The sequence below is a fragment of the Micromys minutus genome, assembly GCF_963924665.1.
Source record: "Micromys minutus genome assembly, chromosome: 21".
Classification (NCBI taxonomy): Eukaryota; Metazoa; Chordata; class Mammalia; order Rodentia; family Muridae; genus Micromys; species Micromys minutus.
In genome coordinates, this window is record NC_137956.1 from 38,190,551 (window position 1) to 38,403,205 (window position 212,655).

Genomic DNA, 212,655 nt, shown 5'->3' on the forward strand with positions numbered 1-212,655 from the left:
CCCTAATCCCCACGCTCCCATCAGCTGCTCTGTGACTATGAGTCTTTCTCCCCAACCTTATCTGTCTCCTGCAGCCACGGTTGACTCCCTTGCGGCCCAGGCTCCCCCCTCCTCCAGCTCCTGCAGGTCAGCCAGTTGAGTCCTCCCTCCTCCCTTTTTTCCTTCTCCCTTCACCCTCCTCCTCCTTCCCTTCTACCCCTGTCAGTCTCTCCCACCTTCCTGTCTTCCCCTCCCTCTTCCCTTCTTTCTCACTCCCCACACCCCTCCTTCCCTCCTCCTTCCCCCACATTCCTTCATTCCCCTGCTCCCCCCACCCCACCTTAGGGATTGAGAAGAGTTGAGGGGATCCTGGCTAGCAGCCACTACAGTCCCCCATCCAAGGTCAGTCTTAACATCACCAGCTGACAAAGACCCCTGAGCCACTTCCTTAACAAGCCCCAATCTAATCTGGCCAAGTGAGGGAAGAGCAGCTAATGACACCCGACAAAGAGAGGACCTGGGGCTATTTTTTTATGGAGATAAGAGAGGCAAGCACTGGGTGGGGGGTGGGCACACTTACCCATCGCAAACGTGAGCTGGACTGACCTAGAAGCATTTGTACCCCACCGCACAGAATGTAATCTTCAGGAAATCTTCTGGCAGCAGCCTTGTCACGCAGCTCCAGAAAGAATAGCGAGGAGAGAAAATGTCCTATGATTTCTTTACCTATCGCTAGGGTTGTAGCCCATATCCCTCTAACAAAAGATGGATTAACCAGAGTAAAGCGGGACTTTCTTTAACCAGTATTACACACCGCCGTGGGAGTCTTGGGAAGGGCTTGAAGACCAGGAAAGACAGGATTTCTATGCTAATTTAAATTTTTCTATTTGTTTGTTTGTTTGTTTATGTACTGTGCACAGCTGTGGAGAAATACAAATGGAAAGGAAGGGGGGTGTTGATCTCGTGGTAATAAACTAGAGGGACTGGTGCTGCCTTCCCCAGCCTCTGTGTGAAACCTTTGCTCTCAACCCTTCTAATTAAGGGGCAAGGCACCTGACACAGGAGGGTCTTTACGGGAAAAGAGGATCGATCAGTGTGGCCTCTCTAGGTTTTATGACCAGCTTTGGGAAAACAGGAAATTGGTTTATGTCCCTTCCAAGAGGAGAAAGGTGGAAGCAGAAGAAAGTAGGCCCTAAAAGGTCAGAATGACCTCCAAGGTGCCATATTTGGGGATGTCTTCCCCCGCCCCCACAACAGCTTTGAATGCCATGCGTCTCACACCCAAAGGATTCTTCTATGTGTGACTGTGCACTTTATTCCTCTTAGCCTTCCAAGGACAACAATGGAGGGAGTGGGGTGTCAGCCCGGCCCAGCTGGTGACCTACCTCAAGGTCAAGTCTTGCCTGCTATTTCCAACAAGTCATGACAAGTCATCACAACCCCCAAGTCCTATCTTTCCTTACCTGAGGTGTGTCTCTGCCACAGAGCAGGCGAGGACCTTGGCAGTTACCCAGAGGCAAGACCACTGAGTATCACAACTGGAGGATGACAAGGAAACCCACTCTTCAAAAGAGTGACCTCAGATGCAGCCCTGACCTTTCAGAAACAACCAGAGCACACTGAAGAGGGACCTTCCCTCCTCTGTGAGGAGTGGGGCTGTCCTGAGGAGATGACTCCTTATCTCTAAGCAGAGGACAGTGGGGGCTGGGAGAGCAGGTAAGGCTGGTTAGAAGTGTTATGGAAGGAGCGAAGGGGAAGCAATGAGGGTCCAATGGACCAGCAGTAGTGCAGGAATGGGTTACTTTCCTCTGAGTTCACCTACTCCCTGACACAGTCTCTCTACACTTCTCTTCTTGGCTGCCTAGGGTCAGAATCCAGGTACCACCCAATCCAGGGCAACAGAAAAGGGGCAGCGATGTTCAAGTGGAAAGCCTCTTTGCTCCCTATACCCTTGATGGTTCAGAGATGCTAAGAAAGGGAACTCCAAGATAATCTGCTCTGGGAAATCCCCCAAAGCAGCCAGTGTGTTTCCCCCAGCCATAGACAGACTGGTGGACAGAAATGGAGAACCTCCTGTCTCTGCCTACCTCCTGACTCTCCACCTCCAGCCTCATTCTTACTCCCATGTCTCCTGTGTCAAGGAATCCCTCAAACAGAGTGGCTGAGAGGCTCTGTTGAAATTTGATTATAGAGGCTTCTAACGCTAGCCTAGGATTCTGATGGCTAATATAGCCAGCATCTGCTGCTGAGAGCATATCAGCAGGTATGGATGTGGGCGGGACCTTGTGGGAGACTGTGTGTGTGTGTGCGCGCGTGCGTGTGCACACAAGGCTAATTATGTGGGATGTGGCTGTACCGATGCTGTACTATGGAAATACAAAGAGTGTGTGGTTGTGTGTGTCGGTGTGTGATTGTGCACGAGTGACTGGATGTACACACACTTCCACCTCCTGTGAGAAACCCCTCTGCTCTGCTGCACTCCTGTGTGAACAGGTAAGAACTCACTGACTGAGATACTAAGACACCCCAACTGCCCTTCTGCCCACAGCCTTACCCACCTCTGCTGGCAAGCTGTGTGGGTAACACACACACAGTATCGTGACACAGCGGATTGAGTTAACTTGGCTTCTTGGAAAGCTGTACAGTGTGGACAATGACGACTGGTGTCTGAGGGACTGCTCTCAGGAAGCAGGGGAGCCCTTGGAGGTGTGTGTAGGGAAAATGGTAGTTGGCCAAGATGCCACACTACAGAAGCACTCCAGAAAGGAAAAGCTCTGTGACCAGGGGGCCAAGGTGGGAAGGATGCAGTCAGCAGGAGGAGGGGTTCAGTCTTCTCAGCTCTTCTATTGTATGAGGCAGGATGAGATACAGTACCCAGCTTTTTCCTAGAAAGGCTCACAATTGGTTCTTCTAGCAGGAATGAGTCTATCTTTTGGCTCTGTGGAAGAGGGGGAGTCCTGCAAAGTCTTTTTCATTGGTCATGCCCCATGACGTACATGAGAGGACTTGCTGGCCCCATCAATGGGGAGCCGTCACTTACTGTAACTGAGCACCAGGCTCAGAGCTGCAAATGGTCAGCTGACTTGAGCAGTCACACATAGGCTGCCCTTTCCTGGGCCGTGTGCACACACAAGTCTTCTACAGCAGAGGGAAGGCAGGGAGACAGGCCAGGTGAAGGCCCACAGAATACCTCACTCCTATAGATGGTGGTCTCTGAGCTACAATTTGAATAAGGGAATGAACTAGAGGAGAGTTTGGAGAGAGAAGCCACTCCGGTATTGAGGGCAGCTGGACCACAATCCAGGGCTGAAGAGAACACCCTGCTATGTTGAACCTCGCCTGTGCTTAGAGACCAAGGGCAGGGCGTGTGGTTGGAGATGGAGTATCCAGCATAACAGTTACTTGTTTCAATAAACTCCACTTTTGACCGAAATAACTTGAGTCAGAGACTTGCCTTAAGTCTCATCTTCTGAGGGTTGAGTGGCGGGGATTGGGAAAGCGAGTGTGTGTGGACGGACAGAAATGGGAAGCTGTCCTGGAAAAAAACCTGCAGAGGAGGGGACTGGACTGGAATGCCCCAGACCACGGGATGTGGAGAGCCGCGAGTGATCTGCGGAGTAAAGGGATTCGGGTTAAACAGAACAAGTAGGTTGGATGAAAGAGGGCGTGGTCAGGGACAGCTGGTGGAGCTAACCTCAAGTAAGTGAAGGGGATACACGGCTGTCCAAACAAAAGTGATGCCAAACGCTGCTCGGGGAAGAACTGTAGAACCTGAAGGGGCAAACCTTGTCCATTGTGTGATCTTCCAGGTGTGGTCTTTGGGAGCCTTCACCTGAGTCATTTCTGGGGTGCAGAAAGGACAAAGCCAAGCCAGGCAGAAATCCAGGCTTCAGAAACCCAGGTCGGCAGGAGGCGCTGTGGAGCTCAGTCAGCGTCTCAAGTATGTAGACTGAGGAGGATTCTCCCGTTCCCTCACCTCCCAGTGAAGGAAGGACGTTTCTTCAAAAAGTGTTTGCTGACTCCTCCCTGATTTGCATGCAGGATAAGGAAAGGAGGTGTGCATACAGGTAGGAGGAGACACGAAATTAGGGGAGGGCCAAATGAGCCGCTCAAGGTAATTTGGGGCTCATCAGACAGACAGCAAGGATCCCTTTATAAGGTTACAAGGGCTGGAGAGGCAAAGGCCAAAGGTTAAGGATGGGGCTAGAACCGGACTGAGAAAGGGGACGGACCAGCGGAAGCTTGGAAGTCAGCCTGTTGTGAGGATCCAGAAGACTTAGTAGCGTCCCCATAGACCTGCAACTGTCTGACTCTTAACTGTGACTCTCCTTCTCCTGTCTATGAAATGGTGGTGCCCAATGGCTACCAGGAAGAGGTGCAAGAAACAGGAGCCCCACCCTAAGTCAACTCCTCCCCACCCTACCAGTGGCTAAAAATAAAAGCAACAATAATTTCCTTAAATGAAACCTCCACTTAAACACTTAAAAAGCAATAAAAACTCAATTTTCTTTCTCTCAATTATTTTACTTATTCCATTTTCCAAAAGGTTCACCCTGTTATGAAGATGTATTTTTCCCCATCAGCGGCAGCGTTCTCCGCCATTACTCAAACTGCCTCAGCCTCCCTCTGCCAGGAGGGTCCCCCGGTCTCCGCGGCAACCAAGTGTGTGTGACTGCGTGACTGTGACACTGCCACCACTGCTGTTGCTGGTGGGGACACTGAGGGGGGATATGTCTACCCCACTTTGGCCCTTGATCAGCTTCCCAACCAATCCCAACCAGCTTCAGCCCCTGACACCATCACCGAGACTACCCGCCTACAAGCCCCTCCCACGAGCTGCTGCCCTCTGCCTGTGGCCTCTCCACTCAGGTCTCTCTGATTTGCGGGGAGACAAAACCCTAGCACCCTCAGACAAGCACGCAGCTTGTCTCAGAGAAGTAGGCTTGGTACTTCAATCACACAAGCCTGACACTGTAAAAATTGGGTTTCCTGGTATCATTAGTGCTTTGTGATTGGTTCCATTTGTATCGCGCTTGCCCGGTTGCTCGTCTCTGCTAATTGTTTTTACTCGTTCTTTCCATTTTTAAACTGCTGTCGTGTTGGCTTTTAATTTTTAATTATTGCTACCCTTCTTTTCTCCATGGTTGGCCCAGACCTCTCCGGATAAGGCTCTCCGTGCCTGCAGCTATAGTGGGCTCCCTTTCTATAGCTAGGGCTCACAACTACTTACTTACTGGTCACGACACACCTACCCCCGGTACAGCGATAGAACTTGAGTCTAGTCTATCCTCCAAACGTATACTGGGCACCCAGCATTCAGTCCTAGAAATGATCTGGGGCTCCCAAGAGGCACCAAGGGAACCCACGGGGTGCAGTGAGAGCTGCTTTTGTTCTCTTGGAGGGAGGCCTGGTGGACACATCCAAATCCCACCCACCTGCCCCCTCAAACCTGCTTCCTTGGGGCCTTTGGCCTCTGAGACTTATTATATGACAGCAACCATGCCCTCTGTCTCCAACCTGAGAGTTGCTCTCAGCTTTCCTCTGCATGATCTATAGCTGGCCTCCTACTCTGATTTTTCCCCCTTAGTTTATCCAAACACTCTGTGCCTCAGCTCTAACCTGTCCTTCCCCAGACATCTTCCCTGGGCCTCTGGTTCTCCTCCACCATAAAGTACAACTCTGTACACGACTCTCCTGCATCTCCCGTAATCACAAATGTTCTAGAGCCAAGTGCCTGGGAAACTTCAGTCCTTTTCCCTAGCGGTGGCCTTACTGGGTGGTAAATGCTGAGTTCTCACATGCCATTGGGTCTCTGCAAACTCATAAAACAGGGACTACCCACTGGCTTCCAAAGAGATGGAATGTGCTCAGAACCCATTGCTAAGAAAGGCAGTGTAGACTGAACCCAGGATTGTGGCAGCCTTTCTGGGGCTGTTCAGGGGATGCTGAAGAATACAGGTGCTCCTGGGGGTTGGGCTGGGCAGCCCCAGCATTGATCCGAAATGTCAGCATTTTACCCGGACCCTGAAGTCATTTTCCCAGTGGGGACTCTGAGGTCCAAAGAATGAGAGTGACTTCTGATCTTCTAGGTGTTCATCTATGAGGCCTCCTTACCATTGGTGAGATGAACTGGGATGTACCAGTGGCCAGCATAGGAAAGAGGAATGGCCGTAACCATAGGCGACCAATGTCGAACTCACCTTGTTTGCTCTGTGCTGCTACAGAAAGACAGGAAAGGGCAGAATGAAAGATATTTTATTAATGTTTCATTGGATAGTTTTGTTTGCTTTGAGACAGAATCTCATATGGTAAGCCCAGGCTGGCTTCAAGCCTGAAGCAATCCTCCTGCCTCAGCTTTCTGAGTACTGGCTTTGGAGGAGTAAGCCACCATGCTCAGCTTATAAAAGCACTTTTTCTGAGCATGGGCAAGGTCACGTTGAATCCCTAAGGCTGCCTTGTTTCAGAGAAGCAGATTCAGGCTCAACTAGGGGCAGTGGCCAATCTTGATCTTGCTCCTGGCAATCCCAGGTCCCCCTGGTACGTGCCAGAACCCCCCCAACTAAGGACTGTATAGTATGTGTTCCAGCCAGAGAGTCATCTCCACCTCAACCCTTTGTGAGAAGAAAGCTGTAAGAGACCCGTGGAGCAGAGACATCGCCTGTCATGCTAGCCCTCCTCCATGCCAAACCGTCAAGGTGGGAGATGGGGCTCCCAGTTTGGAGCAGGTAGTTTGACAGTTTGCTGACTGCATCAAAGAGGGAAGAGATGCGCGTCTGGCCCCAACTTGGCCTCTGCTAAAAGCATCCCGGTGTTCATGCACTCTTCATTCTAAACCGTTGGACTTCAAAGGCTGCGCTGGAGGAGGCAAGGCACCACTTAATGGCATCGCAGACAGAACTGAAGAATTCAGAGACTACTGCTGGCATGGTCGCCTTCCTGGTATACCTGGTACGGCTCCCACAGCAGTCCCAGACGATCGAAGGAGGCCCCAGGTTCTACCGCCCTGTTAACCTAAGTGTGCAGTCCTACTATTCCGGTGTCCCAGACTTTGGTCCCCTGTGGGCAACGGGCAGCACTGCCGGAGCTCGTCGCTGCGGAGGGCAGCACCACCTAGACCGACGCACATGCGCGGAGCGGCCGCCTGGCCCTGCCGCAGCAACCCGTGCCCCCCGCCGCCTGTGCACGGAACGCGCGAGCAAAGCAAACAAAGACGTATTGGTTTCTGCTCTATTAGAGGCGCAGGAGGGGGGAAATCAATGTTTAGTAAATGGGAAAAGAGAAAATCGTTCAGGAAAGACAGTCTATTTCCAAGCCAGAGAGAGGTTCGTAAACAGCACAGGCCATTGCGGAGGAAGCACGGCGAGCCATAAAACTCCCCCGAGCGGAGGAATGTTCACTTAGCGAGGCTGGGCAGGGTGCAGCGCTAACCCGGGCGCTGTGACACTAGATGCCCGGGACTCTTCTCCTAGGCAGGGATGGAGAAAAGGGCCTGGCTTGTCAGTGCAAAGCCCCACCTGGGCACCTCTTGTGTACTAACACGGCTTGCCCCTAAATCCCTTTCATGTCCCACCATTGCTCCACTCTTAGCCTACTGGAGCCTGCCCAGTGGGGCAGCAACTCATTTCCCTGGCCCTCCTTCACCAGCCTCACCTCAAAACTCTAAACCATCCTGACCTGAACTCGGCTGTGCTTAAAAGGGGTCAAGACTGCTTTTTAGTGTGAAGAGTTTAAGCTGGACCTTACTCCTGCAGCGTTCTCCAGGTTAAGAAGGAAAGGAATGGCGACCTCGAGTGAAACGATATCCTAAACAAAGGCCAAAGGTTCTTTGGAAAGTGATCACAGGCTGTAAGGGGTTGTGTCTGGGCAGGGATGGGGAGATGTTGCTGGAGAAGAGGAGGCTCGGGTTGGAGAAATGAATTGAAGCAGGAGCTGGCCTCTTGGCAGTCGGAGGTACCTCAGCCCACACTTGGCCAGGCTTCAATAACTCCATAGTGCCCAGAAAAGCATGCAGCACCATAGCGGGATGGTGTGTACCGAAGGGAGGCTGCAGATATGAGGGAGAGGCCGGAGCATGCCCTGTTGGAGCCTCTTAGGATAGGATGGGCATTGACCTGTGGTGGCTGGGACTCTGCTCCTTCCATCCCCATTGGATCTTGTGGCTGGCGTTCCCTTGCTCTGGAGAGGGAGGTTCAGCAGCAAAGCATGAGACAGAGCTTTTGTCCTCTCCATTCATCAAGACGCAGCAGGCTGCGCCGGGAAGTATTGAATTTTAGCTTAAGATGGATGGCACGACTAGAGTCTCCTTTACAAATGAATTATATTTTGTTTACCATTTGTGTGTGTGTTTGTGTGTGTGTGTGTGTGTGTGTGTGTGTGTGTGTGTGTGCCACGTGGGGGTGTGGGTTTCGGGTCTATTCTGATGAGGGGCATGCTCCCACCAGAAGACACAAACGCTTAGGGATAGAAACTCAGATAAGGAGCAGTGAGGATGTAGGCAGCTTTTGCAAGGCATTTGATAAAGAAAACACCCTCATGGGTGGGGATTAAGGAGGAGGATTTGGAGAAGGGTGGCCATTTTGCTACCAGTGTTACTACTGCCATAGTCACAGGACCACTCTCTAAACTAAGTCCCTTCCAAGTGAGCCCTCTCAAGGCACCAAGTATGACCAGGTCTGTTGTTATCCCATTTCCCGAGGAAATGGAGATCCAGAGTGGTAAGGTGACTCAGCTGAGGTCACACAGCTGGACCTGGAAATTATTTCCCTATGGGAATATGGTAGGGAGAGGGGAGGTAGGGGAGAGAGCTAAGTAAGAAGGTAATCGGGGAGGGCAAGGAAGAGATTGAGGGATCAAGAGAGAGAGAGACAGGCACTCCCCAAGACAGACGATTGAGATCTTGTTTGCTCTGGGCAAGAACGAGCCCTGTGGTGTTAGCACATGCCTTTAATCCCAGCACTTGGGAAACAGAGGCAGGTGGGTACTTATGAGTTTGAAGCCATCCTAGTCTACATAAAGAGTTCCAGGACAGCCAGGGCTATAAAGAAAAAAGACTGAAGAGGGATAGGAACCAGGTGAATGATCTAGGTAGGAGGCTTGTCTTGAAAGGAGCAGGAGATGCCTATCTCTCTCTATGACTTTGAAACCCATCTCCTGCCAAAGCAACTGCTTGCATTTCACTCCTGTGGGCCTCTGGTCTTTGTCTGCACAACAAAACACCTACTTTGGGTAACAAAACAGTGGTAGACTTTTGGGCCTCTCTGGGCAACATGAACAGGTTTGTGGGTACCTGTTTTTTTTGAAGACATGAAAGGGGACAATAAGAGCAAAGTATTAAGTCTAAACCCCGAGACAATGTGGTGGAGAGCATATATCCATACTAGGTAAGGGAGGTGAAGTATCTCAGGGATCTGCTAGGTTGGGCAAGACCAAGATGATAGAGTAAATGTATACATGAGCAATCTATTGGGGCAGGGCCATGCTGTGCCTGGCACCCAATATAATAGATCATGAATGGGCCAGAGAAGGTCCCTGGGCTTCGGGTTCTAAATTTCCATCCTCTATAGCACATGGGAATGCACCCTGGACCATCTGCTTGGAGCAGGTAAAAAGGAAAGCACTTTTCGTTATCTAGGGCAAGCAGAGCTGGAGATGATAAAGGAGCTTCAAGGCGAAAGTCAGCAGCATGGAGCCTGGACTTGGGAGCATATGCTCAGAGCAAAGAGCAGGTTATGAGGTATAGACTGAGCTGAGGGAACCTGAGGAAAGAGGACAGAGGGAAGGGTCACTCTGCGGGTCAAGCCACTGACAGCTCAAGAGATGTATGGATATATAAGAGAGGGTGACAATGTTGGGGGTGGTTTTGCTCAGTGCCTGTGGGACCCTCAAGGAGTCACCCACCCTAAGAAATTCCCAGGTTTCCAAATTGTCTTCTCAAATGGATACCCAGGGAAGGTAAGCATGCTGCATGGTCAGGAAGATGAGAGGAAACCAAGGGAAAGCCTTTGCCAAGTGCAATGCTTGTAGAGGCACCAGCCACAGGACTACGGAGCAGGAAGGGATGAGGATTTCTGGCACCAGGGTCTGCTTCTCTCTCTCTCTCTGAAAGTATAGGCACCTTCAGCAGATGAGGTGCTCCCAGGCAAGGGGATCAGGCCACAGTGCTTCTGAGCTTATTTGCAGATAGGTAAGCAGGTGTCAAAGCCTGAGCCAGACTGGGGTCTGTTTAACCAACCTACATCAGTGATTCGTCTTGCCATAGTTTAAGGTCAGTCAGGACCAGGCAGCAGTCTGTGGAGGTGAGAGCTGTTAGATGAGAAAGCCAAGGGGCTGCAGATGGTGCTCAACCTGTGGGTCATCACCTCTTTGGCAAACCTCTATCTCCCAAAATATTCTGATTCATAACAGTAGCAAGCTTATATCTATGAAGTAGCAACAAAAACGTTTTATGGTTGGAGGGTCATCACAACACAAAGAACCTTATTAAAAGGTCACAACGTTAGGGAGGTTGAGAACCACTCTTTTAGAAAGACACAAGCTTCGAAAGCTCCAAGGACCCCAGGCTGTGTGTGAATATAGAGATGTTCCCTGCCGCCCTGTTTGTTACCAAAGAAACCTGTTCAGGGACTCTCTTTGTCTCACTGGATGTAATACCTCATGCTCTCGATCCAGGCTTAGTATCTGGCCTTGGCCTTAAGATGCCATAAGTTTGAGGACAGTATTTCCTAAAGGGAAATGCCACCTACAAAGGACATAACCTGTCTGCCCTATAGTTAGTGCTTCAGTCTGTTAGCCTGTCTCTTTGTCCTTTGTGCTGGCAACTGCCAGTACAGGATCCTCATCTTTCAGTGGGAGAGGAGACCACGAGAATGGGGAACAACCAGAAGAGGAGTGATTGTTGAGGGTCCCTGGGAAACTGGGTTATGATGGGGACCTCAGTCTGGAACACAGACTCAGGCAGAGAAGAGGGCTCAGAATCTCTGGCTGTGAAGACGGGACGGAGAGGAAGAAGATAGATGGGCTTCTCATTTGGGAAATGTCCATCAGCACCATGGAGAGCTCCAGAGCGCTCTGCATCAGCTGGAGCCCAACCACAAAAACACTGTCTGGCCAAAAGATGAGGCCTCCACTTATCTCCACCCTCCTCACTCTGTCCTGGATAGGTATCAAGGCTCGTGTGTACTGAATGATGATTTCCTCAGAATACCTCCACTGTGCCCCAGGCTGCTCCTAGATCTTAGAGACCATCTTCCTATACTCCATTTCCTCTCAAAAGTTTTAATTTAACCAAACCATCCTTTCTTCTCCCTGAAGAATCAATATTTTCTCTGTCTTTTGACACTTATTTTATTTTATTTTTACATGCGGCCTCCCAAAGGCTGTAATTTACAACTAATACCATGCAATCAGAGACAATGGCTAGGCGCCTGTGAGCAGGAGCAGACAGGCTCCCTACCAGGTGTCCCTACCCCCTCTTGGGGGTACCCATAGCTGTAAGACCTCTGGGTAAGACCACAGGCAGCCAGGGGGAAACTCAGGCTAAGCCCTCGGCTCTTATCTCGAAGACCCAGAGGGTGACTATGAGTCAGGCAGGCTCTGGGGAAGCTCGGGGGTCTATGGGTTCTTGTGGGGGTATGATCTTGGTGGAGAGACAGGTGGGGTGCTCAGACCCCCCTCTGGGGCTGGCTTTAGCTGCAAAGAACTCACGGCTCAGGTGCCAGGGCAATAACTCTGGCCTGTATCTCCTTAATCCCCTCCTATCCCTCCTCTGTCTCTGCGGTGCTGTGGTGCTGAGCCCGCGTGGCTTCCGCACTGTAATCTATGGCGCAGTTACTCTGTGTCAGTGATTTAAGTCCTCTGATGGAGCTGGTGACAGCTTAAATGGCTGCCATCTCCTCCCCATATCCATCCGGCCCTGACGAGGCCCCATGGGGGGAGGGGGAAGCAGGGTTTGCTAGGTGGGGTTCAGACAGTATTTTCCAAGCTCCAGGGTGGTTGGGCTGGTTCTTGCTCCTCTGGAGGGGAGGGAACCAAGCATGCTCTCTCTCTTTTCCATCACCAGTGATCAAAGAGAGAAAATAAAATCCTCCATAAATACCGAGGAAGTAGAGTATCTAGAACCTGGAACCTGTGCTGTTCCACCTAGGCACAGGGGAGAGGAGAGTGAAGGGGACAGAAGCCTGGTACCCTGGGGTCCCTCTCTGCAGCCTGTGGTCTATGAAAGCAGGGAACGGAATGGGCCTGGAACTCATCTGCACTCAAGCCCAGCCACCCCAGTCACCCCCAAATGCTACCAGTGTTTAAACACAACCCTCCTGGGCCCTCTTCGCTCCTCTGGGATATTTACCACTGCTCATATAGCTCATCCCCCACCTTCATCTTTATTCAGAAATTGCAGAAACCGTATCTATATTGAGATACTAAGGTATACAAAGGTAGGGTTTGCTAAGGTTGTCAGGTGATAGAAATCTTGAGAACGAGGCTGTCTTCTCTTCCTCATTTCCTCTCTAGCATTCAGCTGAGGGTGGAGTACAGGCGCAGAAAGCCCAGTTGTTACAAAAAGGCTTTCTTGGCCCAGCATTCTTTGTTTTGCTTTGCTCCCCCCCCCCTTCTCTGGGTAGCCCTGGACTGTGCTGGGACTCACACTGGCCTTGAGCTCACAGAGATCCACCTACCTTTGCTTCCTGGGTTCTGGAATTAAAGGCATGCCCCACCACCTCCTGGCTTGGTCTTCTGGTTTTAAAATACTTAAACTAGTAGACCAGACAATATAACTGCACTGCACCTGCAGAGGAGCCAGGCTGCTCCATTTGGGAAGGTCCAAGGGCTGAGTTGGAGTGGGGCAGGCCTCAAATGGAGGGGGAGCAGTCTCGGCACTGCTTGGAGGGTATCAGGGACAAAACTTGACCTTTCTGGGACCTAAGTATAATAGGGGAAGACGAAGCTTTTGTTAGCACTGAAACTCCTACCCCAGATATAAGGGAGATCACCAAAGAAACAAAACAAAAAAACTCAGCGGTCTAAAGGAAGGATAGGTGGAATTTTCTAGAAGGACATGTAAACAGAGAGAACAGCATAAATGGAGCTGCCCCTTCAAGGAATCCGAGTTTATGAGACAAGGGGGAAGCGAGATGGAATGCCAGCTCAGGAAGGATAAACACTGACCTTATGACCTCTCCTTGTCTTGGGTGAAGAGACAGATGGAAGCCCCCTCTCCCTCCAGAAGTGGAAACTGAGGTTCTGTGGGGGTTAAATGACTTGTCCAAGGTCAACAACTTTTGAGTGGCTGAGCTGTGACATATGCCCAGGTCCCATTGCCATTTTTCAGCTCTGACCCGAACCAGGATTCAGACTAAACCCAGGCTTGTGGCTTGCCAGCCTCTGAAACCCTTGCAGATCCCTGCTGGGAGTAGGGGGTGTCAGAGGAGTAATTAAGTGATTGAATGAGCAGAGCCATCGACTGGAACGAGGCACCCGGCCACACCAGGTGTCCTTCCAAATAGCCACATGTCCCCATGTGGGGGCTCCAAGACCTGTGCTGTAGGAGGACCTGCCTTCCCAACAGTGCTCTGTGCAGAACTATGGAACAGTGGGCTCAGGGCTCAGCTGGGCAAACTGTTCCCTCTGAGCAACTTGTTCCTGCCACCAAACTGTCCGACAGAGTTCACTGCCTGGAAGGTAGACTCGGGACAGACAGGTTAGTGGGGCAGCTAGGCTGGGGGTAGGGGGATGACTTCTCCAGGTCCATTTTCAACTTGAATCAGCTCCTTGAACTAAAGCAAGCTTGGTGGGGGAATCATACCTGGGGTTCTCTTCTCCTATGCAGAACTCTGACCCAATGTCTTAGTCTAGCCTTTCCCCTCTGCCTACCACCCCAACTGCGTTAATGACTTTTTAATAAATTGAAAAATTGTTTCAATACCAGATGCGATCCCGGGACATTGTTCGTGACTGTATTGAGCTTAAGTCAAATGCTTTGCATCTCCAAATCCGACTGATTAATAATTACGAGGAGCAAGTCTGTCTTTACTGTAATGTGTTTAGGAAAACTGATGGATTTAATTTTTTTATCGGCCAAAGTAAGAAAATGTAATCTTTCTGAAAGTATCTAATACAACAATGCACAATAATTAGTTTCTCTGGAAACAGGCATAATGGAATAGAATAATAAATCACTTCTCTCATCCCTTCCTTCTGATGGGGAAAGATTTCCCCTCTGTGGGGCTGGGGATACAGCAGGGAACAGGGTTGGTGGGGATTGAGGTGACCATGGCTGTGTGGCCTCATCTCCTCCTGACTGAATGGGCAGGTGTTGGGTCTATTTTTCTGGGGTCCCAGGGCACAGCTTCCTCATTCTCAGACCAGACCCCAAGCAGTTTTTCAGGAACCGAGGACCCAGGTTTTAGGAAGATAGTAACTCCTGCCTGTCTCTCTGGTCCATGCAGACTCCCCTGTCTAGGCAGCCCAGATACAGGGCTTTGAGAGGGCAGTAGTGAAAAATGGTTATTTTGGCTGAGTGTTTAGGGATCCTGAGATGAGGAGGTGAGATAGGCAGGCAAAGGCGTGTATGTGATTCACAGCTGAGATTGCTCGTAATGTCTAACTAACATGGCCCTTAGCGGGAGCTGTTGCAGAAAGAAGAAAGAAGATCTTAAAAGGAGAGAAGGGTAGAGGATGGACCCATCTCATCCCACTAAGAGCTATATGAGGAATGGCTTACCCCCACTTCTCTAGGGGTAGCTTTACTAAGATAGAGTTCAGTCTTTCTGGACCTTGCTCCCACTCTGGGGCAGCTCTGCCTGGCAGCTCAAGTCTTTAGTCATCACCCCCTGCACCCCAATCTTCGACCAACACCCAGTGTGCACTGTTTCCATCAGTTCGGATTATAGCTCTCCCGCTGCCCTCCCTCCCCCCTGCCGACAGGCCGCAGGCCTGCAATCAGTAATGACAGGATAATTGTTTGTTTTATTGATCATGGCCACTCTTCTGTGGCTCAGTGATGGATGATGTGAGAGGAGACACACCCTCTCGGTCCAGGCACCCTCCATACTAGAAGAACAAGAGATGGTTTTATTTGGTCCCATTCCTGTTTTACCACCTCATTTCTCCCTGCTCTATAATAGAGCCCTGAGGCTGAGCCCTACTATCCCAGATCTGCAACCCAATTCCCCCTTTCTCCCCACTCTCTAGCCTTAGACTGCTCTCCTATAGCTCACACTTTCAGGGGACCCTTGCCCAAGTTAGAGGTTTGGAGGAATAATGTATGAGCGAGGTATACCAGAAGGTGTGTTACAAATACCTGCAGACTGTCAGGTCCGGTCTGTGAACTTCCCTCTTGAATGTTCTACACTCTCGCAGCTGATTTCTGTCTCAGCCTCTCCTGTGGTAGGTAACCTTCACCATATTCCTGGCCAAATGTACTGCCTGAGCCTGGGTGAGGCCACACCTTCACCAGTTCCATTTCCAGGAGGCTCCTTGGGAACAGGACAGGTGCTCAAGTGTTTTCAAGTGCTGTTCTCTCATAAGCCTCTTCCCCAGAGAGACTTCTGCTCTAGGAATGAATCCCTGAGCCTCCTTGTCTGTCTACCTGAGTGCCTTTTACATCTGGAAATCAGAAGAGAACAAAAGGCTCACACAGGAAGATTAGGGACAGCTCATCTCAACCCTCAGGATCCTGCTGGACCAGCGGGCTGGAGAACATAGTTATCCAGACTGGGATATAAAGGCAAGAAGGGAGGAGGGTGTTGGCATTTGACGCCCTTGTCATTTAATCACCTTGATCAAGCTAAAAGTAGAAGTGCACCTTTCTGCCCCCTGGTGGTCAGGTGGGGCCACACATCTGGCTCTAGCCATCTAGCCAATGAGAGCGGTAAACAACCCCTGTCCTACTTCTAAGCAGGCCAAGGGAATTTCATCAGCTGGTGTGAGTCCTTTAGAGGCCCTGTCTTCATCTGCCATGACAACAGTCAATCTTCCAGGCTTAGTGGTTTGGTCAGCCTGCCCTCCATGTGAAGATGGCATGGAGCAGAGAGTCTCAGCTGACCCATGAAGGACATGAAGCAAGGAAAAGAAATAAACCTTCATTATTTTAAGTCACTAAGATTTAGAAGATTGTTATTGAAGTCTAATGGAGTCCATCCCAGCTGACATAAGAGGGAAGAGAGACCCTCCTACATGAATGTGCTTATGTTCACCACAGGCATACCTCCCTATGCTTTGGCATCCCTAAGTGACCTGTCTGTCTTTTGGGACTGTGGGGAGGATCAGATAAGGGGACAATGTGAAGTCCTTGAGTCATGGAAGTGTAAACATGGTGTAGGTGGGGAAGGTGGCTGCGAACTAGTGACCCTGGTTGGGAGGTGTTGTCACTACTATGAGAATGACACAGGGTAGTGATAGTCACACTAACTGTGACAATAGCAGCCGCTCTGAGCTGTTAGTAACAGTGTTGGTGATACTGTTTGTGCTGGCAAAGAGGACAAGATTCGCACATAGCCTTGGATGGACGAAAGGCCTGGAACATTGATTAATTACCTCCACTGGACTGGCTAATTGTCCACTGATCTCTGCTGTACGGGCGCCCTGCCTGTCTGGTCGTGGCAAGACTTCCAGAGCAGGATTGCATGGTGTCAGGGCAGAGGTTTTCAGAAATGCCAGATCAAAAACCTCTTTATTTGCCTTAGATGTGCATATCCCAGTGAGCCCAGGGCAGGCTGTTCCTGGGGAGCTGGGTGCTACCCGCTTGGGCAACTGCACAAGGCATCAGATGGTGTTTTCTTAAAAACTGATGGGTACAATATGGAGTTGCCATGTGCCAATGGTGTGCTCTGTGTGCAGACTGAAGAAGTGGAGGTGGGGTGCCTAGGGGGTGGCCAGCCGAGCCTATTTACAGAGCTGCTTACAGAGCTCAGGGAAACAGCCTCGGCTCCATCAGAACCTCTGTCCTTCCCACTCAGGGTCTCCTGTTAGTTCTGGGGGCAGCACAGATTTAGGAATTACCGACCTGACTTGTTCTCTAGGACTCACCCAGAGTGACGCATTTGACATGATTATCTGAGTGAGGGACAGGACAGATGGGGTCTTCGGCTGTACTTCCATCTCCAGCCTACTTCCCTGATACCTATGGGCAAACTAGGGTCAGAAACGGATGAGGCAGATCCTAGGTCACACAGGGGGGAGCTGGACCAGAGCTGAGTTCCTGCCTCCCAGTCAGGACTCCTTACACCTTGAAAATGCAGATGAAAATTAGGGGGTAGGAGGAAGAAACAAACAAACAAAACAACGTACACTCCATTTTCGATGAATTGGCATTTCTGTCACTCCCTATTTGAGGGGCTTGGCTTGTCTGCTCTGAGGGAGTGGGGTGTGGGGGGGGATGCTTCCATTTAAAAGCAGAACTAGAAAAACATCCACAGGCCCCATTTCACTGCACCAGACACGATGAGCAAACCATGGTCGTTAACATGATAAAAGTCACTTTGTCTGGGTGTAAAATTCATTTTCCTCATTTAGCACATGGTGCATTTGCCTCCCTCTGCAGTTCCTAGGCTGCAGTCTCTCCCCAAGAATGTCCCGAAATTGTCCCCATTCCCCAGGCAGGGTGCCTAAGACCTAGACCTAGCAAGGCAAGGACCCCAGCTCCAAGAGGAACTCACCATATAGTTATTTCTAGGCCACAAGACAGCTGCCCCACCCCTGGAGCCTTTAACCTTCTGATTCTGCCAGACCTCGGAGAGATAGGCAAGTTGGCAGGATGGGCAAATGGGGCCTCTGAGGACCCCAAAGACCTCCAAATGGCTGGATTGTTGCCTTGGCTCTGTCACAGAGATCTATAGGCCCTCCCTTTCTACCACATACCCCAGCTTTTGCCTGCACTTTATCAGCACCGGGGTTCTGCCCTCAGAGTAGGGCTTCACCCCACTCCCAACTCTGGAGACAGAGTTACCAGTGTCTTATACATGCTAGGCAAGACCTCTACCACTGACCTACATCTCAGCCCCTGGAGGCTCCTTAAAGAGAGTATCAGGGTCTTCGCGTGTAAGTTTCTGGAAAAATAGGACTCCAGCAAGGTTAAATAGCCCAACCTCAGGAAAACTCTAATTTGTTCCTTCCCCCTTCAACTGTCTGGACAAGGGGGTTTCTGTTCTCCACAAACCACGACTTGCATGTGGCTACTTGAAGAAAGAGCCCTGGATTATGAACCAGAGGAGCACAGCTTCAGGGCTAGAGTGCCTGGGGAACCATGAGGCCCCAGCCCTGGTGTCAGGGTGCGGGAGTGCACAGTGAGCATGGTGGGCGGGGCTGGTAACAGCTGTTCACTTACTGAAGCTATTTTATAATATTGCCGGAGCTTTTAAAATAATCCCATTTCTGCGGAATATTCCCAGCTAATTGGAGCTGTCTCTTTCTTATTAAACAGAAAGGTTATAAAAATGTGTGTTGAGGGTTTAAGAGCGATACCTCTCGGCTGCTCTGATTGTTATGACAAGGATCACATACCGGAAGCCTGCACTTGGCGGGCTAGGCCAAGCAAGCTCTAGTAGCTGGGCTGGTGTGGATCAGGAGCAGGGGCAGGGGCAGGGGCAAGGACAGGATCTGGCAGACTCTCCGGTGGCACCTTGCACAGCGCAAGCTTGAGGAATGGCAGCCCTCCACAGAACAATTGCTCTCTAAACACTTAGGCTGCTGTGACAGGGCTGTCCATCACCCAGGCCTCTGACTGGGAGAATTCGAATAATTTACTGAGAGTCAGAAGGAAAAGGGGGGAAAAGTGATTCCAATTAGCTGAGCCAGGAAGCAGATGAGCTCGTCAACGCCTCAGCTCTGGAAGATGAATAAACAGCCTCTGTTACATGATGGGGTGCAGCCCCAACATCAGATCCAGCAACTGAGAGATAATTGGGCCCCGGGGATCCAAGAGGCCCCCATTCTTCAGATGGGAATGTGAAGCCTGCAGCTGCACAAAGGTTACCCCAAGGTCACCTTGGAAAGGTGAAAATGACTGAGGCCTGCCCAGGACCAGCCTTTCCTTGTACCCTAATCTGATACAGGAGGTTCAACTTGACTGTTCTGGGAGCCTTGAGACCCCTTCAGTTCCTCTATCAGAGCAACCCCATTTCATTCTGTCACATATTGGGGTCCCCATCAAATTTAGTTCTAAAAGAACTTTCCTGTCTATTAAAAAGCTGGGTCTTTGGAGAGGCAGAATTGACCTCTGTAGATCTGCCCATGTTCCCAGGAGCAAATATAACCAACCAGTCCCAGAGACTCTCCTAGGGCCTTGCTAACAGAACATTCTAGATTGACCTGGACCCCCGCCTCCTATTTCTAGTCTCATATTTCTCTGTGGGAAACTTCTTGTTCCAGCTTCCTTCCCTTGTATGCCTTGGCAGCTCATGAGTTTCTGCCAGTGGCTTCCCCTTCACTGAACAGCCACTGTGCAGAGGACCTGGGTTGTGGTCCTGCCTCTGGATTGGCGCACAGTCCCACATTGTTTGGCATGTGCCATGTGTGGCTCAGTGCATGTGTGCAGCAGTATGTGCAGGTCTAGGGACCATGTTCATGCCATCATGACCCTGGAACACATTATGAGTATGAGCGTCCCATGAGGGCTTCTAAACCTCGCAGTAGGTCAAAGCCCTAATGGTCTGCCAGCAGCTCTGATAGGAGGATGAGAAGCTTGTTGGGCCCATTTTCCCTCCAGAAAGACAGTGACATTAGGCATCAAGCTCAAGGTTACTTGGTCCCGGTAAGGTGTTTCTGTGGCCATGAATCAGATCAAAACACCAGGATGACTGTCCTTTCCACCCTGTGCTCATGGGACATTTCTCCCATGATTTGCAGCCACAGCCTGGATGCAGTCCGACCACTCGCCTCACAGCCTGCTGGCTGTTGAACTCCAGTGCAGTGGGCTCCTTTATCACAGGGAAGCTTCACTCCTCACAACAGAGCGGACTTGGCGATGCCTCACTGGCTTTCTCTGCGGCAGACCTTACCTCGATGCCTTTGACTTGCTGTCCAAGGTTCTTGCCCCCTGAACTGTCCTTTCTTCCATTTCCAGGAAGCAAAAGCAGGAATTTTTATGTTCATGTTCCTCAGGATGCAGAAGTTCAGCTCTGCTGTGCTGGGCTTCAGGGGACAGCTGGGGCAGGATATTCAGAGGGCTCTTGACTCATTTCAGGGAGCTAAGACCCATTCACCAACCACAGGACATCAAATCCCCAACTTTCTCCGGCAAAGTCCAGCGTACAGGTACCCTGAGCAGACAGAGCAGAGAAACTTGAAGGCAGGGGATGTGGGGAGGGCAGACTCAGATCATTGGTAAAACCTAAAGGCTGCACTGCCACCCTAGGAGCAGGCAGGAAATGCTAATTTGCATGCTATGTGCATAGTTTTGCATATTGAGATAAGATGGGCTTATTAAAAAAAAAAAAAGATTACAGCATGCTCCTCTTGCATTAATGAAGGAGGAGCTGAGCAGAGAACCAGCCCATCTACTGCTAGTTGAAATAAGTTGCTCAGAACTGTTGGAGCCTCGGTTTGCTAATCTGCCCAGTTGGGCTAATGCTATCTATTCAGAAGGCTCTTTTGAGAATTGGAAATCTTCTGGTTCGGTCTTGGTAGCAGTAAGGATGGAGAGACTGGAACAGAGTGGAGGAATGGTGGTTGGAATTCTATTGCCTTCAGGAGGAAACATCTAAGATTCATTAAAAAAATATGCTTGGGGGGCTGTGAAATAAATTAATGGAAAAAAATATGCCCGGGTGACCAGGAACCTCTAAATATGTCACTAAACTTGTTTTCTGTTGACCATCTACTGCTGGGTATACGGCCTGCCATTAGGATCGTCTCTCTGCTGAGACTCCCTTGGAGAAAACGAGAATTTCATTTTCAAGTCATTATCAGTTAGAAATAGTTTCTGGGTTAGGGGTGGGGACATGTGCCCACTTCTCCTTTCAGCTCTCCGACCCCCTCTGGTGCAGACCCTGTGCATGCTGCCTCTGTCTCGGTGAGTTCATATGTGTGTGGATCCAGTTTATTTAAAAGGCCTTGTTTCCTTGGTGTCCCCCATCCCCTCTGGCTCCTCACAGAGGTGGAGGTAAGGTCTGAAGACACTGCCAAGAGCAGATCTAGAGGAGGTAGTCATACTGGGTGCAACCTCACTCCTCGGGATCTGAACTGCAGGGCTACCAGGACTGCCTATAAATAGTAGCAAGCAAGAATGATGTATTGTCCCAGGTTTTTATTCATTCATCCACACTTGCTAATGCCCTACTGTCTGAAGGGCCTGGGCATGCCTGGCATACCTACTGTTCCCAGCCCCTTTCTTGTCTTCTGTCTAAATCACTGTGAATGAACTGTCTGGGGTCTGCTCTCAGCCACCCTTGCCAGCTGGCTTGGATCTTCAGGTAAGACCTCGGTTGTTGCATTCTTCTGAGTCCATATCCTGCTCCTTCTCCATGATGCCTCTCTTTCAGAAAGTGTCTCTCTTCACCTCTGCCTTCCCTAAATCTTCTCCGTTCTCATTTAGTGGTCCAGCCCTCAGCAAGATAGTGCTGGGCTGCCAGACAGGGCCAAGAGAGAACTTCCCAGCATACTAGTGAGAATCAATGGGTGGAAGCCTCCTTGTTCTCTGTTCCCTCCTTAGTAAGGCCTCCCAACCAGCCATTCTACCTTCTGCCGTGTGGGAGCTACAGAAACCTTCTGATGGTCTCACCTAGCATGAAGACATGGCTGTCTCTGATCACCGAGCAAGGGCAAGGCCATGGTTAGCCCCACTATCAGTATCTGGGGCATAGGCATGGTCTTAGAGATGCCACTGTCTAGTGTGTGATTGAGGTACCATCCACAGTCTCTGAGGCCTGGTCTGCCTTGTTATGGAAAGGAGTAAGAGTCTTCAGAGGTACTGCTGTTCTTTGAAAGAAATTCTGAGGCATGATCATCTCTAGAGTGGTCCAAGTGTTTATTTGCCCACATTCAGGACACAGAGGAGACAGGGACCTAGAATTCTTGTAAGCCATGATTATTACTGGGATTGTCTTCTTCCCCAACAAGGCATCAATGCCCTTCTGTCAGCTAGTCCACTCTAGGGAAAATGCTGAGCTAAGGCCCTGACCTCCCCACCCCACCCCCCACCTTTTTAACTTGGCCGCTCTCGTCCCTCCTGTTTCCTGCCATGAATTCTGCATGAGTTGTTCCATTTGCCCAAATAGGCACTACTTCCCTCCAGCAGAGGGGATAAGAAATGTGTTTCCAAATGGACTGGGAAGCCACAGCCCCGTTGGCTTTGCCCTTTTGTGTATGCAGCCTGGCCCTGTCACCTGCCCCAACAGCTCATTTCTCTTAGGTGTTGCTCAACTCTACGGAGTCCCCAAGGTAACTGAGTAGGCCCCGTGTGGCATGACCTTCCCCTGAATGCCCTGGTCAGACATTCCCTTCTTGGACCAGCGTCACTGAAGAATTCTTGTTCAGCTGGGGGCTGTAGCTCAATGGAAGAACATTTGTCTAATACGTACGGAGCTCTTGTTTAATCCTTCATGCCAAACAGCAATAAGAACAGAATGTATTTCACGGGAGCCAAGGCTAGGAAACACTTGCTTCTTAAGAGGGCTTGAGGAAATGCTAAATCATAAGTACACTTAGTTCACTTGAGGTATGTGTGAAGTTGGTATATGGCTCTGGGGCAACACACCAGACTAAAAGGGTATTCCAACCCCTCAGGAGGAGCCATCCCTACTTTACCTCCCTTTAGCCTGACCCAGGGATAGACGTGAGGTCTGCAGATGGGACTGAGACCCCATCAGTGCAAAACTCCACCTGACCTTAGTTCGAATGCATGTACAGTTATAAGCTGAGAATGTATCTTCTTTGACCAGTGATCAAAAGAGCCAGCCCTTAGACAGGCAGTGGTGGCACATCCCTTTAATCCCAGTACGTGGGAGGGAGAGGCAGATGAATGAATCTCTGAGTTCAAATGCAGCTTGGTCTACAGATCAAGTTCTAGGACAGCCAGGGCTACACAGAGAAGCCCTGCCTCAGAAAACAAAACAAAACAAAAAAAAAAAAAAAAAAAAAAAAAAAAAAAAAAAAAAAAAAGGAGCTAGTCCCAACCCCAAGAAGTAGGGATCTCACAAAATGGGGCAGGGCTGGCTCTAACCTTTCCCAACAAACAGCTCCTACCAACCTCACTACTGTCTTGAACAGCCTCAGTCTTCCGCCCAGAATCAAAACAGAAGCCTCTAGCTCCATTCGTCTCCAATGCTCACCAAATACAATTCTACCAGACTCCTATCATCTATTAAATGAAATAATGGTGGAATTGAGTCCCGCCCTCCTAACTGGCTATCAGAGGTCAGAGGTCAATTCACTAAGGGACTGATGAGCAAAGGTCAGCAGACAGGTCCAGCAGAGGAAGCAGACAGTTTTAGGAATTTTCCCAGGGCACATTCTCCATCTATTGCTGGAGGTTGCCCTTCCTCACACTTAACCTTCGTCCACTGGTACTTATGCAGTCCAGCTTGAGCCCTTTTGTTTTTTCTTTTATCCCCCCCACACCCCTGAAGGTTCTCATGTAGCCCTGGCTGTCCTGGAACTCAGTCTGTAGACCAGGCTGGCTTCAAACTCACAGAAGTCTGCCTTCCGAGCCTTGGAGTTAAAGGCATGCCACCATCTTGCCCCATACTCGGATGCCATCCTCCAGTGCCAAGAGGACAGTGGTTGGTGTGGGATGTGGTTCTGTCCTGGAGAGGTCCTGTTTAGAACAGGGGTTTCTCATTCCTGCTGAACTGTGCAGAGGTGGCTCATTCAGGTGATGCATCCCTATCTTGTTGGCTTCATTGACCAATTCGCACAAAGATCCTCTTTGTCTCGATTTCTGCACTTGCAAAATGAGCACATTAGGAACAAACAATGTCCAAAATTACTGACTGGGTGCTAGCAGGCTGGTGAGGACAAAGTCCTGCCCAGACGATCTTTCTTACCCTTGATGGGGACAGTACTTGCCCCTCACCCTCTTCTGACTGGCATGGAAGGGCAGCTGGTGGAGAGGGGCAATTTGCTGTGGCCACTGGGCGAAGACACTGATGGGACATTAGGCAGTGATAAAACGCTGCCTCTATCAGAGCCTGACTTAGCCTACCGTGGACACCCTTCACTTCCACCTAGAGGCAGAAAACCACATCTCGCGGAGAGTTAGAGCTGCTGTCAGCCCTGGCCAGGGGGCCCTGAGGAGACTTTTATTTATTTGAAAACCGTTCAGACACCTAATGCTCTGCTGAGGGGACAATTTCTCTCTTTTATTTGTCCTCATTTTCTCTTGCCGGAGTGGGATGAGGGTCAGAGGAAAGTGAGCAAGACCAGCATCTGGGCATTTTTGCCATAACAGTAGGACTCGGCAATGGTGCCAAGGGCCCCTTCCCACACTGGGCAGACATTTTGCTCAATGTCCTTCTAAGGACTCAAACTCAAAAGGCCCCAGTAGCCTTTGTGAGTGGGGGAATAGAGGACAGAACACAAACCTGGGATCCTGTTATCTCTTTCTCTGTCTGTCTCTGTCTCTCTGTCTGTATCTATCTGTCTCTGTCTCTGTCTGTCTCTGTCTCTCTCTGTCTCTGTCTCTCTCTGTCTCTCTCTGTGTCTCTCTGTATCTCTGTCTCTGTTTCTCTCTTTCTCTCTCTCTCTCTCTGTGTGTGTGTGTTGGTAAGATTGAATTTACCGCCTTGCTGTATAACCAGCAAAGAAACATTGTATCACTGAGCCAACATTGTATCGCTAAGCCACACCTACATCTAGTCTGGGCCTCAGATCTTTATGTTTACTGAACCCCTTGAATGAGCCCACCTTTCCCTAAGCCTCAGTTTCCACATCTGTAACATGAGCAGATTGGTCCAGATCTCACTGAGGAACGCCTGCTGTAGGGACTACCCATGTAGCCAAGACAGGAGCTCCCTGGCTGTGTAACCCAGTCTGTCTATATGGAACCTGACCTGGAATGAACCCAGTTACAAGCTTCGTAGATATGGTTTCCCTAAGTTCGCACAATGATTGACATATTTTTGCTTTCCTTCTTTATGGATGAGGCTACCCAGGGTCCTGGGGCCCTGGGTGTGACAGTAGACTGCCTGCCTTGACATCTTATCATATATTCACCTCATGCTGCTCATGAAACCACAGTGCCTATCTTCCCGTCTCTGCTAGGGGCTCAGTCTTGGTGACTCACACATACTTTTCCTGGAGAAAGGGTCCAGCTTGATCCTCTCTCAAGCTGTATGCAGCCTGTCTGCCAGGCATGCTCTGTCTAGCACGGAGCCACCCACGTTCTTTCCTGTCCTTTTGTGCCTTGTTAGGGGTCCTCCCCTTTAGGAAGCCTCTCCTGACTGCCCAGGCCTCAGTGCTGAATAATCATATGTCTTGTTTGATCATGTGCATATTTTTAAAAGTCATTATGCATGTTTGAGGTGTTTGTCATGGTTTTCCTGTGTGTCATGTCCTCCTACTAAGTAGGGGGTTTCCAGGAACCACGAATCAAGCCTAGGCCCTACCTAATGAACCAGTATTCTCTCCTATATTCAGAGGTGGGGCCCTCTTCTGGTTACACATGGAGGTTTCAGTTCATCTGCCCCATGCTTACACTACAACATTTTGGGGAGCATATCCCTGCTTGCAAGGTTGAACTGGAATCTATCCTCATTTCCCAGGAAGTGTCTACTTGCCTGATGTAGAGCCTGCCCTTCCTAGGGGATGTGTGAAACCTGTGTCTTCCTTCATTAAACACTTGCTAAATGCTGAGTCTTGCCCTCAGGGTATTACATGCTTTGAGTTTTGAGACTCCTACTGCCAGATAAGGCTCCTGTTTGGCAGTAGGTGGATGAAGACACAGACTTACAGAGACAGAGTAGACTTGCCTACATAACCTGTAATGTCTGTTGCCAAAGTTGATCCATCTCATTCCCAGGTCAGATACTCTTCCTGGGCACAGCTTTCAGGCTCCTTAAACTATCACCTGTTTGCTTCATCATTCCAAACTTTCTTTGCCATCCGAAATGGTCATACCCTATCCTATAGAGGACTTGAGTAGGGACTACAGGTGTGTTTGTGACGCCCAAGGCAGAAGCCACTGTAGAGGGAGCAGGAGAGATAGGGAGGCCTGTCCCACTGGGGAGAGGCTGCTCTAGGAGTACATCTTGGCATAAGCAGCTTGATGGGCTCATGAATATCCTGGGTCCAAATGGTAGAGAAAAAGGAGCATGCCCTAGGGAGAAGAAACTGCAGGAGTAAGGCCACAGGGGAAGGGTTTCCACTGAACAGGATGCTGTCGGTCCTTAGGCTTGAGGGATAAGGGAGGTTGAAAGTGGAACAGGTTAGGGTGGGAATCTTGCTGCCCTGTCATGATAAACCTTTCTTATAGGCTCCCTCTTCTTTAGGGTAGTATGGCTGAGCCTAGGGCCTTCTTGGCACATAGTAGGTCCCCCATAAAGCTCTGTCGGCCTCTCTGGATACTGAGCTGACATCCTGTAGGCATGCCCATGGAGATGGCTCCAGCCAGGTCACTGGCAAGAATGGGTCCCTCTCTGCTGATTATGATGCTATATGCCCCTGCCACCCCACATCGTTCGGGGCAGACACCTTGCACAGGTAGGTGGTATTAGCCATTTCTTGCTGAACCCATCTGCCTGCTGTGGACATCTTATTCTCTGGTAAGCCACAATTTCCCCTCCCCAGATCTTAACCTGCGGCTGGAGCCAGCTGCCAGGAGGCTGAGGATATTGTAAGCCTTCAAAGTTGGAATGTGTAAACTCTTACTACCCATTTACTCTTAATTACCTCCCCTCCTTATTTGTCTTCCTTTAACGGCCTGTCAACCAAAATCTCCCGCCTTTCCCTCGGCGCCAGCGGCCTCAATTAGGTGCACATCTGCGGAGGCTGAGAATAAAATGCCCAACCTCCAGCGCTCACTGCCGAACTGACTGGCCCCAGGTGTTTGATGGCCTGGGTACTCTCCAAGGATAGCACTGGCATCTTTGTATCAAAGGTCAGCCAGTCTGTCTCTGACATGTGTCAGGACATTGCAGTCAGCCTCCGGAAAGTACCCATCCAGAAGGAGTTGTGGACATCTTAAGCCAGTCCTGCCTGTGTGTGAGGGATGCAGATGTTAGAGACAGGTGTCAGCAGGACAGGAGCGGACTGCTCAGCCCAAGATCACTGACTCTCTGGTGCAGGACATTCTCTTTATCCATCCTGGTGATGAACTATTCTGGGGACAAGGAGCGGTGGGTATTCAACATAGTCACACATCTGGCTCAGTGACACCCCTGCTTATTGCCTCCCCGTAGAGCTGGCCTGATGCAGCCTCCCACAGTACTCCAGGTCCTTCCTGACCATTAAGTCCCAGTAACTATTTGGAGCCCAGAACCTAGGGCCATCTTTGATATCTCTGATGGAGCCTCATGGCGTTCAGTATAACATACTGAACCTGTCCCCGGAAACTTCACTCAAGAGAAGAGGAAGATTTGCTCTTGTTAAGACTTAACTTATGGGACTTATCAAGTAAAAGTTGTCCTGAGTCTATGTCATCTCTGTACTCCTCAGTCCAGAGGCCACTGTCCTCTCCACTCTCCGAAAAGTCTGCCATGTGACCTACCCAGGCAGGACATAAGAGTCCCTGGATATTTCTAAACTGAGCCACCCAGCAGTTAATAAGCCCTTAGCATCACATTTGGCAGAGTCTGTGGACAGTTACCACTAAAGAGGTCCTGTGTCAGGCTGGCAGGGAGTATTCTCATCAGTGTGGGTCCGAACTTGGGGGGGGGGGGCAAAGTGGGTCTCAAGGGCCAACTTGAGCAGGTCCTTAGGATGCTCTTCCCAACTGTGAGTGCTTCTGCTACCAGACATTCATTCACCCCTTTCTCACTGCATCCTGGAAATGGCACTGCAGACGTACAGGAGCATTCATAAGAAGAAGATGGGCTCTAAGAAGGTGGCCCACAGGCCGGGGAACTGAATGTTGCACACACACCTCATTGTCATAACGACGGCAGAGAAGTACCAGGGTCCACTAGGGCAAAAATGAGTGCTTTATGTCAGGCTGAGCTCCCTGCCTCTAGACCAGTCTGACCAGAGGCTGTGCCAGTCCAGGGAGCTGAGGCTTGGGCTCCCTAGCAGGTGTTGTCTGGGTAGTAAAGTGGAGCAAAGCAAGAGGTGGGGTATCTTGCTCTCCTCTGTTCCCACAGCTGTGCCGCTGGACTCAGACTCCTTCTCAAGGAAGTAGGAGAACCAAGGTCCATTTTTCTGCCAAGGGCTGGAAGTGCACAGCCCCCCTCCCAAACCCGCTCCCCCCATTCCCAGAAGAAGAAATTTTAAGGTAGCTGGAGCTGGAGTGACAGCTCTGCCATCCTCCTCCGTAGTCTGCAGAAGCCTGCCATTCCACCATTAAACCTGTGACTCCAGGCCTTAAGCCTGTTGAAGGTCGAGTCCCAGAAGGGTCATATGTGCTACTGCCTAAGAAGAGTTCCCACTCACAGGGCCAAGAGGAGTTCCCGGGTTTGAGGTGTGGGGGCAGGGACATGCACTGGGCGCTGGGACCACGGCTGGGGCGCAGGACTCGCGAGCTTGGATTCGGATCGGTTGCGCGAGCCAGTAGGGCAGGCTCCGGGGGTGAACGGGGACGAGGGGCGCGCGGGCACAGGCAGGCGCGTGGCCGCGGCGGGGGCGCGCGGAGGCGGGCCGGCCAAGGAGAGGGAGGGAGGGAGGGAGCGACAGGGGAGGGCGGCGCCGGCAGGTTGGCGGCGGCCGCTATTTGAGCGCAGGTCCCGGGCCAGGCGCTCAAAGCGCTTGGAGCCAGCGCGGCGGGGAGATCGTTGCGCGCAGCCCGCAGAGGCGCTGCGGCCAGTGCAGCCCCGGAGGCCCCGCGCGGAGAAGGAGGTGGAGAAGAGGCCGGCTTGCCGCCCGCAGCCCGCCGCCCGCGCCCCCCCCCACCTCCATCCCGCCGCCGTCGCCGTCCCCCCTCCCTCCCCGCGGCGCCGCATCTTGAATGGAAACATGGCGGTGCCGGCTCGGACCTGCGGCGCTTCTTGGCCCGGCCCGGTGCGGACTGCTCGCCCCTGGCCGGGTCGCGGCCCCCGGCCCTGCCCTGACCCCCGGGGCCCAGCGTCCGGGCCCGCACGCCCGCTCTTGCTATTGCTGCCGCCTCTGCTGCTTTTACCGCTGCTCACCGCCCCCGGCGCCTCTGCCTACAGCTTCCCCCAGCAGCACACGTAAGTGGCCTCGGCCGGCCGCGGGACCCCGCGGAGCCCCCGCGCTCCCTTGTGCCCCTCGGCCCGCGTCAGCCCCTCCACGTCGGGTGTCGGGGCGGGGGCTCTGTTTCCCATGGCATGCTGCAAGTGAGGGTGGAGGCTACAAACCCCCGTGGGCTGGCAGCCAGGGTCCCGGAGCTTCTGGCTGCGTCGCGAAACTTCCTTGCGGTGCCCCTGCTTCCCATAGACCGCCCCCACCCCACCCCCCGCAACGGGACAGAGCAAAACATCTTCAAGCTTAGGGATGGGGCGGGGGTCGAGTCCGACAGCTGATACTCCTGCCACTATCCGGTGATAGAGGAACCTGGGGTTCGCCGAGAGAATGGCCAGCGACCCCTGCCCGGTAGATTTGGAGCCACATATCTGCCCTGTGTTTTATCCCTGGTGGGAACCTGGCGCTTTAGAGTCAGACGTAGGGTTACATCCACACCTGTCTTCTTGGGCCTTTTCCTTTGGGGGGGGGTTGATGCTGGATGCAGAGGGTGCCAGCACCTTCTTGCTTTGGTCAATGTCACCTGTTATTGGTCGCCCACCTGAAGGTACATCTCTGGAGAGCTCAATAAGGAGGTGAAGGTGCTGGGGTTGGGTCAGAAGGTGAATGATGGGGAGGACCCCTGCCTGCCCCTGATGCTGGCACTGTCGCTCCCGCTACAAACTGGGTAATAGCATTTCCAGGTTCTGCCAGCTTTTGCTAGTGGTTACGGCCAGTCTGAGCCTCCTCACCTTCCCCAAGAGCTGGCAAAGTCGGGCAGATGTGTCTGGATAAGGAGTGGGTATTCTGCTTGTGGCCTTTAGGACAACATCTGTTTCTTGACACTATGCCTTCGCCATATGCCAGTGTCCAGACACCCTTTGGGGCATGGCAACCACCGTGCTTCTGTTTTCTGTCCTCGGCTTTGAGGAGCCACCTGTCCCCAGACTCCTTCACGAATGTCCTGGCCTAGGTTTGGGCACAAGAGGAAAGGGTCTGGCCCCAGAAAAGAGCTTGACTAGTCTGCGTCATAAGAGCAGTTCTGCCTTTGGGTAGGAGACCCCAATTCTGCCACAGAGCCTGCCTACTTCAGCTGGTAGGTTCTCCCAGAGGAGGAAAAAACAAACTCGGATGATGCTCGGCTCGGAGACTGTCTCTCTGTCCTCTTCCTTATCACCGCTCTCCTCACACAGCCCGGCCGAGATCAGGAGGGTGATCAGTTGGCAAATTACAGGTGCCTCACGGACGTGTCCTCTGTCAGCTGTCTGGATTTTTCAGGAGTGGATGGGGGAGTGCAGTGAAGTTCAAGGGTTGGTGGGTTGTGGTATTGTCTTTCATTTGCTGCGGTGGGACTGGATGGATCGAAACTACAGTGTTTAAAAAGAGCAAAAGCATGTTTTTTATTGTTCTTTTTTTTTTTTTCCAAGCCAAGCCATTTTTCCCCCCTTTCTTAGCCATTTCCCAGCTCCTCCATCGAAGGTTTAAGTAGTCATCTCTTTCTGCCTCTTCTGACCTCTCTCTCCTTCCCTGTCCGTGCACTGCTTCACACAGCCGCTGTGTCGGTGTAAGACCCTGTCCACGGTGTACACCTGTCCCTCTGTTCTCAGCCAGAAGATGTTAAGGAGGGTGTGACTGCAGCCGCACATTTCCAGCTGGACACTCTCCTCTTGTTGATGTAGTTGGAGTTAATTCAAGGGTTTGGGACATGTCTTGCAAACCATAATTAGGGGATGAGAGAGGGGCTGCGGCTCTTGGGAGAGGTGACGAATGTGTGACATCCAGGAGGATTTGCCATGACAGGCAGTGCCCTTCAGCTGCCCTGGTCCCTTGGATGCTGATATCTATTGATCCTTGGAGGGAGGAAGGGGACTCTTGTAGACCCCTCCCCGAGACTGCGCTGGTTCTGAGTTAGGGCTTTTGTTAAACTGACATAAAAGGCTGGGGCTGCTGCTGGGCCAGAGGGCTCTATGGGCTGCTCAGGCGTGGGTGGCAGCCCTTAACCTTTTCTCAGGTCAGAGTGGCCAGGCTAGGAGGACACTGATACAGGTGGCTTTTCAAGATGAAAAGTGGGATTATCAGCCTCATGGTCTGGGGTAACAGGCCTTCTGGGGCGGGGAGGGCCCTCAACGATCAAGAATACCCTCCTGAGTGTGTCGCCCGTGGGAAGGGGCTCAGCTTCTCAAACTGCTCGGCTTCAATCAAATGCAGGTTCAGGATCTGGTGTCTGTTATCCCTGTGATCGCTCTGGCAGCGTGGCTGTCTGCCATCGGGTGAAATGAACCAAGCCATCAGATTGCAAAGGGCAGAGGAGTTACCACTGGAGGGAGGACGGGGACTTTGGTTTTAGGAAGAGGGGCCTGCCTCACCCTACCTGGATCTGCATCGGGGTTTCAGATATACGTGTCGTGAATGGGTGTGCATGTTCTCACGTCTTGGACGATGGAGTCCTAGCACAGTGCACACTCCTTCTACCTGCTTCATTCTCTTCCCGTTCACACCCACCCCAGTGGTCAGGCCTGCCAGTGCTGCTGGCTGAGAGGCAGTTCTTACTGCTAATGGACCTGATGTATTCTGCCTTCTTTGTTGCCCCACACTCCAGCTTTGCCTCCCTCCCCAACTCCGGCTTTAGTCTTTCCTTCTCTCACCACTCTGTACCTGACCTGGCCTGCTTCTTTTTGTCCTTTCTGTTGGGTCCCTGTACCCAGTCCTGAGCTATCTCTGGGTTCTCTGTCCCCCTGCTCAGTAGAGCAATGGTTAAGTACTGAATAGAATACCCCCCCACTCCGGGCCTGGCTGCACCTCTTAACCTAGCTCTGCTCTAGTGATGGGGTAGGTTTGGTGCCTCCCTTTCTCTGTCATGGTTGGGAAGCAGTAAGGGGTCCCCGAGAGGCTTGCGCCCCCAACAAATGAGTGTCTGTCAGAGTACATAAGTACGTCTCTTCTGGGTGGGCAAATGAGGAGCGGCGCCGTGACAGGACATGCATCAGTCTAGCTATGGTTAATGGTGGGTGACGTGTGTCTGTCTGTGCCTCCGAGTAAGTCTCCGTCTCTCTGTGGCTCTCCCTGTTGGTGGGAGGCAATATTACATGTGTGGGTCCCCCCCATCTTTCCAACAACCTGCCGCAGCTTTTTCAGGAGGGAGGGGTGAGGCCTCCAGGTCTGCTGCTGCTATCAATAGAATGCACCACTGCCAGGTGCCTGCACCCCTCCTGGGGTTGAGAATTTGGGGGAGACCTTTGGTCATTCTGCCCTCCACACCTTACTTCTATCTGGCTACTCCTCCTGGCTGGAAATGTGGGGCTAACCTCCTGAAAAGGGAAGAAGCCCACTTTAAAATGGGTACCTTCATCGTCTGAGGAATCTTCTTCCGGATTCCTCACCACACACGTCTCTGGGGAGACACTGACTCCAAAGTAAAACAGGTACCACAAGTTGATCAAGTAAGCCCTTCAGCAGTAAGCGGCTCCTTCTCCACTCTGCTTGATGTTACCAGCTCTCAGCGCCTCAAATGCATCCAACGGACCCTGTCAGCCCTAGAGCTAGGCCTCTCTTTTGAGATGACCTTGCCTTGATTTTCCCTATTGAAATAATACAATCCTAAGAGGCTAGCGGGGAGAGTCAGTGGGGGAAGGGCAGCCTCTAGTGGACAGCCACAACTCTCTTGGGCAGCAAGGCAGTGACTGCATCAAGTTCATAAGCCCAGGCTGTGGGACTTCAGCTGCCTGTCATTCAGAGTACCCCCGCCCCCGCTAACTTTTAAAATTAATTAATTAATTGAGACAAGGTCTCACCATGTAGACCTTTGAGTACTGGAATTTAAGTTGTGGGCCACCATGCCTGATTCTGACTTCCTTCCTGTCTCTAATCGCCACCACCCTTGGCCCATGTCCAGCTATCATTGATGACTGGTGGTGGAGGATGTTCTGGGGCTCCTGGGGGTTCCCCTCACTGAGCCTAAGATGGGTTGCTCACCTGTATTACCAGCTTGTCCTCAGAATCCCCAGACTGGGATACTGAGACACAAAGAGAAAAGGACCTGCCCAAAGTCCACATTTCCTAAAAGGACTGAGGGAGGATGTTCTGTCGGGATGGGAACCCAGGAGGTGGGGAGAGCAGCTAAAGACCCAAGTGTTTGAGGAGGAAAATGGAAAGGATGAGGATGTGGGGGTTGGGTGAACCCTCCCCCCTTCCCTTCCTCCACCCTCCACTACATCATGTGTCTGTGACCTTGCCTGCTTTGTCCATCTTTCTCCTCTGGGTCTTCTGCAAGCCTGAGGCCATCTTTGGCCCAGGTTACCCTACCAGCTCTACTGTACATGCCGGCCTCCTTGTGTGCATGCTGGCCATCAGAGAATGGTCCTGGAGCCCAGATTGTCCTTGTCTTAATATTTTAATTGTGGCAAAGCCTGCTGAGCAGGGTGCTGAGCCGCAGTACGTGTGTGTGTGTGTGTGTGTGTGTGTGTGTGTGTGTGTTGACTCCATTTCCAGATTCTATTATGATTCTAGAAAGAAAGGTTGGGGGGGGGCTGGTAAGGCCTGGTTTTAAATGCATATGTGAAGTTGGTGCCTCTCCGCTATTTTGCTAGACCCACAAGTCTTCAGAAGACTCCAGCCTTCTAGGTGCTTGAGAGTGTGCTGTCTGCACACAACAGGTGGGATTGGGGTAGAAGGCCCTAGGTTCTTAAGAGCCCATTGATATTTAGAGGTTACCTGCAGCTTTAGGGGTCAAAGCAGGCAGGCCAGGGCCCTGCAGAGTAGCATTGTGTATGAGATGAAAATCGTCTTTTTCTGGGAAAGGTCCTTTCTTGCAGACTTCAACCCATTCCAAAATGGCCTGGGAACCCTTGATCTGTGTCTTTTGGTGATTGGGCCACTGGTGCCTAAGGTCCCCAAGGCAATAGTGCTGGTTTTCCCGTCACAGATGCAGGCCTGCAACTTGCTGAGGAGATTCCCTTCATGACAGGTTTGTTTTCCCTGGTGCCCACTATCTAAACAAGAAGCTACAGAATCAATATTCGTATCCCCGGAGGGAAGTGTATGTGTGGTTTGTACTTTTTTTCCTTCTTTTTAATTTTTTTAACCTTCCCTTTTTTTCTCTCGCTCTCTCTCTTGTTCTTTGCAACCTCAAGAACCGCATTAATGTCATGAAGGACCTCGGGGGTGGGGAGGGTGTCAGTACAGGTGACCACTGAGACTGAAATGCCCACAAGTGCTTCTGAAAGCCCTATAGAAGGTTTCTTGGGACTTCCTTAAGGAATCGGGAGTTCTGTTCTTTGGATACACACAGCTTGAACCTGACCTTATGCAGACAAATCCTGTCCTGCCCCGTGAGACTCATCAGTTCGTGTGGTTGCCCCCCTTCCATTCTGTCCCCTATCCTGATCCTGCTGTTCCCTGTGGCCCCACAGACACCCTTATCTATCTGGTCTGGTCTGATTTTCTTTGTCCCCAGCTACTGTTGGTGGTGGTGACTGAGCCTGGTGGCTTACTAAGAGACCTTGCTTAGCTGTGGAGGGGTTGGGGGAGGGGACTCTTTTACTTTGGTTGGATTGCAGCTGTCAAGAGCAAACCCAGCAAACTCAGCCCTGCCTTCTCAGCAGAGGCAGCTTCCCTGGTGACCTTGGGCAGAGGCCCTTCCCTCCTGGGCCTCAGTTTTCTTTCTTCTCAGATCTCTGACATTCCAGCACTCTAAGAAAACAAGTATGGGGTTCTGTCTTCTGTCTCCCCTCCACACTCCATTCTAACAGGAATGAAGTGTGACCCACCCCAAGCTGGTCTGCTCTTTGTGTGTGCATGAGGTTGTCTGGGCCTGGTACCTTGGGTGCCTTGAAGTCTCTTTGCTTCTGACTGACCCACTTTGGGCTCAGATTAGCCTAATTGTTTAGCAGAGAGAGAAGAGAGGAAATCTTTCCTGTTGGTCATTAACCATCTCTCCCAACCTTAAAAGTGATGCTCACCAGACAAAGGGAACAGGAAAGGAGATATCCCCACCCCAGTCTCCCTTCTACTTGCTTAGATCCTGGGCCCTTTGTTTCTACTAGGTTACTCCTTCCAGATAGATGGCCAGTTCTTTCTGAGCAATGCCCTCTCGGTATGCCCCTGAGAGTGTCCCTTCCAGTAGTTTATGACCTTGGGTACTTACTAGGTTTCTCTGGGTTTTGAGGTCTCTGTGCTACCTCCTAGAGTAGAGATGGCACAGATCATAAGGGACAGACCTATTTACCTGGATCTAGGAGGGTACTCAAGTACAGCTGTGCCTGCCCTGGAGTCAGATCCTATAAGGACCTGGACCCAGTATTGGTTTCTGGGGCTTTCCTGTTGTACATCGAGGGCCCTTACCTTGTCCTGAGTACATATGTAAGCTTGTAGGTGGGATTGTCTACATCTGTGTGTTCATGTATGCCTTTGCAAATGTATTAAATACACATCATTCTTGTTTACATGTCTACTTGTGTGCCTGTGAGTAGGTGTGTGCTTAGGTGTATCTGTGCTTAGGCTAGCATGGTATATGCATGTGTGTGGGTGTATATATGCATACTTGTTTGTATGTATACACAGGTGCAGGTATGTGTATACAGGCACATATGAACTCAAATGTGGCCAGTGCTTATGCCTCTATGTGTGTGCATAGTGCAGGCACATGACAGTTTATCTCTGCAGCCAGAATGTGCTTGCAATGCCCACCTTCTGTACCTGCTTTTGATGTGAATGCCAGAACCTGGTGGGCGAATGCTGGCAGTGAGAAACAAAGCCTCCTGCTTGTGAAGACCCATGTTTTGCAAACTTTTATGTCAGGAACAGCCTGAGTTAAAGCTGAGCTAGAAAGTTTGATCATCTACCAACTGGCAGGATGACAGTCTGCAAAGAAAACACACAGAGGCTATGTCCTTGTAATTCAAATTTCTGCAAGCTGAATGGTATTCAGATTCACTGGAGGACTCGGAACTCAGAGGAGCTCTGTGTGGCCTTTGAGAAGTGAAGTGTCTTTGCAAGTAGCCCTTGTATGGAGAAAGTCTGTAGGGGTCACATGGAGAAGGGCAGGGGTCTAGCAATTTGAATGACCTTTTGCTGTGTGACCTTAGGCTGGTGGGTTTCCCTCTCTGCAAACTTCTCATTTGTACACCGAAAGGCAAGGAACATCTGTAGCAGGTTTAAGGTCCCTGCCCAGTGCAGTCAGCAGTCACATTCAGAATCTAAGGTTGACCCTGTGTGCTCTATTCAAGGTGTCTCTGGTGAGATTCAAGGATGAATTTTTTTTTTTATGTGCTGAGTCTTTGTGAAACTGGATGTCCTGGTACCCTACATCAGGGCACTGACCTTTGGGGGCTATCCAGGTCCTGGCCCAATGACCCTGATGTCTGGAAGGCCTTAAGTTTAACTTATTAGTGTCCTCAAAGTCAGTATGTTAGGAGGTAGGCTGGCCCAAGGTTCTGTACAATTTAAGAAGGGGTTTCTGTAAGGAAGGGTAGAGCTGCCTACAACTGGCCCAGGAGCCTTTAGGGCAAGAGGTGTTTCTGAAGGGGCAAGGAACCCGGGCAAAACCAGCTGGCCACTATAGACCTTGTGTGCATCCTGGACTTAGGAGGGTCGCAGCCACCAAAGCTGCAGGGGAGTCAGATGCCACGGTCTCATATGCAGGGAAACTGAGGCCCAAGGAGAGGGAAGAGAGCCTTCAGACACACGTGTATGTTGTGGGCTGAGGCTCGGTGCATAGAGCTTGAAGAATGATCCTGCATGTGCCCATCTGCATATGGGGACATGCAATCATTTGTCTTCAGTAGCCATATCTGTGGCCTGGGGTGAGGGAGCAGTTGGAACCAAGCAGTTCTTGGGCTCACTTCAGTAGAGGGCCTGTGTGGTGTGATGCTCCAATTCCTAATTTGGATTGGGGGAGGCGGGGGAGGCAGGACTTGCCGCCAATATCCCTGTGCTGTTTCAGGGTCACCTAAGCCTTCTGGGTCTCCTTGGGAAGGCCATCTTTGCCCCTAGGCAGGAGGGTGGGCACTGAGAAACAGGCGTGTGCCACAGACAGGTAGAAGCCCCTGCTCTGCCTCCAGTTTCCAGCCTGACATGGCATTTGAGTCTTGATAACTTCCTTCCGTAGCCGCGTTCTCCCGCTGGCGCTGCCTGAAATGCTGCATTTGAAGCCTTAAAGGTCAGGCTCGGTGCTGCCATTAGCTCCAGCAAACAAACAACCAGGCGCCCCACTCTGGCCCTGCCCCCAACTTCAGTTATTAAAAATGTGAAGGAGCCGGCAGAGTCTTCACGGGGGTCCTTTCCCTGTCCTCTCTGGGTGGGCTCCCCTTCTTTCCTGGGACCCCTCTTCTTCATGCTGCTGTGTCCCCTTGTGAAGGTTAGCAGTTAGCAGTGACCTACACTCCAGAAGTCAGCTGCCACTAGCCCTGGGAATGTCTGTTCTCCTTCTGGGTAGAGCCACTTTTAGGTCTTACTAGGCTTCCTGACTCCTTGACTCCTGGCCTTCACCCAGACTTCTCCACTTAAGAGGTCTCTGTAACCACGGCAGTTGGTCTTCTTGATGTCAGTGCTGGGGTAAGGACCCTTCCGGCTCCCTGGTGTGTGTCTCCTATAATCCTGCACCAGTAGTGTGCCTGTAGCGGGCGATTTTACGGGATCCGTGGAAGAGGAGGGATTGTGATGACTGTCACCACCTTGGACAGTGAGTCTGAGGAACGTATTTGGTGGTGGAAACAAGGCTACTTCTGTGTTCACCTTGGCAACCCCTAGATGAGGTTTTCTCCTGCGGCTTAGGCCTTCCCTCCACTGACAAAGTTGCTAAGTATGGGCTGTCAATGAGAACCGAATCCTCCCCTTGTGCTCCGCTTGGCTGGCCTTAGTTGGCTATGGCTGGCTATCTTCGGTCAACTTCCCTAATGGCAACAAGATGGCTGCCACAGCTCCGGGCATCATATCAGACCCAGACTTTATGTATAGAACAGGAGATATTTCCACTTGGGTTTCTCTTAAAAGAGGAGACCTTGCCTAGGAGCCCACAGCCTACTTTCTCTTACACCTCATTGGCTAGCACTGGGTCACATGTCCATCTTAAACCAATCACTGGCGATGGAGAAGGCACGCCATGATTGGTTCAGGCTAATCAGGATTTACCCTTGTGCTGAGGATGGGGTCACCTTGGAGCTGGCGTAGGAGAGTCTGCAGACAGACTTTGCTTCTGTTAACAAGGAGTCTGGCTTAATGGAAGACGGGAAGGCAGTGACTGCCACGGGGTTAAGCAAGAGGTTCAGGGAGGTGCTCAGAAGCAGGTGAAGGGGAGAAAAGACAAGAAAAGAAGGAGATGTAGTCAAGAAAGCAAGAAAATGGTTATTTCATCCACAACATCAGTTTCTGAGAGCTGGGCCCTAGTAGTGTGTTTCATACATACTGCCCAATGAGGCCAGTTCACATACACCCTGTTTCACACACAAGAGAAAGGGATTCTCGGCAAGGCTGGGGTGCTGTTGTCTCACAGATAGCAAGTGGTGGGTCGGGGTTCCCACTCTGCACTCAGAACCCGAGCACTCAGACACTCCAGGCAGCCACTGGCCGCAGGACCTTTGGGTTGTGTCATCATTTCATGGCCGTCTGAAAGGACTGACCCTTTCTGATGACGGCCCGAGAAGGTTCATCATGGGGGGCTTTGGCTTTCTCTCTGGGCCTGTAGTAGCCCCGGAGATGGAGGCTTCTCAGAGATTCAAGGACCCAGTAAGGCAACCCTGCCTTTGCCTGTGGTATAGCCATGGATCAGTCGTATTTGGTGTGTCAGTTTGTCCACTTTAACTCCTGTAAGGTATAGATGAAGAAACCGAGCCCTACCAAGAGACGATGCTTGAACCTTCCAGCATTCAAGGCATAGCCTAGACTTCAGCCCATCAAGGTGCTGTGCTGTACCAGTGGACATTGGCCAGTCGTGGCCTGGAGGAGGTCATTCAGGCCATTCTAGGCAGCAGGAAGCTGCTGGGTATTGTGCCACTGGCAGAGGGGCATATCCTGCCACTGTAGAGCCAAGCAGCTGGCCTGCCTAAATGAGCTGCCATAAGTATCCCATGAGCATGACCATGGGGAAGACCCAGACTTCACTGGATACTGTCTATGAGACATCTTCCTCATTTAAGAGGAAGAGCCGCTGCAGGATGGGCTGTACCTGTGCCTATTGTGGGACTGTATTTGTGCCTTGGGCACTGGGAAAAGCCTGGGGTATCATTGATTGGCTCTCCCATTGAATAATACACACTCTGACAGCTGTGTTCTGGTGACCTGATGCTCACTTTCCCGTTTCTCTCTAGGGTCTTCATTGTCCTTGGCTTCTTTCTAGCTCCTGGGTTTGGGTGCTCTTCAGGTTATTGCTTCCCACCTGTCATATGGCAATAAGGCCCTCCAGACTTGCTTGGGGTCCAGAAAGAGAAGGACCTGACCTCTGTTTGGCAAAGCCGTGAGTCCTTCTGTCCACTATAGGCCTCCTGTGATCCACACCTATTTCTGACACCTGCTGGAAGTAGGTGGCACTTTGTCCTTGTGGAGTAGAGGGAAGGCTCACTCCTAAATCCTCACTCTAGTCCCTCTGCTTCAAGTTTCATCAGGCAGGCAGGGAGACTTGCAGGGTGTGAGGCAGAACACCCAGTTACTTAAACCAGACCCTGATCAGGCCCAGAAACCCCAAGGACTTGTGTAGGAGCATCTCAGGAATGCACTCTACCCCCTTTCTCCGGGACTGGACCACTTTAGTTTCAGCCTTGCCCAGCTGACTGTGGCATTCTGTGCAAGCCTCCTGGCTTCTTCCTCCAAGCCGCAGGGGCATCCTCATTTCCAGGCCCTTCCAAAGCAATAATCCTGCAGCAGGTGAAGACACTCTTCATCTACATGTCTGTCATCTGTATCCTTCCCTGTAAGCTGATGTTCAGGGTGCCTACAGTCCAGGAGTCGGCTTCTGGGCGACACAGAGATAGTCCAGGGGTAACACAGGAAAGAGTCTCTGCCCACTAGGGTACCAGATACCACCTTCCACCTACTATAAAGATGGGGACAGTTAAGAAGGACTTCAGAGGGTCCAACCAGCCCCAAGCAAGCCCACCTGTGGTCCAGCTAATGTCTTCTTGTTTCTTAATGCCTGGCAAGGAATCATTGTCCTCTGAGACCCCCCACATCTTCCTATGAGGGTCATGACAGTCTAGGATACTTCAGGATCCCCTTCTTCCCATTTGTGACCCTCAAGGTTGTATGCCCAGGGTCACTGCCTTCAACTGCTCTATCCTGCCTCTCAAGTGCTCAAGAAATGTTCGAAAAGCAAGTAGCCCATGATCTGCATGGGGGTTCATGGGCAAACTAGTCACATCTATAGAAACCAGAGTGGGTTTATTCATGGTTTGGGTGGGATGGGGGCTCCTGTAGGCCTGGTTTGGCTGCTGGTAATACAATTTGTGCCCCACACCTCTGTCTTTCAGTGATGTTGTTGCAGTGACTGCTCAGAAGGTGAAAAGGGACTATAGCATTTAATGTGGGGGCAGGGCATTAGCACATTCCTCTTTTGTTTATTTAGAGGCAAGGTAGCCCAGCCTGGCTGCAGGCTTCAGATTCACATGAATGACCTTGAACTTTGGATTCTCCTGGAATTACAGGCATGCACCAGAACACCAGGCTTCAGTGGTGCCGGGGACTGAACACAGGGCCTCATGCATGGTACACAAATGCCCTGGCAACTGAGCTACATTCCCAAACCAGAACAAGTATTTTTTCTTAAGCCCTTCAGGTTAGCCGAGGTTAGCCTAGAGGAGAAATAGGAAAGTAAATGCCCTTTCTGCTTGACAAGGATGGGGGTGGGGGGTGGACTGGCTCCAGAGAGTCTCTCCCTGGCCAAAGTAAGAGAACATGCTGTTCCCGAATCTCTCCATATTTCCCAGGGGGTGGGGTGTCCTGGCCTACTGAGAAGGCCACCCCACTACCTTCCTTCTGATCCTTTACAGTAATGCTTGCCCAAGTCCCATCTTCCCAGATGGACACCTCATGGACTGCCTGTCTTTCTAGATCCACCTCCTAACTGCTTTCCCTACTTAAGCCCTTCACTGTGAGCTAACTGGGTCCCTGCTCTCTGGAGCTCACAGTCTCTGGGGAAGATGAACAGTGAAGAAGACCTGTGAGTGTAGCTGAACAAGGGGTATCCCTGAATGGCCAGTGCATCATGGAATGTCCAGGGAATGTAGAGACATCATATTCCAGGCCTATTGTATACCTGGCCATTCCAACGGTCCTGGACCTTCATCAGCTGAGGTTGCGGAGGCTCCGGAAAATCACATGGGGGCAGGCAGAACGTGAGAGCAGAGTCTGAGAGAGGTATAGTTTGCGCATGGCTCCAGCGCCAGGTGCAGAAGCCCCTGGCAGGCTGATCTACTTCTCTTCCCTTGCTGCTGCCCCTTTTGGGCAGTTCCTAGAAGCCGGAGCATATGACTAGGGCCAGCCGGCCTCCTGCCCCACAGTCCCGGTTTCTTAGCACAGAGCTTCTGGGAAGTGGGTGGCAGGGAACAATCCCAGAGGCCATTAAATGGAGTGATTTACATGGTTCCTGAGCTAGTGCCGGGAGAAATATATTTCACAGGTGATTTCCAGACTGGTGGCGTACGGATGAGGCCATTACTCTAAAATGAAGAAGGGTGGAGACTCCGCGTGCCCATCTGGAGGGACCTGTAGCTTTGATTTTTGTTTCTTTTGGTGTATATACCTACTATGTGCTAGAAAATCTGAAGTGTGGGGCAAGGGCTGGGTTGGAAAGGAGCTAAGGAATCACAAAGTCAGCCTCTTATGTTATGAAGTTCCAATTATTCAGTTCCTAGATATACCATCTTTAAAGGGGGATTGGATTTTTTTTTTTTTTTGTCTAGTTGTTTTACCCTGTTTGCAACAGCTGAAGGTTTTTTGTTTTTGTTCTTAAGAGTTATTTATTTTATGTGAGTACACTGCAGCTTTTTTTCAGACAGACCAGAAGAGGGCATTTGATCCCATTAGAGATGGTTGAGAGCCACCATGTGGTTGCTGGGAATTGAACTCAGGACCTTTGGAAGAGCAGCCAGCGATCTTGACTGCTGAGCCATCTCTCCAGCCCCAACAGCTGAGGTTTTAATGACACGTAGCTTCTCTCTGCCTAGCTACCACCCTTGAGGTGCTGTGGGAAGTGGAGCCACTGGGTGGTCCATGAAGCCTCTTCTTGATATACCTCTGGATCCCTAGAAGTGTACAGAGGGGATTCTCCCAGAGTACCAGAAAGTAAGAGAAAAAAAACCAACCCAGAAAATGCTAAGGGCCGTGTGGCCCTTTCTGACAATAAGAGGGCCAGCAGGGTAAAGATAATATTCTCGCTTTAGGCTTGGAGTGTAGCTCAGTTGGTAGATCACTTGTCTAGTATCTACAAGGTCCTGAGTTCAAGTCCCAGCACCATGCAAACTGGGTTTTGAGGCACAGGCTTGTAACCCTGGCACTCTGGATGTAGAGACAGGAGGCTCTAAGTTTCAAGGTCATCCTCAAGTAGGTATGACATTTGAACCCAGCCTCTACCGCCTGGACTGAGCCTCAGTACCTACAGCCCCCACCTCAGGAATAAGATTACTAGTTATAGAGTATGCGCTACAATGTTGAAATGCCAACTGGGTCAACAGTGGGGGCCAGTTGTGATGGGCACAGGTTCGTGTTCTATGGAGTGACTGAAAGAAGAAACGGAGTCCACTCCTGAGACATGGTGTCCTTACTTGCCACCCCGTTCTTTCCCCCCCTCCCCCCAGACTCAGAGGACTCAGCTTCATGGCATAGAGTGTACTGAATGTTTTTGGAGAGAGGTTCTGGCTCAGCTATTACCTGTCTACGTTGGGTACCAGAAACTGAGTAGGATCCTGTTCATGATTTCTGAGTTTACTGCCCTCTCCTTATGTCCATTTTCCTAAGACCTCATCACTGGGAGCCTGCAACCCTTAGCAACCAGCATGTACTTGAAGGCTGGACTTCCTAGACTTCCATGTGGGAGCAGCCTGCTTTGGTGTTATGAATGACAAGTGGGTACCGATAGAACATCACTTTGCCAAGCTCACTCCCAGCTCTGGAAGGTCATGCCCTATGTGTGTACTACCCTCCAGCTCAGTGGAACTATCCTAACCTGACCCAGACTAAGGTCAGACTCTTAAGCAATCACCTTGTCCCCCAGGGCTTTCAGGGCTGCTCTTCCCTCCGCTCAGAAGGGCCCACCCCATCATGATCAGAAGTCTTCCTTCCTTGCTTGAATTCCAAGCTCCCAAGGGCAGGCCTGCATGGCTAACCCAGAGTCCCCTCCCTTATGCCCGTAGCAGGCCCTCGCTAACCATCCTGATGCGTGGATTAATGGCGAATGAAGCGTGAAACTGCAAGTTAGGATTTCTCAGAAGGATGGAGACACCTGTGAAGTGTTTTTCTAGCTTTGAGTTCTGCCAGTTCGCTGCTTGCCTGTCCTTGAGTCAATCGGGAGGGACAGTACTGGTTCACCAAGCAAAGTGATTCCTCTCTGCCTGGGTCACCCCTCTAGGGATGCCAGAGGGGGAGGGACTCGTGTGAAGCCCCTTCCTCCTGTGCATCATCGACGCAGGTCTCAGAGGAAGACACACTGAGCTCCCAAGTCGCTGACTAGCCAGTGGTACACAGCAAGGCAAGTGTGTACTCATGCGGCTGGCCACTTGGCTCACTTAGGGAAGTCAGTCTATAAGGAAACAAATCCAGAGGAAGTGGGTCTTTTGCTCTTACCTGTATCAGGATCCTACTGTGGATTTGGAAGGTCTGTAGGGTAAGCTCTACCCTGCAGAGACAACACTCCATGACCCCATACTTCTGCTGGGATATGAGGAATGGCTTCTTCATTATGCTCGACTTTGGCTTATCCTGAGGAGACAAAAGTCTCTGCTGTAGGGATGGACAGGGTAATCAAGCAAGGACAGCCTTTAACTGACCCCTCCCCCCCACTTCCCTCATTTTGGCTATTAGAATCCACCCGGAAGGTAGAGAGGTCTGTAGTCTCAGGACTCTAAGGCCAGACTTTACCAGATTCAAATCTGGTTGTACTGACTGGCTGTACACTCTTGGGTGAGTTGGCCCACCTCTCCAGGCCTCAGACTCTATGTCTGTGAAGTGGGCATGAGTTGTTTTGCATCTGGCTGTTTATCTTGGTACCAATTACAGAGAATACCTAGCACACAGTGGGTGCTATACACCCTTGTTTCCTGGATGTCTGGGTGTTTGCTGAGGGCGAAGCCTCTCTCCCACTGCAAAGGGGAGGGGCTCAGACCTGGTATCAGTTAGGGAAGACATCTGTTGCCCCCACATGCTTCCACAAGACTTCTTTGCTAAGCTCTAAATTATGCTCCACAAGAAGAATGGTTATAGACTCAGTAGTCTCTGTCTCAGGTGAGGCTTAGTAAAATGTGGTAAGGACTGTGGATTTGTAGAGTGGCGCTGTGTGTGTGTGTGTATGTGTGTGTGTGTGTGTGTGAAATCCAGGAGGGCTTTCTGGCAGAGGTGACTGGGCCAGATAGAGGAGCCACAAAGCTAGAGAACAGAGTTCTCCTTGATAGGTTGGCCTCTGTAACCTTGGCCTGGATTCCTTTCTGTGCTTGAAGGCCTTCAAGGGACCTAGGAACTGAGGAGAAATAAAGGATCTTGATGGGGGTCTCTGTCCTCCTCAAGGCATGAAACTACACCGAGGACAAACGGAGGACAGCTATTTGTAGCTCAGTGAGGAATTGACTCATACTGGGGGAGGGGAAGAATATGCCAGAGGGGGAGATGGGGATGAGTGAATCACAGACTCTGACCAGAGTGGCTGGTGAAATGTGAATGGGGTCTGTTCTGATAGCCCTAGGGAGGCTTGAGCTCTTGGGTGGGGGCAGGGATGGGATGGTGTCACACATGTGTTGTCCCTGGGTTATTTGGCAACTTCTACAGGTGTCTCAGACCTGGTCTGTATCTCCTGAGACCAACTAGGCTAATCCATCACAGCACCTGCCTAGGCACACAGGGTGGTGGCCGTATGGCTACCTCCTTAGGAGCTAATTTGAGGGACCTCAGCTTAGGAGTTTGTGAAATGGGTCTGTGTGGGGCCTGACTGCAGGGAACATAGCGGCAGAGGTGGTTTCAGTGCCTGGTGCAGGAAGATGCAGGTCTAGGAAGCCTGTGACAGCAACTATGGCTGGAGCCCTTTGCTATGTCCCAGCTTGAGACTGGAAATGTCACAGACAATGACACCTGAGTGCTGGCAGTCACAGCTACCAGGGAAGTGACTGGCGTTTCCCAGGACTTCAGGAAAGGATTCCAGACCCTACCCTTATGCTATAAATCTCACACACACACACACACACACACACACACACACAAACACACACACATGCACACACCAGGACTTCTCAGCATAATGTAGGGAAACTAAAGTACATACAGCTCTAAACAAGACATGGGGGCTTCACATAGGATTTAGTTGTAAAATAAAAGGTTCCTCTGCCAGAGCTGTTGAAAACCACTTGTGTGGCCCAAACTTATCAGTCTATAGATGGGAAACTGAGGCACAGACAGAGGAGAGTGTGTATGCTTGCACAAAGTCAGTATATTTTGGCTTAGCGCAGCTGAAGCCAACTGGACATGAAAACACCTCAGGCCATAGGGTCAGGTGAACGCTGAGTGGCCTTCACTGGGGGCAGGGTCACAGGGTGGAGGACAGTCCCTGTCTGGGCTACTCCTCTGGACTTTTCTTCTTGCTTCCTGGAAGAAGTGTTCGAGCCAGCGCACCACCCTTCTGAAAGAGCCATGAATTATGCAAGGAAGCCACAGGCCTGGGCAGGCCCATCATAAATGAGCCTTAATAATTCATACAGAGAGGAGCCAGGGGAAGGGAGGGCCTCCTGGGCTAGTTCTGAGGCAGCCTTCACTTGCGAGTGCGTAGAGCTGGCCTCTCACAGGCTGGAGCAGGTCAGCTGGGAGGTCAGCTGGTCTCAGGGGAAGTGTATTTGCTCAGTCAAGGACCTGTTTCTCCAGGCCAGAGATCTGGAACGTCTACCCTCAGGGCTCACAGCCCAAGGCAGAAGCATTTGCACAGGAGAAAATGGCTAGTTAAAGCACTGATCTTCCAGGAGGAATGGAGACCAGTTGCTGCTAGGGGAGAGATTGCATTTTAAGATTGAATTAAGGTGGGCTTTGCTGATCTGGTGGTACGTATGTGGAGGTCTGGAGACGGGGAGAGGGTTGTGCGCTGCTGAAGGGACTCTTCTAGGCTGAAGGAGCAGTGTGTTCTAAGACATGTACTGTGAGCTCAAGGCTGTGTCCGGCCTTAAGGGATATATATGGCTAGTGGTGAGCTTTGGCTTTTCCTCCAGGGCACAAAACCAAGCTTGTTGCAGACAGGGAACACCATTCCAAAAGGGTATGGCTGTGTGTGATCAAGAAACTAGAGAGATGAGATACCAAGGCGAAAGCTGGCAACCAGTGATCTAGCTGCTGCCAGTCCAGGATGGTCACCCAGGCCAGACTGGAGGTGGGGACTGGGGGTGGAGGCAGAGGTGGCTAGTGTGGATGGGAAGGGCACACCGTGAAGGGGGAGATGGTAGGACTTGCACAACAGGTTAGATGTGGGTGGAAGAGAAAATAGGTTCCCAGTCACCTCCAAATTTTGGCCTAAATAGATGGGATGACCATCAGCAAAGGTATGAAGCTGATGGGTGGGGAGTGGCCCCAGATGCAAGGTCTCAGCTTCATACACAGTCAGAGACCTGCTACAGGCCCAAGTGCTCATATCACACCAGCAGCTGGACATCGAAGACTGGTGTCCTGGGTCCCCCCCCCCAAGAATTGGGGACAGGGGTCTGGCTGCGGTGGAGGTTAATTAAGATAATGCAACACAGTCCCTGGAAGACTCCTGGCAGAAAGGACTGCATCACTCCTCTTGAGACATGAATTCTCAAGTGACCTGGGGGACCATGGGGCACCCCTGCTTGATTAGAGAAACAGATTTGCATGGGTTCATAGAGAATGACCTAGTATATGGAGAATATTGGAAGAAAGATGGCCCCTGGTTCTCTACCCACCAGTCTCTTCCCTTGGCCTGCCCTCTGTCAGGGCCAGGACCTCCTAACCAGTGCTTCCTTACTCTCCACACCCCTGTTTTCTTTCCTACTGCAGATCTCCCTTCTGTCTGTGCCATCTGCCTTCTCCAGTTCCTCTCCCACTAGAGTTGTGGCTACTGTGTAGGATTTGCTCCCCTGGGTGCTAGAGCAATCCTTTTTAGGGGTCTCTCGGTGTTACTAGAAAACCCAATCAAGTCCTGAAAGAGAGAAGTATACCTACACCTGGGGAAGCAGAAGTGAGACTCAGATGGACCTTCAACACCATCCCTAACCAGACCTTCAACACCATCCCTAACCAGACCTTCAACACCATCCCTAACCAGACCTTCAACACCATCCCTAACCAGACCTTCAGCACCATCCCTGACCAGACCTTCAACACCATCCCTAACTACACCATCAACACCATCCCTAACTACACCATCAACACCATCCCTAACTACACCATCAACAATACCTTCCTAACTAGACTTTCAACACCATCCCTAATAGCCACTGGGAAGTCTCTTTCAGTCCCCCATCCCCAACTAAAGCCTTACCTAACTTTGATGCTTCTTCCTGCTTGTGGACCAGCTTCCTTACTATTGGTGATGAGAGAAGGTGTGGTCATTTGCTTCATGACCCTGGCTCTCCTCCATGTCTCTCTGGGCCAAGTGGGCCACCTGGACTCTTCTGATCCTAAGTGAGGAGACTCCCTGGCTCCAGCCCTTGTTTCTTTGTCTCTGCCCCCAACCCCCAGCAGGCTGTTAAGAGTAAATATTGGGTGGACCCAGTGCCCTAATTAAAGCCAGAAGACTATTAGTCTGGGGAAGGGTTGGGGTAGGGTCAGGGTACAAGTTTGCTGCCTCCAAGCCAAGTACCAAGTAGAAGGAAAGGTTCTTTTTCAGCAAAGAAAAGGAAGGGACAGCCCCATAATTAATAACCTCATTAAGGAGCAGTATTTGGGCAGGGTCCCAAGACACACGTAGATGAGTAGACGAGGCGGTGGATTTGTACTAATTCAAGCATCAGCAGCACTAGCCTCTGCCAACATCCCAGGGTCTGTGAGTCCCCAGTGACAAATGAGCTGCACCAGCTAGGGAAGGGCCCTGGGGAGCTTTGTTTTTTTCACTCTGAAGGTCCTCTTGAGTCACAAATAGGTTGATGATGTCTAGTCTCCCTTTGAGCCCCGTACTTCAGTCTATCTGCTTGTGAATTTGGAGTGAGAGTGGGGGGGTAAGATGGGAAGCCTTATACCACCATGGTCAGACAAAGCACACATGCTCACATCTTTCTCTGGCCTCGTTCCCACCATGGTACATGCAGTATGAAGCCAGTGCCACATCTCTGGTCTTAACCGTCTTTGGCGGCTTTGCCCACCTGGCTTCTGGAGAATTAGCCACTTCGACTGGCCTGCTGTCTTCTGCCAGCTTTGTCATCCACAAGAGACTGATCAAACTGGGTGGAGCCCCCTCCAGTGCTGAACTTTGAAAATTGCAGGAGCCCAGCAGAAAGAATGGTACAGCCGGCCCTGCAGCACCTTCTCTCCCCTGGGTGTAGCCTTCCTGGAGGCCCATCTGAGGGCAACTGGAAGATGGGAAGATGGCCCTGCAGCCAGCTCTGGCATATAATCTACATGAGTATGTGGGACAGCTGTCCTTGTTAGAGCACCTAGCATGAGGCAGACGTCCACTTGACTTCTCTTCGGGCCTGGAGGTAAACAGGATAGTTGGCTTAATCTTCAACTTCAGATGGGGAAACCTTAGAGTACACATCTGTCTGAAGAGCTAGGAATGTCGAGGGCTGGACCTAGGCATTCGGGTGCAGCTGAACATCTGCACATACAGTTCAAAAGGATGCCCTGGGGAGGTAGCCCTGAGGATGCCATGATTCTCGAGAACAGCCTTGAGGTTTCTGCCACCTGTAGTAGGGGTACAGGCTGGAAGAGGGGAGGTTACTCGTAGCTGCTATTAGAGTTCTGAATGGCACCGAGGAAAGCATATCCCTCGTGGCCAGCTCAGAGTAATAGACTCTCTGAATACCACCAGCTTATCTTCCCCAAGCCAGATTAGCCCAGCTGGGGCTCTTCAGAAATCTTTGGTCTGTTTTCCCATCTCCTACTCGTGGGCTTGCCCTGTCTTTCTCTCTTTCAGAAGCCCATGAAGGAGATGAGGTGGAGGTGGCAGGCCAATTGAAATATAATCAGAATAATTGAACAGCACTTTATTTTAAATCGTTGCCTCCCCCAACGCTGGGAGAATAATTGGCCAGCCTGTCACGAGAGAAGCAAGAGACCTGGGGCTTCTACCGGTGCCAAGCTTGGTTCACTGTGCCCTTGGCAGCCAGAAGCTTCAGCTGTGTGCCTGCTCCCTCACACTGTTGCCTGCTCCAGCTGAGCCCGGTCCTAGCACCTGCCTCCCTCCTCCACATGCTGCTCCGCCCACAGTACGCACGCCTCACCCTTATGAATGATGGCGATTTTGCTCAGTTGAAGCCCCTTGTGAAACAGGCTGCCTGGCAGGCGCAGTGGAGTTTTGATGGGGGGAAAATGCCTCCAAGTGTGGTAAGAAAGGCTTACAGAGGCAAACTCAGAAGTCTGAGTCCCTACTCCCAGCAGCCCTTGGCCTCTTCTGGGCCTCTGGCCCCTCTTGAGCGAGATCCTCTCCCTCCCTTCCTCTCTGGTCCCTCTGCGGGTCCAAGCTGCCCACGCTGTCCATGCCCTCTGAGTGTGAACCTGCAGTGTCACCTGTCTCTGGATTTTTGATTTGTTTAATTATAGATGAGTTTTCTGCATAATTTATTCCAAAAGCCTGGATTATACTGTACAATTAAATCACATTCTGATCAACAACTTCACATATAAAATTAACAGCCAACAACAGTTTAATCTATGCTGCTGCATCTGCACACGGACTCTTTCTCTTTTTCTCCTCTCCCTTCCCTGCCTCCTCTCCTCCTCCGTGCCCTCCTCTCTCCTCCCCTCTCCTCAGGGTGAGCATTTGCAGCTGGATGCCCCATCTGAGGCAGGAACTAGAACCACAGTCTTCTGGATGGTTCTGTTTACTAAACGGTTCCTCAGCACCAGCTCTTTGCCTCACATGGGGTTGACTTTGCTCTCTTGCCTGATGGGGACACCTCCTTGTTCCCCCCCTTTCTCCTTCCTCTCCCCTCCTCCCCACTTCTTCTCTCCCTCCTCTTGGTTCTAGAGATTGGGGCCTGAGGTTCCACAGCTCCAAGTACCAGCTTCTTTCCTGATGAACTGAGTCCACCTGCCACACCATACTCTCCCTTTGTTCCCCGCCATGCCTTCAGTAGGCCCTTAGATCTTGAGAATAAAGGTCATACCGTATGGGTGTCTGGCCTTTAGGAGACTGCCCTGTATGATTACTTGTTATCAGGGTGCCTTGTGGGTGTGTTCTAGCCTGGTCTTGAACTTCTGATCCTCCTGCTTCTACCTCCTGAGTTCTACAGCTGCAAGCATTCTCCACCACACCCGGTTGATATGAGGCTAGGCAAACACTCTACCAACTGAATTATATCCCTAGGCTTCCAGTTACAATGTTTAGATAATTATTATTATCCTTGTTGACAGGTGTGAAGGCTGAGGTTCCAAGGGGACAGAGCTCTCCAAGACTGCATCTGGCAATGTCAGCCTCTCCCCCGAGGTTCCTCAGGAGCTGCCTTGTCCTGGAAGAAGGGGCAGGTGGACCCTGGCTGCTGGCTTCTTTTTAAGTGTATGTCACTGTACCCAGCTCACCAGGTGTCTTTGGTTTTCTTATCTATGAAGTCGGGCTGTGATGTCTTTACTTCCCCCCAGTTCAGGCACGTGGGAGAGCAAAACACAGTCTGCATCCTTTCTGGCTCACACTGGTCATGAAGTGCTGCAGCCCGGCTGCACGGCCTCAGCCTCCTCCCTCAGACTCACCAGCTTGCTAATTTGGCACTTACAAGCACTTAGAGATAAGCAGTGTCATTTCAGCAAAGAGGGTGGAAAATCCCCAGGATCTGGGGCACTAGCAAGTGGGACCTCTTTGTTGGAGCATGACCTGTGAGCAGCCCTATCTGGCCAGGGGGTATTGGCATGGATTTGTGGGTCCAAATCCACAGGAACACAGGCAAGATTTGATCCAATTACCTTTGAGTGAGTGAGACTATGGATTCTCACATATCTCTCAGTTCTCCCAAAGCCCCCATGCCTTTCTGTGGGATTAAGCCTGGCTATGCCTCTATCAGGGTTGAACTTGGCTTAGTGTGTGGTTTTTCTAGCCTCAAGACAGGAATGTTTCAGACATGCTCACTTCATCAGGCTCCTCAGTACTGAAGATCAGCCCCCCTCCCAGCTGGCACTGGCCACTGGCCAAACCCTAGAACCCTCAAAGTCATATCTCTGTGACAATGAGATGGATTATCTGTCAAGTCCCTTTTAGCTCCAGAACACAGATATTGCCTTCCTAATTTGGTTTGGTTTAGGTGAAGAATCAGAGTAACTCGTTTTCCTAACGGTGCCCTGATAGGCTGGAAGCTAGGACCTACAGTCTGCCTGTGAGACCCAGGGCACCATACCACTAAGGACCAGAGCTGTTTCTGAACCCCAGAGAGTGAGGTGGGAGACACTCAGAGAGAGGGAGTGTATGTGTATGTCTTGTGGGAGAATTTGATTTTGTCCTAAGATTTGGTTCTTCTGAAAATTATTTTAGTGTTGAAATAACCTTTTTACATGAAATGATGGTGATTGTATTAATAATGTGTTGTCTAAGCAAAGTAAAAACTTGGCATCCATGCCTGTTCTTCCAGTTGATTGTCTTTTACTTATCTGTGAGACTCCAGAAACAATGACCCATCTGCATACGAGCAGAGCCCATACCCAGGTGGAATCATTGGTGAACTGGTAAATATGGTAGGTTTGAGAAAAGCCTTTAACTACGAATGGCTTTTGGAGAAGGCAGAATTGGTTTTCTTGAAAGGTATGATTCCAGTTAGGTGGACCATACTGCAGTGGCTGATCCCACACCCATGACTATATGGGTGGCACAAATGAGGCTCAGTGAGTTATTTATAAGTAAGTGAATGAAAGAAAGAAACAAACATAGGAAAGAAGGAAGGAAGGAAGGAAGGAAGGAAGGAAAAGAGGAGCCAGGCTAGTAGAACATAACTTTAATCTCTCTACTTAGGAAGTAGAAGCAGGTGAGTCAGGGCCAGTCTGGTCTACATAGAAAGTTCCAGGTTAACTAGAGCGACATAACAAGACTGTCTAAAATCAAATACATGCATACATACATACATACATACATACATACATGCATTCATACACATGTCATAAAGTTGGAAGTTAAGAATAGATATAGAAGGAGGTGGAGGGGGTAAATATGACTGGAACACACTGTAAGAAATTCTCAAAGAATTTTAGAATGCATCTTGTGTGCTGCTTGGGTGGGAGTGGGGCTGTGATTTCCAGCCTTTGCCTATTCCTGTGGTGTGAATGTCCCCACTAAGGCTGATTTCAAGCACTGAAGGTGTTGTGCTCAACTGGAAAGAGGCACGCATGGTTGGCTCTCGACTGTCAGTTCCTGGGACTCCAGAAAACTTTGGTAATAATTCCCATGTCCGCCCCTTCCTGGATGAATGACCTTGGAGTGTCTCAGCTTCCTCATCTAGCATTTGGGGATTTTGTTAGTCTTTGTGAAGACTGAAGCCAGGGAGCACAGGGCACGCTGGTAGTGTACTTTATACATAGTGAACACTCTTCTATAGATTCGTGCAGGAAGGATCATTTACGATAGGTATTTTGTCCCCTAAACCAATGAATGGCTGAGGTCAGGTTTAGGGTCCGGGCAGAACCTGTAGATCTTTGTGAAGCTGAGTCCTTGACCCTGCCCGTTCTATCCAGATATAGGACTGTATGAGGCTCTCTTCCGTTATTAGCCCTCAAGACTCTGTAGTCTCGGGATTACAAAAGAGCCACCTGCCACATTGTCCAAGTGCCATCAGGGCCAGAACGTCATTGCTGGCGGACGGGGGTCAGGCTGAGATGATGCTGCTCTCTTGTAACTTTCCCTGTCTGGGCTGGCAGCTGAGCTTACAGCCTGTCCTCTACATGATGTGAGGTTAGATGGTGGGGAACAGAGTTGGGGAGTCGGGCTGTGCCTCAGCCCACAACAAGCTGAAGTGAAAACCTCTTTCTTTTGATGTTGATTTTTTTTTTTTTCCATCACGGTCCTGACATTCAGCTTGGCAAATTGCAATTAGTGATCTGCCCGCCTCCTGCTCTGAGTTCCCATGCCAACCAACTGGGGTACACACAATGGCATGAGCCCAACCCCCCAGCACAGGCCTGAGGAAGAGTGTGGGACAAGGAGCCAGAAGAGAGTCCTGGCCCTAAGTGACCTCAGGGGATGTTGTTGGTCCTGAGAAGGGTGTTGGGGGACAGTTGCAACTTTCCTGACATCATCCTACTTTATTGTGCCCTGTGAACCCATGGCTTCTTTTCATCTCTGTGGTGGGTCTCCTATGTGGCTCCAGCATGCTAAAATGGATGTAAGGCTGAGAATACGAGACTGTATGGACACCTGTTTGTCCTGCCCACTTAGAGAGATTCCTTTACAGCATTCTTGGCTCCCATAGTCTTACGCTTTCTTGTGCCACTCTGAGATGATCCCAAATTATCTCCACCTTCCAGAAGAAGAAGCTGAGAGAGACAGAGATGGTTTTGAATAATCCTGTGGTGGTACCCACGTACAGAAGGCCTGTCCAGGGTTGAAGTTCAGAGCCTCTGCTCGCCAGACCTCCAGAAAGGGACTGGATGATTTGTACTGGAACCCTGGATGGGCTCATGATAGACATTCAGCCTTGACCTACCAGGGAACTAGAAAGACAAAGTCCATTTGAGTTGGAAGTGATCTCTGTCTTCTGCTCAGGTGAGGCCCAGGGAGGCAGTTACCTCTACCTCCTCCTGTTTACATAATGGGTTGGAGGTGACAGCCGGTGTCCCTCCCTTTCCTTAAACTTAACTTGGCTTGTCTCTGTCCTCCCTGGTGTCTGGAAGTCCCCGTATTCAGAACAGCCACATCAAGGACTTGTCTTTATAGTGAACAATTGTCTCCCTGCAGGCTTCTTCCAACCTGCTTAACTCCCTCTGGCTAATTCACAATGCCCTTTCCTCTCCTCCCTGGCTGCCAGTCAATGTGAGGAAAGCCTAGGCCACCGGGCCAGACTTCAAAGGGAAAAATCACAGGCTCACTCTGGTTTCTGTGTCTGTTCCTTCTCTGGTGAAAATTGAGTTGAGTGAGAAGCTGTCCTGGTCCTCCTGGGTGGCCAGGATTGGTTGTTGCAGCTGCATCTCCAGCAGGCCCCTCCTGACATCTCTTTCTCCTCTGGATCGCAGGATGCAACACTGGGCCCGGCGCCTGGAGCAGGAGATTGACGGAGTGATGCGGATTTTTGGAGGTGTGCAGCAGCTCCGAGAGGTAAGCCTGGTGCACTTGCTTTCCTGAGGAGACTCTCTTCCCAGCAGGGATGAGGAAGGAAGGGTACATAATGAGGGAGTAAGGAGGAGGTGACATCGTTGACGTACTCGCATAGTGAGGTACTACGGATCTCAAGTAGTGATCCTTAGGGTCTCGTTCTGACCTTTCGATACCTGTTGGAATGGTGGCCCAACTGTCATAAACCTGGTCACTGAAAGGATGTTGGGGTTTTTCAGTTTTTAAGGTTGGTGAGCTCTGTATCTGAGTTACTGCCCTGAACCTTGAGGGGCCATAGATACAAGGTCCACAGAAGCCCAAAAGTCTCATCAGCAAGTACATAGTATGACCAAACCAGACAAGACTCAGGAAACAGGACGGGAGGCTGGTGTTCCAGGCGCTACAGTCTCCATGAAGTGCCAAGTCTGTCTCTGTTAAGTGTCGGGAATGAGGGATCAAGGTGCAGGAGGGGTGATTGATTAGGCGCCAGCGACCACATTCATCCTGGGAGATTATGTTAATGTTTGAAATAGCGATGTGGAGAGCAGGCCATTCGTCACCCCCAGAAGGCTGCAAAATGTGTTGCTGTCAAGCTACAGGCTGGAGCGCTTTATGTGGAATGTGGAGGCTCAGAAAGCCAAGCTCTTCCAGTAATGTTAGACTCTAATAGCACAGCCCCTCTGATGGGGGAGGTCCTCTGCAGGATCGACAGAGGAATTAATGGAGTTCTCCTTCCTGTAGTTAGCCTGGGAACAGCAGAGAAGACAGTTACTATTGGGGGTTCAAGTAAGGGTCTAGGCCCAGGGTTCAGTAATTATTGTTTCTGACATCCCTTTGGCCAATGCCAGGGTCAGGAGATGTAACCTTGCGGGGCAGGCAAGGATCACCCTCAGCCTTTCAGGCTTAGCTTCTAGATGCCCAGGAAGTGGTAACTCGAAGTGAATATAGTGACACTGCTTATGGATGTGGGACCCCTGGTATAAGGGATGCTAATCAGAGATGGCTAATTAGTGGGCAGCATGGTGAGGAGGGGCACCCAGGTCTGAAGGTCTGAGCTACTAGCTTGCTCATCGTTCCTCTGAGATCACTCAGGCCTCTGTACCTCCCTTTCCTGGTGCTGGGCTTGAACAGCAGTAGCCCCATCCTACTCTTCCTGTGAACTCTAAATGACTCAGCTGCACTTGGAAGCCACCAGAGCTTCCAGAGAAAGCACTGTAGGAAAAGCTGTTCCGGAACAGGAGTCAATTTAGGCTCAGGAATAGCATTCCACACTAACCAGGCTAAAAGTGGGCACTGCCAAGCGGTGTAGGTTAATGGAGGGATGGTGGGTCCCTGGAATGTGTGGTCCATGCTTTTCCAAGTTTCCTATGGGGCATTAGATGGACCAGTTAAGAGCCCTACAGGATCTTGCATTTATGAGCAACTCAGAACATTTATTTATGAAGAAAATAATGTTCAGCCCATGCATGAGAGGTGGATCTGTGTGGACTTGTGAACTTCCTGGTCAGTGAAGACCAGACATAAGCAAACCTGTCGTATGTACCTTTGAGAGACCCCGATCGAGGGTTTGCCTGGAAGATGAGGTAGTGACAAGCCAATTATACCACCCCACCCCCTAGAAACCATCAGTTTTCTTCATCAGTCATGTTCTCTCCTAGGACAATTTTCTCTCCCTTTGGATGAAGTGTGAGCATAGCGTCTCCGACTCTCACCAACTCAGAGGTGAACAGGCTGCTCCAGCTGGTCCTCTGGTTGCACAGGGGATGCCTGGGGATGTGAGGAGCTGGGCAGGGATGTGTTTGGTATGGCAGGTGGGCAGAGAAATGCTGACCCAGCGTCCCTTTCTCTTGGCAACCCCTCCGCTGCTCCTGGGAGCCAGCTCTTGGGGCTTCTGTCCTGCTCCAGTTTTTCTCACCTGCTTCCTCAGCCTCTTCCTGCTGACAGCTCTGGGACTGCTTCTTGGCACAGCATATTCTGCCAGGATGTGTCTGTGGGGGAGGGGACAGGTGTACAGCTCTAGAGGAAGGGAGCAGCCCTGTGGGAGCAGCAACGACCTAACCAGTGAGCTCCCCATCTGCTCCATGGTTCACATCTGACTCCGACCCTCATACCTTTCCCCTTCTTCAAATGCCTGAGTGAAGGCTTGTGTTCTTCTGCTCTGATGGGTCAGGAGGATGGTTGGTGCAGAGCTGTGACCTAGCTGCCAGTACTGTCACAGTTCCTCATACTGGTGCTGCCAAGCTGACAGTTTACGCCCCCACTGGGGCTGCCCCTGCTCAGGCTTCTGAGCCGATTCTGAGCTCCCTAAACTCCTGCCCCGGGGGTGATGAGGGCCTCTTCCATGGCTCCACTCCTTCCTTGCCTGCCCTACTCCTAGAGGCTGCCCCACCCCCAGTAGCTTGAAGCCTCAAGGGCTGGCAGCTGCAGGAGAGCAGAAACTGCAGACAGTGGCATTTGGGAGAGTTTTCCTTGCCTTGGCATTTTCCTCCTCCCGACCTTATCACAACCCCACAGGGGCATGGCTGGGGGCAGACTGTGGCCCATTTATAGGTTAGAAACCATGGCATACCACAAGGTAAGGAAGCTGCCTGTGAAGACCCCGTCCCATTTCCTCATCTGACCCTAGGCCACCTAGTCTGCTCTCTCTGCTTCCTTAATTAGCCAGACACCCCTGAGCTCTGCTCTCTTCAGCACTGTAGCCCCACCCCAGCCCATGATCACACTTGCCTTGTACAGTCCATGAAAGCAGGAACTTTAAGCTGTCTGTCTGTCCCCTCCACAGCTCACGGGACTGAGTGAGGTCTCCTGAGCCCCTTCTCCACCCTCCCCCATCAGCACCATATTGTCCCCATCCTAGGGGGAGAGTGGAGAACATATGCTTGGGCTCAGAGCTCATTTGCATAATGAGGATATCAAATGAATAATTCATCAGGTGCCTGGGGGTGCAAAAGGAAGATGAGGAGAAGGGCAGGCCTCTCCTCTCTGAAGCCTAGGTCAGGGACATTCCCACTTCTGAATGGATGTCCAGGGTGCAAGGAGAACAACTCTGGGGTCCTTGTGAAAAGCAAAGCAGGAGAGTTGTCATCACACCTGAGACAGTCATCAGGGTCACCAGCAGCCCCAGGATACGTCTCTGACCTGATGAGAAACTCCTTTACAGGGGAGAAGACCCTTTGCTCAGACCAGAAGTGAGGAGAAACTGTTGACAGAGCTGTCTTGGAGCAGGAACTTGAGGGGGACTACCTTTTGAAAACATACCACCCATGTGAAACTCCAAGTACCTCATTGGCTGATCAGGGCAGAAATGCCTATGACCCTGCCTATAGCTCAAACTGCCTTTACCTGCATAATGATCTTAGCCCAGGCACATGCTTACGGGTTATTGTCATAGACCTAGCGTTAAGGAGGGAAAACCAAGATCCTGTCAATCATCTCTAGCAGCCAGTCCTGTCCTGGAGTTCATATAGGCTGGCATGAGCACTGGGAGGCAAGAGGCAAGGCAAATGAACCAGCTTCGACAAAAGTCCCCAAACTGTGAAGCCATCAACCACAAAGAGCAGGACCCCAGGTTTAAAAACCCCCATCCCAGTCTCCTGGGTGCCCCCAACTAACATCCTTCAAACTGGGCGAGTCTGGTGTCTGTGGTGTCGACCTCTTACGAGAACCAAAAATAGCATTTCTAAACCAGTGTCAGTGGCGCCGTCCTGTGCTGCCTTGTCCGCCCCTGGCTAGTCCTGCTCACCAGCTCAGTGCTCCCAGGAATGTGTAATTAATATTTGCAGAGTGCCACATCTGGAGCTGGCTATGAGCAGGGACCAAAGTGTGGAACCATCCAGGGTCCTCTGTAGATGCTGCTGAGAAATCTCTCTGTTCCTCCCCACCTCGTCCTCAGCCGGCACCTCTGCAGACTCACACACTGGCGTTAGCATTTCCTGAAGATGTGTGGTCTGTCCTCACTTGAGGGGTGTGCACACTGGGCATCCAAGGCAAGGTTAACAGTGCCCTGGGGTGTCATAGGACCTCAGAATCACAGAGGGTGAGGTCTGAAGAGGAAGGAAAAAGCTTGGGTGAGGGGAGATGCCAGGGGTTTGAAGAAGTCCCAGAAGGACCAGGCAAAGGCAGAGGTTGTGACCCCTGGCCCCACGATGGGTCCTTCCATCAGGAACTGATTTGTATGTGCCTTAGAAAGGTTAACAGCAAGCAGCTCCTTAGGTGTGTAGTACATTTAGAATCTGCTGGGGGGTGATGAGGGAACCCCACACATCCCCTCCCAGATCCTCACTAGCTGCCACCACCCTCCAAAGAATCATCCTCCTAGAGGCTCTGCCCTTGCTTATCACGCAGACCCCACCCCTACATCAAGCCGCCTGCCTCCCGCGGCGGCCCAGTGATACCCTCCTCTCTCCTGGCGCAGATGATGATGATGTGAGGCGCGTCGTCTTTGTGGGAGGTGGTAAGGGGCTCGGGTGTGAAATATGCCGCTGGGTAGGGATTGCTGTCGCTTGCCTCCCTAAAAACCCACATATATTATTCTTTAATGGAAAGTTAATTGTCTTATTATTCCCTCCATATGGTCCTCTTGCTTGGCACCCAGCGGGGATGCATGGGGCTGAGGGGGGGCTCCTGGGAGGGCGTCTGAAACGTGATGAGGCCGCTGCTCGAGCGTAATTGGTTACAGAGAGGCGGGTGCATCAGAGCCTGGCCAAGCCCTGTCTGGACCTAGCCTTTCCCTACTTCTTCCCTTCTGTTTCCTACCTTTGGTGTAGCAACTCTTCCCCCTCTGGAGCCCCCCCCCCCAACATCATGAAGTCTGGAACATGCTTTTCTGAGTGGGGATGTGCAGTGTTGGATAAGAGCTGCCCTTCTGCTCCATCCTGAAATGCATAATCTCCAATGAGACTTAATGGAAATCATTTCCATATATGAAGAGTTTTTCCAAAAGCTGTCTCATCTATGGCAGGATCTGCTGCCTATGGGTCAGCCAGGTCTACCTATCCTTTTAACCAACACACTAGAGAGGGCATGAAGTTGGCTGGAGGGTGGCTGCCCCAGGACTCCTGCCCTAGGTAGGATTTCTGTGTTGTTAACCTCTGCCTCAAACACCAACAACCCAAGTCCCCAAGACCCTGGCATCTCCTGCAAGTCTGCTAAGGATGGACTGGAACTGTACCTTTCTCAGTCCCTCCTTCTCTCCCCACCCCTCCCCGCCCTCTCCCCTCTTCCTTCTTCTGGGAGTGTGAGGGTGGCATGTCAGAACTGCCTCAGCAGGTGGAAGATCCAGTGATAGGAAAACTTAGAAGGGGCCTGGGCACAAACATGCACCTGTCCTTCACCCCTGGAGAGTCAACAGGGAAAGGCTGAGGCGGGGAGCCCTTGCTAGATGGTCTCTAGGATTCTGAACATTTCTGTGGGAAGGTCCTGCCGAGGTTTCTGGGAAGTCCATATACACTGAAGGATCCTGAAGAATATTCTTAGATGGGATTGGTCAGTGATTTCTGCATTGGGAGAGGGGCCTCTAGCTTCTAGCTTTTGACAAGAGATTGCTGTGGAGCACATCCAAGGTTAGCTCTAGGGCATGAGGAATCGCTTGGAGTGAGAGAGACATGTTAGGTGGTTAGTGTCTTCTGAAGGCAGACTGTGCCCTAGGCTCACACTCAGGCGGAGCTGGGATTGAACCTAGGGTGTACACCAGCAGCAGCAACAGAAGGATAATGTAGGTTGGAACGACAGGACTGGACTGTTGCCGTGGAACCTGGAACATGTCCTCCTGCCTGTTTGAGTTTCTGCTTCCACCTGGGGAATGGAGATTCAGTCTGTCTTCATGGGAGATATAAGAGCCTCAGGGGAGTAGAGACAAGGAAAGGTGTGAGGGAACCCTGCAAGAGGGGTATCTTCTTCCTTCTGTGTGTCCAGAACGAGCTGGTTGTAAGCTCAAGGGTTGGCCACAGTTTTTTTTTTTTTTTTTTTTTTTTTAAATTTGGATATCAGAGTGTCTTTTCTGCTTTTGAAAATTGGTTTCTTCGTCCCACCTGATTATGACGTATGTTTGAGACGTTTTACTGAGGAAGACATACTGAGCTTGGGTAGGGCTGGAGTAAATAGCATCTATGAGCAAATGAAGGATAGTGGTGTTCTTGACCGGAAGCCTAGGGAGCCAAATACAGAGACAGCGTGAGGAGGAGATAGTAGAAGTTAAGGGGAGGGACCCTTACATCCCAGAAGATTCTGAGTTGGTTTATCCAGTTAGCCAACAAGTCACTCGGCTGCCTCCCAAGACCTATAAGAAGACTATGGCAGCTTGTCTAGCATAGACTAAGGGACAGTACAAAGACACCAGGCTCTAGGATAGTCCCCAGGAATGGGGAGGTTGGTGGGTCAGGCCACAGCTAAGACCAGGGATCTCAGTGTCTCCTGGCTGGGGTCCCTCATCTTAAGGAAGAGGCATGAGCAAAACCGTTCCGGATAGACAGCGAAAGCTCCTCAGTTCTGTTGTCTCGGGAATTCTGGAAATGCCTACAGATAAGGAATGCCTGCCTGATGCCTACGTATAAAACAAGACACCTCTCAGCACACACGTACATGGGAATGATGTTCTGGTGAACACATGGGCTCCCTTCAGAGATCCCCAGAGAGGCCATCTCTGTGGCAGAACAGGGCTCAGCTTCTATGAAGACAGCCCTTGTAGCTTGTGGAAGTAGCCAGGAATTCTGCTCCTCCCCTGTGCCCCAGCTTCTGCAGCCATCTTTGAAGAGTGACTGGGCTGAGGAGTCTAGAGCCAGGGGCTAGTCTTGGTAATCTGAGGTTGGATATGGAAGATGGGATGGAGGATCCATGGGTTTCCATCTTGGGCCATGGGGGACAGCTGACCCAGTCTGTATTCTTCCCTGTTCCCTTCTTATCCATTGCTGGATCAGTGGCAGCCATGGGGACACTCGACTCAGATTCATGGAGCCCCAAGCACTTGGCAGAGGCAGAGAATTAATTGGTTTTGACAAACCACAGACAGCCCCAGGGGTAGCACAGGCAGCGTTTCCCACTACCCAGCCTAAAATGGAGGTGTCCTCTCTCCACTTCTCCTTAGCACAGCTGTCCTCTCTGTATTGTAGAAATGTCGTGTTTGGAGAAAGTGATACCACAGATGTGGTCTCCCCTTCATGTCTTTCTGGCCTTGGGACCTGGTGATTCTGAAGGCTGGCTGACCTGTTATTTCATACGCGGGGGGGGGGGGGGACTGAAGTAGCTGGATCTTGAGTAGACCCCCTAAGGCCCTGTCCTTGTCTATCCTTGGCTTTTCATAAGCTAGATAACCACATGACTGGCACTTAGGCTTCAGGGTGCACAGCAGGATGAGAAACAGGCTATGCACATACATGACTTCTGTATATGCAATGCATGCAAGGAACCATGAAGCTGTGACAACAGATGATCAACTAATGACTATTCTGTGGACGGATAAACAAAGGTAGACATCTAAAGACTGGGAAAGCATCCGGGCTCTGAATGTCCCACAAGGACTTGTTCACCATGTAGCCCCTACATGAGGGAAGCGAAGTCAGTGCTAGCTGCTCCTGGGACAGACAGGCCTATATGGGGCTGCCAGAACATGATCCCCTGACTTTTTTCTATGAGGAAATGGACACCGGAGGGAGAGGCATGCTGGGAGAGGAGCCAACTGCACAGGGTGCTGGCATCTGGTTGAATCGAGGGACTATGGGCCATTCTGGAGTGGTGTGCAGTCTTAGCTAAGGTAGAAGTTCCATGTAGAGGTAGCAGGAAACTTGGCTTAGTCCTTTGGGCTTCCCAGCTTCCCTGTCCCCCTAACCTCACTGGATTCTCTTCCAAATCTGCTTGCTATCCTTCCTCATTCACCTTCTCCACCTCTCTGCTGCTTTAAACACAGATCACAGCTCTCCTCTTCTAGGAAGTCCTCTAGATCAATGCCAAAGCCCACACTGCCTAAGACTTCCCATCAGCCTTTGCATCTTTAATGTACACCCAGGCTGACAGGAGCCTCTGAGAGGCCCAGACTTGTGATTGCACCGCATGGAGTACAGGAACCATGGCTAGAGGGTAGGGTTATGCCCAGGCCTTCCAGGATCCACCTAAACAACCAGGAAGGTCATGAGTCCTGGTGGCTCGCCGAGAGACAGTGCCTTTATGCTGAAACCAGCATGAAGCGGCCCCCGGGCTGACCACTGTGTACAGAAGAGAGGATGGACTGTGCACGGCACTGAGCAGGAGTGAGTGTGCATGTGTGTGCACATTGAACCTGTGCACGAGTGCTACACAGGAAACATGAACAAATGAGTGTTTGTGTGTCCATAGAGGAGAGTAGCCATGCCTGCATGTCTCCCACATGGCAAGGGTGACCAGGCAAGAGTGTGCATCCGGATCAACGAGTGGTTCTGAGAGCTGCCCGTGGAAGTGTGTGCAGGCATACCCAGGGCAGGGACTGGAGGAGGCAGATGCCAAGAGTTCTGTCACCTAAGCAGGTGAGAACTATTTAGCTGATTTGCTATCCAAGCTGAGAAGTCTCAGTCGCGGCTGAGGAACACACCATACACATGCTCCCCCAGCCCGCCCCGTCATTCCTGATACTGTGTGCGACTTCCCTGCAGTGGGACAGGGTAGCATCAGCTGCCGTGCCCAGGATGAAATGACCCCACAGTGGAGACCAGGGGCCTGGCTCGGGGTAGTTCTTGATGTCCTTGATCCAAGACTGCACCTTGTCCTTGTGGAACTGTGGCTGGTCAGAGGGGACAGGTTCTGTGCCTCCCGATGTGTGTAGAGGACTCTGTAGTTGGCAGGCATGGCTGGGCAATTCTTCAGTCAGCTCTATCAGCCCATCATGCATTAACCCCTGCATTAACGCCCCGGCTATCCTATCCCTCACATTTCCCAGTAACCGCAGCCCCGCCCTCCTTCCTATGGTTGAAGCTGTTCTGCTTTGAACCTCTCATTCGAGCACAGCTCCTGAGACACTGGTGAGTCTGACAGTCTGGGCTCGATGCTAACTCCTGCCCTCACTCCTGAACCCCTCCCAAGCCCCACCCCAGTCCTCTACCGAATCATTGCATAGTCGGACTGGGTAGCTGGGTCAAGAGGCAACCGCTTGCCTCTTGATCAGGTGTTGACAGAAGAGCTTTCATTAATGCTCCATCTATAGGCGTGGAATAAATTGGTGTGCAGTGAATTTATTCTTTTTTAAAGAGGGACTTTACCACTAGGGAAAACTTTTAAAAGGAACATTTATATAAAAAGCAATTACCATGCCAGTAATTTTTATGTATTCTCCCCCTTCCACCGATGCCTTTGTGTTTGAACGCCTCCTGGGCAGCTGCAGCCTGGCTCCATGGCAGCCTAGCTGAAGCCTCCTGCCTGGAGGAGTGGCCTCTTCCAGGAAGGATCAGCACGCAGGGCCTGAGCCCAGCAGGGGTGTGCACTCCAGGAGCATAGCTGGGTGGATTTGTGTTCCAAACTTGAGTACTTTGGAAATTTCCTCCGGTGGGCAGCTTTGTCCTGAGGTTGCTTCAATCCCTGTCTTGGGCTGGGTGCATCCTTTCTTGGCATCTGCTGAGCACTTAGAAGCCCTGCTTCCCAGCAGCCTTGTGGCCAGCTCCTTGAGGGAGGAGGCAGTGGTGTGGGAGCAGGCATTTTCCCTCCCTAGGAGCCACTAGGGGAGCCACTCTAGGGCACCCTGCTTTCCAGCCATTACTGTGCTCACACTACCACACCGTGCCATGCATTATGTAAATTGTCTCCATTGCTAAGTGGAGGGGGAGATGCTCTGGGGGAAAGAGGGGGTGGGGTCTGGAGCCTGGACCCTGAAAACTCACTGTTTTGCTTCAAGGAGGGTCTGGAAACTTCTGTTTCTGATTAGGACCCCTGGGAGCCTACACACCCTCAGGTGACAGTTTTTGGGGCACAAACTAGAGGTTCCCAGGAAGCTGAATGAGCTACCTCATTAGATGAGACTTCTCACCTTAGACTGGCATCGTGGGTAGGACCTATCCCCCATATCCACAGGGCCTCTGTAGAAATTGATTACCGAGCCATGAAAGGTTTGGGGCCGGGAAGATAGCTCAGTGGGTAAAGACAAGCATGAGGGCTGAGTTTGAATTCTCAGAGACTACATAAAGCCGGGTACAGTAGTGTGGATGTGTAATCTCAGTGAGATTGGATACAGAAACAGGAGAATCCTGGGGCGATCACTGGCCAACTAGTCTGGTATGCCCAGCAATGAAGAAAAAAGAGACTATGGCTTAAACAAGATGGAGAGTGAGGTCTGATGCTCTTACTTCCATATATATGTGATAACAGACATGTACCCTCATACATGAATGAACACATACTCTAATGGTGATGATGATAGTAGTAAATTTTTTTAAAAGATCATATCTAGCCAAGGAGCTGACTCAGGGGAACTCCTATTCCCTTGAGCCCCTTATGAGCCGTGTGATGTGAAAGGGTTACCATTTGGGCAAAGCCAACATTCTGTGGCGTCAGCAGCTGTGGAGGGTCCTTGTGTGGTGCCACCAAAGTATATGAGGGCATGGAAGTGTCCGGGCCTCATAAAGACTAGGACAGTGATGGGACTTTGGAATAGCTACAACTACTGTTCCTTTGAAACAGGATCCTCTAGGAGAACTTCGCCCACGCAGCATGGCAGTGTCTGAAGAACTCAGTGCTCTGAGGTTCTTCCTAACTGCTCCTCTGAGCCTGAGCCTGCCACATACTAGTCCTGCCCCAGAACCTGAGTGCCCACTCTGCCCCCGCCCCCGTAAGAGACCATGAAGTTGAACGATGGTGAGTTTGTACATCCCTATACATTACACAGAATTTGCATTCCACAAGGGCTGTGGGAGTTAGCAAACTTGGCCCTGCTTCCCAGACAGCCGCTCCTTCCCAAACCCTTCCCAGGCAGGATTGCCTATGTGCCCATATGAGATGGGCCTCTTGACTTCAGTACAAGCTCCACACATTATGAAAGACCTGGGATGTCTCCAGCCTTTTTTGGCACTGTCCCTCAGCCCCTTGAGATGGGTGGCATTGTCTGCCAGACCACTCCTGTGGTTGCTATCCTTACTAATTACTTCCATATCAGATAAATGGAGGCAAGGAACCCCCCCCAAAGAGAGGTCACAAACACCATATTGTCTTTTGGACTGCAGAGCCTCATCTATATCTGCGGATAACAGAATTAAAATGTCAAGTCGCCTTCGAATTCAGACTGGGGGCACATGCTTAGCTCCTCCCCTTTTCGTAGCCCCTCTCCTGAGGCCAAAACAAAGGTCAAGGTAATTTCCTATTTCTCACCTTTCTACCTATATTTATTTGCTTTCTCCTCTCCTTCGCTTCTCTGCCTTCTCCGCCCCCCCTGACATCTCTAGATGGATTTCAAAATTTAGGGTTTTTAAGTCTGCATTACAAGGCACCTGGTGTAAGTAGCAGTTACACCAAGCAAGCTGTGTTAGCACAGAAGCTCCCCCCCAACCCCCTGCATTTCCAACTCCCCAGAGGCTGACACTTCCTTCCACTCTCAGAATGACATACTTTCGCTGCCTCTGTACGGTTGTTCAGTTTTAGACATTACCATGGGCACCCCACTGTGGGAGATGAGAACTTGCCCACTCCCACTCCTGGCCTCCAGTGTCACCATGTGAAATGGTTAGATCTGGACTCACTGCTGACCCTGTCCTGACCTCTCAGGTGCTGCTCAGGACTGTAGGTCATAGCATGTACATCTTCTAGTTGTTTCTAAAGACAGCTGTTGGGGCTTGTTTCTGATTTGCTTCATCTTCTGTGAACCTGTGTTCTATTCGGCCTCAGACTCCCGTCATTTTATCTGACCCTCCTCTCCTTCCAACTGACACGTCTAGGTTCTGTTCACAAGCTTGTAACTCTCAACACTTTGCTCCCAAGCCTTTGTCTCTGGGATTTTCATCTTTAGGATGAGTCCCCTCTTTCCTGGGTCCTGTGACTTCTTTCTTCCTTGATTTCTTTATTTTTTTTTTCTTTTCTTTGTCTGGCAGAGAATGTTTTCATTACCTTCCTGAGAAAGGTTCGAGAGAACCTGGCTCTTGGCTTTCAGGTCTCACCCTCCCTGCCCCTGTACCCAGCACAGGGATCAGAGGTGGGTAGAGTCCAGCTGGTAGTGCTTTGCCTCCGATGGGTTCAGGCAGTTCCTTCCAGCTTCCTGAGACAGAGTCTCAAAGCAGTCAGAGTCCTGACCAGAAAGATAAGATGTCCCTTCTGTGTGGTGTTCAAACAGCTCCACACTCCGTAATGGTATTTGCTTTGATTCTTAGCACTCACTCAATGGATACTTACAAACTGCGTACTCACATCCTTTACTTTGGGGAAGGTTTCTTTCTTTCTTCCTTCCTTCCTTTCTTTCTTTCTTTCATTTGTTTTTGTTTTTTTTAATACAGGGTTTCTCTGTGTAGCCCTGGTTGTCTTGGAACTAATTCTGTAGACCAGGCTGGAACTCGGATTTGGAGATCCACCTGCCTCTGCCTCCTGAGTGCTGGGATTAGAGGCATGGACCACCAACCCTGAGTGGTTTGAAGTTTTCTTCAATGATTTCTTTCACTCTTTTCTTTCATTCCTTTTCTTTACACTTTAATTTTTTGGTTTTTGAGACCCCTTAATTCAGACACTTCTCTCCTTCTGAGTCTCCCCTCCCCCTCCTTCCTCCCCCTCCCCTTCTCCCCTCCCTTTCTCCCTCTCCTCACCTTCTCTCTTCCTCCTACCTTCCCTTCCTCTCCCCTCCTCCCATCCCCTCCCTTTCTCTCCTCCCTTCCCTTTTCCTTCTCCCTTCCCTTCCTCTCCCCTCTTCCTTTCCCCTCCCCTCCTCCCCTTCCTTTCTCTCCTCTCTTCCTTTCCTCTCCTTTCCCTTCTCCCTCCTCCTTCTCCTCCTCTCTGGTTTTCCATGTTTGTACCTTTGTCTGGCAATTTCTCAGTTTTGTGTTCTAGTCTTGCTATCAAGCCTTACCTTTTACCACCATATTTTAAGTTTCTCGGAAGGCTTTTTGCACCTTTTTAAAAATAACCTCTTGTTCTTGTTTCACTGTTGATGTGGCGTCTGCTAGCTCACAGTAGTGTCCCTTTTTTAGAAAACCTTTTTATTTTGAAAAAAAAAAAGAAAGAAACACCAGAGAAGTTGGAGAGATAGTGCAAAAAAAAAAAAAAAAAAAAAAAAAAAAAAAAAAAAAAATATGCTCCAATGCTTTCCCCAGTTGCCTTGCAGAACCACAGCACAAATGTCAGGCAGGACACGAGCAGCACTGTTCTCCGTAGTGAAGATCTGGTGGGAAGCTAGGCTGTACCATCACCATGTCTTTCCCTCTTCCAGGATCAAATTTAAGATAGCCCATTATATTTAGCTGTCATGTTCCTTTAACCTCTTCTAATCTGTAGCAGATTCTATATCTTTACTTGTACTTCCTAATTTTTTTAAATTTATTTATTTTTACTTCAAGTGTACTGGAGTCTCGCCTGCATGTTTGTCCATGTAAGGGCATCAGATCCCATTGCAGACAGGTGTCAGCTGCCATGTGGATGCTGGGATTTGAACTCAGGACCTCTGGAAGAACAGCCAGTGCCCTTAACCGCTGAGCCATCTCCATATCCAGTTTTAACATTTTTTTTTTAAGTACTAGCCTAAGCTGTGGTGACTTACACCTGCAGTCCCCACATTTGACAGGCTGAGGCAGGAGGATGGGGACTTGGAGGCCAACTTAGGCTACATAGCAAATCCTGTCATTGGGTATAACTCAGTAATATTATCGTCATCTAAAAAAAAATAAAACAAAAAAAAATCTATTCCTGGGACATTTTAGTGAGTGCCCCTCCCCTTACTTTCCCTCTGAAGACTCTTCATGATTAGACCGAGGGTTACATTTTAAAGAAGAACAGAGACGTGTGTTCTTTTCAGCATGTTATACTAGGACTGTGTGATTACAGTGTGTCTTGGTATTGGTGGTGTTAGTCTTGGTCTCTTGGTTATGGAGTATGGGGTGTCTGCTTGCTTCCTCCATAGTAAACTCGCTGCCTTTCCATTTATAATTTTAAAAACCTTTCTTGGAGGACGTACTTTGAGGCTGTGCAAATACCCCATTTCTCTCCAACTTCTGCTGCCAGCTTTAGCATCCCATCGCTGCGGCTTGCCTGCAGCAGTTATTACCCGAGTGCTTGGATGGTGCTCTCCTGTGTCTCTCATCCCTTCTGCATGTATTAATGGGAATTCGTCTGTAAGGAAGAGCTGTCTCCTTTCCTGTTTATTTTCTCAATTATTTATTTCGGTGTGGACTCCTGGATGTTCTTTGTAGTCTATAGATATAATTCAATAGCATCGGTATTGGGTTTTGATTTTGGTTGGTTGGTTTCTTTCTGTCTGTCTGTCTTTCTCTCTCTCTTTCTTTCTTTTGACAAGGTTTCTCTGTGTAGCCCTGGCTGGCCTTGAACTCAGAAACCCGCCTGCCTTAAAGGCGCACACCATTGCCACTGCCGCCCAGCTGTGTCAATAGTTCTATTGTGCAAATTGCTCTCCCTCTGGGGCTCTTTCAGGTTGCTCCTGCGAGACTTGGGTGCCCTTATCCTTGCAAGAGCCCTTATTTTAATTTCTGTCATCACAAGATGACACACAAGATGATCAAAGCACATTTTGTATTTTTTTTCCTGTCCCACCCTTGGACTCCGCGCTACTCCATTTATTGGACATTAAGATCTGGGCGCTGTGTGTGCTTACTGCTGTTGTGTGTTATAACTGCCTCTGAACCCTCTTGTGATCAGATGTAGGAAAAATATATATATATAATACACACATACACACAGAGTCACCCAAGTCAGCACAACATCCATAATTACAACTGTATCTGCCCTTCGATATAATTTTGAATTGTGAAGCCACAATGGACTGGCTCCAGTATAGCAACCCAGAGGCTAATTCATTCTTTTCTTTTCTTCCAGAAAATTCTTTCTCTAGCAGCAAGAACCCAGTTCTCATGCACAAACGTGCACTTGTTAGTCCAGCCCCAGTGCGTGCATACTTTATAGCACATCTTGCATACTCTCCCTGTACAAGATTGGTCTCTGGTTCTGAGGGTCTGCATGTTCCCTCTGCTCCGTGTTGGGGTGTCCCTTGCTCTGTACATCTTTAAGCAGACATGGGAGATTGTGTGATGCTATGGCACTGACACAACCTTAGAGATCCCAAGTCAAAGTACCACCAAATACTGTGTGCAGGAGCCATGGGTGTGGTGGAGGGACTTGTTCACTGAGTGAAATCTGGTCAGATTGCCATCCTGGGCTGTAAATCCCCCACCCCACACCCAGCCCAGAGAAGATTCTTCCACTATCCCATTTTGGCCTCAGGGTTTCCCAGTACTGGGTTTCCCCCCAGTTCTGGCAGAAGTGAAGCTTCTGAGATCAAAGTTGGTTAGAGAGGACAAAGAAGGCAGTGCCAGCCTCAGAGGACATTTGAACAACTTGCTTTTCTCCCTACCTATGGTCCGGCACCCTGAGTCTAAGTTCTCTACTGGCAGAGGAATCCCTGACAGGACTGCTTCGTGCGTTCGGTGGGCAGGGCTTTCCTGAAAGAGCGTGTTCTACCTTGTATGGCAAGGCATCAGCTGATATTGGGATACCCCAGTGCCCAACACCTTTGTAACTGTAACATGGCAAATAAGACTCCCATGGCCAGAGGCCCTTTGGGGCAGTTCCCAAAGCCTCAGCTGATTCTAAATGATCCAGGCCAGCTTCTCTTTTCAGTGCAGCCCTGGGTTCTCTGAGCCTCACCCAAAGTCATCCCTTATCGGCACAATTCTGCCCTCCTGGAAGCCTTCCCCATTGCCAACTCAGCCCATTGAAATTGAACTCGTCTGGAAGCAGAAGGCATGAGGCTGAGTAGGGTCTTAAGGACGGTCTGACCAACATCAATCACTCGGATCAAATGATGTCACAGGCCTTAGTTTCTTCATCTGTAAAAGAGAAAGTTGTCTCAGCCCTTGGAACCACATTGAGAAGAGGAAGGAAGCAATGTCACAGGTAAAACAACCAAGCTACAAGTGTGTAGAAGGCGGTCCAGAGGGGCATGGAACTACAGAGGCAAGGGCTGAAGATACAGCTAAACTGGAGTGCCCATGACCCAAGGGCACGTGAGAACAAGGTGGAGGGTTCCAGGAGCGGATCGAAGGCACTCCTCACTCTCACCCAGTGGGCTGGGCCGGCGAGGTAAAGCTGCTGGCTGCTCTTAAGAAGCTCAGAGCCAAGATAATGGAATGAGTTTTGCAGGGAACTGCTGGTTACAAGGAAAGATGTTGAAAAGGAAAAGAGCCTTCACTTCCAATTTCTCTGATGGCATTTCCAGAGGTTAGGCTGGCTGGACCACCTGCCAGAGCAAACTTTATTGCTTTTTGTCCTGGCTTTATTCTGTAAAGGATGGAAGAAGGGGCGGAGGCTCTTCAGACCTCTTAAGAGGCAGTGCTGAGTGATGTTCGTTTGCTGAGGTGTACGTGTGTCTGTCTGTCTGTCCCTGGGAATAAAACTCAGCCTCAGCTGTGCTACATAAGTACTCCACCACTGACTAACTTCCCAGCCCAGCAATGATATTTTGGGGGAGGCTGTCGTGGAGGTATAGGGTTAGGATGAGAGGCCCAGCTCTACTATGCTGTGCCTATTCTGACCTCTTCATGGTAGACTGGGGCATCTGAACTTTCCCTGGTTTTTGGTTTTTCTCCTGAAAAATTGGGTGGTGATGTAGAAGCTACTGCTGTGCTCTATGCTCCTGTTATGGGGTGTTAAGCCATGGAGGAAGGACAGGTGGACAGAGCCAAAATAAGTGGGACTGTGTGAGGAGAGACAGATGCAGGGGCAGGCGGAGGAGGACAGCAGGTCCTGATGAATCCTGGCACAACATTGGGGAATTGTCCTTCTGGAGAATTGGGGTCCAGAGAGGGTCAAGACAGACTCTCAGTCACACAGCAAGCTGGGGCCAGAACGGTAGATCCAGATAACATCCCAGGTCAATGGGTGAAAATGATGTAGTCAAACTGTTGTGCTAGTTGCTGTAGGTGAGATGCATCTGTGTGACAGATGCGTTCAGCCGTGAAGGGAGCTGACCTATCCTGTGAACTTCTCCCCTCCCCCACCCAATAAGACCTTGCCTTTTCTTGCCCTTTGTTTTATGGGAACCAACCATGGAGACTCTGGTTCGGTGCTTATTAAAAGCCACCACCTCCTCCTGTCTGCCAAGCCCTCCCCCTTTGCACAGGCCCTTCTCTGGCGAGGGCATCCTCCGTGCCTCAGTTTCTTCCCCTAGAAAGCTGGGTTAACAGTACATGCCCTGATTCTTTCCTGGGGTGTCTCGAATTTTAAACGACACATAACGTTCTGGGGTGATGACAAGAGGAAGCGCTGGTCGGTGGCTGGTCGACATTCTCCATGGTGGCACCGGAGGGAGGTGAATGGGCGTTGAAATCCTGCCCTCCTGAAATCTGTCAAAAGTTGACAATGCTTGGCGCTGGGGACAGGTTGGGATGGATGGAGCGGAGCATGAGGAGGAGTGGGCATGCAGGCCCGAGTGTCTGTTTTGCTGATTGCTCCTTTTGCTTTCAAGGAGATTAAACTATTTTTAGTCTGTGCCTACTGCTGGTGAGACGCCGGAGGAAGCCTTTCCATCGCCGAGATTTTCTGGAAGCTGCCAAGTGTGGTCTTCAGCTCAATTCTGGGAGCCTCCCAGAGCGGGTGGGAGGAGCGTTTCCATCTGGGGGCTTTGGGAACAGGCTAAGATCTTCCCTGGGGTCCTTGCTGTGCTGGTCTCCTCAAACCACGCTGCCTCGGCCCGCATAAAGCAGTAATCTGATGCGCCCGATGATGTTTGTAACGCTGTGTTTAAAAAAAGTAATTTATTTTCTAATTATTCCTTGTCTTGCATAACCATGCATTGCCAAAGTGTCGCTATTTAAAATATTTATCTCTCTACGCCGCAGGAGCAGCTCTGGAGCGTGGAGGGGGAAGAAATAAAAGTCCGCGTGCCAGTTGCAGGCATATTACTTTGACTCGTCCTGGCGGCTTTGACGTCTCCCTGTAAATACATTTATTTTTCATTAGGACGTTTCTGAGCTCGTGGCCCCCGGAGAGCAGAGTGATTACGCTGTTCATCTGCAAGAGAGGCAATAGAGGGGTACTCACAGAATGAGTTCCGCCCAGAGCATCCTGTGCCTGTCTGTGTTGGCAAGGGCCCGGGTGTGGGGCTTGGAGTATACACTTCTGAACTTCATGTGCACTGGATGGACATGTGGTCAGGGACATTGAAATTCAATTTAGTGGGGGAAACTGAGGCCCAGAAAGGGTCTGCTTTGGAGTGGAATCAACTCTATTGGCAAAATGGGCAGCAGGTCTCCCGACTTATCCTTATCCACAGCTGCAGATTTGATAAGGATTTGTCAATCTTTATCAGGATCTGGTCCAGGGGTTCCGAAATCATCCCTTCTACTACTAGTTCAGTTGCAGGCAGGAACTGAACCTGGCTCCTCCCTCACTAACAGGCTCTTTTCCAATTTAAAAAAAATAAATAAATTTTTTTTTTTAGCTCACTGAGTCTAAGAGCGTTTTATGCTGAATTTTAAAATACCTTATTTTTCCAGTCTCTAAACTGCTAATCTCCCAGGCTAAGGGATTCTGGGACAAAGGCAAGGCCTGGAAGTGGAAATCTGTAAAATTAGCTTCAGCGGTATTAGTGTTTGCAGTTGAAGATTGAAAAGTTGCTTTTCATAGATCTGATTGGAGGCTCCGCTCTCCTTAGGGAAGAAGCAAGGACTCTACTGACACCGAGGGACAAATCCTGGGGCGCTGCTGTGGGTCCTGAGAGTCGGGCTGCCCAGAGCTGGGCTGAGGCGTGTCTTTCCTCCGCCCCGCCCCCCTCCTCCTTACCCCCAGCAGCTAACAGTGTTTCCTGGTCTCAGCACAGCAGGTGCCAAGATCATGCTCTGGAGTCCAGCTGGGCCCCTTCCACTTCCGTTTTTTAGAGACCTGGACACTGTTCTTCCCCACCGCAACCCTAGTTCTCAAACACATGATGTTTGGGGGAAGGGTTCCACAGCCAGGCAGAGGGGCCAGCTCTGGTGCCTGTGGGCGCGCCCGCCCGTATGGCCCATCAGGCCTCTTGTGTGCTTGATTGCCTCTGATTGGCTGCAGCTGAATTCAGCAAAAGCTATTATTTGCCCTTGATGAGCCAATCAGATGGCCTCATTGGCCATTCAGAGCAGGCACCGGAACCTGGGGGTGGGGGAGCCTCTGAAACAGATGCAGGACCCGAACCTGGTCTGCGTCCACCATGACCTTCACACGGGTCACATGCCCCTTCCCTGACTCATCACCCCAAACCACTCCCACCTCACAATTCCCTTTTTCCATGTAGCTCTGCATGTCTAAACCCAAGACTTGCTCCGGGAAATCTATCCCCATTTCTCCAACTCCATATAAGCTAGTTCCTCTGAGGTGCCAGATCCCCCTTGACAGCCCTCTGGCTTGCTACCCCAGCAATTACAGAAACCATGGGTATAACAATCAGAAAGAGAGTTATACCTGGTGATTCAGGCCTATAAGCTCTGTTACTTGAGAGGCTGAGATGAGACTCACAAGTTCAAAGCCAGCCTGGTCTATCGAGCAAATTCCAAGACAATCAGTGCAACACAGAGAAATCCTGTCTTGGAGGGGAAAAAAAAAGTAGAGAGGACTAAGGCTATATGGCTCAGTGGTAGAGCCCCTTGTGTCACGTGCACAAGGCCATGAGGCCAATCTTTACTGCAGGAGGAGAAAAGGAGAAATTGTCATCATCATCATCATCATCATCATCATCAGATAGACTTTCAACCCTCTTTCCTGAGTCCATGGGCTGGCAAATTCCTGTCACAAAATTCTTGGAGTTTTATATTCCTTGCCTAACCAAGGGCCTCGTAATTAAACCTCCCTGAAGGGGGTGTGACCTTAGTTTCGGGGTAGGAGAAACGAAACACAGGCTGAAGGAAGGGGTGTAGAGTTCTCCAGCCACTGTTGATTGGCCGAAGGTTTGGCAGTCCAGTGTCTCTACCCAATTCTGGTGATATTTGAATGTCAAGAGACCGAAGCTATAACATGCTATAGACTCCGTGTGAGCACGTGTGTGCATGCAGGCACACACGTGTGTATGTCACAGAGAGGTTAAAAGGACCTGGTGGGATAGACAGACAGACTGTCCGGGGTTAGAAAAGACTCTGGAGGCAGCTAGGACCGAGAGAAGAGTGTTCAGGAAGAAGCCTGGACAAACGCCTGAGAGTGGGGATGGGAGAGAGCGTGGTGCTGGCTACACGGTGATGTGTGGAGGGGTCCAAGGAAGAGAGCAAAGCCTTTGCTTTGGGTCATATTCCTTGGAAATTAACTCTTAGACATGGACACAGGAGGCCTTTCCGAGAAATCCGTGATGGGAAATCTCAGCTTTTCCTGGAATGGTGGGGTGTCTCTTCTATAGGCTCAGAGTTTATGGGACCTGAAGGTTCCCAAGTGCAGTGACCCAGATACCCCCATCCCACGACCCAGGACTCCAGTCAGGATCCTGGCTGCTGTGTCACCAACCTGGTGGGATTGTGACAGAAACCCCCTCAGGATCTTTGACTCTTATAATTAAGCCCAGTGCCTGACCCTCAGCTCCTCTGCCTCTGGCTGCAAGAGATGAGAGAGTCCTTTTATATCCTGCCAAAGGGGTTTCTGACTTTCACATTTCACCTTAAATTCGTGATTAATCCCACTCAGTCTTTGATTGTCTCTCCAAAGTACCAATAGCCTACAGCAACAGCCATCCCATCCCACAGTCCTTATCATTACATTTCCCTGAACCTCTCAACTGCCTGAAATATCGCGCCCATTCCCAAGTACCCCACCTCTGCTTGTGATGGGTGAGCATTTGCTCAGCTGCACCGGTCGCATGCCAGAATTGTTAGTGGCCTGCCTACCTCCACAGTGAGGTGCTCTTTGACAGTTAGACAGTGTTCACTATAGCAACCTGCCTTCTGACACCAGCTATGATGGCCCAGTTCCCCGAAGACAGAACCCGATGTGGAGATGGTCTGCCCAGTTTACTTGCTTTGGCAAATGAAGCAGGGTTGATTGGGTAGCTGAGTGGGTTTGACTGTGAGGTACTCTTGACCAAAGCCTGAATTGGTTTTCCCTAGAATGGACAGAGCCCTCAGAGATGCCCCCAGCTGAGGCCAAGGGGACCAAGCCTTTGTCTTTTCCTATATTACCCAAAGCACAACAGGTCTGCTCCCTTCTACTAGGGCATGGACTAGGGAGGGACCCAAAGGAAAGTGCTCAGCAGCAACACCCCTGGCACAGCTGGGGGCAGAGGGGAGGGGATAAGAAGAACCTGACCTGATATATAACTCCTGCCCATGTTCTGGACTGTCTCTTGCCAGCTCTGAGCCTTCAGGTGAGCCCCTAGGGTCCTCTCAGCCAATGGCACACGTTTCATCAGGGCACCACCACACATCCAGTTCCCAGGATATAGAGAGCTCTAAGAGCGGTACTGGGCATGGTATGAGCACTGGGCTGCACACACATGGGTCAGGGCTGAGCTTCATTGGCAATCTAAATGGGAGTCATACAGGCAAACCAATGCCAAGGGCAGTCTGGGTCTGAGGAAATGGGAGACAGTCAAGTCTGCCTTGCCAATAAAGCCAACATTGTCTGAAGAGCCTATAATCCCAGGAACTGGGAGGCAGATAGAATGGTGAGTTCCTGAGCAGCCTGGGCTATAAAGAAAGACCCTGACTCAAAAAAGTTGGAGTCTTCAGGCAGGGAGTCTGGGAAGGTAATAATAGTCTTGTGTAGCGGGTGAGTGGGGAAGTCTGCTTAGCCTGTTGTCAGTGGGTTAATTAATTAATGGCAGATGGGGACAGACCAGACTGGGGTGGGGGTGGGGACTGGCACATAATCAACAAAGTGACCAAAGAGTAAAAGATCATTAGGCAGCCCAGGAGGTAAGCTTAGAAAGAGCCCCTGGTGAGGAGAAGAACAGTGGTGATAGGCTACCTCAGACCCTCAGACTGTCTGTGGGAAAGACAAGGAAGGCCACCAGGGATGGGTTCCTTTGGTTGAAACCTTGAGAACACAGCCAATCTGAGTACCCCAGGCACATTCCTTGTTTGGAAAAGCCCTATGCAGGCCTGAGGATGGCTCACAGGTACATTCTATGTCCATGTTTGTCACATTAGCTACATATTCCTGCAGCATCAGCCTATGGCTGGCGTAGAAGGGCGGGAACATAAGGACTCTTTATGGGTGTGGCTGTGAGTAGGGAAACCTTGGCACGCTGAGAGAAAAGGAAGGCTCTGAGCCGGGCATGCGCAGGCTGGTATGCCAGTTAAAACCATCAGCCTTAGTGTTCCAACAGCCTCTCACACTTTGTAAAAGCCTTTTCTTTCAAAAAATAAAAGAAAATTGGAGGCAAGTACAATATTTGGCTGTGGCGGCTGTTAATTTGGCACTGGCTGTCACCTCCGCCTTTCCCTTCCAGGATGCCAAGTGTGCCTTTCCCAGCTCTGGGTGGGTGGGTGGGTGAGGTGATGAGGGTGCAGGGCGGGCTCTCCAAGCCTCTTAAGATTCGAGATTCATTTCCTTAAACACACATTGTCTCACTCCAATTTCACGTCCGAGCGGTTCTGGCGAGGAATTAGCAGCCCCTGGGAAAGAGTGCGGGGCGGGCTCTGTTTACACAGGGAGGGCGGAGGGCGGGCAGGCAGGCAGGAGGTGAGGGTGCAGGCAGGGGCTTGGGGCTGTTTGCACAAGGAGCCCATAGACAGTCTGGGTCCTGGGTTGAGGCTGCCTTCCTTAGCCAGAAGCTCGCAAAAGGACCCATATCATTCCCCTGTCACAGAATGTGTTAAGTCCCACCCATTTCAGGTGCTTAAAGGAAGACTCTATGATAATTAAGGGACAAATGGAAGATATTGGGCCCTCTACTCAGAAGGGACCATTCAGCCCAGCTGTCAATCAAAGAAGACTAGATGAGACCAGAATGTCAGGCTGGAGGGAAGGCTCAGTGGTTAAGAGCACTGACTGCTCTTCCAGAGATCCTGAGTTCAATCCCAGAAAGCACATGGTGGCTCACAACCATCTATCTGTATGAGATCTGATGCCCTCTTCTGGTGTGTCTGAAGACAGCTATAGTGTACTTAATATAATAAATAAATCTAAAAAAAAAAAAAAAAAAAAAAAAAAAGACCAGAGGGTCTACTTTTACTCCACTACCTTCTGCATGTGGACTTTATCATTCCTTCCCCTGCATGCAGCCCATGGCTCCAACTCCAGGTATCCTTTGTGGTCCATGCACTTGAGAGGCTACGGCCCTGTCATTGTAAAGCAGCTCCAGGGCATGAGCAGACCCACAGGACCCAGTTCCCGAGTCTAAGGTGTCATCATGGAGCAAGTGTGTTGATCATGACTTGGGACTGGGTTCCCACTTGCCTGCTTTCCCCTTCAAGGCCATAAGGCCACAGTGTGTGTTGGAAGCAGGCTGTGTTTCTCCCTATCCCTCTGCCTCAAAGGTGCCTTTCAGACAGCAGGACCACAGACAGAGCCTTCCTTCAGTTCTACAGGTCCATGTCCTAGACTGGGCAGCTCTTTTATCCCCCACTTGCCCTTAGCCTATATAGTCAGCCTGTATCATTCTTGGCATGTCAGAACTGGGTACCCCAGAGAGGTTAGGGCTGTGAGGGAGGTGGCCCATCCCCCAGCCTGTTGCTCATTCATCACCTTTTAGAGGGGAGACCTGCTAATTTGTTATCCCATTAACTGGGCATTAGCAGCATATGGACCTGATTCCTGCTGCCCTTATCCTGCCTGCCTGTGTGCCTTCCCACTTGTCTCGGATGTAGTCACCAGGGCTCATTGTAGGTTTGTCATGAGTTGGTGGGGCTTTATCTTCATCAGGTGCGGAGCCCCTCAGTGAGACATTGGAGCCTGTAAAAGTACACTAAGTACACTCTGAAGTGCAACAAGACTACACATGGAGTTCAGTGACATCTGCAGTTGAGGCAGAGCCTCTTCTAAGCTGTGGACTAGGGAGGGCCCTGCTTTGGGAGAAGCAGTTCTTATTGGTAGTGTTTAAAGAAACGTGGTTTTTCCTAGCCCACCACCAGCAGGCAGTCAGCCATTTCTGTACTGTTCTAGATGCTCTTGTTGGAAACGGTGCTGGTAGGGAGAATGCTTTGTCTGACAGGTTCTTTAGTGTGTCTTGCCCTTGAGTTTCTGTGATGGGGTTCTTTTGCAGCCTGGCATCCTTAGTGGGAGATTCTGAGTTGCCTGGGGCTGAACGTGTGGCAAAGGAAGAGTTCTAGTCTCTAAGACAATGGGCAGAAGGGAAAGAGGCCTCTTGGGTTTGAGCAGGAAGACTCCAGGACACGAGGCTTTGTCCATGGAAGGAAGAATTCCCCGCCTGTCATTCACAGATGTTTTTCCCAGCATGCCTGGATACAGACACCCCAGGACACGTATGTATCTAGAGACATGCATAATGGCTCTTCCAAGTACCTGAAGACACATTCACTGGGACATTTGTTTGTCATGTGCTGCCCATTGGAACATCGTCACTCTCCTAAAGCACACAAAAGTGTGTACCTACTGCTAGGTACCACGCACATGGTGTGCATTCACCATATGTGCAATAGCCATGCTTATGTGCAAGGCACTGGCACGGGAGGAAACACACACACACACACACACACACATACACACACACACACACACACACACACACACATACACGCACACATACTGGCTCCTCCATTATCTGGGTTTATGGTGGAAATAAATTCGCAGTTTAGCAGCCCTAAACCTGCTGGGAGTATAACCATAAAGAGCGGATAGCCTGGGCTCCACTGAGCCTTGCTGAGAATGCACTATATGGAAAGATTTCCCAGCCTGCTTTGTACAGTATCCTCCAGGACAGAATATACCAGGTCTAACTGGCAGAGGGGCCTATGTGGGGACTGCCTAGGCTATGATGGGCAGGGGCAGAGTCAGGGCTGTGATCACACCACCTTGGGACTGCAGCTTGGGACATCTCTAGTCCTAGAATGGGAAGTGGTAACTGTAGCTCAGGTTGGGGGCAGGACAGTCTATAGGCCATGCAGAGGACACAGGTAGTCTCTTACCCTGGCTCTAGGGACTGAACAGGAGTACTGGGAACAGTCCTGGGCAGTTCTCTAGTTGGGGGTGTGATAGGGCAGACTATAAATACATTCTGGAGGAGCTTAGGTTCCTCTGGTGGCAGAGGCAAGAGTGTAGGGTGCAGCCCAGCCCAGAGTACAGGCTGGAAAGCTGAGTGATTGGCTGAGTCCAGCCCACAAGCCTTCTCTGGCACTCCTGGGAAGAGCAGGTCACAGATCCTGCTTAGCGCATCTCTTAATGAGTACTTTAGGGCATCTCCCAGCAGGCCTAGTAGGAATGAGGTAAGGAAGGACACAGCTGTCCATTCTCCTGTGCCTGCTAAGGAGGAAATGGGGCCACCTTACATAATTGGGGCAATTTGTGTCACTCTTGTCCTCCTGGTTTCGTGGCTATCACCACCCCTTGCTCAGGGAGTCCTTGATCGGGCAAAAAGCTCAGACATCCTTCCTCCAACTGGGAATTGCTCAACAGAGGATGTGGGAACCATAGGCTCTGTCACTGCTGAGATTTGCCAGATGTCTAGGCCATGAGAAAATGGAGGGGGCTAATTCGCAACATATGTGGGGACTCAGGCCTGTAGCCCCAAGTCTGCCTGATAATCCGTTTTGTCCCCCAGAGAATTTGCACTGGCAGACACTCATGCCAAGCCTCAGCAAGGGGTAGGAGACAAAAATGTCCCTCCCCACCCTGAATCCCCCTCCAGAAGCTGACACTTGGCCTTGTCTAAGGATGGGTTTTCCCACAATCCCTCTGAAAAAGCAGAACTTCAAGAGTCACTCCCTCTGGGTCTCGGCCTAGAACATATGCACTATTCCCCTGAGGCCCATAGGAGGCGCCACTTAGCAGACCAAGGCTTCAGTGGATGTCCTGAGTAAATCTAAATGGACAGCCTCTGGCAGACGACCAAGGACTCTTTAATATGAGGAAGTTGGCTTTCTGTTGATCATTCCTTCAGCTCTCTCTGAAGAACTGCTCTCTCCAGGATGTTTAAAATGGATGGACTTGCAAACTCAGGATGCAGCTGTCATCATGACTTTCATAGCCTGGGACAAGTAGCCCAAGATCTATGGCCGAGGGGTACAGTTGAGTGGTTTCCGGAAGACTAGTTGGTGGGGACATAGGGCTGGGTCTAGGCCAGGATCTCTGTCTGTATGCATGGTTTGAACTCACGGTCACTGAGGCCTTTACTCTCTGTGTACCAATTGTCCCATCTATGAAGCAGGGACAGCAACAAGGGCTTGTGTAGACGTGATACAGTGTGTGGCTAGAATGGAGGTTTGCTTCAGTCCTGCCAATATCCCTGCAATAAATCGGCGACCCCTCTCAGCGGTCCCCAAAGCTGGGTGAGGAGGTGGCCCGCATGGAATGGGGGCCCATGCATAACATCTGCTCTCCTGAGTACCGCACACTTATTTAGAAGTTCATGACCATTCAGGCTGAGGGCCTGCCAGTGTTTGCCAGCATATCAGGCTGCCAGTCCTGTTTGCACAGTTGGTTTGCATGGCAAACACTGCTCGGGCCCACAGAAGGCAAATGCTGGCTCCTGCAATTGCTGGAGTTCTTGCATTCATAGAGAAGGAGGCTGGGGCTGCAGGTGTTGGGGATTCTTCCTCTCCCCCAGCAGTGAAATAAAGGGAGACTGAGGTGTGGAGAAGGGCCAGGTCCTACTGAAGAACACCCATCAAACACAGGTCTGCACCTCAGTGGCCCCAGCTCAGGAAATCTTTGAGTGATGGCCACAGCATTTTTCAGATTCAGAGTAGGGAGCTTCCTGTGAAGGCTTAGAAAGGCTATGTGTGATGAGAGAGTCCCTCTAGGTTTGTGCCCCCAGTGTGTGTGTGTGTCCTGAATGTACTCATGCCCCCAAAGTGTACCTGTCCTCGGCATAATCTTTGGTATGTGCAAAAGGCCCCAGTATCTAGGTTTCTTTATGCTTTCAACTTGTTCTGCGGAAGATGTAAAGGCACTTACAAGAGACATAAAACTCAAGAAGAGCTATAAACTGAGAGTAGGAAAGAGAGAAATGTGAAAAACGGAGCTGAGAAATACTGACAGAGGAAGTAAGCATAGTGGCTCAGGTGTGAGTGTTCCTTGTATCAGGTGTGGGTGCTCCTTGTACCAGGTGTGAGTGCTCCTTGTATCAGGTGTGGGTGCTCCTTGTATCAGGTGTGGGTGCTCCTTGTATCAGGTGTGAGTGCTCCTTGTACCAGGTGTGGGTGCTCCTTGTTCCAGGTGTGGGTGCTCCTTGTATCAGGTGTGAGTGCTCCTTGTACCAGGTGTGGGTGCTCCTTGTTTCAGGTGTGGGTGCTCCTTGTACCAGGTGTGGGTGCTCCTTGAATCAGGTGTGGGTGCTCCTTGTATCAGGTGTGGGTGCTCCTTGTTTCAGGTGTGGGTGCTCCTTGTTCCAGGTGTGGGTGCTCCTTGTACCAGGTGTGGGTGCTCCTTGTACCAGGTGTGGGTGCTCCTTGTTCCAGGTGTGGGTGCTCCTTGTATTAGACATGAGTATTCCTTATACACTCATTAACCCCCTTCACATGGGCAGAGTCAGCTTGGCTCTGGGGCCCAGTGTCTTATTGCTACCTCAGATTCAAGCCATGTGATCAACCTGCATCAGGGACTTGGGGGGCAAGCCCAGCGTCTCCTAGGACCCAGCTCACAGGCCACTGTTGGCTATGCTGAGTCTTTACTCCTGCCAGGTTCCACACATCATTAGGAGGCTCTCCAGTGGTGTACTCCACAGGGGGACTTGGGGCTGCGACCTTTGGGTATCCCTGGCCCTCTGGAAGCTTCAAAGCTCCACTGCTTAAAACATTGCTTGCATTTTAAGGTGGCTTCGGGACACCTTTTGAGGTATGGATGAAAGACCGGCAGAGCCTTACCCAGGCCTCGAGCTGTCAGTGACGGGCGTCCTCTGTGAGTCTAAACACAAGATATAAGCAGGATCTGTAAATGGTTCTCCAGGTGCTGGGTGTGAATGAGGAGGTAAAGCCGATAGTGTGACAGTCTCGGGTGTGTGTGCTTTTCTTCCCTTAATTTTTAATCATTTTTGTGTGTATGGGTGTTTTGTCCATATTTATGTTGGTGTACCATGTGAGTGCTTTGTGCCTGTGGAGGCCAGAAGAGGCTAGCAGATCTCCTGGAATTGGAGTTACAGATAGTTAAAGCTTCCACGAGAGTGCTAGGAATTGAAGCTGGGTCTTCTGCAAGAGCAGCAAATGCTTAGAAATCTCTCCATCCCCAGCAGGTGTGTTTGAAGCTGTCTATGGGGATAGGTGTGAGACAAAAGCACTTGAATGGCCTTACCTCAGAGGGACCTCCTGACACAGTGTGAGAAGCCACAACCACCAAGGCTTAGTGCCATCTCTGCCTTCAAGCCCCACTGTTACTATGTGAAGAGCTCATGTTTTCACAAAGTCAGCCAGCTCCAAGACCCTGGCATTCTCCTCTCATTACAAAGGCTGTAACAGATGTAGTCACTGTTTGGTGACAAGTCTTAGCAATAAAGGATAGCCTTGGAGACCAGAAAGTTGCTCCTTGGAGGTTAACCTGTGCAAAGAAGGTACCCAGGGCTTTGGAAAGAGACCTCACACAAAGCCTCCAGAACCCTACATTCTGACCATCAGTCAGTCTATGAGGAATGTTCAGAGCAGCCAGGCTGGGGGAAATGGATGTCCCTCTTGAAGAGTGGGGCTGGAATTCAAACTCATGTGTCTAAACATTCTAGGGCATCGGTATGAGGGATGGGGAGATTTTACCTTTGGACAGACTCTGACCCCTGTGGCACCTCAGTTTCTTCATCTTTGGGACAACAAAGCAGCCAGTCTGTCACCAGTTATGATGGAGTATGAACAAGGAAGCCTAACGAGGGAACTCTCTTCGAGCAAGGTTTGTTTCTAACCACTCTGGAGTCCCTAAGGGACCAGCCCCAGCCCCTGTGCCACCACAAAGCCCTCTGCTGGATTATCCCAGTGAAATGGAGGTCATGCAGGGGCAGAGGAAACAGGCTCTATTCTTTGCTCTCTGGCTTCTAGAACCATGCTTCAGGCCAAACCTCCAACCCATCTCATTTGAGAGTTTACAGGGTAAATTTTTGCTCACTTTAGGGGATGAGAAATGGGCATCTCCCATGAGATCTGTATAGCCAAGGGGCTTCTCAAAGCCGTCATTTTGAATGAGGTCACATCTCGAATCTATGAAATAATTAGAAGGCTCCCCAGCCCGGCCAAGAGCACATTGAGCATCTGATCCCAGACCCTGTCCAGCATTCTGCTCCTAAGAGGTCATAGAGGGGCCTCACTCCACTCCATTTTATAGACACCCTCAAGAATGAGGCAGAGAAGAGAAAGGGTTAAAGAGACGAGGCAGCAAGGCAGCCATGGGGCCTGACTGCCTCTCTGCTAGGGCTGTCAGTGGAAGAAAGCTCATTGCTTCCTCTGAGGGCAAGGTCCTCATGCAGAGACAAGCTGAAGCAGGGTCACGCAAGTAAATGAGGGTGTACAGAGCAGACCTGACTCATCTGGCAGCCGAGAGAATGGCAATCTGCCCAGGGGCTAGCAAGGATGATGGTTCAGAGAAGCCCCCTTCCGTAGAGGCTTCCTTTAGAATTTCCAGACAATATATCTGGCTCCCAGATCCTTGCTTTCCTCAGCTGTAGGATGGGAGTAGTAACCGAGGGTTTTTTAAGGAGACCTAGGGTTATACACTGAGCCCTGTGGAGCTGTACAGAGGACCTTGTCACTACTGCCACTGTCCTTCTGTGGCTGATATGATTCCCGTGGGAAGAAAATACGAGCCAACTGGATGGGAAGGCAGTGGGAGAGAGTGCAGCCAGGGTGGGTGGCGAGGGGCCACAGATGCCGACACAAACAATCTGTCTCTCATAAACATGGGCACCCACACCAGCCGGCCGCCACCCGCGACTTCTACGAGTTGGGAAAGTGCGGGTGTGTTTACTCACACTCCCCCGTGCCAGCTGCTATGCTGGGCACAGCTTCGCTCCCAGCTGCCTCGACAGCCGGCAGCTCCCAGCTCAGGGAGGGGAGTGTGAGCAGGGCCCCTGCATCCTGCCTACAGTTTGGTTCACCTCGGGCTTGAATGGTTGATATTTTCCCAAGTCAAATGTGGAAGACAGGGTGTTGAGAGTCTCCTTAGCAGTTGGTCATATGACTGGGCTGGGTCAGAGCTGTTTTTCCGGCTGTTAAAGCTCCATCTGGAGTTTCAGGGGACCCCTGTACTGAGTTGAAATGACAGGTGGGCCTCCAGTGGGGTTCTAATCCACCCCTGCTATCTTCTTGGCATCTCAGCACACTTCCAACAGAAAGGTGCATGCTGCAGTCGGTGCAGTAAGTGTATGCATAGGCTCTGTTGTTGGGCCCATGTCCTGGGGATGCTGAAGAATGTGTGTTTCAGGTTCTCCATTCTGTGAACATGATCTAGGCAGTGGTCCTGGCAGAAAGACATATCTGCTCAGCCCTTGAGGTTGGGTAAATATTCATGGTGAGGGTGTTCCCATAACACATACCTCCAGGCCCAGTGGAGAATTTTGAGTCAAAGAGTGGTGGGAACTTGGGGATAAAGGCTCAGGGGTGCTACCCAGAACCTCCTTAGCAGGCATTAAGTGGCTCATACTGGAGCTATTGCTTGTAATCTTGGATATACGTCATGAGTGGCTTTGGCCAATTAGAATTTGGCATTGAAGCCGGGCAGTGATGGTTCCCACCTTTAATCCCAGCACAAAGGAGGCAGAGGTAATCAGGATTTCTCAGTTCAAGGGCAACCTGGTCTATAAGAGCAAGCAAGTTCCAGGAGAGCCAAGGCTACACAAATAAACCCTGTGTTGAAAAATCCAGAAAAACAAAAGAATTTGGTATTGAAATACACTAAGGTCTACTCTCTCCCCATTCCACATGGACTGGGCCTTTTGGGAGGGATTGGTATCTCTTTAGTTAGGAGAGCTGTAATTCCTCTCTCAGTGCTGGAGAGATGCCTAGGTGGTTAAGCGTACTTGTTGCTCTTTCAGAGGACCTAGGTTCTATTCTCAGCACCCATGTGACAGTTTACTATCATCTGTGACTCTAGTTCCAGGGGGTCACTCTCCTTCTGGCCTCTGTGAACACACACATGGTGCACAGACATACATGCAAATAAAACACCATACACATAAAACAAAAATAATTATTTTTTTCTAAGTTTCTTTCATACCTTGCCTGTCCCAGAACATCCCCTCAGTATAAAGAGAGCCAGAATGTAGGTAAAATTTAGTCACACGCTTGAGTGTCACATAGGCATATGGCCATGGGAATATGTTATCTAATTATAGTACCCTGGAGCCAAGCCACCGTGTTGGGTGATTCTGTGTGATCCCTTAGCCTCCTTGACTTGCATTAGTTCTTATGGCAGGAAACTTGTTGTTCACTGAACAATGAATGTTTCCAGGATTTGGGAATCTTGGATGTAAGAAAGTTTCTTTAATTTTCCTGATGTATGTTTGTCTGTTCTCAGTAACTTTAGGAATGCTGGAGAAAGGACCTTTTATTTTGGAACTTGGCGGTGGAAACCAAGACTTTTCCCACAGGAGACACAGGCTTCAGTAGATAATCAGGTTTACCAAGGCTTTAAAATCAGGGTAGAACGGAAGTGCGGTAAATACCTACAATCACAGGGCCTGGGAGGCTAAAGTAACAAGACCCTTAGTTAGAGGCCAGCCTGTGCTACAAAGTAGCAAGGATCCTGTCTCAAAAAAGAAACAAACTGAAAAGAAATCCCTTTGGAAATCCACTTGTTTCAGAGAAGCAAAGACAGGCCACACCCAGGAATGGGCTTGGCTTCCTCTCTCCATGTGTAGGGTAGGACTTACAGGGAGAGGGACCTCCTAAGAGCCACCTTAGGGACATTTTCTCAGTCTGGTCCCAACCTGGCTGGGATGATTTTTTTTTTTTTTTTTTTTGGCTTATTGTTTTGTGTTGGGTTTTGTGTCTTTTGAAAAACAAGAGATTGAGCCTTTTTATGACATGGATTTTACAGCGTAACGAGGCAGCGTAATTTCCCATTCTCAGCAGCAAGTGCACTTTTTACACTAATTGCATAATTAGACATAATGTACTAATTGCAGTAATGGATGACAGTCAACTAAACTTTAACTTTAAAAACAGGGAGGCGTTGCTGGGGGTGGTTGGAGGGACTTTATTCCCCCCTCCTTGAGTTTTGTGGAGGGGATGGGGGAGTTTGCCTATGAAAGCTCTTAGCAGCTGCCTCTTAGGGCCCAAACCAGAGAGCCACTGGGCCCTTCTCCCCTGCCCAGGCTCACACAGAGTATGTCACCAATGTGGCATGCCCCCTTGGGAATGTGGACTGTGTAGGTAGGGCAGGGCCAAGAAAGGTCTCACCTATGACAGAAAGTCCCCCTGTATGCAGGACTGGATTGTAATGCTCTGGCTACATCTGCCTGTGATCCCTTTTAGGCAGTGTTCCCCAGGCAATTTCTACTCACTTGTGAGCAGTGTGACAACCAATGTCACAGTATACAAACCCTGATTGTGACAATACACCATATATGGCTGACCCATCATGGAACCAACCCACCATGGAATGGTGGCAGTTGACAGCTGTGAGCAAGTGAGGAAGCCTGGTGTATGGTGCATGCTGGTGCCCAGGCACTGACTGTGTTCTGAGGGCTCTAGTGACCCCTTGCTCTTGCCCGACTATCAGTTCTGTCCCTGGCAACTGAAGCTGCCTGGGGAGTTCTCAGTCACAGAAACAACCTAGTGCAGAACACCCTGCATTAGAGTGTTGGTGTACCTAGTGGGGAGCACCCTCTTAGTCCCAGTAAGGTGGGGCCTGTACCAGATCTGACTTAGGTGCTTGTGTGGGAAAGAACTGCAGGTGCCTGGCCATGCATCTCTCTTCCCAGTCAATGGTGATTAGTGGGTTGTCCTGACTCTTGAGGATAGGAGCCTGGTTAAGCAGCCTACTGGGGGTGAGGCCAGGGGCTTCATTCTGGCTCTGAGTGCCTGGCTTAGGGGTCTTGAACTGGTCACAGCCTCCTCTCCACTCTTCTACCCTCCTTGTTACTCTTGGGCCATCTATGACTTTCACTATGGCTTCCCTAATTGTCTAGCACAGCACAGTCTGGCAGTCAACACTGATCCTTGGTGGCAGACTCCAGGAGCTATCTGCAGTCCACTTCTTGCCCTCCTCATTAGGAGCATGGATGCATGAGGGACTGTGTAGTTAAGACACCCACCTTACCTGTTTTATGTCAGACACCAAGAGGTATGGTAGGAGAAGGTTTAGGGAACATCTGCTCATCCGAGGAGAGCAGACTCCGAATGGGGGCTGGGATGCGGGAGCATCTAGCTGGGCCCCACGCTGAGCCTGGGCCTTTGAGGAGACAAACAGAAGCGAGGCAAGCCTGCATCAAATCTTTCTTGTTCCATTTTCTTTCTGATTTAATTTTCCAGAGATTAGGGCCCGTTCACCTTCACTGCGGAGAAGCCTCGAGAGTATGCCTGTTTTCACTCCCAGGGTTATGTGGTTGGTTAGAGGATTCAGCTAAGTCTGCCAGTCCTCTGCCTCCTCCCTTCTGGAGTGGCTGGCTTCCCACCTGCCCCCAGCTCTTCAGTATCATCGCGTCTGCCCTGAGCTCCTTTCTGGCTGGTCAAACTCCCAGTTTATCCCTTCAAGCCTTCATGCCCCCTTTCTCAAAAGTCTTACCTTCAAGTTTAGAGATAGATGTAGAGGACAGAACTGAAAAGTACCCTGAGGCAAGGGTTTTGGATCAGATGGGCCCTGTTCAGCTAGAAAAGCTCTACCATGGGGCTTCACCTCTCTCTGGCTGTTGAATGGGAATGAAAAGAATGGACTGTCTTCCAGGAGCTATCATGAACCATTGAGGTCAAGTATGCAAAGCACTTGCCCCAGTGTAAGCCAATGGCCTTCTTCCTTTCTTTTCCCTCCTCTCTCTCTCTTCTCAACCTTCTCACCCTGGGCAGGTTAGTAGCTGGCTCAGGTCTGGGCCCCACTGTCGCCAGCTTTCTGGGACTTTATAAAGTACCCCTGATGGAATCTGACCCTGCCACTTGTCCTGAGGTCTTTTGTCTCCTGTGGCAGCTTTTCGAATGTTGCTGGTGTTTGGAGCTGAGGACTCTTTCTGTCCTGCAAGCGTTCAAGTTTCCCAGCCAAGGTTCTGCAACTTCACTTTTCATTTACGTAGTCACTCTGGGAAGCAAGAGGTTGGGCAGAGGGTTTGGAACCCACAAAGGGACCACAAAGCTAGCATGGGTGCCCTAAAGGGAAGAAGGTACCCTTACTGAGTCATGACTATAGGTAGGGACTAAGAAGATGTCTCATAAGCACAAGGACCCGAGGTTAAACTCTAGCAGCTTTGTAAACATTGGGAACACTTGTAGAGGCTAGAGGATCCCTAGGACTAGCTGACTAGCCAGTCTAGTCAAATCAGTGAGTTCCAGGTAGAGTAAGAGACATTCCCCGCCTCCAAAAATGGTGAAGAGCCATTGAAATGCCACCTGATGTCGGCCTCCAGTCTCCACGTGTACATATTTGTGCATCATGCAAACACATTTTTATTGGAAGTACGTGGTAGAGAGTGGTAGAGGCTCATGATATGAGGGACTCTGTGCAACCCCATAAATTGTCCCTCCTGCCTTAACCATTCCTGCTTTCCTTCAGGCCCTCTGCCACTGTCTCCTTCCCTCCCCCATGTGCCTACATGGCTCTGTCTCCCTCCCATGTCCCAGTAACTTCCTTCCATCTCCTGTGGGATGAAGCCTCTTGCTCCACTAACATGGATGGCTTAGAGGTGCAGTAGCCTGGGTACCCACTGATCCTTTGTTCAAATCAAACCAGCTATTGGGGTAAAGGTGAGGATCACTGAAGCAGCGTTGCCATGGGAACTAATTGTGTGTGTGTGTGTGTGTGTGTTCCCAAATACTTCTGGGACAAGGAAACCAGCAGGCATGTGGTCTTGCTGTGGTTGATGCCTTGCACCCTGAGCCCTGGCCTTTTTGCCATGTCCCAGCTGGTCCTAAGACCAGGGGCTGGTGTTGGTGGGAAGCTAGCTAGCAGGGTCCAAGAAGTGCACTTTCTCTGGGCTCCCTCCTGGGTCCATGCTGGAAATCAGCTCCCTGGACCACATCAATGTAGAGATGACCTATCTCCTGGGGAGGAGCACCTGCTGAACTGTGCCATCTGGATCTCCCATGGGGCTCAGGACTGAGCTCAGAGCCTTTGCAGGGAACAGAGGAACTGGAACAGGCCCAAAGGAATGTTAAAAGTATGAGACACCAGGGACCTGCCATCCAGTTCTACGTATCAGGTGTTCATTTGGGAATAGAAACTGGCTGGGCTGCCAGCTTGAGCAGCCACTAGGATTCTGTCTTCATTTCACCAGAAACCCCTTACAATCCGTTTCCTCACTCTAGACAGGATTAGAGCTCATGGGAAGACACAGCAACCGGCATAGCATGGCTTCAAGGCCTGCTAGCAATAGTCCAAAGAGACCTCAGATGCAGTCACCAGGGATGGGCAGCAGAAGGATCTCATGAAAGGCCCTTGGGTTGAAGTGGAATGTGAGAAAGCCTGGCAGAGGCACACAGGGCTCTGTGAGCTCTCAAATCTTCGAGCAGAGGTGGAGGGATGAAACCCATGTCCCAAAGCTCTGCCCTTAAACATGGAATCGGGTGTCTGCCTTTGTTGAGTGTCCTCTGCACACAGACGTGGTGCTTGGGGGGACAGCAAAAGAGCTAGCTGTCTCTGTGTGCTATCAGTGGCTCCCTGGTGTCTGGACTCTGCTGTTATCACCTCCAGGGCAGGGAGTGAGGTGTTGGGGAAAATGACAGAGTGGCTGAGGGAGAGAGTTGAGGGTGTGGGGCCAGACTTGGGTAAAACTCAGGAGAAAGGTTGGCTAACCAGGAATGCAAGCTGATGTCTTTCAGCAGGCTTATCTAGCAGAAGAGTGGGGGCAGGGCAGGGCGGGACTGAAACTACTCCCTCAGCCCTGGTGATAGTAAATGGTGGTGGTGGTGGTGGTGGGCAAGGACACAGAGGACCATAGACACAAGCCGTGCTGATGTTTGTTGGCTTTTAAGGACTCCCATTCTCACAAATATATCAAACACTGGGGATTCAGAACCGGAGACTTTTAAAAGAACCTCAGCCTCCCACAGCTTTGTGTCACCTGTTGGGACCTTGGACTGTGGCCCTGACACCAGATCTCTTCCTGCTCCTAGTCCTAACCCAGTAGCTATGGAGACGTCAAAGTGTATCCTAAGCCTGAGAAAGGGGTTCCCAGGCTTTTCAAAAAGACACACATAGTCTGCAGGAGACCAGTGCAGCCCAGCCTCCGAGCCTAGGAATGACCTTGACAACCAAATCGGAAGTGTTGGCCCTGATGAAGCCAGGCAGCTGCGCCCCCTGCTGGCACACATAGGCTGGGTGCTGCTTCAGCTGTGTAGCCCAGACCATGGCTGCAATACAGCCAGACTATGCTCCAACACAGGGAATGGGAGGTGTTTTAAGCCTCCAAACCTGAAAGGGAAAACATCAGGGAGGATAGAGCATGTGGCTTTGTCACTCAGTCCTTTGTCCAGAATTGTGTTCTTTTGTCCAGTTCTCGGTTGCCCTAATGTAGGGTCCCGGCTCTCTGCTTGCCTTTCCTTTGCCTCCATCATGGAGGACCATCTGAGGACCTTGGTCCAGAGGCTGAGCATGGGTTCTATGGAACAACCTGCCCTGGTGTCCACTCAGAGCCTCGCTCCTCTCTGGCGGCACAACCAGGCCCTGCCACTCACCCCCTAATTGCCACAGCTCTGTAGGAAGGAGCGACTTCATCACAAATTATTTTGTTCTAAGAGAAGGACAAAAAGAAAAGAGAAGCAGAGAGGGATGGGGATGGCGGAGGAGAAGATTGCCTGAGCCTGCTTTCTGTGTTGCTTTAACCCTTGCATTGCCAGGCACTAGGCAGACGGCAGGGCTGATGCTCTGGCAGCCCCCAGCCCTTCCTCCTGTCAGATGGCAGAGTCCTTATCTCTTCATGTCTTCTGTCATTCTCGACCTTATCGCTCCCTGCCTGCCTGTCTCTCATCGGGTGACTCTGTCACCTTCTTATTGCCCACCACCACCAGTTTCTCCTGTCTCCACGCACCCCCTACTTCTGCATAGCCTGCTGGTAAGGCTCTGTCATGGTAGCCGAGCCTATGATCTCTCGTGGTGAAGGAGCCAACATGGGGTCCAGATTTCCTGGAATTGTTTGAATGGGAGCACGGACCAGGCATAGAATGAATACATACATATGCACGCACATACCTAAGACCCCGAGCATAAGCGAAGATACCAGCAGAAATCTGCCTCTGGGATTCACATACAGGCTCCCAGCCTGCATCTAGAGGACCCAGCCTCACCCATCCCAAAGCTGGCATGTGCACACAGGTGGCAGCGTCAGGCCACATCACATACTAACCATCAATTTACACCAACACATGCATGTGTACTGAGACTGTGCCTCCTAAGGAGGAAGAAGGGGCAGATTAATTCTCTCTACCTGGTCTCCATCAATATTCTGTGCCTTGGATGGCAGAGGAGCCCCCAGGGGCTCCTAGAACTCTCCATCGTTTCTGCAAATGGCCTAGGGCAACACCCACAAAAACCCACAACACCTGAGGCTATGTGGGGGAGCAGCTATGAGTATGCACACGGAAGAGATATGCTTGTGAATATGTACATATATGGACATGTGTGGGTGTGAGAACATCCTCGTGTTGGGATGTGGTTCATGATGTGCTCTTCAGCTCTACCTTGCTCACCACACACCCGCCTTCTGCCTCCCATTGGCTGTCCTTCTCTGCTGCTGCTCATAGCACACAGTGGGCTCATCACGGCTCCTGAGGCCCGGACAGGGCAAACGTCCCATCAACCACCGACACTGACTAGCCCACACTGGACCCTCAACCCAGATGCAAGCTATAGAGCCCAGGCCTGTGTTCCCCTCCCCTGAGATCATGAAGGCCTGGACTCTGTGCTTGTTGGGAACAAAACCGGTGTCCTACAGGGATAGAAGCTGGACTGAGGTAAGCATGCAGCGAGCAGATGAGTGATGGAGCGCTCTGACCTCACCCTTAACCTCTGCTTCCTTCTAGATCTACAAGGACAATCGGAACCTGTTTGATGTGCAAGAGAATGAACCACAGAAATTGGTGGAGAAGGTGGCAGGGGACATTGAGAGCCTGCTGGACAGGAAGGTCCAGGCCCTGAAGGTAGGCCAGTGTGTTGGGAACTTGAGAACATTAAGGGAAGGCAGGGCAGAGTGGCCTTGACTGAAGGCAGTGCTCCAACCCTCACTCTCACAGAGCACTTGAATCTCTGAATTCCAGCTGGAAAATCAGCAGCAGGCTGTGCCTATGGGGCTGTGGGCAGCCGTGACAGTTGTAATTGGGTTTGGCTGCATGTGATGTGACCTGGCAGACCTAGGCTGCCTTGCCTCTCCCTCCTGCAGAGCCTGGCGTTTTCTCATTCCTCTTGGCCCCCTGCTTGTCTGTGGTTGGTGGACTGAGTACCAGGGCAGAACAGTGACTTGTTGGTAGAGTCTGCCACCAGATGGGCTGCAGGAGCTGGTGGGGAAGGGTATGGCACAGAGGCAGCTGCAGACGGAAGCGGGGGATGGGGGGCTGGAGTCCCTGCTCTACCCAGATCTTAAATATTTCTCTGTCTGTTCCGGGCCTCCGTCTTCCCATTTATACTCAGAGAGGTAGCAGCTCACAGGCACTGGGTTTTCATGCGTGGTAAGACCTGCCAGCTAGCCTGATAAAGCAATCAGACCTCTGCTCCCTCCAAGGACAGTAGGTGGGAAGAGTTCCTCAGGAACTACAGAGTCATTCATAAATGGGCAAAGAGGCATCCATTCTGCCCCTAGATCGGCAGCACTATTGTAGCTGCCCCAGCCCATGTAGAAGACAACATCTGGTTGAAAGGAAGGAAAGAAGGGAGGGAGAGAAAAAAGTTTCCATGTGCCCTACTATGTGGATAAACTCAAATGAATCCCACCAAGTGAAAGAAGTCAGTGACAAAGGCCATGTGTGTGATCCCATTTCTATGACGTATTTAGCAAACACATAAATATGGAAAACAAGCTTACTGATTGCCATGGGCTAGTGGGGGAAAGGGGGATAGGGCTGGTGAATACAGGGTTTCTTTTGATGGTAAAGAAAATTTCTAAATTTAGATTATGGTGGTCGTCGCATGACTCTAATTATACTAAGAACCACTGAGATGCGTGTTTAATATGACTGAATTTGCTGTCAATTAAATCTCAATAAAGCAACTTTTAAGAAATATTAGTACATCCATCCACAACTATGGCCAGGATCAAGTTGAGACAGCTAACATAGATCCTCCTTATCTAGACCCAATAGATAGAGTCTCCTTTTCCAGTAGCCAGACCCTGCTGGTTCTCACAGTTCCTTTGTCTTAAGTGACCTATGTGCATGAAAGAGAGCGGTGAGGTTGGCCTCTGAGTCTAGGGGAAATGGTTTCTAAGGATCTCTCTACGAATATGAACCCAGCAATCCCAGAGCTGTGCCTAGAAAGCCTAGTCTCATCTGATCTTTGGGATCTCCTGGTCACAGATATGGAGTGTCAGTTGGAATACAGACCGTCACAGGAGTCAAAAGTCTCTACCTACAAGTGTCAAGCCATGTCAAATCTACCCAGCCAGGACATCATACCCACCTCACCGCCTCTCCCAAATGTGTCCCCTTTCTGTTTCCTTGCCCCTCACTCATTCCAGCCCCTGTGTTTGCACACTGCTTCCTAGGTTTCCTGTCCCTTTCCCAGTTACAGAACATGCTGATTTCTTCAAACTTCTATTTTAGATAAGTATTTAGTATATAGCCTAGGCCGGCCCCAAACTCCCCCAATCTTCCTGCCTCTGCCTCATGAACATAGAATACCAAACCTGGCTTGCCAGCACAGAGTCCTTTCCTACCCCTTTATCCCAATACTACAGGAACAGCCAACTCTAACAACAGAAGAGGTTGCGGCATGGCCAGGGACCTGGAGTCTCCACCCAACTCTCATCCTGTACCCCACATACTTATCCCTGGATGAGAGACAGGACAGATATCTGCCTCCTCTCCACTAAATCAGCAGCATCAGCCCGTTCCCTGGTACACACTCAGTGACAAATGACACTCATCACTTGGTCCATCCATCATCAGATCCCATTACAGATGGTTGTGAGCCACCCTGTGGTTGCTGGGAATTGAACTCAGAACCTCTGGAAGAGCAGTCAGTGCTCTTAACCACTGAGCCATCTCTCTAGCCCTCCCCAGTATTCCTGAAGCATGCACTAAGGCTACAATCCTGTCCATCCAGCCCTGTCCTGGCCAGGGACTTCCTACTACAGCCTGATTCCAGGCTTACTGTATATCCCCAGAGGAGAGAAGGATTGCCTACCCCCCTGGTTCTAATTGTTCAAAGCCAGCTTTGAACTCGATTATGTTTTAAATTTGCTTTTAATCATGTTCTGATCCTTTTCTTCTTTCCTACATTTGTATGCAGCCTAGAGCACAATTGAGGGGAGGAGTTTGGGGGGTCTTGACCCTTATCCCCTCTTCCATTGTTCCTCCCTCCCAGGACCCCATCCAGTAATCCAATTTAAAATCCCTTGATCCAGTCTGGAATCTTAATTTGGGGCTTGCAAAGAGAGAACTAAGCAATGCTAGCCACAAGTTCACAGTATTGTTCTATTAGCATCGAGCAGATGTCTCTCAACCTAAAGTCAAGAGTCAGATAGAAACTGGCCAGATCAGGGCTTTACAAACACAAACACGGGCAAGCAGTGTCCCCAGGTCCAGGAACCATGCTGGTCTTTCTGCTTTGGGAACCCTGTCTTGAAACTTCAACTACCCAAAGAGATGAGGCCGTTGAGTCAGCGCTTTCTAGGGTCTTGAGTCCCAGAAGGCACAAGAAGGTGCCTGAGTTCCTGATACACCATGAGAACATGGGAAGAATTGAAGAACTGTTAGGTCCCCATCCTCTCAACTGAGTTCTTGGCACACAGCCTCTTTCTTGGAAAGGTCATTAATTCATTATTGTCCTGCCCTGCCCCCTCTGCCCAGTGTTGTCACCAATGTTTACTTGTGGTCAGTTATGTGGTAACCTCTGTGCTGGTGCTGAAGACGTGGTAGGGAAGGACATGTTCCTGTCCTCATGGGCCCACACCTTTCTTAGGCCTCAACTCCCTTCTCTGTGCCATTTGTGCCTGTCAGTCAGGAGACAATGGTAAGAGGCTTGCTCAAGTCACAGAGTCCAGAGCCACTTGTCAACATCAGGAGGCCATGTCTCAGAAACAAATTAAACCAAGGGCTTGAGGGTCCTTCCTGCCCAGTACCTCTGGTTCCAAACTCCAGGGGCTGTCATTCACAAAGGACAGCAAGTGTCCTCGAGTGCTATGTTACTTACCACCCATCCCTGACACCTTTGCTAGGTGGGCGCAGTGAGAGACAAGCCCACAGACAAAGCTAAGGGACTGTGGTTCACTGATTCTCAGAAATTGGGAAGGGTACTCAGGACATGGCACCTAGGTCAATGAGGTTACTGTGCACATCAGAGTGGAAACTGGCCGCTTGCTCCAAGACGTCCTTTTTCTTTGCCTTCAAACTCACAAACCGAGGACAGGGGCCTTGCTGGGACTCCTGAACCTAGAAACTCAGGCCACACAAACTGGCATTACATTCATATATGCCACCATTTTATGACCATGTAGCTTTAGCTGTCTACAAAAGACCAAGACTAGGGGAAAAGTGTAGGGGGATGTCAGTGTGGTGAGGTGGGAGGGCCTGGGTGGGTGGGTGGGGAGCACCCTCATAGAAGCAGGGGGAGGTGTGTGGAAGGGAGGGAAAATGGGGAAAAGGGGATAACATTTGAAATGTAAATTTAAAAATATCCAATAAAAGAAGAAAAAAAAAAAGATGAGGCACTGGCTTCCTCTGACAAGGCCTTGACCTGTGATGACCTAGTGACCTTGGACAAATCCCCATCCCCCTCACTTTCTTAGACAATGGGTGTTCCTCCCAAAGTCCCCTATAAGGCTTGTGTGGGTGGGGCAGAGGGAAGTGCAGCCCTTGGATCTGAGGGTTCTAGTGGGCAGCACCCCTGCCACCGTGGCCTCTGGAGAATTAGCGTCATTTAAAGAGTAAAATTAAAAACCCTTCTGTGCGCAGTCGCCCTGCTTTTGCCACTAATGGCCACTTAACCCAATTAAGCTGACGCATGTTGGCAGTGTGGCCCGGTCAGTTCAGGAATGGAGCTCTGAGCTGGGTGTTCAAAGGCAGGAGGTAAAGGCCAAGGGCTGGGGACAGGTTAGTTTCTCTGTCAGGAAGAGAAGTTCCTCCCAGTCTTGACTAGGTTGCTGCTTCCCTTCTAAAGCTTTGTCTAAAGCAGAGCCTCCCAGCACTAGAGGCCATCTTGAACTGGATCAGTCCTTGCTGTGGGGTAGCATCTTTGACCTCTGCCCACTAGATTCCGGTAGCACACTGCTCTAACAGTTGTGTGTCTCTGTTAGGAAACTACAGTCTGATGTTTCCTGGTCAGATGGCACAGGAGATGTGACAGTAATGAACAGAAGTCCCACAGGCAATGGGGCAGCGGGGACCTGAGAAATGTGCAAGATGCCATAAGGAAAGATTTCCTTTCTTCTAAAAGAGCAATAGGGAAGACTGCCTGGAAGAGGCAGCAAGGGATGATGGTTGGTTACTATGGCAGCGAGAGGCCAGTTCCCGATCCAGTAGTGCATTCATTGATGCGGGTTCAACAAACAGGTTGATCCTGGGAAATCCAGGCCAAGAGTCATCCACCAAGGCCTGGCCTCTAGCTTTGCACACACTTGTGGAACAGATATGTGGTTCTAGGTTCTGCTGGAACTCAGCTTCTGGGGTCAGACTCCAGTTCCGGAAGCTGAAATGGGCGCAGTGATGCTGGGCTGACAGGCAAGGGAGTCTGTAGCACCCTCTGCCTCCGCCCATCCCTCTCCGAGCAATTAAAAGGTGTTTATGTGGGGCTGGCAGTGGCTTCTGCCTCCCTTCCATTATGAACATTAAGAGATCTTGACCCTTCCACTTTCCCGCTCTTGAAAGGAGCTGCAGACACGTGGAGCCAATTAGGCGCACGCGTGGGCGCCAAGGGCGTGAGCCGCCTTCTCTCCCTGATTGCAGCGTTCACAGCTGATTATCTTCCCCTCACCCAAACAGCACTGCTTCCTGGCAAGGTGCCACCCAGAGGAGCCGGCTGGGGGCCCCTGGGGACAGGGGAAGGACTGGATTAGTAAATGGGCATCTATTGAATGTCTTTCATGTGTGGCTGGAAGGGAGAAGGGTAGGGGCAGGAACGGTGGTAGCAGAGGCCCAGGTAGCAATGAGGTTTCTTCTAAACCACCATTTAGGGATGGAAACCAGGGAAGGACCCTCAGGGGAGGTGACCTAAATGTGTGTAGAAGCTGATGGCCACTCGACACACACCCAAGCGTCCTTGTTCTTGGAGTCCAGCATGAGCAGGAGAAAGACGTTCCCAGTGGACGTGAGAGTGGAGCCCACCTCTCCTACTTTCCATCCAGGTTGGGTGGCCAGGAGATCCTGAGATCCTTCAAGACTCCATGCTGCCCTGGTGGAGCCAAGAGCTAGTCCCCCGGGTCGTTAGAAGGACCATGCAGGTGCAGTATATCTGGGGCATAGAGTCTTCCAGGGCCTCCTCACTCCTCGGCCTTCTACCCGCCCAGCTGACTCAGACCTGTAGGGCCTCTGGAAATGCCAGGTTGTCTGTTTGGATCTGATCCCCTCAGGACTGCAGTGGCCTTTGTGTGGCAGTCTGCTCACCTGGGACCTGTAGAGAAAAGGGCCACTGCCATTCTCCAGCATCTGCCAATCACAGGAAGGGGAAGAATCCCATCTACTTGGGTCCGCTCCTCTGAGACTGGTGGGGGCAGGGAGTCCTAGCTGGCAAACGGACAGATCCTAGGAGGTAGAGGAAAGGACCTACAGGTGCCACAGGGACAAACCAGACTAATTTAGGATCACAGAAGTGAGAAATTTAATTGATTTTTAATAGCATGTGGCCCTTTGTTCTGTAAGACAGGGTGGGGAGGGTAGCAGTGTGCCAGCCAGGCTGATCCTGGCCCTCTGGGCCCCAGATTTCAAGGAGACAGACAGTGACCTTTGGGGTGTCAGTGTGATTTGCCACCATGGGGCCAGAGAAGTCTAAGAGGACAGCCTGGAGGAGGGGGAAATTTAAACTGAGCCTTAGAAGACAGGCAGAATTGTCAAAGGCATAATGAAGGAATGCCCCAGCAATGTCTAGTCCAGCATTGCCCCAGTAAGGAGCATGAGCAGAGGGTGCAGCCTGTGCCTCAGTTTCCACTGCAAGGAAGAGGTAATGTGGCAGAGGTGAAGCTAGGGACAGGACTCACTGTCTGATATCTGGAGTGTACAACCTTAAGCATGGTCCGCTTTCCCAGCATGCTTTGGGAGCACTTTTACCCCATTTTCTAAGCTTCAAGCTGTGCAATTGGCAGTGCCTCCCTGGTGGACAGTGGCTGCCCATGGGAGAAAGGACTGGTACTAAAGTTGGTGTCACTGCCCTCGGGGTGGTAGACATAGGGGCAACGAGGAGAGCAGGGGACTGTGGCTTATCAAGAATACCCGGTGTTGAAGGTGCGTTGTTCGGATTCTGTTTAGTGGCTACTGAGACTTGCCCTGTTGCTTGCAGGCCCAGTACTAAGTCACCAGGGACATGGGCAGCGTGAATAGACAGACCTATGGGAGTCTGCTGACAGTGACAGTGTAGTGATCCGTGTCACAAAGTATAGAACCTATGGCTAAGCCTAGGGGACCCAGGAAGAGGAAGATTAACTAGGGACAAAGCAAGGAGAAGAAGGAAGGAACACAGATGTTCGGGGACCAGAAGTCGACCTTTACCCCCACCCTGCCCACCCTCACTCTTCTGGGGCCTTGACAAGGAACTCCTATTCCTAACTTGCATCTCCATGGTTCCCAATGTCCAGGCTACACAGGGCTTCCCACCTCCTGGCGTTCAGGAGGCTGGTCACAGCCGCTGGTCCTTTGTAGCAGCCTCCCTGTGTTTGCCCACTCAGTTCCTCAGCGGACGGGAGCTGTCCAGTGTCTGCTGGAGTCCAGCTATGGAGACATGAGGCCGTGTCCTCCCACCACCCGGGGACCGGAGCTCTGGCCTCTACCTGGCAGGATCAGGGTCAGTGAGCACTGGATGTGGACCCAGGCAGGTCCGCAGGAATGCCAAGTATAATGAGGCAGAGACCTGGAGCCGGGGAAGGCAGGCTCCCCTGTGCACAAGACCCTTCCTTCCTCCTGTGTGTCCCCAGTCATCAGGTCCAGCAGCATAAAAGAGGCCTAAGTGACCAGATGAATAGATGGGCAGTAAGGCAGAAACAAGACGAGGGACAGACAGAGACTCCGAGACTCTAGGAGGTCATGAACCAGGGAAGCTGATGTCCACACAGGAGCTGGATAAGCCTAACGCAGTGGAAATGAGCTGCTGCCCCAGGGAGGGTGCTGAGGCTTGTTCTCAGAGACAGTTGGGAACAGAGGACTAGAGAGCAATGAAGAAGTAGGTTTTCCAGCAGTGTCTTGGAAACAACTTGCTGGGAACAGTCCTCCAGGGAAGGACCAGAAGCCTGGGTTAAGAGGCAGGTGAGGTCACAAGTACAGCCCCGGCATAGCAGTGTCAGGGCATTCTGCTGACTCGTTCGGTTCATTCAGTTCATTTCTCTGCCTGGTTTCCTTATCTGCAAAATGGGTGTGAATCGCCCACCCAGTGGGTTTTCTGTCTGATCCCCTCTGGCTGAGACTCAGTAGAATTGTGCCCATGAAGACGCCTGGAGGAAGAGACTTGGGCTTTTCTGAACTTGCACTTGGGGGCCTAATAAGGAAGTTCTCTTCACTTTGAGATTCTTCAGAAAGGCGTCCCAGTTGCTTGGAAGCACAGAAAGGTGGCACTGAAGCCAAGGCTAGAGAAAAGAAGGCAGTTTGTGGGGCCTCCAAAGATTAATCCTGGGACTCACTGGGGGTGGGGGAGGAGACAATTCAACCATTCTGGGCCAGATTTGAAGCAAGCCTTATTAAATATTAAATATTGACCAAGAAATGGACTTTTGTCAGGACCATTCCCTGGAATTTCCCAGCTGAGTGGCCCCAAGACACATGCTGCAGGGGTTCTAAACATATAGGCCACTGTGCTTTCCCATGAAGCTGCTGTTATGCTAAAAAAACAAACAACAACAACAACAACAAAAGAAAAACTACAACTCCCAGGATTCCAGGAGATTACCTAGTTCTTGGGCAGGTAGGGCTTATAGATTAACTTGGGGTATTACATTGCCCCTCAGAGAGCAGGGGAAAAGATTCTGAAGGAGGAAAGGGCCTCAAGATAGTAGACAACCCAGCTGAGTCTCATTGGAACAGAGAAGCAGAGCTTGGTGCCTGTGCTCTGAAGTGAGTGGACAGTTAATCTCCAACACAGGAAGTGGGGGGCTCACGGGAAGTAGGGATACTCGAGGGAAAGGAAAGACCATCATGGGTATCAAGAGAGGGGTTGAAGGCCTACAGCCTCATGTGGAAGAAGGGAGGAAGCTTAGAATCAAGCGGAGCAGGACTGGATTGGCTGCAGTGGGGTAGGGAGGTAGGCGTCCGGGACACTTCCTGGTGCCGACATATAAAAGGTAGGAGATATTGGATGAGTGTGGGCTGCATGGGGAGACCAAACCCCCAAGAACCCAAAGGCATTGTCAGGAAGTGGGCACTTGTTGCCTTTCTCCTAGCCACCTTCCTCAAATGCTAGCTTGCCTCCTCACCAAGAGGCTTATGGGGTGTAGCAGTCAGATGCTCACGGGCAAGGGGCGGTGAGAACATAGACGCTCTCAGATCCCAGGGTCTTGTATAACTTTGCTGTGGATGCACACGGTCTTGCTTGCAGTTCACAGGGCTGGCAATCCTACTTGCTCCCAGAGCTGGGGGCCTCAGTTTTTAGATAGGCTACAGGGTCCTAGCCACTTGGGAGAATTGGAGCCAAGAGGTAAGCCACATTCTATGGTCAGTAGTGACAACCCAGATTTGTGAATATGGTCTAATTAGGAGGACCACTACCCCCCGTTCTCCAAACTTCAGACAGGAATCCCAAGCACAATGTGCTTTTCCTACCATTGGCCTGCACACCTGGGCTTCCTTTTATCCAAGATTCCTCTGCTAATCTCATCTCTCCGTGTGACTAATATGTAGTTCACTTCGAAACTATTACATCTGCCATATTTTCTGTTCACCTTTTTCTCTTCCAGGAAAGGATGGAAAGGGTTAGGGTAGAGAGACATCTCTACTTCTGGGTGTCGGGACATCTCATAGGTCAGCTTTGCAACCCCCCCCCCAAAGCAGTGATTTTCCCCATTAATACATTCCAGCCCCAGCCTGTAAGTAAATGGAAGTCAATGGGTTGGGCCTGGAGATGTCAGAACTCTTCCCATGCCAAGAAAAAGGACTACACAGACCTCACAGGGTCCCTTCCCAAGAGGATCCACCCATTTCATTCCTACCCAGACACTGCCCAACTGCAGGGTTCAGACTAGTAAAATACATGGCGGGGTGTCTCACCCAGGTCACAGCGTGTGAAAGATGAGGGTGTGGTAGGCAAAGTGGACGGAAGTAGGCAGAGATGATGGATGAGCTCTCAAGCAGGGAGCTGCTTGGAGCCATCGACTACGGACAAAATACATGTAGAACAGGGGCTGCATGTGCCTCGACCCTTAGCCAAACAGGACAGCCCCAGCCCAGCCTCATTGTCTTGGGATCAGAAATGTCTGGGGCTAGGCAGAGAGAACAGTTTAAAACCTTAGTTTAAGCTGATTGATTGTTGGTTAATTTTGTGTGAATATTATTTTAAAACAGGGTCTTCCTAGGTAACCCAGGCTGGCCTCCAAGTTGGTGATCCTTCTGCCTCAGCCTTCTGAGGGTTAGTAGTGTTAATGTGCTATCATGCCTGGCTTTAAGTTTTTAATCAGAACTGTCTGAGGTCGGCCATCAGAGCTGAGCCCCATGTACTCGTTCCCCTACTGAGTCTGTGCTGCACAGAGCCCGAGCTACTGGTGCTGTGCAGTGTACAAGGCACCGGAAGAACTGGTTGGAGCCTTAGCTGGCATGGCCTACTTTTCTGCTCCCTGCCCCCTTGTCTCCCCGCCTTTTCTTGCTGTGATTCCCTCGGGATGTGAATCCTTTTAAACTTTTAATTAAAAACATTCTCTTTTCTCCCTTCAAGGTTTACTTCCCTGTGATTTTCCTCTTAAAAGACAGGATGGGGGGAGGCGAGGAGTGGCGGTCAGGACTGTCTGGGTCTCCAGTGGTGGATCCTGGGGAACCAGGCCCTACCCCAAGGAGGCTGCGCTATCCCTTGCCATAGCTTCCCAACTCTGCCAGGGGACTCATTTCTAGTCATGTTCAAATGTGGAGCTTCTGGGGGCCTTGTGTGAGCCACCATTCCATCCTGCACAGTCATTCAGGGACACGGCATGTAACCATCAAACAGGGTTTCCCTGAGTAAAGGGGCCTCTGCTTCTCTGTGAAGTTGCTGTAGCTATGGTGGCCTCGGGGTCATATGTGAGTCCATGGGTTGCAAACTAAGCGAGTACTTACCAAGCCCAGGGCTGATACCAGGAGTCTCAAGGTCACCAGTGGAGGTCACCAAAGCATCACATGTCAAATTCCCAAGTCAGAGCTCGGGGGCACCGTTGTCAGATCTTGACTCACAAGATCAAGGCCCCAGGGATGCTGAAGATTCAGGTTCGTGAAATCAGGGAACCAAAGCAGAATATTTAATCACAAGACTTGAGGGGGCTAGTCCATGTTTTTCTCCAGGCAGGCGACCTGTTATAGTCTATGCTGACTCTAGAGGGGGACGCCACCATGTCTCCAGGCCCTGCTTCCCACTCGGAGTTGTTTAAAAGCTCTTCCTTGGGTCAAACCATACTTGTACTTGTGGGACCCTAAGCAGTTTCTTGGCCCCATCTCTAGAGAATCTTAGTAGATACTCTCTCCCAAAAGCTCTCCCTAGTCCAGGAAATGGAATTGAGTCTCCACCCCCATATTCCTAGTACTCCACACCTCTGCAGTTTGAATGGGTCCTAAACTCAGATTTGCCCTGAGATGCTCCCAATGGGTTATTTATCTCTTTGCCCTCAGGACAGAGGCTCTCCCAATATAAGTTCCTAGATGCCTAGGAACTCTGAATTCAAGCCAGGCAGGCTCCAGCCATGAGAGGAACAGAGGCCTTTAGGTGACCCCTTCCCTCTCCTACTCCCAGGCAGAAGCAGTGGCAATAGTCACAGCCAGAAGGTCCCAGAGAAGGGGCTAAGATGGAGGTGTCAGCCCTGTGTAGCTAGAAACACATGCACACAGGAACACACACACACGTATGCCAGCACACAAGTATGTATGTAGGCATACACATACTTGCCTTCTAGGCTGCCCTCAACATCCCTCCTGAGACACACTGCATGCCTCCTGCTTAGCAGACCTCCGAGAACACCCCCAGCTAGCCTGTGAGTGAATGCTAAAGGAATATCTCCACAGTAACAGGGAGTTAAAGAAACATGGGGACCATTTCAGAAAGGCAGAAAGCAAGCATGCCAGCAAATGCCTACAGTGCCAGAACTTCAGAGGTAGACGCAGAACAGTTAGAAGTTCAAAGTCATCCTCAACCATTTAGTGAATCTGAGGCTAGCCTGAGCTACTTATTTACTAATAAATCAATGAGCTAGGGAGATAGCTCAGTTGGTAAAATGCTTGGTGTGCAAGCATAAGAACCTAAGTCAGGACCCTGGCACCCATGTAAAAGGCCAGGCAAGGTGGCACACACCTGTAACCCCAGCATTAGGAAGGTGGAGACAGGAGGATCACTGGAACTGGCTGGCCAACCAATCTAGTTAATTGGTGGGCTCAGGTCTGATAAGAGATCTTATCTCAAAAAAATAAGGCAGAGCAGGGATTGGTAAAAACAGGCATCTCCTCACACTCCCACATACAAAGAAAACAAACCACAAGGGTAGGGAAGGGCACACAGTAGGGATTGTAGAGGTTGTGCAGAGTGAGATGACAGAGGGCAGTTGGAGCCTTGAACCTCAGACTCCGGACTGAGTCCAGGCATCGGAACCCTGGCAGCCTCTTTGGGAAGGCCAAGGTCACTCTTAAAGACTTGGTAAGTACCTACTGTGTGCCCATGTGGGCTGTCCAGACTTGCTGAGCCCCAGGCAGTACCTGCTTGTTCTACAGGTGTTCTAGGGATATAGAGTTATAGGAAAGGAGCCTGGGTGTCCCTTTTCTGGCCAGGAGAAACAAGAATATGGCCTTGCCTCTTGCAGTATAGCAGTATAGGCTCTTCTGGAGGAGGCATTAATTCCCAGCCCAAGATGGCAGTGTTCTTCTTCCCACTGTAGCAGATTGCAGTCTTCCCTAAACCCCATTATGACAGGCTCCACTAATTTATTCATTGCCCAAGTGTGCTAGAAAAGTCTAGAGAGCTGGGAGAGGCAAGCAAAAAGCACTGTTCAGCTCCTTCGAGGTTCCTGCTGCAGCAACCCGACATTGGACAAGGCTCCAGGTAAACTTGGTTGGGCACCACATATACATAGATAAATCCAGTCTCCATTTCCAGTAGCCTCCAGATCCCACCACCAGCCCCAGCATCCCTTCTGCCTTCCTAGACATCTTGCCTCCCATGGTGCATTCCTTTAGCCCCATCTTCTCTTCTCGTTCCTCTCCAAGCCCCTCTACCTTCCAGAGAGGTTTCTAGATTTGTATTAATAGCACATGACATTTCCGGCCAAGGAGCTCTCAAAGGAGGGTCCTGCCCTCAATCTCAAGAGGCCCAACCATGGCCTAAGGAAGGACAAAAAAGAACCAGGTCCCAGCCAAGGTGAGAGAATCTGGTCTAAGGCTGGGGCTGTAGCACCATTGTAAGGGGCTTATCTAGAATGCCTGAGGTCCCATATTCAGTCTCCAGCACTGGGGTGGGGGTGAGGGACTGGTTCAGAATGAGCTGTGTCTGTAGCTGACAAGGGGAAAATGAGGGGGACTGAGCTGAAGAGGCCTGGGTATTATATTAGTTAGAGAGAAATGGCGTTCTGGGCAAAAGGATAAGAATATGAAAATGTATCACAATACACAGACATTCAATGTCCCCTGTCTCGTGCATGTCTAGGCAGCCAAGGCCCTTCTATCCATCCATTCATTTGTTTATTTAAGAAGAAATAGTTACTGGGCCCTGAGACCATTGTGATTGAAAGGGGAAAAAAATACCCCTGCTTCCCACAGTTGGCTGTTGGGAAAATAGCAGGACGGAAAAGTTCAGTCCTGCGAGAGCTTGCTGACTTACAGGCACTTCACAAGCCCTGAGCGAAGGTCTGATAGAGACGTGTAGAGCCCTAAGAGGGTCTAGCAAGGTCTGGGCCCTGTTTCTAGCAGTTTGTCCTTACTTGGTCTTTGGTAGCTCACTTTCAGAGGTTCTCGTACATGGGAAGGCCCATGGCAACCCAAGTGTATACCCTTCATTATGAAAATGCCAGAACTTCAGCCCTGGGCCTGAGACTCAAGTCTCTGGCACTCCTGTAACAGGAGTATAATCCTGTTGGCGAGGCTTTTCCACATCCAAATCCTGCCTCTCTGCACAGCACCCCCTACAGCCCAAAGGTTGAATTGCAAGCCTGAGAGGTTCATTTTGGAGTAGAACCAGACCAGGCTAGACCGGTGAAGCGTGTGTCTTTTTTTCAAGCCAGTAAGTACAACTAGGGACCCAGGGCATCCCTGGCCCTCTATGTACCCCCATAGAGTGGCAACCTGATTTCTAGTTTGTCTGTCATACTGGGCAGCTGTGAAAGTGGGGGGTGCTGGCTCCTATGCCCTGTACTCCTCAGAAGACCTTTCTGTTTAGAGGGGCACAGAGCTTGCTACCTTGTGTGGTGGACCAATGACTGGCTTTCCCTCCTCCTCAGTGGCCCTGAAGCCATCCGTCACTTACAAATTCTCTTCATTTCTAAATAAAATGATTTGTTAATTTGAGTGAGTGATCGCCACTCGTCCAAGCCTCTTTGCAGGCCCAGGAACAGCTTGTGGGCTCCCGGAGCCCCGCGCCGCAGGCCTGGCGCAGACTTGCAGGGGTTGTTTTCGATTTAAATGTGAATTGAATGAGGAGAAAAATGTTTCTCTTGGCAATTCCATAGGAGCTCGCTCTTCTGACAGATGTTGGAGTTTATTATCCCATCGGGCTTGCGTTTTGTCGAGCAGAATTGCTAATTATTTCAGAGGCCCGGCCACAGCCAAAGAAGGAGAGGAGGTGGCAGGCGTGGCTTCGGGCGGAGTCTGTTGATGGGCAGGTGCTGAGACAAGAGGCCCCTGCGGGTCCTCCTTGAATCTGGAGACGTGTTGGATTAAGACCTACCCTGCCCACCCCTTGGTTTCCGTTCTGTGTGGTACTATAGAGAAACAGCAAGGCCTTTTGTGCCCGCACTGCCTTGAGCCTATAGCAAAGACTCTAGAAGGTCACATTTGGGGTACGAATTGCTTGTGTTTAGTGAGTCCACGGGTGGCAGGTGGAGGGTGGGGGGAGGTGTGTATATCTTTGGAAGCACAGCCCTGTGCAAGCCTGAGGGGATTTAGTATGCCTGAGTGCTGTTTCAAGTCACACAGCCTGGTGTGGTCTTGTGAATCTGGTATATATTTGTGAGGCATGGGCCTCGAGGTATACTACTTCTGTTACTGTAAGGGGAAGGAGGCCTTGGAAGATATATGGCCATAGTGGATGAGACTTTAGGAGGACTAGGCCAGTTAACAGCCATGGCACCATTCAGATGCCGCAGAGAACCCCAGATTCCGATGAGGAAACTGAATTAGGAGGTGGGTTTTGAGGTAGAAACCTCTGGACCATTTCTAATCTGGGCCTGAGCCTCACTGTGACTGTACACAGCTGGGGTCTGAATCCACTGAATTGTCTCTTACACTAGTGGAATGGGGGCGTGACAGTTCCCTTCTGACACTAGGAGTGGGGGCGTGGCAATTCCCTATGGTAGCCCCTTCCTCCCCCCTCCCCCAGCCTCCATCCTGAGCCTCCAGACAATAGACTGACTCTCCCAGCTCTACCAGCTCAGGGATCTGACCCAGTCCCCACCCCACCCCCCACCGGATCCTTACCCTCTTCCCACCCCATACCCTGAAGCTCAGGCCCAACTAAAGCTCAGCTTCCTAGCTTTACCATAAAGGCGACAGCAGCTGGGCAGGATTTTATAACCCTAATTAACACAAGATTCCCTGGGGTCTCAGCTCTAGAATCCTGGTGCAAACTGAGACCTGCGGAGCACAAAGGAGGGTCCATTGTGGAACCAGGTAAGGGGGGTGGGGCAGAAGCTCAGCCTTTCCCTGTCCCACTTCTGGGCCCTGGTAACCCCTAAATGGAAGACACTAGGGAATGGGGAGGGGTTCCCAGCCACCCTCAAGCGGAGACCGTGCCAGGCATTTCTGATTGACCATGTGTCCCTGGGAACACACAGTCTCTCCTCTGTATAAAACTCCACCTTGACATCCTTCCATTAAATAGGGCATGTTCAGAAGAGAAAATTGCTACTATTTTCCCCTCTTACTTCACTGTCATCAAAAATTGATCCCATATTGCATCCTTATTTCAAAGAACGAGCTAAAAAAATAAAATAAAAATTCCCACTCCTCAGAGCAGCAGCTGCACCAAGCTTTCCACCCCCACCCCAAAAACAGAAAGAAAGGAAAGCAAACGTGACCCATTGCAGAAGGGTTCCTGCTGGCCTGGCTGAGAACGTCCTGACTTTGGGAGGCGCATGACCTAGCCTCTCGGAGGGCTGGGCACTCAGCTGTGTTGGCAGAGGGGGTTTCGATCCGGTGAAATGTGGTGGAGAATGGGGAAACGGGGGAGGTTAATTTGGATCTAAATGGAGCGATTCGTTATCTCAATAAGAAGCATCTCGTTTTCCAGGGAGACGGCTGCGCCTGCCAGATGCTGGCCTGCCTGTCTAGTCAGGGTGGTGGCTCGGCACAGGGCCCTACAGTCGGTCCAACCTCACCTCACCGCCTCTGCTGCCTGGCTGGTGGAGGAAAGACGCTTTAATTGGGCCTATTGCTCAGTTTGTTTGGCAGCATGTTGAGTGGTTTTTTTTTTTTTCATATACAACACGAGTCATAAAGACTGGGCAAAAAGGACAAGATAAGACATAGAGGCCAGGATCAGGCAGGCCCCTGAGCAGACAGTCTGTGACTTGAAAGGTAAAAGAGACCCAGGGTTTTGTATTTTAACCAGAGGACATTTAGGTCAGTTCTCCTGGGAGCCTCGTCTAACTTGTCCAGGGGTCAGGGGCTCACAGGATGGTGAGGAGGTGGAATGGAGACAAGTGGAAGCCCCTTTCCCATACTACGAGTTCTGTGAGGTTGGGGCCAAATCCCACTTAACCTTTTTGTGTCTCTAGCACCCAACACACACCACAAATAGTAGAAAGAAGAGGAGCCCTCACGGTCACCTTTTCGTTTATCCCTCATAGTGTTTGCTGCAACGAGATAACACAAAACGACACGATTGGAGGCTAGGACGAAGGCCAGGAGGGAGGACAAGCGGTGGACAGATTGAGGTCGCACAGGAGAAGGGGACCCCTGGGTGGAAACCAAGCAGGCCCTAGCCAGAAAAACCCACCTGGCTGGGCCTCAGTAGCAAGGGCTGAGACCTGCGTGTCTAGAAGTCAGCTCTCAGTAACCCCTTCCTTCACCTCTGCCTCCCAGCACCTTAGAAACAAATGTTCCTGTGTGCACACTGCCTCTTTCTTCGACTGGAAGCCTATCACCCCCAGAATGGCAAAGCTGATGGTCACAACGTAAGGATGAAACCCCTCACTCACTCTCAACTAGCCACCAACCCAGCATCTCCTTGTATCTCTCAGTGGAGAGCCAAGAGACCATAGTCACCCCCCTTTCCTATGGAGGTGGCCTTGGAAATAAGGTAGCAACGTAGGGCGCCAGAGTATTGGAAAAGACATTACCCTTGAGTGGTCTGGGCAAAGCAGTGGACTCTGAGTGAGGTGTCCTGGAGGCCTCCACATGGGCTGAGGCTGAGTTAACATGGAGGGCTCCTAGCTCCGTGGGTTCAAGAAGCAAAGCAGACTCTAAGAATGAGCGTGTTCCAAGCCTTACCGCTCCCCCTTTGCCTTGGTTTCTTCTTAAGTGTGGTGAGGATGCGGACAGCATTTTCTCTAAGCCCCTTACAGATGTGCGTGGATGACCTATGCTGCCCAAGCCAGCCCGTGACTCCGCTGTGTTCCTCTAGTGGAGAGGTTCTTGTCTATCAAGACAGAGCTGCTGGGGGATCGGGGGTTAAGAGCATTCCTTGCTCTTCTAGACCTGAGTTCAATTCTCAGTCACATGACCTCTAACAATTGTCTGTAACTCCAGTTTCAGGAAATCTGAGGCTCTCTCTGGCTGCAGTGGGACCTATACCATGACATAGATGCCGTCAAAAGCAGACACAGAAAATAAAAACGTAAAAAAGGCAGAGCCATTGCAGCTGCTTCCAAAGGGTCAATGATCAACAAATAAACTATAGCAGTGCCCTCCGTCCCAGTCCCTTGTGCCACAAGGGTCCCAAGCTGTGCCTATCAACAAAGCACTATTGGAAGAGGTCTTCTGGCTGACCGTGGGCAGAACACAAAGCTTTATGTACCTTCTTTAGAGCGCAACCCCCCACCCGTTTTTTATAAAGACGTGGTCTCCGTATATAGCTCTGGCTGTCCTAGAACTCACTATGTAGACCAGGTTGGCCTTAAACTCATAGAGATCCTCCTGCCTTTGTCTCCCAAGTGCTGGGGTTAAAGACATGTGCCTCCACACTGGCCTTCAGGGTGCTCTTGCCACCTCCAGTCTTGGTCTCTCTTGGAAAAGAGCTTGGGCCACCAAGATCTCCTGCCCCTTGCTTGGGTCTGTTCCCAGATCCACAGTGTTTCCCTATTCATCTTTCTGACCCATGGCCAGCTGAAGATCCCCTTCTTCCTCTGAGGATCCTGAGAGTATCTCTTGAGCTAATCAGTGGATGGGATGGAGGATGTACCCACACAGCCCCTGGGAGAACCCCTGCTCTGTTCACAGTGAGCTATGACTGAAAACTGAGTGCTTCTGAGCCTCAGCTTCATCTTACAATGGGAATGAGGATGGATCTGCTTTTGGGGGGTTAGTGAGCACTGAGATCCAGTGATGTCACCACTTGTTGTAGCACACAGTGCTGGTGCTGAGTCCCATAGATTTCCTTCCAGGTACAGGCTTTCCTGAGGCCACTCCCAACCCCACAGATCTTTCACTATGAACTCCAAGTGCAGGGATTACCTGCATGGTTTCTTGTCAATACAATCAAAAGTAGATAGTTCTGTCTTCCCATTTTACAGGGAAGGAAAGCCGAGGCTTGAAAAGCTAAAATCTCTCGGTTAGGATGGATGTGAGTGCAGTGTGGGGCTTTCTCCTGGAGGATCTTTCTCACACAAAGTCTAACCCAAAGGGCTGAGAAAGCAAAGGCTGAGCCAGCCTGGATTTGGGAGTCTCTTCCTTAGACATGGTGTAGTGGGGAACTGACTCCCCAACCCTCGTCCCAGTGGGTAGGGGAGCTGAATTCTGAATGGGAGTGGAAAGGGTATGCATGCCCTAAATATGTACTGCACAGGGGCCACCCCACCCTCTCCAGCTGGTACCAAGGCTATGTGCTGGTTGCTAGGCATCTGTAGGGCCCAGGTGGGCTCTACCTGTCATGGAGCGGCCACGCAGCGTGAGGTAGGCACGAGGCCCAGGCGAGAGCAAGGCCGCCTCCGCCTGCCCGCCCTCCTCTCACTTGGCAGCAGCACACAGAAGCCATTAGCGCCTGGCAGTCCGTGTCCCACAGCTCTGACAAACGCCTTAAATGTTGTCGCCACGGCTCCAGCTGTCCCGCCGGCCGCCTTTACTCCTCATAATAACCAAGTGTCGAGGCTGATTGCAGCAGCGGGGCGCAGCCAGTATTCAGAGCAGCTTTTACTCGGGGCGTTTCCACCTGGCAACCAGGCTGTGCCCACCCTGCCTTCCACCTCCAGGCCTTTGTCTGGTTGTCACTTTTGCCAAGGCTCTCAACATGACCCCTGGGGCAGCTGGTGCCCAGCCTTATGTCCAGGGTAGTCCCCATGTTGCTGCCACCAAAGCTAGTGGGCAGTCTCAGGCATCCACTCAAAGCCACATCCTGGGGGGAAATATATGGCTTCAATTCCCCCTCTTCCAGATGACCTCTGTGGGGAGCCCTGACTTCACCTTGGTCCAGCTTCATCCCTTAGTCTTGCTGCCAGGGATTCAGAGAGGTCAGAGCCTGGTGCTGGTGTGGATAAAGGCATATTCTGGTTAGAACTCTGCCTTTCCGTCGCTGTGTAGTCTTGGAAAAGTGACTCACACTCTCTGAGTCTTGGTCCCCTTGTCTGTAGAATGAGGATACTGACTGGGGTTCATAGAGCTGAGAGGAAGGATTGGGCAGAGTGAGACGTGGTGTGAAGAACTCTGTGGAAGAGGCGTGGCCACGAGGCTTAGCACCCTGGGCCTAAATCCTTGGGAAGAACAAAGAAAGATCTAGCTAAGCTGCTCACCCTGACCTGCCCCATGTATCTCTACTCCACACCTCTGTTCCTTCGGGGCTCCCATGTGGAACCCCCTCCCCTTGGGTTTCATCTGCTGCCCTCCTTCCCAAAGCCACCCTGGCTTAGACTAATCTCATCCCCCTCCCCCCCGGAGCTACTGGGGATGCTCAGCGTTTCTCCTCATCAGCTCCTTTTACCCTCAGTCCTGAATCAAATTTACAGAAGCCCCGTTTTAGAGGCGAGGTAATCCAGATTCGGCAGTGTCCCCCATTCATGCTATGGGTGAGCATCCTGGCCACTTCTCTAAATGGAGCCCCAGGTTCTGTTGGAACCAGGGTGTAAACTCAGCCCCATTCTCTCCAGAGCTTCTACCTGAGTGGGTGATCACTTGACCTGAGCTGTCATCTTGGGTGCTTCCTTCCCAGGGCACACCATATAAGCATAATATTCAGGCCCAGTTTGGGTTGAGGATGAGGTCTCTGGTCACTGGATCATTGGGGTCAGTAGCAGTAGTGCTGCCCACCAGGAGACTTGAAGTCATAGAAAGAGCAGTTACAGAGTTGTAGTGGTGGCCATGACAGAGGTGACACAGGCAGTAAACATGGTAATGGCGACGATGGTTGTAGAGCTGATGGTGGTGGGTGACAACGGTGACAGACAGGGATGAAGTTAGTGATGACGATGGTGGTGGTGATGGGAAAGATACCAATAAGGATGCTGTAATAAGAAATGGTGGTGGCAGTGACAAAGGTAACTTGGACCGTGAACATGGTGATGGTGGTGGTTGGTGGTAACGGGGAGCAACTGTGAAGATGGTAGTGATCCTGGGGAGGTGGCAGGGCTCCCTGGGGAGAGTACCAAGTAGCTTTGACCCATTGGAGGGTTGTGCTCCAGATGAAAGCAGAACACGGTGGGGCTTGCCTGGTCCTCTTTTTCTTTTAACCTCCCGGGAGCACAGCCTTGTGGGTAATGAGATGCAAATTGACAGAAAAGACAATGAGCCAGCCTGCGCCCGGCCGGTGGGGCAGCCTTTAGAGTCAGACTGATTGCCTTCGTGCCAATTTGCATGGCATTAGCTGTACACTTCTCTTCCAATAGGCTCGTGCACTTTATCAGAGGTCACCTGTATGGTTACAGTCTAGGAGAGGCAGTGATCCCAGACCACAGGACCAGTGCAGGGTCACCCTGACCCTAACCTAAACAGGGCTCCAGTATGTGGTTCCAAAGGGTCTGGGGTTCTGGGGAAATGCAGTGAATTAAGGAACTTCATGGTCAGCCAAAGGGAGATCTCACAAGGGCTAGATCTAGAGGGCTTGCTTTGGCCAATACTATATGTCCATCTAAGCAAGAGGCACAGAAAGGTGGCAGAGGCCAGAGGTAGGAGAGAAAACTGGCCCTGGCCTAGCATGCCTCAGTATAAAGCCAGGTTCTGTCCCTCTGTGGCATGGTGGCTGGCAATCCTTCCAGGCCTTGGCTCTTCCAGTGTGTTGTGGAGCCAGTAGGGCCCAACTTCATGGCCTTCACATTAAAAATGATGGCTACCCAGCAAAGCCTTCATTGTGGGGTGCTTAGCAAAAGTGGCCTAGGTCCATAATCACATGTTGCAGCTCTCTGAACACAATGCCACTCACCGTCACTGTCACTCAAGGCCCTGCCTGCTGGCTGCTTGGATTGTAAACCCTGAAGGACCTAGGTACAGTGGGTGTCAGGTTGATATCTAACCCAACCCTATTGTCCACTTGCGAGGCTTCGTGTCTCTATCCAGGGTGCTGAAAGTTAGCTCTGAACCAGCCTTGGGTCTCTGCAGCCCTTGTTCTCTGAGCCTGCAGTCTTCTGGTCCAGCATAGGCCCTGACTTAATGCCATGCCTCTTCCCTTCTGCCCTCTGCCCTCTGCCTTCTTGCCCTCTGCCCTCAGCCCAGCCAGAGCCCCCTTAGGCACATCCCAATGCCTGTCCAGCCCCGCCTCCCTCTTCACTGTCCCACTCCCTCTCCTGAGGTTGGGCCTAATCAGAGCTAATCAGAAAATTATGAGCTGCCTGATTACTGATTAGATTTCTAATGTTAATAGAGTTGAGAAGGGCCTGCTCAGGCTATGTTTTAGGGGAAAGTATAAAAATAACATCATGAGAAGAGAACACGGTGGCTGGGTGAGGGCTTTGGTTGGGGTTGGTGCCCCAGGCTCGGCTTTCCACAGCACAAGGTCTGCCTGGCACCCTAATCCTGCCAGTGAGTTTTCAAACCCAGGCAGTTCTTACTGTAAGAGTCTTCTGGCCAGTTCTGTGTTCAGTCCAGTTGGGAGAAGTTAGGCGAAATGTAATGAAAAACTTAGTGGTGATGAGCTACACCACAGCAGGGCCATGCTCTCTGGCTTACACATGCCTAGCACAGGCCAAACATACAGGGAGTGCTCAGCAAACATTTAGTGACAAGAGAGCAAAGAGCCACATTATGGCCTTTCCTCAGGAGCCACCACCATTCCCCATTCAACCCGCCCAGTGGTCTCTCAGTCACTTCCTTGAGTCACAGTGAGTGTTAGAGACATTGGAGTAGTCACTGGAGGATGTTAGGGTTATGTCTGGAGAACGTCGTGGTCCTGGACCAAGGCATGGGGTATCTGCTTCCCAGGGATTCCATGTTCCCCCAAGGACTGAACTCCTGAACTGATGAGGTATGTGTGACACCCACACTCAGCTTCAGATTCCAACAGACTCCAGAGGCTCTCCTTCCTGTTCCATCACTGGCTATACAGCAGCAAGTAACCCTGTCATGTCTGAGTGGGGTTGCATTCCAGAGAGACAGGATCAGCAATCCTGTAGGCAGGGTGCCAGGTGACACTGTGCTTAGACTCAGCCTCTCACCCTGGCCACACCTTCCCTTCTGTGTCATCTTGGATCAGTGCCACTGTGACTTGGTCTCTGCTATCTTTGTTTCAGAGAAACCCAGAGCCTCTGAGTCAACAGCCCCCTTAGGGAACCTCCCAATCCACCTCTGACCCCACTAACCACCATAGAAGCCTGAGGTCACTCACTACTTTTGGATGAGCTGGCCCATGCCTAGAATGGAGACTTCATAGATCCATGAATAAAGTTCCTGCCCAGAGGATAACATCTGGGATAGAATCAGACACAGAATGCAGTAATATAAGTCTGAAAGGATCTGGAGCCTAGCCTAGCAGAGAACTAGGCTTGCTGAAGGGCATTAGTAAATACTTATTCTAAAAGAAATACAAAGGGCAATCCAGGCTCAGGGACCAACAAAACAAGAGTGTAGAACCTAAGAAGGAGAGTTGTGTTCAAAGTCACCACAGGGAGTGACAAGGTTAAGACAGCCCTATGAACTCTTGCTCTTCGGCCTTGCTCTTCTCTTCCCCTTCCCTTCCCCCCTCCCTCCACGTGCTCATGGCCGGTCTCTACTCCTCTATTCCTCTCTCTCTCTCTCTCTCTCTCTCTGCTTCTACCACCCTCTTAACTCTCCCATGACCTGAATAAACTCTATTCTGTACTATTAAAAAAAAAAAGACAGCCCTATGAAAAATAGCAACAGAGCCAGGTTTCTATTTGGCCAGGTGGATCTGTGACTTCTGGGACAGGCTGGTCTACAACATGAGTCCCAGGACAGCCAGGACTATACAGGAAAATCCTCTATTGGGAAAAAAGGTGGTAACAGGATCTAAATATGATGACACATATTTGCCCATAATTTCAACTCAGGGGACAGAGAAAGAAAGATTGCCTGGTTTACATGCTGAATTCAGCTAGCCAGGGCCACATAGCAAGACACTATCTCAGAGACTACAAATTAATTAATTTTTTTTAAAAAAATGCAACAGGAAGGAAGCATGATCAGAGTATTCAGAAAACACTGGTACAGACATAGGAGCCAACATGGTGACCTAGGCCTGTAGAAATGGATGTATTTATGCCAGACACTTTGGGTATAGGGGTCTAAGGTTGAGTTTGGGGGGTTCTGGAAGTCTGATCAAGGGGAAAGGGGTCATCATGGGGATAGCCATCGTAAGGGAGGTTACAGCTTGGTAGGTTTGGATGGTGACATTCTTCTGGGTCCCTGCTGTGGTAACACCAGGTTAGAGATCAGGCCAGGGTGTTGGGGGTAATAGGCAACTCTCAGAGAAGGTGGTATCCTAGAGAGGGGCAGACCATTGACACAAGGTATAGAAGTTGGGTTAAGCCAAGGTGTGGGTCAAGTGCACTGAGGAGTAGGAGGAAACAGTCATCAGAGTGAAGGGAAAGGGAAAGCCAGGCCCTGGGGATTGTGTCCAAAATGAAACCATGTCTTGTCTTCTGTCTAGACCATGTCCCCACAGCTTTGAAGGGTTTCCATTATATAGGTGAAAAACTGAGAACAGAGAAGTGACAGCAATTGCTGAGCCTCAGGAATGCATGCCTCCAGAAAGGGGGCCAGGGGAGCACACACACAGGCCTGCATTGTCTGTCTCAAAATGTAGCCTGATGAGAGGGCAAAATGTACCAGTGTGCCCTGTGAGCAACTCAGATAATGCCATGCTTCCCTGATACCCCTCCCTGATGCTGTCCGTGTGGCTTTGTAAAGGCAGAGAGAAGTGTGGATAAATATACTGTGTCAGGACTCAAAGGAAGCAAATCTGCTTAAATTCTTGGACCATCCCCTGCTCACCATGGACTGATTCACCCGTAGAGATATACAAGTTTCATGCTAGGGCTCAGGCAGGGCAGGGAGGGTGGGATACAAAGTTAGGGCTTCCCATTCATTGGCACCCTCAGGGGGTTAGGCAGAGCTAGACATCATCTTGGACTGAGCCCCTTCAGTCTTGGGGTACACAAAACACAACCTCAGTACTGCTAGATGGGAAGCACATATCCACAGCAAGGATTCAAAGTCAGAAGTTGGTACCCAAACTCCAACCTAAGGCTGTTTATTGGATGTACTGATTTATCTCTGACCAGGCACCCCATAAGCAGGGTTAGGAGTTGGGGTTAGGGTTAAGGTTGGACTAGGATTAGGAGTTAGGGATAAGGTTGGGTTAGGATTAGGAATTAGGGTTAGGGTTAAGGTTAGGGTACCTAGAGGTAATGCAATGGCCAGGTGGGTCAAAAGACCTACAAGGCACCACACACAACATACATCACACACACACACACACACACACACACACACACACACACACACACAGGAGAGAGAGAGAGACAGAGACAGAGACAGAGACAGAGAGACCAACCCTATATGGCTACCTAGGTCTGTCTACACCCAGCCCTCCTAAGGCAGCCCATTGCCAGAGTGGATCTCTACAGAGGGTCCACTTTCCCCTGGGGCCTGGAACCTGCTTTGGAAACACAAGCTGATCTCAACAATATGTGCTAAGCCGAAGAGTTCCCTTTCCTCATGTAGATCTATTTGGCTGCCATCCAGTGATACAACCCACTCTTTCTGTGCGGACTGGAGTTCCAGCTAAAGCTAAAGCAATCAAACCAGTGGAACTGATGGCCACCTGTGGGTACGCTTGCCTCCTCCGCTCCCTTGGAAGAAGTGTCTTCAAGCTAATAACTTTTCTTAGTGTTAAAATGCACTCTGTTCCCCCCAACCCCTCCCCCGCTCTCTCTCCTCCCCTCTCTCTTTTTCTCACAACATACCTGTTACAGAACAGTGTAGTATTTTGCATGTGTGTCTTCCCTAGGAATCCCCGTCTTTAAAGACCCAGTGATTTTCTGGGGAAATTGTGTGTTCTGAAAGTCACACCTTGAGGACACCAGATAGGGCCATAGTCTTGCCCCCACCCCACCCCTATCTCCATTTCAGACCGCACTTTATGTCTTCCCTTTTGTTCTGGAAAATTGAAACATAGATTGTCTCTCCCAGATGGCTCGGAGAAGTTCAGGAATCAATAAACATGCTGATGTGCCCCACAGGGAACTTGGTGGTCTAGACCAGATGTAGAGAAGCAACTTCACACCTACAGAGAGAGAGACCACCACACTGATGAGTTTTTCTGTGTTACATGTGTTCTGACCTTTTTATAAGAAAACACATCTACTCTGCTATTTTATATATTTTTAGCAAGTCCTGTCATGTGTGCGTGGCCTGTAAGGGAAAAGGTCAGGAAGCCTGTCGCTGTCAACAACTGCAAAGCCCTTTCCTGTGGTACTAGCCATCCCCGGGGCTGTTTGCTGCCTGGCTGTTTTGGCTGCTGGAATTTGGGTGACAGGTTTAGGGTTTGTTTTCCAATGTTCTGGTGGCAATTTTACATTTATGTTGGAAGCTGATTTGGATGGATGAAGGGAGGGACTGATGTGTCCCCATTGCAGGACACGTAAGCCATGGATCTGGCTGGCCGGCTCAGCCCAAACGGGCACGTTTTTCCTCATCCTTTGGGATTCTATAAAGTAGAAGATTGGAACAAGACCTGTGTGTGCAAAGCTCTGAGCTCACTGCATGCCGCAGTAAGAAGTCTGAGCCAGTAAGGCACCAACAGTCCATATACTGGACACTGTCCATTTGTGCATGCCCAGTCTCAGGCCAAAAGAGGTACAGAGATGGGTCTGAGCTGGGGTTTCTTCTACTCCCTGATGGGATGCTTAGATGGACACACCACTGCCTGTTCAGGGCCAAGGTGGCAGGGAAGAGAAATATGCAGTGCCGGGACCCCCAACTCAGCCTTCACCTCTGCTCCTATTGTCAGCCCTGGGTCTCCAACTCCCTCCGTGCTGAGCTGCATCTTGCTTCGTTATTATGCAGATATTTTAATTATGCAGATATGTTTTTAGACAGTTTTAAATATGTATATTATTTACTCATTAGACCATAACAGCTCTGGAAATTGGAAATCTGTATTTAGTATCTAGCCGTGCACAATATGGATCTAATGTGGGGGCCTCGGGGAAGGAGACAACAGGAGAAGGCTGGGCTAGGCGAGGCTACTTGGTGGGGCTGCTGGGCATGCCCTCATCAGGATGGGACCCAGTGACACCAGGATTAGCTGGTAAACTCTGGACATTTCTGAGGGACCACTCCACTTGTACGAAGGAACCAATTAGGAAACAGCAGGTAAAGTTAGCCAACCAGGTCCACCTGGCCTGAGCAGCCCCTGCCCTGGGGGGCTTATTGTCCATCCCTCCTGGGCTATGGCATTAGGTAAACATGAAGATGCCTCATCCACTGCTCCCTGACGGGGGCGGGGGGTGTCCTGTGTCGGTGACACTCATACTTTGCCTCGGTCCCTTGGCTACAAAAGAATCCCAACTTAGGCACCCCGAAATCCTCCATCTGGCATATAAACTGCATTAGCCTGTGAAGTCTTGGCCTAAGTGGGTGCTGGGCATGTCTAATGCTAGCTAGGCTGAGCCTGTAAACACTCTGACAGCCTCCTGTGGATCCTCAAAGCATCCACTCTGCAGCACCAGGGACTTACTGGCCCTGGGCTCTACCTCAGGGCTGTTCTCTCCATCACAGGTTCCACCTGGCTTATTCTACCCACTCCTGGACCCCAGAGCTCAACATCCTGTTCATCACAAGTTCAGGGCCTGTCACTCTAAGCCTCTCATATCTTCTTGGAAGCAGCAGTAGCTATAACTAACTAAAACCCAAAACTCTCTTAAACCTTTCCCTCTGGGCTACACAACTGAACGAGTCCAGTTTGATGGGAGGTAGCTTCCAGGGCCTTCTGCCACCAGCTCGGGGTTGAGGGGCTCTGGGTGAAAGAGGATATAAAAGGCAAGGAGCAGGGTGCTATGGAAGAGCGCAGGTTTTTTAAGAGGGTGGCCCACCTAAGGGCTTTTGCCCCCCCACCACACCCAAGTCCAGCCCAGTCCAGGATGCAGGAACTCTGACCCTCCAAGTGTTGTCCACGGCCTGGGTCACTTATCTCACACCATCGTCTGTCTCAGTCCCCCTAAGCTAAAGATGTTTAACTTACTGAAATTTGAAGGTACCAGTGGCCCACTGCTCCCCAGGAGAGTATTGTCCCCAGTCCAGCGCACAGCCCAACCCCTGCTTTCTTGCCTTTTCTTGTAAGATTGGCTCCCAGAGCTGAGGGAAATTGATTGTTAAGTGAAACTCTCTGATAATTGCTTCTGAAATGCCTGCTGTTATCGCGATGGACTTGGCTGTGGGCGGCCCTCCCCAGAATCCCACTGTGGTTCTCTCCAATGCTGACCATGGTGGGGACACCACAGGCCAGGCAAGGCACCATCAGTAACTTCACAGGAGCTGCATGCCCCCTAGGTACCCCTTACCCTGCAGGGTGTGGTAAGGAAAAGAAGTCCCAAGAGGCCAAACCACATACCTGGGATCACAGCCCTGATTGGTCTATACAGGTCCAGAGATAATCTGGCCTTGGTTTAATAATGTTTACTATGCACCCACTATATGCTAGGATTTGAGTTACCCTAAATTTAATAGCAATCAGGCACTTCCTCTCCCTGAGCTCAGAGATCAAGATGACAGGCACAAGGTTCCCTGGGTGTCATAAGGAAACAACACCTTCTGGTGCCCGGAAGGAGTAGGGATTTGTCATGGTGAGGGGGTGAATCAGGTTACAGGAATCTAATCAGAAGTGCATGGAGGGGGAGCAACAGGACCCTGGTAGCAGGAGGACTAAGGGCTGCTCCAAGTGAACAACCCATAGTCTGAAATAGGGTGTCACCCTCATGGGACTGTCACTCAGGACCCAGGCTAAGAACAGAATGTATCTCCTATACACAGCAGACACCACTGGGACAGGACCAAACTGAGGCTCCAGCTTGACCCAGAGTAGGCTGCCTGCCCCTGGCCCATCCCAAGGTCACAAGTCTTGGTGAAGGGGGAGGACCCTTGACTACCCCAAAGCAGGCCTGACTTCTGTGGGCTTTGTAAAGACTGAGGTCAAAGGCAGAGGGTGCTGTGCTTATAGCTCCGCATGCACACAAGAATGTGCCCTGCCTGGTAGTCAGCGGGAAGCCCACAGGCTGGGCAAGGACTAAAGGAAACTTCCAGAGAAGGTGGCTAATCAGACAGAGGAGCAGAGAAGAGAGGAAAGCCCTGAAGTGGACAAGAGCCTGCAAGAAAAACCCCAATGGACAGGCTGTCTTTGAGACCTGCTAGGGTTGGAGAAATAGAGCTACCGAGAGCCTACTCACCCTCTGTGTGGATCAGTTACTACCTGCTGTTCACAGAAAGATCTGGAGGGCCAGAGAGGTGAAACCACTGATGAGGAAACCATGTTGAATTCAGGCCAGGGCTTCAGGGGTGGTCCCTCTAACCCTCACCCCTTTGCTCTCAGGTCTGATGGGACCTTGAGCAGCAGGGGCCTGCCTACTTCACCTTATCCCACTGCCTGGCCTGGCCCTCCCTTCCCACACCACTAGACCTGCCTATTTAGCAGTTTCCACACGTCCAGCGCCCGGGGATGGACTGATTGATCTGTAACACCGAAAAAATAATAATGGCTTGATCGTTACTGAGGATTAAAAGTAATCCTTCTGCTGTGGCTATTGCAACTCTGTTATTCACGAGTCAGCGGGCTGACCCAGGCCTTTGAGCCCAGGGGACTCTGTGAGCTTAAGGAGACCAAGGACTGAACCTTCCCTCCCGGGTGCTCGCTTACCTTGCCTGCTAGGTTATAAAGCAGGAGGGTCCCCGTATTCTTGGAACCCATGAATCCTAGGGTCAAAGCTGAATGCTGAGAGTGTGAAAGGATGAGCACATGAGTGTGCACACCACACACCCATTCACTGGTCACAAGTAGAAGCAGATTTCTTTGAGCAGTGGTTCAGTTTGGGGTCTACAGCCCCATTTACGCCCCAACTCTTCTTTACTAAGAAGCCTTAACCTGTTTCCCACATTGACTTAGATGTGGCACTTATGAAAGGCAGTGGCCTCTACAGAGCCCCCAATTAACCTCAAGTCCCACCCTGAGGTACATCTGGGGTCCCAGGGAAGATAGGTCCAGTAGATAAGAGAAGGAGAAATGCACTGGTTGCTGAGGCTCCTGCACTAAGGTGTACCTTCAGTGGCTACCTCCCTGGATTTTGTGGATCTTTTAGCCCAAGTATTGAGCTTTACACATAGTGTATGTAGTATGATGCCCACTTTTTAAAAAAGACATATTTATTTTATATGAGTGCTGTGTAGCTGTCTTCAGACACACCAGAAGAGGCATTGGATCCCATTACAGATGGTTGTGAGCCACCATGTGGTTGCTGGGAATTGAACTCAGGACCTCTGGAAGAGCAGTCAGCGCTCTTAACCGCTGAGCCATCTCTCCAGTCCAACCCACTTAAAATGTCACACACACCTTCACAGAAAGGTACTGCAGGATTATGAATTTAGAAGTCTCATTCGTTCTAGGGATTCAAGCCAAAAGGAGGATTCAGGATTTGGGGGGGGGGGGAGGCAGGAGTTGACAAAGCCTCAGAACTATTGCAGGTGAAGGGTGTGGGGGCTAGTGACATTCACATGATCAGATCTACACTCTGAGATAAGGCTCCAGGTCTTGAGTGTGAAGTGAATTCAGAAAGACTCGTGAGGACCACGTGAGTAGGGCAGTGGATAGTAGCTATTTGAGGGATGACAATATGGAAGGCAGGCAGCAGAAGTTTCAGGAGAAGGTTTGTACCAGGGCTGAGGAGATGGCTTAGTGGATAAACACCACACAAGGGTAAGGAACAGTGTTCTATTCCCAGAACCCACATAGAAGCTGGGTAGGTGTGGCAGCCTGCCTGTACTCCCAGCACTCAGGAGGTGATCCTGGGATCCCTAGACAAGCTGGATAGCAAGACCCATCCTATCAACAAGCCCTGTGTTCAGCAATGACCCTGCCTTACTAAAGTCACATGCATGCACATATGTTTCATGTACATACACACCCATGTAACAAAGAGAGAGCCTGTTACAGGAGAACACATGGTAACTCGGGTAGACTGAAGATTATCTCAAGGAAGTGAGCCTCTCTTAGGGTTTATTAGACCCTCTTCTCTGGGACCTACATGCAGGCCTGGTGGGCAGGGATGAGATGTCCTGAATACCCAAGACACTGGGGTCTTCTGATTCAAGTCAGAAACCTAGAGTCAGGACATGGGATGGTTGGGGCCGAAAGGAGGAACACTAGGTATAGGGAGCCCAATGAAGAGACCCCCACGGGCTAAGCAAGGTGTATGTGATAATAGGGGATGGGCTAGGGCTCCAGATTAACCCACACTCACTGTGCATCCTAAGCAAGTTGCTCATTTGTCCCAAGCCTGGGACATCCTTGTCTAAGAGTTGGCAGTATTAGCACCACATAATGGGCAATGATGGGTCCATATGTGTCACTGGCCAGAGCAAGGGCTTGGTATGCCGTGTCTGTCCCACAAGCTGGACTCCAGTTCCCAGGGGTGGTTATCACTGCACTTCAAGACATCACTGAATTCTGTTCTCCGAGAAGGTTTCACCCTTGGAGCCTCAACCCTTCCTGGAGCACAGAATCCGTGGGAGTTGCATGTTTCAGCCCAGAGAGTGGCCAGGTCCAAGGACCTTCACCATAAACCTTTGTGATGTGCCCAGTACCAGTAGTAACGAGCCTCAGCTACTCCTGCCCTGGTGATGGCCCTGGTTATATAGTACATTACCCCTCCCCACTGTAAGAAGCAGGACTGGCTGGGTCTGTCGTATCCTCACATCTCCGAAGAGTCTGTCACTAAGTTCACTTAGTGACAGGTACAGTATGGGCAAGTCCAGAGCTATGCTTTCAGAGTGCTCTGCCCTCAGGACTAGGCTTCATTGTCAAAGGCCACTGAAAGTAGCATTAGGGGCTGGAGTGATGACTCAGCAGTTAAGAGCACTGACTGCTCTTCCAGAGGTCCTGAGTTCAATTCCCAGCAACCACATGGTGGCTCACAACCATCTGTAATATGATCTGATGCCCTCTTCTAGTGTGTCTGAAGACAGCGACAGTGTACTTAGATATAATAAATAAATTAATTTTTTTTTAAAAGTAGCATTGAAGGTTAGGAAAGGCTCCTCTGGGTGGAGACCTGGGAGCCTGTGGGAGGGGCCTCGGGAAGCCAGGGAGAGCACAGTGAGTCTGAGCATGGAAGGGGACTGAAGACATGTCCTGCTAAGTCTGTTCAAGGCACAGCTGCATGATGAAACACTCAATAACTTAGAGGTTCACCAGCCCTGGGAGGGAGGACAGACAGTGGCTTGGCCAGGAGGGATTTATGCCGCCTTCTGGAAGGACTGCAGAGTCGATGCTGAGGGTCCTGTAGAGAAACCTCTTGGACTGTCAGGCAGGCAGGTCTGCTGTCTCCCATGGGGACCCAGTTGTATTTGGTGAGGTGACCCTCCTACAAGCTGAGTACCATCTAGGATTTTTGAGGCTCGGATGACAGGAGGGAGGTCCTGGGCCGGCCTGGTCCTGGGGAAAACAAGGGCATGGAGAAGGGTTTGGGGTGGATATGGAGCAGTCGGTCTGTCTCAGTCTCTGACTTCCATGTGCTCTGTCCCTCAGAGACTGGCTGATGCTGCAGAGAATTTCCAGAAAGCTCACCGTTGGCAAGACAACATCAAGGTAAGGGCCACAGCGTGTGTCGGACTAACAAGATGGCTCAGGGGATAAAGGTGCTTGCCTCTACCCAGGACATACTTGGTAGGAGGAAAGGACCCACTCCTACATGTGGCCCTCTGATCTCCATACATGTACTGTGTGCCAAGTGTGCATACAGGCACGCACAATAAACAAGCAAATGTAATTAAAAAAAAAAAAAAAGAACATATCCCACCCTCCAAGCACCCAAGCATGTCACATTAGCTAGGATGTTGTTCAGAGGAGCCAGTGTGTGGACACTCTGGAGGGGCTCTGATGGAGTACAGAATCCTTTACCAAACCCTCAGGGGAGGAAAAAAAGCCACCTCTCCCTCAGTGTTGGGAATGCAATGTAGATATAAGCCCAGAGTAGTCTTGGGGTGGCTCATGAGTAGAAAAACTTTACTAAAATGGCCATTTCCCAAGAAGATCCCATGAGTCTTAGAGAGTCCCAGGGTCTTAGGTGCCTCTTGACACCAGGACTCATCTGAGATGTTAATGTCCTGACCTAAAAGAGGCCCTAGAAGAGACACAGAGGGAGGCACCAGGCGCTGCCCCCCGGGATCCAGGGACTAATAAATAGGATGGAGGTGAGACATACCTTGCCTCCTTCTGGCTCTCAGCCAAGCTGGTCTAAATCCATGTGCCCCAGAAAGCCAGTGAGGTTGTTAGCTCCACTTGCTGAGGTCGCCTATTGGCAGCAGAGATTTACAGCCGCTGTCAGTTCCCACGCGTTCATATCCGTGACCCAGCCCCCTGAACCTGCTCCTGGTACTCGGCTCCCCGGACTCCCCTCCCTGTCTTTGTCTTGCCTTCACGGTAGCTCCCTTCACCACAGGTTAAGTATGAGGAACTCACAAGGCACGTGGTGTGGGGAACAGCAGCTAATTGGTTTCTCTGTCCTCTGTTTCACTCTCTCACAGAAACCAGCATCTTGAGCATGCTGGACAAGCCCTCTATGAATGAACTATACCCCTAGCCCAAGATGGTATTTTCAATGAACAAATAAAAGAGTTAGTGACTTCTGCCCTCTAAACCAAGTTGACTCCCTAGGACTAGGAGAAACCCTTTTCTTACCCCCACTCTATTACAGTCCCTCCTCAGCCATGCCTACAGTGATAGCGCTCAGGAAATGGAAGCAGGAAGCCAGCCTCAGTGACATAGCAAGTTCAAGGCCAGCCTGGACTACATGAGACCCTTGTCTCAAAAATGGGGATGGTTGGGTAGAGAGATGCTTCAGTGGGTAAAGGCATTTGCAACCTCTGTGATGCCAAGAACCCACATTAAAGTATAAAGGGAGAGCTGAGTCCACATGGATGACCAGTGGCCTCTACACCTGCCTCACGGCACGAGTACTACACACACACAAACATAGAAACACACATGTTTAAAAAAAAAAAAAGAAACACATATGTACAAACAAATACACATACACACAAACACAGAAACGTACACATGCACAGAAACACATATGTACACATAAACGCAAGTACATATACACAAACAGAAACATACACACAAACACAAATACATACACATAAACATACACGCACACACGTGCGTGCACTCTTATAGAGCTCTGGCTACTCTTCCAGAGGATCCAGGTTCAATTCTCAGATCATGGCAGCTCACAACTGTCTCTAACTCCAGTCCTAGAAGAGCCAGCGCCCTCTTCTGGCCTCTGTGGGCATCAGGCATGCATGTGGTACCCGGACACATGTGCAGGCAAAACACTCATATATTTGAAAGTAAAAAGTAAAAAGAGATGGGGCTTGGAGAGATGGTTCAGAACACTGACTGCTCCTCCAGAGGTCCTGAATTCAATTCCCAGCCACCACATGTTGGCTCACAACCAGATCTTTAATGAGATCTGGTGCCCTCTTCTGACCTGTAGGCACACATGCAGGCAGAGTGCTATATAAATAATAAATATTAAAAAGTAAAAAGAGAGAAAGAAAGAAGTCGGGGAGTGCACACCTCAAATCCCAGTTCTCGGGCGACAGAGGCAGGCAGATCTCTGAGTTAGAGGCCAGACTTGTCTACGGAGCAAGTTCCAAGACAGCCAGTGCTAAACAGAGAAACCCTATCTCGAGAAACAGAGAGAGAGAAAAAGGTAGATAGGTACATAACAGACAGACAGAGAGTTAGACAGGTAGGTAGAGAAGCTGACAGGTAGGTAGATGTAGACAGGGGCTCTCACTTAGACCACGCTGCCACACCCAGACAACTCCACTTCACAGCTCCCCTGCCCCACCCGCTGCACTCAGACCCCCATCTGCCCACCCTGTATCCTCTGTAACCTTGTTTCTCATCTCGTCCTCTCATGCTCCGCCACCCCGAGCGCCTCTCCCCAGGCCCCTTCCTGTGTCTGAGCCTCGGTTTCTCCCGCTCTCAGCCTGGAATCCCCTCACTCCTCCTCACATGCTCACCTTTAGCTATTATCTCATCTCAGACAGTAATTCTCTCTATCCTCTGAGTATCAGAGACCCTCAACTTCGCCTCAGTTTCCTCGTTTTTCCCTCTGACCATCTGCTTTTTTTTCTCCCATGAGCAGGCCTGTTGAGCAAGGAAGGAGTTGAAAATAAATGCAGGCTCTGCCCTCCCTTTGGTTTTCTTTCTCTCTCAGTCCAAGCCCCAGAGAAGGAGACAGGAAAAAACAAAACAACCACAAAAAAAAAAAAACAAAACAAAACAAAACAAAAAAAAAAAACATGTTTCCCAGTGCAGTCCTGCCAGGATCCCATCCCACTTATTCTGGGCCAGGGTGGGCACTGGGGATGCTTGAGAGCTTAGGGGGGCCCAAGGGAACTGAGAGATGCTGTTCAAGGACCCCCTTGTATATTACTGAATCACAGCTTTACGGGGTACAAGCAGGGACTCTTTTCCCCCATTGGCTAGCTGATGTTGGTGCTACCTATCAGCTTAGCACGGCCTATAAGGGGTGCTCCCCAGGCTGCATGGGTGCCAAGCCAGTGATCTATGGAACATCTCTGTCCATGCCTGCCTTGCTTGTAACTGCCCTAGGCTGAAGCAGAAATGGGCTCCCACCCTCCTGCTTAACCTGAGCTGCTACAGTTGTGGCTGTAGCCACAGGCTGCACTGGCCACAGAGAGAACAGGACCTTATTTGCCCAATACCCTCGTCCCGTGCTGATCAGCCTGTCAGTGCACATGCCTGAGATCCCCAGGAGTAGGGCCTGTGGTCACCTGTTTCTTCCAGTCTGCAAGGTCGCTGCTGTTCCCATGAAGATCCGCGGCTGCTGTGACTGCCAGGCTGGAAGGCATTAGTGCTAATGGTGACCCATTAGCCCACCTGCCAGCCAGCACTGCTAGGGAGAGCTGGCAGGGGCAGGCCATGACAGGCCTTGCAGCAACCATGGCTGGGGAAAGGATGTGGTTTGTCTCTTGCCAGCATAAAACCCACCCTGAAATCCAGTGACCTTGAGAAGGTGAACAATGAGTCACACTCCTCCTCCCCACGCTCAGGAGAGACAACTGACCCAAGCTCAAGTCCCTTCCCAGGCCCAGCCTTCTCAAAGGAACACTCTTGTCCCCTAATTCATAAGACAAAAAGCCCAGGATTCCCTTCCCCAGCCCCAGCCTGTTCCCCCCATTTCTCACAGCACCTCCTTTTGCACCTCTACCATAGATATACCCAGGCAAATGTCTGCCTCACTCGTGACTCCTTCAGATCAGGAACAGTAAGACCTGTGTCAGTGCCATCTATCATCTGACTTTGTGCCCAGTCCTGTGCTGTGGTGGCAAACAAGAATGCTCTTCTTACTTCTGAGTGGAGGACATGTTATCCAGAAGTTGTGGACACAGAGTACTGGGCTCATGGGACTAGACAGGAATTCACTGCATGGTTAGTAAGGTGTGTATCACCCAATGTGGACAGTACAGAGCAGGGAACAGATAATTGTGCTATACTTGTATCTACACACACATACATACCTATAACACCAGCCAGGGACTTAGGGAATCTTTGAGAGTCCACAGGACCAGAGCTGAGATACCATCAAGGGGTCAATAAATAGTAGGGGGAAGGGAATAAAATACTCTCTAATTCTAGGCCATGACTGTACTCATTTGATCCTAGTGGGATCAGGGAACCAGTAGCCACAGCCTAGACTTGGAAATACTAGAGAGACCATGGCCCTGATTTACAGGCAGCACCTCCTCTGGCTCTACACAGACGGGCAGCAGGTGGTCTGGTACCCATAACACTTAACGGTAGATGAAGATTGGCCACCTGCTGGACTATGCCTGGTGCCAACATCACACTGAGCCAACATTGTTTGCCACCTAAGCTGCCACCAGGGAGGATCTGGGCCAGGGCATGGGTTAGGGAGAGAGGGGAGAGAAGACAAACCCTTAGTCTCAACCTACAATAGGAGGCCTTGGAGTCTGGTGGAGGTACTGGCCCTTCCTGTCTAATGGGGAAGGTAACCCTAGCTACAAAATTTAGAGGGAGACCTGTGAAGCCAGGACTAAGGCCTGAAGAGCCAGCTGGACAAGACAGGTGGCCCCCCTGGCCCAAGGGTCCAACCCAGCCATAGGGCTCACCACCTGTCTCTGTAAAGCCAGCAACAGACGGCTCTCAGAAAAAAAATCCTTTTTGGTCAAGCTGAGCTGGCAGTAAGTCTTGGAAGGAAGACCACACGACCTCACCGTGGTGGCTGAGTGGCTGCCTGGAACTCTGCACAGGGGGGCTGGTGGGCAGGTGACAGTCATGTCTGGGCAGCCTTGGCAGCTGCCTTGCAAAGCACCAAATGACAGCCCTCCATCCCACGCACCCTGGACTCTTCCTCATTCTGCTGCTCCACAGTTTCAAACATGCTTCACGTCCTCGCAGGCTAGTCTCCTACTAAGGAGCCAATGTGCCACGCATTCCCATACATATTGAGTCCTGTCCCTCACCAGACAGTTATGTATACAGGTTCCTGGTGGGGTCATGTGTGGGAATTAGGGAAGCCATTTACCCACCTTCTGCCAAGCTTGAGCAAAAAAAAAAAAAAAAAAAAAACCTGAAAGGAGGGAACGAGGGAACAGATAAAGTCATCAGGACATGCTTCCAACACTGATGTCACCTATGTGGTATCATCCAAGGGTCCTTTCCACACTCAGCCCCTCATGTGGGGTTGGTCTCCAGCTCTGATGTTCTCTGTCCTCTTTTTAAAGATTTATTTACTTATTATATATAAGTATACACGGTCTCTGTCTTCAGACACACCAGAAGAGGGCATCAGATCCCATTACAGATGGTTGTGAATCACCATGTGGTTGCTGAGAATTGAACTCAGGACCTCTGGAAGAGCAATCAGTGCTCTTAACCTCTGAGCCATCTCTCCAGCCCCTCTGCCCTCTTTCTGGTTCTAAATTTTTTTGGTGGGTGATGGATTCCAGGATATTTGAGGATGTGTGATCTTACCTTGTCAAGAACATGGGGGTGGATCCTGAAAATCCTCATGGGCCTACTGGGGCAAATCTATCTGGCTGGTGCTTTCGTTTTGTGTTTTTAGTTTTTCATTTCACCTTGAGACAAGGTCTCACTGTGTAGCTCTGGCTATCTCAAAACTCACTATGTAGACCCGGATGGCCGGCCTCAAATTCACAGAGAGCCATCTGCCTCTGCCTCCCAAGTGCAGGGGACTAAAGGACCACCACACCCAGCTTACTCAGTCTGGGTTTACTCTCTGATAGACGCTCATCAAAACTTGAATCACAGACCCTTCTTCAAGGTTCCTGGGTTCCTGTGCTCGCTCACTAGATAGTCTACCTCCTTGTTTAATTCAGGACATGAGTCAACATTGTGGTGCTGCCCAGGTAAAAGCAGCTGCAAGCCTTCCTTCCCAGAGACCTGCTCCCACACACCGTGATGGCTCAACCTGCCTCTCTCAGCTCCCTGTCACATCACAAATAGAAATCACATCACAGCTGTGTGTACTGTGTTTTCACATGGGACCTTGCCAAGGCTACCAGCCAAGGCAAGGGGCAAGAAGGATACAGATAACTGGGCCCCACCCATAGTCCACAGGAACAGGACGATCCAGTATGCTATTTCCCTTTTTCTCTTATGCTAACAACATTGTATCTTCCATTGAGGCTGTGAAAAGGCAGAACAACATAAACAGAATTATGGGAACCGCTGTAGAGATGGCCCAAGTGAGCGTCAAGGCACCCCCAAGGATGAGTAGGGTACAGATGAACCCCCTTTCACCGCCTGACAATGGCCAGCCCCCACCCACGCCCTTTCCTGTCCTTGCGGGAGCTTTGCCTCAAAAGTTAGCAAGTGAAGCCCCAGGTCCTAATCTGCAATCCTCCCACTGCGCCCGCCTGTTTTCATTACGGCGGGAAAGAGCATCAGAGCCGTGTTTATAACCCCCTTTTAGATAACAAATCACATTTTCTTTTCGCCTGCGAGTGTGTTGAATTGATATTTTTTTCCCCTCAGTTTAATGGGTTTGTGTGTTCAGGAATGATCTTCATCAACCGAAACTCCTTATTGTGTTTGATGTAATGTCAGCTTTCATTATGTGCTTCTGTGTGAGCCAGGCACAGGGAAAGACTGAGCCCCCTGGAGCCTGGGCTCTGCCCCAGCCCCCTACCCGGGCCTGTGTTCCTAGATGGGTGGCTGGGTGGCAAGTCTAGATGAAGCTGGAGATGAGTTGGGAAGGCAGGTCAAATCCTAGGTATAAAGACTTCCTCTTTGTCCCTGCCCTCATGTTTCTGTATATTTGAGTCACCAGAAGTGCCACACATAGCAGATACCTCTTGAGATATCAGCATAGTGGCATTTACTCAGTCACTGATCCAGAATGCTTGACTTAAGTCACTGTGTCCAGACAATAGCCTGTCTGTAACCCCAGAACCCCTGAAGAAGACAGCCTGAGACTATCACCTTAAACAGTCTTAAATACTGACCAACTAGAACCATTGGCCGCAGACCTAGCATCTGGCCAAACCCTCCCCTGGAGGCATAGGGAGTGTGGTGCAACCCAAGGTCACACAGTGTGCTCTAGCTAGGCCTCAACTGGGCTGGGGAGCCTACGTCACTTCCAACCGTCATGGAGTGAGTATAGGCTCAATGCAGGCTGCTTTGTAGGCAGGTCCTAGGGAACAGATGAGGCCACAAAGAAAAACCCCAGCTGTGTGAGGAACCCCTGGGCAACGCTGAAGGATCTTGTAGTGTAAAAACGGCTGAGGAGCACCTGGGGAGTGACTTGGACAGTGGCCCTGGCCCTAGAGCCCACCAGGGCAAAGTGGGACGGCCCCTTCTAGGCGAGTGGCACTTGCTGACACTAGGCTCACCTTCTGGCGGCCTCTATCAGCTGCACTCGGTTCTGATTAAAGATCATTAAACATGAAATTAGCCCGTTTGTGTTACGGGTCCCCGGGGCGACGGGTGATTATGACGTGCAGATGGCCAAGAACCCAGGCGGCAGGCAGGCAGACAGGCACGGGCCAGGATGGGCAGGCAGGCGCATGTGAGTGAGGGCCACAGGCAGGCATACGGGCCCAGCTTTGTTTATTCCCGCTCCTGTTGTGTAAACCCCCTTTGCATTTCACAACAAATCACAGATAATTAATAAGTACATGCTCGTAATGAGCAGGCTTTTTAATAGAAGAAATTGGAAGATGCAGTGTGAAGTCATTATTTCGCTGTCGCCCAGGCTCTGCCCTGATTTCCTATCTTCCTCACTCCCCTGGTCCTGCCTCAGCCAGCACCTCAGCAGCCAGGCTGGCTCTAACCCTGCCCTCAGCTGGTTCACAGGGCAAGGCCGTGGTACTCTACGTCGGGAACCTGGAGCGCAACATCCTTCCAGAGAGTTCGAAGGACCTGAGAGTAGGCCTTGGGGTGGCGGGGGCAGGGCACCAGCAGCACTGATTCACCCCACTTCTGGGGGTGGCTTGGGTGGAGAAAGGAACTGAAGCAGCCCTAGAGGAGCTGGAGGAGCTGTTCTAGGGCTTGGTGAACCCGAGGGTCCAGGTTGCGTCTTGGGAGCACTAAAGCTTCTCTCTCATCACCAGGAGGAAGATATCATGTACTATGACGCCAAGGCTGATGCCGAGCTGGTAAGTGTCCCCACCTTTGCTTCAGAGGACAGGGAGCAGCCAGAGCCATGCCTGTCCTTCCGGCCCACAATGGTCTCAGCTGTAAAGTGGGTGTTATGAATCCGTACTTACCTTTCTGAATGCAACCATTCTGTGTTGTACTTGGTCAGCCTCTCATTGTTCACAACTCCCTAGAGGTCCTTGACCCTCCAGGGCTGTGTCTTCATTACCATTATAGGCAGAGCTTTCCTGCACGACATGGAGCAAGCTGTGTCTCCCTCTCTGGGCAGTGTGGTAAAGTGTTGGATGTCAGGGGAGTTCAGTCTCTGTATGGGGCGCTCTCTGAGCACCATGGGAGGAGAGAGGAGAGAGGAATGGTCCTCCTGGAGGTAGGTACATGGAAGTGAGACATGGTGACATCTAAGCCCCACCCTGGGACAGTAGAGACTCCCTTCCCTGTGATTTGGGGAAGCTATGTAGAGGACCCAGGGCCTGGCCTCACCATTATTGCTTGGCCCTGCATCACTTGGTGGCCTCAGACACAGAGGCAGCCCAGTTCCTAAATCTGTTTCAGATGGAGCTCAGCTCAACCATGATAATCTCCCAGAAGTGGCACCGCTGGACCTAAAAACCATTTTATTTCCAAATCCCATGACCCTGGGTCTTCTTGGGTTAGCTTGTAAGGTGGTGAGGTCCCCATCGTGAGGGGGCTCAGCCAGAATGACTATGGGGTGGCAAAGAGCCACAGAGGACACCAACAGTGTCCTTGGTTCAAGCACTTGGGAGTAGCTAATGCTCTGTGAACTTGCCAGTGTCAGACTCCAAAGCACAGAGGTTGAACCTAACTGTAAACAGTGGTAGTGTAGTGTCTAGTACTGCTCTGTGCTTGCTGATACAGAAAACCCCAAGGTCCAGCATTTCCTTTTCTGGCCTGGAGGCTTTCCTGACCTAAGCAAAGGTAGTAGCCTGTGACACCAAGAGGTGGGAAGGCTGGAAATGATACCTGTGCGGGAGGCCACCGTGCTAGGTTAGCCTGGGAAGCCTTAGGGAGGGCAGGGGGCCGAGAAGGAGGGGGTGGGCTCAAGCAGGTGCATTTCCCCTTGGCTGAGCTCCGTGGCTCCCGGAGAAGTTGCTAAAATTAAAGCTGGAATCTGAAATTCAAATGAAGAACGAACCTTTAATTAGACCCTGAATCTAATTCCTTACCCCCCTTGGCAGCGGGCTGTAATTTTAGCAATCAGTACATTAAATATAAACCAGGAGACTACAGTTGCCCACTGCAGTGAACTCCTGGGTTCGGCTGGCACCAAAAGGGTCCCTGGACAGCCTTGTACCCAGATCCTTCCAGCAGCCCCCAACTCAATCCAGGACCCCAACCCTGGCTCCAAATGACTGCTGCTCTGCCTCCCAGCCCCTGCAGGGGGATTGGAACTACCCAGTAGGAAGCATTACTCTAGGCAGGCCTGGGCTAGGGTCAGTGAGGCCAGACGCTCCAAGCCTGATGTAAATAACAGCGCATGCACACACCAAGTCCCCTGCTTGGTGTGTTGTGTTGTGTTGTTTTGTTTTAATCTTTGCCAGAGGTACAGTTAGAGATCTTTCTAGACCATTTACTTTTAAATTGCCAGCCAGAAGGTGGGGGTAAGGGAAGAAAAGGAAAAAGTTCGCCAGCTGAAGGCTTATCAGAATGGAATCCAAATGTCACATTAGTTGGGAAAGTTGGAAGATTAAATTTTTCAGTGCCCTTCATCTGCCGCTGACATTTGGGGGGGCTTTCTTCTCCCACGCCTCTCCCTCTGAGTGGAGCATACATGGCTTATGCCTCCTGGACCGCTAGCTCCCTACTCCAGCCCATATGCTCAGCAGCTGCCTACTCTAGCTTCACCCAGCACCTAAGGGCATTCCAGGAGCTTCCCAAATCGGGCAGGAGGTGGGTGTGCCTGGTGAAGGGCATGAAGGACAGTAGACAGCTTGAATTTCGTTGTCCAAAACCATCCCTGGAAGATGGCTGAGGAATAGACTCGGGTCACTTCAGAGCTTTGCCCTAGGATGTGGCCTGGGGGAAATGGCCTGGGCAGTACCCAAGAGGTTGAAATACACTAGGAGGGATATGTCTGGGCTTCAGGGCGTAGTAGAGGAGCAACCCTGGAGACCCGTTGGGAAGAGAGGATGAATGGAGCCTGTACTAAGCTTAGTCAAAAGGATCTTGGGTGGGGAAACAGCGTGTGAGAGTGTGGGGAGCATGTCTCCCTTGCCTCCCTGTCGGGCTTTTTCTTTTTGCCCTGTACTTTCTCCAGCATCTCCCTTGCTTGCACACCTGCACTGGAGCCTGCCCCCCCCCCCATGGGCTGCAGCATCGGCTCTGTAGCCACAGCTCCACTCCTGCCAGCCTGTGGTAGTAGGCGGCAGGGGGTGGGGGTGGGGGGTTGCACAGCGCATGCCCAGCCTGCCTGGCCGAGAGATACCGTAATTGGCACCTGTCAGGCAGCTGCGGCTTGTTTTAGAAAATCGACGGGGGCTTTTATAGACCTGCTGCTAGCAGACATGGTGGACCCTCCCTCTGTAGGTCACTCCGTCTCAGAGCTAGCGTCCACTCATCTCTAGAGCTACCCGGCTATGGGAGATGGTTCCCCAAGTGGGGCTAAGACTGCCTGGTACCCAAGGAACCTGTATAAGGAAAAGGGTGGGAATTATGGGGGTGCAGAGCTGCTGAGGCTTTGCTATAATTGCACAAGGCGTGTCCTGGGAAGCAGAAGTCTGCAGTCTGCTCCTAACCGGCTTGCCTGTTCACCTCCTTCACTGACGGTTGCCTTTCCAGGATACAGAGAAGGGCTCTTTTTTGTTTGAGTTTTAGCTGGGATTTGGCAAATGCATGGTGGATGTGTTGGACAAGTGCAGGCATATTCACCCAGGGAAGCCTTCTGGGGGAGGGGTCCATATGCTGTACTCATGTTCCCCCATGTCTCTCCATCTGTCTCTTGTCTCTGCAATAACCTCTGCCCTTAAAAGACGACCCTGCCTCCTGGACTCTGGCCCTCCCTGTCCTCACCTGCAAGCCTAACCAACCCACTTGCCATTTTTCAGCCTTGACTCGGGTGGGGGTACTTTCTGCAGGATGATCCTGAGAGTGAAGATATGGAGAGGGGATCCAAGACCAGTGCCTTAAGGCTGGACTTCATCGAGGACCCAAACTTCAAGAACAAAGTCAACTATTCCTACACGGCTGTGCAGATCCCCACAGACATCTACAAAGGCTGTAAGTGGGCTCTTCCCACCCACATGGGGGCAGGGCCCACTTCCCAAGTATTCCTGGTCCCTGGAAAGCTAGTACCACCTACCTCTAGCCGGTCCCCTGAACCCAAGGTCATACCTGATCATTTCTCTGAGCTATCCACACATAGACCTTCACGCTCAGCAGAGTTTCAAATACGGCCTCTTACTTTGCTGGTGTGGTCTTAAGCCTGTAGGAACACATACCCTATATGTACACTTACCCCACACATACATGCATATATACATGCCTTGCTTCTCACTGCTGAGCTGAACTCCCCCTCGCCTTCCCTGCCCTTCTCTGAGTCTATTAGGAGGGGCTGGGAAACGCCAGAATAAGGTGGACAAGGAGATTAAGGGCAGCAAGACAGCTGCCACAGACAGGAGACACAGGCCTGGGCAACCCACTCCTCTCTGTGGCACAGAGCTGAAAGAATGGGAAATGCTTTCTAGCCTGAAATAGCCAGACCAGAAAGATGTGGTTGAGATTTCAAGTCCAGGGATGGGGCGGCTTTGTACAGTGCGGACCAGGTTCCTCTGGTTCGGCTTTGGGCATCTTCACCATAACTGCTCCAATTCCTTAGGAATGTCCTTCAGCAGTAGGTTGAAGGCCCTGGTTCTGACGTGTAATTATGTGAGCACCTACTGATAAGACAGCCTCAGAATCCGACGGGTTTGGTGGAGCTGGGTGGTGGCATGTGCCGGGATGCTGGGGAAATGGGGGCAGAGGTTGCAGAGATATTGTATAGGTTTCAGGGGAAAAGGGGGTGAATCCTAGGGTCTTCCAGGAAGCCCCTACCACTCTCAATGTCAGCCAAGTCTTCTGGGTGACCTCAGGTTGGGTGGGGGAAGATGCTCCCCCTTACCGGCAGGCTGCCCACAGACCACCTGCTTGAGCCAGTCGAGAGGTACTATCACAGACAGGCACGCTAATTAAAACAGGAGCCACACCACCCTCCCCAGTCACCCCTCACTACCCACACAAATTACATTTTATATGTTTTTTATTTACTGTGTCACTTTTAATTAAATCTGTAATCGCCTGCCTGAGGGGGCATGGTCCCCATTTCCCAACTCAATGTGATCTGAGAGTGAGCACACATGGGTGTGGTGTGGGTGTGGGTATGTATGCATGTGGGGGTATTTGCTTCCGTGTGACATGCAGGTATGTCCTTGTGGTCACAGAGATCTGTAGGGACCACCCACCTGCAGCAAGAGTCACCCCTCTGCTGGCAGCCTGAGGGACTTCCAAGTTTCTCAGACAGGAAGACTGTGTGGCCCAGGGATAGGCAGGCATGCCGTGCAGACTCAAGGACAAATGGGGTTGTGCGAAACATTTAGGGGCCACGCTTCATTTTTCTTTAAAAAGAAAAATAGAAAGTGTTCAACTCACTAGGCTTCTAAATCAGAAACAGGACCGTAACACACTGCTCAATAGGCAGAGCCAATGGTAGAAATAGGTCTCATGTTCATATTGTGGTCAGTTAAGGAGAACCACAGAGACAGAGATGAAAGCCGAGCACAGGGGACTAGATAGCAGAGAGTCTGCAGAGCCCTCACACAAAGGGAAGGCAGAGGGGTGAGCGACGGTTGGCAGGCCCCTGGGCACTGGCAGGGCCTGGGAGGGTGTCAGGCACAGCTTGTCTGTTCCCAGGGAATCAAAGGCCTTCCCTGCCTGTCACTTGAGATCTTTGATAGGAATCATGGAGGGTATAGTGGCCTGGCACAGTGTATAGATAAAGACGTGCCCCCCCCCCACACACACACACATCAGATAGACTTAGGGGCACCCTGAGTTATGGGACAAGAATGACATCCAGGTTGGTCAACAGGGTAGAGTCAGCTTTGGTCTGTGTGTAAGAGGGGTAGGCCTGGCAGAAGAGAGGGGTCATCATGTATGTGCAACTACAGGGGTTAGGGAGGTCTGGGTAACTGGTGATAGCATATGAGAGCTCCTGTGTACCCCTTGCCCGTGGCAGCAATTGCATTGCTAAGGTGGGTGGGTTTGGGAGTAAGGGGCCGGGGCTCCTACATTTGGCTGGAAGCACAGACACTAGAGGCAGCAATACCTGCCAAGGGTGCAGGCTGTATGTACGTGCGCATGTGTGTGTAAACGCATGTGCCCGTGTCGGAATAGAATCCTGGCCCCGCCCCTGCCCCTCTGCAGCCCCCACTTCTGCCCCTGCCTGCTCCTGGCCCCAGTTGATTAATCATGGAGCTGAGTGGCTTCCAGCTTATCAGGTACCTTAATAGCTGAATAATTCCAGCCCCATCAGCGGGCCCTTAATTGCTTTCTTGTGGCTGCGGCCTGGAGTGCATGCTGAGTGGGTGAGCTCCCTGGGGACCAGCTGCAGGCTCCAGGCAGCATGCTGGATGGGGGCCCAGCTCACAGTTCCCTGCCACCCAGGCGGCCCTTCTCCACAGGCCACAAACCACATCAGCCTTGCTTGCTCACTGAGGCCTGGTTGAGGGGTAGGCTGAGACATTCCTTTGATGATTTAGAGGAAGGAGAGCTCTCTCTTCCTGGGAGAGCTGGTATGGCCCCACAGGAGATCCTGGAAAAATCAAAGAAAGCCTGGGCAGGCAGAAAGCAGGGGAGGCCACTGAGATGTGAGGCTTGGGCATCAAGGTCAGGGAGATGGGTTTAGCAGGGGGTGACCTCAAACTCCTCACCCCAGCCTTCTTACCTGCTCCCCCCCGCCCCCAGCTACCGTCATCCTCAATGAGCTTAACTGGACAGAGGCCCTGGAGAATGTCTTCATTGAGAACCGTAGGCAAGACCCAACACTGTTGTGGCAAGTCTTCGGCAGTGCCACGGGAGTCACCCGCTATTACCCAGGTAGGCACCATTGTCTCCCTGGCCCATCCAGCACCCGACTGCTTCACCTCCAAGCCTACCCATGCTAAGGTACATGGGGCACAGTGAACAAGTCAATTCCCATAACTCCCGTCTGCTCCAGTCAGACCCTTCTGCCAGGCTCCTTCACCCTCTCTCCCCACAGCCACACCATGGCGAGCCCCCAAGAAGATCGACCTGTATGATGTCAGAAGACGACCCTGGTGAGTGAGCAAGGAGGGGTCGAGGAGAGATACCCTCTCAGCTCCCCGTCTCTCGTGCCTGCTCCCCTCCCTCCCAATATCCAGACCTCCGAGCAGGGCGCAGCCAGCTCTATCCAATTTTCATTTCACACATCGCTGCCACTGGAAAATGGATCCCGTCACCCAGGCAAGCCGCCCAGCTGCCTCTGCCCCCCACGTATATCGTCCACTACCCTGTCCCCCCACACCCACTCAGAACAGAGAGATCAGACCAGTGAGGGGGCTTCCAAGGGTGGCTAGAGCCTCTGTCAGGTCAGCCGGCCCCACCTACTCATTTGATCCCTAGACACCCCACCCTCTACTAAGCCTCTCTCACACTTCTCCATGGTCTTCCCTCCCTCTCCAATTTATACACAGACAGACTCTCTGGGGTCTCTCTAGGACAGAGGACAGAAGCCACTGAAGCCTTCTGCCCCTGTGGATTACCTGCCCCCCCCACCTCTTGTTTACTTAATGAGGGAACCAGATCACTGTCTTTTTCATTGAGCATGGTCTCCCCAGTGCCCAGATCCATTTTAATCCACGTAGTTTGTGGTCAGTAGAAACACATGAATCAGTAACTGGGTAGAAGAAGGAAGACCCCACAGGTCCCAGAGGTGCCATCCTTGACTGAGTCTTCTTACTGGCAGGTATATACAGGGGGCCTCATCACCCAAGGACATGGTCATCATTGTGGATGTGTGAGTGAGCCTTGTAGGCTGGTGGGATGGGGCTAGGACTGGATTCTGCTGCCCGGGAACTTTATAAGGGAAGGGTGGGAAAAACCTGTGAGCCCACACATACGTGCCCCCTCCTGCCTGGTTCCCAGGAGTGGCAGCGTGAGCGGCCTGACTCTGAAGCTGATGAAGACATCTGTCTGTGAGATGCTAGACACACTCTCTGATGATGACTATGTGAACGTGGCCTCAGTGAGTGGCAAGGTGGCAGGCAGGCTGGGTACCACTCACCCCCATCCAACCTGCTCCCATGACAACCATGAGCCTTGTACAACAGCTGTCCACTGTGGCCAGCCTGAGGCCACTCACCACCCCCACTGTCCCCACAGTTCAACGAGAAGGCGCAGCCTGTGTCTTGCTTCACACACCTGGTGCAGGCCAATGTTCGTAACAAGAAGGTGTTCAAGGAGGCTGTGCAGGGCATGGTGGCCAAGGGTACCACAGGCTACAAGGCCGGCTTTGAGTATGCCTTTGACCAGCTACAGAATGTGAGCCCCTCGGGTGGGCAAATGGGTAGCCGGGGTGGACGAGGGACCAGACTTAGTGACACGGGAAGATTAAGATGAATAGCCTTGTTAATAGTAAACAGTCAGCTTAGACAGTACCATCTGCTGTGAGGGAGGAAGCCCACCCTGGACCTGTGAGAGACCAAGGACTGCCTGACTCTGTGTTCACCCTCCACTAGTCCAACATCACTCGGGCCAACTGCAATAAGATGATCATGATGTTCACGGATGGGGGTGAGGATCGTGTGCAGGATGTCTTCGAAAAGTACAATTGGCCCAACCGGACGGTGAGGCTCAGCCCTGGCTGGGTGGCTGCCCTGAGCTGGGTCCAGGATGGGAGGGGCTGTCCTCAGGCGGCCATAGCAATAAGCTCGTTGCCCCGACAGGTACGCGTGTTCACGTTCTCCGTGGGGCAGCATAACTATGACGTCACACCCCTGCAGTGGATGGCCTGTACTAACAAAGGTACCTCACTGGGTTTCTCACCGGGGCGTCTGCCTGCTATGTCCTACTGCCAACTGGTCATCCATATGTCCAGCTGTTTGTTGACTCGCTGTCTGTCTGTCCTTCCATACATACCCTTTGTCCATTGCTTTGTCTATTTGGTGGGCTGTCTTGCTTGTCCATCTGACAAAGCGTCTTTCTGCCCATCTGGCTGTATGTTTACTGTCCATCTGTCTCCCAGCCTTTCTGTTCCTACATCTGTTTGCTGATCAATCCATCCCTCTGTGTATTTGGGTAAACTCATGTTACTGACATCCTCAATAAGGCTCCTTCCTCCACCCCATCTATTAGCCACTCCCACCTCTGCTGCTTCTTTAGATCCCATACAATCTATCCTCTCCTGTAGCATGGGTCACAGTGCCAGGGCAGTGGCAGGGAGCATAAAGGAGTTGGGGAGGGTAACAATACACAGAGAGCTGCAGGTGTACCCCCAGAGACATTACCCCCTGTGCTGTGGGCCTTGCTGTGCCAGTCAAACCCACATCTCCTCCATTTGCAGGTTACTATTTTGAGATCCCTTCCATCGGAGCCATCCGAATCAACACACAGGTGAGGTTGTGGAGGAGGCTGCCCCTCCCAGGCCTTGGCTTCCCTCTGGTTGTGGCTGCGTGCTTTCCAGCCATGGGCTAAAAGCGACCCCTGGTGGCTGCTGTTGCACATGACAGCAGATGAAAGAAAAGTGAATTGGAAGGACATTTAGTACCTCTCCTCTCCCAGGAATACCTGGATGTGCTGGGTAGGCCCATGGTCCTGGCAGGCAAGGACGCCAAGCAAGTGCAATGGACAAATGTGTATGAAGATGCACTGGTAAGACCTCTGAACAAAGAAAGGGGACTGGTGGCCTTCCCTCAAGGGATGTACCCACACAGTCAAGACCCTTTAGTTTATTGGTGCTGACCAAGTAAAAGAAAATGGCAGATGGCCCGTGCCTGAGCCCCTCTCTCCCTTCAGGGGCTGGGGTTGGTGGTAACAGGGACTCTCCCTGTTTTCAACCTGACACAGGACGGCCCTGGGGAAAAGAAGGTAAGTTGCCCAGGGGGTATCTGAGGAGGGCTTGGCATGCCTTTAGCAGATATGGGGATGGAGGAGGGACAGGGTATGCTACTTGGCAGAGCCACTCTCTGTGTCAGCAACTTAGACCTTAGGGTGAGGGCTGGGCCGGGGGGTTCCACTATGGATTTGACTCATTACAGCATACTGTCCCATTCCTTTGTACCCAGAACCAGCTAATCCTGGGTGTCATGGGCATCGATGTGGCCCTGAATGACATCAAAAGGCTGACTCCCAATTACACAGTAAGTGTCTCCCTGACCCACTGCCCTGGTTTGCTGTTCATAGTGACACAAACCAGATTCAGCAAGAAAGACATAGGGACCAAAAGACCTTCACAGGGGCCTTTGACTCAGAGAATCATAAATGACTTCCCAAAGGGGTTGGTCCAAAGCTGGGAACAGCAAGTTTCTTGTGAAGGACTAGTCTGCAGCTGTTTCAAGCCTTGCTGATCTTAACATCCATTTCCTACGCTAATACTATATTATGGAAGCAGCTGCAGACAAATCATAAATATATATCCCATACAGATTTGCTTTATTCTTGGTTGGTTTGATTTGGTTTGGTTTAGCTTGGTTTTTCGAGACAGGGTCTCTCTATATAGTTCTGGCTATCCTGGAACTCACTACATAGACCAGGCTGGCCTTAAACTCACAGTGGTCTGCCTATTTCTGCCTCCCAATTAAAAGTGCATACCAACATGCCTGGTGGCTTATAAAGTTTTATTTGTAGATATTGATATTTGAATTCCATATCATTTTCACACCATAAAATAATTATTTTGATTTTTTAAAAAATTCAATGTGTGTGGATATTTTGCCTGGATGTTTGTCTATGCCTTGTTCCTTAGAGTCCAGAAGACACTGGACCCCTGGAACTAGAGTTATAGATGTTCATGAGCTGGTGTATGGGTGCTGCTGGGAATCAAATCCAGTGCTCTGGAAGAGCAGTTAGTGCTCTTAACTCTAAGCCACCTCTTTTGTTTTTTTTTTTGTTTTTTTTTTTTTTTTTTTCTTTTTTTAAACTTAAAACCCCCTGGGCAGTGTGGTGTACTCCTTTAATCCCGGGACTCAGCAGACAGAGGCATGAGGATTTCTGAGTTTGAGGTCAGCTTGGTCTACAGACGGAGTTCCATAAAACCCATTTTATAGCAACAGGTGGCAGGCAGATTCAGCCCTGCCCGGAAGTGTGCTGGAAGGGGTTGGGGGTGAGGCATAAGCAGAAGGGAACTCTTCCAAGTAAGAGCCTGAAAGTGGAAGGCAGAAACCAGAATCAGGGAAGGGACAGGAGGGCGGTTTGGCTATTTGGAGCCTATGCTTAGAGAACATGGGTCTCAGCTATGAAAGCAAGGACACTGCGAAATGCGTGTGACAACTTCAAGCCTAACCCATGTGAAACCTTTGCTTGGCCTGAGAGGTCCCACATACAGTAAGAAACTACCAGAGGCAAAGGCTTGTCCATGGATGCCACTCCCTCCTGCTTGTCTCCTGCCAGGCCTGCGAGATCCTAAGAGTCGCTCCTTCTGGTATAACACCACTAAAATGGGGACAGGAAAGCATAATTTGAGAAAGCAGTAGATACAAGGGAGCCACTCAGTGGCACAAAAACAGTAGCATTGCAGGCCTCGTGCAGTTACAGAGGTAGGGCTAGCTGGTTCCTCCATGGAAAATGAATGCCCACCTATCTACAGGGCTAGTCAACCTTGGTGCAGACTGGTGTGTGAGGGACACCCAGCCTGTAAGTCCTGGCCTTAGATGCAGACTTAGGGCCCTATGGCAGGAGGAGGACTTTGGCCAAAGGCGAGCAGTATGGGAAACAGAGGGCACCTCAGAGTCTAAGAAATCCCTGCACAGCCCTCTGAGCCCCCAATCTGTACTCCACAGCTTGGCGCCAATGGCTATGTGTTCGCCATCGACCTAAATGGCTACGTGTTGCTACATCCCAATCTCAAGCCCCAGGTGAGCCAAGTGAGTAGCCTCGCTGAGGGCTGGGAACCCCTCCCAGATCTTCTGATCTTCTATCTGGCTTCCTGTAGACTACCAACTTCCGGGAGCCTGTGACCTTGGACTTCCTGGATGCAGAGCTGGAAGATGAGAACAAGGAGGAGGTGAGCCAAAGGCAGGGAGGAGGGAGGACATGGCAGGCACGGGAACAGGGGGTTTACGCCTCTGGCCCTTGCAGATTCGTCGCAGTATGATTGACGGGGACAAAGGCCACAAGCAGATCAGAACCTTGGTCAAATCTCTGGATGAGGTATGAAGGCACAGGACAGGGAACAAGGGTATCAGAATGGGCACCCATCCCTACCCGGGCACCCCTGCCTGCTCACCCAAGAACCTGATGCAGCCTCCTCTCCCAGAGGTACATAGATGAAGTGACTCGGAACTACACCTGGGTGCCTATCAGGAGTACCAACTACAGGTGAGTTGGGCAGACAGCGAAGGGACAAAGTGACCCCTAGTCTGAACCTAGCTGCTTCTCTCCTCTTGCACCCCAGTCCCTACTATTTATTTACCCTGAGATGTTTGGTTCTCCAGGGCCTCCCCTGGCCCTTGTGCGACAAGCAGCTGGTCCTGGAAGAACAGGACTGAGGACATGACAATGCACCTAACATCCCCCCCACACCTGGAGGGTCTCCTGGGTATCAAGTCAGCATCGCAGCCTCAGAGCCAGTCTCAGCATAAGCTGCCTTCACTGTGCCCTATACAGCTGCTCCTTGGTCCATTGTGGAATGCCAGGAGCATTGTCACACCCCAGGACCAGCTCATACTGTTTCCTGGCTCTCATAGAATTCATGATCTGCCCCTTGAAAACTTCCTGGGGCTAAGAAATGGTAGGGGCAGGTGGGTGCTGAGGTGGGCAGTACTGTGGGGAGTCACTTTGGGACTAGTAGTTTCAAAGCCTCCAGTATGGTTTGGGAAGAAGAGGGCTTAGAATCCTGGTGTCTCCGAGGTGTTAATTCCTAGGATCCACAGTTGTGCAGGGGAGTTGCAGCCACCACAACTTGGGCCTCGTTACCTCCGAGGCCCTAGAAAGAAAGGGTGAGTGTAACACACCTCTGCTCATCAGTGACCTGTGCTCTCCCTTCCCCTCCTCCCCAGCCTGGGACTGGTGCTCCCACCCTACAGCACCTACTACCTCCAAGCCAACCTCAGCGACCAGATCCTGCAGGTCAAGTGTAAGTGGCCTGGCCCCTGCCTGCGTCCTGCACCCTTGCCTCTGCCCCTGCACCCTTGGCCGGCCCCAGGCAGCATAGCCAGCCGAGCTTGCTGGCAAGGCAGCCCCTCCTGCCCAGTCTGCCCAGCCTCAGGCGTGCCCACAGGCTGGGGAACCAGCCTTCGAAAGTCTGTGGAAATCTGCATGCTTGCCTTTTCTCAGATTTGGTTCTAGACCATTCTCTCATGGTTTCCGTTGAGGATTGTTTTTGGTTTTTTTCCTATCCCGTGTCTTCCCTCCTTAGCCTGCCTGTCCTGAACACTCCTGGGGGCTACATTCCTGGAAGACACCCCTTCCCCTCCCTTCTCTTCTACTCCCCTTGCCCTGGCCCTTCCTCTGTGGTTCCACCTCTGTCCCAAGGTCTCTTGTTCTCTGTTCCTCCTCTCCCTCTTCCCCCTCCTCCTCTCCCTCCTCCTCCTTCAGGTCACATTCTCCCTCCATCTCTTCCTCCCATTTCTCTCTTCCTCCTTTCTCCTTCTCTTCACCCTAATCCCCTCTCTCTTGCCTCACCCTTCTGCTCAGTCCCCCCATTCCTTCTCCCTAACCTAGAAACCCCTGCCTGCCTTCCCTCTAGTCTTCCTTTTGTCTGTCTTCTTCCCTCTCTCCCTCTTTGCTCCTGTTTAACACCCTTCTTCTTCTTCCACTTGGCTCCTCCCTCCTTCACTCCTACACACAACCCTTCTCTCTCCCCCTCCCCACTCTCTCCCTCCCTCCCTCCCCCTCCTCCAGCTCTCCCACTCCTCTGCCTGTGGCTCCCCATGCATGCCTGCTCACCATGGGCCTCTCTGGAAAGGCCTGGATCTCAGGCCTGGCCCTGCCTGCCCAATGCCAGAGGTCACTGGGAGGGAGGCTGGGGCTCCGGCCCCACCGGGCGCCCCCCCACCTGCCTGGCCGACTGGGGCTCATCTCCTTTGAGTTTCTTGCTCTCTCTTTCTCTCTCATGTCGTTTTTTTGCAAGAAGTTTCCTTTCGGTATGATGATGAGACACAATATTTTCATTCAAACAGCCATTGAATAAAATATTGTTTGTGCCCCTCCCCTTCCCCTCCCCCTTTTCGTTTGTTTTTGTGTTTGTGTTTTTGTTTTCCTCGCTTTCTCTCTTGGTGGACTGTCCCAGTGCCAATCAGCAAACTGAAGGGCAAGTATATTCAGAACCAGTGCTCCCTCCTCTCCCCACCCCACCCACCCTCACACCCCTGCTTGCCCCCCTTCCTGCCCAGGACCAGCCACACCCCTGCCCTCTGGGGCTCCCTCCCAGCATCCCTTGGCTCCTCAGTTCTTGCCTTTCCTCTGATCCTGACACCCCTCTTAGAGCCAGTAGCCCACTTCTAGGGCTGTCTGCAGAGAGTTCTCCAGTGTGTCCTGGGAGCCCAGACCCCTTCCTCCCATCCCCCAGTCCTTGTGGGACCCCATGGGAAGCCCTCTGCCTCCCCAGTTTCTCTGGCCCTTCAAGACAACTCAACAGTGAGAACAGAGCTGGATGCTTCACAACCACCCACCCAGCAGGGCAGGAGGTTTGAGATACAGTTGGCAGGGAAGTCTCAGCAGGCACTCTTTAGAAGACTCTGGGTTCTGGCGTGGCCCCAGAGCTCACAGTCATACTAGAAGAGACATGGCAAGGCTCAGAAGCCTTAGTGGGGGATCACAGAGGGCAGGCAGCCTGGCCACGGAGGACAAGGTTGTCCCACCATCCAGGGTATTTGTGTGCTGTTGCTCCTGAGGCCTTGCAAAGGGCCCTTGGTCTATCTCTGCCCTGTGGGAGGGCTCATCGGTATGGGAAAGCTGAGGAAATAAAGGCAGACTCAGGAACTATATTCTTCTCCAGGCATGGGGTGGGATCTTTTGGATCCCAAGAGCCAGCCAAACAATCTAGAGGAAAACAGCCTAGTGACAAAGAAAAGGCCCCCCAGGTCAGTTCCCAGAACAGTAGACAGTGAGCCTTCAAGCCTCTCAGAGAACAGCAAGAGTTATAGGAGGTGGCACCTGATGAGCCTGCCTTTGGTACACAGAACGCTGCCCTTCCAGGGAACATTTGACCCTGTGAGGCATGGAGAACCACATGAGGCTGTCCCCCAACCTGGAAGCAGAGGACTCCCCAAGAAACCCAGAGCCTTGTCTAGCCTAGTCCAACGAAGGGGATAAGCTGCTCCTGCTGGCCTGGGTCAGGGTCGGGCGCATACCCCAATCCCACTGGCTTGAGTTGTCTTTTTCACCATCTCCCACATCCCTCTGACCCTAGAACTGCAAGGTAACATAGCAAACATAGGATAGTCTCCCTCCTTCTCCCTCCTCCCTCTCTTTTCTTTCTCCTCCTCCCCCTCTTCCCACCCTACTCCTTCCCCTTTGGCTTGTGTCCAAACCCTGCCTCACAGTCCTATCAGAAAGGAACAGTCCAACCAGTGACTGCCAAGCCCTTCAAAGCAGCCCTAGTTTCTCACGTTCCAAACTTTGCAGTGCATCATGGGAGTATTTGGGAACAGTGAAAAATCCCTCTTTTGGGATGATGAAAGCTTTGTGGTAAAAGAGAATTTGGGGGATGTTGGTGAGGATAGAGTGGAGAAAGCCGAGGGTGTCACAGGCCTAAAATCTCAGCATTCAAGAGGTTCAGGCAAGAACTGCAGGCTATTCAAGGCAACCAAGACCATCTTTTTAAAAGCAATGGGAGATAAACTGCCAGAATTACACAAGCCAAGGGCCCTCATGGATGCACATCGTGGCTGGGGAGACAGCTCAGTTGCAACAGTGCTTGTCATTGCCTGGCATTTACAAGGTCCCGGGCTGAATCCGCAGCATCACATAAGCCAGGTGTGATGGTGCATGCCCATAGTCCCAGCATTCTGAAGGTGTATGCAAGAGAATCAGAAGTTCAAAGTCATCCCCAGCTCTATAAGGAAGTCCTGGGCCAACATAGACTGCAGGCTTTGTCACAAAAGAATAAAATATGTGTGCACACAGCAGGATAATCCAGTCCAGATGGGCAGAAAGAGGGGCCATGGTGGAGCCCTGAAGCCACATTCTCAGGTCTGTGAGCACAAGCCCTTATAAAGACAAACATGTACACACACTTCTGTATCCATTCCACACACAGCTTATAAGCCTAAGGCACAGGCCCAGCTGTTAGACCATCCTACCCCCCAGACACTCCCAGCATTCTCCCCTGTCTAATCCCTGGAAGGGAGGAGACTAGACCTTCTCTAGGGACCCTGCTCCTCCCAGCCAGAAAAGCAAGTGTTCAGAGTCCAGCAACAGCCCTGTCTCATTACACTACAGAACAGTTCCTGCCCCCCCCCATGGGTTTCCTGTCACCCAGGATCCTGTTCCTACCCCCAGACCTCCACGATGCACTGCAGCACCACCACCAGCAGCAGCTGCTCACACCCACCCGTCTCTGGTTGGACTGTCTGTGCCCGTGAGAAACCCTTTCGGTTTGGCCATGTTGATGCCTGACACAGAACAAAAAGCAAGACCTACCAAAATGCAAACGGCTGCGGCAAAGAGAGATAAAAATCCACAGCCAAAAGCCAATTCCCTTCCTCAAAGTCTCTTAGGAGGCAAAGGAAGCTCAGCATGCTGTTTTTCCATTATGGATGTAGTAAGAGCAAGACCGGCGCCTCCCCGAGACCATGCATATATATAGCAGTGTGTGTATATATATATGTGTGTGTGTGTGTCCGTGTATATGTGCTATACAACAGTATGGAAGCATATACAGCCACGCCAAGGGACTCACTGCCGACAGAGGACCAGGCCCGGGCAACATATTGGCTATAACTGCCCTTCTCCTGCGATGCTGTAGTCTCCACAGGCCCTCCACCCTCCTCGCCCTCCCTTCTCTCCGGCTCAAACCTGAACGCGGAAGTGACGGGTTCCCTCTTTGCCAGTGTCTCCCCCACCCCCAAGCTGCCTTGTCCCTACCTGTCCCTCCAGCCCCCATCAGCTCTGAGCCCCCTGGCCTCCTGCCTCCCCAGCCCCCGCCGGATAACCCCCCCGTTTCTGTTGCAGATTTTGAGTTCCTGCTCCCCAGCAGCTTTGAGTCTGAAGGACATGTTTTCATTGCTCCCAGGTAGCTTGCGTGTGGCCTTGCTGAGGCGTCCTCCCCTACCCTGACCGCCCTGGCCCTACCTCCTGCACTGCTGCCTGGAGCTCTGTGTGTCTATGTCCCGTGCAGTGTTGCTCCCAACCCCAATACATAGCCTGGTATGTGCGGCTGTGTACATACTTAGGCCATGTAGCCGCACCAGGCAGCAGTAGCCAGTAGCCCACAGACCATCTCCCACCAGGCCTGGGGCAGCTGGGCTTTAGGGTCTCTGCTACCTTCTGTGCCCTCACAGGCAACCAGGAAGGAGAAGCCCTTTCCACCTGGGGCTGGCTGTCCCCCAGCATACCCTCACCGGGCAGCTGCTGCTCTGGTCTGTGGCATCCTGACCATACCTGACCTCCCCACCCCCCACCTCTCGTTGTTGTCCTGTGTCAGTCAGTGTTTGTGTGGGTCTGAGGGCTGAGCCAGCCAGAACCCCTGTGACCATTGCCTGTGCTGCTCATCCTAGGTGTGGTGGCTCACTGAGCAGGGGGGAGAAATGGGAGGGAGGGCAAGAAGTTGAGGAACTTCTCTGGCAAGTGAGGGATCAGGACCCATCCTGGGAGTGCACACTCAGGGTGAACTCGTGCATGCTAGTGTGCACACGGTCTGCTTTGAACTACACATCTGAAGAGGCCATGGCCCCTGGTGCTGACGCCCTCTCTTGTGACCTGGGTTTTGAATGAGAGCACTTTCAGGCACCACACGGGGCTCTGGATACTCCTAACCTCTGTGCATAGGCACGTTGTGTTGCGTGCATGCACCCACAGATTCCTGACTCTCTGTAGATGTTTGTACCCGTGAGTCGTTGTGTACATGTGCAAGAGGTCAAGTGTAAATGTGGGGTGGTCTGTATGCATTAATGGTCGGAATGCGCTGGGAGACGTAATCCTGAAGTAGCTGAGGGAAGAGATATCATTTTTATAACTGCTTCAGGAGCACTAAATAAGTGTGTTTGAGTGAATGAAGTGCCCTACAGATGTGAACAATATATGGTATATCGTATGCACAGTTGTGTGGCTGTCACTGGGCATGTCCACACAGACGGTACAGTGTACTAAGACACTCAGGGACAGTGGATCCGTGTGGCTATGACTCCAATCCCAGGTGCCCACACCAAACTATGAGTCTTCCCACAGCCTGAGGAGGTTGCTCACTTTTTAAACTGTCCACAGAGTTGCTGTCATCTAGGCCACTGGGGAGATCCCTGGTGACAGGGGAATGACTAAGGGATGGAACAGGAGAGATGGCTCCATCCATCAGAGAGAGTCATTGTTCTCCAAGAACCCACTTGAGGTTCTGCCATACCCAATGGTTTCTGGACCCAGAGCCCAAACCTGGTGAGGGTCTGCCCGTCTTGAGGAACAGCCAGTCCAAGAACCCACACATTCCTACTGACACCCCAACTGTAGCTTGATGGAAGCAAACGTGAGCCCCCGGAGACTAGGATGCATTGCCCAAAGGCACAAGGCCAGGAAGAGACAGGGTGGGGTCCTAGACACTAACAATAGCAAGAGCTGATAGCCAACCCCGCCTCATGCCCATGGGAACATTGTAAGACATACAGGTGGATGAGCCAGCCTTTCCTGAGGTCACCTGGGTGTGCCATCTGGGTCTAACTATACACAAGAGATGGAAGTTTGGGCAGGGCCAAGACCAGGAAGGAGAAAAGCCACCAGGGTGGAAGAAGCAATCCCTCCTTCTGCCCGCTCTGTCCACCCCAACTAAGTCCCAGCAGCCTTCAGGCTCATGGTGACCACAGCCTGTGAGAACATTCATGCCCCTCCCTGCAACCTGGACTTCTCAGCCAATGTCCAGGCAACCCATCGGGAAGCCTGGATCCGTCTGCCCTGTGCAGCTCCCGAAGTCCACTCTTCTTGCCCCTCCTCACCCCCAGAGAGTATTGCAAGGATTTGAATGCCTCAGACAACAACACCGAGTTCCTGAAAAACTTCATTGAGCTCATGGAGAAAGTGACTCCGGACTCCAAGCAGTGTGAGTGTGTGGCAGGGCAACGGGAGGGAGACGGGGCACAGGCGGGTCTGGAGACAAGCAGGCATAGCCGGGACCAAGGGCATAGAGAAGACTTTCACCAGAGCCCTGGAGATTAGAGGAGGGATGTCATGGAGCTACAGTAAATCACCTTTCTGGGCTGGAGAGATGGCTCAGTGTTTAAGAGCACTGGCTGCTCTTCCAGAGGTCCCGATTTCAAATCCCAGCAACCACACGGTGGCTCACAACCATCTGTAATGGGATCTGAAGCCCTCTTCTGGAGTGTCTGAAGATAGCTACAGTGTACTCGTATATAATAAATAAATAAATAAATCCTTTTTTAAAAAAAAGACACCTTTCCATCTCGTCCTATTCCAGGCAATAACTTCCTTCTGCACAACTTGATTTTGGACACGGGCATTACACAGCAGTTAGTGGAACGTGTCTGGCGGGACCAAGATCTCAACACGTACGCACCACCCCCCAGGCTATGGCTATATGTAGCAGGAGGCTGGGGTCGGCCCAGAGGCCCTGGCCTTGCACGGTAGAAAACAGGCCTGTGACTTCATCTCCCTGTTGCCCCCCAGGTACAGCCTGCTAGCTGTATTTGCTGCCACTGATGGTGGCATCACGCGTGTCTTCCCGAACAAGTAAGTGACCAACCCCCCGTGCCGCAACAACTCTCCCTGTCTTGGACTTTGCCATTACTTCATTACCCAGAAGCCTTAGCACTGCCAAAACCATTTTACACTGCAAGCTGCCTTATGGTGTTCGGTTGTATTCCTACTGAAGTCTGCTTGTCTTGGGGGCTCTAGGGCAGCGGAAGACTGGACAGAAAACCCTGAACCCTTCAATGCCAGCTTCTACCGCCGCAGCCTAGATAACCATGGTTATATCTTCAAGCCCCCACACCAGGACTGTGAGTGTCTGTCCATAATGCCTAGCAGCAGGTGGGAGGCCTTAACTGGAACTGGGGGGGACATGTAAAGTAAAAGGCTGTGCTGAACACTGTATGGGGGGTTCTATAGGCTCAAGCTGGGTCCAGCCCTGGTTTGGTAGGAGCCAGTTTTGGAGTGGCCAGTACAGTCAGCCTTCACTCCTGACTGCTCCACCCACCCATCCCCCGCAGCCCTGTTAAGACCACTGGAGCTGGAGAATGATACAGTAGGCGTCCTTGTCAGCACAGCTGTGGAGCTCAGTCTGGGTCGTCGCACACTGAGGCCAGCAGGTGAATGCTAAGACTGAGGTGGGGCTAGGGCAATAGTTGGGATGCTGACCAGGCAGGTGGCACAGATAGCCATTGATTGCTCTCTCCCACAGTGGTGGGTGTCAAACTGGACCTCGAGGCTTGGGCTGAAAAGTTCAAGGTGCTTGCCAGCAACCGCACCCATCAGGAACAACCTCAGAAGGTATTTGGGCAGAGGAAGGGAAGTAAGCCCTCTCTGGGGTCTCCAAGGACTCCTAACAAGCCTACCACTCAGACTGGCCCCAGCGCCTGTGTGTGTGTGTGTGTGTGTGTGCGTGCATGCTCGAGCACTCGCTTCAGATGACCTGGGAAACTAGCGTATGAAGAGTGACAGACATGAGGAAAACGGGTGGGCACCTTACAGCCCCCATTCTCTGCCTAGCAGTGCGGCCCCACCAGCCACTGTGAGATGGACTGTGAAGTTAACAACGAGGTATGTGTGATCTGATTCTGCTCTGGAACCCTGCTCTCTCCTCCCCGACTCCTTGGTCTCAACTGTGATGCCTAGCCTGCCCCTTAGCCTTTCAATCTTGACTCCCCTACCCTGACTTCAGTCTTGCCCAACCTAGAGAAGTGGTGCCCCTCACCATTTTTATCTCCCTTTCCTATCTCTTAGGACCTACTCTGCGTCCTCATTGACGATGGAGGATTCCTGGTGCTGTCAAACCAGAACCATCAGTGGGACCAGGTAGGGGTCAGGAAGAAAGTGGAAGGACAGTGTAGGTCAGAGCCTTCGAGAGCATGCACTGCCAGCCCTGTGACTGTGGCTCTCTCCCTGCATTCCCAGGTTGGCAGATTCTTCAGTGAGGTGGATGCCAACCTTATGCTGGCACTGTACAATAACTCCTTCTACACAAGAAAGGAATCCTATGACTATCAGGCAGCCTGTGCCCCTCAGCCTCCTGGCAACCTGGGTGCTGCACCCCGGGGTGTCTTTGTGGTAAGCGCCCAGATAGTTTGAGAGACCCGCCTGCCATGACACGCCCCCACCATGCGCGCATACAGACACACACCTCTAACATTTGAGAGGGGCCGGGTTGGCTTAGAACCAGAGGCGACCGTGCTCCTCTCTCCACTGCAGCCCACCATTGCAGATTTCCTTAACTTGGCTTGGTGGACCTCTGCTGCCGCCTGGTGAGTCCTGGAGGACAGGTTAGTTAAGGAGGCCTATAAGGCACTGGCCACCTGCTGACCGCCCGTACTCGGTACCCCGTGCTCTACAGGTCCTTATTCCAGCAGCTACTCTATGGTCTCATCTATCACAGCTGGTTCCAGGCAGGTAAGTAGGGCTTGGGAGGCTCAGCCCCAAATCTGAGTCCAGGGTGGAAACAAACGCTCGCATCACAGGGAGGGTGGAGCTTAGGGCTGCGCCAGGCTGAGGCGGACAACGCGTCATTGTCTGTGGGCGGGGCTGAGGCGTCTGGGCCCCGCAGACCCGGCAGAAGCCGAGGGCAGCTCCGAGACGCGCGAGAGCAGCTGCGTCATGAAACAGACCCAGTACTACTTCGGCTCGGTGAACGCGTCCTATAACGCCATCATCGACTGCGGAAACTGCAGCAGGTACTTGCAGGGCGAGGGGCGGGGCAAGTTGGATGGGCGTGGTCTGTAGCTGGCTGGGCGGGGCGATGACTCCAGGTTGGAGCGAACCTCCAAGGCTCCGCCCTCCCATCGTCCCTCCAGACTGTTCCACGCGCAGAGATTGACCAACACCAACCTTCTGTTCGTGGTGGCGGAGAAGCCGCTGTGCAGCCAGTGTGAGGCTGGCCGGCTGCTACAGAAGGAGACACACTGTATCCTGCCCCCGCCCTCCCCGCCGCCCGCTCCCCTCCTGCCCCGCGCACCCTCCCACCACATCTCTGCCACCGCCTCCTTGACTCCCCACCCATGCCCAGCGGACGGCCCGGAGCAGTGTGAGCTGGTGCAGAGACCGCGGTACCGAAGAGGCCCGCACATCTGTTTTGACTACAACGCAACGGTGAGTCAGGGGAGCAGCATTGCTGACATCTGCGAGCCTGCACTGGCTGGGTACCGACTACTTCCTTGTCTTTCTTCCCCGCAGGAAGATACCTCAGACTGTGGCCGCGGAGCCTCCTTCCCTCCGTCGCTGGGCGTCTTGGTCTCCCTGCAGCTGTTGCTCCTCCTGGGCCTGCCGCCTCGGCCGCAGCCTCAAGTCCACTCCTTCGCTGCCTCTCGCCGCCTCTGAGCGACCCACACACACACATATCATACCCCATCCCCATCCGCCTTGGCCTCCTAGCCTTTTTTGCTCACCCTCCCATTCCACGTTCCCCAATCTAGAGCTTTGGCCACTCTTTCCTGAAGGACCTGGGCCCCTTACCCCGGAGCCTGTGCCTTGGGGCAGGGACCCAAAGTAAGGTGCCATGGTGTTTGGCACTCAAGATTTATCTCACCCTTGAACTGTCCAAGTGCCCGAAGTCCCTGGACTCATCCCTGTGGGCTGGGACAGGAGGCCACTAGTACCGATGCCAAACCAGGCCTCCACCGACCCACCTACCTGGAGATTTCCTCTATGTAGGCAACCCTGCCACTGCTGGGCGCCTCTAACTGGCCCTTTGGCTCCACCCGAGCCCAAACTTACCTTCTCTGGGGAAAAAAATAGTAGGAGAGATGGTAGTGGTGAGAGATAGATTCTGGGGGCACCCCCTCCCCATAGGCTTCTGGCCCTTTCAGGCTACAACCACAAACCCACATCCCAGCCTTGCAGGTGTCAGGACAGTCTCACGATGACATCAGTTTAGACACACCCCATATACACTTGGACCTCTGAGAGCAGAAACTGGACTCTCACTAGACATACCCGAGAGGGAACACACAGACAGACACACACCATGGGGGGACCCACAAAGCCTTACGCAGGGCAAGAGGTCAGTGAAGGGGTTGGCCCGTGTATTCCATCTCTGCTCACCTCTGCCTCCACTCTGAGATGCAACCTGGCTGGCCCTCCCATCTCTAAAACTGAATGTCAGACCGTGCCAAATGCTAGGGGAAGGCCTCTCTGTTTTACCCCTAGCCACCAGTGTCCCCAAGTGCCCCTCACCCTGCCAGGTGCTCATTGTAACCATTGCTCACTAGTGTCAGGCTCCTAGTAGGACCACACATTACTGCCTGAACCCCTTTGGCAGAAGAACCCCAACAGACATTGTACTTTGCCTTAGCAGGGGTGACTTGGTCTCTCCTGGCTGGGCCATCCCATCCTCAATCTGGTTCTTACATACTCAGGCCTAATTCCCTCTGTTCTCTCTCTCTCTCTCTCTCTCTCTCTCTCTCTCTCTCACACACACACACACACACACACACACACAGCCACACACACTCTCTCTCTCCCTCTCTCTCTCTCCCTGCCCCTAGGAGGCCAAATTGTCCCTCCCTTGCTGAACACACACTTGTACCATGCACATGTGTAAACCAACCATACCACACACACAGAGGCTGGGCCTGGGACACATCTCTTCACACATTCATTCTTCCATTTCTCCCAAAGGCATTGTAACCTGGGGGCCAGGAGGGGACTGAGGGCAGGGGGAGGGGGTGTAGCCACGAGGCTCAGATGGACTGGGAGGAGGGGGGAGGGTGATGCATTAATTAATGGCTTCGTTAATTAATGTCATGTTGCTTGTTGCTTTCTCAGTGTGTGTGGTCCATGCCCAAGGCTGGTGACAGGGTGGGTGTCCATGATGTGTGCCCAGCCTGGATGTCAGCTGTGTCCTGTGGAGGCATGTGTGTAACTGTAGTGTAGTCAGGTGCTCAACGGAGAATATAAACAAACAAAAAAAGAAACAAATGTATACAGAAAAATAAATATCTATTTTAAGTTTAAAAACAAATGGAACCAGACAGAAGAATCCCCATGAGGTAGTTGTCCAACCCCCAGCTGGGTTCAATCCTCTCATCTCACACCTGACCTAGCTGTCCCCTCACCGTGGGCTGGGGGACTTGGGGGCCATTTCCTTCGCCCCTTTTTTTTTTCAGTTGTTATTCTATTTTGTACAGACAAGTTGGGAAAAACCACAGCGACAAAAAAAAAAAAAAAAGTCGAGAAACTTTGTAAAATATTGTGTGTGTGATTCCTTGTAAAATATTTTCAAATGGTTTATTACAGAAGATCAGTTATTAAATAATGTTCATATTTTCACTTCAAACCAGTTTCCATCCACTGTGTGGGCCTTGGGTTGAGGACTGGATACTTATGACCCCAGATGGCCTTGACCTCTGAGCACAGCCCTGCTCTGCTAGGAGGAAAAGCAGTGCAGTCCTGTTCTTCCGTGGCTCCCTTGACACACTTTGTCTCATATCAAGTCACAAGTCTCTAAGAAAGGAACTGGGCTTGGGGACAAAAAGCCCACCATCCAGAGTCTCAAGGCAAGGCCAGGAATCCAAAAGAAAGAGACCAATGAGAGATACTCAGTCAGGCCAGATCCATCTCTGTGATAAGACCAGGACCAGACAACCAGATCCTTCCCCTGGAGCAACGTGACAGATGCTGTGCTCAAATACCTGAGCATGCCAGGGTCAGGCCACCCACCAGTAAGTGCGACTCCACCATGATTCAGGGAGGTCAGAGGCCAGGACACAGTTCCTGCAAATGTGTGTGTGTGTGTGTGTGTGTGTGTGTGTGTGTGTGTGTGTGTGTGTGTAGGTCTCCCTGCATACATCAAGCTGTGGTGAGGGGAGAGTAGGTCTCCCTACATCAGCCAGGCAGGCCTAGTTGCCAAGAGGTGCCACAGCATAAGCATAGGGGTCAGAGGAAGACTGACAGCCTGCAGGCACTCTCTCCTCCCACTATGTTCTTCCAGCTGTCAAATGTGGCAACAAGTGCCTGTACCCACTGGGCATCTCATGGGCCTGACCCCTGCATTCTCTTCGTGGGGAGAAAACTAAGCCACTAACCTAGACCATCCTGTATCCGGCGCTCGCTCAGGGGGAGGAGAGCCATTCACTCTGTGTTCCTGGAAATTAGCCAGCTAAGCTCTCACCATGGTCTTAAGAATGGTTTTGCCAGTGTGTTTCCATAGCACAGAAGAGCAGCCAGGGAGAAGAGATGCCTTCTATCTCACCAAGTGAGAAGAAAAGAAATGAAAGCTGGGTGTGGTGGTGCCTGCCCTATAATCCACGTGAGGGAAGTGGAGGCAGAGGGTCAGGAGTTCGTGGCCATCCTTAGCTGTGCAGGTAGTTCTAAGGTAGCCCAGGCTACATGAGACTCTTCAAAATTGAAAAACAAAATAAAAGTAATATCAGCCAAAGTCTCAAGTGGCAGGGCTTAGAAGATATCTCAGTCAATGAAGGGCCTGCTCTGCAAACCCTTAAGTTTCTCAGCACCCATGTACAAAACCCAGTGCGGTGGTCTGTAAGCGCTGCACTGGGGGTTAGGGGTATGAAGAGTCGGGACAGGCAGAACCCCAGAGTTCATTAAACCAATAGCCTAGCTGGACTGATGAGCTCCAGGCTCAGCGAGGAGAGTCCCTTCCAAGCACCAAGGAAGACAAAGCAGGTAGGTCTGTTGGTTTGAGAGCAATCTAGTCTACATAGTGAGTTCCAGGCCACCCATGGCTGCACAGTGAGATCCTACAAGGTAGAAAGTGATAGAGGACAACATCCAACACTCATCTCTGGCTACCATACACACGTGCACACAAGAGCGTGAATGCCTGCAATGTACACACACACACACACACACACACACAGGAGAGACAGACAGACTGACTGACTGACTGACAGAAAGAGTAGGTGTGTCTTTCAGGCTGGCTGGAGGAAAACCTAGGATGCTAAAGAGGACAAAGGATATTCCAGGAGAAATCATGGTGAGGTGTCCCTCATCCCTCTGCAGGGGTTGACCATAACAACTCATATCTTAACTACTCTCACACTCCAAACAGCTCCCATGCCTTGAAACAACACACATGGTTTGGAGGAAGGTTGTCAGATAAAGTCCAGTCAGTTCTGACTTGCAGTTAGTTTTTGTTTGTCTCTTTCTTTTGAAACAGAGTCTCACATAGCCTTATGGCTGGCCTTGATCCTCCTGCCTCAGACATCCAAGTGCTGGGATTATAGGCATGCACCACCACCACCCAAAATCTAATAATTTTTTAAATGATTTGTTTATTTATGTGCATTGGTGTTTTGCCCGAGTGTATTTCTGTGTGAGGGTGTCATATTCACTGGAACTGGAGTCACAGACAGTTGTGAGCCACGTTGTGGTTGCTGGGAATTGAGCCAGGGTTCTCTGGAAGAGCAGCCAGTGCTCTTAACCTCTGAGCCATCTCTCCAGCCCCAGACTGTGATAACTTTTTTTTAATATTATTTATTTAATGTATGTGAGTGCACTGGAGCTGTCTTCAGACACACCAGAAGAGGGCATCAGATCTCATTACAGATGGTTGTGAGTTACCATGTGGTTGTTGGGAATTGAACTCTGGAAGAGCAGTCAGTGCGCTTAACCGCTGAGCCATCCCTCCAGCCCTCTGATAAATTTTTAACAATAGGGTTTTTGGTCCCTGGTTACTATCAGCCCTGCGGCCACTGTCAAGAGGGGCCATGCATCATTATAATCTGTGCTAACACTATACTCTGAATAAATTTATTGTTACTTCTTTAGGGACAAATGAGTTGGTTTTGGTTTTGTTTTGGTGTGTGTGTGTGTGTGTGTGTGTGTGTGTGTGTGTGTGTGTGTGTCTATTACTACATGGAATGTCCCTATCCTGAAAATTGCTTATTCAAAAATCAAATCTGACTGAGTATTTGAATCTATTTTGTCTCAGGTTTTGCTTTTTGATATTGGGGGTTTTTTTTTTGTTTTTTGTTTTAGATTCATTTATTTATTATATATGAGTGCACTGTAGCTGTCTTCAGACACACCAGAAGAGGGCATCAGATGGTTGTGAACCATGTGGTTGCTGAGAATTGAACTCAGGACCTCTGGAAAAGCAGTCAGTGCTCTTAACCACTGAGCCATCTCTCCAACCCTGGTTTTATTTTCTAAGATAGGGGTTTTGTTGTATAGCCTTGGCTGTCCTAGAACCAACTCTGTAGACCAGGCTGGCCTCCAACTCACAGAGATCCACCTTAAAGGCTTGAACCACCACTGCCCAGTGACTCTGTATTTCTATTTCTAAGTCAAACTTAGCAAACACTAGTATATGGCACACAGTAGCAACCCTAAGCCCAGACAAAAATAAAAGGTGAAGGGTAGTTTTGAACACACGGGCAGTTGTACTGGGATCAGTAGCTAAAAGAGATCTTATAATAAAGTCTCTTATCATATGCTTAATCACATTTTTAAAATATGCATATTTAAAAATCTAGGTACAACAACAAGAATCTTAGGATTGGAGAGATGGCTCTAAGTGGTTAATAGTGTTTGCTGCTCCTACAGAGAACCTCTACCCCCAGCACCCACATCTAGTAGCTCAGAAATCCAACTCCCAACATTCAACGTCCTGTGTGGCCTCTGTGGCTTGCACCCTTAATGGCATATTCACACAAAGACACACATACATGTAAATAAAATAACTTTTAAATAAATCTCAAACACCCTGCTGATGGCCACTATAGCATAAAGCTGAGCCTTGGCCAACCTGAAACTTATAGAGAGACTTATATATGATCTTTTTTCTTTAATGTTCATTGGTGTTTTGCTTACATCTATGTAAGGGTGTCAGAAACCCTGGACCTGGAGTTTATGAGCTGCCATGTAGTTGCTGGGAATTGAACCCGGGTCCTCTAGAAGAGCAGTCAGTGCTCTTAACCGCTAAAACATATCTCTCTAGCTCAAGGGAGATTTCTCTGTCCAGTGGAGTCAAGTGGGAGAAGAGCAAAGCCTTGCCCCTTATTCCCCCTTAGGTGGAAAGCCTAAGTTCATATAGCAAATACAGTTCGCTGGAACAAAGATAATGTGAACGAACACCCAATACAACATGGCAAGTCGTTTACACATCTGCCTTCTTTGATCCTAAAGAGTATAGGAAGAGCCTGTCATCATCATCATTTTTAAGGTTCATGAAATTGCGCTTCAAAAATGTTCGGGAACTTGATCAATATCACATTGACTACAAATGACGAAACAAGGGTTCTGGCCCACCTTAGTCTCCATTTGTCAGACGGCGGGTTTTCTGGCTAGTTCACACTCATTGGTACAACACATCATCAGAACCATTCACATTCTTTTGTACCGGCTTACAAAAACACTGCTGTACCTGTAAAAGTCACAAATAGAGCCAATCTTCTCCAAAGAACTCAGCAAGTGTGTGGCCGAAGACGGAGCTGCCTCTTGAACCCGCCCACTCAACACCTCACTTTCCCACTTCAGGGATACTGGTCTCCACTTCCCTAAACTCCACCGAGCTAGAGGAATAAGCACAGAAAACTACAAATCCCAAGCGTCCTAGCCTCTACACTCTACGGGAACTGTCGGGCGCACGGTTTCTGGGATTTGTGGTTCTATGCAAAAGCCGCTCGGCTAGGTCTCAAGGACTCCGTATCCCAGCATGCCAAGGAGCCGGAAGGCAAGCGCTCAGAGAGCGTACCGCCGGGGCCGCCGGCGGGGGCGCGCAGGCGCGGCGCCCCTGTTTGTCGGCCCCGGAGAGGGGAGGAGGTACGGTCAAGTCAAAACCCCAGCCCAGCCGAAACGGGCTTGACTTGGGTTGGAACAAGTCACCAATCCCCGCAGATCGCAGAGTCTCAGAGTGGATGGAGGAAGCCCAGCCTTGAGATCAACGCTAGCCTGGCCGCTGGGTCGACGGAACGGGCAGGCAGGCGTGCCCAAGCCACCCAGGGCCTAACGTCAGGTTCCCGGCAAGAAGGCTTTCTCTTTGCCTTAGAACTACAGCCGGATCAGACCGGAACCAGAGCCTTCACACGGAACAGAAACCAGTGAAGTATCCGGGCCCGGGCCTCCCGTCGGGGCCGAACTGGGACGAGGCCCCGGGGAGGCCCCTAGGCCACCTTCCTCACCTTCCCTCAAGCCAACGTCCACCAGGAAGATGCAACGCGCCCTACCCGGTGCCCGCCAGCATCTGGGGGCCATCCTGGCCAGCGCCAGCGTAGTGGTGAAGGCACTGTGCGCCGTGGTACTGTTTCTCTATCTGCTTTCCTTCGCTGTGGACACGGGCTGCCTGGCCGTCACCCCAGGCTACCTTTTTCCACCCAACTTCTGGATCTGGACCCTGGCCACCCATGGGCTCATGGAACAGCATGTGTGGGACGTGGCCATTAGCCTGGCCACAGTGGTTGTGGCCGGGAGATTACTGGAGCCCCTCTGGGGCGCCTTGGAGCTGCTCATCTTCTTCTCGGTGGTGAATGTGTCAGTGGGGCTTCTGGGGGCCTTCGCCTACCTCCTCACCTACATGGCTTCCTTCAACTTGGTGTACCTGTTCACTATTCGTATCCACGGAGCCCTGGGCTTCCTAGGTGGTGTCCTGGTAGCCCTCAAGCAAACTATGGGAGACTGTGTGGTTCTGCGAGTGCCCCAGGTCCGCGTTAGCGTGGTTCCCATGCTATTGCTGGCGTTGCTGCTACTGCTCCGGCTGGCCACACTGCTCCAGAGCCCGGCACTGGCTTCCTACGGCTTTGGGCTGCTATCAAGTTGGGTGTATCTTCGCTTCTATCAGCGCCATAGCCGGGGCCGAGGGGACATGGCTGACCATTTTGCTTTTGCCACCTTCTTCCCTGAGATCCTGCAACCGGTGGTGGGGCTACTAGCTAACTTGGTGCATGGGCTCCTGGTGAAAGTAAAGATCTGCCAGAAGACAGTGAAGCGCTACGATGTAGGAGCCCCGTCATCCATCACTATCAGCCTCCCAGGCACAGACCCTCAGGATGCGGAGCGGAGAAGGTACTAGCTAGACTATTGAGTTGTTGGCTCTACACAGGCTGGAGAGCTACAGGCAGGTGTTGGGGGCGGCTTCAGAAAAAGGATTCGGGTTTTGGCCTTGAGGAGGGAACTCAGTATGTAGGTTTCTGGGCTCTAGTGTGTGTTTCTCACAACTTGGGCCACTTCACCTGCCTATGGAATGCCTTTGGTCTTGCCTCAGATTTTCCCAATTGTAAGCACTGGTCCTGTGTGAGACAGAAACTGTTGGTCCTTTTCTCCTGTGAGAATGAGAGATGGGGAAGGATGTCTTTATCCTTAAGTCTTTCCCTTTTTAATGTAGGATGGTTGGGGTATTACTAAATTTACCCCCCTTTCAGATGTGTCACCAAATATCCAGGGAACAAGCCGCATGACCCACTGCAGGAGCCTACTGACCACACTAAGCGAGTTAGAGACCTTTGCATCACCTACAAATGCAGCAGCAGCAATTTCACTGCATTATTCACTGGACACTTTGGCCAAGGCAGGAGAAAAGCTTTGTGAATTCAGGTCCTACTTTCTGAGACCTATGGACAAAGTTCCCAGCTCCTAGGAGATCCACAAGTCTGTGTCCAGTGTCATTCCTGACACTGTTGAAGAGTTTTCTCAGCAACCTTATTCCTTAGCATTTGTCAAAGGTTCCCGCTTTTGCTCACCTGTGAAGGGGTTCCTGACCTCAGCTGAAGAATTCTCTCAGCTTCTTCTTCACTGAGGCCATATAGCTGAATGTAGACTCCTTCCTCGAAGGAGTTACCAGCTGGTAGATGTGGGAACGCAGCCCGGGCATGCTGCAGGCCTAATTCTGGGCCCTACAGCTTGAGTTTTTGGGAGAGTGACCTAAATACAACCACATCTTGACTCTGCATCGTAGAGGAAATGTGCTGGGAGGCTGTTTTTGAGGGGCAAAGCTGTCCTTAGAGCTATTCAGGTGGGATTGGGCCAGAGGTTGCCCTTGCCCCAGTGAGGTCTTGAATTGTGACAGTTGGCTGGTCATTCATAAAACCTCTATCTAGGATCAAGGAAGTAGACAGAAAAGGAAGAGTGGGGATTGACCCAAGAGGTGGGTTTCTGGCCCAGTCTGATGGTTGTTAGCTCACTTGGGGTGGCTAATACTCTACCAGTCTGTCGTCCAACTGCATGCCACTCCTGGACCCAAAGGGCTACAAGGAGGAAATAGGATTTCACAGAGTTCCCTGGCCCTGTGACAAAGTGACTCCTGGTGAGGACATCTCCAAGAGTAGCATGTGGAGTGACAGAGAAGACCTAGTACTGGGCCAGGCTAGAGCGCGTTAGGGTTTTTAGTGCCTGTATCCCTGCTGCCTTTCCTGTTATTTTCCTTGGCGTGGTAGAGATTTTAGAGCTTAGCAATAGGATGGCTTGTCTGCCTGTAGTAGCAAAGAGGTGAGCTGTTGGGATACACAGCAAACAGCTGGAAATGGCCACTTCACCTTCTGTGGACCAGAGTGCTACACACTAGAACCTTGTTCTCCACTGAGGCTGGGTAGCTCAGTGTGTAGGACATATCTTCCTTGAAAGAGTTTCCAGCTGGTGTCCAAGGTGTGAGAAAGCACCCAAGGCACGCTGCAGGCCAATTCAGGACCCTACAGCTTGAGACTTCTTGGGTGTCCTAAAGAAAATATCCAGGGTTATTTCCCACCTTTTCCAAAAACAATGCCTGTGAAAGTCTACCCTGTGGAAACAACAGACCCTGCTGTGTCCTGCCCATGTGTCTGTGTGTTCTACAGAGGCTCTGCTAAGGGTCTGGGTGGCTTTGGGAAACCCTTCTGGGAAAATTTTCATAAGAAGGGTGATGTAAGTTGATGCTACTTCATGATTAGCCCTTCCCTGAGCTGAGCCTGGTGATGCAGGCCTCTCGTCCCTGCTACTCAGGAGGCTGAGACAGGAGGTTCACTGACTGTGCTACAGAGCTAGTAGCTTGAATCCAGCATGGACCTGCCTCAAAAAAAAGGGGGGTTTGTTTTAAGGGCTGGTAACATAGCCCTGTGATGGAGTGCTGGCCCTAGGTTTAATCCCTAGTTCCACAAAAGCAAATAACCCTGTCCTTGGAAATGACACCAGTGCTCACACGTGACTCATTTCTAGGGACTAAAACATGCTACTCCTGCCCAGGAGCACTATGTCCACTTGTCTGTAGCTAGCAAACTCAGTCCGTGGTGGCTGGTTTGGTAGGTATGCTGCCAATATCTAGGTAGCCTTGTCCTCTGGAGGTGCCTGGGGCTGCTGAAGCCTTAGGGCCTCATTCCAGTTGCCAAAGCAGATCCTGATCCAGGCTCTTGGACGCTGCATGTGGAAGGGAAACATGGGATTTTTGGAGACAAACCTTTGGTGGGAGGATCTGGCCTTGTGGAAGAAGGTTGTAGAGTACGTTGTTCTCCCAAACCCGGTGTGACCTGCCTTTTCTCTTCTGGTTCCAGGCAACTAGCCCTAAAGGCTCTCAATGAGCGGCTGAAGAGAGTGGAGGATCAGTCAGCCTGGCCCAGCATGGATGATGATGAAGAGGAGGCTGGGGCAAAAACGGACAGTCCTCTGCCCTCAGAACAGGCTTCCACACCCCCAGGGAAGGGGACTGCCCCAGAGTCCAGTCTCATCACCTTCGAGGCAGCTCCCCTACTCTAGACCACTTTGAGTGCAGTTCTTCTCCCATGCCTTCCCTGATCTGTCTCAGCTACTCCGGAGCACTGACTGCTCTGAGGAGAGGGAAGAGGGTCTGCTGGGGGTTCCTGTGGCCTTCTGCTGTGTCTCAACAACACTACACAGGACCCTTGTTGCTACCTGGTTCCGACTCCAGACAACCACAGTGCCAGGTATGGGGCCTCTGAGCATCAGCCAGTCCAGACCCCCCATTTGCAGTAAGATTGTACCACAGCAGGTACAGTTCCTCACCAAGGAAGTGGCTGCAGGGACACTGGTGCCACGGCTCCTGGGCCAGCCCTTATGTCTGAAACTGGTTGCCAACAGCCCTGAGCCAAGGCAAGGATTTGTATTTGCCAAAAATGTTCTGGGGACCCAGCCAGCGTGGATCTGCACATCCCTGCCCACCCCCAGACTGCATTCATATCAGGGTTTCTTGTGCCCTTCTGCTGTGGCAGTGACGACCGTGCCTAGCCAGGGCTGCCACAGCTCCCAGGTATTTTCTACAGGACCACCCGAGCAGGCAGCCGAGCCCGGCTTCACAGTATCAATAAAGCGGTTCTTTGAGGTGTGGCTCTTGGGCTCATCAGGCCACCTTGTGCAGCCCTCTCCTCTTTATCAGATGTAAAGGTAAATGTGTTTTCTGGATCCTAGGGCTCAGATCTATGGCACCTCCACCTGGCCAAGAGTCCCACTGCCTGTACCTCTTGTCTGTTAGTACATGCCTGCTACTGGGCCATAACCTTAGTCCCTTTCTCCTTCTTCTCCTCAGTCTATTAGAGAGACCCTGAGCCAGTGGACCTAACAATTGAAGGCCTCTCCATCATTAGGCATTGGCTGAGGCAGGGCATGTGGCACATATCTGTAATCCATGTCTCAAGAAAACAAAACCTAGGGGCTGAAGAGCACTTGCTTAGCATTTCAGAACTCAAGGTTTGAGTCCCATCGCCACATAACTGGGGCATGGTATGTACACACATGGTACATATCTCACCTGTAATCCCAGCACTGAGGTGGAACATGAACGTCTGAAGTTGGGTGTTGTCCTTGGCCACATAGTTCAAAGCCCACCTGGGAGACTCAAAACCTTGTCTCAGAAACAGAAGGCAGGTTTCTCATTGTTCTTTTTCCTTTCTGACACAGGGTCTTACTGTGTAGCCTTGGTTGGCCTGGAGCTCACAGAGATCCAGCTGCTATAACTGACCATGGTTCAACCCTAAGTTGTGCCCTGCGTGTGACACTTGTGGACACAGTCCATCACCTGTCACTGGCCATAGTCTCCAGACTCCAGCTGTAAACAGCTGTCCCCGTCTCCACATAGCCTCCCAATGCACTGTGTGGCATAGGAAGTTTCACAGCAGGTTCTATGGACTCCCACCACATGGAGAGGTCCCCTCCCTACCTTACCCAGAAGATCATTTTCTTACGATACATTAGCAAGAACCATCCCCAACTCTGTGCTGCTCCTCCCAACAGGTTTTCAGGGTTCTGTTTATTTTTACTTTTTTTTTCCTCCATGATTTCTGGACACAGCAGTACAAACATAAGCTGTATGGCTGGGGAGACTGTTGCTACCCCAACTTTATCCAGACACATGATCCATGCTCCCCTGGGTTGACAGCCAGAAAAGGGAGGCACTCTAGCATGAGGAGCAAAACTGTCATAGATCTACCCCTGAGTGCCCTAGTACCTGAAATGTCCCCTCGCCCAGTCAGCTGTGAGAGTCCAACAGGTCCCCAGCTCCTGGTCCTATGCTGAGGTGCGAATCCAGGCTCCCTGAAGGCTGGCAAATGCTCATGGTTGGATCCTCTTGCGATACAGGTAGGCATTGCTCACTTGGTTCATGATTACCAAACTGGTGAGGATAGGGCACAACACAGCCAGGTACCAAGCACCACCAGTGACAGTGGCAGTGAACCAGAGTGAGCACATGCCCAACAGGAGGCTGGCACTGCCCAGCAGGTAGCCCACCAACCCAGAAGTGGCATGGTAGAGTTTCAGCTTTGCCAGGGGCCATCGGGGCAGCAACTTGGGGTAGAGCAGCCCCACGCCTCCTGAACACTGCAGACCTGCCCACAACACGGCTAGTAACCCTGCCTGCCCATGTCGAGTGGCCAGGTGTGCTTTGCCAAGCTGCTCTTTGTGGAGGATGACAAGACCTAGACCCAGCAGAGCACAGAGTAGGGCCAGCAGCTGTAGCACCCAATGGCAGCGTGCTCGGACCTTCCGTGAGAGGGAACGCAGCAGTGAACTCTCAGGAGAGAACATCAGGAGTGCCTCAGTCATCAGGAAGGAGAACTGAGGAGACAAGAGAAACACTAGTGAATGCTAGGCACTTTAGATAACCCTCCACAATGGTGCATGCCCCTTCCATTGTCTTCCCCCAAGGACAAATTCTGCATTTGGTGAGACAGTAGAAGGCACTGTGAGGCACAAAAACGGCTGCCCGGAATAGTTAGGGAGAGCTGCCTCCTCAGACTTCTTCCCAGGTGCTTTTCTGAAATGTCACCTCTGCCACATTACCCAGCAAACAAGGTTTGAGACGTGGCACTGATAAATGATTCACAAGCTTTGTTTCCCTCCCATGGGGCAGGATACAATTTCTTGGCAAGAGCTGGCCACATGGGTGCACTGTTTCAGGGGAAATTAGATGCATCACCATAAATTAAGGTTTCTAGGTACAGAGCACACTCCACATGCCATTTCTCACTTCCTAGCTGGAAGTGAGAGAAACCTCCGTTTTGTGCTTAGATGAGCTTCACCTGTTGTTTGTCCTGGGTCCAGAATACTGTTTTTCAAGCCTTGGATATATGTCAGAAGTAGTAGTGGGAACATGCAGCTCCTCTAAATTGGCACTAAATGCCTTCAAGGAGGGGTCACCACCCATGCCCACATTCTACCCCTAAAAGCTACCCAGACCCACTACTTACAGCCAGAGACATAAGAACAGGGTGCCAGGAGAATAGACCTGGAATGGAAAGAGGACACCTCATGCATACTGGTCTCTATAGACTGGATATGACCAGTTCATCCATCACCTAAGGCTGTGTCAAAATGGGAGCCCCCTCTCGTAACAAGCTCATCTTACCCACCCCCATTCTCTTCCTGGAACAGAAAGCATGCTCTGCCACGCCTCTGGCGGTTCCTTCCTCCAGCATCTCCACAAGTCAGGAATGAAATGCCAAATCAAAGAAAGAAAAGCCATGTACTCTTAAGCTTGGCCAGGCTGGCAGAGTCCCCACACTGATCTGCTCTACCCAGGTCGTTAAATACCTTCAACAGGATATTCCACGGCCAGTCAAGCCTGTTCCCAGGAGTTAAACCCATCATTTCCTACTGTCCCCTGTTCCCCAAAAGTGGCTTTTTTCCCTTACCAAAAGTCGACTATGAATTCTACTTACTGGAGCCAGGTCTGGCAAGCACAGCCACAAAGATGGTAAAGCCTAACGCCACAAGGTGGGCTGCAGCCCCAGAGGCAGTGCGCAGAGCTCGGTAGATATGCGACTCCGTCTCCACAGAAAGGGCCATGGTGAGCCCAGCCGATAGCTGTACAGCCTGAAAGCATCGTAGGCGTTGGCAAGAGTGCCCACTGTCCACGCCTCTCACCGGGGACAGTAATTCGGGGCAGGAATGGCACCTTTTCCCGGAGAAGTTATGACAGGAGCAGAGCAGTGCCGGCACCAACAGTCCCAACTTAGCAGAGTCTACCTGTCAAACACCTTTATTTGAAGTGGTACTGATCGCACCTTCCAAATGGGAGGAGGAAGACTACAAATCCCAGAATGCAGCACGTCATCGCTAGGCCGAACGGAAGGCGTGGGGCACTACGGGAATTGTATTTCCCAACTGCTTTCCTGCCTAAGCGTGAATCTCTTTGCACATTGCCTCCCCATGTGCACCTGGCACGCTGTACCTCCACCGTAGAATTTTGCCTTCCTCACCTGCTTCTCAGGTTAGACGAAGTAACTTCCTCCAAAATAAACTGAACACTCGGGCCGGCCAGCCGCGCCGCTCCGTTTCGGAGGCGCTTCACTTCCGGGTGCGATGTCTAGCCACCCAAGACTTCCTGGGACAAGCCCCCTCCCATCCCATCCAGCGGCAGCCACGCCCCCTGAGTCGTCCTGCGCAGGCGCCGTTGGATTGACGGCTCGTTTGGTTTGCGCTCACAAACCTGTGTGACCTAGCCAGGCCTCTTTCTCTTTTTGACAGGTATTCCAAGGGGTGGAGGCGACCACCACACGAAAAACAGGGGTTACAGACTTGGGGCCGGACAGCGCCATGGGCAGCAGCTGCCGCATCGAATGCATATTCTTCAGCGAGTTCCACCCAACGCTGGGACCCAAAATTACCTATCAGGTGCCTTCCACACTCCCGGGACTATGCGAGGGGAGGGATGCTCTCTGGAGCTTAGCTGGCCGCCTGGAGGGGTTGTGGTGCATCCATGCATACCATTCCATTCACAGATAATCTTGAAAGGAGAGAGTACCCAGACCCAGATCTCTGGTTCCTAGTGTGGGGGAGGAGTTTGTCCCCAAAACGGAATCAGGCTGCAGATTTGGGGGAGGTGCTAGGTCTCATGAAGATTTAGAAGACACAAGAGAAACCCTTGACTGAGATATAAATGGCATATAAAAGTCAGATGAGTGTAGAAAGGATTTTCCAGGTAGTGGGAATAGTGAATACAAAAGTCAAGGAAGCTTGCCAAAGCATAGCATGTGTTTGGAAGCACAAAGTCGTCTACTGGGAGGGTGAGGAAAAGAGAACAGGGACTTGTGCCTGGGTGGGCTGTAAAAACCACCCAGTCCCGATGTCCACTGAGGGAACTCTCATCGCTGCCTTCTCCAGGTCCCTGAGGATTTCATCTCCCGAGAGCTGTTTGACACTGTCCAAGTGTACATCATCACCAAGCCCGAGTTACAGAACAAGCTTATCACTGTGTGAGGCTTTAGTTGGGTGGGAACAAAGGGGTCCCAGCCTGGCTGGGGGTGGGGGGAATAAGCTGACTCTTTTTTACCCACCCAGCACAGCCATGGAGAAGAAGCTGATTGGCTGCCCCGTGTGCATTGAACACAAGAAGTACAGCCGCAACGCTCTTCTCTTCAACTTGGGCTTCGTGTGTGATGCTCAGGCTAAAACTTGTGCCCTGGAACCCATTGTTAAAAAGCTGGCCGGCTACTTGACCACACTGGAGGTCTGCAGCAAGATGGGTGTGGGTGGGTGTGTGGTGGGCACAGGTGGGGAAAGAGTCCCAGAGTCTGTAATGCCCAGCCTCCAGCAGCTAGCTCAGGATGCTGCCAGCCCAGCCGGGAACTGGGAGGTACACTCACTCACTGTGCTGTCTGTGTTCTGCCCAGCTTGAAAGCAGCTTTGTGTCCACCGAGGAGAGCAAGCAGAAGCTAGTACCCATCATGACTATCTTATTGGAAGAGCTAAATGCCTCTGGCCGGTGCACTCTACCCATCGGTATGGCTGCCTCCGCCAAGATGGGATAGGAACAAAGGAAGGTTGGAAAAGTGGCAGAAATGAACATGGCCATTGGAGGAGAAGAGTCTTAAATAAGTTGGTGGGCAAGAAGTAGTCATGGGTTGAAACAGTGATGTCTGAAGGTCCAGGGTGTAATGGGCTGGGGTTGGGGGAGCAGCCAGAACTTGTCAGCTCTACTTGTTGGCTACATCCGTCCTGCTCTCCAGACCTCGGTTTCTCATTCCATAAAAGAGGAGTCATGATCCTCCCAAGATCCACCTCAGTGAATGCTGGGAGAGTTAGATAGTAACTGAGGATTCCCTGGGAAAGGTGACACTGAAGGTGCTGGCGGGGTCCCCTGCAGATGAATCCAACACCATCCACTTGAAGGTGATTGAGCAGCGGCCTGACCCTCCTGTCGCGCAGGAGTATGATGTGCCTGTCTTCACAAAGGACAAAGAGGATTTCTTCAGCTCACAGTGGGACCTTACCACACAGCAGGTAGGCTAGCCCTCTCTTAGGGATGACCACCTTGAACTGGCTGTCCACAACCTCAGCCTGGGGTCACCCTTGCTGACCCTGCCTTGCTCTGTACAGATCCTACCCTACATTGATGGATTTCGCCACGTCCAGAAGATCTCCGCTGAGGCAGACGTGGAGCTCAACCTGGTGCGCATTGCCATTCAGAACCTTCTGTGAGTAAACATAGTTAATGTCCATCCTAGGGCCACCAGCCCAAGGAGAGCCAAAGGATGCTGAGTATGAGGGTGGGAAGGCTTGGTGTCTGGAAGCTAAGCAGAGCTCTTCCTCACCCCCTAGGTACTATGGTGTTGTGACTCTAGTATCCATCCTCCAGGTAGGTGAGTCTGGGATGCAGTTAAGTAAAATGGGAACCATATGGCTGGGCCAGATCAAGCCAGACTCCCAAGCACATCACTCAGGCCCTTGTGCCTCCTGGTGTATTCTAGTACTCCAATGTGTATTGCCCAACGCCAAAAGTCCAGGACCTGGTAGATGACAAGTCCCTGCAGGAGGCATGTCTATCCTATGTCACCAAACAAGGTAATGGCAATCCCTTGGGGGGACTAATCTGGGAAGGGAAGGACAGGATCATGTAGGACTAACCCTGGTACCCATAGGACACAAAAGGGCCAGTCTCCGAGATGTATTCCAGCTGTACTGCAGCCTGAGCCCTGGTACCACTGTGCGAGACCTCATCGGCCGCCACCCCCAGCAGCTACAACGTGTTGACGAAAGGTCAGATGGGCATTCTCGGGCATGGCGGGTTGGACCATCTTGTGTCTCTCTGGAGGGACCTTGAGTCAGACAGGAAGCAGGAGATTCCCTGAGAATAGAAGTATGAAACCTGCCAGTCCAGGCAGATAGTGAGCTCAGAGGCCTCTCCATCCCATAATGCACCAGAGGGTTAGCACATCTGGAATATCAACATATCCCCCACAATCCCTCAGGAAGCTGATCCAGTTTGGGCTTATGAAGAACCTCATCCGGAGACTCCAGAAATATCCAGTCCGAGTGTCTCGGGAGGAACGGAGCCACCCTGCCCGGCTTTACACAGGCTGCCACAGTTATGATGAGATCTGCTGCAAGACAGGTGGAGGCAGGCAGGGCAGGCGGGGTGAGGTGAGGGCTGATGGCCATGCCAGGGCTGCTGACCTTGCCTTGCTCACACTGCCCTAGGCATGAGCTACCATGAGCTGGACGAGCGACTAGAAAATGACCCCAACATCATCATCTGCTGGAAGTGAGGCTGGCTGGCTGGAGCACATTACTTTCCTCTACTAAGCCCTCATTGGTCCACGGGGGCTAGACAAATAGGCTAGTACATATGGTCTGCAGGGTGAGCCTCAGTTTTGTAAATAAAGTCATGTGTGTCATCCTGTGGAATAATATGGAGTACTGCCTCAGCCAACAACTGAAGACCAGCGAATGTGAAAGCTATGTCAACTGGCTAGATTGACTGGAGCGCCATCTAGTGGACAGAGTGTCAATAAACAGGCGGAGGGTTTTTTTGTTTGCTTGCTTGCTTGTTTGTTTTGAGGCACTGTGTAACTCTGGCTGTCCTGGGATTCACTATGTAGCCAAGGTTGGCCTCATGCTCAGAGAGCTGATTACCTTTGCCTCAGAGCACTGGGGCTAAAGGTAAGCACTGAAACTAGCCAACCTAGATTTTTAATGGTTTGTCTGTCTGTCTGTCCGTTTGTTTGTTTTGGTGGTGAGTAGCTGGTGGAGCTGAAACAGGCTCTTAGACAGCACAGACTGGCCTGGAACTTTCTGGTGTGAACTTCTGGTTCTCCTGCCTTGGTCTCCTGAGTATTTGGATTATAGGTGTATGTTCCCACACCCCATGCATGCAGTCCTGGAGACTGAAGCCAAGGCTTTGTGCGTGCTAGACAGGCAAGTGCTCAGCTGTGAGCACAGTTCCAGCCTGTAAACCGAAAGAGTTAGAATCAGCTAAGATGGATATACTGCATCAGGATGGGAGCAAACATTGCTCTGTGTTAGATTGCCAAGGAAGAGCTGGGTGATGTAAGTTGAACCTTGAAGGAATGACTGTTCCAGAAAAAAATAAGTCAAGGATTTATTATATTTGTTATTATTATTTACTAACACTGAGACTAACACAAGAGACTTGCTTCAAGTTCAAGGTGTGACATAGTCAGACCCTGTCTCAAAAAACCTGTATGAGGAACTCGGGGGAAAACCCATGAAGTTGGAACATGGAAAACAAACATGGTGGTGCATGCCTGAATCCCCAACACTTGGGAAGCTGACCAAGAAGAAGTAAAATTTAAACCAGCCCTGACTCTATAGTGAACTCCAAGTTGGTCTTGGCTATATGAGATCCGGTTTCAAAGAAAGAGTAGGAAGTGTTGGGGAGATGGCCCACACACAAAAGTATTGTTAAAATAAACGAGGATGAGACAAAATGTGAAGCACAGAGGTAGGAGAGAGGGGGAGAGGTAGGTTCTTCAGAGCAGCTGGTAAGCCACTGTGGTCTAGAATTTTGGGTACCAGAGCCTTCCTCAAGGGAGGAATGTTAGGTGTACATCATTAGAACCCCTGCCTGCTGGCTTGAGCATTGTAACACATGCCTTAATTTCAGCACTAAAGAGACAGAGCAGGGCTGGAGAGATGTCTCAGTAGTTAAGAGCACTGACTGCTCTTCCAGAGGTCCTGAGTTCAAATCCCAGCAGCCACATGGTGGCTCACGACCATCTTTAATGAGATCTGATGCCCTCTTCTGGTGTGTCTGAAGACAGCTACTGCATATAGATAGATAGATAGATAGATAGATAGATAGATAGATAGATAGATAGATAGATAGATATACACACACACATATATACAGAGAGAGAGAAAACAGAGGCCGGTAGAGCTCTTTGACTTGAAGGCCAGTTTGGTATAAATAGGAAGTTCCCCGCCAGCCCGTATCATAAAGGAAAACAAACAAACGGAGACCACTGTAGCTACCCTATTGGGGGACTAAGACTATGTATGCAGCTGCAGGAGTTGGTGAGGGCTTCACAGCTGTGCAAGCCCTAGGGAGGTGTGGTGTGGTGGCGAGGTGGGCGTGGCAAGTGGCAACGGGACGAAACTACGCATGCCCCAAGTTCCCTCGTTTCCGTGGCGACAAGGACTCCTGCGCCTCAACGGCTTAGTAATTGTCCTGTCCCAAGACTTTGGTCCTGCCGCTGGACCCTGTGGTCCTTAAGTGTTTCAGTTTTCCCCATTCCGACTGTTTCCTGAAGCCAAAGGAATCTTAACCTCTGGCATGGGTGACCTGGAGCTGCTGCTACCTGGGGAGGCTGAGGTGCTGGTGCGGGGCCTGCGCAGTTTCCAGCTTCGGGAGATGGGATCTGAAGGGTGAGGCAGCTGCAGCAGGTGGAGTCACCTGGTCGTTTAGTGGAGGAGCTTGGAACTGACATTGGAGAAGGGGTTGCCAGAGTGGAGGGGCCTCCAGGTGGGTAGGCAAAGCTCTCTGAGATAGGAGTGTATGTCCCCCCATATCCCTCTGGTTTCAGGCATGATCATGGTAGGCTTCAGTAGAATCCAGCCCCACCCTCACTCCCACTGCACATCCCGACACCCAATGTATACACATCCCTTCGGGGGCAGGTGGAATAAGCAACATGAGAACCTGGAGAAGCTGAACATGCAAGCCATCCTTGACGCAACCGGAAGCCAGGCTGAGCCCATCCAGGAACTGCTGGTCACCCATGGGAAGGTAAGTCCAGGTTCCAGGCAGGATTCCTGCCTTCCTACTGTACCTCTCAGGGACACTGATACACCTGCCATTCCTAAGATAGCAAGAAAAGCATGCTTGTTTTATTTTGAAATAAGGTGTTAGCCTCTAACCCAGAGAACCATTAGCTCATTACCTTCCTGTTTCTGCCTCCCATGTGCTGGGGCTGCAGGCATGCCTCACTCACTGTACCTGGCTACATTTCCTGTTATTGTACCCTTAGTGGATCCTAGGCTCCAGGAGGAGCGCTCAAGTGCTGACAGAAGCCTAAATTGACTGGAAGGCCAAAGAGATCCTCTCTAAAGAGGAAGCAAGGCTTTCTTTCTAAATGGGGAAGGTAGTCTTTCTGACGCAAGAGGGGAAAGTAGCAGCCTGGGTGGAGGATGGGCCAAGGACAGCACTAGTTCCCCTGCAAGAGGAAGGCAGAGCTGGGTAGCAGGGGTTGATCTAGGAACAGAACACAGTAAAGGGCCTCAGGGTGAAGCCAAGAGCTGGAAAGATGGTTCAGCGGTTGAGAGCACTGGCTGCTCTTCCAGAGGTCCTGAGTTCAAATCCCAGCAACCACATGGTGGCTCATGACCATCTGTAATGAGATCTGATGCCCTCTTCTGATGTGTCTGAAGACAGTGGCAGTATATAAATAAATATAGATATCTAGATAGATAGATAATTTTTTTTAACTAAAAAAAAAGAGTGAGGCCAAGGTACACAAGCACCTTGGCCAGCCGGGTGACAGACAAAGACCAGAGAAAGGACAGGAAGAGAAGAGCTGCCCTAAAAGGCGGGATGCCTGAATGGAGGGTGGGGTAAGGTGCAAGAGGGGCAGTAAAGGTCATTCAGTGGAAACCCCAAGAGAGTTGGAGACTTAAGCTGGTCTAAAACTGTGACAGGAGGGCTGGGAGGTCAAGGCAGGTCCATTTAACCCCTGCTCCTCCCTTGCCCTTCCCAGATCCCAACGCTGGTGGAAGAGCTGATTGCAGTGGAGATGTGGAAACAGAAGGTGTTCCCGGTGCTGTGCCGGCTGGAGGACTTCAAGCCCCAGAATACCTTCCCCATATACATGGTGGTGAGATGGGCCCTCAGAGTCCTGAGCCACGAAAGATAGCTAACAGCCCCTGTCTCTCCCTCTCAGCCCAGCACTGTCCTCTTCAACAGGTACACCATGAGGCTTCCATCATTAATCTCCTAGAGACGGTGTTCTTCCACAAGGTGAGACACTCTATCTCCCTGCAAGAGGCTAACTCCGAAGACCAGAGCCTGGTGGAATATGTCTGTCGGGGAGGGCATCAAACTCCAGAAATATTCCCTCCCTGACACCCTCTCCCCCAGGAAGTGTGTGAGTCGGCAGATGACAAGGTCTTGGACCTAGTAGACTATTGCCACCGCAAGCTGATACTGCTAGTGACCCGGAAAGAGGGTGGTGACCTGTCTGAAGAAGAACGGTCCCAGGACAGTACCCCTATGCAAGTAAGCTCAGGTTGCCTGAACTAAGCAAAGTTTTGATGTGAGTTCCCTCCAGCCTCCACCTCCACAGGCAGGGTGAATACCCTGTGCCTGTGCCCCCTCCCCCACCATCAGGAGCTGCAGAAGCAGGCGGAGATGATGGAGTTTGAGATCTCCCTGAAAGCCCTCTCTGTGCTTCGATACATCACAGATTGTGTGGATAGGTGGGCCACCCTCCAGGGCCTGGGGCACACAATAAAGGGCTGCACACCCTGACCAGTAGCCCCTGCTAACTGCCCTTCTACCTTACCCCTAGCATTTCCCTGAGCACACTGAACCGAATGCTTACTACACATGACTTGCCCTGCCTCCTGGTGGAACTGCTAGAGCACAGTCCCTGGAGCCGGCGGGAAGGAGGTAAAGGCTCTCCCCAATTTGCCTATGACTGTAACTGGCTGCTTCTAGAACATCCTTTGGGATCAGCGGAAACGTACAGCATAAACATTGAGGATTCTGAGATGTCTCACCCTAGACAGGACTAGATTTTGACTCTGAGGCAGACCTGTGAGTCATTTATTAAAAACCCAACCTTGTTCTGGTTGGTCCATTCTAACCTTGCTAGGCAGTGGTCAGTCCTTTAGACAACACACTCTCGAAGAGAGTACCACATCTGCATCCAGTGTGCTTGGTCTCCTCCCCAGGCAAGCTGCAGCATTTTGAGAGTGGCCGATGGCAGACAGTGGCCCCCTCAGAGCAGCAAAAGCTGAACAAGCTGGATGGGCAAGTATGGATCGCCTTGTACAACCTGCTGCTCAGCCCTGAGGCCCGAGCCCGCTACTGCCTTACAAGCTTTGCCAAAGGACAGCTGCTTAAGGTGGAGAATTCAATGACCCTTTGCCCCCACAATCCATCCCCCCCCATAGCATCCCCACCTGCCCAATCCATCCCCCCCCCATAGCATCCCCACCTGCCCAATCCACCCCCCCCATAGCATCCCCACCTGCCCGTCCTCCTTCCACCTCTTGAGCTTCAGGTGACCAGGGAGCTGGTAAGATACAAACCCTCCAAGTACTCTCAGCCCCAACTTCAGGACTTCCTGTCTCTTGGCCCTCTGGCCAGGAACATTTTCCCAGTGGCCTTCCTTGGTTGGATATCTTGCAGCTTCAGGCCTTCCTCACCGACACACTGCTTGATCAGCTGCCCAACCTTGCTGATCTGAAGGGTTTCCTGGCCCACCTGGCCCTGGCTGAAACCCAACCCCCTAAGAAGGAGCTAGTGTTAGAACAGGTAAACCCCTAGAAAGTTGGGTGCTTGGGACCACGGTCCACTTTCCCGGTTCCTTCCTCCCTCTCTCCATTACACTCTTTTAGATCCCAGAAATCTGGGATCGGCTGGAGCGAGAGAACAAAGGCAAATGGCAGGCTATTGCCAAGCACCAGCTTCAGCATGTATTCAGCCTCTCAGAGAAGGATCTTCGTCAACAAGCACGGAGGTAAAGTCCGCTAGGTGGCTGAAGTCACGTGCACAGGACGAAGAAGGGAAGGTCACAGAGTGCTTCTTGGCTTCTACCTACCGGGTCCATTCAGAGCTTCTTGACTCCTCCCCCAGGTGGGCTGAAACCTACAGGCTGGACGTCCTAGAGGCCGTAGCTCCGGAGAGGCCCCGCTGTGCCTACTGCGGTGCAGAGGCCTCCAAGCGTTGCTCCAGATGCCAGACTGTGTGGTATTGCTGCAGGTGAGGGGATCCTGGGACCTTAGTTCCCCCAAAACTCCAACCCTGGGTCCTCCCACAAGCCCACTGTCATGCAACCCACCCCGCTGCAGGGAGTGTCAAGTCAAGCACTGGGAGAAGCACGGAAAGACGTGTGCTCCAGCAGCCCAAGGTGACAGAGCCAAGTGAAGGCCGTAGCTGCTGAGGGACCGACAGAAGACCGCACCCAGAATGTGTCTCTGACCCTGTCAGACCTCAATTTCCCTGCTGAGGAGCACAGCTGAGTCAAGTAGAACTGCAAACCACCACACACAAGCGAAGGCTCTTCACTTCCTGCCCCACCCAGAGAATACGTAGAGGACCAGGCCACAGCATCAGCAAACTGGCAGTCAGGCTTGGGGTGGGGGTGGGGGTGTAAGCAAGGGCCGGATGTGGAGACCCTCTTCCTTTCTCACAATAAAGCAGACTCATAGAACGCATCAGTGTGGGGCTTTACAGTCATCCTTCGGGGCGGGGGAGAAGGGGCGATGGGGCGAAGACTGGAAGGAAAGACTGGGAAGGGGCTCTTTGAAAGGGCCCACCCCTGTGCCGTGCCCCGCCCACAAGTCCACAGGGTCGGCTCGCCTCGGTTTCCAGCGCGTCCTCCTCGGCTCTTTCCCGCCGCCCAGCCTTGATCCTGGGGGCGGTGCCGAAGTCGCGGCCCGCCCTGCGGCCTCACCCGCTCCGAACTCACTAACTGCTAGTCCGCTACTGCACCGGCCTGACCGGGCCATGTCGGCAGAGCCTGAACTCATTGAACTACGCGAGCTGGTACCGTCCGGGCGCATCGGTCCAGGCCGTACCCGGCTGGAGCGTGCCAACGCTCTGCGCATCGCGCCAGGCACAACACGCAATCCATCACAGCAGCACGTCCCGGGTCGTGGCCACCGCTTCCAGCCTGCAGGGCCCACCACGCACACGTGGTGCGACCTCTGTGGAGACTTCATCTGGGGCGTCGTGCGCAAGGGCCTACAGTGCGCGCGTGAGTAGCGGCCCCACACAGCCAGCGACTACCGAACGGGAGGTCAAAGGCAGCACCATAGTTGCGGGTCAAGCCGCAGCGGAGGGCAGGACAGTAGTGATTTTCCTGCAGACCAGATCCCCTTACCTTGTCCCAATAGGGAGGGTGCTTGAGAAAGTGGTTTATCACTTGTCACACTCTGTGCGTGCACAGATGGGCAAAGTTAGTAGTCTGTGAATAAGGTGCTGGTTTCAAGTTTGCCTTTAAAGAGCTTGGGTCCTTCTTGAAAAGCCTTTGTGCCTACTGTGCTCTGAGCCTACATTCCGAGGTCCGCCTCTTCCCAATGATTGGCTCTGTGTCCCCTCTAAATTCCTGGGTGACTTCTCCCACATATAATAGGGGGCCAGAAAAGTTAGAACCTCAGTTAGGCTCCTTGTAAGTAGGAATTCTATTGGAACTTCAAGGTTGTTTTGAGTCAAGGATGCAGAGGCTAAAACATGGACTACACACACAAACACAAACACACACACAGAAGTGGTCCTTCTGACCTAAGAATGATAAGCAAATGGAATCACCCAGGACAGTTTATACTCTCCAGTCTCCTTGAGCCTACTTCTCTCAGACTTGTTGAGTTCATTGTTGAAAGTGAACCTTAGGCATTCTGGGTTTTTTTTGTTTTGTTTTGGTTGGTTGGTTTGTTGTTTTTAAGACAAGGTTTCACTACGAAGCCCTGGCTTGCCTACAACTCTCTATGCAGACCAGGCTGTGACAGTCAACCCACCTGCCCCTGCCCCCCAAGTTCTGATGTGTAGTTTTGAGTTGAGAATCGGTGCTTTGAGCCATATAGGAACTTAAGAATGGTACCATAGGCCTGTGCATACCTTGAGATCATCTCATTCACTACATGAGTATGTCACAGATTCGGCTAGTACAGCTGTTTGTGACAATGCCACATGGAAGCAAGAACTGTGGCATTTCAACATTCACAAAGGGAAAGAACATTGCTCTGGAGTCCTTGTCTGAGAAGGAAGACAGTTTGGGAGATAAGGAAGAAATCAAAGTTAAATGTAGGGTTTAGCTTCACACTGGTCCTACAGTGATAACCTGTTGAGATAGAAACTCTGTGGTGAAGTGAAGTAGAAAAAAGAAATGAAATTCTGGCCATGTTCATCTGAGATCTTTATTAGACATTAAAGTGAACACATACATGTAAGATTTGGTCTGAAGGGACCAATCAGTACTGCCTTGGATCTGGTGAGCGTAGACAGAGCTGAGACAGTCAGTACACGGTGAGAAACCTGGACATCAACTATTAGACCTGGATGCTGACAGAACTAAGGAAGGGGCTGCTGAGAAGTGAGAAAAGATGGCCGCTGGGGGCTATCCCTGGGAGTCAAGGGGAGCAAGCAGAAGCTGTGAAGGGTTTAACAATCCTGATAATGGGTACAGAAGACATTGTGGCACGTGCCTATAATCCCTAGCACTGAAACTGTTGGAGGCAGGAGGATTGCCATTACCATTTAGGGCTAACCTGAACTCCGAGATTCTTTCTCAACAAACAAAATAGACTTGTGTAAACAAGTGGAGCCTAATAGTTTTTAGAGTTTGTTTTTGTTTTGCCGAAGAAATAAGCCAATTCAAGCCGAATCCAGAGTTTGAAAGCAGGTTTATTTAGGGCAGCAGGTTCACCGATCCCAAGGAAAGAGGCTAGAGAAGTCGATATGCAGACAGGGAGAAAGGGAAGAAAGAAAGGATGTGCACGCAGGGAGAAAGAAATGCAAAGACAGAGACACGGAGACAGAGACGACAGGAAAACAGAAACACAGAACAGAGACGGGACGGGGACATGGGGGGAGCGAGCACAAAATGTCTGGATTATAATAGGGAAGAGCCTTTGGGAAGGAGGGGAAATCTAGTCCCTGGGGCTGAAAAGTTCAAGGTAAAAAGCAGGATATGCCATTTAGGTCCTGCACCAGTATGGACTGAGGAATGCTAGAAGAATCTGGAGGCCAGGTCTGCTTTGATACATAGGCACCTCTACCGTTTGTGTCTGAAACCCAACAGGGACAGAGGACAAATACAGGAAGTCGTAAATTAAATGCCTTTGTTTTCAAGTTAATGGCAAAGCTAAGTAGTAGGTCTGCGGAAGGCAAGCACAAGCGTTAAGGATGCTTGGATCTCTAACCGCCTGAGGCCTTCCAGCAAGTGTCCAGAGGACTCTAGGATCTGTGTAGCAGTGGGCGGTACCCGGCTTGAGAAAAGCCCAGTCAAGCCCAAAAACCAGTAGCGCAGAGGCTCCCTCAGTCAGCGGGTCACTTCGCCGAGCTCCCCCGCCTCACGGCCAGCCCTTTCTGCAGACTGCAAGTTCACCTGCCATTACCGTTGTCGTGCGCTCGTCTGCCTGGACTGCTGCGGGCCCCGAGACCTGGACTGGGACCCTGCACTGGAACGGGACACGAACGTGGTGAGCGCGGGGTCGGGGGAGAGCGGGCCGAGAGGGAAGCCGGGGCTCAGCGGAGGGATTCGGGGTTAATCCCAACGCCGTGCATAATGCACATCCCAATTATCGATTTCTCGGCATCAGAGACGCTAGTTTTGCTTGCGGGTTTGTCAGCTGCTGACTCCACGCCAAGTCTACTGTCCACAAACCACTGGCCGCAAAGCCGCGCCCTAGCTAAGTGCAAGCGCACCTCTCACACCACGCTTCCGGCCCGAGGCAACGTCAGTGCACATGCGCACACGCCGGGCCCGCTGGGAGGCGGGACCTGAGGGGCGGAGTCAGATTGAGATGCCTCTGCGATGAGGTCATTCCTCGAGCCGTAGCGTTGTGTCCCCGCCCCTCAACGTCCCCACCCACCCGCCGTGACACCCGAGCTAAAGTGGGGCTGTCTACGTTTCAGTCCTAACGGTTGCCGCGCGGCGCTGGCCTCGGCGCAAGCGCGTACTGACACGCTCACACGCACGCACGCGCCCAAGGCGGTGGTTGGAAGCTCTCCACGCAGTGGACTAGGGATCGGGCGGGCAAGGCGATGGGCGAGGCTGAAACACCTTCCTTCGAAATGACCTGGAGCAGCACGACAAGCAGTGGCTACTGCAGCCAGGAGGACTCGGACTCGGAGCTCGAGCAGTACTTCACGGCCCGTACCTCGCTGGTCCGCAGGCCGCGCCGCGACCAGGTGGGAGCCCTGGGGTACCGCCGGTGGGTGAGGGGCGGTCGCTGGAACGCCGCCCCTCCCCGGTAAATTGCGGCCTGGAGAGTTAGTTGATGGGCAGCCTCCCCGCCTCTCCATCGACAGCCTCTCGGTTGGTCCAGACAAAAAAACGGGGAAACGTATGGAGGGGGTCTCTGTTCCGAATAGAAGCCTGGTTCCAGCGCGATGGTACTAAGTACCCAGGCTACCCTGTCCTTACAGTCACAGACTGGTTGAGCCAGAGGAAGCAACTCTGAAGCTTGAAGGGTGGACCACAGGCGGGCATTATTCACCCATGACTAAAGCCAGCCTCGCAATCCAAACCGGCGTCTTGATTCCGCATTTGGGCGCTCCCACTCCCTCCCTGGGGGAAATAAGGAAGTGGAGGAGGAGTCCACCGGGAAGTGAGAAGTTAGTTTGGGAGGGAACTCTCTCCATGTCGTATTCGGTCTTGGATCAGTCAGCAAAGTCCCCAGCTGTTGCTGGACCAACTCTTTGACACCAGCTGCTGAAATGTAGACAATTTCCTGATCTTCCCTCCAGGGTGGAACTGTGCAAAGGGGTTTAGAGAATATAGGAAAGGGCCTTGCTTTGGACTTTAAGCATTAGGCGCATTTTACCCATAGGGATCGGAAAGACTAAACTGCCCCGAAAGTGTGGTACCAGCGCAGCTGAATCTCTTTAAAAAGTCTAGATGTGCCCAGATTATCAGACTTTTCTGGGAATATCATGGTTGTGGCCACCAAACTGGGATAACTTGTTCTAGAGCAGGAATCCCTCAGAACAGCACAGAGGCTGGCAAATCAGGAAAGTGAGATGGAAGGTTAGAAAACATATATATATAAAGGCATATAAAACTTATATGTAAAGGCATATAAAGAAAAGAATTGTTTAAAAGGCAGCAGTTTGTAGCTAACTCAGTTGTAGAGTGCTTAGCTAGCATTCGTGATGGCCTAGCTTCCAACTATTAAGAAACCAAAAGGAGAAGAGAAAGAAAGAGAGAAGCTGAGAAGTCCCAAAGGGTAAAGTAAAAGCATGAGGGCTGGTAATGCGGTTCAGCACTTGTGAGGCTGCAGGTTCAAACCCCGGCTGAGACCTTCCGAGAATTCTCCTGGGACAAAGCACTGCCTAGTGGTGATTCCAATGCTGTTCCAATTGCATTCCAGCTAGGGCCTTTCTGAAACCAACAGGAAGCAAGAAAGACTAGGGCAGTGAGGTCAAGTGAGTTTGGTAGAGGAAAACCAGTTCAGAGTTCTGACTGCCCTGAGCAGCACTCCACCCTCCAGCAAAATCCAGTCCCTGAAGGATTTTGTCTCTGGGATAAATCAGAGCCAGGGAAGAGCAGAAGCCCACCTGCTTGCTACTGGTAGGACAGGCTCTGCCAGGAAGTTGCCAATCCACCTCTGGCTTGAAGCTGCCTTTTGTGTGGCTTGAGTCAGGAGATAAATGGTGTGTCCCAGTGATTTCTTCACTATATGAGATGTGGTCTGGCGGCCCTAGAAACCCACCGAGGCATGAGGCATGTTACATTACAGAGACCAGCTTTCCCTCCTGTCTGCTGGTGCGCATCAGCTCCCCTGCTTCCCACCCTGTAATGGAGTCATGTTTTGTGCTGCTATAAAATGGGAGAGTGGGCTTCCTTTTCCAGAACAAACTGACCCAACTAGTGTTCTAGGATTGGCTATGAGTGGAGATTGGGGGTGGGGGGAGACCAGGGATCGAAGGTCCTCACAAGTACTCTATCACTGAGCTACACTTAATCCCCTAATAGTCCTTCACGCCTTCATGTTTTCCTGGCCCCTGCCATGTGCATTCATTTCTGTTTCTGTAATGTTGTTAGGGGCCACAACCAGGCTGAGGTGGCCCCAGACAGTAGAAAGCCAAATGATCTGTCTTCATATATAGTGTGCAAAACCAGGAGCATTGATGGCTTCAGGATGTATGGGTTTGGTGACAGGAACAAAATCAAGTTCCAAGCCGGAAGCCCCCCCCCCCCCCCCCCCGACACACACACACACAAAAAAAGGCTTGGGCTTTTCAAGGGCTTTGAATCCATGCTGGCTTGTCTTTTAGGATGAAGCTGTAGAGCGGGAGACACCTGATCTTTCTCAAGCTGAGACTGAGCAGAAAATCAAGGATTACAATGGCCAAATCAACAGCAACCTCTTCATGAGCCTGGTGAGTTGGCAGCTCAGGAGTTTCAGGGGAACAGAAGCCCAGCTTTGTACCAGAGGTCCAGAGTCAAAGCCAAGTATTCTGGGGTGGGCCCAAGCAGCAATCTCTATGATCTTTGCCCGGCCCCAGGAAGACTCAACCTAACCTCATCCATCTGCAACAGAACTTCCTGACATGGTGTGGTTCTTCTTTCTCTCTTTTTAGAATAAAGATGGCTCCTATACAGGCTTCATCAAGGTTCAACTGAAACTTGTACGCCCTGTTTCAGTGCCTTCCAGCAAGAAACCACCTTCCTTACAGGATGCCCGGAAGGGCACAGGGCGGAGCACAGCTGTGAGGCGCCGCACCTCTTTTTACTTGCCTAAGGATGCCATTAAGCATCTGCATGTTCTATCACGAACACGGGCACGGGAGGTCATTGAGGCCCTGCTTCGAAAATTCATGGTAGTAGACGATCCTCGCAAGTTTGCACTGTTTGAACGAACTGAACGTCATGGCCAAGGTAGGTTTCCAATCATAATTCTCCCTATTTAAGGGGTATATACATCAAATACCTGTGCATTAAGGGGCTGAGGCATCTGAGTCTGTCTCTTTATTGTTTGTCTCTCCCCCCACCCCCAACCTCTAGTATACTTCCGGAAACTGTCAGATGATGAGCAGCCCTTGAAGCTACGGCTTCTTGCGGGGCCCAGTGAAAAAGCCCTGAGCTTTGTCCTGAAGGAGAATGACTCTGGGGAGGTGAATGTGAGTACATAGTCTTTATTTCTTTATCACTAGACAAAGCTACTGGCTGTAGCTGTGGTGAGAATTTCAGGAGAAACTGGGCTAGAAGACAGGCCCTACACAGCCTCTCCAAGGACATGCAGGTCCTCAAATGGAAGTTTAGGCTTCCAGGACTCTCAATCCAAGGTCTAGAGCCTATCCCAAGAAACTAGGAAGAAGCTCAATCTAGTGAGTGGTTCATGTCATAATCACTGTACTTGGGAGGCTGAGGCTGAAGGATTGCTATGAGTTTGGGATCTGTCTGAGCTACAGAAACAAAACAAACAAACAAAAAAACCAAAACCAAAAAAAAAAAAAAAAGACCACACAAGCTAGGAAGAATTGTCTTAGGGATTTGTTGTTTCCTGGTGTTGAAAAAATTCTCCAAAGATTGATGTCTTGACTAACTCATGGTGAGCCAAGACAAGTTCAGAGACACATATATGTGGACTCAGGGATGGCTTCACAGTTAAGAGTGCTCACTGCTTTTCCCGAGGACCCATGTCCAGTGGCTCCTTTTCACCTGCAACTGTAGTGCCAAAGGATTTGACTTTCTCTTCTGGCCTTCGAGGGTACCTGTACTTATGTGCATGTAACCCCACTCTGGCACGTGCACACACACACACACACACGCACACACGCACACACACAAACTAGAACAGTAGGGCAGACAAGAAAGATGGCTCAGTGGTTAAAAGCACTTATTGTTCACGCAGAGGACCTGGCTTTGGTTCTTAACACCCATGTAGAAACTTACAACTTGTCCATAATTCCAGACCATGCACACAGTACATATACCTGCCTGCAGACAAAACACTTAAACACATAAAACAGATTTTTAAAAAGACTTTGTGTATGAATGTTTTGCCTGCATGTATATATGTGACAGGTGTTGGCTCCCCTGGAACGGAGTTACAGATGCTTAGAACCCACCATGTTGGTGCTGGGAATTGAACTCTGCTCCTCTGCAAGAGCAACCAATGTTCTTGAACACTGAACTATGTCTCAAGCCCCTAAAGCAAATCTTTAAAAAAAAAAAGAGGGGCTGGAGGGATGGCTCAGAGGTTAAGAGCACTGACTGCTCTTCCAGAGGTCCTGAGTTCAATTCCCAGCAACCACATGGTGGCTCGCAACCATCTGTAACAGGATCTGATACTCTTTCTGGTGTGTCTGAAGACAGCTACAGTGTACTCATATACACTAAATAAATAAATCTTTAAAAAATAAAATAAAATAAAATAGAAAGAAAAGAAAAACCTTTCACAGGTACAACCTGGAAAACATGAAGGCCTCTTTGCAGCATTAAGATGTTTTAGCAGCTAGAACAGGTGGCATGGGCCTGTAGTCTCATGTACTTGGGAAGTTAAAGCAGAAGAGTTGCTTAAAGTTCAAGGCCAACCAACAGACAAAACACTCTTCCTAGCAAGGCCTAGTGACACTCTTCCTAAATCTCAACTACTGGAATGCTGAAGCAGGAGGATCACTACTAGTTCAAAGTCTTCCTGGGCTACAGAGTGACATAAAGGCCAGTCTAGGTTAACATAATGAGATCCTGTGTCAAAAGTAAAAAGGTTTGGAGCTATATATAGTTCAGTGGTAAAATGCTTAGCCCTTGGTTCATGTCTTAGTTGGGTTTTCTATTGCTTTGACAATGACCAGGCTGGAGAGATAGCTCAACAGTTAAGAAAGATCACTGACTGCTCTTCTAGAGGTCCTGAGTTCAATTCCCAGCAACCACATAGTTGGCTCACAACCATTTGTAATGGGATCCGATGCCCTCTTCTGGTGTGTCTGAAGACAGCTACAGTGTACTCATATATGTAAAGTAAACAAACATTTAAAAAAAACGAAACAAAACACCATGACCAAGTTGGTGGATTTGGCTTACACTTCCACATCATAATCCATCATTGAAGGAAGTCAGGGCAGGAACTCAAACAGGACAGGAACCTGAAGGCAGGAGCTGAAGAGGAGGCCATGGTGGGTGCTGCTTACTGACTTGTTCAGCCTGCTTCCTTTTAGAACCCATGACCACCAGCCCAGGTGCCACCTTATGCAATGGGCTTGGCCCGCCACGCCACTATCAGTCACTAAGAAAATGCCTTACAGCCAGGTCTTACAATGGCATTTTTTTTTTCGATTAAGATTCCCTTTTTTCAGATAACTTTAGCTTATGTCAAGTTGACAGAAAACTAGACAGCACAGTGCAACTCCCAGTAATGGAAAAAAAAAAAAAAAAAAGGTTTTACTTAGGGGTTAGTTGTGGTACAGTAGTAAGAATAGATGCTCAGCATCCACAGAGTTTGGCAGCAAAAGGAAAGAAAAAGAAATAAAGAAAGAGGGGGAAAAAAGGTGGGTAAGGGGGATGTTGTCTGGGAATGTAGCTTAGTGGTAAAGAAAATGTAAAAGGTAACTTGCTAACATTTATGAGACTCTAGGTTTGAGTCATGGTCCATTGTATTCAGACAGACAGAGAATATGTGAGAAAGTGCGCTTAACAACTGATAGATTTCTCTACAAGGCATCTGTTTTCTGTGCAGACTGCTCATGAGGATCCTAGCAGAAACTATTTAGTCAAGAGCCTAACATCAAGCCTAGCATAGTAATAAATACTTAAAATCCCAGTATTCAGGACACAGAACAGGAGAATCACAAATTTGAAACTAACCTGAGCTACATAATAAGTTCAAAGCCAGTCTTTGATATGTGAAAGATCATGACTCAAAAAATAACAAAAAACCAAAAAACAAAAACTGGGGGCTTAAAGTGTTGGCTTAGGAGGGCTGGAGAGATAGGTCAGTGATTAAGAGTACTGGCTGCTCTTCCAAAGAACTTGGGTTCAATAAATTCCAAAACTTTTAAACAACAACAAAAAGTTGGCTCAGTGGTTAAGAGTATATGTTGCTCTTATAGAGGACCTGGGTTTGATTCCCACAGTCCAGATAGCAGTAACTCTAATTCTAGGGAATCTAACATTGACTTCTGCATACACCTGATACATGACAAAACACACATACACATGAGATAATAACAAAATGAGGAGGGGAATGAAAAGGAAAGTAATATCAGAAGGCCCAGTCCTGCTCTGAGGAGGGTCTGCCAACTTAGCCATACATTGCTGCAGCCCATGTATCTCCTCTGCCCTTTCCAGTGGGATGCCTTCAGCATGCCTGAACTGCACAATTTCTTACGCATCCTTCAGCGAGAAGAAGAGGAACACCTTCGCCAGATCCTGCAGAAATATTCTCGTTGTCGCCAGAAGATCCAGGAGGCCCTGCACGCCTGTCCTTTGGGGTGACCTTGTGTCACCCTAAGTGACAGGAGGAGAACAGGCAGTGCGAAGAGCGTGCCGTGTGAGTGTGACAGGGCCTGTGGGGCCTGAGGAGTGCGTGTGCGTGGAGGTCCTCCTCTGCTGACGGGGATGAGCCCAGAGAACAGTGAAGGAGCTGACCCTCTACCAGTGGATATGGCAGGGCATGGCTTTGCTTCCCTCTGCCCTTATATACTGAGTCGTACTCTGGGTAGCTGCTCCAGTCTTTCATCGGGGTTGCAGCTGTGAGAATCTTAGAGACTCTACAGACAGAACAAGGTTATGTTTTCAAGGGTGAGGACTTAACCTATGGAGAAAGATTGTTTTGGGGTTGTGAATGGGTCTCAGGATAGTCCTATCAGAGCCAAGGGAAGCTGCTCAGAATAATATAAGCATTAAGGTATAGTCCAGGTTTCCCTCTTACCGTGCCTTCTGACTTACACACACCCTGGGGTCAGGGAGGGCTGGCCAGTACAACTGCGGTGGGTCAGTGCCTTCTCTAAGGGAAAGGTTGCTGGACCAGACCCTCTTCTTGTTAGCCAAAGTCAGAGTCTCCCTCAGATATTTTTGATGGAAGTGTATGAATGTATGTAATGTTTTGTGGCCTCAACTGAATGCCTCCTGTTGGGAAAGGGATGGGAGTATGACAATTATCATCAGGGCCTGATGCCTGAGAGAATTGGCTGAATAAAGACATAACAATTTTTCTGGTTTGGACTCTATTGATGTGGGCCCCCAGTCAGGGTAAAGCCTAATGAGAGTGACTGCCAATAATGATTGACAGACACATCCAGAGTGCATCCTTTCCAAGGTTGCAGTGCGACCAGTATGTTTAGGAAATGTATGCCTGTGGATTCAGGTGTCTTTCAACCTTCGGGGACTGGGGTCATGTGGAGACAAGAATAAGCTACAGATTCTGCACAGGGAAACCATTTTCTCAGGCCATCTGAGAGAAACCATAGCAATAACCCTTTTCACCAAGTAACTACTTGTGGGTATTACACTTCACATGCCACAAGGGTAGAGCTGGTAACAATTTTTTTCCTGAAGTGTGTTATCTGGTTGGTTTACAACACTCAACTTAGGGTCCTTCAGACCTCAAATATAGTCATAAGGAATTGACCAAATAGTTTTTAAAAGAAATTTGGATCACCCCTTTAATCCCAGCATTTAGGAGGCAAAGGCAGGTAGATATGCATTTGAGGCCAGCTTTTTTTAAAAAATAACAAGTTACAGGCAGGCTAAGGCTACATAGTGAGACCCTATCTCAAACAGAAAAAAAAAAAAAAAAACAACAAAAAGACAAAAACAAAAGATAACAAAGTCATTCAGCAAGTTCTTTAATTTCTTTTAGATTTGCAAATGTGACAACTGCAAAGACACAGTTGTGAAAACAAGCCAAATGTACCTTGGCCTGTGGCAGGCCTTACAGTCCCTTTGGGGGTGGAGGGGTGACCTAATTAACTATTGCTTTTGAGTTTGGGCGGCGTCTGGGACATTGAGACTATTATACCCGGGTCAGACCTTAAAGTCAACAACAACACTTTACCTCCGCCTTTCTGGGAGGGAGCTGTCCCAGCTGACCCTTGGGACCCATAGGCTTCTGGGACCTGGAGGCAGCGCATCCTAGGGTGTTCAGCCTTTGGGAGTGGCCATTGGTTCTACTCCACAGACTGATGAAACCTTTAGCCACTCAGAGGAGGCAGCGTGCAGGGCGTGCGGAAGCGGAAGTGAGGTTTCCGTGGAGACAGCAGAGCCTGCGGAAGGCGGCTGCGGCGGCACCTGCGAGTGGAAGCTGGGGCAGGGCATGGTCGCGCCCGCCGCGCTGTGAGAGCGGAGCGGCCGCTCGGTCCGCCATGCGCCGGCGGCGCTGACATGGGCGCCAGCGGCTCCAAAGCTCGGGGCCTCTGGCCCTTTGCCTCCACTACGGGGGGCGGCGGCCCAGAGGCGGCAGGCACTGAGCAATCTTTGGTGCGGTCTCGAGCCCGAGCAGTGCCTCCCTTCGTATTCACGCGCCGCGGGTAAGGGCATGGGTATCTGCCTTTGGGAGGACATCCGGGAATAAGAAACGCCCCCTTACATTTGAATCAGAACGACTGTCATATTTTGGGTCCCAGTCAAAGCAAGGAGAAGGGAAAACCAAGCGGCATTCAGCTCTTGTCCGCCCAGATGGTCTTTTTAGAGAATTGGCTGAGACTTGTCTCTTAGGGAGAAGCTCCTCTGTAATACAGCTAAGACGGCCTCTTAGAGTCTTAGGATCTTCGTTTCACCTACTGCAAATTAAAGGCATTTATGTTCCTTCTGTCCTTCTAAGCCTTAGAAGAATCTAAGGGAAAATGACCTTCTGTTTAGGTGTCTTGCCCTCTTCACTGGGAAGTTAGACCTCTGAGAGTAGTGTCTGGAAAAGCAGAAATAGGCTTCAGTGTTGAAGGTGGGGCCACAATAAATAAAGGGCCCTCAACCAGTTGGTTCTCTAGATCTGAAGCACTAACCTAACCTTCTTTTTTCCCAGGTGCTCACACAAAATGGCCTGGACCTAGTGGGCTCCTAGGGCCTGGCACTCCCTGTGATGAAAATTTGACTGTAAATACCAGAGAGATCAAACAGTCTCGATTAGACAGTACTAGCCACTTGGGAATGACTTGGAGTGCAGCCTTCCTGGCTCAGACACCCACTATCTTGGTCTTTGTCCCTGAACCATCAGTATCTTTAGTATGCCTGGGCCATGACCCCACCTCTTTATAAGCCCCAGGTGAAAGGCCTGCTACTAGAATCATTACCTTTGTGGAACAGACTGATGATGAGAAGTAGCTTAATTGCCTAGACAGGGTGATCTAATATGACGTCCTGTTGGCATGACTGCCTGCTTCCTTCCAAACACCAAGCAAAGAGTTCTTCAGACATACTGTTCTTCCATGGAGATTAGCATTGTGCTTCTTGGGGTGCAGCTTACGTCTCTGTGGTCTGTGGTGTTTGCCAGGGCCAGGTGTGAGGCTCCAACCCAGCCTGTTCCCTTCTCTACACAGCTCCATGTTCTATGATGAAGATGGGGATCTGGCTCACGAGTTCTATGAGGAGACAATCGTCACCAAGAACGGGCAGAAGCGAGCCAAGCTGAGGCGGGTACATAAGAATCTGATTCCTCAGGTGAGGGGGCCGAGCAGTGAAGCCTTTATCAGTATGCCAACGGAGATACAGATGGGGCTTTCTGGGGGAGGAGCTGGGAATCACAGAAATGCTCTTAGCATAGAGGTCCAGAGCTGATCTTCACTAGCCTCTGTTTCCATGGCAGGGCATCGTGAAGCTGGATCCCCCCCGAATCCACGTGGATTTCCCTGTGATCCTCTATGAAGTATGAGCCTATGGCATGGCAGACACAAGCTGCCCCAGAGAGAAACTCCCAGGATCAAGGTGTAGCTTCCATTCAGGAGTCCAGGCTGGTGCCACAACCCTGAATAAACTAAACTCCATTGGCCCAGAACCTTCAGTTGTAAGAGGGGCAGTCCCTCAGTGTTAACTGGTATTGGTTTATATCTGAACAATTAAGTGGTTGGTGGCTGGTGAGGGCTAATGACAGAATCACCAGCCCATTTCCGCCCCCAGCCACTTCTGCAAGAAGCATGGCAGGACACATGCCGATCAGGAATGCCTGGTTCCTAGTTACTTGTCTGACCTGCTTTCTTCCAAGCTTGCCTAGGGCCTGGCCCTCCTAGAAGCTACAGCACCTTACAAGCAGAGTCTGCCTTCTTCCGGTCCCTGGGCTGTAGGGGCTCTACCCACGTGGGAACTTCCTTCCCCTCATTCCCCTTACCCCTAGTCAGAGCATTTCAGCCGTTTGCTACCTCGATTCCTCCTGTATCGGACAGACTGGAGATATGTACCAGCCTCATCCTTCCTGCCCACCTATACCACGTGCTCCCACTCTAAGATGGACACTTTGCTGGCTCTTAAAATAAGAATGGGGACCAGTGTGGGAGGCTTCTCCTTTCACCCAGGGCTGGACCGATCTCCCTTGATTTCAACCAGTTGCCCTCAAATTGAGAGGGTACAGGCCGGGGTCAGGACAAGCTATGGATGCCTGTATCTCTGGGGACTTGCCCCACACCACATATCCTCTTGTCTCCCTTGCCTTTGCACCAGTTCCACAAGTCCCCAGTTGTGAGGGAGAGGCGGTCCACCACCCAGTGGTAAGAAACAACTGGGGCTGGTGCCAGTAGTTATGAGGAGCCCATACCCTTCTCCTATGGTATCTTTACCCCTTCAGGGTCTGTTAAGGGAAAGTACTGGAGCTCCTTGGTAAGGATAGAAAGGAGGAGGAAATACATAAAAGGCATAATTAAAATGTGAAGGCTTGTAAATAGTCTAGACTATGATAATGTTGGGGCAGAGTCTGATTTCTATACAGAGATGGCTTTAAAAAAATACTTATTTGTGGAAGCTCTGTGCTTCTGGAGTGTGAAAAATGGCTTGGGGAAGAGTGATTCCCCAGCACAGTGAGACTGTTGTGTTATTTGTTCAGTTTCAATAAAAATTATTTGTAGACCCTGCACATGAGAATGACTTCTCATAAGGCTTTGACACCCAGTCTCTAAACTGCCACTTGAGCTGATGAGGTACAGCTAGCAAACCTCCGCTAGACTCCTGTGAGGCCAAACATTGCCTGTAGCAATACCAGTCGTGGCCAACAGGTGGCGGTGTTCACACACCATCTCCAGCCCTCCCAAGAAGCAGAGGTGTCCGCCACTCACCTGTCCATTCTGTTTGGGAATCTGGAAACAGAAGGTCATGGGATCTGGAGACTGTCTAGCTAGCTAGCTGCCTTGCCTAGGGGGTGAGTGTAGCCACACATAGTTGTGGGATGGTTCTGGTCCCAACAGTACCAGAGGTTACAGCCTAAGCCCCATAGATCCAGCTATACTTGAACAACGATACTTTCCACCAGCCTTGGCCTCCTTACAGGCTCTAAAGTCCACACTCACCAGACTTCCCAGTCAGCCATCAGAAGGGAGAGCTCAGGCTTCTGTTGCAGCTTCTTTTGCTAGGCTCTGCCCAATCTTCCTCAGCTCTCTGCTGCCAGTGTACATTCTGCCTATATTTCTCAAGGTCTGCTGTGAGTAGTCTCTCTCCCCCTCCCCCAGCCTTTGGCCATAATAAACTCAATAAGTTCAAAACAAAACAAACAGAATCCTTCCAGTTAGGAAGGAGTTCATCAACCCAAGGTCATGGCAGTTGACCTTCAAGTTGCTCAAAGGCTGGAACTCAAGTCTTGAGTCGGATTATCCTATTCTGCTTAGATTAGCAGTTCTGTAGACCAACTGCCATCCCCTGTAATTAACAAGCCAGGAGTTAGGCTCCTGTTCATGGGCCAAGGCTTCCCATATCAGACAGTATCCTATCTCTCACCACCGGCATCCTGCCTGGGGAACTCCCTGTTCTGGACCTATCTAGCTAACCCCAAAGCTATGAACAATTGAAGAGTCAGGGCAGTGTTTCCCCACTCCATCCGCCTGGGCTTTGCTCACTTCCTGCTAGCAGCCTAAGGAAGTGTCCCTGCCCTGGACAGTCTCGCCTGGCCTTTGTTTTCCCGGTAGTCCCCACCCTTGGAGCTTCCTAGACTTTTAGACCTTGTGAAGTCAACACAGTGGTTCAGAGGTGCTGCTGGGTAGGACTACAGCCTAAATTATATACCCAGCTCCCATATGCCTTAATATTAGCAGAGGGACTCCGTAGCATTGGGGAGGTGAACCCCTTGGGTTGTGAGGGGTGATCAGTTTAGGTTGATTTGAGAACAGGTGTATTTTCCTGGGCCTTCAAAGAGGTCTTCCAGGAATTCCTATTGTGAGCTTCCTCTCCCACAGGGACACACCATTCTCCCACACCCCATATCACACAGCCACAGGCATCCACACATTGTCACGTTGTCTCTGTCACACTTCGGATACTTCCGCTCTCAATGGAAAAAAAACTGACTCAGCTTCTGGAAGAACCCACCACCTCCACTCCACCCGTTTTCCTCTCATACAGGATGGTTTCTTCTTTGGCACCTGCTCTAGGGGACCATTAGCTAAACAACCCAGAAAATTTTGTGACTCCCATAAATACGGCCAGCCACTTGGGCTCCCTCACACCCTACTGGATTTGAAGGTGGTGCGAAACTTCCAGAAAGATGAGCCCTTGATTCCTAGGCCCCTATCTTTCCTATCACCTGGCACAACTCGTGGGGATTAGATCCTACTCAGAGGAAGGATGCAAAGGGCAGCCAGCCACCAAGGGAAACAGGGTCAAGGGGCTCTCCTCTCACCCCCCCCACCCTAAATTTCTGGCCCTTTCCGCCCAGAGGGCAGCAGGAAGTGAAGAGAAAGGGCAGGGATGGGAGGCGGGAGTGGGTGGGAAGGAATGGGGTTTATCAAATCCCTAGCAGGCTGCCCCGGGCAGCAGCTGGCGCAAGGAACCTGGCTGGAGAGACTTTGCTCAGAAAGGAGGGAGGCCGCCGACCTATTTGGGCCGACGGACTCCCACTCAGGTGAGCCCAGAGTAGACCACACAGTAAGCTAGTCCGCGCTGCCACAAATGCGCTTACTTCTGGGGCGCTCCTTCCAGGCTTACGGACGGGAAAAGAGCTGGCGGCTAGAAGCAGGCTTTTGGAGAGTTGAGTCGTGCATTGGAGAGCAAATCTAAGAGGCGAGGGTACAGCTCTAAGCCTAGTCCCCACCGAAAGGGGATTGCAAGGCAGAAAGGTTCAGAATAGGAAATGGATGGAGGTACTAAGGAGACACTGAAGCCTACTTCCCACGAAGTCAGGCCCGAAACTTATGGGAATTGCACTTTATTTGGAGTTGAGTGGGTTCCCCTATGGACAACCATCCCACCTTCGCCTCGTTGCAGACTGGTATGGGGAGAATCCAGTGGATTGGCATACCCTGGCGTGGATCCGGTGAAAGTGGCTAGACCACTTTCCCCTTTGGTCTGACTGAACTTCAGTCCCTTTGGCAAAGCAGCGATCCAGCCCCCTGGTTACCAAGACAACCACTGCGTCTGCTTTGCCAAAGGAGGGCTCAAAGGCTGTACTAGGCCCCCTCCTCTAGAGAGACAAGGGGCGGGGCTTCCTTCTGACCGCAGACTAGCGGAGGGAACCTGGGCTCAGAGAAGGCGGGTCGCTAATGTTCCAAGAGATTCTGGATCCACTCGGGTCAAAATCTTTTACATAGACAAAGGGCTCACATTGCTGGAGTCCATATTCAGACAGGTGGGATTGAATCCGCAACTACCCCCGTCAAGGCTTCACCTATAAGTCTTTATTCGAAATGCCATTAGTACCACCACCCACTTATTCCGCGCGCCCGCCCCTTTAAGAAGCCAGCGGCAGAATGGATTGTTCCACTGAGGACAGATTATGGGGGTAATGTCTCAGGCTGGTTAGCTCTGGTGGCTAAGACTAGTAGGAATCCCCATTCCAGGAGGTATTAAATCTCAGATAGATGACTATGTTCCTCTACAGAAGATCTAAGGGTCTTCGAATTCGAAACGCAGCACTGGCAGAAAGGAAGGCGAACACACCCTCCCTGCGAGACCGCAAATCCTGCCATCCACTCACCTCCGAGGCAGGATTCTTAAAGGGCCCGCGGGCCTCAGGGCGGAGCCAACAGAGGCTCGAGCTGGGGCAGTGCTTGGGTGAAGGGCCGGAGCAGGCTTGGCTGGTACCAGGATGGCGGCGTCCCTGGCGTGGGTCCTGGTGGCGCCTGGTGCGAGGTGAGGGCGGGCGTTGCAGGCCTGATGACTTTCTCCCTGTGAGCTAGGCTCTGAATCTCTAGGGGCGCCCTGATAAGTGACCCAGGAACCCCACCCCCACCCGGCTAAACTCTGGCCCCACGTGCGGGGCGGGGGCGGGGTCCCGCACAAAGACCCGAGTGGAATACTCGCTACCCGGGATCCCTTGTGCTGGGAGGTGAGGGTGTGGGCCGGCCGCGAGTGCTCGCACAGATTTGTGGTGGCTGTGGTGGGAAGGGCAGATCGGCGAGCACCGCGATGGGAAGTTTGCTCCCCCTTTGTCCCCGGGGCGCACAGATACCAGTTCCTCTGCAGTGATCCTAACTGCTTCGCAGCTTCTGTATGCTGTTGTGCCCGTGTGCTGTCCCTTCTCAGACTCAATTCTGAGTTCCTAATAGGAGTGGGAGACTTGGGGTAGTGTAGGGTGGAGCTTGGGTTCAGGGTGTTCTAAAACCATTTACATGTTAGTAACTCTAGCAGTGAGTTGGTAGCTTAATCCATCCCTTTTTTAGAAGGAACACGGACCGAAAGGAGATTCTTGCCCAACCACAGGCAGCTCCCGGCTCTAGAAAGAACTCTGGTTTGCATCCCTAAGGTCTCTTGCCTGTCCTTCAGTATCCTGCTATCTCTCAAACCTGTTACAGCCTTAGCTGTATGTTCCGAGCAGGGACTTCGTGTGCCGCACAGTATGGGTTTGGGGAGTTTATTTGGGATTAAGGTACATACACATCTCTGGAATTCTCTGGACTGACTTGTTCTCTCCCATACTTTCTTCAGTTCCTGAGCTGCTACCAGGCAGGTGACACTTCCCGTAGCCCCCAGCATGCGGGCAGGACTGGGTCCCATCATCACACTGGCCCTGGTGCTGGAGGTAGCATGGGCCGCAGAGCTTAAGCCCACGGCTCCGCCTATCTTCACTGGCAGACCCTTTGTGGTAGCATGGAATGTGCCCACACAAGAATGTGCCCCGCGCCACAAAGTGCCGCTGGACCTTAGGGCCTTCGATGTGGAAGCTACACCGAATGAGGGTTTTCTCAACCAGAATATCACAACCTTCTACTATGACCGTCTAGGCCTGTATCCACGTTTCGATGCAGCTGGGATGTCTGTGCACGGCGGTGTGCCTCAGAACGGCAGCCTCTGTGCACACCTGCCCATGCTGAAGGAATCTGTGGAACGCTACATTCAGACCCAGGAGCCCGGGGGGCTGGCAGTCATTGACTGGGAGGAATGGCGGCCTGTATGGGTTCGAAACTGGCAGGAGAAAGATGTGTACCGACAGTTTTCACGCCAGCTGGTGGCCAGTCGACACCCTGACTGGCCATCAGACCGGATAATGAAGCAGGCACAGTATGAGTTTGAGTTCGCTGCTCGGCAGTTCATGTTGAACACACTCCGTTACGTCAAGGCGGTCAGGCCTCAGCACCTGTGGGGCTTCTACCTCTTTCCTGACTGCTATAATCATGATTATGTACAGAACTGGGAGAGCTACACAGGCCGCTGTCCCGACGTGGAGGTGGCACGAAACGACCAGCTGGCCTGGCTCTGGGCTGAGAGCACAGCGCTCTTTCCCTCTGTGTACCTGGATGAGACGCTGGCGTCCTCCGTACATAGCCGCAACTTTGTCAGTTTCCGTGTTCAGGAGGCCCTTCGTGTGGCTCACACCCACCATGCAAACCATGCCCTCCCGGTGTACGTCTTCACTCGTCCCACATACACCCGAGGACTCACGGGACTTAGCCAGGTACGTGTTCTTCCTGAAAGCCACTGCATCCTTGGCTTATCAGGGACCAGAGCTACTATTCTACATCCGTTTAATCTTGTGGGAGGGTGATCACCCCATTCTGTAGCTAAGACTGAGACCCAGAGATACTGAGAATTAGCCAAGAGCCTCTAGCAGGGCCATGGAAAGTGCACAGAACTAAGCCAGTCATCCTGATTTTGGAGTCAGAATGTGTGATCCTTGACTCTGTAGGGCTCATGTGTGGGCTCTTGACTTTGGAGACTAAGGTCCAAGGTAAGGATAGAAATGGGCAAAGCGCCCCCTGCCTGCCTAGAGGTGTATAGGGAAGAGACTGTCCTAAAGTCAGCAGTTTAGAGCAGGTCTGTTCTGAGTCTCCTGTGATGCTGTCTGGTGTCAGTCCTCCTCAGTAATCATCCCTTCCCACACAGATGGACCTCATCTCCACCATCGGTGAGAGTGCTGCCCTGGGCTCAGCTGGTGTCATCTTCTGGGGTGACTCAGTGTATGCTTCAAGTATGGTAAGGGAGCCCCGCCTAACCTGCCGGAGCTGCTGGGGATGTATAATTTGGCCTCCGCCCTCACCTGGGTGTACAAGCTGAGTATAGCTTGTCTGTCTCCTAAGCATAGAGGTTTTGTCCCTGGACCCAAGAGAGAAGAAGGGCACCCCCACCCTGTTCCCAGGAAGAGGAAATGCAGTCCTGAACAACTGGAGTTCCACCCTTCCTCATCTACCCAGCTGAGCTCCAGTCTGTCTCAATCCTGCTTCTCACTAGGGACAGGGGACTGTAAAGGCTCAGGAACTCTGTGTATATGATGCTTACATATGCATACAAATAAGTATGCCAGGCATGTGCCTCAATAGAGCCTAGTCTAGAGTTCCAACCCCACCACTACCAAAAGGAAGAGGTGCTATCACAATATAGGCAGTTTCTATCAGGGCAAAGGCAGCTAACTTCAGATGCTCACCTGTTAACCTTGTTCTCTTCCTCCAGGAGACCTGCCAGTACCTCAAGAATTACCTAACGCAGCTGCTGGTCCCCTACGTAGTCAATGTGTCCTGGGCCACCCAGTATTGCAGCTGGACCCAGTGCCATGGCCATGGGCGCTGTGTGCGCCGCAACCCCAGCGCCAATACCTTCCTGCACCTCAGTTCCAGCAGCTTCCGCCTAGTGCCTGGCCGTACACCCAGCGAACCCCAGCTTCGACCTGAAGGGGAGCTCAGTGAAGCAGACCTCAACTACCTGCAGACACACTTCCGCTGCCAGTGCTATCTAGGCTGGGGTGGTGAGCAATGCCAGTGGAACCGTAAACGAGCAACTGGAAATGCCAGCAGAGCCTGGGCTACACTCCACCTTATCAGTCTGCTGGGTTTGGTAGCTATGGCTCTCAACTGGACCTTATAAGGGATCTCCCCCCTGGATATTAGTCCAGCTGGCCTCCCGTGCAAGGATCTCCTTGGCATGAGGAGCCTGTTAAGGGGTAGGCAAATGAGTCTGGAGTGGGCAGTGCCCCAGGATGCCTAACAGAACATCCATACCACCTGTTGCCCCCCTGTTCTAAGGGGGAGAGAAACATCCCCTGAGATGCCCTCATCTTGCCAGAGAAGACGGAGAATACAGCTAGACCAAGGAAGGCCTGACTCTACTCCCTGTTCCTGGATAGTTTATAATTTTGGGGTCTCTTTTGTAAATTAAATATGAAACTACCCCTGTGCTTCTTGGCTGTTTTTGATTTTTTGTTGTTGTTGTGTTTTTTTTGTTTTTCTGCTTCTGGGTTAGTGTGTTTGAGAGTTCAGGGCTGTCCATGAGCTCAGCTCATTTAATCAGTATGCTGGAGAGCTACCAATTATGCTGGGGCAGGGCCCACTAGAGTAGGATTCATATTCTACCCTGAAACCTACTCCACTTTTTTTTTTTTTTTTTTGTTTTTTTGTTTGATTTATTGATTATATGTAAGTACACTGTAGCTGTCTTCAGACACACCAGAAGAGGGCATCAGATCTCATTACAGATGGTTGTGAGCCACCATGTGGTTGCTGGGAATTGAACTCAGGACCTCTGGAAGAGCAGTCAGTGCTCTTAACCACTGATCCATCTCTCCAGCCCCACCAACTCCACTTTATCTTGATAGAAATAGAGTTGGGGCCACTATTGTATGACTAATAGAGCTGGCCATGTAGCTGCTACCTGCCCCAGTACCCTAGGCAGGGCTGGCACCAGCTTCCTTACCTCAACTACACACACAGAAAGGGGACATGATCTTCCCCAGTGTTCCTACAGCCAAGCATTTCTGTTCCCTGCTTCTAAGGGCAGTGGACTTGTCCCTCTCCCCATCTGGGTCACAGCCTTTCCTTGGGTCTGGCAGGTAAGGAGGCTGGCAGGGAATTGAGATGTCAATCTTGAGCTTCAGTCTGTCAATATGTGAGTATGAGGTGGTATACTGTTGGGAACTATCCAAGTCTGGGGAGCAGGGTCATCTTCAAAGGTCAGCTTTAGAGCCAGACGTGTGTGTGTGTCTGTGTGTATTCTAAAATTATTTTAAAATTAGAAGATTCACAAGGCCCCTCTCCAAAACTAAATGTAAGACGGAATGGCTGAAGAGTACTACCTACAGTTGGCAGGCTAAACCAAGGCTTGTGTGAATTGTTCTGGCATTGGTGATGCAGCTGTCTTGAGTCTCCCATGCTTCTGTAAGTAGCTACCTATGTTCCTCCTGTACTGTGACCACCCCCCAAAAAACACTGATTCACCAGGCTAGACTTAGACAGAAGCATGTCTCTCCCCTGTTGTCAGAAGCCTATCAGGAAGGAACAGAAGTTTGTTCACACTTCATTAGAGAAAGTCACATGACACCAAGACCGGAGGGCTAGGGGAAGAGTCAGGGTAGGAAAGTGGACCACACCCATATGGTAGCCCCACTGTGAATGCCAGAGCTCAGTGGCCATTGAGTAAGGGGCTCAGTGACTCAGGATCAGACACAGCTGCAGGCCCAGACAACATTTTATCCTGGGCAGGGCCATGTCCTCCCCTTCTACTCTCCCAACTTTGGCAGGCAAGCCTGGGCCTGACCACCCAGCAGATCTCAGTAAGCAGCCTGTGATTCAGTGAAATACATGAACACACATGTTACTTATGCACGTACTCACTAATACACCCCTTCTCCTTTCCATGGTCATGCAAATACAAGGTCTCATGATCACCAAAGAGCAAGTTCTCATACATGATCCCAGGCACTAGTCCCACACTTGCTTATATAAAAACCCCTGGAAATTTGGGCAGTAGCCCAGTTACCAACTAGAGCCTCACAAAGACAAAATCCCTGACCTAAAATTTGCAGAGCCTGATAATACAACTCAACTTCATGAATACAGAACCTCCCAGAAACAGGGACAGTTTAACCATTAGGCATAGCAGGCACAGACAGGATTTAAGAATCCTATCTAGAAATCCAGAAAAGTTTTTGTTTGTTTGTTTCGCTTGTCTACTTGTGTGTGCGTTGTTGTTTGTGTGCATATATATGTGGTATAAAAGCAAATGGTTGGGGGCTGGAGAGATGGCTCAGTGGTTAAGAGCACTGACTACTCTTCTAGAGGTCCTGAGTTCAATTCCCAGCAACCACATGGTGGCTCACAACCATTTGTAATGAGATCTGATGCCTTCTTCTGGTGTGTCTGAAGACAGCTACAGTGTACTTACATATAATAAATAATAAAACAGGGATCTAAAAAAAAAAAAAAAAAGCCAATGGTCAATTCAGTGTGTTCCTCTATTGTTCTCCACAGTTTTTCCTAAGGTAGCATTTTACATTTATTTTTATGTCTGTGTGGGCATGTGTGTGCCGTGGAGCTTGGGTGGCAGTTGTAAGAGCTATAATGTGTGTGTCTCAGGGATTGAAATCAACTGATCAGACTTAGCTGCAGGTACTTTTACTGACCCTTCTTATATTTCAAAATGCCTCTTTGAAGGGATTAGTGACAGAACACTTGGCTAGCAGGCATGAGATCCTGCATCCTGTTCCCAGCCTAAAACAAACAAGCAAAAACAAACTGTTGGAGAAATGTTCCTATACACTGTATGAAGATGCATCTCTGACCTTTCTTGCCTGCCTAAGGCAAAAACAAACAAAAACCCAACTTGTTTTAATAAGGAGGGGTTCCACAAAGACAAAAGTGCCTAGGGCCTAAAATGTCACAGTGGAGAAAGTATAAGCAGGTAGTCCTCAGGGACCACACTGCAGGACCACACATTTGCTTGCCCAGTTCTGTGTGTACACAGCCCACACACAGACCTCCCCAAGTGTTGTCTGAGTAGGAGGGGCTGATGCTAGTCCAGCCCCAACCCCGCCCCATGCCAAAGCCAGCTGGGTGGGGTGACTCTCCAAAAGCTTAGAATTTCCCTGAGCAGCAGCAGCAGCAGCAACAGCAACAGCAGCAGCAGCAGCTTCTCTAAGCTGGTGCAACTAGGACCAGCTTGTGGGACAGAATCCAACCAAGCCATGCTTGGGTTTACACAGCATGCTCAGAAAGTTTGGAGAATGAAGCCCTTCAGTCCTGAGGTCAGCAGGGATGAGTGGGCAGCTGGAGGGTTTCCAGGGCTGGGCTGGTTTTGGCCACCCGAGCATCCCTTTTCCCAATGGCTGCCAGTTTTTCTGGTGGAAGAAACGGAACAGCGGAACAGCCTCCCTTGTTCACTAGGTCGACCTGGGACTGAGGGCCCAGCTCTCAGCTCCTCTTTCAGGACAGATGTCATGGTTCATCTGGCCCTTGGGAAAGTGGGTAAGGTCAGGCCAAGGCAAAGCTTGAGGGAAGAAGATGGTGGGTTCCTGGCCACAGAGGCAACTCATTTGTACCTTTCACGGCAATGTTCCTTTGCAAGCCTCTGTTCTGCTCTCTGACCTTGCTGAACCCTGCAGATCAATGTCCAACTGAAATCACAGCAGGGACAAAATTGGGATCAAGGGATGGGACCCAGCTACTTCAAGTGGGGGTCAGAAAGTTTGAGACATGCCTTGATCTCTGCCTCCCTTGGCCAGGTGTCCCCAGACCCGTTCCTTGCCACTGCAGTCCACCTGCTTCGAATCTATACTCTCTTCCTGACCTTGCTCGAGTTGGCCCAAGGCTCCCGAGGTTCTGTGGTATCCGACCGGCCGTTCGTCACTGTTTGGAATGGAGACACTCACTGGTGCCTGAAGGATCATGGAGTGGATGTGGATGTCAGTGTCTTCGATGTGGTTGCCAACAAGGAGCAGGATTTCGAAGGCCCTAACATGACTATATTCTACCGAGAGGAGTTGGGCACCTACCCCTACTATACACCCACCGGGGAACCCGTATATGGTGGTCTGCCCCAGAATGCCAGCCTGGTTACCCACCTTGCTCACACATTCCAAGACATTAAGGCTGCCATGCCTGAACCTGACTTCTCAGGACTGGCAGTTATAGATTGGGAGGCTTGGCGCCCACGATGGGCCTTCAACTGGGACAGCAAAGATATCTATCGGCAGCGCTCAGTGGAACTGGTCCGGGCAGAGCACCCTGACTGGCCAGAAACTTTAGTGGAGAAAGTAGCCCAAGACCAGTTCCAGGAAGCGGCACAGGCCTGGATGGCAGGCACCCTCCAACTGGGGCAAGTACTGCGTCCCCGTGGCCTCTGGGGCTACTATGGCTTCCCCGACTGCTACAACTTTGACTTTCTAAGTTCCAACTACACAGGCCAGTGCTCACTAAACATCCGTGATCAGAATGACCAGCTAGGGTGGTTGTGGAACCAAAGCTATGCCCTTTACCCCAGTATTTACTTGCCTGCAGCACTAAAGGGCACAGGGAAGTCACAGATGTATGTTCGACACCGTGTGCAAGAGGCGTTCCGTGTAGCTACAGTTTCCAGAGACCCCCATGTGCCCATAATGCCGTATGTCCAGATCTTCTATGAAATGACAGATTATCTTCTGCCCCTGGTGAGTCCTCCTTGACCTGGTGAGGCCTTCCTTGTTAGGTAATATGGTAATAGGTCCAACCACTGAGTCCCTTAGCTTCAGGGTATTACTTTCTTTGGGGAAAGTGGGGAAGGTTCTTGGGGCTTTGTCCAAATTGCCTCTGGCTACCAACACTAGAAGGGCCTCAGGTGAAGGTTAGAGATGATTCATCCCATCCAGTGATAGAGTGATCTGGTGATGTCACAGCAGTGCCCGCAGGAAGGACAGTAGGTCTCACAACTGTGCCATCTCCTTTCCAGGAGGAGCTGGAGCACAGCCTGGGGGAGAGCGCAGCCCAGGGAGCGGCAGGAGCAGTGCTCTGGATTAGCTCAGAAAATACAAGTACCAAGGTAAGTGGAGACCTGGGGGTAGGGTAGGGATGAGGAGAGACTGGCTTCCTCTCGCTACCCGTCTTCCTGGCTAAGCACCAGACAAGCACATGGCGATGCTGCCGCTTACACTCTCCTTCCCACGCAGGAGTCATGCCAGGCCATTAAAGCATATATGGATTCCACACTTGGGCCCTTCATCCTGAACGTGACCAGCGCAGCTCTTTTGTGCAGCAAAGCTCTGTGTTCCGGCCATGGTCGCTGTGTCCGCCATCCCAGTTATCCCGAGGCCCTCCTCACCCTCAACCCTGCCAGTTTCTCCATTGAAACACATGGTGGCAGACCCCTGAGCCTCAAGGGTACCCTCTCACCTAAGGATCGGGCACAGATGGCTATGGAATTCAAGTGTCGATGCTACCGTGGATGGAGAGGACGGTGGTGTGAGAAGCAGGGTATGCGGTGATTCGCTGCGCCAGACTGCACTTACTAAACACCTGACATACCCACGGCCTACCTAGGACTTCCTCAAATACAGTCACATGCCCACAAGTCACAGTCAGGAGTGCACTCGACCTCTGTCTTGGCCTCAATCACACAGGCACAGTCACGGGGATAGTCACATAGTGAATCAGAATTTAGGACAGGCACTATCAATTCCGTGACTATAAGGACCTAATCACAAGCAGGACGGATCATGGGCAGTTCCTCCAGAATCAATGAGTCAGCAGGCACAAAAGCTGACATTTGACATGTGTCAGCTCTGTCCCCAAGCCCTGTGCTAAGCAAGCACTAGAAATAGGCTTACTCATTCAGTCTTTACATTTGACATGCCCGGAAGATGAACACTTTTATTTACTTACTCTTTTGCTGTGCTGAAAATTGAACTTAGGACCTCACGCATACTAGGCAAGTGCTCTAACACTAAGCTATATTCCCAGCTACTGAGGGTGAGTATTTTCTGTCCAGTGTTGACCAGCAAGAAGAGACAAGCAAGGCCAGGCATTGATGATGCACACCTTTGGTCCCAGCACTTGGGAGTCAAGGCCAGCCTGGTCTACATATTGAGGTCTAGGACAGCCAGGACTACACAGAGAGACACAGTCTCAAAACAACCAGGAGAGCTGCATAATGAAATCTAGCTCCAAAGATAGAACCTTGCACACCTACTGTGTGTTGATGGTGGCCCTAGAGGATTAGGAAACACAATAGCATCGCTCTACTGGATCCCCGAATCTGCTAGTATTACTCAACCCAGCAAGCAAAGCTGTCTTATATTACTTAGCTGTTTAATTAGCTCCTGAAATAGGCAGGTCTCAGAACCCAGAAGACACTGGAAAGGCTCTATACACTTTCACCCAATTGTGTTGTCTGAAGACGTCTGCTTCCCGTGATCAGGAGGAAGTTCCACCTGCTCAGACCATTTCCACCGACTGGAGACGCTCCTAGAGCGGAAACAAAACGAAACTCCCATTTCTTTGAGGCTGGAGCTGGGAGAGGTGCAGGCGGAGCTGAACACAGGCAAGCGGCAAGGAGCCGGAGGCCGAGCCAAGAGGAGGCGGAGCCAACGAGAGGAAACTACCGGCCTAGTCGCCACCGGAAGGGAAGAAGCCAGGGACAGAATGGGCCTACACTAGTTCTGTTGTGACGCTAAGAACGGAGTGTCTAGGTGGTGACATTCCGGGCACCGAGAACTCAGGAGGAGGTGCGCTATCTCCTGCGAAGACTGCAGTGAGTCCTCCGTACTGCTGGGACCAGCGTAGGCAGACCGAGAAGTTTGGAGCCAGAAACAGCGAGTTACCCAACCGTGCACCGGCAGGACGCGGAGCATCCCGGAACTCGGCTTTAACATGTCAGTATCACCTTCACTTCTCACAGGCTGCCCGTTTATCCTCCCCGCGCCTATGGCCCCTAAGTTATTGTGTCGCTCCTCAAGTCTTCCCAGTGTTGGCCTTTCCCTCTTAGAACTTGCTGAGCCACACCCACCTATAATCAAGCTTTCAAAACCCCCACTCCCAAAAGATCCATGGCCTTTGTCCCACAGGGGGCAGATGCAGACCCTCCCTGAAAACCCGGAGCTTCGCTCCACCTACAGGGGTGGGGTCTGCAATGAAGGGGTTAAACCTGTCTGGGGAACTCTAGCGCTCTGAGCTAAGGGGCGGACCTTGAGGTTCCTCCTTCCAGACCTTAGAAGGTGTGGGAGCTGGGGAGGGGGTGCTGCGTCTGCTGAGCCAACTGAGGCAGGTAAGAGGCTTAAAGCCCGGGGTGTGGGATTTGTGTGAGGGGAGAGGGTTGTCCTCGGGCTCTGGGAAAATTGGGAAAGGGAGTCAGGATGCTGCTCTAAAGTAAATGAGTAAAGGAATGGAACCTGCGGCAAGAAACCACCCAACATAAGCCAGCAGATCCTAGAATAAGGTAGGTGTAAATGGTGTTTACAGCTGGAGCATTGTGGCCCATGCCTTTGATCCCAGCACTAGAGGCAGGGGCTAGTAGATCTCATGAGCTCGTGGCCAGAGTGGCCTACAAGTGAGTTCCAGGACAGTCAGGGCAGTTACACATAGAAACCCTGTCTTAAAAAAGCAAAAATAAACAGACAAAAAAACAAAAAAACAGTGGAGTTTCAGCATGGAGGCCCAGATCCCCAACCTAGTGGCCGTTGGACACCTGTAGATTTAGGAAGGAAGCCATGGTCCTTATCAGGATGACTATGAAACTCAGACATGAGGCAAGCAGACTTGCAAAAGCCACATTATGTGTGATGAGCCAATATTCATAGTGGTGCCATCAGAGCCTCATGCATAGGGAGGAACAGTTGGGTCCGAGTCCATGTCCTGAATTGGACAGAATTAGGGGAGCGGGAACCATAGGCTGTCCTGAGGAAGGGAGGCAGTAGAGGGAGGGAAAGCTGAGCCTGTTTGGGGTGAGTGTCCCAGGAGCCACTTGACCACAGGTGTGGCTCAGAGAGCTGGAGAGCTGGGGAGAGTGGGGTGTGTGGTAGGGACTCATGGGAGTGGTCTTCTGAAAAGGGAAACTCAGGTGGGGGGCAAGCTCAAGGTATGATGTCTGGTTTGCACTGTCCGCCAAGACTAGCGAGCTGGTCATGGGCTACTAGCAGGCTGAGGCGCTTAGGTCACTACTTTGAGGCAAACACAGGCTACATACTCTGGAGAAGGGGGAGGGGAGGAGCCCAAGCAAAACCAAAAGATGGTGAGCAAGTGGGCTCGGTTGGCTAGCCTGGCATATAGTGAGGATGATAAGAGATTTGTAGCCAGAGCTGGATTCTAGCCCAGCCTTCAGGACTTCACATTACTACCAGCTTCCCTCCAGTGTTAGAGCGGGACACCCAACTAGTCTCCACGAGGTCTCCTCACAAGTGTAGGGATGGGTCTCTTCCAGACTGCATGTGGGACAAGGTGAAGCACACAGTCCCCCAAAATCCAGGGTGCATGTCCTCCCCTCCACTCATCAGCCTTCCCCTGTCCCAACTGTGTCTTTCTGACACAGCCTGGCTTGGCTGTTATGCACAGGAGGTAAACCCTTATCTGAGGAGATGCCACTGCTTGGAAACTGTGGCCTTACCCTCCAGCCAGACACTAAGCCATCTGAAACCTAACAGGAAGTGACCTTGGCTTCCTGCCTGACACAGCTGAGCCTGGATCCTACCTGTAGGCAAGAGCTGACTCTGAGCCCTGGCCCAGTCAAGCTGACCCCTACCTTAGACCCTGTGCACCGGATGGAGCTGATCCTGAGTACCAGCCCAGCAAAGCTGACTCTAGATCCTGCATGCCAGCCAGAGTTGACCCTGAGATCCAACCTGACCAAGCTAACCCTGGATCCTGCACGCCAGCCAGAACTGTCGCTGAGTCCCAGGCTAGCTGAGCTGACCCTGGATTCCACATGCCACCCAGAGATGAGCCTCAGTCCTGGCCCAGCTGAGCTTACCCTGGATCCTCAACACCAGGCAAAGGAGATCCCAGTCCCCAAGCTGGCTGAATTGACCCTGGAGCCTGTACACTGCCGACCTGAGCTCATGAGTGCCTGTGCTGACCTCATCAATGACCAGTGGCCCCGCAGTCGTGCCTCCCGTCTCCACTCCCTGGGCCAGTCCTCAGATGCCTTCCCCCTCTGCCTGATGCTGCTGAGCCCTCAGCCCACACCTGGAGCAGCCCCTATTGTGGTGGGCCATGCCCGCTTATCACGGGTACTGGACCATCCCCACAGCCTCTTAGTGGAGACAGTGGTGGTAGCCCGGGCTCTGAGGGGCCGTGGCTTTGGTCGCCGCCTCATGGAGGGCTTGGAGGCCTTTGCCCGAGCCCGGGGTTTCCGACGGCTGCACCTCACCACTCACGACCAGCTGTACTTCTATGCCCATCTGGGCTACCAACTGGGTGAGCCTGTGCAGGGTTTGGTCTTCACCAACCGTCGGCTGCCCACCACAGTCCTACGTGCCTTCTCTAAGCCACCCTGTCCCCAGCCACCCTGCAAGGGGCCTATCCTAGCTGCCCAAGCTGTCCCAAAGAGCTCTAAGGAACTCCCGTTGCCACCACCTCCTCCCCTACCCCAGTCTCTGACCACCTCACCCCCTCCTTCACCTGAGCCCCTTCCTCAAAGCCAGCTAGAGACACGATATCGAGATCTGAAGGGGTGCCCTATATTCTGGATGGAAAAAGACATCTGATGGCCCTGTCTCTCTGGGACACTGGATGGCCCAGAACAGAGCCAGCCTCAGCCCATCGGCCATACTTCAGTCCCCTACCCCCTGGGGACAACCTTAGCCTGTGTATCTTTCCTGGGTACCAGTGGGCTAGGAGGTGGCTTTGGGGCTTTGGCTCAGAGCTGTCAGTGTGGCTAAATAAAGGCTTCCATTAGGTATGGCTGTGACAATTTATTGGTTAACCCTCATTCCCATATACCCTATATCTGACAGAAACCTTACTACCCAACTTGGCCCAGGAGCCATTGATGAGGTAATATCTGTCTTTTGTGCCTCCGCTCCCAGGCCCGGGGTAACTGTTCCATTCCCTTTCTACTCACTCACTACCACTCATGGAGCACTTCCGGTGTGTCAAGTGCTGTAGGCAATGAAGAATCTGTAGACAGGCAGGGGTGAAGAAAGGAGCAGGGCTCATGCTAGGAGCCTAGGTGCCCACACTTCCCTCAGGGATCTGGGAGAAAGGTGATGTTAGAGTCCTGAGTACTGAATATGAATTGAGCTAGGGAAGCAAGAACGGAGTGTTCCTGAGACAGAGACGGGCATTATGACACCCCATGAGTCTGCAAGGCCTCAGAGAGCATGATGGTGCCCTAACATAGATGGAGGACTCCGGAGGGGAACAGCCCGGGATGCTAAGGATATGGCTTTTCTGGGAGCCCCATGAGATACTTGGAGACCATATTTACACCCCACCTCCCAAGCTCTGCTCCATTTCCTGAGGCGAGCAAGGAGGAAAACTTTAATGGTTTTTCTTGTGCAAAAGGCAGCATGTCTTTGGCCATGGACTCTAAGCCCATCCCCCCTCTTTCCTGCAGGTTTCCATCTCTGTGGCATGATCATGCAGTTAGGCCTAACCCTGGTGGTGGGGTTAACCCTGTGCTTGGTGCACGGCCAGACTTTGCTGCAGGTTCCTGAGCATCCCTTTTCTGTGCTGTGGAATGTACCTTCAGCAAGATGTAAGGCCCACTTTGGTGTGCCTCTGCCTCTCGATGCTCTCGGCATCATTGCCAACCACGGCCAGCAATTTCATGGCCAAAACATCACCATCTTCTACAAGAACCAGTTTGGTCTTTATCCTTACTTTGGACCTAGAGACACAGTCCACAATGGGGGAATCCCTCAGGCTGTGTCCCTAGACCACCACTTGGCACAAGCTGCCCACCAGATCCTCCAAAGCCTAGGATCTAGCTTTGCTGGCTTGGCAGTGCTGGACTGGGAAGAATGGTACCCACTCTGGGCTGGGAACTGGGGCCCCCATCGACGAGTCTACCAGGCAGCCTCCCGGGCTTGGGCACAACAGATGTTCCCTGACTTGAACCCTCAGGAACAGCTCCACAAAGCCCAAACTGGCTTTGAGCAAGCTGCCCGTGCACTAATGGAATCCACACTGCAGCTGGGCCAGACACTTTGCCCGAATGGGCTCTGGGGCTTTTATCAATACCCAGCCTGTGGTAATGGCTGGCATAATATGGCTTCTAACTATACGGGCCACTGCCATGCAGCTGTCACTACCCGAAACACCCAGTTGCATTGGCTCTGGGCTGCCTCCAGGGCTCTCTTCCCTAGCATTTACCTCCCACCCAGATTGCCACCTGCCTACCGTCAGGCCTTTGTACGACACCGCCTGGAGGAGGCCTTCCGTGTAGCCCTTGCTGGGCACGCACATCCAATACCTGTTTTGGCTTATACCCGCCTTACACACCGGAGCTCTGGAAGATTCTTGTCTCTGGTAAGTAGAAGCTGAGGTCTAAGGATCTGAGTGCAGAAAAACAGCCCTGTCTTAGAAAGGTCTGAAGAGAAAACTTTTCCAAAGGAACTTGGGGGGAGTCATGATCTGTTTTTTTTTTTTTTTTTTTAAAGATCCTATCCTAGGCTAGGCAGTGGTAATGCACACCTTTAGTCCCAGTACAAGGGGAGACAGAAGCAGGCAGATCTCTCTGGGTTTGAGGCCAGTCTAGTCTACAGAGCAGGTTCCAGACCAGCTAGGACTGCTCAGAGAAGCCCTATCTTGAAAAATAAAATAATAATGAAAAGACCCTATCTTGGAGTAGGGAGGTATGGTTGTGTTATGGGAGATCTCAGGGGTACCTGGTCTAAGACAGTTATTCTTTGAATGGAAATCCTAAGAAACTACTTAGAGGCTCTGTTAAATGGGCTCTTACTCTAGAGGCAGAATCAAAGCAGTAAACGTGTGTCAATGGTAAAGTTAGGCCCTGATGGATCTGGCCAGTCAAGCTTTGGCTTAACAGCTCTCTGCCTGCAGGATGACCTGATACAGACTATTGGTGTGAGTGCTGCACTGGGAACCGCTGGAGTAGTGCTCTGGGGGGACCTGAGCTTCTCTAGCTCTGAGGTGAGCATTACCACTTCATCCTGCACATGCTGGAGCCCCAAGATAGGAGAGAAGCCATCCAAATCATAGAAAAGGAGCTTTGACCTATCTCCTCTCTATATAGGAAGAGTGCTGGCATCTCCATGACTACCTAGTGGGCACTTTAGGTCCCTATGTGATCAATGTGACCAAGGCTGCTGTGGCCTGCAGTCACCAGCGGTGCAATGCCCATGGTCGCTGTTCCCGGAAAGACCCAGGACAAACGGAAGCCTTCCTACATCTGCAGCCAGATGACAGTCTTGAAGCTTGGAAGTCCTTCAGATGCCGTTGTTACTCGGGCTGGGCTGGCCCTACCTGCCTGGAGCCTAAACCCTGAGCCCAAGGAAACAACATAGATTCAGGAGTTCCAGCTTTTGCTTCTTGACTCTGATGCCACTTTCCCAGTCCTAGAGGAATTCCCATTTATGCTTTGTTTAGCTTATAGAATTCTCCCAAATACATATCCCTCTTTCACCAACACACCTTCCATAAGAATTCCTGAGGAATAGATAGGGCCTTAAAAAAAAATATATATATATATACACGGGCTGGAGAGATGGTTCAGCGGTTAAGAGCACTGATTGTTCTTCCAGGGGTCCTGAGTTCAATTCCCAGTACCCACATAGTAACTCACAACCATCTGTAATGAGATCTGATGCCCTCTTCTGGTGTGTCTGAGGACAGCTACAGTGCACTTACATACATTAAATATTAAAAATAAAACCAATCAAACAAGCAAACCAGCCTCAGAGCCTTCTGAGATCATCTAACTTAAAGCAATAAAGAAGCTTCAGGGTCAGTTCCGGGGCATTTAAAGTTGCTAGCCTAGGGCTTTGTTCCTATACCCCAGTGTATCTATAAAGAGGTAATATCTAGGGGCAGACAACCCCTATACTCCCAACACACACCCCCCAAAACTAAGCTATGGTCTGTT

The 212,655-nt window shown here is 51.1% G+C and overlaps 10 protein-coding genes across 19 annotated transcripts; 9 read left to right on the forward strand and 1 right to left on the reverse strand.

The window, feature by feature from the left end:
• Nucleotides 1-29,010: 29,010 nt before the first annotated feature.
• On the forward strand, nucleotides 29,011-155,327 carry CACNA2D2 (calcium voltage-gated channel auxiliary subunit alpha2delta 2; the record flags this gene model as incomplete). 3 transcript variants are annotated; one of them, XM_080934002.1, is made up of 38 exons in its annotated part: nucleotides 29,011-29,225; nucleotides 54,724-54,805; nucleotides 93,160-93,276; nucleotides 125,186-125,245; nucleotides 133,291-133,335; nucleotides 136,429-136,570; nucleotides 139,292-139,423; nucleotides 139,587-139,644; nucleotides 140,313-140,363; nucleotides 140,492-140,591; nucleotides 140,729-140,887; nucleotides 141,085-141,192; nucleotides 141,292-141,370; nucleotides 141,909-141,958; nucleotides 142,127-142,216; nucleotides 142,361-142,432; nucleotides 142,630-142,704; nucleotides 144,343-144,417; nucleotides 144,495-144,566; nucleotides 144,641-144,712; nucleotides 144,819-144,880; nucleotides 145,561-145,637; nucleotides 149,678-149,738; nucleotides 151,651-151,748; nucleotides 152,124-152,214; nucleotides 152,333-152,395; nucleotides 152,561-152,664; nucleotides 152,875-152,973; nucleotides 153,066-153,154; nucleotides 153,374-153,424; nucleotides 153,608-153,679; nucleotides 153,779-153,931; nucleotides 154,073-154,125; nucleotides 154,215-154,270; nucleotides 154,425-154,551; nucleotides 154,672-154,781; nucleotides 154,884-154,966; nucleotides 155,051-155,327. In XM_080934002.1, 38 exons carry the CDS (start codon nucleotides 29,011-29,013, stop codon nucleotides 155,192-155,194), a joined length of 3,447 nt encoding a protein of 1,148 aa, XP_080790128.1. In that variant the 3' UTR covers nucleotides 155,195-155,327. The 3 variants fall into 3 exon arrangements, with proteins under 3 accessions (XP_080790128.1, XP_080790129.1, XP_080790127.1); XM_080934003.1 differs by having other exon boundaries at nucleotides 153,377-153,424; XM_080934001.1 differs by having other exon boundaries at nucleotides 154,672-154,966.
• Nucleotides 155,328-161,547: 6,220 nt separating this feature from the next.
• TMEM115 (transmembrane protein 115) lies at nucleotides 161,548-166,081 on the forward strand. The gene is made up of 2 exons (XM_080934170.1): nucleotides 161,548-162,838; nucleotides 165,292-166,081. Exons 1-2 carry the CDS (start codon nucleotides 161,988-161,990, stop codon nucleotides 165,491-165,493), a joined length of 1,053 nt encoding a protein of 350 aa, XP_080790296.1. The 5' UTR covers nucleotides 161,548-161,987; the 3' UTR covers nucleotides 165,494-166,081.
• A 912-nt stretch (nucleotides 166,082-166,993) lies between these two features.
• On the reverse strand, nucleotides 166,994-169,552 carry CYB561D2 (cytochrome b561 family member D2). 2 transcript variants are annotated; one of them, XM_080934180.1, is made up of 4 exons: nucleotides 169,450-169,552; nucleotides 168,910-169,063; nucleotides 168,439-168,476; nucleotides 166,994-167,806 (listed from the first exon to the last, which is right to left on the reverse strand). In XM_080934180.1, exons 2-4 carry the CDS (start codon nucleotides 169,034-169,036, stop codon nucleotides 167,303-167,305), a joined length of 669 nt encoding a protein of 222 aa, XP_080790306.1. In that variant the 5' UTR covers nucleotides 169,037-169,063; nucleotides 169,450-169,552; the 3' UTR covers nucleotides 166,994-167,302. The 2 variants fall into 2 exon arrangements, with proteins under 2 accessions (XP_080790306.1, XP_080790307.1); XM_080934181.1 differs by lacking the exon at nucleotides 168,910-169,063 and having other exon boundaries at nucleotides 169,450-169,535.
• A 96-nt stretch (nucleotides 169,553-169,648) lies between these two features.
• NPRL2 (NPR2 like, GATOR1 complex subunit) lies at nucleotides 169,649-173,046 on the forward strand. 2 transcript variants are annotated; one of them, XM_080934158.1, is made up of 11 exons: nucleotides 169,649-169,864; nucleotides 170,354-170,445; nucleotides 170,531-170,699; nucleotides 170,863-170,971; nucleotides 171,336-171,472; nucleotides 171,569-171,666; nucleotides 171,791-171,827; nucleotides 171,940-172,033; nucleotides 172,111-172,228; nucleotides 172,441-172,583; nucleotides 172,670-173,046. In XM_080934158.1, the coding sequence occupies exons 1-11, from the start codon at nucleotides 169,787-169,789 to the stop codon at nucleotides 172,735-172,737; spliced, it is 1,143 nt and encodes a 380-aa protein (XP_080790284.1). In that variant the 5' UTR covers nucleotides 169,649-169,786; the 3' UTR covers nucleotides 172,738-173,046. The 2 variants fall into 2 exon arrangements, with proteins under 2 accessions (XP_080790284.1, XP_080790285.1); XM_080934159.1 differs by lacking the exon at nucleotides 169,649-169,864 and having other exon boundaries at nucleotides 170,536-170,699.
• A 1,718-nt stretch (nucleotides 173,047-174,764) lies between these two features.
• On the forward strand, nucleotides 174,765-178,781 carry ZMYND10 (zinc finger MYND-type containing 10; the record flags this gene model as incomplete). Of its 2 annotated transcripts, none has more annotated exons than XM_080934145.1 (11): nucleotides 174,765-174,856; nucleotides 175,109-175,217; nucleotides 176,185-176,301; nucleotides 176,391-176,444; nucleotides 176,565-176,702; nucleotides 176,814-176,906; nucleotides 177,301-177,552; nucleotides 177,840-177,965; nucleotides 178,049-178,170; nucleotides 178,287-178,412; nucleotides 178,502-178,781. In XM_080934145.1, the coding sequence occupies 11 exons, from the start codon at nucleotides 174,765-174,767 to the stop codon at nucleotides 178,575-178,577; spliced, it is 1,305 nt and encodes a 434-aa protein (XP_080790271.1). In that variant the 3' UTR covers nucleotides 178,578-178,781. The 2 variants fall into 2 exon arrangements, with proteins under 2 accessions (XP_080790271.1, XP_080790270.1); XM_080934144.1 differs by lacking the exon at nucleotides 174,765-174,856 and adding an exon at nucleotides 176,995-177,095 and having other exon boundaries at nucleotides 174,934-175,217; nucleotides 176,814-176,902; nucleotides 177,380-177,552.
• Nucleotides 178,782-179,159: 378 nt separating this feature from the next.
• On the forward strand, nucleotides 179,160-189,520 carry RASSF1 (Ras association domain family member 1; the record flags this gene model as incomplete). 2 transcript variants are annotated; one of them, XM_080934649.1, is made up of 6 exons in its annotated part: nucleotides 179,160-179,409; nucleotides 181,746-181,852; nucleotides 184,653-184,757; nucleotides 184,959-185,256; nucleotides 185,383-185,498; nucleotides 188,668-189,520. In XM_080934649.1, 6 exons carry the CDS (start codon nucleotides 179,160-179,162, stop codon nucleotides 188,812-188,814), a joined length of 1,023 nt encoding a protein of 340 aa, XP_080790775.1. In that variant the 3' UTR covers nucleotides 188,815-189,520. The 2 variants fall into 2 exon arrangements, with proteins under 2 accessions (XP_080790775.1, XP_080790776.1); XM_080934650.1 differs by lacking the exons at nucleotides 179,160-179,409; nucleotides 181,746-181,852 and adding an exon at nucleotides 182,321-182,564.
• Nucleotides 189,521-190,580: 1,060 nt separating this feature from the next.
• On the forward strand, nucleotides 190,581-193,368 carry TUSC2 (tumor suppressor 2, mitochondrial calcium regulator). Its single transcript, XM_080934105.1, has 3 exons — nucleotides 190,581-190,847; nucleotides 191,853-191,973; nucleotides 192,119-193,368. The coding sequence occupies exons 1-3, from the start codon at nucleotides 190,702-190,704 to the stop codon at nucleotides 192,182-192,184; spliced, it is 333 nt and encodes a 110-aa protein (XP_080790231.1). The 5' UTR covers nucleotides 190,581-190,701; the 3' UTR covers nucleotides 192,185-193,368.
• A 2,731-nt stretch (nucleotides 193,369-196,099) lies between these two features.
• Nucleotides 196,100-205,117, forward strand: HYAL2 (hyaluronidase 2). The gene is made up of 9 exons (XM_080934680.1): nucleotides 196,100-196,575; nucleotides 197,371-198,337; nucleotides 198,766-198,855; nucleotides 199,330-199,719; nucleotides 202,119-202,129; nucleotides 202,759-202,891; nucleotides 203,369-204,292; nucleotides 204,571-204,660; nucleotides 204,788-205,117. Exons 2-9 carry the CDS (start codon nucleotides 197,417-197,419, stop codon nucleotides 205,100-205,102), a joined length of 2,874 nt encoding a protein of 957 aa, XP_080790806.1. The 5' UTR covers nucleotides 196,100-196,575; nucleotides 197,371-197,416; the 3' UTR covers nucleotides 205,103-205,117.
• Nucleotides 205,118-205,260: 143 nt separating this feature from the next.
• NAA80 (N-alpha-acetyltransferase 80, NatH catalytic subunit) lies at nucleotides 205,261-209,479 on the forward strand. 4 transcript variants are annotated; one of them, XM_080934792.1, is made up of 2 exons: nucleotides 205,261-206,488; nucleotides 208,164-209,479. In XM_080934792.1, exon 2 carries the CDS (start codon nucleotides 208,370-208,372, stop codon nucleotides 209,312-209,314), a length of 945 nt encoding a protein of 314 aa, XP_080790918.1. In that variant the 5' UTR covers nucleotides 205,261-206,488; nucleotides 208,164-208,369; the 3' UTR covers nucleotides 209,315-209,479. The 4 variants fall into 4 exon arrangements, with proteins under 4 accessions (XP_080790918.1, XP_080790919.1, XP_080790920.1 ...); XM_080934793.1 differs by having other exon boundaries at nucleotides 208,253-209,479; XM_080934794.1 differs by having other exon boundaries at nucleotides 208,283-209,479.
• A 703-nt stretch (nucleotides 209,480-210,182) lies between these two features.
• Nucleotides 210,183-212,058, forward strand: HYAL3 (hyaluronidase 3; the record flags this gene model as incomplete). The annotated part of the gene is made up of 3 exons (XM_080934242.1): nucleotides 210,183-211,079; nucleotides 211,614-211,703; nucleotides 211,807-212,058. The coding sequence occupies 3 exons, from the start codon at nucleotides 210,183-210,185 to the stop codon at nucleotides 212,056-212,058; spliced, it is 1,239 nt and encodes a 412-aa protein (XP_080790368.1).
• Between the last annotated feature and the right edge of the window lie 597 nt (nucleotides 212,059-212,655).

Coding starts and splice junctions, on each gene's coding strand:
- TMEM115 (XM_080934170.1), top strand. CDS start 161,988: ATGCAACGCGCCCTACCCGGTGCCCGCCAGCATCTGGGGGCCATCCTG. Junction 162,839..165,291: donor CAGGATGCGGAGCGGAGAAG/GTACTAGCTAGA, acceptor TTCTGGTTCCAG/GCAACTAGCCCTAAAGGCTC.
- CYB561D2 (XM_080934180.1), bottom strand. CDS start 169,036: ATGGCCCTTTCTGTGGAGACGGAGTCGCATATCTACCGAGCTCTGCGC. Junction 168,477..168,909: donor GCTTGCCAGACCTGGCTCCA/GTAAGTAGAATT, acceptor TTTCCATTCCAG/GTCTATTCTCCTGGCACCCT. Junction 167,807..168,438: donor CTGTTCTTATGTCTCTGGCT/GTAAGTAGTGGG, acceptor TTGTCTCCTCAG/TTCTCCTTCCTGATGACTGA.
- NPRL2 (XM_080934158.1), top strand. CDS start 169,787: ATGGGCAGCAGCTGCCGCATCGAATGCATATTCTTCAGCGAGTTCCAC. Junction 170,446..170,530: donor CAGAACAAGCTTATCACTGT/GTGAGGCTTTAG, acceptor TTACCCACCCAG/CACAGCCATGGAGAAGAAGC. Junction 171,828..171,939: donor CTCTAGTATCCATCCTCCAG/GTAGGTGAGTCT, acceptor GGTGTATTCTAG/TACTCCAATGTGTATTGCCC.
- TUSC2 (XM_080934105.1), top strand. CDS start 190,702: ATGGGCGCCAGCGGCTCCAAAGCTCGGGGCCTCTGGCCCTTTGCCTCC. Junction 190,848..191,852: donor TTCGTATTCACGCGCCGCGG/GTAAGGGCATGG, acceptor TTCTCTACACAG/CTCCATGTTCTATGATGAAG. Junction 191,974..192,118: donor ATAAGAATCTGATTCCTCAG/GTGAGGGGGCCG, acceptor TTTCCATGGCAG/GGCATCGTGAAGCTGGATCC.
- HYAL2 (XM_080934680.1), top strand. CDS start 197,417: ATGCGGGCAGGACTGGGTCCCATCATCACACTGGCCCTGGTGCTGGAG. Junction 204,293..204,570: donor CAGATTATCTTCTGCCCCTG/GTGAGTCCTCCT, acceptor TCTCCTTTCCAG/GAGGAGCTGGAGCACAGCCT. Junction 204,661..204,787: donor CAGAAAATACAAGTACCAAG/GTAAGTGGAGAC, acceptor CTTCCCACGCAG/GAGTCATGCCAGGCCATTAA.